The sequence below is a fragment of the Triplophysa dalaica genome, chromosome 17 (genome assembly GCF_015846415.1).
Source record: "Triplophysa dalaica isolate WHDGS20190420 chromosome 17, ASM1584641v1, whole genome shotgun sequence".
Lineage (NCBI taxonomy): Eukaryota > Metazoa > Chordata > Actinopteri > Cypriniformes > Nemacheilidae > Triplophysa > Triplophysa dalaica.
Genome location: NC_079558.1, coordinates 2,770,932 through 3,020,142, shown reverse-complemented (window position 1 = coordinate 3,020,142; position 249,211 = coordinate 2,770,932). Strand labels below are relative to the sequence as shown.

Genomic DNA, 249,211 nt, shown 5'->3' with positions numbered 1-249,211 from the left:
TAGTTTCACTAACATCATCTTCCTCATGGGGGCAGCATCCACTTATGCGACACATTGACAGACGACAAACGTCATTATACAGATAGTTCCACTCATGTGATTCCTGTGCAACCTCCAATAATTTCTCAACACAGATGTCTCTGAAATTGAAATTTCTCTCCAATTTCAACAAAACACAGTTGAAAATAAAAATATCATAATTATCTCAAACTCACATCATGACCCCAGACGTTTTTCTTACCCTCTGCTCTTAGAGCCTGGCCCGGGTCCAGGGTTTCTCTCATTCTACATGACCCGGAGAGAAATGCCTACAAGGACACTGCAAATGATAAAAGCACGCTGGGGATGTAGAAAGAAAGAAAAATGGATTTGCTGGAGCGAGGAGAGAAAAGTTCTTTGCAGGTATAGCTTCATATTTGCTGTGTAGGGTGAAGTGTCTTTTGTATTTTATTGGACTGCTTCTCTGAAATCAGGAATAAAAAGCTTTTTAATAGACCATTCATTTATTATAATTTATACGTTAGGGGTTAACCCAAAAATAAAAATGCTGGCATCATTTATTCACCCATGTTTTTCAAATCCTGTATATGACTCTTTCATCTGTGCATCACAAAACAAGATATTTTGAGAAATGTCTAAGTGGCTTTTGGTTCATGTCAGTGTTGTGTTAAGAATCTTCTGTTGTGTTGAGTGAATAAAAGATCATAGAGGTTTGGAATGACACGAGCGAGTAATTTACTAAATCATTTTCTTTCTGTTTTTTTGGTGGGATCGATCAGGACTCCGGAGGCTGTAGGATCACTTGTGAGTTATAGGATGGATGGGTGTTTTTACTTTCCACTGATGGAGTCTCATTATTTTTCTCTCTGTCAGACCGGCCATGCAGCGCAGGTAAGCAGTTCTTACGGGGTTGGGTCGTCTTTATTCAGCCTAGAAGTCATTAGCGTGTCATGCTGAAGTAAGGCTTCATCGTGAGGTTGATGTTGGGTCTTTTTGTTCTCAGCACTGCAGTGGCTGTTGGCAGCAGAGCTTAAAGGTGTAATTAGGTTTTGATAATGGTAATCTATATTCAAGGTAGGCTGACATAGACGTTCACAATTGCTTTCAAAGCCCACATCACAATTCACTTTGCTCTTCAAGTCCTTCATTAAAGGTGATGTAAGTGTTTTTTTTGGCATATCACACAAAAACGTCCTATAGTACTACTTGACCAACATGAATGTGATAGATGCCCTGAGAAATTACATTGGTCTCACTGCCTTAAGCTAGTTAAACAGTGAAGAAGAGATCCAACTTCTGCACATTTAGATTTGCAGACATAGAGGGCGGGGTTTTGGAGAATGGGGCGTAGCATTCTGTTTTGTACCCCCTATGTAATACACATATACTACATCAAAAACACAAACTGTACTATATAAACATAGAATTCACTTTACAGTATTATAAATAGAGATCATAGAGGACCCGGGATACTTTCATGATTTTTTCACATAGTTTTGAATGTTATTTTAGTCTTACCCCCTTCGTGACTTCGCGTACCCCCGTCTGGTCTAATTAGTCCTTTAAGCAGTGGCACTGCATGTTCTACATATGTAGGAGCGAGAAGTCAAAATTACTTTCTGTGAAAAGTCAACAGCATGCCACAGATCTGTTGACAGGGCTTGAGTTCTATAAAAGGGATAGTTTACCCAAAAATAAAAATTGTGTCATCATTTACTCACCTTCTTGTCATTTCAAACCTGTATGACAAAAACTACATGTTTACATTACATACAATCTGTTTATACAGTGTTTGCTTACATGTTTACACACACGTACACTTCTCATATTTATACATCCAGTGTCTTCTGTACATTTATATGGATTGCATTAGGAGGACCCCCAGGGTGCCTCCGGAAGGTTCGGAGGGGTCTCCCAAAATTGTTTGCCACATGGATACTTTCATGAAAATTGCAGTACAAATACAAATTAATTGGAATTTAAAATATTTCTCTTCATGTTATACATCCAACATTAGGTAAAAAAATAGATGGATATGTAGGCTGTTATAGGGGTCCTGACCGAAGATTTATCTGATTTCGAAACCCTCCTGCCCAAGCACTTTGTAAATTTGTATGGTGTACTTTTGTGGTATTGTCATTTTTTATGTATCGTTTTTATTTATTTATTTTTATGTCTTAGGCAACAAGAGGATTCCCATTGTGTTAACTGTATATATGACAACAAACTCTTGAATCTATAGTCCTCCTAGGGCCACACAGAAAATGAAAATATTGTTTAAATCTGTCTCGTCGATCTATTCTGATATATCAGGAGATAAAGAAACATAAGAATTTTTTTTATCTCTGATGCCAAAACTAGATTACCTGAGAGAAAACCTGACAGCAAGCACATTCTGTGAGCATACCACTGGAATTCATAAACAGTTTTTTGGATCTCAAAGGAAAGAAAGGCTTTAATGTACTTCACATAGGCACATAAACACACTCAACAGCTATTGGCTTATTCTCAATGCACTATCAATCAATCAGTCAATCTGACAAGCATTTTGTCCCACTCCTCCACACATATCACTTATGAGATTGCCAAGAAAACAATTTATTTTTGTGTTAAATGGATCGAGAAAGAAAGGAGCGTTAGAAGAAAGGTGAAACACAAGAGCTTTTAAGAAAGAATCCGAATGCTAGAATGAAAACTTGGTACTGTAATTCAGCTTGGCTGATGAAAAATTTGATGACTATATGCACACGGAGCGATGACGTCCTTCTGCTAAAATCTCTGCCAGCTCTGTAACATCCAGCGCCATAGGAAACAATGGCGTTTCGCTCTAATCATTCAATCACTTCGCCATGCGTCGACAACCAAAAGGAAGACACACTTCAGACTATCCGTTTCAAGGTACATCAACAAATATGAAAAAAAGAATATCGAACCTTTACACTAACTAGAGGCATGATCACAGAGGCGCTTAACAATGATCATCCATAGTCCTGTCAGTTCACAGAAATTTGAACGTTTTCTTACTAAACACATCGTTATCACTTGGTAAAAATCCCATTTGTGCTATGAGAGCGGAAGTGACCTAGTTGGCAGCGATTTGGGCAGAATTACGTCATCGTTCCATGTACATATACCCCATTATCAATCTATAGTTGTCTTACTGTCCATAAAGGGGCAGTTCACCCAAAAATGAAAATTCTGTCATCATTTAATCACCCTCTTGTCATTTTAAACACAAAGGACATTCTGATGAATGCTGGTAACCAAACAACAATGGGACCCATTCACTTCTATTGAACAGACACAAAACCAATTCAAGTCAACGGGTACCACCATTGTTTTTGTTACCAACATTCTTTAATATCATTTGTGTTCTGCAGATGAAAGAAAGTCACACAGTCTTCTTGTGTGATGATTGACAGGTCAAAACAGTCAGGCCAGATCTCTTTGTAAAGCCTGATGTAGATGTGGGATGTGAGTGTGTGTGTGTGGGGGGGGGGGGGGGTATGTGTGTTACTGTACAACAGAGTTCAATGACAGGCTATTTCTGCTCAATCGCACTCATCTTTGAAGGACAATCTCATGCAGCGAAAACACAACATTATCTAAAAATCAATTTTCTCAAGTTTGCTTTTGATCGTTCTAAAAGAGGGGAGAGCTGATGTGTACGGGTAAAAATAAGAGGCCTTGAGCCAGGGAGCAGAGAGCATTAATAGGAAATATCTGATCTGAATGTTCTTTGGCCTGTTCAGCACACGCTACACTGTCTGATGTGAACTGTATCTTTTATATATCTATATATATCTGACAATTCAGAAGTGCAGTACTTCTGCAATAATTACACTTTTGACTTCCTTATATTTTAAAACATTATGTTATCAAGTTACCCTCATTGTTGCAATGCCGGTCATTCATTTATACATATTAAACTAGACAGATCATTAAAAAATTAAAATTCTGTCGTCATTTACTCACCTTCATGTCATGGCAAACCTGCATGACTTACTTTTGCAGAAACACAAAAGAAAATATTTTGAAGAACGTTGGTAACCAAACAACATTAGCCCCCATTGATTTCAATAATTTCTCAAATATCTTTTTTTGTGTTCCATGGAAGAAAGAGACGGGTTTTAAACAATATAAGCGTGAATAGATACAAAAAATAACAAACATACAGTAGTGAAAATGTACAAAGCCCATTGAGGTCAGTGATTCTCTATCACATTTCTACGGCTATGTAACTGCCATGGAGGAACGTTGTCCCTCAAAGCCAGCGTGGATCTCTGAAATGTGCAATTGTCCTGCTGGTTCAGAAAACAATGGGTCGTCTTCGCCCTCACATGCCCACCATACCAGCTGGTGATGACAAACCGCGTCGCCACACTAACCCTCCTTGTACATCCAAACGCCCATCCGGCACATAAGACTACTGTTGTCCGTGACTGGTCAATGGACACTTGATTGTTTGTGAACCAGCGCTATGCGCCGGGTTGCCTGGATTGGGGGTGGAGGGCGACCAGGACGGGCATTCACGATGCTACATATTTGTCTTGGAGACCACAAAAGAAGTACACATTGACTGTCAATGAGATACATTGAGGTAGGCTGGACAATGGGGGCACATTGGACGGACATGCTCATGTAAAATCATGAGCACATGTAGCCTATGTTAGCACAACATTAGCGTTTCATTTGTGGAGAATGTGTAACTGCTATGGTATGCATACGATTAAAACTTAAAGAATAGCGTGTTATATATCATGGCCTGTAGTCTCTTTAGCTTAACTGCACTGGTCACAATTGTACGGATTGTGATACATGGGAACATCAATCACGAAATATGTCTGCATGAACTGTGTGAGTGTTCACAGTATCCAGTAACAGCTGGAATGAGGGGTTCTCAATATAACAGACTGAAATGATCAGAACATCCTGTAGCATATAAGAGCCAAGTCTGAATTACAGTGTGGTTTGACATTTGCTCTGTGGAAGATTCTGGATTTTTATGACTCATAGTGTAACACTGGTAGGGCATTGTGTGTTTGTGTGACACAAAGGTCATGGATTTGATTCCCAGGAACACACATACTGATTTAAAAAATATGTAAAGGTGTCAGTTAATATTTCTCTTCATTTTCTCCAGTGAATGAAATTTAGCGGCATCTAGCGATGAGGTTGCGAATTGCAACCAACGGCTCACTCCACCCCTCTCCGCTCCCTTTCGAAGCACTACTGTGGCTGACTAAGAAACAAGATGTCAGCACGTTTTTTCGCTTCTTTGCCAAAGGAGATAAAGTATTTGCGTACGAAAAGCATAACGCTTCATTATATAAAGTCTTTATACACATCTGAACACATAGTTATGTATATTATATTGCATTTCTGTCAAAACTCCTCCAAACAATGTCACATTGGATCTTTAAAGAGTCCTATACTGTACGCATCACTGACCCCTGGCAAGGATCTTCAAAACAAACGCAAGCATCTCTCTGTGTAATAATTCTTATTAAAACCACACTTACGGCTCTTCAAGAACCGTTTCCGTCACAGTGAATCAAACATTATGACCTCTGGGATGTGTGTCACAGAGGCAGAGAGCGCTCTTAAATCTTTCAATAAAACCAGCTCTCAGAAGTAAAGCGAATTCAGATGGACTATCAGTCTTTTAAATCCCGTGAGTTCCATCATGCTTTATTCACGATCTACAGACAGTTCCCAATCCTTCCACTTCCTCTCATATGTGTGAGCACTTCCTTTATAAAACATTGTCAAAATATAATATCAGTATATTAGGTGTCAATGCCTATTGTATCATGAGGTGCTATTTATAATTAGTCATTAATTTGCTTATTTTGCTATATCAGTACATGCAATATCATACTGTGTAAAATAAACAGTTTTGTTTAGAAGACACGGTTTATTGCAATCAAAAACATACATCGCACTTCCCCACCCAGCATTTATGATGCTGCAAAACTGACTGTTACTTTCTCAAAACAGGAACTTATACTCTTTACTTTTAGCTCTATGATCCTCTGAAGTAAAACCCAGACACGAAGTACAACAAATTGATTGGGGTGAATTGTAACATATGCAACCAACTCATGGAACTACAGAGGGTGGGTGTGTTAAATCTACATACACTGTGTTGTTTTTTGCACTGACAGTGAATGTATTTCCAGTGAGATCAGAGTGTTGAGAATCTGACTTCAGCAGATGGCCATGACGTAGTGGAACCTGGAGATATTCCCTTCAACATGTGTGTGTAATGTGTAACACCCCAATCCTGAAAGATAGAGGAGGCTATATGCCAAGAATGTGTTGAGCACAAGCTAGTATGTTTAAATCTTTTGATTTTTAAACAGAACAACTTTGAAGACATCTTCAGACGTGTAATGTTGCACAGAATACATTTCCACGTTAAAGGCATGTCAGCTTTACTTTTTTTGCTTCAATGTGTGATGGGTTGGTAGCAAACCAGTTGGAACATCCAATTTTGAACTTGTGCAGGTCAGCAGAGAAGCACACTATCTTTGAATGTAGCTATAAATTGCATCTTTTATTTTTCTGTCGTTCTTTGCTTTTAAGGTCGCTGGAGCAGAGAGACTAAACTGGATCAGTTTCAAAAGTCTGATTTTATGATCCCGAGAGTAAGTTGCTTCACACTGAGAAATTTCGCTGTAGCCCACTCGTCTCACAACTTCCCTTAGAGGCATTTACACACACCACATGACATTTAAGTCATATAAAGCTTGTGCCGTTGACTTAAATTCAGAAGCGAAGATCTTGCAGCCTTTAAATTTATTTAAATTTATTAAGTTAGAGCAGAATTTGGCCACACCCCCCAAGAAGCTGAATTTGTATTTTAATTGAGGATTCCTATAGCCTTACTAGAGCATGATGATAGTAATTCCATGTTTTGGGTTTGTATTGAACAAATTTAGCAGATTTGTAATCATGTCCTAACTACATCATTACTTTAGCTTAAATTTACGGCTATTAAACGTATAGTTAAGATTAATCGCATCCAGAATACAAGTTTGTGTTCACATATGCCTGTGTATCTTAATTTTGTATTTATAAGAACATACACATACAGGTTTATATTAAAGAAAAATATGAAAATTTATAAATATTTATATATACTGTAATTTAAATTATATTTAAATATTTACATGCCAGTATTTCCTAAATACAAACATGTATATGTAAATGTATGTGTTTATAAATGCAAAATAAATATGAACAGTCCACAGACATATATTAATTTTAACACTGTTAAGACAATTACCATGTTATACAGAATTACAGCTGCTTATTTATTCTTTTTAAACTGTTTTTTATTTGATTATTTTGTATTAGTATTCTATTCTTTATGGAAATGGGTATTAAACTTATTGCATTTATTGAATTTCCAGGTATATTATTTTTAATGTCTTTAATTGTTGGTGGGTCACTTTTGGTCCACTTCTATAGTAGAAAATAAATTGATTTATCTTTCAAACCTCTGTTTTATAAAATATGATGCTATTTTTTATATTTTTTTCCACTTCAGTCTTTCAAAATATTTCATCATTGTTCTCTGGCACATATGATTTTGAGATCTTATTGATGCTAGTGTTGGGTACAGCATGGTGAAATGAAACATCAACTCCTATGCTGCTGGTATGATGTCATCACATAAGACTTCTAGCTTCAATGAAAATCACTTTTGACGTAAAATAAATACACCACATCATTCATTTCTCCTCCCAAACCCAAAGATTGACATTTTGGAATCGAACTAACTTCAGAAACAGATCTATTGCCTAGTCATATCGATTGATCTTGATGGGGATGGTGTGCAACTACATCACCGTGAAAGACAGCAGACGTGCTCTCTGGACTCTTCCTTCATCCGTGATGGCTTTCTGATGAGTCTATGAATGACTCTATCTTTCCCTGAATCAGTGTTGTGTCTGTTTGGATCAAGCTGTGGAAAAAGCAAGCCATGTATCTGTGTAATCAAGCCCTGCCTCTGACAGATATGTCATGTCACGCCCTACCGATCCCCCGACTCACCATTGATAGCCATCTGTCTCTCATTTGGGTTTGCGACAAGGGCACCAGGACCTTGGGGCATGTGCGAAACGCGGCAGAGCTAGGTGATGATGTGAAGGGCTTTACAAAGAACTAAGTATAGACCACAATGTCCCCCACCCCACTGCCAAGCGCCCAGGGTGTCAACTTGAACATATTGGTGCCCCTCTGTTAGCCATAAATCAAGAGTAATTGTTATGATCCCAGCAACACATTGTTGAATGTGTGTGAAGTCTATTAAGGTTCATGTAAATTAACCATTAAAGGTAACATGATGTGAGTCATTCAAACACTAGATTTTTTTGAAAGCTTGGATGTGACCTCAGAAAATAATATAAAGATTTTTTTGGGGGGGTTTTTCTAATCTGAATCAGCCCACAGCTTCACCCCAGTATGGCCATTTCCATACAGCTTGGCATCTTAGAATGTAGCGGCTACATGGGGCTTTAAAAGTCACCTTAGGCTTTCTGTTGCCTTAAGCAAACGTTCATTTTATGGGCACAAAAGTGTTTCCACTAAAGAGGAAACGTGGTGGTACAGTTGGTGTCCATCTACTTGCAGGGCGGCATGTTATGATGCCCCTGGCTTCCCTCGTTCTCCTTGTTCTTCAGTCTAATGTTCAGCGCACTTAAACCCTCTCGCTCCTCCCGCTGTGAGCCAGCGCGTCAGATTTGTTACATTACCCACTATGCATAATGGATTAGCAATAAATCTATTTCTGTAACGGGGCTACGACTCCCGCATTATGTCTCCGAGGTCTTTATTAGTGAATACCAATGAGAGAGAAAGCAGGGGCAATGAGGGAGAAAGAAATTTCAGGGAGATGTTCTGAGTTTCCTGCCACTGCATTTCATGTAGTTTTATCATTTATATATCCGAAAAATGCAGGAAAAGGTTGCATGCAATTGGGTGTTTGCAAACTGCTGTTGTTCGGTTTGACTTATTTCTTTATGTGTTTTTTGTTAAATATTTCTTAAACATGTTGATTATGTTGTAAGGGCAGTCAAACAAGTAGTTGCGATGAAGCATCTCCTGAATAAAAGTTTGTCGTTACGTATTATGTGTTTGTGTACTGTGCATATTAATTTTGTGTTTATAAACACATACACATATATTAGAGAAAAATATTCAATAAAAAAAACTATAAATATTTATATGTAATTAAAATGATTACAATATATAAAATACATAGGCCTATAAATATTTCCAAAAACTAAAATAAATACAAACATATGTTATGTAAACACAAACTTTTATTCTGGTTGTGATTAATCACGATTAATCGTTTGAGCCCCAAAAAATCTGCAGATTGCATCTAGACTTGAGCACTTTATTTTGTATTAAGGAAGACTCATCAAAATTCACAAAAGCAGACATTTATTTAGCTGTTCCTTGAATGTTCTAGCAGATTAATGTTGGAGAGAAGACAATTCATCTTCTCCATTCGTCGTGACCTCACACTCTGAGATAATATTTTTTTGGAGCCACAGGTGTGCACCCTTTCTGAGAGGTCAATATAAGAGACGCTTTCTTTGGTAATGAAAAACACGACTTTCTGAAAAAGTCTTCATCTCAGCTGGCTGACTAAAACCTGTTCTTCAAACAGATCAAATTGCAGGAACAACAAATTGTATCTCCCGTAGTGTGGACCGCCAACTGTTTTTATTTTTGAAGTTACTGGTGACGGACAGCTGAATCTACAGCTAAGGTGGGTCATCTAACTGAAGGTGGTCTTAAAGAAATCTACCGAAATCCTAGAGGTAGACGTAATCGCAATGTTGCAGAAATGATTTCGATGATATGAAAAGATTTCTGGGGGAAATTTGAAATATAACACTTTTGGAGACTCAAATACATATCAGAGAGGCAAGACGCAGCTCGCCGCATGCGTTCGCTGTTGTCTTCGCCCCTGTGAAATGAGTTCTCGGTGAAACTCAGGATCTAAATTAAGATACAAATATTTTTCAATATTCAGTGTTACGTACGTGGGCAGATTTTCTCTTTCACAGGATGCTTCTCACATACAGAATATATTTAAATATCAATTTTTGGCAAATGTTTTCTTGGCAAATCCAAAGAAAGTGCCTACATTATTAAGCCTGAGCAATAGGTGCAATTACATGAGCAAGCGGACCTTAACAAATCTTTTTTTTTATTTTAAAAACATTTTTATGGAATACTTGCTCAGATGGCCTTGATGCCCGATGACTCCTGAGATAGGCACAGGCTCCCCGTGACCCGAGGTAGTTCGGATAAGCGGAAGAAAATGGATGGATGGACTTCCTCAGATGCTGCATTTAAAGTATAGAATATTTTGTATGATTAACATTAAGTTGTTTTAGAATGAAATTTTGTACATTTCACAAAAACATTATGTCTGTCGTATCCCTCTGCAGTCTATTTCTTCTATAATAATTCAGATCAAAATGTCATGTCCATTTTTTATTTATGACACAATATGGAATATATGGAATAATGTGCCTTTAAGAATTCGCTATTTCAAAATAAACCACTGATCAAGAACAATACTGATCATCCGGTCAGGGTTTATTACATAAATATTGACAGTGTTATACACAGTGTTCATGTGCCACATTCATGTATATTTTACAGCTCTCCTGTTTTTGCCAAGTACTTGATATCCTTAGGAGAACATCATGTTGACCATGGGACAACATTTAAATCAACCAATCAGATTTCAGAAATAAGTCTACAGTTCATTTTAAGTTTAATCTTCCAACCAGGATAAGGTGCTTGCGACACTTGTGTCAATAAACTAAAACCAAACTACAGAAGATGATTGCATGATGCCTGACCTTTTAGCTGACCCAGGCCCCATGCTGAATGTAAAACTTGTTTGGCTTGATGACAAAACTGCACACATGCACGAAGCAAACATAAACACATGTGCCCACTGAACTTGTATCAGTTTGGTTTTGGTATGTATGGCATGAAGCGGGAGAGAAACTTCATAGTCTTCATGTGCAGGCATGTCCATTCTCTCTTTCTCATTAATGTACACACTGTGGACCACAGAGTCTTGACAGGTTACAAGCCAACCTCTGTTAGTACACAAAGGCCGGGTTTCAATTTCAGTCTGGACGCTCGCCCTCAGACCGCCTACAGTCGGTCACGGCTAACTGATGTTACACATTTGAGAGTAAGGCACACAGATTTTGAATGTACTGTAATGTAGAGGTCATACATATTTTGCTATGTGTTTTCATGGCCCACATACAGTCATACAATATACATACTGTATTCTACACACATTACAGTTGTACATACATATTGATGCTTATGTGTACGCATGAGCACTCAAACCCACACACATGCAAATATACACAAATCCTTCACAATCAAACTGTGAGAAATCATTTGTTTAACACAATCACACATTTGGGACGACACATTCTCAACACCCCATCACAAATAGATGACAGCCAACCTCAAATAAAAGCTAAACAGGTGCAGAAAATCCTGAGATGTGTTTGTGATTGTCTGTTTGAGGACCTCTTCCACTGCTTATATGTGGATAGGTTTTTATAAAAATACATTTTTATCAAGTTGATAAGACGAATGCAGCGATCCATACTGAAGTGATTCATAAGATCACGTCAGCAACGGATTTTAACATGAGATGTGGAAGCGTGTATGTGAATACTCGTCCTGTCTGTCACTGTTTACTTAAAGGTGCTTTGTGTAATTTGTTGAAGGATTGATTGACAGAAATGCGATATATAATAAACATGTCTTCAGAGATTTATATAATGAAGCGCTATGTTTTGACTACCTTAGAACTAACTATTTCTATCTACACACACCGCAGGTCCACTTACAAGGAATTCACCATGTTGTTTCTACAGTAGCCCTAAACGAACAAACTAGCCCTTAGCGATCATAAATACGTTATCTCCTTCGGCAAAGAAACATATATGCGACAAGCTCTTCCATCAACTTCCGAGCGTTTTTAACAAATTGAAGCCATCAATAATATGTCATATTATGTAAGTCATCTTTTTTATTTTCACAAAGACATGAAACACTCTCTTTCTCTTTGTTTTATTCCCACAATAATCCGAGGTGTCAGTCAAATGACCGTTGTTTGCTGAGATTTGCACATTTTCTTTTGTCAATACATCTCACTGGCTTTGTTTAACGAACTGTTTTCTCTCTCCGTCAGAAAAAGCAGCAGTAATGAAACAGCCTGTTCTCTCACCAGTCTGTTAATTACTTCTCTATTTATTTAGCGCTTGTGCTTTGGTGATGGGAGGCCCTAGGGATTGTCTGACTCCCATGCTAAATAGCCTGCATTCCAATCCCTTGATGCTCGGGCTAATACCATTCACTACTTTCATCTCCACGGCCTGCCAAATTAGCACCCATCATACTCTTCGAATTGAAAAATAAGGAGAAAGCACAGCAACCAGGAGAAACTTCCGTTCAAAGTAAATGGTTCAGCCCCAAACCCCCCAATAAACACACAGGTGCGCCTTTTCTTAAATGGTGGGAGAATACATCTAAACTCTTTCATGTTTTGTTTCGTTCCGTTAAGCCACCATCAAACAATATTGAAACATTTAAACATATATTTACTTGAGAAGCAACGATTTGTTTGATAAAAAGAAAATGTGGCATTGTTTATTCAACACTTTGAGCATGTTTCCAGAGCTCTTTCTCTACTGTTCTTGAATCCATGCTTTCCCTGGTTTTCACATAGCTGTGTAAAACAGTACATGGCACAAATCTGATTTTAGGTCAGCTTTTCATCGCCAAACTCTCCCTACTGGAGGGGCCTCTCTTTTCGGTCTTTAGCTGTTGTGAGAGCAATAGCTAAAGCCTGTGTCCATCTGCATAAGAATGCTGCCCACTTCATGGAGGAAGGAGGAGGGCCGGACGAATGGATGAAAACTTTTCCTGTTCCCCACAAACTCTTTCATTCCCTCTCCCCTGTATATCAAATCTCTGCTGGGTTGTTTCACAGACCGGAGTATATTCTATTCGTGCCAGTTTCTGAAATGGATCCTGCATATAAAAGTTGGGTTTTATTCATATTTTTGTTTACACGCATATGCTTTTTACATGATAACCTTATCTGTTAAACAGTGTCTATACTTAAATAGTTGTTATTGCAGAGGAATAAAAAAAAAACCTAGGTAATTTCTTGTTTCCTCATATCAATAGTTGTACTTGTTTGTCAAAGCTTACACAAATTTCCTATTAAAGGGATCATATGGCGCGAATACGTGTTTTTATGTGTCTTTGGTTTGTTATAAGTTGCCTATGCATGTATAGACACGTAAAATTGCACAAAATGATGAAACAAAAGATACATTGTATCTAAAAGCGAATGCTCACTCAGACATGCCTGAAATGCTTCTTGTAACCACACCCTCACAAATCTACATCAGTTTGTGGCATGATTTGGCTAAAAGTAAAGACAAGTAAGGTGGGCGTACCTGTCAGTACAATTGCTTTTGAACCTGATGTTCCAAATATCGATGAAGCTTTATTTTTCCGTCACACGCTTGAGTATTCGACCAATCACTATGCAACTGGCCAATCATAGCACACCTCGGTTTTCAGAGCGATGAGCTTTGTAAAAATCCAGCGTAACCTTAAATCGTGTATACACATCTAAAACGACAATAATATTTGTTTTTGCCCCTTCATATTACACCTTTTAACAGTTTGAGTCACAAGAAAGTGGATAGGGTAGAAAGGGCCATAGTTGCATGAATACTCACGACACTATCTGTAAATATTAGGTTTAAGATTGTGTTTAAGATGTAGTGCACTCAAACAAATTAGCCTACTGTTTCTTATCTTTGGACATTTGTACGTTTTTATTCCTTAATATCTGGACACGTCACATTGCATTCAAAGAAACAGCATGTTTGTATAGGATGTCAGCAGAAATGTGCAAGCTTTTGGTAGACTTTTTTACTTTGAAATGTGCACTGGAGTAAAAAGTTTGCAAAGTCTCCCCATATTCAAATGTGTTATATTATACATACATCATCCCTTGTGGATTTGTTTTTTACTATAGTAAAATAAGCAAGCACCTGGCCCAAAGTTAACTTCCGGTCTGTGTTATCAGTCTGGCTAGTGGCAATATAACAATTATTTTATATTTAATTCATACTGACATTTTATTACATGTAATTCTATCAAACTTATCAATGGTTACTACAGTAAAAGGTCAATATTTTAAAGAGATGGTCCGTCCAAAATGACCAAAAAACAATAAGCGAAAGGCATACAATATGTATCCAGATTGTGTGTGTGTTGTATCAAGAGAAAGACAGATTGTACAAGTTTCTCCTCCCATTGGCGACTTCGCACGATGGCAATGTTGAGCAATGTAGCGTTGATCGAGATCATGTGACAGACAGACACTCAACATCACCGATCACAGGAACGTCAAGAGTTTCCCGTGCGCACTGAACATTGCGCTTCTGTGAACCGTTATTCAACTTCTGTCTGAACGGTGGCTCGGTAAAAGTGCCGGAGTGAAACCACACTGAACAGTCTGGATCTAAAAAACGATTGTGGGGCGATAAAAACACCCGAAAGCTGAAGTGAGCGAGTGAGAGAGACGAATCTCAGCGGGCATGCGGGAGCTTTTGGAGTTATTTGACGGCAAACATTTCGGAAACGTTTAAGAACTGTCGGGAAGGTTTTTGTGTTTTTGCTTCAAGTTGAAACAAAAACTAAACTGTCAGCTCATGGTTGTGGGTGGTCTGCGACGCTGTGTTTGAAAAAGTAGCAGCACCAAGGGAAGGCAAGACTTCCTTTACTGGAGTAACGTTAAATAAAACGGGGGAAACCGATTAAACTCCTCCGTCCTGCGTTTTTGTGGGGACAGTCGTGTATTTTTCCGTAGCTCGTGTATTTTTTGAAGGTGTTTCAGACATGGTTGGGGAAATGGAAACGAAGGAGAAGCCCAAGCCGACTCCCGATTATCTGATGCAGCTCATGAACGACAAGAAACTGATGAGCAGCCTGCCAAACTTCTGCGGCATCTTCAACCATCTCGAGCGACTCTTGGATGAAGGTGAGAGGATTTTATTTCTTAGTTTTTTTTAAACATGTGTTTTAATGGTATACGCAAATAGGCTTAGTCAAAAGGCAGTGATGGACTTAAACAAAAATATGTCCTTGTTGTGGTTTGTTTTTCTTTGACATCTGAATGCACTTCTTATCATGACAGAAAAGTAGTGTATAATCTTTGTTTGTGAAATTATATATTTTTGTTTTTTACATCCCATAGCATAGCAAACCCAACGTTGATAGGTCTCCCACATTTGGGAAATTAATCATGGTTTTATTAAAGTAGCCAAAAAGTGTAGACAGTCTGATAACCATTTGTATTACCATAGATTTACTACAAATATCAGTGTTAAGTTATGGTTACTGTAAACCATGATTCATCTTTGTAATGGCAGGCGACTCGTATAGTTAGTCATATAAAAATATATAAAAGTAATCATGTGGTCATTATTTAAGATTATACAATATTGTACAGGAAAAATTGCCCTTAGAGAGGACCATTTTTTTAGGTGACTTTCGACGGGCGTAAAATGCCAGTCCTGGGTCACACACATGTGAGTGTAGCTGTCTTAATCCAAACCCAGAAAGTTCTGTTGTATGGGTGTCTGATGTCACCAGGGGGCGCTCTCCAGTTCATCTGTGGGGCGTGGAGCCTCAAATCACCCCTAAACATGGATACCAGTTCCTATGTGCTTTATTCCTCCAAAGTTTGGGGCATGGAAAGTGGTGGCACACTTTTATTCTCAGATTGGGTCTTTTGACAAATCACTTATTGTCAGCTCAAAATGAGTGGATGAATTTGTGACCATAAGAAAAGTACAGGTTTGACATTTTTTATTTTGCTTGGATGAATAACAGACCTACATGACCCTGATGTTCATACCTCTGTAAGTGTATCGCATGTTCAAAAGGACAAAAACAGATTATCTGTCTGGACCCTTCAGACATTCCTGATATAGTGAAACGGGTATTTTTGGATGCAAAGTCAAATTTCAGTTCCTCTTTGACATATTTCAGGTGAACACATCTAGAATTAAAAACAGAAATCTTGCTTATGTGCTCGCTCTCTGTTATTTTAATCACGGAGCACGTCTTATTTCACTCTCCGTTTATTGCCGATAATCCAGTGTAATAATATAAAGGTTAATGCTGCAGTACTTCTACAGATAGTAGGGTGATCTGATTTATTTCCATAGAATTTTGTCATTCATAGTAAAGTGAAGTCCGTCTGGTTCACTGTTACATTGAATCTCTGCACATTCAACATAGCTCGTGGCATGCTGAAGTATATGTGTGTCATAAATAACTTTCCTAAATTTAGGGTTTTCAATTCCTCTTTAGAGCTTATTAAGTGAACTGCAAACTGATTCGAGTATATGAACTGAAATGACGATCAGCATAAAATAGGTGGAAGTTTAGTTTCTTTAAAGATTTTGGGATAGCTGTCCCACCAATGACACATGGGTTTGCAATGACCCATGCATGTTTTTCGCTGTAGATTTATATTTGACTTCTATGTTAGCATTATTTTTAGGGTGTCTTTGTATAAGCTTGTTATTTCCTTTCACATTTGCAGGACATTTTTTTAATTACCCACCATATCTTTTTATGCCAGAAAGAGAACCTTTTGGTGAGAGTTTGCAGTTTAGTGTTTATGTTTTTCAATGTTCTTCTTAATCTGTATTCCTATACAGTATATAGTGTTTACCATAAACTATATGAACTCTCTGGACGTTCTTCGTTAATACCTGACATTGCATGTTAAGTTTAACAACTCATATTTCGTTTTCTGCCATTTTGAGTTCATTGCTCTGGGTGGTGTGAAGATCCTGTGTGTTATCAGAGCATTGCTTGGTTTCTTCACACTTGTTTGTGTTTCCTCAGAGGAGCAGAGATTCGGCTGATATGCTGCTAATTGAATTATTGACTTATTAAGCCATCATAGAAGAGAATTTCTGGGAGAGGATCCAGAAACAATGTTAAAGCTCTCTTTGGACACATTGGCTTAACCGTATATCATTAGATATACAGAAGGACTGAGGGACCCAAATGGGACCATCTAGTGATTCAGAGTTTGTATTTTTGTTCTGCAACAAATTGTGTATAGATAAATCCCCCACTTGTCTTTTAATTATTGCATAGGGTTAATCATAATATTAGGTCTGCTTTAAAGTAATCACTTAAAAGGTTTTTTTTTTCAAACCTGTGTGACTTTCTTTCTTGTGTAGAACACAAAAGATATTTTGAAGAATTTTGGCAACCAAACATTGGCAGTTACAGAGGTCTGTATTTTTTCTTATAGATTTGCGTGAGGTAAATCGTACAAAAACAAATCATTATTAGAAAACAGTAAAAATGAAGCCATAATGCTAAACAAAGGTGATTCAGAATTCTGCTGCCATAACCCAGACTCCATCTATACAACAACACATGACCCCATCTCTTCAACAGCTTCATTGGCTTCCTATCATATCTCGCATTGAATAAAGCACAGAAGACCCACATACAATATGCACACGTACTAACAAACATAGACACGGACGCGCAGACACACGGACGCGCACGCACACACAGACGCGCACGCACAGTGAAAGCACACATTTATGATAAAGGAGAGAGAAACACAGGTCAAATATTAATCAGGCTATAAATTCCTATATGCAGTATTAATTATGTAAAACTTTAAGATTCAAATTCAGCCCTACGTTCATTCTCGAACTCTCCATTCTTCACTGGGTCTCCTTCATTCACCAACAGCTTGTTTAACCACCATGGGTCATAGAGCCTTTAGCCGGGCTGCTCCTCTCCCTTGGAATTTTCTCTCAGCTAATAATAATAAAAACATAAAGCTTCATCGTGTAAGGTTTTTATACACCACTTAAGATATAGTTAAGTTATTTTGCACTGTCAATAGATCCTACAAAAAATTACACACATCACCTTTAAAGAGGTCATATGACACGGCTAAAACAAATACTTTTGTTTGTTTTAGATGTCATGTCAAGATGTAAGGTTAAAAACGCAGTATTTTCCACATACCGTGCATGTTTGTATTTTCCTCTTTGAAATGCGCAGATTTTTTACAACGCTCATCGCTCTGAATAGTGAGGTGTGCCACGATTGGCCAGTTAACCAGTGTGTAGAGATTGGTCGAATACTGCAAACGCGTGACGAAATGTAACGGCCCTTACCATATTTGGAAATTAAGCTTCTAGTGTTGTTACGATATACCACACTTCGGTACCAGTCGGTACTAAATTTGCTGATACTTGTATTTCCCGCTATCATTTTGAGCGCTGTTGAACAGATTACGAAAGACCTCTGATTGGCCAGTGTGTTTCCAAGCTCATCGGATATGTCTTTGAATGTAAGGAGCCATTCGGTAAGAGCTTTTCAAAGACATATCCGATGAGCCTGGAAACACTTTGTGAACACACTATCAGGTTCCAAAGCAATTGTACTGACAGGTACGCCCACCTTACTTGCGTATACATTTGGGGGTCTTAGTCAAATCACAACACGAAATGACGTAAATTTGTGGGGGTATGGTTAGATGAGGCGTTTCAGGCAGGTCTGGGTGAGCATTCGCTTTTAGATAGATTGCATCCTTTGTTTCTGACACTTTATTTTTTGCATTCTTAGGTGTCTAATACATGCATGGTTAACAAACCAAAGACACATAAAAACACATATTCGCGCCATATGACCCCTTTAATACTAACTAGCTACCTCGCAAATATTTTTTGCCGTGAGATTGTGTTTAATGTTTTGTTTTTTGGCATCTTGATTCAGTTGTAAATCTATTACTTAAATTGGCAAATCTGGTGCTTTGTGCAATTTCTGAAGGGGAGATAATTGCTTCAGACAAAAATGTTGGGAAATGTTGAGTTCTTGACCTCCGATTGTCTTTGCAAAACATTCTTCACAGTTAAGGTCTGAAACGTTGTTTTCTGTTCATCCCTTTCATACATATTCTGTCACAGCGATTATTAGACGTCACCCTTTGACCTATATGCATCATATGACAAGGACACACAGAGGCATTCTCAAAGGGCAATGGAGGAAGGATCACATGATGAACCACAAATCTTCTACCATTTCACGATTATTAGAGATGTTGGATGTGAAGAGAAGAGAAGTCTGTGTGTTTCAGTTTTTCACTTTACATGTCTCACTGTGTACCTATTAGTTACCATTTGCAAAGGCATCCGAGGGCAAGCGTGCTCTCCAAAAATGTCTTTCATCATTAATGCGTGTGTGAGCAAATGTGGTTAGTGTGTAGCTCTTTGTGTGTGTTTAACTCTGAGTAACCTTTTCATCTCAGAATACATGTGACATGCATGGTCTTTGATTTTGGACTGTATTAAGCCATTACCCCATCAGCCTCATCCCGTGACATAGACAGAACAAGACGCGGCGATACTCGAGGGAACCAGCTTGTGGATTGAGGGCAGACAGAGTAGACAGCCTGTCTAAAGCTCCAGGAACTCCAAATATTACAAAATGAATATAAGTTAAAACTTCTAGAAACATTTTTTGCTTCCAGAGTGTGGTGAAGCGAGAATTGGGTTACAGTCCACAACATCACCACTAGATGCTGCTGAATTTCATACACTGGACCTTATAGTCAGTCCTTCAATAGTTCTCTGTGAAATATTTTTCTTGAAAGGTGCCTGTGCCGTCATTCTGTAAAATAAATGCCACTCGGAGTGGTTTGATGTTATTTGTTGTCTGTTGAAAGAGTAAGTGTGTCAGTTCATTCTCGGGTCAAATCGTTGCTTTGTGTCAAACCGCTTCTCTCGTTTGTTTGTGAAGATGTCTTTCAGATTGACTTCACACGTCTCTTCCTCTTTGTCTCCCTTTGGCAGTTTTTTGTAGGATAAAAGTGTTGATTATTGGATGTTTTCTCTGATCTCATCATCTTCTGCTCTTTTCTCAGACAGCTCTGTTTCCTCTGTTAAGACCCAATGCTTATCTCCCCTTTAACTGCCAGTTTTCCTAATTGTAGTCTTTTCTCTTTCAGAGCCTAAAATCAGTCTGCATGGTTCTAACACTGCAGCATGACATCATGATGATGTCATAGTTTGCCAAATTTCATTTTGTTTTCATTTATGTGCAATAAGCACACTGACAAAAAACGCAGTTATGTCATAATTGATCTACTCTCATGTTGTTTCAAATGCGCATGCTGTTTCTCATTTGGAACAACTTGAAGGTTAGCATGTAAATTTCATTAGTCATTTTGTTTGGATGTATTGAGTGTCAACTGGTAGCAGAGAAAGAGATTCTGTCAATTGACATTCCAGGATGTTTTATGCGTGTTGTATCTAAGTCACAAGTTCCCTGTTAAAATGGCAGCGGTTGAAATGGCAGGAATGTTCTCTGAGGCTGAACACAGCAGTCAGTTTAAAGATATATTAGTAAATGAGAATATTGTTATCGTAAGTGCACATTTGTTTCTACGCTAGCGCTAACAGTTTGACAATTGCGGTAACTGTAGAGTCTGTTCTCTTCTCCATTTTCTGGCAGTGTGCGAGTATCCAGATGGTTTCTCTGTTTGAGGTCTACTCTTTCATCCCTCTTGCAACCTTTTCTGTCTTTTTTGCCTTTCTTTATCATGCTTGCTCTGTTCGTCTCAGCGTCTCTCATCTCTCCCACATTGCCGCAGATGGCCGACACTAGTGTCTGTTTATGCGAGACTGAAATGTTCTGTTCCACAGCGTGCTGCACTTTACCATAGACTAAAAATGTATAAGACTCATCGCCAACTTATAATTAGTTGCACAAAATATATTTGTGTATATAATTAGCATTTTCCCATATTGGTCCATTTGTTTTTCTGTTGATTTACTTAAACAGATCAATTAAAGGGACAATTCACACCAAGATAAAAATTCTGTCATTATTAACTCACCCTCTAGGTTGTTCAAATCTGTATACATTTTTTTGTTCCACCATTGACTACCATAGTAGGAATAATTATAATGGTTGTCAAATGTGCCCCAGAACTGTTCTTTTGTGTTCAACAGAACAAAGAAATTTAGCAAGTGATTTTTCAAATTTTAAAATTGTTCCCCTGACTTGTGTGTAGATCTGGTTCTCGCCATAAATGGGCTCTATGCATCCGTGACCTCCGGTTGGGAGACTTAAAGCAGAGAGAAATGGAAAAATTTGAAAATAGTTACATTTAGTAGATGCTGTACACTTGGCACACAGCAGAGGTTTATAGAATTGGTGTTCTACCATATTTGAAAGTTATAACGAAATGTTAACTAATGAAAGTATCATTTGAAATACTGTAGATCACCACTTCTATATACCACTGCTGTGTGCCTGCAATGTACAGCATCTGCTCAATTTTACAATTTTCACATATTTCTATTTCTCTCTTCTTTAAGTCTCCCCGACTGGAAACTGCCTATTGTTCTTCCTGTGAAAAAGCGGAAATCACACATGCATATAGCCCATTTTGCCTGAGATGCTGGAATGGTGTTAAGAATGAATAAAACAAACAAACAAACCATTTTTCCTACAATGGTAGTCAATGGTGGCCAATAACTGTTTGGTTACAAGCATTCTCCAAATATCTTCAGAACACAGACAGGTTTGGAACAACTTGAGGGTGAGTAAATGAAAACAGAATTTTCTTCTTTCACTTTTTTGGTGAACTGTTCCTTTAACCAGAATGCCCATTCCTATCATGAATTGTTCGTCCGCACACTCTTGGTTTCTCCACTTTTTCTGTTGTTTTTGTGAATCTGATTATATGCGAGACAACATCTCAAAGTCTTATGTAACGGCACACACTGTGAAGTAGTGTTTGGTTGAGTAACCACTTTGTCTTCATGTAGCGTCCTGCGTGTTCTAAAGACAGCCAATTCTCGCAGGCAACACCACTTTTGTTCGCTAAATGACAGGAATGTGTCTCACACCTCACATCAGAAGTGCCGTTCAGCCAGCACAAATCTTGGATTTCTCTTTTTTGTCAACTTCCATGTAAAATATGTAAAGTGCTCTAATTCAGATTTCAGTCTTGAAATAAGCTTGAGGTGTCTGTTAGAATGAAGTCATAGCAGTGCTGGGCGATATACCGGTTCATACCGAATACTGGTGTGTATTTTTGTTACAATATGAATTTTTTTATATACCGCATTCCCGGTGTATGTCGCTTAAACTTGTGGAACGCCGCATAGCTGTAACACTGTTACAGTGGGGTCCATTTTCACTGTTGCACTGTGACCAGCCATTCACACAGAATGCGTCTTTGTTTGCAGCGGCACTACTTTATCATAATTTTTCTATATAAATGCCCTAAATGGAGACATTTGGATGATTGCGTGCGTCTCGAGCATGAGCGGTAACGTTAAATATTGATTTCCCGTCGCAATGGGAGCACGCACCTCGCGTGTTTCCCTCATATCTGCTCAATATAAGCATATAATATGATGTGTTTTTAGTTTGTGCTGTTTCTATATATGCTATGATGAGAAATAAGGGTCAGTAAGAATGATTGACAGCGTGATGCTAATTTAATCCTTTGTTTTATGATTAAAAAATATGATTTCAGGAAATCATGAAGCCATTGTAACTGTGTAAAACCCAACAGACATCACGTGCATGATTTAATGGTACAATTGTTACTATTCTGCTCTTCTGAAATAAAGCTCTTCTGATTTTGTTTTCAACCATTCAACTATTAATTTCTGGGTGGAAAGCTCCTAACTCTTGAAGTTGGGAGCACCCGTGCTTCAACGGAAAAAGTTAATTTCGAGCCATTTTCTCTATTTATTTGCTTGAATATTATTTATGCAAGTTACCTTCGCATGCTATTCAGTTGTTAAGAAGTCTAAACTTTGCAGTTATGATAGGGGATACTGTCACCATGACTGTGTAAAATGGCATTTTAAGCCAATCAAAAAGCATTATTTCCTCTCTCAATGAGTAGAAAATGTGGTTAAAAAATACCGGCATGTACCAGGAAACAGGTATAAATCTGGAAAACACGGTTATATACATTTTTGGTCATACCGCCCAGCCCTAATAGCAGACGCATGACAGTGTGCTATTAGTAAATAACAGTGACAGTATAGGTTATCTGTGGCTCTGCCTGTTTAAAGGGCAGGAGATCTGTTGGCATTACAGGGGTGATATTTATGTCTCGGTGATGTAGTCGTGGTGCACTTCCATACCAGACCAAGTTTATCATACTGTAGTATCGAGACCTAGACACCAATGACAGTAAACAAACACAAACTGTAATCAAAGACGTCTTGCTCTCTCTCTCTCTCTCTCTCTCTCTCTCTCTCTCTCTATCACACACACACACACAGACTGAAATCGCATATATATATATATATAAATAATGGTCTTCAGCAGCAGTAGGAGGACTCTCTCACTCTTTGTGTCTGTAGTGGCTTTGGTGTTTTGACCAGTTGCATGTAATGGTTGTTTTTCGCGCATTTGATGGTTGTTCTAATAACAGCCAAACTGAAGGTGGAAATTATATGTCACCTTATATATCGTCTCAGCTGTTCTGCGGGGAAGAATATCCGTGATGAGAACAGTCAGTAGTACATGTGTATTTATATCACATCTCTTGCTGGAAGATATATCTAAAAATATTATTACCTTTGTAGAATTAGATTACATTACTTTTGCTCTTATTACACTAAGTAGTCCTTCTAACTGCTGCTGAAGACCATTATTTATATATTTATGCGATTTGAGTCTGTGTGTGTGTGTGTGTGAGAGAGACTAATTTGACTAACCAATAACTCTGTCTGTCTATCTGTCAAAAAAAAGCTTGTTCTTTCTCTCCTTTGCTTACTCCAGCTTTAATCCTCCTAGTAGCATGGCCTTGTAAACTAACGGTACTGTTGAGCGTGTTGACAAAATGTTTCTATGCTCTCCTACTTGTAAGTCGCTTTGGATAAAAGTGTTTGCCAAATAACTAAATCTAAGAAGTCTACACACGCACCTGAGTAAACCCCAGACAAAATGTTGCTTTTTATATCGCCAGCAAGATCATGTCGGTTTTACACAAAAACAAACTTAAACTTCTGGCAAGTTGTTTAATCACCTTTCAATATTTAGAACAACGTGACCAATGATTTCACATTCATGTCAACCTAAAAGGGCAAAACGTGTAACTCAATCAGCCTACGCTAAAGCTTTTAAAAGCCTTATTGTGGCATTTAGATTTGTTTCGTGTTGATCCTTGCTGATTTCATATTGCGTCGGTTTTCGTCAGCTTTGATAACCAATGATGACGTGTTACCAGGCAGGCAGTGAATTATTATAGACATCACAGATCAAAGAACCATGTGTTAGGGAATTCTCTCAGATGGTGTCATGCCAAAAGCATGTGTTGATTGAGTGTACAGTAAGTGTGCATGTGTTCAGTTAATTCAGACACATGCTTGTTGAAACGGCCCTCATTCTTTGGACGGTTGTGGGTGTGGCTTTAAAGAAAGCGTGCCAAGTACTGATGGGTTATTGCATTTCAGATCTTGCAGTTTTTTTTTTAGGTATATTGGGAAGGTCTGATGGGATGCTGTAGGAAGCTCAGCTCTGGGTTATATTGAGGTCATATTAATCTACAGACTTTGATGTTGTCGTTTTGAGCCATATTGTACATCAGTGAAAATCCATTCTAATAAACTTCTTCTGCTTCCCAATATCCTCCAGAGAGCTTTTGTTAAATAATAATTACGGCCGAAGTCTTTTATGCGAGTCTCTTTGGAATTTCATGGCCTGGACCAGAGAGCATTCAGTGGGCCGGTGTCTGATTCACTTTTTGCGAATGCACATCACGGTGCATCTCACCATGGCTGGCTGGGCTCTTTTGCCCTTTAGGGGCATTAGTTGCATGAGCTCATTAAGAGTTTTCCAAGTTGCTTGAAACAGAAAGTTGTTTGTAATAAAAAAGATGCAACTTTAGTGCTTCATTTATCAGCCATGTTTTATATGCGAGAAGAACTTTAATAATTACTGCAAAGCAAAAAGTGTGGTGATGTTATTTTCCTTTAGCTTTCTCATGTTTTATTTTAAAGGAATAGTTCACGTTTTTACCGTGGCGGAAGGTGGCCTTTGGGAAAAAGAGTGTCTAAGATATTCAATCAGAAATTAACCTTTTGTGTTCCTCCAAAAAAAAATTTTTCTGGTTTTGAACATGAGGCTGAATAAACATTAACAGAATTTTCAATTCGGATGAACTTATTTTTCTTTACAGCCTTTAAATGTTTTGTCCATATTTCGTTCTCACGCCTTCCGGAACGTATTTCCCAGAGCTCCTTTGTATAATTTAGTTTTTTTTGTCTGTGTTTGGCAGAGATCGGTCGGGTACGGAAGGACATGTACAATGACACGATGAACGGCAGCACAGACAAAAGGACGTCTGAACTCCCGGACGCTGTGGGGCCCATCGCACAACTCCAAGAGAAACTCTATGTGCCCGTCAAAGAGTACCCAGACGTAAGTATATGCACCCAGCGGTCACGGTGTTAACCTATAAATAACTGTGCCTGCACAAAGTAGGATGGGAAAAGTATTGTAACAAAAAATGACAAATTTGATATGCAAGTATGCGTCTGTGTTTCAAAGCAAAGCAAACGTGATATGAAAGGTACATGCAGGGTACATCAAGTGAATCGTGATCATTAAAGCTGTTTTATAGCTGAAGAGTATCTTGATTTAAGTTATCATCACATTTATGGTTTTGGAATTGGAATATACATGCACTTAAAAGAGCCTTTTGTTTAATCTAGACTTTAAATGTATTCACAAGCCGATCCGTACTTGTAAATAAAACAAATATGGTGTATTTATAATCACTAACATAGACTTTTGTAGGTAATTTAAATAACTGGAATCTGGAATTCTGTCTATGAAAATACGGTGTCAATAAATTATGTCAAGAAGTCTATCATCACAGGTGTGTCCTAGGGGACGAGCGTTTTCTTGTTTGTGCTATGATTGTCTCACTTCAGCTGTTGACTCAGGGGAGCAGGAGATGCCTGCAGTAGACCACAACCAATTAACTCCTCCCTACCAAGACGGCAATAATCAAAAGACAATAATTAGCGTGGTAAAAATTGCTTAATGCTGTGAGTCTGTCCACTGTTTGGTGACGCACAGCCTGTTATTTATACATCGCAGCTTTTCAAATCTTTTCTAGTCATAGTTCACCCACAAAACTCACAGAGAAAGATATTTGGAAGAATGCTTGAAACCAAACAGTTCTTGGCCACCAGCTACAAACATATTAGTAAAATTGCTTTATAAATTTCTTTGTTCGGTTGAACACAAAAGAAGATATTTTGTAGAATGTATGAAAGCAAACAATTCTGGGGCACTTTTGACTACCATGGTCATTTTTCTTACCATGGTTTTTAAAGGTGGCCAGGAACTGTTTGGTTACAAGCATTCTTCCAAATATCTTTCTCTGTGTTCATCAGACCAAATGAATGTTAACAGATTTGGAACACCTCAAGAGTGAGTAAATGATGACAGGATTTTTATTTTTGGGTTAACTGTCACTTTAACTAACTACTGCTATTGTTTTCGAAAAAAAGAATTGGAAATTGGAAATTTTAAACAAAGTATTAGGACATCTCGTTCTAATGTTGCAAAAGTGGTTTTTGTGTCAATTAAATACATTTTGAAGAAAGAAAAGCTTTTGAATAGATAAGTCTGATGGATGACAACACAGAGGTGCGTTTGATTTCATGCCGGGTGTCTGGTGTATTAAATGTGATACATTTGACAACCTGCTAAGAATTTCCTATTGCTGAGTGACTTATTGAGGTCGCAAACTTCATAAAGCAACAGAGTCATTGGGAACAACACAGCGCCATCCCAAGTTGGCCGTGTTCGTGTGCGATATTTGACAATTATTATTTTTAGTCTGGCTCAACCATTAGTTTTATTCTCGAGCACAAAGAGAATGGGTGTTTGGGAAACACTGATATTTCAATCTTTTGCTGTTGTTTTTGCTATAGCTCAATATTTTACAGTATTTTTACACTATTTTAAACTTCATAAACACTTAAAATGGTCTCATTAAAGCCATTATGGCCTTTTTGTCCTATCACTTTTTTTGTTTTTACGCTTTGCCTGTCATTGTCTTTTATAGATCTGTTAGAGACATAACAGATCCTCACCTTATCTCCTCCATCAATCATCAAAATTGTTTTGAGAGCGGCTTTTCTCTCTTTTAATAGAACTAGAGAACTGATAATCCTTCTGAACCGTATCAGAGCTACTGACACTCTTGCCCCAGTGTCAAGTGTGTGTGTGAGAGAGACATGCACTCTGTCCTTCACAGCCTGATTCCTTTGGAGAGAATGATCTAGAACATTATCCCTGTCACTGTGGTCCATGTGAAAACAAATGCGAAATTGATGGGAAGGTGGGAGGGGTGGTGGTTTGGTGATTTATTTTACTGTGCTGCATGCTCGCGGTGTCTCTTAATAGAGATCCTTCGGAGAGACTCTTTAGATGATGTAAAGATTTAATTAGATTTTTGTTCAAATTCTTTTGCATTTTTGATCATTGTAAATTCTTTCATTATTTACACACCCTCATGTCATTCCAAACCTGAATGACTTTCTTTCTTCTAAATAACACAAAGGAAGATCATTTGAAGAATGTTGGTAACCAAACAACATTTACACTATAGACTTCCACTGTATGGACAAAAATCCACTCAAAATATCTATTTTATGTTTCACAGAAGAATGAGTAACATACATGTTTTGAACAACACGAGAGTGAATAAATAATGAAATAATAAAAATGTGGGGGCAACTGTCCCTTTAAATAGCTTCTTTTCAGAATTCAGCATTTGTAAGTAGTTCTCAACAGGGGGCCAGTGGCACACAAGGGGGCCCAGCTGACTTTCAAGGGGGCCCCAGGATGACTAATTTAAAATTAGACAAAATGAGCATTGAAATACCAAGATATTTCTTATTATTTTTCCATTTCTATATTAAAAGAAAAAAAATCCAGTTATTATCAAGCTCTGGAATATTTTTTACTGGGTAGAAATTCTCAGTTTTTGTGGGCGGAAGAGGGGAACTTTTAATATTATTGAATACTGTCAGGGGCCCCTGTTTTAGAGGGCATTTTATTGAGAAAGAAAAGTATGAGTCATCAATATTTTCTGTCCCATGTATTTTAAGCATTCAAAGACCGTATATAAATTGAATTGCTGTTTTAGCTTTAAGGAACATCCCCTTCATATATGGACGTAGGCATTAACCTTTTTTCTGTTGGTTCTATTCAGTTTTAATTATTGTCCTTCAATAGCAACCTCTTGGCACTGTTAGTCACTTTGAATGAAAACATCAGTCAAGTGCATAAACGTCAATGTTAAGCCTTATTACGCATCATGATTCAGCAAAAACCATTCTGACATCACTATTACGCTGCTTGGCAATCACTACCCACATAAACATTGCACAAAAACACAAATTACTATTGTACAAGGACTCAAGGATGCTGTCAGACAGCCAGCCATCCAAACAGTAGCCTGATGCGCTCAGTTCTAAATATACAGCACAGAGGCATCACGGTCCATAGCAGCTGCGGACGTCCTGAGAGGACTTCAGCTTTAAAAGGAAGAGAATGCATTGTGACCCTGAGAGAGAGGCAGCTGCCTGGCTTATCACTCAGCCCTTGTGACAGATAAGGTTAAATGCTGAAAGAGCCAGACCGCAAACGCCAAAACCCGCTTGTCCTGGCCCTGTGTCTGTTAAAGGGCCTGACCGATAAATCACGCCAGGGGTCGAATCAAAGCCGGCCAGTCATTCACATCGCTTGACAGTTGACTTCTCAAACCCAGAGTTTTATATTTCCTTTAGCGGGAAAGTATTGCATGGTTTTGACAAATGCTTTTCAGATGTAACATTTTTACAAGGCTTGAGCAGTGGAATTTTTTGTCCCTGTTATCTAATGGGAGGTGTAGAAATGGCTCCAATGAGGGGAGAACGTTGAAATGTTTCACAGCTCGGTAGTAATATCCGGAGAGACTGCTCGACTCTACTGCCCTGATGTCATTTTCTCAGAGAGTTGAGGAATGTCACAAACCGATGATGCAAAGAAGTCACAACATTTGACAGGATCAATACACACGACTGTGAACTCCCTTTCCATAATACTTATATAGTTATTTCAGTGTTGTCTGATCTCTTTGTTAACATTTTGTTTGTTTCATCCGATTCACGTCAGGAGTAATGTGATGGTTTCCCAGTTGCAAATGGTACATTCCAAAACCGCATTTGGTCTTTAGATGTTCCCCGCTCATAAAAGGGGATTAGACATTCCACACATTCTGCCAGGGTTAACTAAATCCCCCCTTGATTGAATTGTACAACTTTGTTACCATCCAGCACTTTACATTCTAGATCAACTTAAAGCTTCAATATGGGAGAATCATCAGATGAGGATGATGGTCCGTGTTTTTAGCCCTTGGGATGTCACCATCGTTCTCTCTCTCTCAGTCTTAACCTTTGTTTTGAAACCATTGGCACACTGATTAAAACCAGTCATTTTGTTATCATTTGTGTTGTACTAGTGTTAACAGGTTTATATTTATTTGATAACATGTTTGTTGTAGAACTTAACAGATCTTTAGCGCTCAGATGGTTGGAAATGCATATTTTATGACATAATGAAGTCCCTTGTTTTCTCTACCTTTTTGATGTCTCTCCACAGTTTAATTTCGTGGGAAGAATCCTGGGGCCCCGCGGCCTGACTGCCAAACAACTGGAGGCCGAGACGGGCTGCAAGATTATGGTGCGGGGAAAATGCTCCATGAGAGACAAGAAGAAGGTGAGCCATTCGTTCATTCGTCCTTTCCTTCTCCTTTCTTTCTTTCTTTTTCAATTCCACTTTAATGGAATTCCTGACTGTGACCGCATGGCCTTATCCAGCGTAGGACGGAGGCAGATGCTCCGCTTGCCTCCAAGGCTGCCTGACACAGAGGAAAAATGACTCGCATTAAAATGAAAATGAGTGCCATTACAGAAAGTAAAATGCTATTTTTCAAGCTCAGAGTACACTGTTTCACTTTTTTTGCAGTGTGTTCACCATTCGGTTTTTAACAATAGCAAGAATAGTACACAAAGTGCTACTAAAGGCTGTTATGCTGTAAGCTTTAATGGTATCTACATCTGAGATGTTTGATCTCAGTCTGTCTGCTTTTTCGAAGAGCAAACAGGTACAGGCTACTCTTGAAAATAAACAACAATGTGGGGTTCATACTAAGGGTAGTCTGTTTCATTCGTCCTGTTTCACACAACAACAACTGTTGTTGTGGTCCATCTTTCCCCAAACACAAGCAAAACATGTCGTCTCGCATAAAAAAAAATGTTTAAGCTTTCCTGTAGCTCAGTGGTAAGACCATTGCGTTAACAACGCAATGTTGTGGGTTCGATCCCAGGGGATTGCAAATACCTATGTGAAATGTATAGGATAAAGCAATGGAAGTCGGTTTGGATAAAAGCGTCTGCCAATTGCCTAAATGCAAATGTAAATTTATTACTCTTCATTACACAACTCTCACTGCCTACACAATCGTACACATGAAATACTAGGAGCATACACAAAAATGGCGGTTTCCAGGCATCGAAGAGATTCTTCGTCGCTAATTCAGACTGATGGGGAATTAATGGAACACAATGAAGTGAGATGCCTCAGGCCAAGGGCCATTCTCTCACTGTTATTACACAACCCACGTTTATCGCACCAGCCCTCCGCAGAGATGCTTATGGAGGCTGTTTCATCAGTCAGGACAGACACGCAGACTTAGCGGCTCAGCATTCTTAGCCAGACGGGCTGCCCGGACGTCTAGGAAGCGCAGAACAGACAATTACGATGAAAGTTAAAACTTCAGCTGTTTCCTCAAGTTTGACACGGTTGTTTTGTGACAGCACACGCTAGGGGCCTGTTTTAAAAAGGCTGTTTCATAATATAGCTTGTCAGAATAAAATCTGTGAAGAGGGTTTTGGAATATTGTCTTAGATTCGATGTTGAAACCGTCGTGACCTAGTAGTGAAAACTTTATTTCTGTGCTACGGACAGAGATTTAGATATCAATACTCTGAAAATAATGGTTTAGAAAGAAGGAGAGGAAACAGGGAAGTTACAGCCACGGACAAAAAAGTCAAGCAACACATGCATCTGTTTTCTCTGCTTAAATTAGATTTACTGTCACATGTTCTGTGTAGTCTGTGTGATAGACACAGGGAAGGTTTAGCATTAGGGGTTCACCAAAAGGGTTTAGTACTGAGGCTGAGCTGCTCTTTTTACAAGAATATGAGTGGATGGAGACCAGGGACTGTCAAATAAAAATGAAGGAAGCATATAAGTGTGTACATTTTTATTTGTTCAAAAGCTACCTTAAAAATACTTTAATCACATTAGCTTTACTATTAACTTGAACTCATACTGTATTAAATTGACTTTAAAATCTTTTTAAAGTCAAGCAGCTTTTCAACTGAAGTTTTTGAGGTTAATTTTTTACTATTTAATATATTATAAGTTTTCTTAAGCCATAGTAAGAAGAAAGAAAGAAGTAGCAACAAACCCTAAGTTGTTCTGTGGAAATCATGTTTGACATCCGTGGTCAACATTTACTTTTGTACGGGAAGGAGCAGAATAGACATTCCCCTTTTGTTCCACCGATAAAAGTTAGTCATAGGGGTTTAGAAAGCCGTCAGTAAATGACGAGAAAATATTTATTTTTAGGTGAACCGTTTCTTTAGATGCTCTGTATTTTGTAAGACCTCAAATACTGCATGGAAAACAAGTTCGTATTCACCTTTAAGCAATACAACAGTAATATTTGTATTTAGGAAAAGGAAAAAAAGTATTATTGCTGTTGAATGAATTTGTCACTCCTGAGGTTTGATTTTGTTGAAGTTCAACCGAAACTGGATTGGAATGGCCACAATACTAATACTAATAATACTAATATTAAATATAAATTTGAAATGGTCTTAATTTGTTTCTGCGGGTGTATGTTGGGTTCACAAGTTTGTTGGTTGCAAATGAATTATAATTTTTGACTGTTTGACTGGAAGTCTGTATTTGAATATAACTCTAAAATAGACCAAGGTGCACAGTGTTAAGGGCTTGAGAGGTTTTTCTTAAATCATAGTGATATGAACTTTATGTGATTTATAGTTTGTTTTGGATTGGCCTTTAACGTTGATCTAAAGGCATAGTTGTAGATCTATAATTAAGCGCATCATACTGGCATCTTCCTTTTTGGGATTTGCTGTGTTGTGCACAAAACGGCACACCCTCAAAAGTAGGCCGAAGAAGACCGCTATGCATTGTGCAGTTGCTTTGATTCCGCGCTTTGAAAAAGTCACAGTTATTATTAGCTTGTAGTCAACTGTGCATAGGATGTAATGTTCCCTTATTGAACGCATATATTTGATCACATAATTATTCTCTTCCAAGGAGGTGGCAGCCAATTATTAAGAAATTCATTGCCCCCTACTGCGATCTGAGACCGGTGGCGAGGATGTGACTGCTCCATGTCATTGTTTTTCTCGTTCAAACTTTACCCTTGAGTCCCAGGTGATTTCTAAGATCTCTTGAAGTTGGGCCCTGAGTCGAAGGAGAGCGAGTTCACAGTTATTGATTGTTCTGTAGGTCCGAGCTCCGTGTCGTAAACATAAGCCCTGCTGTGATGAAAAACCCAGCTGGAGACAATGCATTCAATAAAGACTCGGCACTTGGGCCCGAACGCCTGTTGCTATGGCAACCGGCGTGTCACTCCCGTTACAGGCCAGAACGTTGAGATAGACAGTCACTTGATTCCAAGCTCACCGTTGCTATGGCAAAGGCACTCTGTCTGTTGATGTTTGGTCCGTGTGTCGGCTGAACAGTTGAACAGCTGAACAGAGTCCATGAAAAAGCTTCCATGGAAACTGGTTACCGCAAGTCATAGGAAGCGGTCTGTGCTCTTATATGCGGTAGATGTTGAAAACTGCTCTGGAAAAACATTATAAAGACATCGATGTGGCCCGGCGCACAAGCTTTGACATGTTGAAGGGTGGTGCTTATGCGGACGATCCGGGCTCAAGTAATTTCCCAATCCGGTCCCTGTTTCTTTTCTTTAGTATTTACTATAATAAAGACTAATATAATTTTGTGTGTATTTATGTATATAGAATATGTATGTGTACGTGTCTGTATATGTGTATGTACTGGATTTTCTTTACTTTTCTTTTACTTTCATTTCATTCTTTTTAGAGCTATATCTTTATTGTTTGTTTTTCCCCCTGTATAGCTGCTTTAATACAATGCAAATTGTAAAGAGCGGTATAAAAATAACTATAGTAAGTTTTAAAGCATGCTACTGTATTTACTACAGTCGATCAATTCACTCAAAGGAAAGGAATAATTCACATCAAAATGATAAAAAAATATATATTTTGCAAAATATATTTTGAAGAATGTTGGAAACCAAACAACATTGAACTCCATGAACTTCCATTGTATGGACACTAAACATCATCTTTTGTGTTCAACATGACCTGAGGGTAAATACATGACATAATTTTTATATTTTGGTGAACTATCCCTTTAATACTACAGAATACTATAGTATAAATTAAAAAAGTGTAGCAAGTACGAGATTATACATTTTTTCCTTTTATAGTTTATTATAGTAAATACTAAAGTATATTGAAAAAACTTTTTTATAATCAACTTGTCGCAAGTTTACAAAGTATAATTTCTTATGTTGAAAACAGCTGAATGGAGCACAAAATAGAGCAGAATGTAGACAAGCCTACACAGACCAATGTTTTGAACCACACTGCAGACTGAATCTAAAAGTTGCACAAAACATCCAAAAGCCGCACAAAACTAATCATAGCCCACACCTACAGAAGCCTTATAATGATCATTGTTCACAGCAGGCTATTTCAAGTCAGACAGCAATTGTCCCAACATGTATTGTTTAAGACGGGGATTTTTTTACACAGATGGTGCGTTTGATGACTGTAGCGACGGTGCCTTCAAAGGGGATACATTTAGAAACACAACTTCTTAGACGGAGTTTACCGTGTTCACAGTATTTACAAAACACAAATCGCGTATAGACTCATAAACAAGTAGGTTTTATTAACAGTAGACCAACCTTTATTTTTCCATGTGGGATGTCGCAATTCTGCAGTAGAACACTTGTGTTATCATATGAGCTCTGTGATAAGAGTTATCTTCTTTTTTTTTCACGGGCAGGAAGAGCAGAACAGGGGGAAACCGAACTGGGAACATCTGAACGAAGACCTCCACGTCCTCATCACTGTGGAAGATTCTCAGAACCGCGCTGAGATCAAACTCAAGAGAGCCGTGGAGGAAGTCACGAAGCTGCTGGTCCCTGCGGTGAGTAATGTCTGTTTTCTCAACTTTCGATAAATGTGTGGCGTGACAAAACGCATTGATAGGTCTCTGCGAACAAGACCCGCGGGGTGAGTTTAAAAAATGGTGTTTAGATCATGGTAAATGTATTTGCACTTAGCCGGTCTTTCATTTTCCTGCTGGTTAATCAGCGTCCTCAGGTGAGCGTGTAGAGAGGAGTTTTTTTCTCCATGAGAATTAAGTAGAACTAGTCGGCACACATGACTCCAGATGTGCAAAGGTGAGCGCAATAGGCCGTTTTTATAGGCTTAAATACCTTTGCTTATAAATTAATCAGGAGCGCCAAGACTGAAGGGTCAAGGCTCAAAAGAGTCCCACAGGGGATTGAAGCACCTTTGTGCTACTCTGAGCTGAATGGAAATTTAACTTTGTGTCTGAAGGAAGTGACATAAGTGTGGTTTACAAGGAGTATCTGTTAGATAAAGACATTCAGCAATTAAGGGATAGGTCATCCCAAAAAAACTGGCCATCATTTACGCATCCATCCTCATGTCATTTCATACCTGTATAACTTTCTTTTTTCTAAAATTTTAAATAATGTTGGTAACCAAACGACATCGGCTCCCATTGATGTCCATTATATATTTTCTCAAAATATCTTCTTTTGTGTTACACAAGAGTCAAATACAGGTTTTAAATTGACGTGAAGGTTAATAAATGATGACAGATTTGTTTTTGGTGGACTGTCCCTTTAAGATGCATACTCTATTTTCACCATCAGTAAAACCAAGCAACATAATACAAATGTTAATTCATCAAATTTTTTCCATTTCATTTCACTGCAGTTTTACTCAGAAATGCATCCCATTAAGAAAGGAGAAATAACATGTGATGTCGACTTGGGACCAAGTATATTTTTTGTACATCATTTTTAAAGTAGTTTGTCACTGGATTGTGATCCCTCCGCTCTCAGAGAGAGAGGGTTTTTGGAGTCCCTGTGGTGTTACCGTGGTAACCCTCAAGGAGATGCACTGATGCATGATTGACAGCTCTGCCCTTTCTCTGCAATTGAATCGTGAATGGAGAATAAGCTCTTTATAAAGTTTACCGCTGTTTACTTCGGAAACGCTCGGCTCAAATGTAAACCCACTACTTTGTTTATTTTCATCAAACTATCTAGTGATATGATGTAGAAGACTATCTTCCTAATGCTTTGGGCCTTGAACTAGAAAACATCTCCCTAGAGAGTAGAATGTGGTTTTTCATCTGATTGGAATGAGACGATTCTGTAATTATATACTGAGACATAGAAGTGTCCCCATAGCAACGCATCAATCTCTAGGCAAATGTGTCTAATCTGTTTCTTTCCTGAATTGAATGGTGACTAAACTAAAGCGTTGGCACCCAGCATGTTTTTTCCCACTTCAATGTTCAGTTCTTTAATTTGTAATTTAAACCAATCATCTTGTTGTAATGCCATCAACGCATTCATTTTAGTCTTGTAATGGGTTTTTATTCTCCCAACCACCGAGACGGATTATTTTCAGGTTCTTGATTTTAACATGTTTTAGTTAGATACACTCTTAAATATAGAGGTACTCAAAAGGTTCTTCACAGCGATGCCATAGAATAACCATGTCAAAGGTTGTCAAAGGTTCTTTATGGAACCAAAAGGTTCTTCAATGGCATCAAAGAACCTTTTAAGGCCCGATTCACTTTTCACATTATCATCTCTAATTCATTGTATGACTGATGATATTCTCTTTAGCGTTTAGTTGGCAGATCTTTCCAAAGCAAGCAGGGAGAAGAGAGATCTATGCACATACACACGTTGATCGTGCTTCGTAAAGCTCTTTGGTTTTCTGCTTGCTGACATAGTTTATATCCTTCTGTGGACTGTCACTGAGCCCCTCCCTGACCTGCTTTGATGTCAGACTTCACCGTCCAGAAGCTACAAACTTGCTGATCTTTCTCCTTGTTTGTGCTTCTCATAGTTGGGATTTTTAATGCCGTTGGAGTCGATGTATCTCTGCTCTTCCAGGTGTTTCACGGTGATATGAATCATGTTGTGATACAGTAGCTATATGCCATAGATACATGTAAACACAGAGGAGAACTAGGTTTTTTGATTAAGTTGATGTATCAGTTATTACAATAAGCTTAGACTTATTCACCAGAGGTGAAATGTATTGTAATGTATGCGTTGTCTGTGGACAGACGGAGAGTATGGGCGTTGAGCCCGGTCGACATTGTTGAGGGTAACGCGATCTGTTGCTTTAACCTCTTTGGCTTGTTTGAACAGTGGCAGAGTAAATCATCCGTTAGCTGTTAGCAAGCGTGAAACTTCAGACCCCCGGCGCCCCGCCTGTGGGCACACATCAGGCCAGCAACTTCCAAATTCTGATCCGAGGCGGTTTTAGCTAGTTCTGTTTGGGTTGTATTTTTCTACAAAGCTGACCCCGAACAGAAACAGTTTCAACCCACTCACATTTCTGAACAGGGTGTGTCTGCTTTGTGGTTAAAAAGTACAAAATGGTTTTCATAGCGTGATGGGAATTTTTTGAATATGAAAAAAATAAGAGTTTCATTTAAAAATGACATCATTTGTGTGTGCGCAGGCGGAAGGTGAGGACAGCCTGAAGAAAATGCAGTTGATGGAGCTGGCCATACTCAACGGCACATACAGAGATGCCAATGTCAAGTCACGTAAGAATGACATCATCAACCCTCGACCAAAAAAAGCAAACACAAATTTTGACTTCCTTTTTCTTAGAGATGCACGGATATATCGGCCGATAATCGGTATCGGATGATTAAAGGAATTTTTCACGCTATCGGCCGATGATCAAGGCTGATAAATCCTGTCAATCAATACAAAATATTAAGCAACGGCACCAGTTTGGTGTTCAATATTAATAGTCATATTAAGAAATAATAATTAAATCTTCAGTATCAGCAGATATCACTCCCAATAATCGGAAAGGAGAAATTTTGTATCTATGCATCTCTTTTTATTGTCTTTTGCTTTTCTTTTGGCTACTTATTTACAATATTTGCAAGGGCTCACTTTATTGATATTCTGGTTAGGACTTTAATCTCCAATGTCCATCACATCTTTATCTGTTGCTCTTGTATGTCTCATTCTGTTCAGAAGCATTAGCCTTCTCCCTGGCCGCTTCCGCACAAGCTCCCCGTATCATCACAGGCCCCTCACCGGGCATGCCCCACGGGGCCCTGCGTTCCCCCGCGCCCTCTGCCCCCACCCTCATGCCCCTCATCCGACAGATCCATGCCTCCGCCCTCATGCCCACGGGCTCGCCCCACCACGCCACCCTCATACCCCAGAACCCGGAATCGGGCATCATCTATGCACCCTACGATTACCCCTACACCTTGGGACCTGCAACCTCCATCCTTGAATACCCCATTGACTCCAGTGGTGTTTTAGGTAAGCGATGTTTCAGTGTTTTTTGTCTTCATTGTCTACGGATTGTTAATTTAGCGCTGGGGTTGGTCGGTATGACACTGTGTAGAGTGATTGATAGAAATGTGTAAATTCATATTTTGCAATGCCAAGTTTTATAACCAATAACATTTGTGCAGGACTGCTTTATATCAATTACACAAGATTCATTGAAAATTATACAGAATTTAGTTATGTATGGTTGGATATATATATATATATATATATATATATATATACGTGTCCAAAAAATCGAGTGCATTATTTAATCATAATAATCGCGATGCACACCATTATAATGATCAAAGATTTTAGTCATGCCGCCCACCCCATTTGGAATGAGTTTTTTTCCTCATTTGCTCAGAGCTCCAGCATTAGAGACTAACTTCAGCATTCTGTTTTATTCTTGTAGGTATGGCTTTCCCAACAAAAGGCTAAAAACGCCGAGAGGTGTAACAGTCTTCAACCTATACGAGTGTTAAAATGCTTTGCTTTACAGCTGCCTTGGAACAAAAACAGAGAAAAGTGCAAATGAAAAAACTGTTCCATTGTTTTTTAATAAGAAACAAAAGACTAAAGATCATCACGGCTCATGTTTACACTGGTCTTAACTGTTTTGTTGACAGATCTTAATCAGATTTTTCAGATAGATACTGATAATTAGGCCTTTTATTACATTCCTCTGTTTGAAACGTAATGTAATCTATATTTGTTTAGCTTGTAATATGCGCGTTACTTGTTTTTCCTGTAACTGCTTTCTAGACTTATAAAGTGATCAGTATTATTGCTAAAGTTACATACTTGTGAAAAACATACTACATTAAATAACCTGTAGTGAAATTATTTCTGAGGCATCTAGGTGGAAATCAGGGCTCTATTATCATGGTATCAATCACTTTAAGCGTTAAAAGCGACACCAGTTTTTTTTTGTAGGATGTGAATTTTGCCATGACGGGGCCCTTATGAAAAGAGATGTTCACTAGTGCCTTGTACTTTGCTTTTACAAGCCTTGTTTAACACTTTTAGTGATGATTGAAGTGTAGTGTTCATTTGTTTTGATGAATAATCTGATTGTAACTCTTGTTTTGTTGGCAATGTTGCGCTCTGAGCAGGTGCCGTGACTACTAAAGTACGAAGGCAGGATATGCGCGTCCATCCTTACCAAAGGGTAGTGACCGCAGAACGAGGTTAGTTTAGCTCCAGTGTTAAAGCTGTGCTGTGTGTGTGTCTGTGTACAGATGTTTCAAGTATGCTGATCGCACTGTTCATTGCATATGCCTTAATGCAAATAAGTAATCTTATAGTCATTTATAACCTGCCAAACATTAAGATGAGCTCGGCATCATTTGAAAGTGGTGATGCTGTTGTCGGTATAATACATTCCAGTCCATCCGCACAAATCTGCCAACCTGAATGCATTGAAACTGTGGGTGTTATCAGCTTACTTGTATTATTTGAGCATGTTCAAAATACAAAAACGATGCGAGGTTACATTAAAAAATATCATTGATTATCGTAATAGGCTATGACAGTTTATGACAAAATTCCAGATTTAGTTTGACATGATAAATCTAGCACTTATGGTTTAAGTATTGAAAAAAGCATGATTTAAGACTCCGTGGCTAGGGTAGATAGATATTTGGACACTTAAGTCACATAAAAATGCTAAAACGTCTTTGCGTAATATAGAAATCATCTAACCATGTGGTTATTTAGTATGAAATATATAATTAAGAATGCACAAGCACATTTTAAGTACAACATTTAAACATGTTATGTTTTAAACGTCTAGAAAATAAATGTATCGTTCAAAATTAGTTCAAAAACCTGGATTCATAGTTTAAGTGATCAGAAACTGAAAAAATGTCAAAGTATGTACTTGGAAAAGCTGTAGCATCATTTGTTTACAGATGCCACTCGATAATTTGTTGTCTCATGTAATGAAACTTATTTTGAGTTTGATTCAAAGGGGCAGTTCACCCAAAAATAAAAATGGAAAGTCATTATTTACTCACCCTTAAGTTATTCCAAATCTCTTTTAATGTCTAACACAGATATTTGGTAGAATACTTGAAACCAAACAGTTCTTGGTCACATTAAACTGGCACAGTAGGACAATTTACAATGGCATTCAAAAGTGCCCCAGAACTGTTTGCTTCCTACATTCTTCAAAATATCTTTCTGTTTGTTCAACAGAACAAAGATACTTTCACAGATTTGTAAAAACATGAGGTTGAGTAAATAGAGACAGAATTTTCACTTTTGGGTGAACTGTTCCTTTAAGTGTCCAAATACTTTCTTGAATCTCTCTAGACCTTAATACAGCTAGTTCAATACATACAAAGGTTCTACAGAACATTTATGGAGCGAAACTGCCCGTTCGGTGAGCTCTGTTACTCTGATGATGTAGTGAGAGCCTTAAGGCTCATGGTCAATGAAGTGTGATGGAGCTCACCTGTTTCATCTCTTTTTTCTTCATTTGTCATTTCTTCGATATCATTCTCTCAGCATATTTTAAGGAAGTTGTTTGTTGCCTAGTATTCTAGTAATTCTTAATTGCATTTAATCGAAACGTTTTGTCAGCCCTCAACAAAACTAATTAATTTGAGGAGTAACATAAAATTGTAGTTTTTTTATAACAAGCATAAATTTATCACGGTCGAGCCTGGTCAGACCATCATGAATTAAAGTTATGAAGGAAATTCAATGCCATTTTCCTTGATTTATGAAACGGATGCTTAACCATATTTATTGAGAAAATTCAGTATTCCATATTTCAATTATAAGCTGTTTTGTTTTTCCTCATTTTTACCCATCGTGTGATTTGTAATGCATTTTTTTCATTATAGTGCGTACACTGTTTGAAACCTTTTTTTTTATTATTTATGCATTTTTATTACAGTTCTTATTTGTATAGATTGACAGATTTTTGCTTAGGATAAACTATGAAGTCTCTGGCCAGAATCATTGAGCACATTCATGACAAACTCTTAAAATGCCTTGCATGGAAATAAACTGGATCTAAGGGAACTACACGATCAGCTTTTAGAGACAGCTGTAATGAAACTGATATTTAAAAAAACACATCGTCGTGCCAAAACTGTACGTTAAATAACTAGGAATCCTGAGAGAAACTGTAAACGTGAGAATCTACTGATCAATTTAAGTCAATTTCATACCTGTAAGAACTTAACATGTAATAGTCCAATACAACTGACCAATTTAATGCATAACAATTGTGAAATTGCACAATAAGTCAAATCTATCTTGTGAGGTTTACTGCCCACAGCCTTAGAAAGAGCTCCAGGTGTTGTTCTGTATATTGCAGTATATTATGTCGAAGGTTGTGTGGATGAGAAATTCTCATTGTACCAGGTTTGGGTATTACATCGCATAAGATAGACTAGACAGATGAAGGTTAGAACTTTTTTGAGGAGTTAAATCATCATATGTGCTGCCTGAACATTTACGGTGATTTTTCATTCAAATAGAGCCGCTTTTGCTCATAAATGGCAAAATGTGAAGGAGTGCGTATGATTGCTTTAAACTCCCCATCCAAGAACTTCCTCATGGAACAAATATGGCACAAATAGTTTGCACTGAAGATTTTATATCACCAGCTCTTCGTCTCGGACAGAGCTAGTGAAACGAGAAAATACAAAACGGCAAAACCTCAGTTCAGATGTTTATTAAGAGCAGGACGGTCTGTTAGCACAAGAACAACAGACGAAATATTCCAGTTTTTTTTCTCTCTGTTGTTTTGCAGTACATTTCTTTTTGAATTTTGTCATATGTATGGAAACAAACCAAGTTATCGTGTGTGTGATCTTTTTTAAATACGTTTATGAAAGCAATATGTTTAACTATAAAGCAAGAACATTTATGAAATTTTATTGTGTTTGTAAATGAATAGGAAAGTTATGCTAGTGAACATGTAGGCGGAGAGAACAATGCCATGTTATTAAAGGGGGTACGTTTTTAAGATGTCGTACCAATGGTGGTCTTATAAGCTGTAGGCTAAGAGTTTATCGGCTTGCGGAACAAGTAGATTTGTCTTTCTAATGGTTTTCTTGTGCTGTAGCCCTAAATTTCAGCCAATATGCTTTAGATTCAATGTGTTTGAGTAGCATTCTGTATTTTTTTGTAAATAGTCCAATTTTAAAGGCAATAAAGTTGAGTTTTAAAAAGTATTTTGTAGCAATCTCTCTGGTTTAAATTGTCACTACGGATTACTTCTCTCGATTTTCTCAGTCACATCTCTATAACTACTCATGAATTCACATCATTATCACTAGCAGCTTTGAACCAGCACTTTTAATGCTTAATAGCAGTCGGAGGATTCTTCATCTATTCATGCGCATCTCTTAATCCAGGATAGATCACTTTCACATTTTACGTCAGTTTCTCCAGATATCCAAACTCTATTGACTGCTACTAACCATTAAGTGCTGTTAGTTTCATTTGTAATGAATCTTAAAATCGCCTCTTTGCTTCTTTAACCATTTTCACCTGGGATTTGGGTTCTGGAGTGAAATCATGAAGGACTTCATGATTCTACTGTGTTAATATAGATGTGGAGCGGTTTTCTCTTACAGTAGCTGTAATTTAGTAATGTCAGATTGTCATCCACTAGCGGAAACTAATCTCCTTCTCTGTCTTTTTTCTTTTGTGTCCTTTTGTCTCTTTATTTTTTGTTTTCCCTCTGTCTGTCCATTTTTTTCTCTAACCACCCAGCCGCCACCGGCAACTAACCAATGACCTTTGAGCTCTCAACTCTTCACCCAATGACGACCTGACCATTGCCTGCCTGCTGATCAGCTCTCTGGCTCTCGTCCTTCACTTCTATGTTTTGGTGGAGCCCGGAAGCTGCTTTAATTCGCTTAACGCAGCCAAGCGGCCGCGACGGCCCCACGCCACCACCCGCAGAACAGAATCGGGCCCCTTCTCAAACCGAGGACCTCTGTGGTCAGGTGACCTGGGCTACCCTGCCTGCACTGAAATGTCAAAGCAATAACGCTGTCTGGGCAACACACAAATCTCACTATTAGCCTTTCACACAAGCACACATACACACGCAAACAGAATAAACACTTGTGTTTATTAATTTCCTAAAAATCGAGCATTATTTAACTGTGGTTACATAATCCTGCAGACACTATTCAGAAGAGAGAGAATTAAACACATACGTGGAGGAAGCAGTTTACTTGTCCAAATGTCCATAGGGGATGTAAAAGCCATGCTTGCCTACCAGCATTGAAATGCATCCAGAAACGTGAACAAATGTACAAACACTAAACATCTTTTGATATGAGAGTGCTGCACAGGAAAACGAATATATACATATATATATATTTTTCACAGGTGATCCTTTTGTATTCAAAAACAGTATTGTCAGAGTGTGATGAACAAACGTTTATTTCTTTACAACCACAAATTTTAGAGACCAAAACAGTGTCTTTTTTAAATAAAAAAAGAAGTGCCTTATTTTAAACAGTATCATTAAATACAAACAAACATGAATGTCCATCAATGTGTCATATCAGGTATCAATGTGTCAACAGGTTAATTCCCTTTTCTCTGATCATAATAACAATACGTCACAGCATGTTACACTCGGAACTACAGTTTGTACAGTTTGTTATTTGTCCTTTAATAATAATAAGTACATGGGTCCCTTTATGTTCACTGTCTGTTTAAATTTGATATACACGTACAGACTCTAATGTTTATATATTTTCAATTTGTTACACCACAGTGAAGCCCTGGTAAAGCTTTATCAATCTGTTACTCAACCATTATGATGTGTTGGTTATAGTTTGGCCTTTAATTGATCATTTCTTTTAACATATAGCTCAAAGAGCATGTTTTACACGGATGTTTCTCTATGCCTTTCTATGCAACTGCTTTTTTTGGTCTTCCAGTTAATAATTCTCACCCTTTCAGAGCAGATGAACAATTTGTCTGTTTAACAAACTAAAATGTATAAATAACAAACTACGATAAGACTTTGGTCATGATAACTGGATTTTTGGATATCATCTCCTTTTTAATAGTATTGGTTTATGCAGAACAAATGCAATAATCTTTAGCCGTTTGAAGTTGTGCTGCAGTATTGCATGTACTTTTTAATCAACCTGGATATTGAAAGGAAATATCTTGAAAATACATAAATGGATGAAATTTACAAGCGTTTATAGACATAACTGTTTGGTTATGTGCGTTTCGTGTTTGCCTTCCATGCAGTATTATTACAGACAGATTGTGTTTGTGTGCGAGTGGGTGAATGTTTGTGTGAATGTTTGGTGTCACACGTTTATTGTAAATGCCAATGAACTGCAATTCTCCATTCAAGCTTTTGATTATTGTTGTAACTTTTTTGAAAACCCAAGCAGATCCCTGCATTGGTAAATATATGGTCCTATTTATAACCATTGTAACATTTTATAATGTATTTTTTTATCATATTTTGTATGTGAGAAATAACATTAAATCACATTTCCAGATATGAACGTATGCCTTATTACACCTGTTGACATTGGAGAGAAACACAGTGTATTTTTTCCAGAATTAAATACTTCCACAAGTGATGGAAAATCGTGATCTGAGCATGATTTGATTTGATTTGAACAATATTATTTGGTTCCAATCTGGTATTATTTACCATGGTGTTTGGTTTGTTATTGTTGCTTTGCCTCTGTGCCTTCTTATGTAAATTGGAAGCTATTAACCATTTCAATTATATAATTTGATTAATCTTTTCTTGCCAATTGTACTAACAGTTGATGATTTCTATACATTAACCCATCAATAATTTTCTTTGTCTGCTTTGAATCTTTAGAACGGGATTCGTGTGGAATTAAGTTTGTTTTACTGACTTTGAATTATGCTGGACTAAACTCTGTACTGAGAAGCAATAGCGGAATATTAAAATCATAGTTTTAAAAAGAAACTAACTTGGTCGCTCTTTCTCTTGTGCTTTTAAATGTGCCAGATCACTATGCCTACTAATCCAATTCAGATCAACGAGAAGATCTCTGTCCAAACTCTTCCTTACTCTTTAATTCACTATCAACAAAGCTTTGTTTAATCTGAAAGATACAGAATAAAGTTTAATCAAAATTAATATGAATGGAAGTTGTAAGAACACTGCACCCCACCCCTGTTTTACACAGTCTTTTTAATTCTATCTTTCTCAAATGTCTCCATTGTGTGTGCTTGTGTTTTGTGCCATGTATTACGCAATTATGGACAGGGAGTCATAGATATAAAGGAGTGTCCATAGTTTACACCGGTAATTGTCCTTCAGAAAAATTTCAAGTTGAAATGTTTTTATGTACTTGCCAAAATGAAAGAACAGAGGTCAGTTTAAAGCCACGTCCACTGACTTGAATAAATTATGTATATAAGTACTCCCTACTCAATTGGCAAGGCTCTGATAACTTCCACATTGAACATCATGAATGAAAAAATGTCTGTATTGTGTTCGGGGATTCAAGGCCTAAGAACTTACAAAACAAGTATAACTCTGAATAACCTTCTAAAAAACAGTTTTATTTTCATTTTGGTAAACATTCACACATTCTTTTAATGAGTCGCTGTTGTTTGTGTGATGGTCTGTGCTTGGCTGATAAAGCTAATCAGACTCCTGGTTCCCACAAGACCCCTTCACTGCGCCCAAGAGCCCCGCTGAGTCCTTTTCAATCTCCAGACATAGTCGTAAAACAAATGCGCTTATATCCAAAGGAAGAAGCCACATTGCTGGGTCTGTCACCGTCACGGTCGAGGTACAGTTCTGTTTAATAGCGCAAAATCATGAAAAATGTTCAGCAGAGAGAGTGAAATGGATGGAAAGAGGCATATTAATTTACTCCCACAGAAAGCAAGCTGCTTATTAAACACCACACATTTCGTGTTAAATGGTTCCTGTCTGTCCCAAATTACTAGCTGCTATGTAAGGAAATCATTCCCTCTTTCCATTTTTGGCCTGTTCTGTCTCCATCTTCAACCTGCAATTAAAACCTCAATTTCCTGTCTCGTTCATTGTCCGATGCCCCCTCCCACATCTGAACTCCAGTGCAACTTACCTTATGAAAAACACGTACTACCCCGGGTAATGGAGGGTAGTGTAATGAGCAGAATGGACTTTAGCTGAGGGCTGAAGATGAAAGATGAACTGGGTTAGTCCTGCACTGAGCCCAGAGAGAGAGAGACACAGTATCCTCTGTTGACTCACTCACACTATGACTTCCCCTCAGAGGCAGCAGTGACCTTTACAACCTCATTGCCCACAAACAAATTCGAACATGTACTTTCTTACTCGATGAAAATAGAAGCTTTTGCTTCCTTCCTTCCTTCCCTTCCTGTCAATCTACTGATCCTATTAGGTGATGATGCCATGCCATGCCAGAGGAAGAGACAGACCACTTGTGGAAAAATGAATGGAGACTAGCGGTCAATTTGACCATCATTATAAAGGAAGTTGATGCATTCAGATAAAGATATATTTTTAGGTCACTTATTTTTGGAATTTGTGTTCTGATAGGGTTGTTTTATTTATTGTGTTGGAAAAAATACAAAGGACACCCATGTGTTATTGCACCCTGATCTTAAGAATTCGTAATTATACTTTACAAAGTGTCTCAATCATGAATTTGTAGGAATATTAAGTAATAATGAACAATAATGAACAATAATATGTATACTTCAATGTCATTTTATTAAGGATGCTTTAGGAAAATTTAAGTATATATACATATTTTTTAAGTATACTTTATGTTATAAGCATACTGATATCAATGTGTATATTACACATGTGAATAGTATTCGCGTATGTATACTACTTCAATACTACTACGGACCCTAAATTGGCCCACTTTTTCATTCATAAAAGTATTTTTAGTAGACAGTACTATACGTGTTTTAAGATTTTTTCATTTGTACTGCAACTAGCCTATGACACAAGTAACCTACAAGTGCACTAGATAGTTTCCTACATTTACATTGACTCATTTGGCTGACGCTTTTATCCAAAGGGACTTTGCATTATGCTATACATTTGTTTCTAAGTATGTGCAATCCCTGGGATATTACCCATGACCTTGGCATTGCTAACACCATGGTCTCACCACTGAGTTACAGGATAGCTATTAGTTTAATATGCTACTTGTAGCACACTTTTAGCTAATAAAGTACACTTTGAAGTATGCTACTGTGTTCCTATAAAGGTGTTAATTTTAATACTTGAAATAAACTTTTTACTGTAATTCAAGTAAATTTAAAACAAATAAAAACTTCAGCTCCAAATATTTCATTTACTCTAAGCTTCATCTAAAGCTGATTTGTTGTTATAAACATAAACATCAACAATATATGTAAAACTATGTGAACAAAATTTGTATAGGCTACCCAAGCAAATATTCTTGGAATAATTCATTATCCTTAAAGTATCTATCGAAAACATTAAGTGTAAGAATAAATCAGTTATACCTACAATAAATATAGTATATACTTAAATATAGTTTTAAGTATATTTCTAAAAAGTACATAAAAAGTGGATTAGAGTTTACTTTCTCACATTTAGTTTTAAAGAACAAACTTTTTTGCAAGGAAAGCCTCACCCATAATCCTAACTGTCACTGGTGCAAAAGCAGATCACACAAAAAATATACAAATTAGCCACTTTTAAAAATATTTATGAATTCCCATTCTGGTTATTGTTACCAATACCGAATACAGTTATAATCTTTGAATTATCTTGAATAATTTTGAAGGCCCTATTTAACTGAAATGTTCATAATTCTGTTCGTTATATTATCTCCTTTCTTCCACTTTGTCAATGTTTATAAACATTATATATATTTGCACCCACACATAGCTTTACACCATTGTATTGCAATGTCTGAAACAATAATAAAGAGTTGTGTTGAACCTGGGGAGTGTTAGCTCTTGTGCAGGGTCTTCTAGGAAACCAACCACGCTTAAACAATGACCACAAAGAAGACGCGTCCAGCGTGAGGATATGGAGAGGGTGGGGAATGTCCTCCCAGAGGGCTCCGACAGAACAAATCTCCAGGAATCCTTCTTCTCTGCTCTATTAACGACTCGTTTCCACAGACACATCCATCCGTATTTATGTAAGAGAGGAAGTCATCACTGTTTTCCTAGCTTGTATAATTGTTCCTATTCATAGCCAAAGATCTGAGAAATATCAGTGGGAGATGGTGATGGCGGGGTGGACTTAAAGAACACGGGGAGCTAAACAGGATGACACAACAGATGTCACGCCACACCAAAGCCACGCAGTGGGGCTTCGCCTCGCTTCAGTAACGTCTGATAGGTCGTGTAAGTAAAGATGTACAGAATCCTGTCTGGCTAGTTTTCAGTCATTATATTTCCTTGAAGTTTAATTAAGGACACTAGAGAATGATTTCACTTTTAGTGTTAAAATCAAGGCCACACTCTTTTGGACACCCTTCCTTTCTTTCTCTGGGGTCTCCCACCCTTCCTGACTGCCCTCGAGGGCTGGGGTCCGGGTCTGGCTCAATCTTGGCCCCCCACGCTGTCTCCTCCAGTCAGGACACTGGCCAAACTGGTGGGAGATGACAAGAGAATTTGGCAGGCCATAGTGGAGAACATTGAAAGGCAAGCCAAAATCTTCAAGCTCTGCCAGGACGGGGAGGGACGGGAGCCTAGCCAAGAGATAACTTTGGCCCGTGGATTTTACTTTGTATGTGGGATAATATAAGGTTTATGTAGATCTGTTATGAATGTCTGCTGGGCTTTAATGAAACAAATCTACATGCTGTTAAGTCTGGGTGGATTTTACATTTCCAAGATTAGTTCGTTCTGTTGAACGCTTGGTTTCTGTAGCTCTGGAAAGTATCTGTTTATCATAACATCACGACACAGTGGTGATTTCTTTGTACTGCTTGTGCCTTAAATATAAATGTGACCCTGTTTTAAAATGTCACTCATGCGTGCCAATCGGTCATAAACTGTTGAGACATCTAATAATATACCTGTTGAAATAAGTCACAAACACCAACAGTGGGTTCTACGCTTGTACAAAAACGTGATGGCTTTAAAGTCTTCATCTGAAAGGTTTCAGAGCCCCCGTTTGAACCCCCACCCTTCCCTCTCATCTCCTCAAAAGTAGTGTAAAGAACAGAGGCTCCACGAAGCTTTCACATCTCCATGGTTACGCACCCCCTCAGGGGTCCTCCTGGAGTTTTTTGTGTCTACTCAGCATTGTTTTGCTTGAGTTTTGGCACACCAAGTCTCAAAAATAAGAGTCCAACAGAAATCGTGGCGATAAAATGCAAGTGTGATGAAAAGATATTTGGAGAGATTCATTCATTATCATCATGACATCATACAGTCATTTCCCAGCGTTCCTTGGGGTGCCGGTCTCTATTCTGCAGCTTCTGCAGCGCTGTGGGCTGTCTATAGGAGCCCTCGCACTGACTGTGAATGGTCTTTTTGTTGGGGAACAGTGAGCCATTTCTGCTCCCACAGAAAGCGCCGGGTAATTTAGTGAGGATGCCAGGAAGTCTGAGCTCACAGAATGACAACAATGGCAAACGTTATTGCTCCACCTCAAGGGGTGGAAGAGAAAGAGAAAGGGGGAAAAAATTAGCTATGGTGATAGAATTCTGGTTCAACCGCCTCCTACACAATGAATTCCTCTTAAATCTTGCATGAGGATAAGGCAATCTTTATAATGTTAAACAACCATTTGTGCTTTCAAGCATGCATCATAGGACATGGTTTATAGTGGCACATGGTTCAGTGTGAAGTGGTTCTTAACAACATTAACAAAAATGGACAAAAAGTTTTAGAAAGGGGAACTTTCTCTCAAACTTTTGTTCTAGGCTGTCATCTAGTGGACAAGCATTATTACCACAAGCATCTGCCTTTTTATCACATATTCATAACTATAGATCACAGTTCGGCACAAGTTGTAATCATGCCTAAATAAGCAACTTTTTGTTGATAAACAGTAGACTAAACAGCAAAGCAAGTTGAAAGAACATTGCAAGATACATTTGAAAACGCAACAATTTCAATAGGAAATTTTATACATTTGTTTCATTTCAATAGGAAGTTGTTTCTGCTATATATGTAATTTCATATTTGAATACAATAGAAGATTAATAAAATTAGATTTTTTTTGGTGATCTATTTTATTTTGGGTAGTTAACAAATGTTGTGATAGATTATGTGTCATTTGGTCTCACATAACATGAAATTTAGAAAGCAAACTTATCTATATAATATTTTATACAACCAATATTTATATTTATAATATAAAATAGTACTCAAGAGATTTATTTGTTTTCCCATTTTGTTTGCTGTCACACCTTAACACGATGCAAAATAAACGCTATATTTATGGTATATTTGTCAACTACCCATTTATTGTTTCTTTTTCTTTACTTATCATTTCCATGAATTTTTTTGTGCTTTTGTATACTCTGATTTTTTTTTAAATAAGAAAAAATGCACCATACAAAATTAACTATGAAAATAAATAAAATAATAATAGTAAAATAAACAAAATCCGTGTATCATTCGTTCTTTTCATATTCAATTGAGATTCCAAAATCTGAAAATTAAAAAACGGTTTGTTATTTCGTTATTCGTTTATAAATGTGATACCAAAAAACAAATAACGGGTCATTTTTCGTACTTTTGATTTAATGCTCAGATCAAAAATGGGAAATGAAACAAAGGGGACACGACAGATTTTGATTTTGAGATTGAATTTGTTCGATTTGGGTAAGCCGGAAGTTATCTTCGTGTGTGTATGTGTTGCAGTTAAAAGAAGCCTGAAAACCCTCAATCTTGCAGTGATTGACTAAGTAATTTTTTTTGTAATTTCGTATCGACACCCTGGCCGCACTGGAATCATATGCTGATTTAATTAAAGACTTATTTGAAACTGTCAGGACACATAAAGAGATGTCAACTACGCTGCAGAAGATGGGTATCCAGCGAAGTTCTGAAATGAGACGAGGCTGAATCCAGCTTCTTATTCGCAGTTTCTTATTCACGCTTAGCTTCTTAGGGACCATCTCGCGTTTCTCTTCTTTTACGTTTTTAAAATAAAAACTTTTTTGTGTGTGTGTTTCTGTGTGCGCGCGCGTGTGTGTGTGTCTGTTGGCGTGTGTCTGTGCCTGCCTGCGTGCGTGTGTGAGAGAGAGTGCACAGAGGATGGGCTGCTGCTCGCTGTCTAAGTCATGACCTGCTGAATGCCCCTTGAGATGACCGTGAACTTCACGTGGAACCTCCATCACCCACTCCCCTTAACATTCTCTATATTACTTTGATCGAACAGTTTTTTTAGGCAGCCTATGTCCACCATGAATATTAATCGAATCCAAAAGTACCTACATGTTTGAAAGTGCAATATTCTGGTGCAGAACATGCAGTACGGTTTATGCATGAGTAATTTACGTGTATATTTGTAAAAAAAACATAGTATACACCGTTTTGTTATACTTTGCATATATATAATTAACTGTTTTTATTCTATATATTTATTTTTTCTATTTCCTTTGTTTGTCTATACTGTATTTTTTCATTCTGAGCTCCTGAAACCACAACACGTTGCTTGTCTTTGTGTGCACAATTTGAAAATAAAGCTTATTCTAATTTTTTACTGATCCATTGTTCTTATACAATTTATTATACTCTTGTTGGTCTTAGCCAGTGCATTATACACACATTATATTACTGCTATGTAGTTACATGTATATATATTTAAGTAAACTTTGACACAGAACTGTGTTTTTGTACAAGTATGTCTTTGATGGTGCGTTAAAAGTTCCACAGCTAGGTTACACCTTGTCTTGATGTCTACCGTCATGCAAGAAAACAGTTTTACTGTAGCATTTTTGGGTTATTGGACAATTTGGGGTGCCATATCTCGAGTTCTTTGAGGGTGCGTTAGACGTTCTACATTGGAGTTATACCCAGTATTCATGACTAACATCTAGCCAAAAAGCAGATATTTTTATTGTAGCATTTTGTAGCAGAACTTCGCTGGATACCCATCTTCTGCAGCGTAGTTGACATCTCTTTATGTGTCTTGACAGTTTCAAATAAGTCTTTAATTAAATCAGCATATGATTCCAGTGCGGCCATGGTGTCGATACGAAATTACAAAAACAATTACTTAGTCAATCACTGCAAGATTGAGGATTTTCAGGCTTCTTTTAACTTTTTGCAAATGCGGCAAACTTCCAAGTGCAACACATACACACGAAGATAACTTCCGGTTTACCCAAATCGAACAAATTAAATCTCAAAATCAAAATCTGTCGTGTCCCCTTTATTTCATTTCCTATTTTTGATCTGAGCATTAAATCAAAAGTACGAAAAATGACCCGTTATTTGTTTTTTGGTATCACATTTATAAACGAATAACGAAATAACAAACCGTTTTTTAATTTTCCGATTTTGGAATCTCAATTGAATATGAAAAGAACGAATGATACACGGATTAAATCACAACCATTTTGTTTTTAAGCATGGTTAGGACTCTTACCAAAATCTTGCGCAACCAAACTCACGCGGTCGCAAACTGTCGTAAACACCACCAGCTTAGCCAATTTAGCAGTTTTCTTCTTACATAAATAGCTTTGTAGTTTTTATATCTCGATATCCTTACAAATATGCCCCACCTGCTCACTTTATCATGCGAACATTTATTAAATCTTAGTTGAGAAATTGTCCGCAATCGCACTACAAATTTTACAGCAGGATTACGTCATCGGTGTCCTTTTGCTTTACGGCAGAGCGGCATGTGGAGGTCAAAGATGGCAGCAACGACAAGAAACTGAGAAGCTTTTCTGATCAGATATAAACGTCTCATGACAGTGATATCTACGAGGGCCTGGATTAAGACAGATCACTATCGATAAAGAAAATCGCTCAGTCTACGTCGTGGCGATCGGTTTTGGTTAAGCTAACACAGCGAGGCATCTGGTCATATAACGTTAGGCGTTTTTCCTGTATCAGATTATATCATAGATCATAGTTATGGATAATAATGCACCCGGAGCAGGAGGATCTAAAGGTGGATTGGGAAGCCTCTTCGGTGGAGGAGCCCCTGACTATTCAAACACCGAGCTCTCCGGAGTACCATGTAAGTATTTGGTCTGATCTGTTCAGATATTTAAAACGTAACGTTAACGTCACATTTTGGGGTCAGTCAGTTTAAGTTGGAGTATCCACACATCTCTATCTATGTAATCTATTTATTTGATCTTAGTGACCGGTATGAGCCCTCTATCGCCGTACCTCAATGTTGATCCACGTTACCTTTTACAGGTGAGTCTCTTTATATGACATTTCTGACACTTTTAGGTTGTAGAAACATATACATTTACATATAAAATATTCACATACACTTGGAGGATCAGTGAACTTGTTAATATTCTAAAGACTTTTGAATGACTTTTAACGTGTAAAACCATTTTGAAGGACAAAACCTTTGATCAGCAAAACACATGTGACAACTTGCCCCTCTTTGCTGAGATTCGTCTGTTTTATACTGTGTGAGTGCTTTAGGTCAGTATACTAAACTGTCTTTATGTGCTTATCTTACTTTCCAAGGACTCAGATGAGTTCATCTTGCCAACTGGGGCAAATAAAACCCGAGGCCGCTTTGAGCTGGCCTTTTTTACCATCGGGGGATGCTGTATAACAGGTGAGGCCTGACTATATGCTGCTTGTCTTAAATCTCATGTCTTTAAAAGCCTTAATTTAGCTTTTTATCTTTTAAAGGTGCTGCTTTCGGCACTGTAAACGGGCTCCGTATGGGGCTGACGGAAACAAGAGACATGGCATGGTCAAAACCCAGAAATGTACAGTAAGTGTGTCTTCATTTATGTATTATTGGATTTGCGAGACATTTAAAGTGAAGAAAAAATAGAAGATTATAACTAACCGTGCTTTAACGAACATTATTTCTATTCCATCAGGATTTTGAACATGGTCACACGACAAGGGGCGTCTTGGGCCAACACACTAGGATCTGTGGGTAAGAAATTTGTTGCACTTCGTCGTCTCGCATTGCAAACAATATCGCAACCTGTTGTGTCATTCAACAAGTACATACTTGTGTTGATATTTTGCTTTCTCATCTCGACAGCTCTTTTATATAGTGTGTTTGGTGTGGCCATTGAGAAGGCTAGAGGTGCCGAAGATGACCTCAACACAGTGGCGGCAGGAACTTTGACCGGGTTGCTTTTTAAATCCACAAGTGAGTCCAAGTCACACTGATCAGTTATATGACTACCAGTGCATGATTTTTATTGATGGAGTAGAACATGATATTTATTGTATTTATTGTGTCAAGGTGGACTCAAAGGAGCGGCCAGAGGAGGTCTTGTCGGTTTGGCCTTGTCAGGACTGTATGCGCTCTATAACAACTGGAATCATTTGAAGGGGACATCGCCTTCACATTACTGAGAGCTCAGATCATGGACTTATTTTAACTCTGAGCTCATCCTTAGACCATATCACAAGTTTTATTCCCATGTAAACTTTTGGGGAAGCACCAGTTTCCTCTTGAGGTAACTCATGGAGAACCAGATGTGTACAGTCTTCTTCGAGGGATTATTAAGTATAATATTTAAAATGCGGAGTCATGCATTGCTGCAAATCTGTTCTGTTGGTAATGCATCATTTGCAGTTGATGCTCGTCTAAGACGGTCGATAAACACCGTGTTCTTTGATTATGAAATTGTGCTCTGTTGCTAAAAAGGAATTTTGTCAGTGCTGACTGGTTTGAAGTTTTGTAATTTGTTTGTCCCATGGCCACATCCGCTCTGCCGCAATCTGAAATAAAATGCAACTGTTTGACAGTCTTCATTTAGTGGAGCCGGAAGCAGTGTTTGCTGTGTTTTTTCAATGATCAGTGTTTTATGCAAAATAATAATTTCCACCAGAACTAAGTTCTAATGAACATTAGGTCTCATTCACTAATAAATTCATAGATCTTTCGTTTTATACGCACATTTGAATTTCTCACTATAACCTAGAAAGTTGCAGAATGGGAGTGATTGTGTGTCGACTTTTTGAAGCTCCAAAAAAGCATCCGTCTATCAAAGAGCTGCTGGACACGGCCCCGTGGGTGCAATAATGGTCTTCTGAAGCAAATCGATGCGTTTTTTAATAGAAATATCCATATTGACAGCGCTATTAATGTTTGTCTAGCTTCTTTCCCTCTGATGCTTGTAGTCATACGTTATATTATAGCTTCAACTGCATTATTCTTCAAGAAGAAAGTCATTCAGTAAGGATGCCTTGAGGGTGAGTAAAACATAGACAAGTTTGTTTTTCCTCTGAAATATCCCTTTAAGTCAAAGGTACTGCAGGCACTCCCACGGTCACAGCCAGGCGATTCTACAGATGCGCTCTCTCAAGAAATTCCAAGTGCGCAGCCCTCAAAAGCTATTCATACACAATAAAACACCTTTTAGACACACAGTTTACATAGTTCTTCATAGCCGGCTGTAAAAGCGCTGCTATTCAGAGAAAAACTTGCATCTCGAGCTATGGTCTTAACGCAGAATATATATATTATTTAAAGTATATGAACTATTATCTTAAGATGAAACATACGTCTAAGTGACCTTCACTCATGTCATTAAAAAGCCCAGAAACACCAAGAGATGAGCAGAAAAATGAATCCTCTCTGTCAGCTGCTCAAGAGCTTCTGTGCTGATGTTCTACTGATACTCTTTAACCACAACAATATCTAAGAAAATCTTTTTTCTTTATCTAGAATATATTTAGTAAGAAAGATTTTGAAAACGTTCGTACACAGGTTTCATGCATAAATTTGTGCGTACGCATGCTTGATTTGTTAATGAGATCCAATGTTTCAACAGTATTGACTATGTGAAAAACATTTATTGACAGGGGTCTTGTTTTATGGGCTTATTTGAAAGCAACGTTTCCTTTTGTTGCCTTTCTATATTGTATGCTGTACACACGCAGAATGAAATTCTAACACAGATATTGTGTGTTTCTCAACCAGAACAACTATAGGCAATTCAATATCCAATTACTCTTGTATAGGCTAACTGACCCAAATATTCTCTGTAGTTTCATAGATTGACTTTGATACATCATGCATTCATTAAATACAAAGTATTTTTTATTTTCCCAAGATATATTTTTTTAGAATTTAAATGGGGGATCCATTAGAAATTATTTGCACACATCTTTCTGTTCAGTGAAAAGAATAGCTGTTGTAACATACAGTATGAGCTATTTCCTATACCTGATGCTGACCATCAAAGCACCTTATGGACTAAACAATGTTCATGCCAGTCCTTACAGAAAAAATTGCTGAGGAGTGTCACTCACAATACCCAGAATTTGTGCTTTGCTGAACACAATGTGATTGTGTGATTTAGCGAAAAGCAGTTGATATACTACAGAGATGCCCAGAAGAATCTCTCATGCACAACTTGCAAAGCAGTGAAACTACCCTAACTTTGGTGGCTGCCAGGGCACATCCACAGCAGTATGACCGGATCCAGACCGGGACATGCCACTAAAGCTGTTATCACGTATTCTCGTGCAGTTGTGGGCAGGGAATTCTGGGAGGTGACGAATCAGTGCATGAAGAAGTCCCTGATGCGTGTGGCCTCTATCCATGGGACGTATGCCGCGGTGCGTGTGAAGACACTGGGCTTGTTCTCCACCGTGCAGCCGATGGGGCCGAAGCTTACAACGCCGTGGACTTCCCAGTGGTCTCTTCCCACCTGACACATCAGAGGACCACCAGAATCACCCTGGAGGAAAAACAACCGGATAGTAAAGTTAAAATGTAAGATCGAATATGGTGTTGAAGATGAGCTGTGTTTTTTACCTGGCAGGCGGCTGGAGTGCCTTCTGTATCCCGGAAGCCGGCACAGATCATGGAGTCTCTCACACGGTCACCCCAGAATTTCTTCTGTTTGCAGGTCTTGTAGTCGATGATGGGGAGTCGAGCTTGATTCAGTGCCTCAGCTAGTGACACATTTTCTTTTCCACCTAAGATTTATTGAGGAAAAACGTTGAGTCAGTGGATCACATTTTATAAATGTATTTCTGGTGATGTTAAATTAGAACAAAGCACCTTTAATAAAGCCGGTGAAATCTGAACTTTTTTACTAAATATTACTAACTATATTTTTACTAAATAATTTTTTGCAATATATTTTACCTCGTGTGTCTCCCCAGCCAGTTACCCAGCAGTAGTGTCCTGGTTTGAGGTTGGTCTGCTTGCGCGGCAGGCAGGCGTAGCGGATGAAGTCAGTGGTCTGGATATCCTTGGCAGCTTTGACCAATGCGATGTCATAATCCAGCTCACTGTTAGCCGGATAACGGAAGTGCTCGTGTCTGTAGATCCTCTTCACAGGGAAAATTCGCTCAGCCGACTCTGATCTCTTCAACTGGTGCTTACCCAAAACAATACGCCAGCTGTTAGCGTCCTCTGCTTTTCCCCTGGGCAACAAAACACAGAAAAACACTTTAAACACATTCTACACATTTTCAGTTTTCTTATCGACCTGACTCTTTATGTGTTTTCTGTATTTATGAGGTCTTACTTTTGAAAGCAGTGTGCTGCAGTAAGAACCCAGTTCTTGTGGATCAGGGTCCCTCCGCACACATGGACGTAATGTTTACTTCCCCTGGGACGGACCTATGAAAAAAGATACAAACATAAATAGTTGCACTTGATGAATTCTATCTGAGAGTCATTCGGGAGTCATTTACCTGCAGTGAAACTTGCCATGGCCAGGAGTGAGGTCTGGCCTCATTGCCGGACACGATACGCTCGACTGTGTTTGACTTGAAATGAGACTGGCCACAGTCTTTCGGCCAGTCTAAAGACAAAACAACAGTTAAAAGTCTGTTAAAATAAAATGAAACAAAAAAAATCTAAACCTAAAACAAGACACATTTATCGAGTCAATTTTGTATAGTCTATCTATATAGGCTATATAATGTATTTAATTTACTTATAATTTTACGTATAATTTTAAGTATATTTACTGCAAAATTTGCAACGAAAGTAAGTGGAAGCACATTAAGACCCGGTTTCACAGACAAGGCTTGGCTCAAGCGTTGACTAGACTTTAGTTAAATTGGGATATTTGAGGCACTTTTATCAAAATACCTTAGAAAAAAACATTACTGGTTTGCATCTTGAGATAAAAAAATTGCACTGGCGTATTTCAAGATATGGTAAGTAATTTAACGGGACTAGTCTTAACCATTGCATGTGCAACCGGCAATAAATGTTTCTCACCAAAAATGCAATGAAATTCATACATCTCTTTGAGAAACACAGAATTAAGTGTAAAATCGTTCTTTTCCACTCCAAAACCTGACTTTCATTTTTTCTCACCAAGATGAAGGACTTTGTGCTGTTGAAGGCGACTGGGGTTGAATGCGTGAATGGAGGCCTTGTCCAGCGCCAGGCCCAGCTGTATTAACAGTAGCAGAAAAAATTTACTCCTTACCGCCATGATCATACAGTAACTGTGTGTTACGCTTTGGAGATTATGTATTTATACCGTGCCCAGTACAGGGGCCATTCTTTGTCTACCCACGCCCCTGTCACTGGGACAAAGCATTTTGACAATGCCCCTCCCTGTCCTGGATTTTTCTGGTGGGGTAGCCGAGGGTTTTCAGAACAAGCTGGCCCCAGAGGATCATGGGAGTCCTATCAGCATTTTCAGTCACTTGCCAGTGTGCAAAACAACTCACCCTGAATGGATCACAAGTAGCCTTCTTATGGTCACGCCATGTTAACATCCAAACAGTTGTTAGCCGGCATTCACATGACCTCCAGCTGTACAGGGGCACATAAACCCTGATAAATAATTTATATGATCTTAGTTAATATAGTATATCTATTTCATCAAATAGTAGCAGGATCTGTTTCTAGTAAGCAGTCGGTTAGCAGATTGATTTACAGTAACCCACATTCATTAACAACTATTTCCAGCAAGTTGAGTTTCTTGCTTGCAGTTGCAAGCTGGACTTTTAATCACAAAAAAATAAACCAAAATGCTAACATACCTCAACTTAACATGTTGACATACCTCAACTTTAATACACAAAACACACAGAACATATTTTTGTAGCTAGATCTGTCTTCCTAAGAACTTTTTGCTAACATTCCGGTTAAGTTGTGAAAACGTTATTTCTGAATGTTTTAAACGTTCCACAAACCATGTTATAATGTTTTATACAAACTTTTTACAACATTAGAAAGGTGTATTAGGGACATATAATACATAGGAAGAATTCATGCAAACGTCCCAGCTAGCACAGGTACATCTCTAAGACGTCTGACATCTGAGATGTCTTCCAGATCTAGACGTATAAGAGACGTATGCCAGATGTTTGTGTGCTATCAGGGAAATTTTATTTGAAAACATCAGAGCCTGATAAAAATAATCGTTTTAATAGAAAAAATGTTACACGGCACTTAGAGGTTTTGCAACTCTTCATGTCACTGCAAGAACGTCTTTGATGACTTTGAGAGTTAATTGCAAAGTAAGTTTATACAGCAGGCCTGCAGTAGTTGTGGGTTTGGTAAGGCACAAAAGACCCATACAAATACCTTGAAGTATACCGTCAATGCAAAATGCAAAAAAAAGTGATTTGATATTAGAACTAACATACAGTAGCATATCATTACCAGCAGAGGACACAATGGAGAAATCCAGGCGATAGGACATTTTCTGTTTTTTAAACAACATACCTGTAAGTATGGTAGAGCTATTTCTGTTTATTATTTTTCATTTTATTTATTTTCTATTTGAGTTTTATGTTGTACTGAAATATCTTGATGTTGATAGAAAATTACGATGAACGTTTATATCGTAAATGTAATGTAATATACTAAAAATAATTCTTCTATAAGTATGTTAGAGCCATTTTCAAAGACACACTATACTTGATTCATTCATTTGCATCTACATGTGGCCATATACTGTAGATGCTAAATAGTTTTGCTGTGTTTTGTTTGTGGTTAAGTGTTACTCACTTGTTGTGTATAATCAAAATGTTGGAGACTGGAGATGAGGAGCTTGGGAACGGTTAATAACAGAGAATGTGCCAGCTCAAACAAATACTCAACGTAACAATGAAAGAGACATGGAAATGTCCAGGGCAATCTACCTGAGGACAGTTCACTAAGTGTACAGTAGCTGGATTTTTTTTTCCATTCTCATGTTTTCCTTTTCTCTATTACTACTCTTCAAAAACAAAGAGAACAAAGACCTCTGCGTTTCCCTTGTCATAAGATCAATGGCTCTATCAGAAACATGGCTCGCACACTGTTTTTCAGTACCAGACATAGTACCAGAGTTGTCAACCTCTTTATTGTATGTTTCAAGACATTCAGTATTTGCAATATTAAAACACATTAGTATAGTTTTTGCTGTAGAAAGCCTATAAAAAGCTTTTTCATCTTACTGTGTTGATCCAGTAATGTCTCTCTGATGTTAAATCACAATGTTCTGGTCCAAAAGAAAATCTGATGCTTTGGCAAAGAAAATCAAATGAAAGTTATGCAGCACATAATGTTAATTTGGTCAGAAATGTAATTACATAACAACAATTTTTTCAGGCTATTAATGAACATAACGAACAAATGGACAGACGCTTGGATTACGACCTTTTACCAAAAAAATTGATACTGTATATGATATAGTTCTGATATAGCACACAGCATATGTTATCCTAAATAAAGTGAAAATCTTACACAGATATGAGGCATTTTAATAACTGTATCATGAACGCTGTAATATTACATTACAAAAATATGGTTGAACACGAAAATGTAGCTTTACAAATATGTATATTTAAAAGTGGACAAAATAATGTTTGCCTATACAACGCTTCTGAACAATTCAATTCTCAAATTGAATTTGAGTTTCTGTCAGATTTTGCAACCAAAACCCAAGTGTGTATCTATGTTTTTGCGTGTTTTCATTTTTAATTGAGATTGTCCCTGAGCATCGGACTAGCACTGGGGATTAGCTAGTTTATATTGTAGCACAGAAGAACAGAAACACTGACCTTGAGTCTATATTTGTTGATGATGATCGAACAGGTCTGATAAGAACCCAGCTTTTCACACCCACAAACCTCTCCAGCATTCATATTTTTAGCTATGTCTATTGATTCTGGCTCTGAGCCCACACTGACCCACCGGCAAAATCATTGCCTAACCAATCCGGCAGAGGGTAAGACTTTTAGATCTATTTTTTACATCAGCAACAACCAAAAAAACCTGATAGTTATTAAATTAATATATATGCTAATATAGAAGCATCTGCACAAAGAATTTCTTATACGGTAGTAGTGTATTATAGTAGTGTATTGAAGATCAAAATCTGTTTGTTTAGTCAGACGTCACACATGGCTTCCAGGTCCATGCACTCTATCAAAAGCCATGGGCAAACAACAAAAACGCTAATATACACTTCTGGTCTAAAACTACCTAACCTTTAGCTCTATAATGAAACCCCAGATGGTCAGACAGCGATTCATTTTCTATGAATTATTAAAATATTCCTAGCCTGGAGACTTTGGAGTTAATAAAGGTTTTGATTAAAGGTGTGATATGAATATATAGTCTTACTATCTAAATGGTGGCTACAGTAGTAGACCCACTTGAAATGATTAGAGGCTTCGACCCAGAAAAGGTATTTCCTACGTCACAACCCTCCAAGTGGATTGACTTACTAACTCTCAGATATTGCTCCAGGGAGCTTTTCGGGCTCTCATTAAATTGGGGTAGACCTGCAATATGATCCTCATTGGGATTTATTTTGGCCAACCGCTTAGCAGGAGGAGACTATTTGACAAACATGTGAAGTGACAAGCAAAGCAAAACAAACTGATTATTCAATTCAGTACCTGATTATTTCAGGCATAATGCAGAATATACAAGTTTTAGAGATCCAGTTTACTTGCTAATGAATGAGACACACCAATCTCTGTCAACCTTAGAAAGAATTTCCAGTACAGCCATTGACATCGGCCATCTCTGACCATTTTTGTGTGCAATATTTCCCAAGTTTCGTAAAATCATACGTCCGGTAATGCAGTGGCTCAGGCGACCTATAATGTTTCTTGGGTAAAGTTTAGTAATCTGCTGTTAGCAGAACATTTCTGTGAATCTAACAAGCAGAATCCAAACATTCTTCGCCTGTTAATTAAAGAAGGCTAACATTCAGCATTCATCAAATAGGTATATTTTGCACAAAAAAGGGATCTAATAGGAGGTCAGGACAAGAACAAGGCCATATTGGAAGGTACATTAAGTACACACCACAATCTGTAAACTTTAAATGGTAGCTTTACGCTCCGCTAGCTTGCAACACGGCTTTGAACATCACCAGCCCAGCCTCAGTCTCCTACAGTATTAGGGTTAGAGCAACAAACCGAACTGCGCAAAGAACTTATAATCCCTTCACTCTTCTTGCGTCGCCTCTCCTGGAGCGCCAGGCTGCTGACAGTATCTGTGGAGTCTTCCCTTTGAGCAGCCGCGGCAGCTGCCGTCTCTTTGATCTGAAGCTCCAAATGCCTCTGGATCGCCAGACCAAGTTCTTCAGGGTCCACAGACGCACCATATACCTCCCATGTCATACCCTCAGCGTCCCATTCCACCTCCTTCACGGGGGTCCTCTGACACGTGTGCTCCGTGGTCTGATACACGTCCGAGGTAGGATCTGCCCTTAAACTGATTTCAGGGAACACGTGGGAAAGCGAGGTAACAAAGGACAAGGTCTGCACGCCAATGTCTTTGAGTTCATGGTTTGACGTCATGGTGGTGGCATCTTTCACCACCCTATTAAGACTAGTCTGCAGGTCTGTCCGGTCGATTCTGAGGCAGGATGCGTTCTGTCCTCTTAATTCAGATCTGCAGCAGTGCCCGGAGATCCGGCTGTCCAGTCTGGTCTCGCTGACTGAGGATACAAGAGGTTGAAATCCGAGCAAGCCGGAATGGAGCAGTGACCTTTGACCTGGACATGGACTTCCCGTGCAAGCTGGCTGTGCAATCAAATGTCCAGGACAGGGAACAATGTTGCAAGCGTTCCTCAGACAGCCAGGGTTCATCGCCTGTCCGGCACAGGCACACCTGGGGCATGCACTTAGATGTTGGATTTCACAGTTCCTCTGAGCTTGGCCCAGTGTATTCGCTACCTGTTGCGTGAAGCTATTGCTGATAGACGAAGAACCCAACCGACAAGTCATTCTGCAGCAACTGCATCCTGTCAAGTTCTCAGGAGGTCCACAACATCCCTCCCTGGTCGCCAGACCCTTCACCCTGTTTGTGGAAGGTGAGCACGGCACTCTCGGATCTTGGAGCAGACATTGAGATGACGTCCTTCTAGGTGAGCCCTCCGTGATGCTCCAGGGTCTTGCAGTTCCTCCATGCCAGATAACAGTCTCTGTGGTGCTGTTTCTACTGCACATGCTTCCCTGTTCGTAGTCACACAAGGTCATAGGGACCATCGGCCCACCCAGGCTAGCTGGTCTAACATTGCAGTCTGTGTTGCTGACACTTTTCCCTAAATGCTGTCGGCACCATGGCACCTCCATGCGTTGAGCAGATTCGTGCACCATTTCTGTGGAGCTTTTGGATAAAGAAATGATGGGCAGTTCATGGTCGTCCAGCGTTTCAGCATCTACAGATCCAAGGCTGATGCTTGGAGGGTAGATTTCAGATGTTGGGCGTTTTCCTTCCTCCATTGTGAAGTTACTACCAAGGAAGACAAACAGAAATTATTATAAAAGTATGCACATTAATTTTTATATTATAATTAATGCAAGACCTTTCACTTTCAACACTTTTAAAACATCTCATACTATCAAGTTCATCAATTAATACTGTACTTGCATGACCCTTAAAAATGTTGTGCCTAATGTAAAGCTGGATTTTCTCGTCATTAATGGTTTTCTCGTCATTAAGGCCAGCACCACAGAGATTTTCCAGTGTAACTTAAAACCACAAAAATCTGTATGAGTCAGATGAGCTCTTTACATCTCTTCCCCGGCCAACAAAAATATGTTTTAAGAAAGTTTTGTTAAAGGCGGGATTTCCGATATCTCCTAGCCATTGTTGATGTTCAAATCACCAAAACAGACACACCCCTACCCCCATCTTTCGCTTCCGTCATCGCTTGGCTCGACAAATGTCCATCCCGTGCACTGTGCACCTTACTTCTGATTGGCTACAAGGTTGTTTTGGTCCCTTTAGAGAACATAAGCCAAAGGTCTGTGTACGGTATGTTCTATGTTAGCTGGTCCCAAAAAGAGGCATACTTTATTGGAAAAAATTGTCCTAAATAATTAGAGGTCGATTAGATTGTAAATGATTATTTCCTGATTTCAAGAATTAAAGTTTCCTATATTAAAAGGAATGGATTTAAAGCAGGATTCAGATAGAAAATGATTCTAGCGTTAGTCTTTTATTTTAAAGCACCCCGGAGAGCATTGAGCGAATGTGCGGCAGGCCTGTTCATGTTTACAACTCACTTCAGACATCCCAGCAGATTTTTTGGGAGACATTTTTGGGACTACTGCTTGTCTGTTACTCCCTACTGTCAGCACACACATGGTGACTACACATAACTACACACTCACCGTAGTGGACTCTCTGCTCTCATCTGTTACATTCGTTCTAGTCACACATTAATACTGCACTATGCAAACCTAACATAACACCATTTAGCTGTTCCACCATAGCTGCAATCCTCTAACTCTTCGCAGTCACTATGTGTTATCAGCTCAGATCTGTGATCCTTATGCTATGTCTGTGAATGTCTCTCTGTGGTGACTTAAAGTACATTTACTTTACAGTATATATTTGAGGTTTTAGGGTGAATATGCTACAAAAACTATAGATATAAGCATTCAAAACATACAATCTCTCTCGTCTACCAGTATGAAAAAAAAACATTTGTTTTTAAATTGCATTTAATCTGCACTTCTGATCAAATTCCAGGCTGTGGAGTAAACTAAATATTATTTTAAAAGGGGGAGGAGCCACTCCTTATATCCCGCTATAACTTCCTGTTTCAGTGGAAATTAAGTCAATGCATTGAAGAAAGCTGTGGAATTCACTGGGTCTTTAGATCGCATCATATAAAACTCATTTTTTAAAACAGGAATGCCTAGAAATCTGTGTCTGCGAAACTATGTAGAATTAAAACACCCTACATTTACATTTAGTCATTTAGCAGATGCTCTTATCCAAAGGGACTTACAAATGAGGTCAACAATAGAAGCAAATGGAACAACATAGGACAACAAAAAGTCTGTTGGGTGCCCATGTAACCTAATGAAGAGAGAGGAGTGACGTGTGGATATTATACATTAACAAAGTTTTAAATATCCCTTGTTCAGGCCTGCTCCAAGTTTGCATGAGATGATGAAATATCTATATTTTAGAAAGTTATACATCCAGCTCATGCACCTGAATCATTCACACAAACATATATTCATAACATAATACACTGTCACATATTAATATCCATTAATGAATATTATATAGAATACTGGGAATTTTAAAAACTCCATTTAGAAAATACGAGAGCAAGAAATGGACAGGTCACCTAAAAATGGCTGTTCATGTTACTCCAAACCAGAATGACTTGTGTTTCTTCTGCAGAGCACAAAGATACTTTGAAGAATGTTTGTAACCAAACAACATTGTCCCTCATTGACTTCCAATGTATGGGACGCAAAACCACCGAGACATTTCTCAAAATACTATGAAGGTGAATAAATGATAAAAAACATTATTCTAGAGTAAAGAAATCCTTTAAACTCTTTAAAAACGTAGCCTAAAACCTCAGAAAAACCAGGTAGAGAAGTTATGCACTAAACCCAATGTGTGATATTGAAAAAAACCTTTGCTAATTGAAACTCCGGCAGCAGACACAATAACAGATGTTGTCTCCACACAGCCATCATGGGAAAACATGACACTACCCACTGTATCTAAAAATAACAGACAAGGTCCACCGGTAACCCATTTCAACCCACATCCTAACCCCACCTCTACAGTACACCTGCGCTAAACACTTTCACACACACACATAAGCGCTCGTGGAAACATGCACAATTCAATAGACATCTCATGAAATAATAATACATCACCTTCTGCTCTTGTTAGCAATCATACATGGTCCAATTAGGCCTTTCCCTGTTTGACGTTCTCACTAAACAACCCAGTATTCCACGCAGCTCTTGTTTTACACAGACACAGCTGCGGCTTGCCTTAAGACCACAGGTAAGTCAACAAGCCCTTCTCCCATCCACACACATATATGCACACGACGTACATACCTCCCACTTCCTCCTCTCGCCTCCTTCCCCACAGCCCAGCCAGCTTCTCTCCTCTCCTCTCTCTCTCTTTGGTCCATGTGAACAGGACCGAGTGGGAGTGCCGTTGGATTATCAGCTGCTGCCATCTGATTACACACCACAGGCTCGGATTCAGAGTAAAATCCACAGTAGAAGGGGGAGGAGGCGTGAAGAGACACAGACTGAAATGGTGCGATGGCAAGGAGGGCTGCGTCCCCGTCAGGGGGTGTGTGGGGGATACAATGTGTGTGAGGTGTTTAGAGAAACAGAAATCAGAAGTGAAAAACCAGACATCCTTCAACATGCACTATCAGTTACTCGGTCTCTTTTCATACACACACACACACTAGTAGCCCATGTCTCTTACTCATCCCATCTCAACCAGTCCGACTTCCCGTTGCTATGGAAACAGCCATGCTCAATGGGAGCACGTTGAATTTTCATTTGTCTTCTTTTAAGTTGTCATGGGAACAATTTAAACAGCCTCTTTGAGATTTTGTGGATGCTGGGAAACCATCATGATATATGTCTTTGATTGTCAGAGCCATCTTTCTGATTCATCTGACACAAATGATTGCAATACATGCAATAATAAACAACAGTAAAATCAAGAGTGTTTTTATGTTGAATTAGCCTTGAATAAACCTTTTGTCTCTTTATGGAAATGTTTGTAACCTGTTGCAGTAACAAGGTCTTGTTGATATAACAACACAGAAACTGTTTGTTGTTACTTTAAATCAGATGTGTCAGGTGTATGTGCATTTCCCCTTGCATTATAACGTGTTTTGTCAAACAGGCTCGGCCTCTTAACTTAATTTTATACCAAGTAGGACGCTTGTGCTGCGTTCAGGACACCACAGAATTGATATTTCCCACCACAAACCAAGAATTAACGACTGGATTTAGTAAAAGTAATTAGTAGCATTAAAACATTACATTACATTACATTATTAAATACATTAAATTATTATTATTTCCGAAATATCCTAAATCCGAGATGTCTTAAGTATTAATCTTAAGCATGTAGATTTTGTAACTAAAAGTAAATAAAATGGGAGCCTAAATTTCTGTTTTATAAATGATTGCAATTCATGCAAATGTATAAAGATGTCGTATATACGTTTTGGTATTTTTACATCTATCATTGTATATTTTATTGTTACTGATTTAATGGAGTAGGCTACCCAGAAGACCCAGCGATAACATGCAAACTTACATTATACTTATTATACTCCATTATATCACATATGGCATTGGATTTTATTGTATTATAACATTATATATATATACTCACTTAAAGGAGCAATATGGTGCTTTTAGAGACTTCTAGTGGTGAGGTTGGGAATTGCAACCAACGGCTCACTCCACCCCTCCATTTCAAACCACCACGGTGGCTGACACAGGACTAAGATGTCATCATATTTCCGCTTCTTTGCCGATAGAGATAACGTATTTACGAAACACGCTCTGTAGACCAGTTGTCCGTTTAGGGATACTATAAACAACACGCTTCATACGAAGCAAATGGACCTGCTGTTTATGTAGATAGAAATAACTAATAAAACCGTAACGTTTCATTATGTAACGTCTTTATACACCTCCGAAGATTTATTATATTGCATTCTGTCAATAGATCCTCCAAAAAACCACACACAGCACCTTTAACATGTGACTGCTTTTAAAGGTATTGTGGGAACAGCAGATGTGTTACCTGATTACAGCACCTGCTAAACTTCCCCTCTTGTCTTCAGGTTATTCATTAACCCTTTGTGAAGGCTGCATCTTAACTAAACTAAGTTGGAAACCATAGATGGGATTTCATTTTAAAGACAGAATCCAACTCGGACAAATACACCTGCTGAATAGGGGTTTCTTTTAAGTGTAAGGTTCTTATGGTTATGTAGTCGGAAGAACCTTTAAAGAAAATTTAGAACTAAAAAAGGATTAACTGTTTACAGCTCAACAGTAGCTGTATTATAAGACTATGCTGTTTGTACCAAGATCATGGGTTAGATTTCCAGGGTATGCATGTACAAATAAAATATGAAGCCTGAATGCACTGTTAGTGGATAAAACCGACCCGCAAAATGCGTAAATGTGTAAAATGTTTTTTATTGCTGCCTGTGCTTAATTCAACAAATTGGTTTAATCGGAAGTTCATTTAACTTGCGAACTGCTTGTGAATCTTTCTGTGCCCTCTGCATGCCCAGACTTGGTGTTTGTTTGGTAATGAATTCTGCATCTGGCTGAGCACATATCGGGTTTTTTACATGGTGTTGATTAACTAACCTGGGAAGCCTTCGGGGACGTACAGTGACCCACACTGAATCCAAATCCTACTCTCAATGGGAGATCAGAGAACCAGTGAGACGACCACCGGGCATACTGGCAAAATGGGACACCAATGATAAACTAAAAAGAGAAAAATCAGTTAGGATTAAGACAGTTGTCTATGGCTGGTGAGTAAAATATCATTACAAATCTAAACTAACCATGTCCTTGCTATCCTATTTTATGCATCACGTTTTGTTTGTTTGTCCAGATGCAAATATTTGAACAGCGTTCGTTCATCTCATGCAACTTAAATTGTGTCAGAAACAATATCCAAGTATTGTAAGACATAGGGAAAAGTGATAATTCTTTAAACGGATGTGATATGCGTGTGCCATAAAACATAATACTGAGCAGATGGATAAACCAGTTAACTAATGCTCGGTTTGAGAATGACAGATTCTGATGAGAGAATTCTAGACGAAACGTATACAAATCACCCTTTTTTTAGCTAAGAGATAATTGCTTCATTATTATCTGTTAACTTTTATAACAATTACTTTTATGAAAATTCTGTCATCATTTACCATTACCATTTCAAAGCTTCTTACCTTTCATCCTTCCGCAGAACACAAAAGACAATATTTTGAAGAAACTGGTTAACTGCCCCCTTTCACTTGCATTGGTTTTGTGTCCATACAGTAGAAGTGAATGGGGGCCAGATCTGTTCGGTTACCAACTTTTGTTTAAATATCTTTTTTGTGTTCTGCGGAAGAAAGAAGGTCATAATGGTTTAAAATGACAAGAGGTGCGTAAATGAAGACAGCATTTTCATTTTGGGTGAACTATCACTTTAAGTAATTTGTTTACAGATTTTTTACATGTACATTGTAACCTGCATTGCTATGCTATGACAATATGTGAAAAGTTCAATATAAATTTTAGTTAAAACTATTTTAATAAACTAATAAATAAATGACAGACCTTTTTTAAATTTGCTTCAAACACCTTCAGCTTCCTCCATCTGGTTACTGTAAGTTCTCTACAGAAACAATTAAAATGTTGAGCTGAGGGAACAAACTCCGGTGGTTTTAGAAATACATGCAGTGTTACTTCAGTACCCACAACATGCCCCACCTCTCGCATGAGCCATTAAAGTGTGTTGACACAAGACATTTGACATGTCTATTTGAAAAGAATGAATGAAAGAGATCGTCCTTTAATGTGACACAGTAAGTCTTGAAACCATGTCTGAGAAGGCTGGAGAAATAAAACAAGAGTTTATTTTGTGCTTTTGCTATTAGATCTATTACTTGTGGCATTGGCTTGTGGACTATCTGCAGCATTTCTCTTGCTTCTGCTGGCTGGGTTGTCGGTGTATCTGCTGTGGAGGAAGAGGCAGGCCCAAATACTTTACCGGGGACTGACACCAACCACCCCTTCAATCCACGATGCACCACTCCAGTGCTCCAGACATTACAGAACGGCAGCTATGGGTAAATAACAGCTGTTGCTTGTCTTCCAGTGCCAGTGACAACTTTTGACTACATTGTGTTTTGCTAAAAACACACTAAATAAGAGAATTATTTTCTTTTTGAGCAATAATGGTGGAAATATTCAATAGTTGCCATGTGTTGGTGTAAAAAAAGAGCATTTCAAATGTAAACTTCACCTGAGAAAATATTCCCCTCGCGCAAGAACTATTGGTCACCTCATTACATTTTCTGTAGGCTTATATGTGAAACGAACTGCTTTCAGGTTTATAATCTTAATGTTTTTAACAGCTCAGGTGATGTTCCTTTTATTGTGCCTCCTCGATTCAAGAGAGCATCTCAAAAGAAGGAGAAGAGGGATGGAAGAGAGGACGCGGAGGAATGGGAACACCACCCCGACCTGCACACCCAGCGAGGCTCTTTAACAGTAGGGAGTATGTCAGGATTGGAAAATAAAGCACAAAATGATCAGGAGAATTCATTCACGTCTTTCATTCTGTCTTCTCTCTGTCGTTCTTGAGGTTGGTTTCCTCTTGGTAGATTAAGACCCGACCTATATCAGCTTCCGGAGGAGCCCGGTGAGTGGGCCTTACCGAACGGCACGGTTGTGCGACTGTGGTTCGCTTTACGGTACCAGGATGAGCGAGAGCAGCTGGTCGTGTCTCTGCTCCGCGCCGCTAACCTGCCCTCGTGGTGTCAGGGTAACATCACGCTGGTCAAACTCCAACTGTTGCCGTCAGAGGAACGACGTCATCGGCAGGCCAAGGCGAAGCGAAAGGGACGTCATCCGACGTTCAACGACAGCTTTGTGTTTCAGGTTGTGGAACAAATGTTTGTTAGTTTTAAGGTTCAGATAAAGTTTTAGATCTCCCACCATAGGAGAGGTTTAACTGTTAGGTTTGTGAATTCATTTTTAAATTCACTTACTTTGCAAAAAAGGTTTGGTGATAGCTTGAAATTACAAATCTGTAGCTGATGTCGCCATCTACTGCTCATTTCATTAAAGTTCATTAAACGTAGTTCACATGTTGTAAACAATCACAGATAGTCATTTTAAAAAGCGTTTTTATTTGAAACAAGTATTAAAAATTGGCATTGCTTATTGCTTACGTTTTTAAGCACAATCGAAATCATCTTATAAGTCATTTCAACACACTATTTCAGTTTCTTTCATTGCCTTTAAAACAAATGAAAATTGAAGCAATTTCAACTGAATGTTATAGGTTCCATCTCTTATCATTTACATTTAGGCATTTGGCAGACACTTTTATCCAAAGCGACTTACATTACATTATCCTATACATTTATACATAGGTATGTGCAATCCGCTGGGTTCAAACCCACAACCATGCATTGTTAACGCAATGCTCTTACCACTGAGCTACAGGAATACAAAATCAAAATTATCAAATTAAATAGTGCGTTGAAATTTAATTGTACTTCAAACTTAGGTCCTACAAGGTTATTTTACCTAAAAAGGAACATTTCTGTCATCATTTATTCACCATCTTGTCATTTTAAACCTGTATGACTTTCTTCCGCAGAACATAAGATGAATTTTGAGGAACGTTGGTAACTGAACCGTGGCAGTTGTTTGGTCACAGACATTCTTGTGTTCTTTCTTTCTTCCCCAGAACAAAAATATGTTCATTTGTGTTCTGCGTAAGAAAGAAAATCATACAGGTTTGAATTGACCGGAGGGTGACTACGATGACAGAATATTCATTTTTTGGCTGAACTATCCCTCTTAGGCGCCAAAAATGTTTTAAAGTGCACTGACCTTGCATTGCAAACACAATGAGATCAATATAAATTATTCATATTATGATAAATATTGTGTATTACACCACACAAACCCGTCTTCTGTCTAACAGGTATCCAACAACTGTGTGGACCAGTGCTCTGTGCACATGAGTTTGTTCACTGTTGAGCAGAGGAAGCATCATCTCATTGGGCATATTTTGATACCCTTGAGACATACAGAACTAAAGGAGGCAGCAGGCAAAGTTCAGTGGCGGGATCTGGACAACGAGAGTGATCAAGTATAGTACAAAAATACAATATTCTACAATATACTGATTCCAGAATTGCTTGAGAGCAGGTGCATTGCCCTAATGTTTATTACTGCTGATCTAGCCTTTATCAAAGAATGGTGACATCCAGGTGTCTTTGAATTACAATCCGTCTTTGCATCGCCTCACTGTGGTTGTTCTGAGAGCACGAGGTCTGCAGTGCGACAGTAATGCTGGTGAGATTATTTCGCTACGGCAAAAAAGTCTAAGGCCAGTGTTTTATGGACTCGATTGTATAATGGGTGGGTCAGGTGTGTGTGTCCAGGTCTCCTTGAAGATACACACTCAGGTGGTGAGAAACAAGTGGACTACCGTGGCTAAAGGCATCAATCCGTCTTTTAACGAAAGGCTTACCTTCAGACTTTTACCCATGCAGCTGGACACAGGCTGCCTGTCTCTTGAACTCCAGCAGCCAATCACAGAGGAGCCAGGTACATTTCTGTCAATCATTTTTATGCTCAGTCTTGTAGGGCGTCTCACATTGTGGAGAACCTTGTAAAAATGCAAAACACATCAAGCATACAGTATGCCTTGTAATATCAGTAAACATGCAAATAAATACATGATCAACCTGCATAAAAAATGCTGCTAATACAAAAGGTAAATTATTGCAATGAATAAAATGGAATCATATATACTAATAGTAAATTACATTATAATGGCCAACATCCATCCATCCATCCATTTTCTACCGCTTATCCGAACTACCTCGGGTCACTGGGAGCCTGCGCCTATCTCAGGAGTCATCGGGCATCAAGGCAGGATACACCCTGGATGGAGTGCCAACCCATCGCAGGGCACACACACTATAATGGCCAACATGTAAAAATAAAATGTTGATGTATTTTGCAGTGTCGTTGGGGGTGGTGGTCATCGGACCGTTCATGTATGCCAGAGGCCGAGAGCTGGACCACTGGAACGACATGGTCAGCAAACCTCAGGAGCTGGTCAGGGAATGGCACGCGCTGGGAACGGCTTCATCACTGACAATCATGCATCAAGTTTAAATCTAGCCGTCCTCTTTCAGAAGAAAGCTAGAGGGAAGTGTTATTTTACTTTCACCACTGATGTCCGAAAATGAAATGGAATTGTACAAAAAGAAAGGAGAACTGTTTATTGATATGTTTATTTGCTTGTAATTGCAAACTTTTGAATGAGAAAGGATGTTACACAAAGTCACAGTAGAACAACAGTGTGCAAAAATACACTTTAGTTTACAAACACAAGGTTCCCACACCAGGAAATTTCCATTACTTTACCAAAAAGTGTTGCGTTTCCTGTATACAAATTTTACTGAATGATTTAGATTTAAACTAATTAATTGTAAACCTCAAGCTTCCTTCACACCACCAACTGACAAGAGACGAATGAAGGTAATATATTAACAAGATGTGCCACTGCCGTTACAATGAATGGGAAGGAATGCAAGGCTCAATGTGACCGCTGGAAAAGGTGATTTTAGCGCAATTTAAAGGACCAGTGTGTCATTTTTTTGAGGATCTATTTACAGAAATGCAATACAATATACATAACTATGTCTTCAGAGGTGTATAAAGACCTTATATAATGAAGACTGTTTTAGTACCTTAGAATGAGCTATTTCGATCTACATACACCGCGGGTCACCTTACATGGAATTCTCCACTGTTTCTACAGCAGCCATAAACGGACAAACTGCTCTACAGAGTGTGTTTCGTAAATACATTATCTCATTCTGCAAAGAAGCGAAAACATGACAACATCGAAGTGCTGTGTCAGCCGCAGTAGTGCTTCTAAGGGAGGGGTGGAGAGAGCCATGAATGCAATTCGCAACCTCACTGCTAGATGCCGCCAAATTTCATATATTGGACCTTGAAGCTTATCAAACCAAAGTAACAATACAGTTCATTTAATTATTGATGGATATCCCATTCAATTCAGATTTTTTTGCCACCGATTTCAGAAATATCTGCCGGTTGTCATGATATTGACGTCAATAGCTGCCCAGCTTTAGTCCCATCGGTAGACGCTCCCAAAAGTAGCTCATCATTTGCATAAAGTTTCTCAACTTTGTCGCATCGCTAGACACGCTTCCTTTTTTCGGAAGTCACTAAGCTACAATTGGAACGAAGGGGTTTACGTAACTTTGCCGCTGCCAGTCACTGACAGTGTGAACAGGGCGTTTATATGTTATTTTCGGATTTCCAAAGAGAAGAACTTGCCTTGAAGCAATTAAGTACTGAACATATTAGAGCATTTCATCATTCAACCAGACACAATATAACAACCCCAATATCTCCAACATTTTTTCATGCATTACTGTGGGAACCCTGTGCGACTCAAAACATGAGGAGTGTAAACATAAGGCCCAGTTTTTATTTGTAATCTGTAAATGCTGTTATTATCTTGGTGTGTTTTGCAACACAGTTGCATGTTGACTTGGGTGACTGAAGCTGCACTGACCCTGAACACTGGGTCTACGTAATCCACTACTGTAAGGCCTCTTATGGACTAATCACACAGTTCAGAAAGGCTAGCAGATTGCAGCTTGGCGTCATGCACCTGTTCCTGTATTCTTTGCGCAGCAGAACTTAAACTTCCTGGACAAAACATCTCGTGACTTGACTCGCTATGTTGACCCTTGGGTGTTACCCGTCAAATATGAGGAACAGGACACTGAATTCAGATACGTCCTATATTTGTTATCGCTTTAAAAGCATATAAGGTTTCTCTCTCTACTACAAAAGGCTGAAATGAGCTCCTTATATTTTGGGATGTGGTTTACACCAGATCACCATTTAGGCCACCTCGCATGTTCAAAAGCACTTGAACATTCAGCCTCACAAGAGGCTGTGAAACACTGTCGCCCTCAGACTTCGGTATCTCGGAATGTTCTTCACCGAGCATTTGATGACTTTATACAATTTAGGACAGCTTCCCAGGTGGGTTAAGTTCAGTAACCGGTGCCCAGCCTGGCGCCCGTTGTTGGCGCCCCACAGCAGCGTGGAGCATCGCTGAAGAACTTCTACAGTCACCGAGTAATGGCCGTTAGTCTGTTTCAGCCTGACCACCGTCACGGCCGAAGAGAAACCGAACGAGTATCTTGAGGTGCCACGGAACACGCGCTCCCCCTCGCTGAAATGTGCCCCCTCGTCCCACGCCAGCATGGAGCCGTCCTCCTCACCCATGTTGGCCAGATTACAGAGGGCCAGCAGGCAGGAGCTCCGCAGTGCTTCATTCCCGCTGTGCAGGAGAAGAACCGATGCCAGACGGGGAACAGCTCCGAGCCTCAGGAATCTCTCCTGCTGCAGGTCTGAGGAATAAAAGGATCTTTAATGCTTTATACTGAGACCAACAGTGGCATATTTACAGTAATATTAATGCATGTGGTACAATGTAATATAGAAAATGGAACAAACAGTTGTTGATACTAAATAAATTATAGATTTTAAGAATGCATCTAGCATTTAGACATCATTGATATTTCCATTGGATCTCAGTGACAGGACAAAAGTTGAAGTTCACTCACTGCTGTCATAGCAGATCCTGGCAATGGCTTGGCTCACATGCAGGAGAAGGTCCTGGTCTTGGTTGAGCAGTAAGGTCACGAGGGCAGACACAATGCCTGTATCAAAGCACTGCTCTTTCACGGGAGCTGAAGGCAGACAGAACCGACAGAAATGACATAATCATACACAATACAGTGATATAAGTGTTACTGGTTCAAAATCCATTCTTATAAAATTTCAGTAGCTGTTTAATGGTACAGTGATATCAGATATCAAAATGATACTGTGATATAGTATATCATGGGTATTGAAAGATGAATATTCCTTGAAAATAAACTCTTAAAAAATTCCTTTAAAAAAAGAACGAACCCAACCCATTGGGTTGTAAATGAACCTATGCTGGGTTGATTCAACCCAAAATGCTTGGTTGTTTTAACACATGATTTGGGTCAAATGTATGCCATTTTTAGGTTAATTTAACTCAGCAGCTGGGTTGACAAAATTTTTTGGGTGAAGTTTTTATTTACTTCCTACTCAATGGAACTTTGAAGAAAATCATGAGCGTGTCAACCAAATCATTATATTTTTGGACCTTGCTAGTTGGAGTTAAATTGACATTTCATTTTTGACTGCAAATATTAAGTAATTTAAATGAACAGAATGTCAATGAACAGAATGTCAGAGCACTTGTCTATTTACATTTCTGCATTTGGCATTAAACCAATAACCAATAGACATGAGCAAACGCTACCATTATTAGCAAACTTCCTTAAAGCAAAGAAACTATAAATGTCACTAGAGCGAATTGAAGTGAAAGGGGTCATATGGGGCGAATACATGTTTTTCTGTGTCTTTGGTATGTTATAAGTTGCACATGCATGTATAAAACACGTAAAATTGCAAAAAATAAAGTGTCGGAACAAAAGATGCATTCTTTCTATAAGCGAATGCTCACCCAGACCTGCCTGAAACGCCTCGTGTAACCACACCCTCACAAATCTACGTCGGTTTATGGTATGATTTGACCAAGGCGCCCAAATGTAAGTAAGGTGGGCGTACCTGTCACCACAATTGTTTTTGAACCTGATGTTCCAAATATGGTAAGAGGCGTAACATTTCCCTCACACGCTTGCTGTATTCGACCAATCACTATGCACTGCCTAACTGGCCAATCATAGAGTTTACCTCGCTTTTCAGAGCGAAGAGCTTTGTAAAAAAACACACGTTTAAAAAAAGCAGGACAAAGGGGATCTACAAACATGCACGGCATCGGGAAAATACAGCATTTTTTAACCTTAGATCGTGAATATCCATTGCATTATATCTAAAACAAATGATACTATTCGTTTTAGCCGTGTCATTTAACCCCTTTAAGTGTTTTTCTTGTGACACACTGGTGACAGTTCATGAATCACTTCTTGCAATATTCCTACCTACAACCTTTTGGTTACCAGAAAAAGTTTTTAACCACAAAATGACATGCTCAATTAAAACAGGTTGTCCTTACGATATCTGGCAAGTTCAGCCACCAGTCGGACTGTGGGCGTGGTTAGTTTACTCTGTCTTCTTAAAATCTGCGCCAGCACAGGCAAAATCCCACTGTCTGCCACCTGCTCAGCGATGCCTTTCTCTAGAGAAGAAAACATTCAAAACAATCAAGAAATATACATCAAAAGTACAAAAAAAAAAAACATGTTGGACTATTCCTATCCACTTATGTCTAGTCACCTGACCATGTTTTCAAGTACACAATCTGACTAATCATTCCGGTCACCCAGTGGGTTTAAGAGAGACAAATACGGATTAGATAGTCCACAGGGCTCACATATTCTTAATTTAAACATCTTCTTCAAACACATTAAATAAAGTCACCTGTGCTCTGACAATCCATGCCTTATCTATGCCATTGACTAATACGATTTATTTTACCAAGGAATTATCTGCTCAGTGGGTATTTATTAGGTGTATGTGTGCAGTGACTCACTTCTTTCAATGGCGACAGTCAGCACTGTGTCCAGATATGGCTTAAGTTCCTCCTCGACGAGTTCTGTACTCACACTGAGTGCCTCTATTGCGGCACGTACTGAAGGTGAGACAATAAAATCAGCTTTCTCTTAATAAACATTTTGAATCAGTTCATAAAAGTTTAAAGTAAGGTTTTTATATTTTGTTAAATACCCGTATGTGTGCTGGGCGACAGACGACTGACTCCCATCCTGTCCATATGTTACTACGCGAGGTCGTGGTGACCTGTTTACTTTCTCAGCTTTGCTTGCATCCCGGATTACGACTGTGTTTGTGTTCTAAAATATCACACAACTCCATCTCTCCCTTTCTTTCCTTCAGTTGTCCGTGTAACTCAAGTGTCCTTCTGTTTTAAGACGCGCCTATTTGTTTGTGATGGGTGCCCTCACTCCCTCCCTCGCTCATTTTCTCCCCTGGTTTAGATTCAGTCTTACAATAATGCCCTTCAAATCCTCTCACTGAGGTTTTGTGCAGGACAGGGCCAACTGAAGGTCCTACTGTGAACTGCAGCACTAGTCGAATGTCTCTCGCAACAAACAGACAAACAAAATCATGGGCTAAGCAACAAATCTGTCTACATGTGGTGGATTTTCTCTGCAAGCTCAAATGATTTGTAGAATAGATTACAAATGCTGTTCAATGGAGTGGTGTTGAACTAATTGGAGCTAATTACACAAATAATTGATAAAAAATCCTTAAAACTGGCCAGGGTTGTCTTCATTTCTTAAAGAAAAAAGCGCAAAGTGTGTGGGATGAGCAAAATCAAAATTCTGTTATTATTCAATTCACCCTCATATTCAAAACCTGTATGTAAATGTATTTTTGTGTCCATATAACTGAAATCGATATGAGCCAATGTTTTCTTAAATATCCTTTGTGTTCTGCTGAAGAAAGAACGTCATACAGGTTTGATATAACAAGAGGGCGAGTAAATGATGAACACGTTTTAATGTCTTGTTGAACTCAACCCTTTTGCTTTCCTTGAAAAAGAATATACAAATAGTTTACAAAAGTTAATGCTTTAATACAAGCTTATGATGAGCGATCTGCAAATTTACTGAGTACAAATGTTCAAATACACTACAAAACAGACATAAAATGGAAATAAATAGTCTGAAAACTAACAAAAAAGTCCAATAGAGAAGATATGTTATTATTTAAACTAAACTGGTCTTTGATTGTAAAATTAGGTACAACAGAATAAAACATTATTTTAATGAAATTAACTGTTATTACGCTTAAATTTAACATAAAACATAGTGCTCCGTTTGCATGCTACTTTAAAAGCATACACTGTCTGTGTACGTTTGCTCTTTATAAAATTTAAGTTCAATGAATGATTGATACAGTTTAACTCAAAACATCACGTTAAGAAAAATGATGTTCCACACTGAACAACATCTCACGTTACTTCGTGATTGAACAAACCGAAGGAGAAAAGTATTCAATCTTGAGCCTAACATTATAAAACTAAACTTTTCAGTGAAAAATGTTTGCACTCAGAATTCACAGTGTTTTGTTGTGCCCCTCCGGCACGTGATATCAAGCAAGACCTGTATTGGTGGTGTTGAGTCCGCTTGAAATAGTTTCGTATCCCACAGAGACCAACGTTAAGACGTTGCTCTCCATATCTGTGGACTGTTGAACCTCTGGAACGGCGGAATCCAGACGCATCTGTTTTCCTTTCTTTCGACCTCGTTTACTTTTGTCTTTAGGTTTTCCGTCTTCCGTGGCAGCTTTGGGCTTACGGTTGCGTTTCCTGATCCTTCTCGATGGAGGTTCGGGTTTGGGGTCTGTGTTCCCTGAGAGGATTCGGATTTGTCTGTCGATGACGGTGTCGATGATGTCAAGTGCCACGTCCATCATTCCGTTACCGAGGCCGTGCGTAACGTTGGAGAACAGGTGGCTGTTCGCGGGTTCATTGAACATTTTACGCATCCCCTCAAGATAGTTCCTGTTTGATGGTAAGATGCGACCAAAACAAAGAGTTTGAATCAAACCACGACCATTCTGCATTCGATTATTTGGTTTAGAGACTTTTTTCATTAAAAAAACATCATTTTGTTTAAAAGCGTGAAGTATTATATATCACTACAATGTTTTACCTTGTTTCAATGATTTTTGACCAATGTTGCACCTGGTTTGTTTCAGGAAGCAACTGTTTAGCCATGTTTTCATAATCTACATACTGCAGCGCAAAGTCCTTCATGTCTTTGCAAAGTGCCGCCGTGTCACCTGAAAGAAATCACACGATTAACCAGGAAATCTGTGTAAAAAGATTTTGCTAAACACCAGAGTTTGCATTTTCAAGGCTTACCTTCGGTTAGTTTAGAAAATGAGCTGGACACAGCCGTGTTGGTGCTCGGTGACAGTCCAAAAACGTTGAGGGACTCCAGTAGGGTCTTCTTACTAGCCGGACCTCGGCTAACTCTCGTGTAGGCGGCCAGAGACCGGAGCGACATCTTCTCGGGTGCTTCCAATCTCCTTTTGACCTCCTCGTAATTGATGTGGTACTTACGTGCCTTTGAACTTTTCATGTTAGGGTCCAGCAGAGAGGCTACTTCCGCAAAAGGGACCTGCACCGAGTTCACTGCACAGTCCTGAGATGTTTGTGCACTATGGCCTTCTGATGGATCCTGTGTTGTCATATGGCCTTGCGTTGAAATATGGCCTTGAGGTTGCTGAGGCTGTAGATGTGTCACTTGGTGGAGGTGAGACTGAGTCTGGATGTGTGACGGCGCTTGGATGTGGGATGGAATAGCGTGTTGTAGGGCCTGACAGGAGACTTCTTGAGGTACCACGTGCTGCGTGATGATCTGGGTGATGTTTGGAGGTTGCGGTTGAGGCTGATACATGGATATCATGGGGTTACTGACAGTGACATGGACGAGATCGGCGTTCTGGGGAACAGACGACATGTGCATACCCGTAGTCGGATCCATTTTTCCTTTCCACAGGTACAATAAGGATCAGCTTTTTAAAGTAACTTTATATCTAGGAAATAAGACACAATTTTAAAATACAGTTATGTTTATACAATGTGTGGGTGTGTATTATGTACTGGATACATTTTAGATCATATAAAACATTAATATGAAATAATATAAAACATATCAAATTTTACTTTTAAAATGTGACATTTCCAGCTGAGGCAGGATATTCAGTAATAAAAAATAAAACACTCTCATGACCTAATCAATCATAACACGTCTGAACATGAAAAGTGGGCGTTCCATACCATAAAAGAGGCTGATGGGGAAGGCCATCGAAAATCAAGGTTTGATGTCTTCAGCCGAAATAGTTTAATTAAGTTAGTTATTCGTTTATAAACGAATCCCTAAACTGTGATGCTGGCATCTTTAACATTACATACATTGCATATAATAAATGCGAGGTCTCGTGACGTCACGGTCTGGCGCGCATCACGGACAGCGGCTGAACTTCAGAGCGCGTGCGTGTGTCGCTTCCACACATTAAAACCAAGTATAGACAATAAACAGGATTTGAGAATATGCAAAAAAATGATAAAATGTGAGTATGTGACATATTGCTGCGTTTATTGCATGTATAGAGAAACCTATAACACAGAAACCCGACTCCACAAGTCAGTGTTGACTTTGGGAGGAGATAATCTTGTTTTGATGTTTAGTAGGGAAGGCCAAAGCCACCGTAATGTTTGAAACCGTTTCATGTGCACAAAACCGTCCAAACGTCAGTTTCATTCGAACTCTTCTGGCTACAAAAGCTAACCTCGATTCAGACACAAGTTGCTGACAGTATTCTTACTTACCGCTCTACAGTTAGTCGTTTTTAAACCTCACTGATCCTAGAACAGTCCATGGCGAACAGATCGAAGGTCCCCTTCTTCACCGATCCCGTTTCAGCGGGTTGCGAATCAGCAGACGAGGCACAGACGCCATAGTTGCAGGAGCTCGTAAGTTCATTGGCCAATGTTGCTGTCAATCATGCTTCTGGACGGCTCTCATTCGACGAGGCCTGTGTCAATCGTGGAACGTCGGCGTAAACAGGCGGAATATCCGGAGCTATAATGGTTCTGCGTGAACAAAGATAAATCGCGCTTGTTGAACAGTTTATGATGTCTCAGTGTTATACCTTCCACGTAATGTTTTGAATAAAAGTTGTGCGGTAAATTAATTTGGGTTTGTTGTATTTAAAGTATCCAAGATATGCACGCGTATTTATATTTTGCTTCATTTGTCACGTTATACATGAAAAATGGCAATATTAAAATATTAGGTCGCCTCTCTGAATCGTTTTTGGAACAATATTTATTGTTATCTGTTCCAAAAACGTAAAAGCTGGGCTTTTAACCAGTTAATTACTGCATTTGGCCACTAGATGGCAGCGCTTCCCTTAAAAGTCATTACGTCAAGTGGTCTCATTATCATCACAGTGGTGCTTTCCAACCCAAAGCTATAATGTTCCTAGTTGAACAAGTTGTCTTGACAACAACCTTGTCAGTAGAAGTGATAGTTTAAAGAAAGCATCTAGTTATTAATGTGAGCCATTCTTTATGGACGTTTCTATGGGGAAGGAGGCGGCTGCTGTTCTTTGTTCTTGTCTCCTGACACATAAAATTCATATTTCTGCCCATTATCTATGGGTCAGGAAAGAAGTGTCTGCACATGAGACTCGAGGGGACTCTAGTGGAGAGTCAAATGTAATTTGTGCTAGAAAAGCATAAATATTTCCTTCTTCAGCAACCTTCAAATCAGACTTGTCAGGTCAGATTGACAGAAAACCCCAAGCTCTGCTAGGATTCTGTTCAAATTTCCCGAGTCAGATGTCTTACTCATTTCACATGAATCAAATTAAAGCCTTTGCAATTTTGAAAGAATAAGGGGGTTTGCATTTTTTCAGGTCATTGTTTGATCTGCAGACATGGAGCTTGAGTGAATGAACGCAGAGAATAGATTCTAAGTGCGCTGCAAGAATAACAGCGCAGCAGAATATCTGTTCCTTATTCCAATTGAATAAAGGACGATTATACCCCATCCGAGGCATTTAGCCTGTATAGGTTTAAAGCCCCAGAGAAGCAAATTCGTTTAGTTTTTATTTATCAAATTCTGTACTGCAGAACAAGATTGACGTCTGGTACATTCTAATGTTGTTGATGAGAACCTCCATTAACATAAAAATGACTCTTGATGAGGCTGTGCGTGTCTTCGACAGCATGCTCCACTTCAAACGCTATCTTACACCAGCATCCAGAGTGCCCGTGGCAGCCGATGCTAAACGCTCTGCTGTTGTCCCGTTGCCAAGCTCCGGGAGAGATACAGATAGAGGAAGGTCTCAAAGTCTCAATCATTAACAGTTGGAAATGCAATTTATAATTTAGGTCACCTGCAATACGCTTATACAATATGATAGCCCATTATGTATGTGTGACAGTTCAATTGACATGCTAACTGTGATAGACGCTCAATATAGGTTGTTTATAGACTATTTCCAAAAATAGCTCCAGAACAGACGATTGGCAAGCCGTATTTTTTATGTGTCTAACACTCATCCTCTGCGTGGCCTCCATACACATCACCTTTAATGACGGCTATTCTTTAATATCCGTTAACGGCATGTGCAGTGGAAGAAAGAGGCTTGATCTTTTCTTCGTTCTTATCTGTTTCCATACCAACTGTCTTGGGTGGGGATAGGCTGCAGCCAAGTGATGCCTGTAGGTAAAGACAGTTGTGATAGACAGTGCCTTCAGATCTGTGTGTGTTAAGATAAAACATCTTTAAGCCTGCAAAACCGACGACTTTTGGGACTCACTTTTCTGTTATCTGCTGAGATAAAACACACTTTTAATATCGCTTTTTACTGTCATTTCTAGAAACGCTTTCGGGTTATCGCCCCCTCCCACCTCCATCCCCCTTTAATGACCTAATTTTATAGAGAGCACAAAGACAATTGACTCTTAAAAATCCTTAAATGTGCTTTGAGAGTTGGTGGTACTGCTGGCAGTTTAACCATTGTGTTGCCATGACAACGCTGCATCCATCAAAGCAGCGCACTAGTAAAATTCTTGTTTCTCCCATTAAAACCGCAGTTCATCATGAAGCGGCGCAGAGGCATAACGCGACCGTAAAACACATCGGTGCCGGTGATCAGGTCATGAATGTAGTGGGAGTTGTAGAGATGAGAGAGGCTAATATATGCATGCTTGTGTGGGTGAGATGTCTCTGTGGGTGACTTTCCATGGCATCAACAGAAGGTCACTCATACTGGGCTCCCCAGCTGTAGCTTTATTATTATGAGCCTACGTGCGTGCACCAGCTGAACCTGTTATGCTCTGCTCAGTTTGTTTTTATCGAAAGTAATTGAACTCACTTATATTGTCCCGTAAACATTATGTTGTTTCGTAAAAAATACTGTGTAAATGCCTTAGCGAAGCTCAATAACTTCTGATTTTTGGATCTAGTTTCTCAGTATTTTAAGTTTGAGATTAGATGTTGTTGTGAGAATACGGTATTTTAACAGTTATTTTGGGGGGAAATATTTTTGCAAAAAAAATTGTGTTCTTTAAAATACTTTGTGTGCAAAAGATTTTCTTGTTTCTGTGAGAATCTCTTTTCCCCTCTAAACTCTTCTAGGAGTTTGTAGTGTTGATTTTTCTCACCATCCCTCCAGGTCTTTTAGGATAACAGAGATCTCACATTTACCTCTCTACACTCTTAAAACAAACCTTTCTAAAATGTTCTTTGTCTGCCTGAACGGTTCCATAAAGAAACATGACAGATTATAAAAAGGTGAAAAATAAATGGTTCTGTCTATAAAACGAACCCTTTATTTTTAAGAGTGTACTGTTGTGTTCTTAACAAATATGGATTAAGAGCAGTCACGCTTGTAATTTAAAAAGCACTGAGACAATAGAAAAAACTCATTATTTTTATATGAAATACTCATAAAAATCTCATTAAGTGATTCAATAATGTGACTGGAGGTTCTTAATTAAAATAAATTAAAATTTAATATCACCAAACTCAGTTCAGCTTTATTTATATAGGACTTTAAATGGTCTCAGAATATTGAGGACTAATACATTAGTCAGATGTAACCATGCATTAGTTATTATTAGTTATATTGTGTACTTAGCATATACATTTTGCATATATGTAAGAAAAAAATATAAAGTATGAAAATGAATGAATGAACGTTTATATATAATTTTCAATTATTGGTAAATATAAATAATAAATGCATCAAAATATTTAATTAGTATGTATGTACTGTATGTGTATGTTTTTGTTTTTATAAATACAAAATTAATATGTACAGTAGACATATATTATGTAAACACAAAACTTTTATACGATCACGATTAATTCACTGCCCTTATGCGTATGATGAAGAATAGTTATCAACTTTGCAGAGAAGATGTTCTTAGAAATCCCATCTGTCTCCTTATTAGGCCTAGACTCTTTAAACAGCATTAAAGAGTCAGAGTCCAGCATTATTTTTAAATAACCCGAAATCCCAGACGATCTGATAAAACACTCCGCTTTCCCACAAAATGAACTGTTCCCCTATCCTTTAATACCAGCCTGCAAAACATGCATTGCATCAGCTGAAATGAAGCTGGTGATATTTAAACTAACTACGCTAAAAATAAACTCCTAACATCTCATTATTTTTTTGAATAATAAAGAATGACTGTTGCTTTGAGTCTAGGAGATTTGTATAAATTTACCTCAAGACTCATATAGGTCTTCTACTGTTTGTTATCTGGTAACATGATGTGTCTTATCATCCAATAGGCTCCTTTGAATGGTCATGTGCTCCTGCATTCACCAGTAAGACATCACAAAGCTGCATTTTTTCAATTTAGCATGTAAAAAATTAAAATCTGTAAATAATTCCAGAACACTCCACACATTGAAGAAAATTTCAGTAAAGATAACTATTAAATATTTACATTTTAAATAACCGTACTCTGATGGTGATATGTGTTTCCTGTGTATGATGGTACTTTTTAAGTATTGACATTGATTAAAATAAACCTCCCATTTAATCTTCTGTATTATGGTGTTTAGCTATACATTGCATGGTACGTTAGTATTATATAAAGTAAAGAAATTTTGAGGCACTAACAAAGGCACATCAAACACAAAACAACCACTGAGCTTCTTTTTTTAACCTAAACACAACACTTCTATTGCATCTTACGTATTTATATTAAAGGCTATATATTATACACACACACACACATTATATCTACACAGATATATATATATATATATGTACGTAGGCCTATGTATATTAAGACGCCTAATATACTACGTTCTCCTTATTGTTGCACTAAGGCAGCAGTGACGCCCAGTCTGTTGGCTGGTGGTACACGAGCGCGCGAACGCTTGGAGACGCGCGTGGGTCTCTTCTAGGGGTGTGTGCATCACATCACATCACATCATACACTACAACACAGATCAGACATCACACATCATCCCACGGCAGGTCACGGAGGAGCAGTACATCACTCGCCTTTAAAACCGACGCGTTAAAGCAACATTCTCACGATCGCGCCATTCAAAGCGTTCAACGGCGCGTTCGTCCCCAAACACAAGCCCGCAGTCCTGCATGACAGAAGTGGGTTTTAACACCGGACAATGACAGTGAGCCAGAGCAGGAGATAGGGATGGATGCGAGAGTGTGCAGGATGCTCGTCCTGGTCGGTGTGTTCGCGCTGTGGCTGCCGGTGACCGCGGAGGTAAGACGCGCCTTTGGGGCAAACACACGCGCCCTTCTCCCGTGAGAAAATAGGTGTATGATGTTCACAAAGGACATTGCATTGCGTTATATTATTTCGATGCTTTGAATAGGTAAGAAATCCCGCATGATTGTAAAGTGTGCTTTTTCAGGTATAGTGTTAGTGCAGTATCTTAGCAATACAGTATATATGTCATTGTACAATAAAACGCTCACAGTTAAGTGGATTCAGGCAAAGCCACCTCCCTCTATTAGAGGATGTTACATGCCCTGCTGTGCAAAGGAAATGTCGTTAAAATGATACAAATGTGAAACTGCATTCATACAAGCAGACTCATTTCTGTTATTAGTTATATTAGGGTGTACATTCAATTATGATATTCATTTTTATTGTTACCGTTTTCTAATCGAATCCAAATGCACGAATAACAGAACCTGCACACCATTTACAAAAGAATAAGATGTTGACCCATATTTGCTGAAATGATTTTGCTAGAACAACACTGAAGGAATCTTTCAAATGTTGTAAAAAAATGTAAATTGTAGAAATTGAAATCTTCAAAAAATGTATAGGACTGCTTGAATGAGCATATGAAGAGTTTGGTTACAAAAAGAGATGTCTCCTTTTCTTATGTTTCAAAAATCTTGTTTTTATTGTGCATTCAATCAAACTGCAGTTGGTTTGTTTTGATTTAAGCCATAATAACTCAAAAATGACAGCTAACTAACACAATGAAACATGATAACATAATGAAACACATGATTTGAAAAAAATATATATAATCTTCTATTGGAACCAAACTCTTCATATATAGCCTACAGTGTGCTAAGAAGTAAGTAACAATAAACACAGTTCAAGGAAAACAAAGATAGTTTCAACTGAAATGCGTAGAGTTTTGTAATAATGTGAACTTAACAGCTACCACATGGCTCAGATTTGTTCAAACGTAATGAAATAAAGGAAATAGACATCAGCGTTATTCAACAGATAATTGTACCGTCATCTTAGTTCACATCCACTTCTGATCTGGAGTACTTTAACATCTGTTAGGGCGGCGAAACAGCAGCATTATGGGACAATATTAATTTGTAGTGTGCCCACTGTGCTCCATTCCCAATTTTATGCTTCTCATCATAACAGAATTGTATCATTTTATAGCACCGACAAATGTGTTGATGTGTTCAGCTCTTGATTGATTTGATCAATTCATTTTAAAATGTACATAGATTCAGAGGTACAGAGTGGCGGTAAGCCATCACAACACCCTGTGCGTTTAATCCGGAGCCACAGGCTCTAGACATCTCCAGGTTGTTGGGCGCTGTCTTCTGTTTGTAGCTGCCAGTAAGACCCACCTGGTCATATGTTCGCTCATCTGTGCTATACAAGAGAGAGCAACTTCATTACCAGTTTGTTCTTTGTACAGAATTAAAAATGTATCATCACAGATGATAATGGAAAGCCAACGAAAAAGTATTTTGCTTGAAAGTTTCTATTTTGCTATTTCACAGTGTCAGTCCGTCCTCATCTAGCACTCTGGAATGAGAGTGACAGATGCAATTATGGCTTTAACTGACCGGTGTGTGTTGATATTAGCACAAATATTAGAGTGAATAACTGGGGCTTGTTATCTGTAATGTGGTTAACCTGGAGGTGCTTTGCTTGTGGTGCTGTTCCCAGAGCAGTTTGTTGATTGTCAAATTATAAAGTCAGTGCTGTGGGATGTTTACATCATGTAGTACAATGTTTAAAAATGAAGACCCAGCTTTATGTTCATGGTCAACTGTAAGGTATTTGTAGGTTTAGTTTCCCATCAAATATAAATTCTTGATAATCATACATTGTTTGGTTTGACTGAGTGTCTCAATAAGCCATAAGTTTGAGGCAAATATATGGTAATGCTCAACAGAATTTTTCTTTTTTATTAAAGGTGCTGTGTGTAATCTTTTGGAGGATCTATTGACAGAAATGCATTATAATATCCATAGCTATACCTTCAGAGGTGTATGAAGACCTTACGTAATGAAGCATTATGTTTTTACTATCTTAGAATTTCTATCTACATCCACTTACATGGAATTCGGCATGTTGTTTCAACAGTAGCCCTAAACCAGGGGTGTCCAAAGTCAGTCCTGGAGGGCCGGTGTCCTGCAAAGTTTAGCTTCAACCCTAATCAAACACACCTGAACAGCTAATCAAGGTCTCACAAAGCAGACTAGAAACTTCCAAACAGGTGTGTTAAGCCAAGTTGGAGCTAAACTCTGCAGGAATGTGGCCCTCCAGGACCGACATTGGACACCCCTGGGCTAAACGGACAAACTGCTCTGCCGAGAACGCTTCGTAAATACTTTATCTCCTTCGGTAAAGAAGAGAAAACATCTCTACAGAGAGGGGGAGCGGTGGAGTAAGCCATTGGTTGCAATTCGCAACTTTACCACTAGATGCCGCTAAAATTCACACACTGAACATTTAATGTTAGTATTACAAATGCTTTTGTTTGATTTTGTTCATGTTGATTAATTTTACATTACCTAAAATTCTCTGGTGTCTTTCTGATACCTCATATCTCCATAAATGTAATTTTTCTTTTTTTCCATAAATCATTATTATTACTAAATATTATTAACTCTTTATTTCTCACTATGTTTCAAATATCTCACCAACAAAAAGTATTAAAATGTACTTTTCAATTTCCTGAAAAACAGCCAATTCGGAAGGATACATAAAACTGTATATATATAATAATTTTCTTTACTTGTTCATGCTAATTAATAGCCATAAAATGAAACAAGTACTGAATATTTGTCACACTTTATAAAATGCTGGGTTATTTTTCAAGCCAGATTTGGGACAAACAGGGACGAATCTAACCTTTGGGTTGAGCTATGACGGATCGTTTCAACCCAAAATGCCTGTTTTTTACCCATTGCTGGGCAAATATATACCATTTTCTGGGCTCATTTCATCCCTTTTTGACCTAACGCTGGGTTACAATAACCCGGCATCTTTTAGAGTGCCGAGATACCAATAAGTAAAATGTTTCAAATGTCAGATGCATCAGTGATGAATGCCCAGTTAAATAGTTTGAATTACATGCCTCACGGTTTTACCGAGATGCGCTGCGAGAAAGTACTAAATCACTTGGGAGAGTCCGATTGCTTCTGGAAAACTCAAACCTGAGTTACAGCAGCAGTCCTGCCTTCTAAAAGGCTCTCTTTGCATTTCGAATCACAGGAACAGATTTCCTCTTATTCCTGACACAATAAAGCTTTATCAGCAACCTTCACATTTCTAAGGTGCGCTCGACCATGACAGCAGCCAAAATGTCGCCTCACTGCTTAAAAATCTGATTCGGTCAATTTTCTATAAGCTTGATTTTCAGCTAAACGGCTCGCGCTATTAGGAATCTGAGCTTAGAACCTTGGAAATTACAGTAGCAAAAGCGTTTGCTGAGTCATCTGGAGTCATGCTTTTCAGTCAAATGACCTTTAGTAGAATTATTCTTTTGCCCATTTGTTTTCCTTTTTTATCTCCTCCACAGACAGCTACTCTGAAAGATTTACGTATTAAACTCATCCGCTAATTGCCCTTCAGTCGCAGTGCAGTGAAAGTAAGCATGTGAATAAATCGTCTGATGGTAAAAAGTTGAAAGATATTATCTCTGTTCGGTGTAGCGTTGTCAGGAATGACTCTCACAGTTTCCTCCGAGCCAGGAAGAAGCGCAGGCAGAAGCAGAGCGTTTCGCTGTTAAAATGTGTGTCATGTCTAAGACGATAAAACTTTTCCATAAAAAACAGACACTTTATTGCGCTGAACAAATCATTTCATAATTCTGTCAGCTTCTTACATTTGTACTCCGTTTTCTTTTGTCTCTGCAGGTGAATGGAGATGACAGCTACCTGAATGCTGTGCAGAATACAGGTGAGTCAAAAAGTGTCCTTTCGCTGTGAAAATGAAAAGGTACCTGAGGGACCATTCTGGGTTCCTCAGATTTCCTGAATTATAAGACCCTTCGGAGAAACTCAAGGTGAAGAAATACACTATTTGAGGCAGTTTTCATCCATCCATCCATCCATTTTCTACCGCTTATCCGAACTACCTCGGGTCACGGGGAGCAGGCAGTTTTCAACCATACCTAAATGTTCTCCAAAGGGTTCTTAAGGGATTCTTCACCCAAAAAGGAAAATTTTGTCATCATTTACTCCAAATATGTATAAATGTCCTTGTTATGTTTATCACAAAGAAAGATATTTGGAAAATTGTTAGCAACTGACATTTCTGAGACATTGTTGACTACCATAGTAATAAAACTACACAAATTTGATCTTTTGAATTATTTAGGAAAGCATGTTTATATTTTTCCAAAATGATGTTCCAGAAATCGCACATTTTATAAATATATTTATTTGTGTTCTACAGAACAAAGAAATTTGTTTGGAACAACTTGCACATAAAAAACACATAATGGAAGTGATTCATGACAGAATAACATTTTTTGGGTGAATTATCCTGTTAGGAGACACTGCATCACATTCATCTTCCTTGCATTTAAAAAGGTGCCTTTGAAAATAAAAAAAAAATGTTTATTTTGTTACATCCCACTATATCTCATTCAGCTCAGGCAGTGTTATCAATGAGCCGTGGAAAGATGGATTCCTGATGGCTTGTTTACATAAATCATTCATCAATTTTTCCCAGAGCTCTAAAATATGACATTTACTCTACAATCGCTGCTGTGCGCCGCTCGCTCGATACCGCCAGTGTTGCTGGTTAATAAGGCCACACGCCCTGTGATGATGTCCCGTCATTTTGCGGTCTGTCAGATTTTCTTCTCATCTCTCTTTCATACACTGCGACAGAGTGAAATTTTCCAGTACCAATCTCAGAGTGCTAATGACTCGGAGTTCTTTGATGTCGCTGCATCAGGACAGATAAACAGCCCAGCACGACCCAGCCAATCGGATGGCTTTATGGGGCCAAGATTGGAATGAGTCTAGATTGAGAGATTTGTGTCTTGGTTTTCTCATCTCTGTGAGAATATGAGCTTTGCCAGTAGCATCCCTCGTACATCAAAAGAAATGGGTCAAAGATTTCATAGTTGACTAGTTATTATGTGCTTTTGATGTGATGTATAGATCTTAGTAACATCGGTTGTTTAAGATGCATTTTCTTAAAGGGATAGTTTACCTAGAAATGGAAAGTCTGTCATCATTTACTCTACCCTCTGGTCATTTCAAACCAGTATGACTTCCCTTCTTCTGCAGGAACTCAAAAGAAGATATTTTGAAGAATGTTTCTTCTATTTTCTAATAAATATCTTCTTTTTGTTTCTGTGAAAGATAGAAAGTCATACAGGTTTGAAATGACAAGAGGGTGAGGAAATGAGGACAGAATTTTCATTTTTGGGTGAACCATCACTTTAAAAAGAAATTTAAGGATTGCTTGAACAAAAAGGTATTGTGATACATTTGCTCTGGCATTGTGAGCTCATACCCAGGTCATACCCATGATATTCTGCTCCATAAATTAGGTCTTGGTCTCATCTCCAACATACCGTTCAATACGTCTAAACGAGTTTTTTGCTATTTCATCATCTGCCAGACGAGAGAAAGCAGCCCGTCACAGAAAGGTAATAGAACCTCTTTGCAGCAAGCTCCTCTATGTGATATATCATTCATGTCCGGAGTGCAAATGGTGCATGACAAGATCCTCACTAATCTCCAGATTTTAGGTTTTAAAATGTGCTTAGTTCATGTAGGTATATGAACAGTAGTTATAAAGATTGAAGCATACACAACTCCCTGTAGATTTTGTGGTGAAGCTTTGTGCATTGCAAACACTACAATAGATTGACCTCAATTATTTTTATTTGTTTAAACTCCCATGGCAATATGAACGGCCTAATGCGATCATGTCTCCTCCTGTCACCTATTGGTGCCACACGGCGCATCTGCTCTCGCACTCGCTTAACACGTCACACCACGTTGTGTGAACCGTATCAAATATTCATTGTGCTGGTGAAATGGATTATACCGTGAGGGAGAATAAGCTCTCCGCAGAGCTGAGAGCGCGTGTGTCCAAGAACGGCATACGGGCGTTTTGCGTAAATGACTTGATTTCCTCTTCCATTAGCTTGGATCAGCACAGAGGGTGCCAGAGGCTGAAGATGAATGAATCCAAAGAGCTATAAAACAGGCTAGGATAAATTCTGTTTTAATTTCTATTTTACTGTCATACAGTCTAAAAGATGTTGGGTTATATTTAAAGGTCCAGTGTATGAAATTTAGCGGCATCTAGTGGTGAGGTTGCAAATTCCACCCTTTCTTTCAAAGTCCGGCTGACGTAGGACTAAGATGTTGTCACGTTTTCACTTCTTTCCCGAAGGAGATGACATATTTATGAAACGTGCTCTGTGGAGCAGTTTGTCCATTTATGGCTATACTGTTGAATTTCATGTAAAGGGTCAAAAATGCAAAGACACCTAAAGCCTGGTTCATGAGTTTGCCTATGCAGACAAAGGTGTAGGTTTGAGGGTAAGTGTATGTGGCATGCTGTAGGAGAGAGGGTTCTGAGCTCGTTCCTTCTTCTGAGCGAACCCTGTCCGTGGTGATGGCACCGAATCCGGCATTAGCCTGAACCCAGAACACTCCCCCGTATTTTATTGTGTCCCGCTGGAGACAAGGGGCTCCCGGTTAGGAGCCGGAATGGTGGTTCGATGCTTGAGACTGAAGAGAGAGTGAAGGTTAGACGTCTTGACTATTTATAGAGGCTTACTCTCTCTTAAACATATAGGTTGGGTGCTGTGAATGCTGATAGCCGACAAGCCGAGTTAATTTACTGCTCCTTCTCCTCCCGAACTTAGTTGAAAAAACATAATTTTGATTGACTAATGTGAGTGGTCTTCACTTACCGGCCCCCTGGCCTGGTTGGAAGAGGTGGGCTTGAGCGCGGTTTGGTTTGGAAAGGGGGCAGTATGAGCACAAATCGCGCCGGAGCGCGGAACTGAAAGCATGACGTACATTATGCGACTGTTTCAATTCGGCACTGAGATTTAGCTGTCACCGTAGAACACAAATACACGGCGCACTTACACATGCAGCCATGTGTCACCGCGGCCAAAACTACTCTAGATATTTTCAAACATATTGCAAGGCTGTGTGTAACGATCAGATTTTTAACAATTAAGTATAAAAGCATAATAAGTCGCTCTCGTATGACAATTATATCATAGGGAGATTGGTCTGTGCAATGCGCACATGAAGTTAAACACACCTAAGCCACAAACTAAACATGACGATAGATTCCGTTGTGCATAGAGGGATCGCTTTGTTTATGTTTATAATGATGAAAGTGTGTTAGGGTGCGGATGGTGAAGTACAATGTGACCAGCCGGGGAGGGGGTCAATCGTGCTCGGGCACAGCTGAGAGGTTAAAATGTGAGTACGCCCTTAGAAAATGTCTTTATTTAACCCAACCATGTCTTAAAATAGCCAAGTATTTTGGGATGAAACAACCTAGCACAGGTTAATGTAAAGCCCGGTTTACAAACCAATGGTTGGGTTTTTCCCAACCATGTGTTGAAAATATACACGTATGTATTGTGTGGAAGTTCTATTCAGATGTAGTTTTGTAGCGCTTTTCAGAATTCGACATTGTTGCGAAGCAGCCTTAATGTAAATACATTAGGACAGTCAGTATAAATATCAGTATAGAAATATAGAAAGGCAACAAAGAAGTAATTGAAAATATTGATGTTTGATATTATAGAATAAGTGACGTTTTTCTTCTCTTTTTTTAATACAAATTATACAAAGGGAATCTCAGGACACCTGCGTTCTGTGTCAAAGTGTTCAGTTTTGTATAGCTGTTGAACGCAGAAGCACGCCCTGTTCTGATGGCTCCTTTCCTATTCTCTGCTTCCTTCACTTGGTAACTGTTGTCTGGTAAGACCCATTTTGTGAATAGTATCATGTGTGTCAGGGGTCCGATTAAATGCTGTGATTTTCTATAGCTTACCACCCTTCCCCCTGCCGTGTCTTCCAGTCATTAACACCTGAGCATCAGCCGTTTTTCTTGCATCGTAATGGAATGGGATCGAAATCTCTCAAAAATGCTGAGTAAGCACGGCTGACTCCCGGTGCAGGTCCTAATGCCCTGATGCTTCTGTTTTACATCCTTTTATTACCTGACCTTCTTTTCAGCTTCTCTGTGCTTATTTCTTTCTCCAGATTTTCAGTCGCACATGTTTTGTCTCTCATTTTGTAAACCAGAATTTGAATATTATTCATATGAGATTTTAAAATCACTGTGCGCTGTTTTGCTGCCACTGGTGGTATAATGGAAATCAACAGATAAATCACAAAAATGTCATTATATTGTTTTGTAGAACAATGTGGCTTCAGACTTGTTTTCCTTCTCTACTGCTAACAATTCCTTACATACAAAAGTATTTGTATACTAAAAGGGACAGTTCACTCAAATGCAAAAATTCTGTCATCAATTAATCGCCCTTGAGTTTTTTCAAATCTTTGTCAATTTCTTTGTTTTGATGAACACAGAGAAAGATATTTTGAAGAATGCTCGTAACCAAACTGTAAATGAAGACAGAGTTTTCCATTTTGGTTGAACTGTTCCTTTATGAATTTCTCGGTCACATGATATTGATGCACCAGGTTGATTCTGATATCGATATACACGTACCATATAGTGCCAAACAATGCCCCTTTAGCTTTTCTTGGAGCTTATTGCACCACAATATTTTTTCAATTGATCAATGACATACTGTTTCTACATATATGATTTTGTTTGGAAGTATTTATAATTTTTACCTTGAGTTGAACTATGGAACAGACATTATACAACTTAGTGCCTTGTTGCAATTCATAAATACTCAATGAAAAGTTACTTAAATTGATCACAAATGTTCCGTTACGTTGATGCATATTTTATTTATAACTCTTAAAAACGCTTGGTCAAGTTGTGTTATTAAGGTCTGTGGTTAACAAAACCAGGAAATATTTTCACATTTTATAACATAAAACAACCCAGTTATAACTCACTCGTTATATTTTAAGGCTTTTTGTCTTTTAACTCATTCGCCGCCAGCCTCTTTAAAAAAAAGTTGCCAGCCTACGACAGGTTTTTTTTTAACATTTTCAACCAAATTTAATGGCTCACAGTAAATTTTCTGTAAAGAATATATGAACAATCAATATGTCAAATGAAAGAACAGAGTCTCAGCTTTCAAACAAAAGAAACCGTTTTCTTCTACCTACATCTGTTCGTTTTTTATCACTCCCTAGATATGGGTAGGTTTCTTCAAAAATGCATAATTTTGAATAAACAGCTGAGATAATTGACATTTTTTGTCAAAGATTCCACCCAGATTCCACTCAGAACAATCATTAAAACCCGCTAAAACATATACGTTCTAGGTTATGGGATTCTGTTCTTTTTCCCAAAGGTTTGTAATAGCGCCACCTGCTGTAAAACAGTACTAACACTGATTGCCGTAAAAACTCGTCTTTGGCGGGGAACCATTTTTTTTTATGACGAGATAACTCGTCAATGACTGTGAAAGAGATAAAAGCGGTGGTTGCTAACAAGTTGCCAAAAGTGACTACTTGGCAGGGACGTTAGACGTCAACGCACACATAAATCTTACAAATAATGCAACAAAAACCTGGTTGGGGATTCATTCACACTCACCAGGAAACACGTTTTTAATAAAGTTTGAAAAAATTGTCGGAGGCTTGGTGGTGGTGACGGTGATATTGAGCAACCACAGTTTAGTCTGTTTATAACATCATGTTAGCTTTTCCTTTTGCCGATTGTGTTTCAGCTTCAAAAGTAACAAATGTTGTGTTAATTTGTAGAGATTATTTTATATAGACAAAACCTGTAAACGTCATAAACATTGGTAATCACAGAGCTTACTTTTCTCCATTTCACAAAAGTCTAATGGGAAAACGCACAGGCTTTCGGTCAAGGGAACCACTGCAGCGCTAACTTCCGGATTGGCTTACAAAAATGCGTCATCTCTGCGGCTATTTGTTAAGTGAATTGATTTTGAAAGATTAATTGCTCGTCAAAACTAGTAATCTGAGCTAACAAAGTAAATCGTCAATTCTGATTTCATGTGGACTTTAAAACACCCTTCTTTTTCAAAGAAGTCAAACTTTTTTATCTATACTTGACTTACTTGACGTAAACCCACAAAAATATATGTTTAAAATGAAGAACTTTATTCACTTTCGTTCTCAAGTGAAAAATATTTATGTTTTGTTCCAGACACTTCATCGACAGCATTGATGCCGTTTCCCACCCACACATCATCATGCATCCAATTAAAGAGAAACGCTCTGAACGATTTCCCTGAGGTTGGCACAACTCTCTCTGAGAAAACTCTCAGTCATTCTGTTTAATAAGTCTAATTCAGCTCTGCCCTCATTGCAGTGAGTCTGTTTAAGCCTGGAGATGGAGACATTAATCTCTTCTGCCTCTCTGTACACACACACACACTGTTCCTCCTCAATATATATTTTTCTGAAATCACTTGAATGCAGACGGCCTGGCCCAGAAATTGCACCAGCATGTGTATGCAGACAAAGACAACTGCAGACGACATGATTAACAGTCTGCTCTTCCAACCGTCTGTGATGTATTTTCAAATGGAAGGACACTTGATTTCCACCGTGCGTTTAGTAACAAGCTGCGTGAATGACTTCTCGCTTAGTCAAGTATAGTTGTGGATTCTGGGATTGAGGGTTAGCGGAGGATTAGTGGAGGTGGAAGATCACAGTCTTCTCATCCATCACAAACTGTCTTGTCTGCCTGCCTCAACTCCAAATAAAGTCCCTCGGAAATTGCAGACAGACATGGAAAATGTGCTGACATCTTTTGGAGACTTCTGGAAGGCTTTTTGTGCAGTGCCTGCAGTCTTTCACAGTCCATATGGACCTCACCATCTCAAGTCTTCGTTAGGGCTTTTCAACAGTCGTACTTTCCATAGTTCTGCTCGCACCCCTGCAGTGTGTGCAGTCATCCGACGGGAGACGCATTTGTTTCCTGATTAGCACAGCACTAAACTCAAGTGCTAGAAGCCCCTGAGCAAAATAAAGTTATGTTCGAACTTTAGAACGGCACTACTGATAATCTATTGAAGCCATTATCTAGCCATACATGCGCTCTGTTCCAATGTGATAAATGCAATTTGATTCTGGTTGTCGCAGGTCCGCAAAGCCAAATTTGAGTTAACGTAATTGAGTGTAGGTTCTGGAGAAGGACCAGCCATTATTATCGATCTGTCTAGTTTACCCAAATGGCTCCTTTGACAAAATGTTAAATGCTCTCTCATTTGTAAGATGCTTTGGACAAAAGCATCTGCTGAATAAAAATAATCCTTATTTATTTTATATTTCAGTTTAGTCTTTGCATCATTTTGTTCCTATCATATGCAGTAAGAATTGCTTGCTGTTTCTTTCAAGTCTGAGTTTCGCCTTAAAGAGATAGTTCTCCCAAAATCTCTATTTCATTTCAAACCTGTATGAATTTTTCATTGAAGAATGTCGGTTATCGAACAATGGTGGTACCCATTGACTTGCATTGGTTTTGTGTCCATACAATAGAAGTGAATGGGTTCGCCGTTGTACGGTATCCCTTTAAGTACCCATTGACATCTTGTGTCAGTTCTATATTTCTCTTCTGTTTTCTCATAGATTTAATAACAAGATGCGGCATTAGCGTCTGTTTCTATAGGCAGCTGTGCGTAGGTCATTCACCATATAGCAGGGGTGTCCAATGTCGGTCCTGAAGGGCCACTGTCCATCAGAGTTTAGCTCCAACTTTGTTTAACACACCTGTTTTGAAGTTTCTAGTCTGCTTTGTGAGACCTTGATTAGCTGTTCAGGTGTGTTTGATTAGGGTTGAAGCTGAACTTCGCAGGACACAGGCTCTCCAGGACTGACTTTGGACACCCCTGCCATATAGGAACGGTGCGAGCCAGTTGGTGTTGTCAAGTTTACGGCTTTCCCCTGAATTGGGCTACTATTTAACTGTTTTTTTAACCGCAGGTTAGAAGTGGAAGGATTTTCTTATTTAGCTGTCAATCTTATTTTTTACTTTTTTAAGTTTTTGGACTTGGTTTTTGGAATTGGGACGTTAAGCTCATTATGGATGATTTTGTTTCACAGATCTGGCAACCCTGCCAAGACGGTTCGTTAACACTCAAGAGCAAGCTGACTGTCCGTTTGCAACTATAGTTATTAGCGTGTTAGATTATGAAAACTGTTGTGTAAACTCAAACATTATATTTGCTACACTAACACAACAACAACTAAAGGGTATTACATTTTTCAGATATTTAAATCATTGTGGTTTCCCCCGCCATGGTTGAGCAGTGTTGTGACAAAACCGTGAGTGATGTCAGTGGACTGTTCCAAGATGGCGGACACGTCTACATGACTGTAGCGTTTGAATGAGGCATTTCCAGTGTGGGTTTGGCAACCCAGTGTGAGGCAAGAAAACACACACACATATGTATGTCTCACACTGGGTTGCCAAACCCACACTGAAATCTTATTGTTCCAAAATCCAGATCCACATAACTGCATATTAAACAACAAAAACTTTTTTTTAGCTTTTGCCTGTGATTGTAATACAACTTTTTTAGTGAAGGATGACATTATTCTTTTTTCAATAGAAACTTTATAAATAGGACACGGTGTGAAACACAATTGCCAGCCATATATGATGTCAATTAATGAATAAAGCCATGATCTTTTCAATTTCACTATGGTCTACTTTGTTGTGTTGGTTATTGTTGTCAGATTTATGGACTTGTGTTGGCCACTAGTGGCCGCTATTGAGACCTATGTTTTGTTTTCTCCTGGCAGGATTATAGGTGTTGGCCACTAGAGGCCACATTGAGTATTTGTTCCTTTTTTTTCTGCCTTTGTGATTAGTTATTGTTTTCACCTGTGCCTTGTTTTCTTCACGTGTACTTAAGTGGCTTGGTTTCTCTATTCTTTGCTCAGTGTTTGCAAGATCATTCCTCTGTGTGCTGCTAAGTTTTCTACCTGGAGGATTATCATCTTTGTAAGAGTTTTCTTTTTCTATGAATCCTTCAGAAGTTGTTTTTTGGATTTTTGCTTCGTACTGCCCTTTTTTCCACTCTTCTGTGACATTTTGAGTGGGGACAACTTTGAGCAACTATTGTTTTTGAAGATGCTTGCCTTTCCTTTCCTTTTTGTTGACCAATTGCTTACTTTTGTGGATATTCATTTGACTCATTAAAGTTACTTTTGCCTTCAACTCGTTTCTGCCTTTGGATCCCTTAACTCTCTGTCCAGCCCCATCACTGTTGTTGACAGTTGTTGGTTATACTTAGATTTAGGATAACACGCTTAAAAGAAAGCTGCTTAAGGGATAGTTCATCCCCCCCCCACCCCAAAAAATGTGTTCATTTACTCTGATGACTTTCTTTCTTCTCCTGAACATAGGAGATATTTTGAAGAATGTTGGTAACCAAACCACATCTCCCCATTGACTTCCATTTTATTTCTTAAAATGCAGTCTTTTCAGATTCCACAGAATAAAGTCATGTACAGGTTTTGAAGATCATGACAGAATTTTTATTTTTGGGTTAACATTGGTTTAACATGATACGAGTATACCACACTTCTGTCTTTCAATCCTGAAAAGGGTGTTGTAGCTCTTTCTTGTCAGATTCAAGTAGGGCAGGTCAGCGAGAGTTCAGCTCCCTGCTGCCTTACTGGCTGCTCAACTTGGCTTTTCGTCACCTGCTTGGAAAAAGGCATATCAGACCCCTCATCCTTTGTGCTGGGAAATAAGGTTGGATAAGGGATCCAGATGTCCAACTTTGCCCTCTTTACAGTTTCCAGTGCAGGGGCTGAGAAATCAGTGCCCTGCTCACAGCTTAGAGATATATGGGCCAAGGTGGGTGTTCCTGGGAGATAAACAAAAGGGCTGCTGTTGGACTCACATGATGCAGGCATGAAAGGCTCTTTTGAAAACCACATCCGCAGAGTAATACAGATTGGCATGTCATAAAACAAGATTATTATTTTGGACTCAACAATTATGGGAGATAGTGGGCTCTCTTGGAAGAAGTCCTGAAAAATAATCATCAGGAAAGGTTTTTTTTTCTGCCGAGCAAAATAGTTTTATCTTCGAGCCTTGGTGTCAGCCTAACTCATTGTCAAACACCATTGTCAGCCAATCAGAAAATGAGTATATCAGAAACGCTTTTGCTGTGGCCAATTTTCTTATTGGCTAAAAAGATAATTATAACCCACATCCCTGACACAAAAGATATTTTGAAGAATGTTGTAAACCAAACTACGCACAATGACTTCTTTGGTTGGACAGAAAACCACCGAGACATTTCTCCAAATATCTTTTTTAGTGTTCCACAGAAGAAAGAAAACTGTCTTGAACAACATGAATAAATGGAGACACAATTGTTATTTTTGGGCGAACTATTTATGCATTAGAAAACATTTAAAAAATACGTTCTGTTGATGTCACGTGTGTCATGCATTTGAGTTTCACATCGACAATAACATTTTCCTCCTTCATCTCTGTTCTTCAGTTCCTCTGTCCTGCTCGGAGGGATTTACTGAGTTGGGTTACTACAATGGCACCGTATCTCAGACCGACTCCGGTTCGCCGTGTTTAAAGTGGACCGAGTTTCCGGATTACGTGCAGCAGTATCCGGGCAGGGGTCTTGGAGAGCACAATTTTTGTCGAAATCCTGACCGTGAGTCCAACCCATGGTGCTTTTTCAGACAGAGCTCAGGGGCCATCGGATGGGCCTACTGCGACTGCCACCAGGGTGAGTGCTTACACACTTCATTAAATCTTATACAGTTCCCTACTTTCTGCCTAAGAGGATAAGATGAATGCCAAACATAATGTGAACAAACATTAAATGTAGTTTTTTCAATTTTTTGGGAATGACCTTCTTCTATATCAAGTACAAACAGCACAGCGGGCATACACAGATATAGAGTTTAGTTCTTTTTAATCCTGAGAATTAATGCTGTTTTCTGTTTGGGTTTAGTTTCTGTTCCTCACTCACACTTTGTTTCTCTCTCACTTGCTCAGGAGCGGTCAGGTTAGCGGGGGGCTCGTCCACTAAGAGCGGCCGTCTAGAGGTCTACCTGAATGGCCAGTGGGGGTCTGTTTGTGACACACACTGGACGGACCGCGATGCCACCGTGGTTTGCCGACAGCTTGGACTGGGGTAAACATGCTTTGCTTTGTGTTTTAAATTTGCTTCCGGTGTGGTTAGCCTCTGTGTATGCAAAAGTTTTCCAGAAGTCCAAAATTGACATTCACAGAGCCAAATGGGAGTACAAATTGACAGTAAATTTAACATGAGGATATTCTAGTAGTTTTCTATTGCTCATCTAGCATATTTCACTTCAGTAAAATTTGGCAATTGCACCAAAAGTTAAATTTGGACCCTGCTTATCGATCTCTCCATGTCAGAGAGCTGAGAGTGGGTGGATAGGCTCACATCCCCATATATCTTCTGAACCTGGTGTTTCTTTCTCTCTCTCTCTCTTTCTGTCCGTAGTGAGATTGGCACAGCTCTCCAGCACTCATATTTTGGCCCCGGCTCCGGGCTCTTTCACTACGCCCGCCTTGGCTGCCGAGGCGATGAGAAATCCCTGCTGGACTGCCGGAGTAGGAAATTTGTCACTAGCGACTGTAACCATGGAAACGAGGCTGGAGTGGTGTGCGAACCACCTGAAGGTCAGGGTTCTTTTTGAGGGAATAAAACCGATGACCTTTTGATTGACTAGTGACATAAATACTCCCACGTCCAGGAGACCTTAGACATGTGAAGAGAAATCAAAAGAAAGCTGTCTAAAACTTCATAAGGATGATCATGTTATCTTTCAAATTCCTCTTATTGCAGCTTCTTTGTTCATCCATTTTTACTTATTAAAATGCCATTTACGGAGATCGGAAATTTAAATGGAGCGTTTTGGAGGGGGTTAGTTTCCTTTGTGGCATTAAAATGGCTGTGAATTCCTTATAAAAAGGAACAAAGGGAAAAAGGAGAAAAGAGGATAGGATGCAAAATCAGTGGTGTCTGAATTTATGATTGCCTGCTGTGAGCTTTATTGAAGCCACAAGCGCAGACAGATAGACACAGAAAACAAATTCTATATTTTTATAATGGATATTTTATGTTTATTAGTAAACTTATCAAAACTATGAAATTACACAAATATGACTATGACAATTACCGAATGTTGTGACAAGAAAATCCAGTAAAATACACGGTTTAGTTCTTCTGAATTATTTCTGAAAGGGATCGTTCACCCAAAAATCATCTTTTTGTCATTGTAAACCTGTATGACTTTCTTTCTTCTGCAGAACACAAAAGAAAATATTTTGAAGAATGTTGGTAACTGAACAAAAACGGTACCGATTGACTTGCATTAGTTTTGTGTCTGTACAATAGAAGTGAATGGGTAATGTTGTTGTTTGGTAACCAACATTCTTTCTCAACATTCAACATTAATTTTGTGTTTTGCTAAAGAACGAAAGTCATACAGGTTTGAAATGATGAGAGGGTAACTAAACAATGACAGAATTTTCATTTTTGGGTGAACTATTAGACTTTCTGTCTGTTCTGAGCTGTTATTGGCCATGACCATGTTTTTCCCATTATTAAGTCATTTATTTTAGCACATATAGTACTGTGCAAAATTCTGTGCAGTACATTACAATATTATAGACATTATTCAATTTGTACTGAGTGTCTATATTTCTACAAATATGGATTAATTTGTGGTTTTGGGTCATGACTCTTTGGTTTGCTTGCGCAGGCAATGGACCATCGCTGCGGTTGGTAGGAGGAGAGGAAGACTTTGAGGGTCGTGTGGAGGTCTTCCATGAGGGACGCTGGGGTACCGTCTGCGATGATCAATGGGACGACATGGATGCCGAGGTGGTCTGCAGGCAGCTCGGACTGGGGTAAGGTTTCACTACACTTATAACATGAATAAAGTGATAAAATAAATGCTCAAATATACTCAGCAGATGGTGAAAGAGATTACTTTGTGCTTCTAGCTGCAATCATTTCTAAATGCCTTTTGCATTTTTTTTGCATTTGGTAGCAGGCTTCATGAAAACATTCAAGATTTTTCTTATCCCAGAGGGTAGAAGAGTTTCTCATCTCTATGAGAAGAAGTTTCACTTATTTATTTTGCATCCTTGTAATTTTTGCTCTGTTACACCATCTCCATCATAATATGAGTTACAGAGAATGAAAACAGTGAGATGGCACTCAAGTGTAGACTTACACTGCAGAGATGATGCGCACGGGTTCACTTACTGCTACATTAAAGATGTCGGATAAAGTGTTGGTGTGATGGTAAAAAATATCTTATGTAAGAGTCATTTTGAAGAAGTGCATTAGTTTTCGGTTTGTTTTGTTACGTTTATTAACATAGTAGAAAGCAAAGTTAACAGACTCATGAATATATTGCTGTAAATGACATTGTCTGACTGCTAAAAAAAGCATGCACTTATGCAAGAGCTCAACTTCTTCTTTTTTTCATTTCATGCAACTTCTCTGTTTCATTGAAGAGGAAACTGTGTTTTTAAACAAGGGTGTTGCATAATTAAACATGTAGTAATAAACCAACACCAGTTCACAAAAACGTTGTAGACTCCGAGTAAAATAGTAGAAAGTGGTGGAAATGTTGACGATTCTGAATTGCAAAATTTCATACACTCTGCCTTGGACAAAGATATGTGTTTTTATTCTATGTATGTCTTTGTGTTCAGTGGCATTCCCAAGGCCTGGTCATGGGCTCATTTTGGGCAGGGCAGTGGGCCGATCCAGTTGGACGCAGTGCAGTGCACAGGCAATGAGCTTTCACTGGATGAGTGCCGTCACAGTGGATGGGAACAACACAACTGTGATCATATGGAAGATGCCGGGGTGTCATGCAACCCCTACACAGGTATTTACTTGATGCATAGACTTGCATAAAATTGCATGAAAACTAAAGGTATAGTATGCTGCTTTGGATGAAATCATTTGCTGAATGCATGTACATGTACATGTATGGTATTGTGCAATTATACAAGTAGTATACTTTGTGATATTTACTGTGTGTTTGCACATGTGTCTATGTATTATGTATTCAGATGGGGTGGTGAGACTGGTAGATGGTGATAACCCATGGGAGGGTCGTCTGGAGGTCTATCACTCCGGGGACTGGGGCACAGTGTGTGATGACAGCTGGAATGAGCAGCACGCACAGGTGGTCTGTAGACAGCTTGGATTCAGGTGAAACTCTTTCATCATGACTGTATTATGTTATGCATCACCTCAGTGTGTTATTTGAGTAGACAGTGGGATCTAACAGTCTGTGACCACTTGGAAAATCTGGTTTTATTAGATTGATTTCAGCAAAAAAATGAATACAGTTTTGAGATGTTGAAAAGGTTACAAAACAAACAAATAATTCATGGTATTTTTCCTATTAAACTTTTCACAGAAAATGTTGATAACACACTGTTGGTTTCAGATAGTTGTTCAGATTATTGCTTAATTTATTTTTCTTTATTTAACCCTTTTAATGTAAGTATTTCATTTCAGCTTAACCAAACACAATTATATGGCAATTTGTAACTATTTTACAAGTCTCATTTGTACGTTTTAGTGCAATATGCTTCTGCGCCAGTGTCAGTTAGGGTGGTGTTATATTATAGCTTCATACAAATTAATAATTTCATAGAGTTCAGGCTGGTAAACCTTAAAACTCAAGAATGAATTTTATGAAATTAATTTGAAAACTATCTTGAAGTTAGTTTTATAGTAGTTTTTTTTTTAAATGTTGCTTTCTTATAGTATATATGGTAAGTAACCTACACTAACCTTCACAAGATTTGAAACATTAAAAATAAAATAAAAGTAAACTATGATGCTTTGACTAAAACCATCCAGAAGAAATCAAAACTCTTATATTCTAGCATCTTCAAACTCTTTGAATATACATTGCGAGTCATACTTGGCATTACATCAGCCAGTTTCTTGGGGACTCAACCTGGGAAGCATTTAAAATATAAAATATTTCCTTCTTTTGTGGGCTCTTATCGACAGTTTTTTCTTCATTATCAATGCCAAGTGGTCCAAGTGGTCCAATAATTAAATATATAAATTAATAATGTATTTAATAATTCATTTAATAATTAAACAATACATCTATTTTAAAACAAAAATAAAAAATAATGAAAGAAATTACTGTTTTCCACACTTATATTTTTGTCTACAAGTAATTTCCAACCTTTAAACATACACCTTCAGATTAAAAGATTTTTTAAGATGTGAGCAACATTTAAGTCAAGTGTTTCAAATGTTTTGAACATTTGTGTACGTAGGTGTTTAGTCTTTTAATGTTTTGTATTACAATATGATTTTATTTCAAGTATGTGATTGTTTCTACTTTATATTAAGTTTATGCCCTGAGCGCATGTGTGTGTTTGTGTGTGTATAGGGGCAGTGCAGAGGTTGTGCCAACTGGAGTGTTTGGAGAAGGAACGGGACTGATTCTGTTGGATGATGTGGAGTGTGAGGGTAGCGAAGCCTCTTTGCTGGAGTGTAAACATGGCGTTTGGGGTCGGCATGACTGCTCACACAATGAAGATGTTGGAATACGCTGCCACAGGGCAGAAAACAATGAGGTCCCACTAGCTCCAGAAACTACTGGTACGTTATTTTTGCACATACAAAGATAAACAATGTTTGCGTGTACGGGTTTGAGTGAGGTCGAGATACGTTTTGCTGATAGACTTTTCTGCATTGCGTTGACCCTCTGTGATATTCAGAAGGGATTTAAATGTCACCTGTTGACAGTGGTTTAGAATAAATAAGGTCAGCTATTGTCGCTTTCAAAGCGCTGGCTTTTATTGATCAAAACTTCCATTTGAATTTCAATAGAATCTTGTGTAGACCACCTCGCTGGATTTGACATTTTACGATGTAACATTACACAACAGGATTTTTTCCCCACCGGAAATATTGTTTCAATCTAAAGTCTATTATCAAAAGAGATTGAACATTTTAGGTGTCAGTGACATTTAAGGTGACAAATTCCACTTTTAAAGGGACAGTTCACCTAAAAAAAAAAAAATGTCATCTTAAAATTACATTTTAATGGCTTTTCGTCTATGCATATTACCTAGGTCTAAAAATGTTATTGTATATGCTATTATAAAATATGTATTATATGTATTATATGTATTATGTATATATATTTTACACATTATTTACTTTATCAATGAAGAACAGATTTTCTGTTTTTAGTTAAAGCATTGGTAAGTTTTATATGTGAGCTAGCGTTCTGTATATTGTGTCAGATATTGATTGGATGGCTTGGGTGATATATAAATCAATTTCTATCGGATGAGGTGTTGCTCCAACACAAACTGCTCCATCTCCGTAAACCATCCCACAATGAAGCAAGTGCAATACGCAGCTCACGGCAACGCAGTGTGTAAAGCAGCGGATTTATGCCAGAGTTCACCAAACACAGCAGACTGCAGAAAGCAAACGCCCTTCGGTGCAATTTCGAAATCCTTCCTGAAACCACATCTAGCATCATGAAAGAAAGAACAGGGAGCCAACAAACCAACAGAGTCAGTACAATAAAGCTAAAAGTCTTCGCCAAATGAATATCCACACGCATACGTGCTTTTCCTTGATGTTCCATGTCCATGTTTGCATCGTGTTTGTGGGCTTTCCAGACTATGACCCCATAGGCAGCCAAAATAAGCACAAGCACCGCCAGAACCAGAACGGCCCAAAATGCCAGGTAGTACCGATCGACGTAAGGAAACAGTTTGGAACATGATTGACAGGTCACACATTTCCAACCCATCAGAGGAAGGAAGGCAACAAAAATCGACACAACCCATAATGCCAGCGTCCCTACCAGAGCTTTTCTTCGTTTCACCTGGACTTTATAGTTGAAAGGCTTGTAGATGATGTGATAGCGGTCTACTGCCATCAGAAGCAGACTCCCCACGGAGGTCGTGAACGCCACCGTCACGCCTCCCAGTTGGAAGAGGTAACGGTACGAGGAGGTGTCCGGACTACGGAGGTGGAAACTCAGGAAGATAGTGGTAAAAACACAGCAAGCGATTGTGTCAGCCAGTGCCAAGTTGCCCATAAACAGGTATGATGGATGTTGCCGCAGGTTCGATGAACAAACTATCCCCACCAGAACGAGAATATTTGCTAGGAGGATGAAGGGTGCAGAGAGGATACAGATTGTGCCTATGGCCACTTTCTCGGCTTCGTTCAGCACCATGTAGTCGCTCAGGTTACAGCTACGGTTTGTCATTTCCAGTGGGTTCTCAAGTTTGTGTATCTGGAGAAAAAAACAACATCCTTTATCTTAGATTTTGAAAGTTTACTGATATTGCTTAACGCATAGACTAGACGAAAAACCGCCACAGTTTGTTGTTGTAATATATTATGTAATATTTAACCGACCTGTTCAAGTGGTGAATTGCACATCCTCCTTAAAGTTCCTCTGTCGTTTGGTCTGTTTAAACTTTGTGGCACTCAAACTCTGAGTCATTTCCTTTGAGTGTGAGACCAGGCATCTGCGGTGTGCACTTTTAACTAACTGATTAACCTAAAATCGACGTGACTCATCTTTGTGTCTGTTTTTCTCTTTAGTGGTGCCCATTCCGTCATCTTTACTAATTCTTTGATGCATGGATATATGTGCATCCAACAGCCTATAGAGTCTTCTGGAGTGGAAACATATCACGCACTTCCACATTCATTACAGCTTACGAATGCTCTTGCGATATCTGTTCATCTTCTGTGAAATTGCAATTACCAAGGGGTGGATTTTAAATCGATTTTTGGCTATTCAATGCTTTGCTTGACATTTGCAACCATAATTCACGTTTTCTTTTTCACATAGTTGATGGATTTTGTTTTGTGGTAAGAAAACTGTGGTAAGTGTGGTGGCTCATGCAGAAAACTTTACAGGGTGAAAAGTGGTGTGTGTGACATATATTTGTTTGACTGTTCATTTTTGTTACCCTGTGCAAGAATGCTCAGTTCTGATGAATTTAAGCCATGTTTGTGGTTTTAGGGCCACTGGTACGATTGGCAGGCGGCGACAACAGGAAGGAGGGCAGGGTGGAGGTGTTTCTCAACGGCGAGTGGGGCGGAGTCTGCGAACGTGGCTGGAATGATGTCAATGCTGCCATCGTCTGCAGACAGCTTGGATTCACGTATGTGTCCATGTCTTAACTTCAAATACAAAGAATGTTTGCAATTATGTCTAGCATGCTGAACAATGATAAGCTGCCTAATAGAGAAAAAGTTTTAAAAAAAAATCTTTATGACAGCGGGGTGGCCAAAGCCCGCCCGATGGGTTATTTCGGAGCAGGGAAGGGGACCATCCAACTAACCAATGTGAGGTGCACAGGGAAGGAGTCGTTTCTCGGAGAGTGCCCTGCTAAAGGACAAGAAAGCCACGTGTGTAAGAACGGGCAGGATGCAGGTGTAATGTGCGATTATCTGCCCGAGCCGGAAGCTGATATAGCTGTGGTGGGCACACTCACCTGTGGTTTGAGGGCTGGCGCTGAGAGACGCAGCAAGAGGATTGTGGGAGGATATAAATCGGTCAGGTATGCAGTCATGAAAATGTTACAGCGGTTGAGTCCTTTTCATTTGTTTTTGCATACTTCCCCAATTTTATTTTTTAATATTAAATAATTTTGAAAGCGCCTGATTTAAGGGATAGTTGATCCAAAAATAAAAATTTCGCCATCGTGTCAAAACCTGTATGTGACCTGTAAATGTCTCAATGGTTTTGTGTTGAGTCAACGGAAGGGCCAATGCTGATGTTTTTTAGTTAGTTTCAAGATACAAAGTGTTTATTGTCATATGTACAATGAGGAAATAAGTTTACCTGTACAGTGAAATTCCTACTTTGCTATCCACAGTGAATGCCAGAACAAGTGCCACACACACAAACATAAATAAAATCAAACTGAGGATATGCTGCAGAAGTGAATAAAACTATGCTGCATTGGGTTGGAACATAAACTATGAAATATACACTATGTACATCTATAATGCAAATGTAGTGGTTAGCAATGCTCTTCAATAGGATTTATAAAAAGTCTCATACAGGTTTGGAATAACGTGAGAGTGAGTAAATTACAGTATGTTTATCTTTTTTATCCCTTTAATATGCTCTCAAAGAACAAGGTTTGATTTTTTGTCATAGTCTTATTTAGAAAAATGATTCTACAAATATAGCTTCGTTTCTTTTGCATATTTAGCTGGTATATGCGAAAGTATTTTGATATCAAAATTATATTTTAATGGCTTTTCGTCTATGCATATTACCTAGGTCTAAAAATACTGATGACTCACACCAAGTGCTTTCTAAAAAGGGAATGTACAGTATTCACTTCTCAATCTTTATCCTCACTGTTTGTGTTTTCATGTGAATGTTTGTGTGTATGTGTGCACATATGTGTACCCCACAGGGGTGACTGGCCCTGGCAGGCGTCTCTATGGCTCAAATCTCAGTCGAAAGGGAATCATCCTCTATGTGGAGCTACTCTGATAAACTCCTGCTGGCTGCTCACAGCAGCTCACTGCTTTAAACGGTAAGAGAGACACCTGCTGGTGTCTCAGCAGTATCTAATTTGAAACGCATACATTTAAAGACTCTTTATAAAAATGATAATTATACAAATTGCAAACTATTCACAAATATATTTAAACATATGTTTATAATTGAAAATTAATGTTAAATATTCTTACAAACGTTTTATGATGCTGACAGAATTCCATTCAATCAATTATACATATACTTGTAAACATGACTTGGTAAACAACGCTTAGTGTTGGCAATTATTATAAAATGATAAATGCTTCCTCGTTTGGACATCGCTTTGGATAGATAGAAGAGCATGTAATATGTGACCCTAGATTACAAAACCAGTCTTTAGTAGCACGAGAACATTTTAAGTAAAAGACAAAAATACATTGTATGCGTCAAAATTATCGATTTTTCTTTTATGCCAAATATCATTAGGATATTAAGTAAAGATCACGTTCCATGAAGATATTTAGTAAATTTCCTAATTTAAATATATAAAAACTTTATTTTTGTAAATGGATCGCATGCCACAGTGCCTCTGATTAACTTCAAAAGCAATTTTCTCAATATTTTGATTTTTCAGCACTCTCAGAATCCAGAGTTACAACTCATACATCAGTAGAAAGCGTATTTATTCAGCTTTCAGATTATGTAAAGATCTCAATTTCAAAAAATGTATGCATAAGACCCATATGAAATAATAAATGTAAATATACGTGTATATATATTATATGACTTACTTTACATGGATATAATGAACACATGTGTATGTATGTACATCTATATAATTTAAACATACAAGTAAATATTATATTTACAGTATTATAAATATTTCTGTGCATGAGTGATTAGCCTTGAATAAACATTTGCTGTATATTATGTGCATTAACTACTGCATAGACGGTTTCAAAGCAACAACGTCAAGCTTTTGTGGTCCAAATTTAACTTCCTGTACACATCCGCAAAGAAGAGAGTCCCTGTAGGTTATTTTTGATAATAATCTAAATAAACAATAAGTAAATTACATTAGCTAGCAAGTTTAAAGTATGCCTAGCCCGTATTATTTTGGGTTGCCAGTAGAAGAACTGTTACTTGGCTAAACTCAAATACGATAGATTTACACAAACCATTCAACTGTTAATTGAAAATAAATTATTAACAATTAACAATAAAATTGAACAAAATGTTTATTTAATACAATTATTATACAATAAAATAAAAATGAATATAAATAAAATAAAATATAAATAGTTATATTATTAGCCACTAGCCAGCCCGAAAAACAAACAAAGACCGGAAGTTAACTTTGGGGCATGTCTCCAAAGAAAACCTTCTATATATGACTATTTATAATGTATATACTGTAAATTGAAAGTATACTAAAGAAATGCACCACATTTTTTCTTATCTCAGTTTTGGAAGTGACACCTCTCGGTACTTGGTGAAGCTCGGCGATTACCATACGCAGGAGCAGGACGACTTTGAGCGTGTGCTTTCTCCAGAGCGCATCCAGGTGCACAAGAAGTATCGAACAGAGAGCTGGGAGCATGACGTGGCTCTGATCCGGCTGAAGGGGACGGAGGGAAAGTGCGTGGCCTTTAATCCCCACACGAACGCTGCCTGCCTACCCGCACCTGGCAGCAAGTGGGGCAAGAGACCTGGGTCGTGTGTCATCACCGGCTGGGGAGTGACTGGTAACTGCTCTTATTGTGCATTCATTTCAAAATATACTTTAACATATTTAATAAAAAATCTTAGATCCTTTAGTTGTGCTGCATACAACAGTATAAAAACGTCTTCCCATGTTATGATGACAATGATGTTTTTTCTTTTTTCCAGACACAGACCATCCTAACACTCTCCTCCAAGCCTGGGTCCCTCTTTTGCCCCCGTGGCAATGCAAGAAGCGCTACGGTGAGCGTTTCACCAGCCACGACATGCTGTGTGCTGGCACCATGACCTCTGACCTCCGAAAGCATGGCGACAGCTGCCAAGGTGACAGCGGGGGTCCGTTAGTGTGTCAGGGTGAGGCAGGGCGCTGGGTACTCACAGGGGTCATTTCCTGGGGTCACGGCTGCGGTGACCCCTCGTACCCAGGTGTATATTCACGGGTCAGCCGTTACCTGCCGTGGATCGAACAGGTCACGCACAGCACCGCTCCTCTCCAGCACTAAATCTTCCTGAAACCGTCCGCGCGTGACACTTCTGAGCAACAGGACTCTTTGATGGAGAAACAGGAGTTTGAAAATGTTCGACATCATTCTGCTCTACGCTTCGACCTCCCTGCCCTCTGCGAAAGCCCTGAATCTAATCCCAATCTGTACAGTTCAACTGTAGGTAGTCTTTAGCATTTAGAGATTAGAATCTTTTTCTCGCTCTCAGAAAGACATGTAGTGTCTGTGAAAGGTTTCGTACATCTATGACAATGTAGATAGAACGACCAGTGTGATGTTAAAGGAACAGTTCACCAAAAATCGAATGTTCAGTCATCATTTACTCTTTCTTTAATGGAGCACAACATGTGAAGGAATGTGCTGGCCATCATACATTTTTTTCAGATTTTTATATACTTATTCATTCAACTAAAACACATCAGCTGTGACCAATTGTCATTGATGATTTTGTCTGAGGTTACAAATGATGGCATGCACAGTTTGAATATATATGAATGAAATATGAAAAGAGAATAAAGGTGAACACGTAGGTTAGCAAATGATGACAGACTTCTCATTTTTGGTTGAACTGTACCTTCAAAAGAATTGGCCGATTTATATTGTGCATTTAAATCGTAGTGCTGTCCAGAGGCTGCAGTGCATGTTTATGTATGTATCGTATTCAAAAGCCATTCAGTGCAGCTGCCCAAGCCTTCTGCATGGTAGAGAAAGGTAGCATAAGCTCTGCACAAGCAGGTTCAGTTCTTATCTTGTGGTTTTGCCGCAGAAGAAAACTGAATGGATTCCTCTGGGGGTTCTGCGTCTTTTATTTAACAGAATGCTCAGACTCGGTGTTGTGAATTAGACATTTAGAAACAGTCCCCATAAATCGCACAGGAATTTTTTTTACTTGCCTTTAAAGCCATAAGTCTTCTATACATGTAGTGTGAAAGTGCAACATTATTTTGAAGCCTTGTTTTTATATCATGACATTAATATTAAGCTCTTCACATTCATTTACGTGCTACGCTCAAAAATCAAAGACTCTGTAAATGTTGATTTTAATCTCAGTAGACGTTTAGGGCTTAGGTGGCATTTTAGAATCATAATAGCGAATAGCCTAACGTGACTTTTGTCTTTTGATCAGTTTGGTTTAGTCTGTAATGGTGTTTTAATGCAATGTACATGCATTATTGCGATTAATAATTGCAATTTCGCCTCTCCCAGGGGTGAAATCTAGAGCGAGTGATGTATAACATGATCAATAATGAAGTGCAAATTGCCTAACGTGACTTTTATTTTATGGGCTATTTGAATCAGTTTGTAATGGTGATTTGATACGATGTGTCATTATGTAAATGAAGTATGATAATTGATAATGATGGTTTCACAAGGGTGTAGATCAAGAGGGTTTCTCATTTCTAATATAGGACAGTGTCTACAACTTAAATGTTAAATGTCTGTGTTCTTATATTTTGTAGCATCTGTCTCTGTTCTTTTGTTGTGAACGGTGTGTTTTTATCCAGTGGGTGGCGATATTGTGTTTTTTTACTTAAAAGGAGATCCATTCTGTTTTGTACTGTATAGAGAAAATGCTCTTCAATCTGTTTCTCAATAGAATTCCTGATAATTCATTTGTCCAGAAATTACTTCAGAATTGTTTTACGATGTAAAGATTTTACATTCTTGTGTCACAGAGAAAATGTAAGTGACAAGGGCTGATCAACATTGGACATAGTGACAGTAGGCAAATAGGAAGTGACATCACAATTGATGAAACATGGCTAAGAAAATAATCCTAAATAAAATTAGTGGAAATGGTGAAAATTTGACTAGATGCACATCTGTGTTGTTATCTCACTGCAAAATATGACTTAAAAAAAAGACTGTTTTTTTTGTATGGCCAGTATCCTCCATTTTTATGTTCCTTAACATGTAAACTATTCACTGTCACAACAAACATCTGCACACCATGAAACACAGGCAAGGTTTACTGTAAGATTCACTTCTAAAAGCAAGCTCTTACTGTAACATTAAAAACTTATGTTCTGCCTGCTTTATTATTAATGCATAATGTCATACAAATTATTTTAATAATCTGCCTGCTGAATTAGTTAACAGCCATATATTATTTATATGCTCTTAATGTAAGTGGAGCCATGCCTTCTGATAGGCCTGCAATATATTTGATTGCCATAAGAACCAGCAGGCCTATACATTCAATGATGGATTTTGAGGAAGAGCTCATATTTCAAAGTACTTCTTTTTTACTTCCGTGGGACTAGTAGGAGTGGAGATGTATTATATGGAAACGGGACTGTCTTTCGAACTCCTTCCTTCTAAAGTTTAATTTCTCTTTGTGTTTTTTGCCTGATCTTCAAAAGCCATCCTAAAATGTAAAGTACACTGGCCTCCCGTGAGACCGTATAAAGTGGCCAGTGACAGCATCTGAGCTTAGGGACTCTTTGTCGTGGGTCTCTCTATACATTGGGAGTGTGAAGGGGTTTATGTCTGTTGCATGTCATGCAAGCATCTATTTGTGTGTTTATGATGTTTTCAGTCATTACCAAGTCATATTTTCTGTAAAAATGCTTTGAATATTTTCATGTGTGACAAGTGCCAAAATAAAGTGACCTCTTCTTGTGTCATTCAAATGTTTTACAGTAAGACACAAGACCTTATTGCACACCGAAGCAAGTTGAACCACTGCAAGAAGTGCTTTGGATGTCTCCATTTGTTATTTCATTTAGTTAGGAAGACAGTGTGCAAATTAACATTAAAAAACAGAATATTAGCCACAAACTAAAATATAAATTTAAATATTTATACTTTCAGCAGATGTAATCCATGGTGCTTCAAAATTTCCCTCATAAAGATTTACTACTGCATGTAACCACAAAAATACTATATATAGAGTATTCATTACTTTTGCTATTTTAGAACCTGGTATATAATACCAAATAACCACTGTTTTATTATGTTGACAAGTTCTTCAAAAAATTACAATGGACATTTCTTTGCTTTATTGCACGTGAATCGAAACTGAGTTAATGATAATAGATCAAATTCCTGCATAAACACGCGTTTTGGCCAAAAGCTATTGCATTTAAGATAGATAGTTTTGTAACACAAAACAATTAAAGAAATGGCCAAGACGCAAAAGGTATTGCACATATTTTAAAGGCGATTTTTGTAACAAAGAGAAATTGTAATTAGGATATTGTTTGTGTGACAAATGTTTGTGATACAGTGTTCGAAATCAACATTAATTATATAGTTTTAAATAAACTATGATGACTGTTGTAAACCCGTTGTCATTTGTAGCACACACAACTTCAAGATGTTCCCGAACAATCCTCCCCGCGCGCCCAAGAGCTCCGAGCGCGCGCCTATCAGCTGCTCGCGCTCATTCAGCTCTAGCTGAAGATGGCGGAAAGACGCGAGCGGCACGGGATGCGCTCGCCCGATATCGGCGCAAAGTTCTTTCTATAATGTGCGAATGATTTGGATCCACGTATGGGCCAACCCCTCTTAAAGTGGACATTTGAAGGGGTACGTATATGCGCGACTTATCGTGTGTTGTGCGTAATGCGCGTGTCTGTTTGCGTTAGAAACGTACACATAAACATATGGCATTGACTTCAGTGCGATGTGGCAGTGCGATAGATGCAGAAACATCGCGCCTGATGCCTTGAGCAAAGCACGGAGACGAGATGGACAGGTTTGCTCAGCTGGATTAACTATGTACTGGGCAATTGTTTCTGTTGATAGACTGTAAATGCAGAAGTGACAGTACTATTGTTCGCGAAGTTGTGTGTTTACAGTTTTCTCGAGACCTTTAAAATCCCAGTCATTGCAATAGGCTTTTAAAAATGTTCATATGTCTTTTGAAATGATTTTGTTCTTTCAGTTTTAGTTTGTGTCAAGCCATTGTAACTATTGAAAATTGAGGAGGCTGTTGCACCTTTTGTCCTATGGACACATATGATGCATTGAGTCCCATGTGACTTCAACCTGTTGTGTTTAAACTCGTTTGCTTTTGTCTTTTGTATTGTCAACATGTGGTTGGTGATATTATGCCAAGATGTTTGTGGGATGAATTCCTTGTGTGTTTTTAATCTAGTCTGTTCCCATCAGAAGTGTTTTTCAAAGAGTAAATATTTGCAGATTTTGTGTTGAAGCTGGCTTTCTATCATAAGAATGACATATTTCAATACCAAGCACCTTTATATTTTCAATGTGCTCTGATTTTTTTTTTGGGGGGGGGGCAATTTAACTTTATTTAGGAAATCACCTGTTTCTCGTTCTGCTGATGCTTGTGGTTGTACAGTTTCACTGCTTTAGTTTTTGTGATTTTTGCCACATGTCTTACAAGACTTGGGTTGAACAAAATGATGCCTCATTGGTATTATTGATAAGATGTCAGTTCTTCAAAAATAGATGCGGTCGACTCCAGGGCGAGAAACAAAAGCCTGCACTGAAGTTTCGAAAGAAATAACTACTGTTGCTGGCGAAGCGATGGCACATTTGTAGTGAAATTGGGAAAGTCATTTTTTTTTCTCGACGTTTCAACTTCGACTCTGTAATTACAGTCGGCTATTGAAGCAGAATAAGGAAATGAAAGACCTTCCGCTTCCTTTGAAATGAACCTATTAATGCCTCTCATTGGGGTGAGAAATCCAATGAGTGCTGGTCAGAGAGCTGAAGATAAACTCCAGACATCGAGTACCTCATTCATGTCCTTGATGAGTCAGATATAATTAAACATTGTTGCCCATGGGCTTCGTTCTCCAGGCTGCAATTTGTTTCATGAAGAGCTTAATCAGTGTTCAATAAAAGTGTCTGCGTACACGTTTACGTGCTTCTGGCTTAAGTAGGCATATCTTGTCTGCCCTGGACAGCCACAACCTCCAAGCTGTCATACACATGATGCATGTTAAGCGCAGTCAAACGCACGCCTGCATAAATTAGATATTACTATTTCTGTGATGCATAGTCTAGCCCAGAAATAGCATTCTTTCCTGTATTGCTATTGTGTTCGTGGAATATGTTTTTTTTCTTACAATGACAATTCCTCATGACCATGGTTTCCAAAATAGTCCTTCAACGTTATAATTACTGTATATTTAATACATAGTAAACTATAATCTAATATGGACTACACCTTTTAGTTCATGTTCTTTATTGGAGCATGACAAGTGCAGTCATTATGAACTGTTTAAGATACCACCCCAGGATTCGTGGTCAAAAACACAATGTACCAAATTAAGTGGATTGAATGAAGTCTGTTTGTACTGTACAGTTTGTGACTTGGCTTGTTTAATGAACTCAAATTCAATGTAACACCCATGTTCTGGTAATATTATTTTTTAGTGAGTCATTGTCTTTTAAACTGGCAACATGGTTGAGGCTTCAGGCAATGCTTTTTCAAGTAATTACAGCTTGCTTTATAAGGGGTGGTTGGCGTGGTAGCGGTCTCTTTGTGGTTTAGAATGCTGAAAGTTCGCTGAAGTCCTTACCAATTTCTATGAAACTTGCTTCAGTTCATGAGTCACTGAATTCTCAAAACACTTGTTTACACTTTATTTTGCTATTAGTATTAGATTTGATCTATTAGATAAATTAGAGTTGCTCTTTGCTTAATGGCCTCATAGTCACTTTAATTCAGTATAGCAATAACTAAACTCTGTCTCTGATTTCAAATCTCTGATTTCAAAACATTTTTTTGGCATCAAATTGGCCATCACCGGGCAAATGCCTCTAGGAGACCTTTTGGGGCAAATTTAAAGACAATTTTAGAGAAATGTCTATTATCAATAGCATACACCTACAACAGGGATGTTAAGCGATAAGTCCCAACTAATAAATGCAAAATAAATTTCTTGTTTACATTATATATGTGTGTACCATATACAAAAATTATTGAATAATTATGTGTATACACACGTGTATATGTAGTTGTAGAAGAAGTATATATGAGTATATACATTTTTTATATATGTTACATAAATGTAAAATTCGAATACATAAATATCAAATTTTCATTAAGATAATACTTGCATCTGTACCACAGTACACACACACACATACACACACATACAGTTGAAAGAAAAAGTATGTGAACCCTTTGGGCTTACTTGGATTTCTTCATAAATTGGTCATAAAATGTGTTCTGATCTTCATCTAAGTCACAACAATAGAGAAACACTGTCTGCTTAAACTAATACCGCACAAACATTATACGTTTTCACGTTTTTATTGAACACAACATGTAAACATTCATAGTGCAGGGTGGAAAAAGTATGTGAACCTTTGGGTTTAATAACTGGTTGACCCTCCTTTGGCAGCAATAACCTCAACCAAACGTTTCCTATAGTTGCAGATCAGACCTGCACAACGGTCAGGAGAAATTTTGGACCATTCCTCTTTACAAAAGTGTTTCAGTTCAGCAATATTCTTGGGATGTCTGGTGTGAATCGCTCTCTTGAGGTCATGCCACAGCATCTCAGTCGGGTTGAGGTCAGGACTCTGACTGGGCCACTCCAGAAGGCGTATTTTCTTCTGTTGAAGCCATTCTGTTGTTGATTTACTTCTATGCTTTGGATCGTTGTCCTGTTGCATCGTCCATCCTCTGTTAAGCTTCAGTTGGCGGACAGATGGTCTTAAGTTTTCCTGCAAAATGTCTTGATAAACTTTGGAATTCATTTTTCCATCGATGACAGTAATCCGTCCAGGGCCTGAGGCAGCAAAGCATCCCCAAACCATGATGCCCCCTCCACCATATTTCACAGTTGGGATGAGGTTTTCATGTTGGTGTGCTGTGCCTTTTGTTCTCCACACATAGCGTTGTGTGTTCTTTCCAAACAACTCAATTTTGGTTTCATCTGTCCACAGAATGTTTTGCCAGTAGTGCTGTGGAACATCCAGGTGCTCTTTTGCAAACTTCAAACGTGCTGCAATGTTTTTTTTGGACAGCAGTGGCTTCCTCCGTGGTGTCCTCCCATGAAGTCCATTCTTGTTTAATGTTTTCCTTATTGTAGATTTGTCAACAAAAATGTTAGCATGTGCCAGAGATTTCTGTAAGTGTTTAGCTGACACTCTAGGATTTTTCTTCACCTCATTGAGCATTCTGCGCTGTGCTCTTTACAGGACGACCACGCCTAGGGAGTGTAGCAATAGTGCTGAACTTTCTCCATTTGTAGACAATCTGTCTTACCGTGGACACATGGACATCAAGGCTTTTAGATATACTTTTGTAGCCCTTTCCAGCTTTATGTAAGTCAACAATTCTTGATCGTAGGTCTTCTGAGAGCTCTTTTGTGCGAGGCATGGTTCACATCAGACAACGCTTCTTCAGAAGAGCAAACTCAAAACTGGTGTGTGTTTTTTATTGGACATGCCAGCTTTAATCAACACATCCAATCTCATCACATTGATTGGTCCCCAGGTTGGCTGCGCCGCAAGTAGGTCTATCACGTCTTTGCATTGACTTAACGTGTAAATCACTCGCGCTTGACGCGCATTCGCGTTTGGTCTGAACACAACATAACGTAACTGTAAAATTACCACATCAAACGTGACGTGCTAACATGCATGCAGCTTTGAAGCCGCCGGGTTGCTTCAGGGAAAATTTCTTTTTAAGAAGCTTTCCAATGGAAACATCGACAAGACTATGGTTGTTTGCACCTTGTGCAATGCGGAATTGGTTTAAAAAAAAACTTTCTCTCAACAGGTAGGCTAGTGGTCTAGCTTTAGTTGAAACCAGTAAATTTGTATTGGCATCTAATGTATTATGGCTCCTGTAGGACATATCGCCTGTTGCTTCCTAACTCTTTGTAAGTTGCTTTGGATAAAAGCGTCTGCTAAATGACTAAATGTAAATGTACTGTAGGAGCTCTTCCAGTCTCAAGTACCACCTAAACGGAAATCATCCCTTAGCTAATGCGGAAGTAAACACAAGTACATCTTAACGAACATAATTTATTTTCATCACCAATTATCATAGTAGAACAGCTTTCTCAAGCAGTTTGTGATGCATTTTGGAAACAGGAGATGAGCCCCTGGTCTAATGCGCCACCTGGCTTGAGACACCCATTCTCAAAGACTTACTTTTAGTCATTATTTGGGTAGCAGACATATTCTGAATGCCTTCAGCAGAATTCAAATGAGCCATTTTAATCTAGATTAATCTAGGTTAATCTAGATTAAAAAAAAAAATCTATGCCAACCACTAATATAAATAAATATATATATATATATATTATATAATAAAACAAAAACATATTATTATTCATGCAATATGTCGCGACTCATTGTTTTACAGCCTTAATGTAATGCCCAAGTATTGATCAAAACAGATAAGTCCATTTAGAAATTTACCAATATTTGTGTTTGCAGATTTTTGGGGTAATCTCGTAGAAGATCGGCTGCAGGATTTACAGTAGCTGTGTGTTTCTCATATTGAACGTTTAGTGATGAACTTGTCTTAGTCTTTGAATAAAAGTTTGTTCTTTTCAATATAACAACCTCTCTTAATTGATGAATTAGGTCAACTCTTCACTTTTTCTTATTGTTTAAAGGTCATGACTGGTATACCTTCTAAATAGAAGGAATCAAGAGCCACATATAAAGTATAATGGAGCCATCATGAAGAGTTCAGTAAGAAAATATATAAACCACCAGGTGAGGTTTCAGTTTAAAGTGAAGATCAACATGCATTGCTCACAATACAATACATGGGGACAGTGGTAGGGTCACTTCTAGATGAAAGTATTCTGTCCCCAGGCGATAGCCTCCAAGCCGAGAATTCCAGCTTTCTTCATGAGTGAAGTTAAGAATGGATGGTAGCAATGTTAAAAACTCCGGCAGGGGGGATGGTGGCAGGCAGCTCCACGGGGAGCCAAGAGCTGTCTGGTCAGGGATCAAATTCTCGCGCTGTTGGCTACCCCGCATCCATAATTCATGTGATTTTTTTTACTAGCAGTGGAAAATGTGCAGCGCTTTTTCCTTCAACGCTCTCTCTTTCTGTCTTGTATTTGCTTGTGTCCTTTTATTTTTACAAACCGGTGCAGAGTTTCTCTTGACATGAAAGGGTCTGCTTGACAGCAGGCATTATTTACTGGGAAATCCATAGATTTTGGGTTGGCCTAATATGGTGTCGACACTCATTCCTGTGGCTCTCTACCGATTTCTTATTTTCCTCCGTTTGCACACTAACATACTTTCATACAGATGTTGGTTTACATACAGATGAATCCAGCTTATAGTTATAGTTTTATAGTTTTTTTCTGTTGCATTGGGCTTTTTGATTTTAAGGATGATGTATTTTGCATCATATAGGAAAATTCACTTTGTCAAATATAGGATGTAGAGAGTAGAGACTATATCAAGCCAAGTACGGGCTGTATTTTTCACTCAGGTAAAATCCATTTTCATTCACGTTGGCGGAGAAATTGTTCTTCCTTGGCTTTAATCTGATTTTACGTCATTCCGGACAGAAAAACTCACATGTCCATGTATTCATATCGCTTTTGTAAGGTTAACACTTACACCCACATAAACACAATATGTTTCATTGCCGTTTCTATGAGTGGTACAAACCCCACGTGGTTCCCCAACAGTGCTTCATAAGCTGAGATCAGGCTTTGTTTTGATTACTAATGGATGCCGGGTGTTATTTACCCAAAATGTTTATCGCACAGTTTAAGGAAAACAAAATGATCCTCCCTTTATTGGCCCTGTAGACTAATCTGGATTGATCTAGTGTAGTCACATAATTTGGGTTTCCACTAATAAAAATAAAATTATTGATCCAACCTCAGGCAACCTGAAAACATTCAGCATTCAATACTCCTAAATTGAAGGTGGTGATACGTGTTTCTGTGTGCAGGTAGAGCAGTTTTATTTGTCACAAAAGCAAAACTTTGGTTTAGAGAATTTAATTGAACAGATACATCATTACAGCCAATAAAAATAAGCACTAAGTAACCCTGGTAAATTGATAAAGACAGCATATCATGTAAATATTTGTCATATTTATTTGTTTTCAATTTTTACTAAAAAGAGAAAATATATGAAAACATGTTTATCTTGGATAAATATATTTAGTTCCCCATTAGATCTTTCTGTTGTTATTTTATGCTTGAGTATCACATCTTTTGTCTTAAATTCCCATAAGTAAGTCCCATTTACTCGTGCTTTTCAGTTGTGTAGATGCTTTCTGCATTCATCACGAGATGGCTCCGCCATCGCCATAATAACTGTTGTTCGAAGCTAATGTTTCTGGTTATCAGTTTATTTGTTTAGTGTGCGTGTGTGTAAGAGATTCGTCTTTGCTCTCTTAAAATGTCTGGAATATAAATGACTGGAGGTTTTCCTCACGCTGGGCTGCTTTCGCATCAGATCTCTGTTACGGTATGTGCTTTGGACTGAAGAAGCTTCAAAGCCTGTCATGTTACTGCTATCATTGGAAATGCCTCATTATGGCCTTTGATATTTCTTGGCTATCTTTACTCACACTTGGTTTCCTGTCTGAGGAATCTGTCTGTATAATTCAATATGTTAAGCAGTGTATTACGCAATGTCTTTTTTTCACAGTGAAGCAAATATGCTTTTGTAAACTAAAATAGATGTACCCAACCTCATGGTATGCAGTATTTCAGTGCTGGTCTCATTTGCTATCTTTATGTTTTGTATTACTGCAATATGGTTTGTAATACTTGATCTTTGATATAGTTTCTGTCATTTGGACAGCCACTTGAACCGAAAAGTTTTTAAATGTTAAGACAGTGCAGTCTCGTAATGTTCTGATGTAACCTTTCTCAATCTGTACCTCAACAATTTTAGTTCTGGAGAACCATCCTATCTGTTAGGGTCATTTAGTTGGGCCAGGGTAACCAAGCCAAATCCCTGCATTCCTTGTTCCCAGAGCGCCAACCACTGTGACTGGATGATGTCATCGTCTGAAGTATCACGATTCACCTCTCCGCATTAATTCTTATTCCCTCTTTGTGTCTTTATTTGATGACTTAATGGATCTGTTTCATTCGAGCAAACAGATGAGATTTGCTCTCGCCTTTATCCTGATTGTGTATCTATGGGACTGACCTCTGTACAGAGAGCAAACGAAGGATTGTGTTACACAATGCCGCTTTTACTCGACGTAAAGCAGTACTAGTCATTAATTATGAAGATGGAGTGTACGAGGAGCATACATTTGCATATATTTGCATTGTAAGTGTACGCTTTTTTAACTTAATTTGATTAAATGTTAAGCGGGCAAGCAGACCTAGATTTTGCACAAAATTCATTGTACAGCGGTTCTGCAGATTTACATTTATCAGGGCTTTAAAAACATGAGTGCATTTAATTTATTAAAATAGGTTTGACAACAGTTTTTTTAACAAAGTTACGCGTTTGTCATATTATTTTAACATAATTGCAGTGTAACACAGTTGTTTGTAAAACAGCAGCAAAAGCTTTTCAAATATTATGTCTGTGTTAATTTTTATTTTGAATTCTTACAGTTTGCAAAATAGTATTTTTGCATTTCTTGTGTGTTTTGATGCAGTGACTGTAGATTTATACCACTGCATAAACATTTCCTCAGCCTTCCGCAAAGATCTTGTGTTTTAGAGTTCTGCCCGTCTCAGATCATCTCACAGATCATTTGAACTGAAAAAATGTCCTCCGTTCCAGATTCGGAGGCGGAAAAGAAAATAGAAGAGAAGCCTCACTCCATTTTCTCATTCAGAGGCTTATGCGCTTGTAATGGGATACTCTACTTCTCCTAGTGTCTCTGAATCCACAATGAGGGTCCTCTCTCTCTCGCACTGCCTTTTGAGTACCGGCTTTAGCCCAAGGCCTTGTCGCTGTTGGATTGTGTGGAATATTTACTTTGAATTAGAAGCAGGTGATTTCGTTTCCTAATAACATGTAGAATGATATATGAATTGAGGTCAACAGTGAGGTCAAAGGTTGTGGACGTAGATGATTGTTTATCGTTGCTGTATATTATTTTAATTCACCCATCGTAAAGCTTCCCTTATCATAATGGTTATATTTCTGTGCTTTGAAAGGCTGCAGCTGCCAGGCGTCCCACGGGGCTTCTAAATCCCCCAGCCTGTACTTACGGAGCTGAGCATCTCCCCGAATACCCCTAATGCTCTGCCCGTCTCCTGGGACGCAATCAACTCCACACGTTCCATAATCTCATAAAGAAAGAGAGTGCTTCATTCCAAGTGGCACATAATGAAAATTCTCACCTGTGACACTTTGGCAAAGAGTCTTGCAGCAACGTCATGCATCTGTGTGTCAGTGGATGCTTGCTTTTAGCATCCTGAGATCAGCAGGTCCACTAAATAATTGTTATTCTATAGTTTCGAACATCCTCTGAGCATCCTCTGAACATCCTGACAGTTTTTGAGAAACGCATTGGCTTGATCGTGTACTCCAAAACATTAAAGATCATAGATGTCATCTAGGTGCTGTAGGTTTGTTCAGATTTTGACCCATCTGTTAGAGTTCTCAGTCTTTAGCTGCGTTCGCATGCTCCCTACCATAGTAATTACTCTTGCAGGAGCTGTAGTCACTGTCGGTGGCAGGATGGAACGCCTGCCAGCTTCAACCTCAGGCCTGGGTTACAGGAGGTCGGCCAAAAGACGTTTACTATGGCTTGTTTCCATTGGACCTCCTCTGCGACACTGATTAAAACCTGAGGTGATCGTCTGCAGTTTAAGATACTGCGCACATGGTTTGAAAAGGGAGTTTATCGTAAGGTTTAATGAACTTCTTCAAGACACATGGATTATTTCCTTTGTTCTCTGGAATGTGATCTGTGCTTGTTTGATGCCTAATAGAAGCATTGGTTTTCATTTTACAAAGATTAGTGTATAGCCAAATAGTAGAGCTGTGTGCATTCATACATACAAAGAAATTTTTGTTGAACACAAGAGAAGATATTTTAAAGAATGTAGGAAAGCAAACCGTTCTGAGGCACTTTTGACTACTATTGTTATTGTTCCTACTATGGTAGTCAATGGTGGCCAAGAACTGTTTGGTTTCAAGCATTGTAACCAAGAGTAAGTGACAAAATCGATGTTTTCGGGTGAATTGTACCTTTACCATTCAGTATTAGCCAAAACAATTTCCATGTTGTACATCATGCCTTAAGTTGGTTAACTGGTGTTCCAAAATGGATTCACAAGTGTATGGGGTCTTGTAATTGTTGTTTTTACTTGACATTGCATGTTCACCTGAACGCGTTTCATTTACACCAAAACTCTAGTAGCAAACTAATTATAAAAATTAATTGGTTGTAATTCTCAAAGCCCAAATGTCTACATGTAGCTGCAGTTTTTCAAGGAGTGTCTACCCAGCATCCCTGAGGTTCCCTCCTCTCTAAAATGACTTTTTGTCTAATTAAAGAAATGTACATTATAGTGTTGTAATGCCAAAAAACTAATGACTTTTTTTTGGTGTGTTATTGCATTAATTTTTTTTTGGTGTGTTATTGCATAAATTATTGCATTTTTTGTTCAATTTGGTTAGTAGTGATGACAAGAACAAAGTTTGTTATTTGGCAAAATTTCTATGTTTTTGGTCGCTATTTATTGTAATAGAGTTATCGTGGATTATTAAAGATAAAAAGCATGCTAGCTATGTATGACTTTCACAATCGTAGAGACTGGGTCTTTGTCCTCCCTCCAGCTGTATTTCTGAAGGAAAGCCAATTGCAAAAAAATTCTTCATATTTCTAGGAGGGAATGTTTGAATATTTATTAAATATGGTTCACCGATCTTATGATTGACCTGGTTAATCCATTAAATTCTTTGATAAAAGAACCTCTTATTGAGATTGCCCTTCAGTTGCCACAATCATTTGTGTCTCTTCACATTGTAACAAATGTATCACCAGCATTATTTAATCTAAACACTTCCTTGCTTAGGTCTCTAGTGTGGATTATGCATCTTTTTCTTTCGTGCACCAGAATGTTAAAGGCCAAGGTTTTGCTGTGGTGTGTCCTAGAGGATTTCCTCTAGGCCGGTTGACCCTATTTAGGGTTTGTTTCTAATGCCTAACCTCACAAGGGAACAATAGACACATTGATGCAAGCAGCGTGCATTGACTTAATGTCTCTGAGACTTCAGAGATTAACCTCTTGGTCCAACACGCCCATGATGGAGGTCTCATCTGAACCGTGAGAAATCTGGAAGCCATTGTTAGCTTCTCTTTAGTGATGCTTTGCCTGTGGTTAAATGTCTTTTTACATCCTTTATTTTTCTGCACATGGCTCTGCCGCTGTAAAAAACTGTCATATGCAGGACTGCAATGTGCATTTCATTTATCAAATGTGAAGTTTCTCCAGATTCACAGTGAATTATTAAAGGTCTGATGAACTGAGCTTGTTTATTATTTTATACTGTTAGATGAGGTCTACTTCTGACATTCACATGGTTTTTATGTCCAATAACATCAAAATCAATAAGTAATATGCCATTTTCTACCCAGGGTTTGAGGCCAGGTCTGCAAACACTCGGTTTTAATGGGCGTGCCGCATTGAAGACACTTGATAGTAAACGCCCACCGCTTTGATTGGAAAGCAGTTTGCGTAGTTGAAGCCTTCTGTGAATTTGGTTAAAGACAAAATGTTAGGCCATACATTAGTACCATTCACAGTTTCAGCAGGGCATTAGTATTGTCTGGAGACCTCCTGTGATTTTTAATTCAACTCCCCACAACTGTGTTTTATGTGGTGCATTCGCACGGGATGATTTTACAACCCCTGCAATTAATACCAATGACTAGAGGTCCCCATGTAATACTAATCTTGTGCGAATAGTGCTAAGGGCACATCGAGCGATCTCTAACAAAGCAATAGTGACGCATAGTACAATTTTTTTTACTCTCACTGCTTTTTAATTTTAAACTCTCCACGGAGAAATGAAACGAAGAAACTCTCAATGTTTTTCCCACATGAGTTGGAACGTCTTTGAAATGTAAACTTTAACCCCGCATTCCTAATATCGGAATGTGAAGGAAGGTTATGCAGCGACTGTATTCTTCCACAACCAGGGGTGGCGCAATATTTAACTATCTTTAACGGCATGTTTGCTTATTGCTCACTCGCTTTACTGGTTCCGCGCCACTGGTTCTGTCATGCGCGAGTTTGCTGGGCATGGTGTCAATGATGTAATTTCAGCAACAAGGGCGATTACAGTTCTGACACTTACATGATGTTTGCGTGGATACAATTCCCTCTTATATAACAAAAGCTTGGGTTAAAATTGCGATTTTAATTCATGCCTCCTTTAAATCATAGAGTCTGTTGTCTTGAGATTGGGCTGATTTGAGACCTGGGTTATATGCTTGCTTCTACTAAAACATTTAATGTTAAGCTCTCTGCTTTAATTGAAATGAAGTTCATACACATAGTTGTTAAAAGTGTGATTTAACCCAATGAAAGTTGTTTACGGTGTGATTTAACCCAATGTGTAGAATATTTTCTAGACCAAAACAGAGATACATTTTATACAGATACTGTATCTGTCATGCAGTACCATTTAAAAGGAAACATTGCACTTTTTTGAGTCCTTATTTAAGAGAAAAGTTGCCTAAATCTACAACAGTACTAATGATCTTCCATCACATTGTTGGATAGGAATTTAAGAATAATTTTGCATTTTTATTTTTTCAAGAACAATACCTTGTGATTATTGCGAGTAATATCACAGAAAATGTGACCCAGCCATTGTATTATTGCACTACTGTAGTGCAATGTGATTTTTTTGCCATTCATTTTTTCATAGTAGCCTACTTTCTCTGTATCTTTATAGTTCCACTGCTAAAAAACGACTGAATTGAGAATTGATGAGAGATGGTGTTTATGCACTTTTCATTATCAGAGGAATGTGTGTTTGAGTGATGAGAAGTAGACATGCTCTATACTGCCATGTATGGTCAGTGACACTAGCTCATTAATAATGGGTAGAAAAAACACACTTCTGGGTTTGAATTTGAATCTTGTATAAGATATGTCATTCATCATGTGTGTTGCTAGACACTATTAGACCCCACTGTTTTGAATCTCATCCGCCAAAACCATATGTAAAAATCACTCCTAAGCAGTGAAACAAGGCACATTTTTGGAACGTAGACATTGATTACAGTAACTTAATGTACATTAATACAATCAAGTCATAATAATAATATATGCATATGGTAATTGAAATTCTATCTGTGTGGTGTCTGCTATACAAATGAAAGTCAAGCTATTGAAAAAATGTTTTGAGTAAGGACGAAACAAAATGAGCATAAATCAATATACAGACAGATGAAAGCACCACTAGACTCATGACCGACTTTTTGCAAATTATTGTCTGTTGCCGTCAAGGACATGAATGAGAATGAATGAGTAAAGACGAGTTTAAATAAATGGTCTTTGTTTATTAGGAATATTCCTATAGAAATATTTCTCTTTTTAGTCGGAAGGACATGAAATATTAAGAAAATGTTGTGCATGTAAATGTGGTCATTGTGTGGTCACCAGACGCCTTTCTCTTAAATTAATAGTTTTCCCCAAAAATATTTTATCCCCTTATGTCATTGAAAAGGAGTATGACTTTCTTCTTCAGAACACAAATAAGACTTTGTAAACTGTAGGTGACCAAACAGTTCGGGACTTCTTTGACTTCAATAGTATTGACACAAAACCACTGAGACATTTCTTAAAATATGTTTTTTGGCATGTTCTTAAGAAGAATGTAACTCACTGTATTTGTGATGTATCTCACTTTTCAACCTCGTTTTTTATAAGTCATCTAATCATTGTCGCTTATTAGTTTTAAAGACTTTAGAGTTGAGCAGTAGACATATTCTTGCTCTATACTGCCATAGCCATTATAGTCTTTTTGATGTTGTGTTTTCTGTTGTCATTGCATGTCTTCCACTTCTTTACGAATGGCAGGACATCTGGAACTAAAATGTATCTTGCCAGCTGGCAAACTCTTAAATGCCCCCCGGGTCCAGACAGCTGCCTTTAACCCGAAGACTCTGCTGATGGCCTACCTCTTAAGCTCAAAGACTGTCTCTGTAATACCATATGAAACGCACTAGAGTAGAGTATTATTAAATTTAAAGACTTCATCCGATGAAAATCCACTTTAGTCTGAGCACTTTTGAATTGGGGAATATGTTTCCTGGAAAATATTATGTGGATTTTTACATTGACCTCAGCAGTCTGTCATCCCATTTAAAAAAAAATACCATGATGTTGCATTTCTACTATTCCAGACTTTGAGAGTGTGTTTTCTGAAGCCCATTTAGAAAAACTGTCTGGCATCCGGCTGAAAAAGTTGTGTTGCTGTGCCCTCAGCCTGGTCAAAATTGTGTATTTGGCTATCTTCGCTGGTGAGCCACTTGACAAAGGCCTCAAACACAGCAAAGAAGATCAAACTAGAAGGCCAGCTGAACTCTGGTTTAGGCTTATTTCCATTTTCATCAGGGGTGTAGAAGCACAAAGCATGTTCTTATATATAGCAGCTTTTATTCCATTGACCCATCATCTCCCAGAGTTCACAACAGTCAACATTATTTGTCGTATTTCTGTACATTAAAATGAAGTGTCATGTGGTAAGATCTCAGACAAGATAGCTTTGGAGTTCTTTTTTGTGGAATTTGGAATGATGGATGATGTAAACTGGGCTTTGGGCCATCAGGGAGATGAGAAAGTTGTCAATAGAAGCTCTTCCCCGCTGTGGACCCGTCAGCGTGTTGACACTTTATTACAATATTCAGACATCTCGCAATACAACCGTCTCCGTTCCGCTGCTGTCAATGGATTTGTTTTGCATGTCGACCCACATAAATAATATCATACTTTGTAGTTTCCATGGTGGTTGAAGTTTTTATTTACTCAAGAGTTGAGCTCTGGATATATGGCTTGGGACGGGTGGAGTATGCTTGGAAGTGTGCGTAGGGTGATTTTATTGCTGTATTAATTGCACAATATTTGACTTTCTTGCAAAGTGTCTGTCTTAAATTTGTGATAGTGTGAAAGTGCAGTCTGACAGAAACTTTCTGAAAGGAACAGAAAAGTGACATGTGATAGCCCGTCTTCCTACTTTACTGTTTTCGGCAGTTTCATGAAAACAAAATCAATATTTTAACTACTTTGATTAGCATGAAACGATTCCCATTCATTCTTGGTATGCTCCTCCAAAAAAAATGCCAGCTTTATAGAGAATTCCATCACGGATTGGCATTACTGGTGTCTGAAACTATTTCAAGTCTTTAGTGGCTCCATAACAGTCAACTGTATCATGTTAATATGAAATCCAGTCTTTCTCTGTCTGTCTTCCTCCAGTGTGTCTTCTTCGTCCAGCTGTTGAGTTAATTGGTTTTCCCTTCAGCCTATGAAGGAAAATAATGAGACTGCGGTGGGTAAGACGGGACCCTCCGGCAGCAATCTGCTGGGAAAAAACTTAATTTTTCAGCGCTGTTCCATCTCATCCCTCAGCTCACCGATTCCATCAAAAACCCAATTTGCACTGTTTCCCGTCCCCTCCCAACCTCATTACTCTCCCCTCTTCGCCCGCCGTGTATTTTCGCATTTTGCGGAGACTTTTTCCTTTGTTGCTTCCGTTAGCAATCAGCACTGGGCTTTAATTAGAAATACACAGTGTCTGATACTTGAACACGCATGAAAGTGTTCGCAGAGCTGTAATAATGACAGCTTGCCAGCACCTACAACAGATGTTATCAACCCCTCCACCGGAGGTTTTCTCTTAAGTGTGAACTTAAAAGGAAACAAATGTAGATGAGCAGCTCTTATCCCGGCAGAGCACCTCGGGGTCTTGTTCCACAGCCAGTTATTTACCCAACCCTCGCTCGGTTGACTGCGTCGGGGCATGCTGACGAAGTGAACGTCCCTCCCTAGGAAGTGAACAGGATTTACATGCCCGCCGGTGTCGACAGGTCTCACATCAGTGGTAAACCGTTTCATAATGAGACGCTAATTACATCCAGATAAAGTCAAAGCTACAAGGTTTGTTCGTAATTAGCGGAATATTCAACGTTGCAGTTGTACGTATAGTTGAAGATAAATGAGAATTTTAATATGGGCATTGGAGGGTATGATTTGTTCAAGGTGAGATCAGCCTTTGAGAGGACCAGCATACAAAATCGTTCTGTAGTGAAATGTTCCGGTCTCATTTAGAACAACAGCTGTTGTCAAGATGACAAATTGGGTTCTTAAATTGTCGGCTTTGCTTTAATAAACTGTTTTGGGAGTCGTAAATCAGTATAATGTCCTTAAAATGTTCCTCTTTCACAATATGTACTAACATTGTGTGAATGATAATGCACACTGTTTTGTGTCCAGGACAACAAGAGAACTTTGTGCAGTTGCCATTACACAATGATTAAGTGTGTTGGTTTTAAAATAAAGTTTTTAAAGTCTGACATTTAAATGGTGCTGTAAAGAAATGCTAACTATTGAGGTTATGTGACAGATAAGGCCAGGATGGCATCTGTTTACAATTGTACTGAATGTAGATGAAGCCCCACTTTGACCCCTGCTGGTTGGTCAATAAAGTTGATGTTGCAGTTGATGGCAATGAATCTACTTTGCTCTTTGAGTAAAACTTTACTCTGGCTCTCAGTGTGACTGTGGCCTTCATTTATTACACTTTCACCTTATTTTTAACCAAAAGAGAGGGGCCATTTCAACCTACTATTCTTAAACATGAAATCAGTAATACTAGAAATATTGTGTAAGTTGTTTGATATTGAAGGAGCAATGTGGGATTTTTAGGAGGATCTATTGACAGAAATTCCATATTCGTAAAATATGTCTTCAGAGGTGTATAAAGACCTTACATAATGAACCGTTATGTTTGTATTACCTTAGAATGAGCTATTTCTGTCTACATTCAAGAGTGGGGCTACATTAAATTGAATTCGCCGCCATGTTTTGTACAGAAGCCCTAAACGGACCAACAGCTCTACAAAGCGCGTTCCCTCTTCCTCTACCCTGCGTTACATAGTCTGGTTGTCCCTGACTTTACAAAGGGGGAAAAATGTCTACTAAATTACTGCTGTCTTGCTGTCAGATCAAACGCCTTTAACAGCGTTTCTATTTACTTTTAGCTAGCTCTGCCCTCAAGCGTGCTGTGCAATGCAAGCATGAAATGCTTAGCTTTATCATAGCTTATACCAAACAAATAATAATGCAAATTAATAAAATAAGCGAAGACGATCCAAGTATATACAAGCCGCACACTGAACCAGATAAACAATGACACTCAAAACTTCTCCGTTTCACAACTAAAAGAGTCGTAAACAAATTTCGCAATGCACTATTTTTGTTTGTGTGCAGGTAAGGCTGGGCAATATATATTGAGATTCATGCTAAATATACATGTCTGAAATCGTTTCGATGTTTTATGCACAGCTTTTCTGTGGCTCTTTGATCAGTAGGAAGTACTGCTCGATCTATAAGCACTACGAGAGTCACTGGAGTCGTTTATTATTTACAATTGAAATATCAACACTTACAAACATCATCACTACAAATGTACTTTATTATCATGAAAATTCATGAAAAGGTTTGAAGAACAGCGATACAATATGACCACTAGCATTTCCTGGATCTACTTGTTCTTCTTCTGTTTCCCATATTCTGAGTTTCTGCACAAGAGCCCTGTGGCTTTGGGATGTGGCTTCATTTAACAGTAAGTCATTGAGGGCATAAACAATCGCACAATATATCGCCCAGCACTATGTGCAGGCTATGTATTTAGAAAGTCTATAATACCATTGTTTGGCTATGCTCTTGTTCGCAGATCTCACAGCTGCTGACCAGCACTTTCAATGCAAAACTGAGTAAATGCGACATCTACATAAAAGTACATAAACATGTTTTATTCTGCATTCTTAAGTCTGTGGTGTATTTGCCTGATACTGCCTGAAATCACGATGCATCCTGAATGTTTTACATTGCATTCCATCTTCAAAGCGTTCACAGACAAGGTAACATCTCATTTTCTTTGGTCTGCACACTGCTGGAAAATGTCATGCTGCTGAGCATCTCACCACCCTCCCACCTTCTCTTTCTCAGTTCCCCACCATCCCTCTTTTCCTGTCGGCTTAATGCGTTAAAAAGTGAGACACTTTAGCACCCTTTGACAGGTCGACAAGTAAAATACTTTCAGTCTGGTAGATAAAAGGAGTTTGGTGTCCAGCGAATTAGGTGGAGTTGCAGATGAGCTCCATCTTGCATTCATGATGGGATAGAAAAGGAGCGACATAGAGCTTCTTGTGTTGAGTTTATTGCCAAGCTTGGGAGGGTACCACCGTCTCTGGCATAACTTAATAATTTTCGCACCATTGTCATGCTTTGTCAAGTCATGCTACTTTTTTCAAGATTTGAAGTAAAACGAGAAGGAAATTTAATTATTCCAAATGGCCCGTTTCAAGAGCAGATAGCAGCCTGTCCTGTTTATGGATCTCTCTGGGATATGCCAGTTTAACCTTCAGTAAAGTGAATGGTCTAATGGCCTGTGAAGGACACTGGTCTAAAATGGGGATGCAGGAAAGTGTGAAACCGGCTGGACAGCACATTCATCAAAAGCCCTAAACCTTGACTCTAAACGTAGCTTATAGAGCGCTTAAAGTTACCATGAATTCAAACAGGAAAATGATATGTGTTTAACACAGTGTTGCAGTGATTATTATAAATGATTTATCCTTGGACACCATATTTTTTTTATGAATTTGCTGATATATTCTTTACCAAAAACATTAAGCTCCAACCCTCCTATTCAGGCCCAACTTACAACCAAACCAATAAAAAAGGAAAGGACAAAATAAAGCCCGCCCTTAGGGGTGCTCCGATCAGGATTTTTGGTGCCGATCACCGATCCTTGATCCCTGAAATCTGTATGGACTTATACCGATCCACAATTACAGGAGCTATTTGAAGCTTTCTCAGTAGCATTATTTATAAAACCCAAAATTCAAGAGAGAAATTTTCATAAATTGACAATTGAAAAAAATTTCAGAAAATCTTGGTCTTTCACAATATGATGAAAGAAAATGAATTTCATCATTTTTTCTGATATTTCCTCGAGTGTCTGCTGACCACATGCGCGTTTTCCAAAACTGACCAGGCAGGCATTAGAGAGTAGGCTAATGAACAGGAAACAGACGTCCCTTGGTGATAGCCTTCCTCCTGTTGCTCACACTCACGTTCAGTCCATTCACGATCACGTTCTGATGACACATAATGATAAAATGGGGAATTACAAATAACTTTATTGTAATCCATCAAAATTACGGATTGCTTTCAGATTTTCCATCACTGATAAAACAAATCACGAAGAACTTTTGGTTAACGACATCTCTGGCACTAAAGCTGCTGAACTGTCCCGCTCACTAATAGCGCTAGCTAACATTAAAAACCACTCGCACTCCTTTATGTGACTAACCTTCAAATGTCTGATGAGGTTGGTGGTGTGAAAATGAAAATGAAGCCATTTTCGTAGCTCGTAAAAAAAGGTCTCGCGAATTTTGCGTCATCTGATCGACTTTTCTGTATTGGCCTTTATAGAGACCGATCAGTCGAAGCTCCTCATTGCCACGAAATGAAAAAGAAGTCAATCATAACTTCTGTTTCATGGTGATTTTAAGCCCCGAGGCCACGGCTTCTGCCATAACTGCCTGCAAAAGATGAATTGGGAAGATCAACCTGATCTGTGAAATAGAAAAATATATTGGGTTATATATTGAAGGTTTTTGTCAACTGTTATTTGATGTTTAAGTTGATGGCTTTGTATGAAAAAACTGTTTTGTAAACCACCCTATTTAGAGCATTCAAAATATGAATATCACTGTAAGATTATTTACAATTAAATTTTTGCTAGTACAGCCACAGAATAAATTAAGAAAAAATTCAAAATTTTAATTTAATCAGCATTTCTAGACTATTTCGGTCAGTTCAGTCCAGTGTCTGTTGAATTTCAACAAAATCTAAACTCAGAAGTGCCAAAGTCATCCAACAGCGATGTGAAAGATTGACAGCATGACACGACGCAAGAAAACTGTGATAAAATCAAGGTTATCACATAAAAAATTATTTGGGCTTTTCCCTTAATAAATGTACACATATTACTGCTGTATTGCTTAAAAGTAAATATGAAAAATATGAACAGAGCATCTTTTCTGTTATTTTGACCTGTTTCTCCAGTTTTCATTTTCAAATAGAAAAACAAAACCTTTTTTTAAGGGAAATTGGGAGAAATTTATAATTTAACTCAAACACATAGATATAAATAGCAAATTCAGAAAAACTGAAAATAATTTTGAAATGGTTCCTCATTTTATCTGCGTCTGTACGTTCAGCCTAATCATTGTAGTTTTGCACATTTCACAATTTTCTTTTGGTGTGTTTGTTAACCACTCTGAGGATTTTTTCTGTATAACAATCTTAGTTTGAAACAAAATTGCAGGGTACTTTTCCTGCTAATTTTAAATGTTATCAAACTAAAATTTCCTGTGAAATCAAACCCGACAGCTCATACTATGAATTATCATAAGCTTACAGTTGTGACTCAGGTCACTGTAAGGAAAGTGTTTTATCTCTTTAATCTATAAGTGATAGATTGCAGAATTTTTTTGCAAATAAATTTATTTGTTTCTATAATTTACGTGGTGCAGGCTTGTTGTGCATGTAGAGCACTTTGCCTTCTAAAGGGTCTCCATTTTTACATTCACGTGCGTAGAGAATATAAAGCTCTTATTCATGCAGTATTCAAAAGCAAACCGAGCGCTCTGTGAAAATAATTGCACATTAAATTATTTAAAGGTCTCTGGAAAGCTTATTCGTGTCTGTGGGAGAACGGAGCCCTCTCTTTGTTCATCTCCATTATAAGAATAGGTCTCATCAGCGATCATCAAAGCCCGCCGCAGTTCAACATAATAAGACTGGTGATATTTGTGTTTTTTTCTTAAGACCAATTTATTTGAGAGTTGATTGAAATGCATAGAGCGAGACAGATGAAGCCACTTTACCCAATTAAAAATAAAATCTGGTTTTGGGTGTCAAAGATGAGATCTGTCTCCATATGGAAGCAACGTTTTGAAATCATTTTAGTCTTAGCATCCATGAAGCAATATTACGTTTATGCCAATTTTATCGGTTGGCATGACAACCATCTGAGAACGAATTTGATCATATTTTTTCCTCACAGTTTCAGTCTGCGTGTACTTTAATGTTGCTTTAGAAATGTGATTTGTCCAAACACCGTAATAGCTAGTTACGCTTTCGACAAGTGCTCCTCAATCCCATGATGTGACACGGGCTGCACTTTTCGCTCTTACAACCGACCTTTGATTTCATTTAAGAGGCTACATCCATGCTCGTAGTGTAGCCACAGGCTGGTAAAAAGAAAATAAAAAGATTGGTGTGGTTGCACACACATCGGACTAGCGCTCTGTAATAAGGGCTCCATTCAGACGCCCCATGTCGATGTGCCTCTCTGCTCTCATTAAGCGACCTGTCAGTCACCACGCCGCTGGAACTCCACACGCCGGCGTGGGATCCCGCTCTCGCCCCTCCGTCGCCGGGACGTAACGACACTCAACATCATGAAGTGGGAAGCGGAATAAATGAATCGCAAACGTCTTTGAATTATAATGTTTAAAGGGGGGTGGCCCTAGTAATGAATCTCATGCTTCTGTGCAGGCAAGTAATTGAACATCCCCTGGTCTTATTACCTGAGGTCACATGAATATAAGATCATGAATATGGATCATATTGAAGAAATGTTTGCATCGTGCACCCTTCTGAGTGACAGGCGGAACGGGCGTCTCGTGATGCCGCCCTTGACCTGAGTTTGTGCTCTATTTCGACGGAGCGTTTGAGCGCTTTTGATTTCCGTCCGTACTGCGATGATTGATGAGTGATTGATGATGATGAGCGAAATTGCTGAGTTGGTCGTTACGAATGACCTCATTAATGAATTTTGCTCTTACAAAGCCGTTGGACAGCAAAGCATATCTGAAATTGATTTCATTTCTAGGCAGTTAGTCAACAATAAATCCAGAAAAGGACCATTTTGAATGAGACTCATTCATTAGCAGCCAAAGTGCTTTCTTGTTTTTGGGGCATCAGCAACTGCTAGGACATATTTAGCGATTAAAACCATAAAACCTTGAAAGAAGACATACGGCTTTTTTTAAAAGTCTAATTTCCAACTTTTCAGTAGAATAACAAGATAAGCATTAAAGTTTGATTTCAATCTTTTTTGTCATCACCTTACTCAGTCAGTATTAAAGATATCAAGGTTATGTTTTCACAAAATGCTCTTTACATTATCTTGCATTACGAAGCATTATTTAGGGCTACTGTAGAAACAACGTGGCGAATTCCATGTAAGGGAAAGAAATAGCTCATTCTAAGGTTATACAAACAACACTTCATTACGTAAGGTCTTTATTCAACATGGTTATGGGATCTGTAAAGGCTGGTGGCAAATGTGCCTCAAACAAAAGATGCAATACTGTTAAGATCTCTCCAAGGAGAGAATGTAACAATAGACATGGGGAACTAGAAAATAAGCTGATTTCTTTGCTTTTGTTGTCTCTTTGGCTAACACCCTTGTTTTGTCATATGCTCTGCTGGCGTCAGTGTGTTGGAATCAGTGTGTGTTTCTCATCAGTGAAGCTGAGAGATTCTCTAGGTCGTTCTCAAGGTGAATCTGCTGGAGATACTCATTGAGCAGAGGCGTCTGACTGACGTGATTTATAATATGTGCATGAGATTTCGCTTAAGAGATCTGAAATATTCCTTGGTGCATTTATTTCGCCTTCGTGTTATTTTTCTAAGGATCAGGCATGGATTTGTCCTTCATGACTGCACATTTTACCGATAATGGAAGCTTTCTCTAGAGTAGAGATATCACAGAAGATAGAGCCGTCATCTGATAGAAATGTAATTAATTCCCAGTATTAAGTGCCACTTGGGCTGAGTGTTTGCAAATAGTTATGCTAATGGTAGGTTTATGAATGCGGTATGGATATTACTGGATGAATCCAATGAGCGTGAGGATTAACCTGTCACCCATATGTTTCTCTTGCATCAGTTTCAGGCTTTCTGTTGTGGTCAAATTCTGTTTTTATATGGGCTTGCAGTTAATAGAAAACATATTTTTGCTTTATGAGAGCCTTATGTTTGAAGTAAAGTTACTTAATGAATAAATATATTCACCGTCATATGGTTTTATTTTAAGTTTTAATAGGCATCATGTTAATTTGAACAGTAAGAACTGCATCAGTACTGAGTGAATTCTGTGTATAAATAATAATTTCATGACGATTTTCCTTCACCTAAGCAATAGAACAGGTTTGAGCTCTAACAGGTTAAAAATAACTCTGTGCAAACATGCTTTTAGAAAGAGCATATTCTCTGCCACCAGGAGACATGGCTAATGGAACACATGCTTAAACCATCATGTTGGCATATTGGCGATAATGGACCCTGCGTGTTCTGTTTCCTTTGTTTTCAGAGTTCCATACTCTTTCATGACATTCAGGGAATCCACCTTCAACAAATCATTAAAGGCCACCTGTGCCGATTTGTTTGGTCAAGTTTCATCTTTATCTGATCACAATGTTTAGAGCACACAGCACATGGTGTACTCTGCCTTCACATTTTGTGTTTTTGTCTTTTCAAGGTGTTTTAATACAGTCAGGAAAAGACTTTAAAGCCCCATTAAAGCGCTTGATGTATGCCGGAAGGATGTTGTCATTATAGAGAGCATTTGATTGGACTAAAGTGTGTTGAGTAGGATGAATGTGACTCAAGGATGCACAAAATTGTTTACCGTAATGCATTTCTTTTTCAAAAAATTTTTTTGGATTGAGCATATGTTGTGCCTTTAAAGATTTGGTGTTGGAGATTTAAGATCTTGTCCATGTGATGGCATTGTTCACGCGTGCTGTGTAGGTGTGTGTGTTTTCCTGTATTTTTTTGCCTCTGATTGTATGGTGCTGAATGGACTGGAGTCATTATCTTCATTACACATTGCACTACCATTTGTAAATTTGTTAGTAAGATTTGCAGAATATGTTTTTATGCCATATTGAGGTTGCACAATCTTGGTTGTTAAGAATACGCCTCTGTAAAGGTTTTTTGCAAGATCTCGGTCAAAGAGAAAAGATATGTCGGCACAGAGAGAAACCGTGAGATTGATGGAGGAATATGAAATGACTTAGAAATAGTACAAAAAGTTTGATAGTGCTCTCAGACATTTTTACGGTATGAACACGTATTCAAGTAAATTATTAAAGAATGTTTATTTTGTGGTGTAATATTCCTTTGACAGGACAATCAAACTCTGTACTTTATGAGTCTGTGTGTCTGAAGTTCTAAATTTAGATTAGATGTGTTCAGCTCCTTTCGCGCCGGCGTCACGCTTACGTCACGGCATTAGCTGGAGGCAAAACAAAGAGAAACTGGAGGTGGACTAAACAAACCAGCACAGATTTGGAAACATAAGGAGTTTAAAATATCATCTTGTTGTGTTGTTTAGTGCCACAATCGAGAGAATACAGTCTCCAAATTAATATTTTAACAAATACCTACTGCCATTGCCAAACAAAAACACTGACGACAGCTGTAGTTAAACACAATGAAAACACGACCTTAGGAGAAATGGTCATCAAAAATGCTTGCGTTTCCCTTGATAACACTTAAGATAAAAAACTATTTTTTTTGTTGGTGTGGATCATGTTTTGGGTTGTGTGTGTCTAAAAATATCTGACAAATTTCCATAAAGTTCCATTTTTCTTTTAGAGGAAATAAAACGGGGTTTTCTTCCAATTTTTTTATCTGTTTCTATGAAAATTTGCTAACAAAAGGATCAAATAAATCATATAAATACGATTGCTAGTATGATAAATTATTTGATGATTCTCCAAAACACCAAAAAGTATGTTTCCAAAATAAAACAAAATCTCTATATCAACATTCTTAATAATGGAATGATGAACATTTTCACAAAAGTGGTAGTACCGGTATAAATGAACAACAGTTTTTAGGCAATTATTCAAAAAGTGGAATTCGTATCTATACCTTTTTTAAATTTCGAAAGGAAATGTTTTGTGGGGTAGATTCTATGAATGGGTTTAAATGATACTTCCTCAATTTTGTTTGTGATTAAATATTGATTGCGAAGTAGCCAAACCTTTTTTCATACTATAGAATATGTGAACCGGTTCCTTAATGAATGAACATAGGGCAAAGATACAATGTTTCTTTTATATAAATTTCTCATACATCTATTTTTAGAGTTAGAAGACCAACAGTTCCCACCTACATAGGTATTCATAACATTAGGTTGGGACCAATGTTAAGTGTTAATTCTTTGTTGGTGTCTAAATAAAGTGATTTTTTTATCAATGTCATAATTACATCAAAGGAAAAACTGAATGCCACCAAAGATGCCTCCCAGAAAATATGGGAGGGAATAAATTCAAATTCCAAATGGAGTTAGGATTTCTGATCACCTGTCTAAGCCAATTATCTTTCCAATTATTAATCCAAAAAATTGAGGCCACCATTTTCGTTGGAATTTTTAATAACCCTTTTCTTTATATAATATGTTTTGTTTTTCCAAATAAAGTTATACAATCTCTGTCTGGTAGCTGTAGATGTCAGGCAATTTAACTGGAGGTTATCATGTCAGTTGACCCTGGATCCATTGAGTGAGTGCGTGCAGGTCGGCCTGGTTCCTTGCCTTAAAGTGAACTGTATCCAAAACAATCGTACAGTGAGTGACCTTACATGTTAAAATTTAATCTGATTTTTTTTGTCAAAAAACAAGCAAACAAAACGTGCTACCTAGCATTAGTAATGCGGTCAGGGTGATCTTTCTGCCTCCACCTAAGCTCCGCCCACAGAAACGTGTCACAATGTTTATGCACATAAAAGGTGTCTATAGAGACAGCAGAGAGATACAGATACAGGGCAGGGAGGATGTTGTTTAGTTTAAGTCCTGTTTTATGTCTTATTCAGGCTGACAAGCCGGTATATGTTTTTTATCCTCTCTGTCACAATGTCTATTGTGTATAAGAACATACACACAAAAAGCATACATGCTGACTGTGATTTTTCTTTATTGCTGTGGTTTGTCTTTGCTTTTAATATATTGCACATCTAAGCACAGTTCCAATGTCTTGTGCACTGCCTCCTGTCCACTGCCCAAATAGATATTTGTCTTCTTTAGTGAAGTGAGTGATTTGAATATATGTGACACTGGACCACAAAACCATTGGATAACTGAGATTTATACTTCATCTAAAAGGTTTGGTCGAATAGGACAATATTTGGTCAAGACAACTATTTGAAAATCTGAGGGCGCAAAAATATTGAGAATTTCGCCATTAAAGTCGTCCAACTGGACGCTGTAGTAGGGCGTAGCTAAATAGAAACAAGTTTGTTTTAAACGTTCTCTATTGTTGTACCGTCCGCTGTAATGATGTTGTGGCGAGTAGATGAACCTGAAAGTGGAAATTCTAAGCTTTGCATACATACCAAACGTGAGTGTAATTACAATCTAGTAACGCTGAGAAATATTAGGAATCCAGTTATCCACTACTTATTCAAACATATATATGGTTCACTCTACTCTGCTGTATAGAAATTCAAACTGTCTGAATATGCCATAATGGACTTCATAATCAGATTCAGCCTGAGCTTTTCCCCAGATTCTGTTACCATAAGTCTACCATTACTAATACATTGTTTCCGACTGTATGTCCCTCAGGAAGCGTGCTCTCTATCCAAACTCTATATAACCTGGATTGGAAAAAGACTGTCACATCCGTCAATCTTATGCTCTGACAGTCCCTCCTGTGACAGACTGAAGCTGTGCTCTTTTCCTCTTGGAGCATTTGCCCTAATTTGTAATACTTCTATCATTTAATATTTTTCCTAAAATGCAGAGTGTGTGATCTATATACATGTTTTCTCTGCAAAATGAATTATACATGCTTGTTGGTCTCCTGGAGTGTTTTGGGTTTAGAGCTAAAAGCAAGACTCTTTTTCTGTAGCTGAACTCTGTAGCTCTTTAGTCTAAAATAGGAACAGATACTTTGGATTTAAAAGACGAGCGGGGAATGCGTTACTTATGAGACTGAGACTTAAAGGCAGCATTTTTGCATCAGTTGGCACAGTTGTTTACCAGCCACCTACTTTATAAAAAAATGCTTTTGCTACAGTTAGAGAGTGAATTTTAAGAAATAACATCCTCTTGGGGCTTTTGGAAAGCCATATGTTCTCCTTCACTTGACACAGAGAGCTCAGTTTGTGGTCCTCCACTCTCCTCATCTAACTGAGATGCTGTATAGCTGATGGGATACAATAAAGATTTGTCCTGAAACTCTTTTAAGTGCATTGCTATGCGGTTCTAAGAGGCTCCGTGTCATTTGGTTTTTATAATGATTGTATTGATATAAATCTTCTGTAAAAATGTTGGTTACATTACGTCTATCTTTGCGTTGATCTTTACATAAAAAAATATTGATATTATGTTATGTATAATATGTTATGTACAGTATTATGTCGCCTTCTATTTCAAATGTATACTTTTGGAGAAGAATACACTCTATAGGTCAACTTAGAATTATCATTATTAAAATGTGAACATTGTTTCATTCCCAATATTTTTTCATCTCATCCTTGAGTAATTTCATAAATGACTTCAGTAAGGCTCTGTAATAGTCTTTAAAACTCACACTATTTCGTCTCACGTTCATGTTGACATTGAGCTGAATATAAGGCCCTTGTGCCACTCTGTTATTTGTTCCATGTTTACAGATTTCAGAGGGCCATTAGATGTTTAAAGTTGTTAGTATAACTCAAAACCATTCACCTCAGCTAACATCACCACCCTGCTTACAAAGTCTGAGGTAAACCTGCGGCCGAGCCCACAGCACTGTTTACATCACCCTGTGGTCTACAGGCTAAACTTAGCCTCCATAATCCATTGATTTCACCTGCAAATGCTTTCCAAACATTAGTGCGACTATCACTGGCGTTTTATAGAAACTGAGATGAGTGAAGACTGAAGAGCTGGTCTCATCTATGTAAAAGCTGTTTATAACTTCTGTATTTTTTACAATGTTTCTTTACGGTATAAGTTTGGTCATCTTGGTGGCCTTGAACTTTTTCATGTTTCCTAAAGTTGGCTTTTAATAAGCCACAGGTATGTGCCATTGGCGGTACAGATGTGTTTTGGGTTGTTTGGTGGGTTTTTGCAACAACCGGGTCTGTGTTGAATGTTCTTTTGAGTTAGAATTACAAGGATATTTACTTTTGATTGGTTTGAGACACGAAAGGTCATTTGTTGCTACAGTAACAGTCCCTTCCTAAAGTAACACTAATGGCTCTTGATCTCAAAACATGATGTGTACAGAGGCCAATTGCTGGTGTTATAAAACACTTTTCCTACAACCACGCTGACCAATTTATTTGTATTCTCAATAACTGACAGTAATTGTGGTGCCTCCTTTCACTCGACCTCCACTTGAAAAACAGTAGGATCTAGCGAATTTTTATTTGACGTAAGACACGAGAGGGAAAGGAATGACAGTTTATTTTGAGCAGATTTTCAAAAGCACCAGATAAAGTAGATCTGTCTCTTAAACAAACACCTCAAAGAATGTGAGCAGACTGCAAAGATAATGTCCATGATGTAGGGGGAAAAAAAAGACAATGAGATTTTACTGTTTTCCTTGAAGATTCTTCATGGACTTGATTGTTGTATTATCATGCTGAAATCCCTGCCTCTACAGTAGTGCATTTTCATTTGAAAACTGAATTTTCATTTTCAAAACGCTGCCCATCCACACTGAAACCGTTTACATCCATGTACTGCACATGAGTAGATCATAAAACACGTCAGCATGTGTCATTTCTGTCAGGTGTTTATCTACTTTGTGCTTTATTATGTCGCTAATGAAATCTTAAGTATCCATGAACTGACATTAATGCTATCAAACATGAGAGCAGCTGAAACAACTGCGTCATGAAGTTAAAAACGTGTCATCGTTTTAAACCCCTCCATTTTCGTCATCCACACTACAATGCGAAAACGGCGTCTTCAAATGTTTCCACTTTCGAGTACGTTTTCGAAAAGCTCTCTTTCCATTGACAAAGATGCTGTCTCAGGTTGGCAGAAAGGCCCAAACGGAGAGAAAAAGATGCATTTTCAAACGAAAACCCATCAGTGTGGACAGGGTCTTAAAGGAGTAGTTCCCCGGGATGAGTATTCTCACAGTTACTTATCTTTGTCATTCTTAACAAATGTCTTTCCTTCACAAAACACAAAATCATTTATTTTGTAGAATTGCATAGCTGTTTTTATATACAGTAAAAGCCCATGTTGACTAGGACCTCAGCCTCCAAAAACGGACCGACAAGTGACTTTTAAAGTAATCTACACAACATCAGGATCAGGTTTAGGGTTCACTTTTATTGTAAAGGAATTGTACCCAAAAATGAACCCCATTAACTTGACCATAATTACTTTTATTCCTACTATGGAAAGTCCATGGGGACCATTTTTGGGGGCTGAACTATTCCTTTAAAGCTGCTCAGTTACATACTGTAAATGGAAAGTTAAACTAATGGATAGTTGAACCAAAAATAAAAGTAATTATTTGACTCTCGGATCTCTAAAATTTAATATGACACTTTTTGAAAAAGAAAATGTCCTCATGATGGAATCAGTGTGTACTATTGTTATTTGATAACAAACATCCTTCAAAATATCTTCTTTTGTGTTCTACAGAAGATAGAAATTCATACAGGTTTGGAATGACGTGAGAGTGAAAAAAATATGAAAAAAATGTTTTCCTTTTAATGCATGTTCATAAACTTCATAATGAAAAAAGGCAGGTCAACAGCTGCCTGAGTGCAAGTCATGCATGACAAATTACATTATATCTGTCACAGAAGATGGTTAAATCCCTCCTGCCAATGCATATAATATAAGAATGAAAGCTTGCACTATAGATCAGAGTAAACTGGTGTGCTAGCTGCACCAGCTCGCTGTAGGTATTCCCGCTGTGAATATGGAGATGCCTCACAGCCTTGGACGCTCCTCATTTACACACGTCCCGTAAAAAATCATCTCACGGGAGAACTGGGCCTGTTTGATCTGATCCAACAAGGCACAGCAGGCAGGGGGTATAATCAACCAGCTCTGCTATCCCTCCGTTTCCAACGTCTCCCTCATATTCTCCTTTCATCGCTCATCCCTTGTCAGTGCGCAGTGATGGGTCGGGTGCTCGCGTTTTTGGTTTTTCGATTAAGACTCGAAAGTGCCGAAGATACAGTACATCAACCACAGAGAGATGTAATGTGGGATGATGCCAATGTAATTAAATCAGGAGCCTAAAATCGTGTGGTATGGGTAAATAAAATGTTTGCATGCTTGAGGTGTCTATCCTTCAGGTCCTACACATGATGAGGATTATGGAAATGGGGTTACATCAACACTGAGATGACAGAAAGAGCAAAGGTGACGACAATATGCTGACATTTTGCACACGATATCGATGCATAATGCAACGTTTTATTTTTGTCTAATTACTTGTTATTGTTGGGTCAAAAAACATGATTTAAACAATTAAATGCAATCAAATATTGGTTACCAGGCACCTTAACATGAAAGCAAATAAAATAATATGAAAAATCTATTGTTATTTTTCGTCTTGTTCATGACACTTTTATCACAGATGATATTGCAGCTACCATTGCCTGTAACCTGTGAAATTTATAGCTTCCAGTTAAATATTTACTGATGCCTTTAAACAAGAAACCAGCCATTTTCAGGTCCATTTGCTCTCTCTGTAATAGCCGCTAATGTTCTGTCAGCGGGTGAAAGCCCGGCTAAACTACTGAATGCATCAAGTCTATCAGCCTGTCATGAATATTTCAGCGTTTCATCCAATTGGACAAACTTTCTAGCATGGCCTAATAGCGTTCAGGGGAGCAGTTTTCCGCTGCCCGCCATCCGAATTATAAAGTCAATGAATATGGAAAGGACTGGTTACAGAAGGTGTTTTTTGGAAGAAAGTCAGTAGAAGTCAAACAAGTCATTGTGAAAGAAAGTTTTTTAATAGAAGGATTATTTTGGGGTTTCTGTGTCATACGGTATATTTTCACCCTAAATTGCTGTGAAAGTTCTCAGTTAAAAACGTATGTTAATATGTAACTGGTTCCTGTGCCAACTGTGTTATTCAGACAATTTGGCTTTTGAATATCCCTTTTGGATGTTTTTTTAAGGATGTGATGGTGTGAATTCCAATGAAAATGACGAAATTCCAATGAAGAGCATTGAGGATGAAATAGCATTTTCTTAGTGCATTCCAGATGGGTCAAGCTGAAACGGCATCACTTTCCATGGAGCAAAATGTCTGATTTGGCCTTATAGACATTGAATTCATTGAGCTGTGGCGCTCAAGTGCTATTTTCTGTGTTGTCATGGCGACAGACTTAACACTTGTTCCAATTCCTACAGTAATGTGTTAGTAATCCAGCAAACCCCCACAGATGAATGAAAATATAGATACCAAATTCCAAAAATCTATAATTTTCATTTGCAAGAAGCGTTCAAGCGTGCAGTAATTGTATGGCGTTATATTGACCCGTGTATTTGACATCATGTTTGTAGCATGCAAGTTTGTTACTAAAGCTTGGCAAAGCACGGCAAGGTCGTGGGTTTTATTCCCAAGGTACACATATTCTGATCAAAGATGTTATTTGAGATGAAGGAATAAGAATCTTGTTTTATGGCCTTAATTTGTTAAAAAAAAAAATTAAATGTTAAATGATATGAGTCAACATGGATCATAATGGATGAGTCATTACATTTGTACAATTTTAGGGAAGACAGTGTTAGGGAGTTGTGGGTGGTTGCCCAGGTGTTGATGATTATAATGATTATTTTACTTATGATTTTAATGTTTCATTATTACTAGTCCAGGTTCAAAGTGTGTTTGGATAGTAACCAGACAGCATGGAGGAGAGATTTATGAGGTGTTTACATTTACATTTGGCAGACGCTTTTATCCAAAGCGACTTACATTGCTTTATCCTATACATTTTACATAGGTATTTGCATTCCCCTGGGATCGAACCCACAACCTTGTGTTGTTAACGCAATGCTCTTACCACTGAGCTACAGGAATGAACACAGGACTCTGTCTTGGTCAACTGTTTACTCAGTTGATACCTAACATGCTGCCGCTTACCAGATATACACTAGCCCACTCACTTTCAAATGCTTTTACGTGATGCTTGTGGGCGGGGCCCTGTTTTGTGGTTCTCCCTTCGAGATGCCACCGTCTGTTGTTCTTTCAACAATACTACTGTATATCTCATGTTGAAGTCTGAGAATAGAACGGAGACTTTTTTGTAGATCTCGCAGAAGAAATCAGCCTCTGAATCTTTTGCTGTCCACCTTCTTTACAGGAATCTGTTGTGAGTGACCGCAGTGCAGTCTCATCTGATTCAACATGACAGCAGTGGAAAGCGTCGGCTCTTTGTCCTGCTTCAAGACCTCGCCTGTGTCTTTTTGTCATCTAGCGCTCTGATGTGAGTATACAGAAGTGTTGAGGCTGACATTTGTCAGAGGAATCATGTGAAAATGAAAGTGGTCACATGGTGTCTCACAGGAAGTGCAGGTGTCAGTGAAAGGGGGTCTGAAATCAGAGTCTTACAGCGCTTGCAAGGCAGTGTGATTGAAATTGATCTGCAAGTTCTGTGTTTTCTGTGATGTTCATTTTTTTTGTGGTTTGTCTGTTTTTTGTTAATTCAGCCTAAACCGTTTAGCCTGACGACTATAGATGGTTTCAAAAAATAAACCACAAAGAATAGAGTCCCTGGTTTTTAGATTATTTCTGAAAACAACTAGAAGAAATTACAAGTAAATGCCTTAAAGTCGCAAGTCAAAAGTATGTCTAGTATTAAACTTAAACATTAAACTTTAAAAATAAAAAATAAACGTTTTTGAAAATCCCCCTCTTGATTATATCACATTCAATATTGATTTACATTACCATTTTTCAAAACATGCATTATTGTGCATATACTGTGACTTTGTTTGAAATGAATTTTAATAAGGACATAATTATGACTTTAACACAGATACGTTTTCCCAGCATTTTATACTTTTTATCAAGTCAAGGTTAGCTGTCATAAATGTGTTCCTGTGTAGCTCAGTTGGTAGATCGTTCCACTAAGGTTGTGGGTTTCGATCCCAGGGAACACACAATGATAAAAAAGCCTTTTATAGACTTAATGCACTATAAGTCGCTTTGGATAAAAATGCATAAATGTAAATGTGGTCAAAAATTGTCTCGGTTTGCAGGTAGATGCTATCGAGCAGATCTTTCTGGGAGAGTCCGCTATTGAAAAATACCCTAAGACAGGCACTGAAGTTCCCCGATGTTCCTTTGAGTATTCGTCAATTGCATATAGATCAGGCTGTCAAATTCCACACGAGTTTCGCTGTTGGAAATCAACATTGTATAATGGAGCAGTCTGTTTGGGTAACAGCACGACACTTGAAACTCTTTCCGTTCACCTTGGAACATGTCGGCAGGAGTGATGTGTTAATCTAGTTGGTGGGTTGACTAATCAGTGTTGAGGAACCTTGAACTGGTTAAGGATGAGACATGTTTCTTTATGTAAAAGAAATGTTGTTTTGTTCAGATCAGTTACAGTGATCAAAGCATAACATAATCTGCCATTTATTTTCTATTTTTCAGGATATACTTTTATTAAAACTAATGGACTAGTCTACAACTGTGACCCTTTTATAAATCATTCTTATTGTTACAGCTCCTTGATCCTCATGAAACTTTTAAAGTTTGCTGAATGATATACACTTGCAAGTTTTCTTACTCAAAATTCTTATAGTCAGTTGTCTAAACTTCAGATTTCAGCATCTATGTGGTCCAAGTAGTCGGTTCAGTGCTCTTACAGTGGGCATGTAGAGAAAAAAAGCTTAGTTTTTCTGTCACATTTTCTTTAAAGAAATAAATTAATCCAGACAAGGACCTTGATATTTGTAAGAAAAGCAAAAAAAACGACAATGCCTGCACAATCTTCACATGAAATCCTGTCAACGTAGGGAAAAAGGTGGGTTTTTTTAAACTCCAAAATCAATATTTCCTCTCATGCCTTTGGTGGTTCTTTGCTACTTTTTGCTTCTTTTTTATAGCCTTTTCCTATCTTGTGTGCATTTAAAGTGACAAAAAGATTAGTATTACCACCCCTAAAGGTTTAATCAAAGATAACATCTGAATTGCAATGGCTGGTAGAAAGATATTATTTTTCCTACAGAGGTGCATCCTTTAACTTTGGTCTGTTAGAGGTGCTTCAGGGGTTTTCAAGGCTCTGAAAGTAGTCGAGGCTCTGAAGAATTACGGTTTGATCGCGCCAATGCCTTTGTGCTCAAGACGTCGCACATTGCCACTAACGCTTGACATTTTCAATGTTAACTGCGACACTTCACATGCAACCAGAATAAATGATCGGCCTCTCCAAATGCTTGTGTGGAGCTTCGCGCAGTGTCACAGACGCAGATGTTGCCATAAACTGTCACTGTAGTGTGGTAGCAATTTATTTAAAAAAAAATGGGTTGATTAAATAGATTCTGTTGTTGTGGTGATTCAGGGGGGATTTTTTTATTTTAGGGATGGCATTATGTGTGGTGCAAGATATGACACATTTTTTTTCTGTTCATTTGTCAAATACATCACCAAATTGATGGCTTTAAAGCTAATGTACAAGGGGGGTTTGGAAGGGTTTAAACTTTAATCATTACAGTCAGCCTTCCTTTAAACCCCCCCATAATTTACTTAAAGAAATAGCTGTAAGTCTTGGATTTTCAATGCAAATTCACCAGCGGTGTATACTTTATCTTTCCTAATAAGCACAAAAATATATGAACCGTGTACTTGAGTTTTACATTTTCTTTTCATCACAACGTCCAATTGGTTTTGTCCCTCGGCATAGTATTCATGGCATTTCACCACAGAGAATTACTTTTGTGTGAGCGTTTGTTCTCATTGTGACAAAATCTGAGTGTTCAGTGTGTGACAAACACAAAGACGCCTGTTCTGACATCATTCAGGACAAAAGCTGAGGATCTTGTTGATCTCCGCGAAGAAAAGAAAGAGACCTTGTTACTTGAAACAAACTCTCACATTGGTTTCCTATTTAATGTTTGGATATTATTTGGAATTTTTTAGATGACTAAGCTTAATATTTTGTAATTTTAGTGAAGGGCTGTTTAACGTATAAACACGATCAATCACTGCCATAATAAAAGATTGTGTATAAGATATGTCTATGTACTGTGCATATTAATTTCGTATTTATTTAAAAAAATATACATATAAAATATACAAATGTATGAATAATTATCTACGAATAATCGCGATTAATCGCGTCCAGAATAAAAGGTTGTGTTTAGATAATATATCTCTGTGTACTGTGCATTTTAATTTTGTATTAGATTAAAAAATATAAAAATGAATAAATATTTATATATCATTCTAATCTATAAATATAAACATGCAAATGTTTCCTAAATATATACATATCTGTGTCCGTGTATGTTTTTATAAATACAAAATAAATCTGAACATTTCACAGACATATGTTGTGTAAACACAAACTTTTATTATGAATGCGATTAATTGCGATTAATTGTTTAACGGCCCTTTTTTGTGTAATCGTTCTTTTTCATATGGTCTTTTTTTTAAGTTTAGTGAGGTGCTTCTAGCTGTTTACTACATAGAACTAACGTACAAGTCAATAAACCTTGAAAGAATATGTCTAGTTAGGCTGCTCACTAGTTTTTAAAACAGAGCCAATGCTCTTCTTTGTTCTTCTTTTCCTCTGCTTACATCATTTCTATCCTCTCTCTCCCTCTCTAAATCATTAAGTCTGATTACATTGAGCTGATGGCTTGTGTAGGATTGGCTGTCAATTTCTAACAGTTCAACCCCTGTGAAGTGGGCAAACCACGCTATAAATAAAAAACATCGAGCCATTCTGGCTAATAGAATGTCCCAATTCAAAACCAGGATATAAAGAGATTACCATTCTACAGCGTATCTCCACGTCCACTTCCAAGCCTCTCCTGGCAGCCGGTTAGCATCCTACCTAGGCTAAATCTTAATACAATATCCCAGAGATGGAGGGCGGATGGATTGATTCATCACCATGGAGATTTTGTTATGGCGGAAGGGAAGCTAAAAGGAAGGAGATTGAAATTGATTTTGGTTCCTAATCCTGTTTGGCTGTTGATTTATATTCTTGTGATGGAATTATTACCTGCTATGCTTGTCTTTTGTTTGTCGGAATAAATGCGTTTATGAGGGACTGTTGGGAAGAGAGGAGAGATGCTGTCAGTTTCTGTCTTTGTGAATAAAAGCTGACAGTCCAAATAGCTGTTTATATTTTTGCGTCTGTCTGAAGGAGTGTTCTCCAAATGGATTTGACAGCTGTTCGGGGTGTTTGTTTGTTTGTAACAGATAACCGTCGGTCCCCATTGACTTGCATTGGTTGTATGTCCATACAATAGAAGTCAATGGGGACCAACGTTTTTTGGTTGTCTTCTTTCGTGTTTTGCAGAAGAAAGAAAATCACACAGATTTAAAATGACCGTAAAATGATGACAGAATTTTCATTTTGAAGGTGAACTATTCCTTTAAGGTTGTTTTGGTTGTGTCTGTTTCGTTTTATGAAGTGTCCTCAAAAGCCTGTCAAATGACCGCAGGGTTATCTGACAACATTCCTCTCTTATGTTTGAAGAACCGAGAACACAGCTTGAACAAACCAGCTTTGATAGTTCCCTGTGCTAACATGCTGACACATGTTCTTTCCTAAAAACCTAAACACTCACCAACGTCTCCCCCCACATCCACTCCATCATATACATCTGTCTCTTGGCTTTCTTCAGCTTCTCATTTGAAAAGAAGCCCTTCATCATGTGTAGAGTGTGTGTATGGCAGACCCAGATGAAAAGACCCTTTTGACAGGAGATTGTTGAGTATCTGCTCTTGAGGTGCCGTGATATTTTACGTAACGGTCAGATTACTGTGTGTGTGCATGAAGAAAATCTGGATTACTTCTGTTTAAAATAGGCTGCAGCCAACATGAAACGCATTCACACGAGACGTGTCTTATAGTGAAACAAGATATTCGGCGGGAAAGAAATGTGGGAATGGGACTTAATTTAATCCATGGGGAGATGACTGGTTTGTGAAGAGTTGCTAGAACTCTTTAAACCCGGATGAGAATTAGCATTTTTAAACCGTGTGTTCCCACTGGAATGTTGCTTGTCTTGAGGACTCAAGTGAGGATTTTTGTTGAGGTTTTCACAGTCACAACTCTAAAATAAGATTTTTTTAGGAGGCCTACAGCTGTCATACGGGTGTAAATTTGTATGAAGACTCGGTCAACCTGAAGTTTTACTGTAACACGTTAGCAATCATTTTTAATAGAAAACTTTGAGACCCTATTTAATTAATGTTATCCACATACCTTATTTTACCAAAAAAACTCAATAAACTTAAAACTCATTAGAACGGCAATATTAAAAATGCTTGTTATGACTGAACATCCTTGAACTTCTCCAGCATTAACTGCAGATTGAAAGCTGAAATGGAAGTTTCATGCACTGTTGCACACTTGCTGCTTTTCAGGAATCTGTTGACCTGAGGGGTTCCGCTCTATCCCATAAACACTTCAAAGCTGTCCAACTCCCTTGCCTCGCTCATCTCCGGGTTTCTCGTCTTAGAACAGCCAAATTAAAGTTTAACTTCCTCTCTTTCACTGTAAAATCTTCTTTGCTACTAAATCTTCTCTCTCACTTTTTAAGGCGTTTGATAAATATCCTGGCTAATGGAGAACAATTTAACTTTAATCTTTCACTGTTAAATATTCATCATTGGGAAATGAGAACGATAATCTCTGTGTGGCTTTGCTTTTTCGATGGAGAGATGGAGTTACATGACGTCTGCCATCTTTTCTCTCTCTCTCTCTCTCTCTCTCTCTCTCTCTCTCTCTCTCACTCTATCTTCTTCACTTTCACTTTATACACATTCCATAAAAAGTATTTATGATGTAGGTAGATTGGAGCTGTTCTTTACTTGTATGCCTGTTTGATAGAAACATATTGGCTCTTCTGAAACAATAATAATAATATATATGAGTTGTATCAAATATATGAATATTAACAAGATGCGCCACTGCCGTTACAATGAATGGTGAAGATTCAACGCTCAATATGGCCGCTCTACTGAACGAAGTCCCGACTTCAAGTAAAACGAGCCAATCAATAAAGACTGCGATTCCCCGGGGCGGGGCTCTCGTGGGGCGCTTGCGCAGTAGATGAGGCGACATTGAAAAAAGTTTTTTTTTACCGCAATTTAAGCTTAGCAAACCAAGTTACCATAAAGTTCATGTCATGGTTTATTATTGATCGGAAATATGCTAGCAAAAATATGCTAATTTTGCCAGCGATTTAAGAAATATCTGCCTTCCCCCATTAAAGAAGATGGGACTGTGGTGTTGCTATGACGTAAATAGCTTCCCAGAGGTGTGGGAAACATGGCCGTAGAGTGACACGACTTCCGTAAATGGTCTCAATTCACCACATCCCTCTCTTTTTCCTTTTTTAAGATTAACTTGCCTGAAATTTAAATGAATGACTTTCTCTGAAAAAATGACTCATCCTATTAATACTCAGCCGCTAATCCTTCAGCACAATTGCTTGTCCTCATTTTACCTGTGGATCAAGTTTTAACCAGAATGCACCACATACGATCAGTCTTTATATGCAGAGGAGACATCCCACAGAGCTGGTGGCTTCCAGAATTTACAAAGAACAGTCCCAAAGAGCCTTTCTCCTCTTAGCTAGACATACAATCCTGGCAGAACTTAACCCTCCCGGGTGGGATAATAACTTGAAAGAACAATGCACCAAAATCAAACGAAATACGTGTGCGGAATCGTTCTTTTCTGAGTGCCGTGGGAAGAAACCGTCCTTGTGTGTCATGATGCCTTCACCCTTGAGGCACCTTCGGGCAGAACTGGTTCTGCCCTTCTGCGTTATTCTCTGCGGAGCTGCGCTATAAAGCTCTGAGGTTACAGGCTGCACTGTTTACGTTCAAATCGAGTGATCTCAAAAAATCTAACCATGTGCTCGAGCAAAGACTCATATGAGAGAGAAAAGATACGAGATGAAAACAGATGAGAACATTTTGCTGCTCAGTTATTCTTGGCAACGGGTACTATCCATTTATAAAGTGTAATGTAATATAAAACGGCTAAGTCAGCTTATATTTTATCTCTAAAATTCCTAACGCTTTCGGAGATTAATCATTGAAATGTGCCACATTAATGGAACTGTGGAGCAGAAAGGTTTCACATCTAGTGCTTGTTCTGCACTTTCTGACTAATACAGGCAGGGAGGGAATTTTAAGCCATTACTTAATAAAAGCCTAATGCAGTGTGTCATACTTAATTATTTTTCCCCGTGCCTTTTGAATACAGACGGCCTGAAATTATGTTTGTGTTCTTGGCTTGTGTGAATGAACCGAATGACTGCTGGTGAAGATTAACATTGTAGTGGAAAAGGAAAATCTTTCATTCACTTACTGTTAATTCAATGGCTGCACTTTTACAGCTGCTGAAAAAATTAAGAGGCCATTTTAAAATTATATTTGTTTTTTTCCTAATGTACTATTTATAGTGATGTGTTTAGGTAAAATTATACTCTTCACTTTTACGCAATACAACAATGATATTTGTGCATGGTTTTATGTAAAGTAAAAAAAAATGTTATGTGATAACCTGGATTTTACTACAGTTTTCATGTGTCTTGTCATGCTGTCCGTCTTTCACATTGCTGTTGGATGACTTTGGAACTCCTGAGCAGACACTGGCCTCCAATGGACACAATCCATTTAGAAATGTTGACTAAATGGTCATTTGGAAGAGTCTCTTTATTTTTTTCTGTGGCTTAATGTTGTCATCAGCAACAACACAAGAAAGAACCAATGAGATTCAGTGTTATCTATGTGTCGTACGTGCTGGTCTGTATTTTTTCATTGATACACAACTTATCGACCATCAAATAAGCTCAATATATGAATCAATGTTATCTTCACAAACGAGCCATTGGATGGCATGAGGGTGAAATAATTATCAGGGAATTTTTAATTTTGGTAAACTATGCCTTCAAAGTTGAACATGACAGAGCCAGAGGAACGTGTATTTCTTTGCTTGGCCTACTTACCTTGAACTCTCACGGCGTCAGATTTCTCTGCTGTATCTACATCCCATCCATTGGCCCTATTAAACCTTTCTGCAGCTTTCAAAGTATCCAAACATGACACGTCACATTGACAACTTCATAGAACTGACCTCATGACCAGCACACTGACGTGTTCGCACACATGGCATTTGTGCACGCGCACACATTTTCCAGTCACACCTGAAAGCTTATATCAGTGAAGCGTGACTGAGAGATGGATTGGGGCGGAGATATTTTGGGATCCTTTGGAAAAGGTCTCGTATGGATGGTAAGGGTGATTTGATGATGGGTGGATTGAGTGTTAATGAGACAGGGGTGTGTGTTTTTGTGAGTGTGTGTGTGCATGTGTGCGAGTGATTGAGTATGTGTTAATGCCTCTCATCAAATGGAGAAATCAGCTGATGGCTTTCATTACTCTGGAGACATGGAGTGGAGGGCTTTTGAGATTTTTTTTAAACTCTTTGACCTGGAGTTTATTGAGAGTGTAGTATTTTTTATTAGCTTTTTGATTAATTTTCTAATATTTTTATTTATTTTGAGTATGTTTGATTGTCATTATTTATTATTATTATTACTGATGTATCGTGATTTATATGATGTGTTATGGTTAATAATGTTTTTTACTTATTATTTTTTATTTTTTTATTTGTGTATTAACCAGCATGAGATTTTTATATATTTTTTATTGTTGTTTAATCTTATTATTATTATTATTACCTTTGTATTTCTAAATATTTTATTTTTGGAAAATATTGTTGTTGTTATTATTTTTATTTGTTTATTTTTATTTTTATTATGGTTTATATAAAGTATTATGATTTATTATATCAAAAAATATATATTTTATCTCTTTGTGTGACTCAGTCTTTGATTATTTTTGTTAAAGCTTTTTTGAACTCGTTTAATCGTCTAAATAAATGATCGTTTACTTTAAGTGTAGTAAATGAAATGTTATATTCCGAAAATGCCACTATTATGGTATTGGTCATAAATGCAGTTTCTAGAACTACTATTCACATTATTTAAGTTTTTTTTTTTGTTTTTATTAAGAACAAGTGGTAAAGGCATGTTATCAATAGTTAACAAATGTGATGTATGATGTGTTATGGTCTACTTGGTGCAGAACAAGTAATTTGACGTTTACTCATGCAAATTCCTAATTTGTGAGTTAGGCAAATGTTCTGTTCATGCCGAGTGCACAAACATAGCTTGAGCTTTATCCAGAGTCCAGACGTTGTTAAATGTGTTTTCTTAATGTAAGGCTTAGTTCTTATCTTTCTAATCTTTCCTCTTATGTTTGTTTTTCTCTTTCAGAATGAACAGCTGCTAGAAAACTTTTCCCACACATCCTCTGCTCAACCAAATTTATGAAGCACAGAAAGGTTCAACACCAAAGGAGCACCGTTCAAGCACACAAGCCATCTTTTTCCGTGATGTCCTAAGAGGCTTATGTGTAGGGATATTTTATGGACGTGCGGAACAAGATACGCAACAGGACGAGCGGCGAAACCGTCGCTGGCTATGGGGACCATGGTGACCTAGAATTAGCTGTCGTTTTCTAGCAGGGCGACGTTATTCCTGAGGGCACTGCCCTCTCATTCCCTACCACCAGCTTGGCCATGGCTGGAGTTAGAAAGTTGACACGAGCCCTCAGGCATCAGGGTCTTCACCGCCTGATCGTAGCGCTCATTCTTTTCTGCCTGCTCTCCATGGCCTACCTAGCTTACCATGTCAGCGCTGGACCCAAAATCAAGGAAGCTCCCCTGCCACTCCCATTAGGGGACTGTGTTGCCACGTCAGTCATCGGACAAAGAGCTGCTCTGTTTGCACCATCCCAGGTCAGGCACTTGGGTAAGATTGCAGAGAGCTCACGGACCGACCCAGTGGTCCTGCTGTTTGTCGAGAGCATCTATTCCCAACTTGGACAGGAGATCGTCGCCATATTAGAGTCGAGCCGCTTTCACTACCGCACCGAAATCGCACCCGGAAAGGGTGACATGCCTCCCCTGACGTGGCGAGGCCGGGGACGATTCACTCTCATCGTCTACGAGAATCTTCTCAAGTACGTCAACTTGGATTCTTGGAACCGTCAGTTGCTGGATAAGTACTGCCAGGACTATGGAGTGGGAATCATTGGGTTTTACCGTGCAAATGAAAACTCGCCATCCAGCGCTCAACTAAGAGGCTTTCCTCTATTCCTGCGTTCAAACCTGCCACTTTGGGACTACAGAGTCAACCCCGCCGCGCCGCTGCTCTACATCACCAAACCCAATGAGCTAGAACCGGGCCCTTTGCCTGCAGATAACTGGACTATTTTCTTATCTAACCACAGCACCTATGAGCCGGTTTTGTTAGCAAGCCCCAGACCAACAGAACTGAATCAACTTCCAACACATTCTCACCAACAGAGGGCGCTGCTGGCTACGGTCATACAGGACCTGGGCCTTCATGATGGGATACAACGGGTGTTCTTTGGTGGAAGCTTGTCTTTCTGGCTGCACAAGCTGCTGTTTGTGGATGCTGTTGGGTATTTAACCGGCAGGCGGCTGAGTTTGTCATTGGACAGATTTTTGCTGGTGGACGTGGATGATATCTTTGTTGGGAAGGAGGGGACGCGCATGAAAGTGCCAGATGTGGAGGTAATTATATTAAGTCCTGAAAGAGCTATGTGAGAACATCACAAGTGTGAGGCTAATTATACAGATGTTTCCATGTGGAAACATCACCGAAACCTAGAAAAAAAACAATAATTAGCGGTTTTGGATAATTGCTATTGCTCAAACAGGGACTTTCATTATTGCGGCAAATTTGAATAAAGCTGCATATTAAAAATTAGCAGAAATCTCATTACACACGGTTCTTATGAAATGAATCCCAAAGTTGGGTGAAGTGAAAGGAATCCAAGAAACAAAAAAGATGGGAAGGACACCTAGCAACCACATAGCAACACTCTAAAAGTGGCGACAGGTTTGATATCAATAGCATCTTAGCATCCTAGTTCAGCCAAAAATGAAAATTCTGTCTTCATATACTCCCCCTCTTCTCATTACAAACCTGTGTGACTTGCTTTATTTAACACAGCACAAAAGAAGATATTTTGAAGAATGTTGGTAACCGAACAATGGGGGTACCCATTCACCTCGTATTGTATGGACAGAAAACCAAATGAAGTCAAGGGGTACCGGCGTTGTTTGGTTACCAACATTCTTCAAAATATCTTCTTTTGTGTTCTACAGAAGAAAGAAAGATGATGACAGAATTGTCGTTCTTTGAGTGAACTTTCATTTTAAAGCTTACTACAAACACCATGGTCAAGCTATGATTCCTGCGGTAAAATTATGGTCAGTTTGTGGTTACTGTGCTTTTACTTCAAATACCACGGTTGAACTATGGTTGCTGTAGTAAAACCATGGTTAATTTTCATAAGCGATGACTGCAGAGGCCTTTACTTCAACCACTTGTATGTGCAAACCAGTGATTTACAGTTGTTTTATTGGTTGGGAATCAGACCAGACCCAGTTCTTCCGTCATCTAATTATTCTGCTGTTGTTCACGTCTTTTGTGTTTTAATAATCCGAGCTCAGTGCAGCTCTCTGACCTGCGTCACTGTCCCAGCGCTTCTCCATGACTCAAATGAAGCTAATGAATTAACAGGCTTAATACGGATAAGAGATGTTTTCTCTCCGCTGTTGTTTGTAGAGAGCTGTGATTATTGTGTGTGAAAGAGAGAGAACTTATTTGTAATGCAGCTGAGCGTGATTCTCTCTCTCTCTCTCTCTTTTCTTTGGAGCAAAAGAAGGCTCTGGCTGTAGGCTAGCATGGGGCTAATTAGACTGGCTCACTTTTTAATTTGAGCTGATAAGTTCTCATAGGGGGTTCTGTGTGGCCCACCACACCAAAAGCAAAGACACGCCTGAGGTTTTCACTTTTCTTTCTCATTTTCTCTCTTTCTCTTGCTTTTTTCCTGGTAAGAACTGTCCTCATTTTTCATCCACTTTACCGTGATGTTAAAATGTATACTTACCTTGTTGTTTTACAAGAACTGACCTTATCTTTTTCTCCACCTGTTTAAAGGGATAGTTTACCCAAAAATGAACATTCTGTCATCATTTACTCCCCCACTTGTCATTTCAAAGCTGAATGGCTTTCTTCCACAGAACACAATAGGAGATAGCGATATCAAACATCACCGGCACCCGTTCACTTTTATTGTATGGTCACAAAACCAATAAAAGTGAATGGGTGCCTTTGCTGTTTCGTCACCAACATTCTTCAAAATATCTTCTTTAGAAATGAGGAGAGGGTGAGTAAATGTTGACAGACATTTCATTTTTGGGCTTACTGTCACTTTAACCTGCATCCCTTGTGTGATATCTAAATAAAATAGTTCATGTCACCAGGGTTTTCTGATATGATGGTGTATCGGTACCGAGTTGAATTTAATTCAGAGAAAGTTTAATTCCGAGAACTCGAGAAAGATATTTGGAAGAATGTTCTTGAAGTACAAGTTCAAGAAAGTTCTTGACAACCATTGACTACCATAGTAGGAAACATTTCTTTGTAAACTTCTCTGTGTGAATGTAGGAAAACAAACAGTTCTGTGGCACTTTTGACGACCTATGGTAGTCAATGGTGGCCAAGAACTGTTTGGTTAGAAGCATTCGCCCAAATATCTTTCTCTTTGTTCATCAGAACAAAGACATGTATCTGGAACAACTTGAAATGAAGACGGAACTTTTATTTTTGTGTGAACTGTCCCTTTAAATCCTATAAAATCTTAATGTTTACCCTAAAAAAGTTATCCCATGTACTCTTGTTATTTGTTTTTCTCTCTTCTTCCCGCCAGGAGCTACTTCACACACAGAACAAACTCCGTTCTCTGGTTCCCAATTTCACCTTCAACCTGGGATTCTCCGGAAAGTTTTTCCACACAGGTACTATCTGATGCTCTATTCAAGTGATGCGAGTCATAAAATTAACGCCACAGACGTTGATTCTTCGTTTGCTTCTCAGGTACCGATGAGGAAGACGAAGGAGACGACACTCTGCTCAGACACAGGCAGGACTTCTGGTGGTTTCCTCACATGTGGAGTCACATGCAGCCTCACCTCTTCCACAACGTCAGCGTGCTGGCAGAACAGATGAGACTCAACAAACAGTTTGCACATGTCAGAATATGTCCCCCTTTCACTAGATAACACTCCTTTGATCCTCGGTTGGACTATTTAATCTGATTGGTTGTTGCACATGCTCGTTGCCGCTGGGAAATAATGATGAAAGCTTCTAGATTAACCCTGCAACCTTTCAATTAATAACTCTGATATTAAAAATGATGTTGTTCCACACCGACCTCGGTTTTCTCTGTGTGTTGTAGGAACATGGGATCCCCACCGACATGGGTTACGCTGTAGCCCCCCATCACTCGGGTGTTTATCCTGTTCATAGTCAGCTATATGAGGCTTGGAAGAGCGTGTGGGGCATCAGGGTGACCAGCACCGAAGAATATCCTCATCTCAGACCCGCTCGCTACCGCAGAGGCTTCATACACAATGACATACAGGTAAAACCTTGTCCCGTTGCTCAGCATTCAAAAAGTAAAGCAAACATAGCATGTGTAATGGTGTGTGCATTTGCGTGTCAGGTTCTTCCTCGGCAGACGTGTGGGCTGTTCACGCACACCATCTTCTATAAAGATTACCCAGGAGGCCCTCAGGAGCTGGACAAAAGCATCCGGGGTGGAGAGCTGTTTCTTACTGTGCTTCTTAATCCGGTTAGAAACACAGACACTCGCGGTCCTAATTGTAAAGTTGCACACTTGGGTTAAGAGGTCAAACTCGTTTTTCTTTAGTGAGGTGGTTAAGCGGTGGTTGCTGTTCAATTTCAGCCAAAGAAAAAGCAAGAACAGACGGCGTGTTGTAATGAAACGTCAAGCTGTGATTTCATCAGTCAGGAGAAGGTTGAACGTGAAATGACCTCATTAATAGAAAATATTTACTTGGGAAACATTTTTATTTTCTTATATATTATGTAATGCAATCTTCATCAAATAAACGTTCAGTTACACTTGGTGGTCCCATGCAACACAGATTCTTGTTTTAATCTGACTCATCCTCTTTCTCCCATGGGCAGGTCAGCATATTCATGACTCACCTGTCAAACTACGGCAATGACCGGCTGGGCCTGTACACCTTTGAGTCGTTGGTGAGGTTTGTGCAATGCTGGACTCACCTGCGCCTGCAGACGCTGCCGCCCGTCCGACTCGCTCAAAAATACTTCCAGATTTTCCCTGACGAGAGAGACCCCTTGTGGCAGGTTGGTTCTATTACATACAGTAATTCTTATTCAGCTTCAGGAGCTTCTGCTTGAATTGATTTCACCTCATTACATTAATTACATGAATATTTAAATAATGAGCAGGAGAACCTGGATGATACTGATGATTTGTAATATTCACAGTTCAATTTATGCTTGCTCTACTTGGAAATATTCCCCTGTAATAAACAGAATCCATGTCATGACAAGAGACACAAAGACATTTGGTCCAAGGAGAAGACCTGTGACAGACTGCCAAAGTTTTTAGTGATTGGCCCTCAGAAGACAGGTAAACATAAAATAATCTTAAATGTAGACTACTAAAATATAAAATTTTAAGTAGTATATAATAAAAGAGAATTATTTTTAGTGTTCTTGTAGTTTTATTAATATTTTGAATTAGCTTATATTTTAAAATGTTATTTTCATGTTAATTTTAGTTTACGTTTTATGTGCGTTAGTTTAATATTTGTATTATTATTATTGCTGTACAGGTTTAATTTATTTGATTTCAAAGGTTTAGTTTAGTTTTTATTTCCACATAAACTTATCTGAGTTTATTGCTATAGGCAACATATATGCATATTTTCTATTTGTCATATTTGAAGCTACATTTAATTTAATTTAAATTAACAAAAAAGTTGTAATAGTTTTTGAATCTTTTTAATAAACGGTAATAAAAACCAGGAAATAATATTAAATGTAGCAATACATAGTTACAAAATTATGCAATACAATAAAAGACAATATATGAAGGCAATTACACAATAAGAAACAATTAATATAAAAAACACTATTACGGTATAAAAATTAGGTTGCAGTGTAGCTAGTGAGAAAGTGACGAATAGTGAAGTGTCACTAATTTAGACACAAAATCATGTTTGTCAGTCTTTAACTTGTTAATAACAAAACATTATTGAATAAGAAGAAATATGAGTAATATTTGATTAAAACAGTTTGATGATTCTTTATTCTGATGTCATACAGGAAGTACTGCACTCCACTCCTTTCTCACCCTCCACCCTGCCATTACCAGCAGTTTTCCCAGCACGGTTACCTTTGAAGAGGTGCAGTTCTTCAGCGGACCAAACTACCAGCGTGGCATTGACTGGTAACCATGGAAACGCCGGCCATGCTTCATTTTCTTTGTTTCCAAATCAGCAAGCCATTTTGCACATTACACACATACAAAAAATGTAAGGTGATGCTTCATATTTAAAAAAATGTACTTGTGCTTGCTTTTCCCAATTATTATTGAACATACTTTGGGTTAGTGTTTAAATAAACCACCCCCGTTCATCCCCATTATCCCAGAATTCTTGTGACTCTGGTGCCAAAATATCCCGATACATGCAGAACACTTTCACTCTTAGTGAATTTTCTCTTTATCCTCTAGATTTGTCTTTTGTTCTCGCTGTGATTCTGTCTCTTATCTGTATTACAGGTATATGGATTTTTTCCCCGTCCCCTCTAATGCCAGTACAGACTTCCTGTTTGAGAAAAGCGCAAATTACTTTGACACCGAGACTGTACCTAAGAGAGCAGCCGCCCTGTTGCCAAGAGCCAAAATCATCACTATACTCATAAACCCCGCTGACCGGGCACACTCATGGTACCAGGTGTGTACAGATATGGGCCTCACACCTGTTATTAACATCATCGGGTGGACATCACAAAATTATATGTGATGTGATCATCAAAACCACATTAGGAAACAAGGGATTATAACTCGAAATAAAAAGGAAATAACAAATACATTTAGAGAAAGTAGATGCTCAACTCAAATACCAGGTACAAGCAGTGATTTATGTGAGCAACTGTGATCAGATCACCAGAGACGGATGTTAATATGAGGTGTAAACAAGACCATAGAGACACATGAAAGGGAACAGTTTAATGTTTGATTTCACTACTCTCTCTCTCTCTCTCTCTCTCTCTCTCTCTCTCTCTGTAGCATCAGAGGGCTCATCAGGACCCTGTGACTCTAAACTATACATTTCATGAGGTGATCACTGCAGGTCCCTCATCACCCGCCGCTCTACTGTCGCTGCATCGCCGCTGTCTGCAGCCCGGGGCTTACAGCAGCCATCTGGAGCGCTGGCTACACCATTACCAGCCCAGTCAGGTGCAGACACTTATACAAACACAAACACCATGTAGCTTTAAGCCCACGGCAGACTTAGTTACACTAATGTTAACCTCCACAATAATGCACGTACACAAATGAGATGGTAATTATTTTTTATTTCATGGACACGTAGTAGCGTGCTGTCGGTTACCACAGGGAATAATTCTGTTTAAACAAATGGCAGAGGCGTTTTTAATAACAGGGAAATGTATAAACAAGCTCATTTTAAATGCGTAACTATCACAGCAAGGTTCTTAGAAATGTATACAGACTCTATGGTGAGTAATGATGACAGAAAAATCATTTTTATGTTCTGATGAACACAGAGAAAGATATTTGGAAGAATGCTTATAACCAAACAGATCTTGCCCCCCATAGTAAGAACATTATTATATAATTTTTTTGTTCTGTTGAAAACAAAAGAAGACATTTTGAAGAATGTAGGACAGCAAACAGTTCTGGGGCACTTTTGACTACCATTTAATCATTTCCTTATATGATAGTCAATGGGGGGTACAAATCTGTCTGGTTATACGTATTCTTACAAATATCTTTCTCTGTGTTCGTCAGAACAAAGAAATGTATTCAGATCTCGAAGGTGAGTATTCGTAGTCAGAATTCATGGGTGAAGTATCCCTTTAAACAACTTTTCGTCATATTTGTTGGTCGACTTCCCAGTGCTCTTTCAGAAATTGCTCAGTTAATTGCAGTTTTCCCAAACAAATGGAGAGGAGTCAATTGTTGTATATTTGGCAACCGTCATTATGAATCAAATATTACATATTGCACATACAGTAGAACATCTGTCATTATTAACATGTTACCCATTCATTTTTAATGCACTGTCGGAGAAGATGAAATTGTTTATTATATCAACAGAACTCCACAGATGCCATTCAAAGTCAATAAAGGTGCTTTGTATCATTCTTTTGGAGGATCTATTGACAGAAATGCAATTTAATATACTAAACTATGTTTTCAGAGGTGTATAAAGACCTTACATGACGAAGCATTATGTTTTTAATAACTAAGAATGAGCTATTTCTATCTTCATACACCACGGGTCCCCTTAATGAACATGTTGTTTCTACAGCAGCCCTAAACGGACAAACTTCTCTACAGAGTGTTTCGTAAATACGTTATCTCCTTCGATAAAGAAGCGAAACATGATGACATCTTAGTCTTGTGTCAGCTATCATAGTGCTTCTAAAGGGAGGGGTGAGAGGTGGAGTGAGCCATTGATTGCAATTCACAACCTCACCACTAGATGCGTTTCAATTGAAAATAACCTAGCAAAGGATTTTTCTGTAGGACGAGTCCTGTATGAGTGTGTGAGATTTATGTTTTCTCCTGTGAGCAGCTGCTGATGGTGGACGGCGTGCAGTTACGCTCCAGTCCTGCTCATGTCATGGATGGGATCCAGAAGTTCCTGGGAGTCACGCCGTATTACAACTACACTCAAGCTCTGATGTACGACTTCAAATTATTTCACATTCTTGGTTGGCGGCCAAGAGAACTTTTATAACTGTGAACAGTCTATTTACAGAATTACAGTATTGTTAAAAAGAGTTCAGCCAAAAGTGATCTACAGTACTTAATCTCAGAACTGTGTTGACAAGCACTTTTTAATACTTTTTATAGTTAGATATTTGCAAAACCCAGTTAAAACAAAGGGTGACTAATAATAATGATTTATGGCGAATAAAAAACTCACATAATATGGAAATACAAGGTTTCAGAAGGACAGCAGTGATGTGCAGTATGTACCATTTGTTTATATACATAGCCACTGAAAAAGTAGAGACCATTCAAATTGTATTTAACCTGCATTTCTAAATATATTGTGGCCATTCCAGTCCAGTGTCTGTTGAATTTCAAAATCAAACCTCAGGAGTGAAATAAACTCATCCAACAGCAATGTGAAAGATTGACAGCATATTAAAAGATGCATGGAAACTGTGATAAAATCAAGGATATCACATACAGATAATGTTTGACTTCCTTAATACATGTAGAAATATTCCTGTTGTATTGTATAAAGGTAAATATGAACTTGTTTTCTTTGCAGTATTTGAGGTCTGAAAAAATACAGAGCATCTTTTCTGAAAAAATTCTAGTTCATAGAATGAAACATTAACATTAATACCTATAAAAAGTATATCTTAAACTGGTTCTGAAATGATCTCTTCATTTTTTTCCACTGCTATTTGTGTGTGTTTGTAGGTTTGATGAGAGTAAAGGTTTCTGGTGTCAGAAAGTGGAGGCGGGCCGCTCTCGCTGTCTGGGAAAAAGTAAAGGAAGAAAATATCCAGAAATGAACCCCGAGGTGAAACTCATTTCTCAACATCAGAGCTTTTCATGAAGGATATGTAGATTAAAACTGAAGAAGAATGCACTTCTCATTTAAATCACACAAACTAGAGGTTTATTCAGTCTTCACAGAAGTTTCTCGATCAGTATATTTGAAGAGTTTGGTTCCAATTACTCGGTTTTTAAACATTTTCAAAAATCATGTTTTATTGTGTTAGCTGTATTATTTAAGATATTATGGCTTAAATCAAAACAAACCGACTGTGGTTTGATTGATATTAATTGGATTGGAAAAGATTTTTTAAGTTTTCTCATTTTGGAACCAATCTCTTCAATTGCTAATATGTGTGATTTGACCTTGCGTGTTTTTTCTTTACGCTAGTCGAGGTTGTTTCTGTCCGAGTATTACCGCGAGCACAACGTGGAGTTGCTCAGACTGTTGAAACGTCTCGGGCAGCCGCTGCCCGTCTGGCTCAGAGACGAGCTGCACAATGCGAGCTGGAGCTGATGAGAACCTACAAGAGGAGAAGTACGCTGGAACCCAGCTCCACGCTGGAGAACTTGAGGCCTGTGATTGCGGCAAGAGCGAGAACAGAATAACTGAACCTCTCGCCCTAAATACGCCGCACCGGCTCGGAAATACGGGCCAATCACGCTCAGTCCACAGAAGATCAAACCAAGCCCTCGGTGATGAGGTCGACCTCTTGTAGTGGACATTCGTGGAATCATGGAAGTAAATGGGGTCTGTTTTAAAACACAAATAGTCCTCTGAGACATGGCACAAACCTCCAGGACATTATGAACATTCAGTGGACATGTCTATGAAAGAGAGTCTGGCAGAGATTTATTTAAATTTTATTCTTAAAAGTGTTGAATTCTGCCAAGCAGAAGTATTTAAATGTGTCTTACCATTTTTGCTGCCTTTATCTTTAAGAACTGTGCTGTTTAAATTATTTCTGTTTGAAATGTCAACATTGTACAGGCCAAGAATCACATGTAAAATTTTATTTTTAATGAATTAAGCAAATGTTTTTCTTTTAAAGAAATGTCTAATTTATTTAAGCGCTGACCAAATTTAGTGATACAACCATGCAAAGACTGGTAAGCACTATCATCGGTATCTTTACACAAACATGTGGTCATAAATTAGAGCAACGTCACAAAAGCTATCCCAGAATTCATTTTGATTAGCATCCTGTCTAGAAGGTAACTCACTATCTTTTGAAACAGAACTAATATTTGTGCAGTCTGAAAAATTTGTTTATCTGTGCCAAACCAAATTGCACATAATAATCGAATCCAATGTTTCGATCAAAATCGCCATATGCCGCAGACTTAAATTGCCAATGAGTGAATGTGCTTTGTGTGTGTGTAACAGTTTGTTTAAAAGAAGTCTCAACTTGATTTCACAATAATGTGATCTCAAATATGGACTGGAGTTCATCTTGCTAAATAAAGGCACAAAATGAAGAACTGAATTTGCGGTTCCTTATTTTAAAGTTTAAAGGAAGGTGAACTGGAATCTTATCTCCTCCTGCAAAATGTTTTATCAGATGAAAAGACGAGTAGAACATTGGGAGAGACCGAAAGAGAGAGAGAGAGAGAGAGAGATGGAGAGAGTTTGATTAATCATCACACTGAAACAAGAGACTCGGCCTCATTTCCAGAGCTCTGAGGGACCTGCCGGTCAGCTTCACGAAACAAAGCTCTTAAGACTCGCTGAGGTCCACTGGGAGCCACTACAGTACATTCTGTGCTTAAGGGAAGAGGGGCAAGAATAAAAATGATATCCGCAGTCAGACGCATACAGTATTCACATTAAAGAAAATGCAGTTTATTATATAAACTAGGGGATCAGTATTAGCTCGTTTTCTTCACATTGTAGTAATAAAGGCTGTCTACATTTTAATAAAGGCACAAAGTTTCCTGTTTAACATATGTTTTAAAACGTGTTGATTTTTTTTAAACAAATGTGTTGATTTCTTAACATATGTGTTGTTTTTTATTATGTGTTATCCTCTTTAACTCATTTAGTGTTGAGTTTTTAACACATTTTATGTTGATTTTATGTATAGACTTTTTTTAACACATATTGTGTTGTTAACACAGTCCTACTTCAAAAAAATATTTTTAAACATTCACACTAATGATTCAAGCACAAAAATCTATGCTTTGTAATTCTATAATCATTTATGCCCAAACACAGAGGATGCCTACCAGAGAAACCTCAGACTTCCTTTATTCATATTCTTGACTGCTTCCTTCTGCATAAGGCGCGGGAATTGTCCTATTGGGCAATTGTGAAATTGTGGGATTATAACACCTAGTCCTATTAAGCATATCTGCATAAAGCTGACTAAAGAAAACAAAGAACCAGCAGCATAAATGCTCATTTTATTAAATTCTTTTCAGATCAAGTTTCAATAATAACAAAGCTATGATGAAGACCTACTAACATTCAGACAAACACTTGATAGTTGTCATTTCATGGTTTTATTAAATGTATGATCATGCAAAATCCAGCATCCATGTTTAAACTCCGAGTATATACGAAGCCCAATAGTATACCATTACAATGCAATAGAGTTACTTAGAATGAGGGGAGCATACCAAGCAGAGGCTTTTCTTTTATATATATATATATATTTTTATCACTATTTTCTAATTTTTATCGTTTTAAATATGGTATGTCGCATAATTCCCAATGGATTTGTTTTCATGTCGAGATGCAAATACTATGACATATTTTCTCTTTTTTGATCAAGTAAACACGCAACAGTGGAAAAAAAGATTTACCAAGAAAAGTAGACATGCACATCCGCCGGTGTGTTTGATTTCTCCTGTGTCTGGACGGGTGGGCCAGAAGAATCTTTATCCATTCTGACCCAATATGTATACCAAGATTTCAAGGGGTGGACGTCTATTTCTCTAATTCTAGTGTCTTCTCGTTGCCATCATTCATTTTCGCTTTCATGGAGTTGAAGATGTCGACCATGTAAAGAAAGGTATGGATTAACAAAAACTAGTAAAGAGAGTGTAGTTGTAGTTTTGCCAGGCAAGGCAGCATTCCCCCATATAACAAAAACGAGGAAATAAAATAAAAAAATACAAGAAATAGAGCAAAAGACGTAATCAAAGCGTCACAATCTGACGACATCACTACGTTAAAGGACGCTGTCGTAAAGGTAACAAACGCGCGCGCGCACACTTACACACGTGCAGATATACAGATCTGATATGTCGCGAAGCCCAGCACACGATGAGGGGTGTGTGAACACTACATATATTTACAGACCGGAAACGTTGTCGATACAAAAGACCAATGTGTGCTCCGAGGGGGTAAAGTCGTCTTTTGTTTTCACAATAAACTGCCTCTGAAACTAAAATCTAGCATCTAAAGACAAAAACAATGCATCTAGGAACATTCCTGCAACTACAAACGCTTCAAATGCATCACTCACAAAACTCAAACCCTCACTTCTAACAGTTAAGTAACAGTTATATTAAAACGCTGTTTAAATAGTCAGTGCCGTAAAACGTAACATAGTTTGTGATGAAAACCAACAGACAGATTTCTGTGAATCAGAATCGTACAAACATTAAAATGGTGATTTTTAAACAACGTAACTATGGCAAAGTGTTTCCAGAGCTCCCGCTCCTCGTGTATTTACAGCTTTGACACCCGTCACCAACATGAAGCACGACGACATTGAGGACAGGGTGGTTCAGACACATCAAACGTTACTAAAACAACCACACACTTTTACGATAACAACTGTGTGTGTGTGTGTGATGGTACTGTACGTCAAGAAGATTCAAAACACCGCTCAAAGCCCCATTCTCAACAACTAACATCAGCTATTTTTATTTATAACGTAGTTTGTAAAATGACGTGTTCTCTTTAAAATCAGATGGGCCGTTGAAGATCAGATCTGATCTATTTAGAGACAGTGGACGACTCTACTGTGACCGTTTAAAACCGTAGGTCCGAATATTTTGGTCTGTATTTGGAATTGTGCTGTAAACCAGTTGGTCTGTTTCTGAGGGCTTTCATACTTTCTTCATATGCACTTGAAGCAGGAGTAAACTTATTAAACCTATATAAGATTACATTTCTATTACCTTCCATCTCACGCACACATACATCGCGCGGTCGGAAACTACATCTTACCCTTAACCTCGATGGCGAGTCTTTAATCTCCTTTAAATATATCAGGATATCTTTAGAGATCTATTATTAAGGTTAACTTAAAAAATACAAGTTTTAAAAATTCAAACCGAACACAGAAATACTTTGTTACATGGAAGAAAAATCAAGGAAAATAGAGAGTTCCACATGAACGCAGGAAAATACTAACACCGGAGCCGTACAAACCGTCTCAGGCCCCGGTTACGTAAAGAAAACCAACACCAAACAGAAACGGTCCTTAAAAAGACTAAAAACTACACTTTGGTTCTTTTCCTTTTTGATATGAAGAACTTCCGAATGATTTATCTGTCACTCAGCGGACTCATTCTCGTCTTACGATTTTGGATGCAAAACCTGCAAAGTGTACAAGATGAGGTGTACGAGACCTTGTAAACTTGAGCAGTGTTTCCATTTTGTGACTTTCGAATCCCCCCGCGACACGCCCCCTCCCAACATGTTTTACTTACATAAATGCTTTTCGAACTTGATTGTAGCTTCTGTTTCAGCTAGTGATTTTTTACAATATACAGTATATTCATGAATTCATAGATCAGTACGTACAACACCTTCTGAACATCTTTAACGGGCAAAAAAAGATGGTTCCATGGGAAAAGGACAAAACAGCACCCCCATGTGGGCGTCAGATACATGCACCGTCCCTCGGGCGCGGCCGCGGCCAGCTCCCGTTGGTCAAAGATTGGACAGGATAGGTGGTGTTGACAGTTGAACTGGATGTTGTTAAGAGTTCCTCACTGGTGTGTCTGTAACTTTAAGAGCTGTCATCCAGCTGGCCTTCATGTGCCCGTCCGGCCACAAAGAAGAAACGTTCCCATTGTCTTGAGAATCCAGGCAAGCTGAAGAGATACAAACCAAATGAACTAAAATCAAGGTACGAAATGAAAGCTTGTGGACAGGTGTGTTTTTACCTGCGTCCCATGCGGTTCACTGTAATGGGGCGGCAGGTGCCCCCGAGCAATGGAAGTGGACGTTAAGCCACTTGCTCTCGCGGCGGTGCCAGACGCGGGTCTCCTCCGACTGGCAGCTGCTCGGGCGCCCCTGGCTGTCGATGTACTGCGTCAGCCGGATGTACGCGATGCAGGCGGCGTCTTCACCGATTAGGTGAACGTGAGGGTTCAGGATAGTGGTGTGCACGGGTTTGTTGTTCTTACTTAACACTGGAACCATCAAACACATTAGATCTCAATACAGGTTATAAAGCCACAAAGAGGTTGAAATAAACGTCACTCACAGTGCTCGAAATAAAACTTGTGGAAGTCCATCCCCTCCACTAGGTTCCCAAGAGCTTCAGGCTCGAAGGAGGTCAGACCAGGATCACAGATTCTTCTAAAGGAGACACGTAAGAAGAGGAATATAGTGAAGCTCCAGTAAAAAAATATCTACAACTCAACCAAAAATTTATTTACTCGTTCTAAAAATAAATAATCGGAATTACAACGTCATACATTTCGCGTTTGATAAGTGTCATAGTGTGTACTCACGTGTACGCTTCAAAGTCTCCATTGTTGACGGCTTCGATCAACTGCTCGGTGATCTTTATAATCTCTTGCTTACGAGCTATTAAAACCAGGACAGAAAGGAAGAATGAAGGAGAATAAGAAGAGGAGGAAAAGGGAAGAATAAAAAGGCAGTTATTATGACGCACATTTATGACTACATTTCTACAGCTACAGTAAATATCTGAGAACTGCGTTATGACTATTTACACCAATTATAATGCAAACATTTGCACCAATAAACACTTTACATCGAGCATAATGTGAGTTCATGTGACAAAATACATGTTTTTGTATAGTGTAATAAAAAAACTTAGAATTTAAATATATAATGTATTATATTCTATAATACAACGCATTTAACAATTATGATTATATATATAACTTAAATTTTTTGTTTATTCTGTGAACTGCTAACATTTGTCACAAATTTCTAAAAAAAAAAATATTTCTATTTGCATTGATTTGCAGAAAATGAAAACAGGAGAAACAGGTCAAAATAACAGAAAAGATGCTCTGTATTTTTTCAGACTTCAAATACTGTTAAGAAAACAAGTTCATATTCACTTTTACGCAATTCAACAGTAATATTTGTACATGTATTTAGGAAATATTCAAAGGTATTTTTAATGGGATGTCTCAATTTTTATCACAGTTTTCATGCGTCTTGTCATGCTGTCAGTCTTTCACATTGCTGTTGGATGACTTCATGTCATTTCTGAGGTTTGATTTTGTTGAAATTCAACAGACACTGGACTTGAATTACCACAATACATCTAGAAATGCCGATGTAATAACATTTGGAATGGTCTCTTCATTAATTCTCTGTCTGTATATTTTTCTGTTCGGCTGCTTTGCAAAAGAAAAATCGCCTTAAAAATGTTGCACTTGGTTTTAATGTGAAGTGACCATTCACATAACATTGTGCTCGATGCAAGTACAGGTAGGTGTAAATATGTATTTAAATGAATATTCGCTCCTACAAAGCTACTAAAAATCAACTTAACCCTTAACTAACACAGTTCCTGTAAGCTTCCTAATATGACCTGTGATATGAGGTCATTACCGAACTCACTAACTTGTTTTATAATTGTGTGTGTGTATCCTGGTCAATCCCACACACTTCCACTAACCTGCGGCCCCATTGGCTGTTGGGATACCGCTGACCCCATGACCTCCAGCACAGGGGCTGGACTGTGTGCGCTCTAACTCTGAACATGAGGCATGTCCTGAACTGTTCCATGCCAAGCGTTTACAGTCATGCACGGGGACGGCTGTAAGACACGCAGAGTTACCAGCGGAAATGATGAAACATGCAGAAAAGAGTGAGGAGCCATGAACACACTGATATGAAGCACAACGGCTTTAAAGAGGCTTTATTTGCAGTTTAATGCAGTCATTCATCATCTTGCTCTAATCCTGTTTTAACATTTGTTTGTGTGATAAGGATATAATAAGTTATATGCAATGTGTATATAGCTGCTTTCCAAACTATAGAAATTCCTATAGAAGTTCCTATAGCTCAATTGAATTAATGGTTATGGGAAACGTTTCCTAGGGATACAATTTATAATCAAAATAAGTAGCAAAACTAATTATTTGTGCAGTATTTACAGGTTCCCACTTGTATTGGTTTGTGAGGTTTAAACAGAGACACAGCCATATTAAACTTAGACATATTAAACAAAGATAGTTATTTTAAGACGTCTTTGTAGACGTATTGCTATTTTTATGTTGTACTTCATAAACAGTGTTACTTTGCGCAGGAAGAGATGAGTTAAAAAGAATGGAAAAGAAGAAACTGAAACAATGAAAATTTGAGATTCAATGCAAAACAATGAAAACAGTGAATCCGTCAATGACAAAGGGAGCAGGGAAAGATGGGAGGAGGATGGAAACTGTACTGAGGATGTTGACTGATGTTGGATGACACGGCCACATGTTGCAAACTGCAGTTGTGTTGTATATCATTTGTTTCCATAAAACAACCTGCTTAAAACTGCAATGCCATCGTTTGCCTCTCTATCGCCATCTCTGTTTGAAACATAAAACTGCGTGTTTCATCCTTATCTTCGCATGCGAGTTGAACTAAAAAAGTAAATCTTTTTTTTTTAAGTGTACCAATGTGAATGCAACACTTTTAATCTAATTTCTCAGTGTTCTTTAATTTGAACAAAAGAGGTTATTTGTCGCATCCAGAATAAAAGTGTGTGTTTAAATGTCTGTGCACGGTTCATATTCTTTTGTATTTATAAAAACGCACACACATGCATATAGTAAAGAAAAATATAAACATTTACAATATCTATGATTTAAATACAGGTAAACACATGAAAGCATTTCCTAAATGTATATACAATTATATAAATAAAATAATAATACAAAATTAATATGCACAGATGTTTATTATATAAGCACAAACTTTTATTCTAGATGCGATCAATCGTTTGACGGTCTTAAATAAATCTTGGTCGACAAAATATACATTAAATTCAATACTTTAGGTTACATCAACAAGCAGAAAAACTACAAATACGATACAGAACTTGAGAAAAACGTGATGTTTGTGTGCAAAAAGCTCCAGATCCAGAAAACCTCTGAAAGCTGGAAAACAGGTGTACGTGTGGTCACAGGTTGTGGAGGGGGATGAACTGTAGGGAAACCAGGAGGCTACAAAGAGGCTGTTTTAAAACACAACACAGATCTGTGCATGCAAAAAGGCGTCTCAGTGTGTGAGCGGTAGACAGAAGTTCAAAAACTGTGATGTGCGGTCCTACACGAGACACAGGTGAGTCTAAATGACAGTACACTAGAGGGCAGAGTCGGGAGGGGACGAGAAGGTCTCGACTTGGGGGTTAAAGGTGCCCGGGTGGTACGAGAGAATCTTGACTTACTGGCTGGAGAACCCTGCGGTGAAGCCACCAGAACGGGCGGCTCGTCCCCGGCACTGCACTGACTCATCACGGCACTGTCACAGCTCGCCCCCTGCACGCTCTCGGCTGGCACAGCCCCAAAACCACACGCCACCAGAAGAAAAACACACACATCTCTCATGTCCTTCACTAAGACAAACACCACACCAACTTTGGCAGCATTTCATCTTACTAGATCACTTTAGGACGGAGACGCTAGATGAGATGTTTGGATGAACTGGTGGATTCACTTCGCACTAACACACGTGAAAGGAGTTTAGAGGAACAGAACGACACACTTTCCGGTTGGGTTATGGGTAATGACGTGACGCATGTCTGTATCTAAGAGTCCAGCCCGAGTTTGTTGTGTTTGGACAACAGCGAGCTGTGAGATTGTTTCTCGAGGCGCCAACCAATTTCCTGTCCTCGTCTCCTAACCTCACATTTGACCACGGAGGTAATGACCAGACTCTTTAAGCTGCATTGTCTGCCCAGGCTGGAGTGAATAAGGAGAGGAAATTAATTTGAGTCGTGACCGAAAACGGCATCAGCGAGGGTCCCTCGGGAAAAACAGTCCCGTTCACAACATGCTAATGACTTTACAAGACACGACACAGCAACAAACATCCAAGTAAGTGGGGTGAAAACACAGGACACACAAGTACGCACAAAATCTACAAGGGGTCCTAGAAACACGTTGACACCGACATCATGAAAGTTTAAGTGTAATTCAATTATATTTATGAGAATGGAGCTGGAATGTGTTTCTTAAAGGGACAGTTCACCTAAAAATTCTTTTAGTCACCCCCATGTCATTCAAAATCTTCAGCGGGAACACAAAATAAATATTTAAAGAAATGTCTTAGTGGCTGTGTGTCCATACAATGGAAGTCAATGGGGGCCAATGTTTTTGGTTACCAACGTTCAAAATACCTTCCTTTGAAAAAAGAAAGTCAAAGGTTTTGAGCAACACAAGGGTGAGCGATCGATTAAATAAATGTATTTGAGTGAACTAGTGTTAAGCTTTAAAGCTATATATAAATAATGTTATGATTATATATTCGCTCCTAACTGAATGGATTTGGTGATCTATGTACCCTCTACCCACAAACCTCCAGGCGTCCCCGCAAACCCGTTTTTGATTTCTCAAAAGAATGTCGGCTGTTGTGAGATCTTTACTGGTTTATCAAAAGCTTTCTGTTGCATTTTGACAGTTTTATGTTTGAGAAGTGGCAGAAGCGAGGAGAAGGACCACAGATGTGAGAGTTGGAATGTCACAGTGCTGCAAGCATGCAAAACAGAGAGAAGGTTTGTGTACCTCTCCTACCTTTCATATCTTCTTCCTCAGTGGTGTTGCAGCTCTCTGTGGAGCCCTGGAGACAGAGAAAAACACAGCCAAACCAATGAATAGTGGGAGAAAGTAAATGCAGAGGTCATGACAGCTGAAATTAGGTTCTGGTATAAACGTAGGAGGTTTTCATTCCCTTAATCTGATTCACAACAATTCTCAATCTTGTTTTTACCAAAAGCGCATTTGCATGACTTTAATTCGATAAAGGAAGCTTAACTAATATATAAATACATAAAGCAGTAAAATCTGGGTTCTGGGTTAATGAAATGCATTACATAGAATGTGTTTTAAATGTATAAAAAATAATGTGTTTTAACACTTTTTTCCGCATGCATAATGATTTAGGATTGAGTTTATGTTAATGTCTCTAAAGATGCTCACCTTGGGTCCATCTGCAGGGTTGTGCACAACTGTAGTTTGTGGCTCCTGTAAATGTAACAAGATTTTACATCGAGATTAAAAAGACAGTAACCCCACCACAAAAAAATATGATCAAACGACTTTCCACTGGGAATGCACACAAAACAATTTACACGCACAAGCTATGACGTCAAGATCAAATATAGAACAATGATCTATGAGAATCTACCTTATCTGGAAATTAACACACTATAATATACTGTAAAAATTTATGCCGTAAAATTACAAAAAGAATTGTACATTTGCATACTTTTCTGTGATCTGACTGTTTTGGTATATGAAAAATCTCCTGTAAAATTAAATATGTTTGTACATTATATATGAAAACTCTGTAAAGAGCAGAAATATTCTGAAAAATAACCGTATTTTTAAATCTGTAAAATAATAACTGTAAAATTCTGTAAAATTGCAGTTTTCTGGACGTTATATATGTGAAAAATCTGTAAGGACAGTAAAATTTTGTACAATTACAGTTTTTTTGACATAAAACCTGAAAAGTTCTGTAAAAAACCCTGTAATTTCACAGAATTATACGGTGTTGAAAAGCAATCAATAAACATTTGCAATTCAAATAAAACCATTCGTCATGAGGATATAAAGATGAAGTTTCTTGAATTCAGCAAAAGCAATGAATGTTTCATCATGCGAGCCCACTACATGAATGCTGCATCATTAATCATTAAGTCACGGCACTTACAATCCATCAGTTTTACTCTAGTAATTGCTTGATTTACATTTTTTGTTTGATAATCGTCCCTAAATGTAACATAAATGTGTTTTTTTGCCATTTTATGGTAATTATTAGTACACTGATTTTTGGAGAGGACAGTTAGCGAAGTTGATGAGAGAGAGGGGGTGGGGTCGGGACAGGACCACGAGCCGGGATTCGAACTGGGGTCGCCCGGGATGCACCGGCGTCATATGCACGAACCACTTAACCACCGTCTCCGACATAAATGTTGTTTTTAATTGAATACTCAAACACATTTGAATCAACTACACATTGTTCTGTTCCTTGTATAGTATGCTTTTGAAAGAGCACAACTGAAGTCATCCGTCTATCAGCACTGTGGAGACATTCAGAGGCCTCGGGAGAGGTCAGGGGTTGACTTGTGCTCTTAATGGATTGTTTTGGAGATCCCAGGGTGCTCTTTGTTCTGCTATTTGGGCAGCCAAACAAGCAAGACCCATCAGAAGTGTCAATCCACTTTGTCTCCTACTATCCACAGGGAACACTTCAACTTCAGTTTCCTATGTAGCCAATCAGCTGCCAGCTTTCTGAGTGCGTTTAGATTGGTCTATGAAGTCAGACTTAAACCTTCTTCAAAATGCATTTATGCAGACAAACAGAATGTTTTTTGCTGTTTTGTCATATATCGTTTTACGCTTATATAGCTATTGCTGTTTTGTCAAATAGTTGAATCTGCTTTATTTGGATTGACTGTGTTATTACACAACACTGTAAATAAACAAAACATGAATTTGTTCAACGCCACAGACAGATGAAAAATATATACTAAGTTTGTACTATAAGAGTGGTTGTGTGTGCGTGCAGAGGCAAATGGCGTCATAATCTTGCATCTTACAAAACACCACAAATACATAAACCAGACATGCTTCAAAGGACACAAGACCCGAATAAAACACACGAGGATGGACTTACTAATGACAACCAATGCACAGCAAACTACATGTCAGGTTTATTCATTAAAGAACACATGCAAACCGCGCTGAAAAATCATTTGGGATGCTCTGGCTGATCTCACAAAACCTATAAAACCAGCAAACAAAGTTTTGAAGACCAGGTTCAAGTGATTTTTCAGCACGGAAACTGCTCGTGGCGAAAAATGTTTGCATGCGGCGATCACTTAAAAACACTTTAACATGTAATATGGAATTTAGTCAAATGAACAGACGGGCTACAAGAAATGTTGAATGTAAATGAGGTACCATTGGTGCAGAGGCGGCTGTGTTGCTTTCTTTCATGGCGTTCACTACAGCGCTCACTACACTGTTTTTAGTGTTGTTTGTCTGGGGCTGAAATAGAGAGGGCAGATACAATTTCCTTTTTAGAGAGATGACATCAATGGGGAAGTGACTGGCATTTGGCACAGCAAATCATCCTTCGAATGGTTGAAAGTCAGTCAAGATTAATTTAAAGACAAAAAACTAATTCACAGGGCAAAGTAGAAAACACACACATGTGCCACAAAGATGACGTTACAGTCGTCCATCATCTATACAGTACAGAGGCAAATTGAATATTTCCTTGAAAGCATCTGTTCCTAGAGCCCCAAACGCCAAGAGACCCTGATCGCTAATGGAAATCTTATAGTACCTCAAACGTTCCATCTGGAGTGCAGTTGGCCAAATAATTTTAATACGGTTTGAGATTCAGACGATCGCAAAGGGAAACACAGGGTTTCTTATTTGATTCTGTGAAATAACATCATTCTATAAAACATGTGGCAATATATAAGGCACTTTATTTGAGTCATTTTATTTGAAAACTGAGAAATAAATCGCAGGTCAGAGACAACAGCTGCGCAGGAGAAAAAGACTTCGGTAAAAGCTGAACATTTAAACATTGGGAAATAATAGTCGTACAAGGCAACCAGGAAACCATCTGTAATGATGTCTCAAGGCTTACCTTGACTCCGTCTGCCTTTTTCAGTAAACTTTTGCATGCTGTGGGGAACAGAACGACATTGAATTAGTATCTGGTGAGTGAATGACAAAACCAATAGAAGGCTAAAATAAACTACCACATAAAACCATTTCTTAATTGCCGCCTTGCCATTCCATCATTCATTACGATACAGGGATCGGGAGAAAATGCTGTCTAGCATTTTTTTTGGACCACAAAAGAAATTATTTATAGATTTTATTATCCATTTAATCCAAATAAATGATAAAGCTTTGAGAGATGAATGTAAAGGATCTTCAGAATAACTTGAGGATACATTTTGCGACGCTATGTGATCGGCCAAAGATCACGATAAGAATTTCTGTGAGATTTATTTTAAAGAGGTCACATCACGAAGAAAACAAGTTGTCCTTGACTATTTAAAGGTAGGGTAGGCAATATTTTTTATGGACCGTTTCATCAAACGTGCTCGCCAGGTATGCAGTTAACTTCCTGTCAGTTATGGGTTATTTGTCTGGGTAATTAACTATTTATATATTATTTAATTTATGCTAATACTAAGTTGTTCTAAGACTTTTTTGTATAAAAATGTTATTAAATAAAAGATTTGTTGAATTTTGTTGCATATTCATTTTATTTCATAAATAATTTGTTGAATGGGTCCTTTACTTCTGTCGCATTTAAAGAAACCGTATGGGACATTGACATCTAGCAGTTGAGCTTGGTATCACAGTCTTTATTCAAAATATTGGAGAGGCAAGTTTAGTTTCTTTTGCTTGTTATCAGAACTAATCTACAGCTACTCTTTTATTTGCAAATGTGACCTGGAAGTTAAGGGCAGTCAACGAACACGTGCATGCACAGTAACGTTTGCTTATGCTGTTGCTTTGAAACCGTCGATAATTATTTGTTGTTATACTGGTTTCAAATATCTTTACATCATGTAAGTTAAATTCTGTAAATATAGAAGAAAAACAATGACAATATTACTCGCCACTCAACCTAAGTTTGAGTGGCACATCAGCACAAAACGCTGCAATATGACCCCTTTAAAATGAATGAACTGCTTTAAAATAAACCGCACATTGTTGACCAACCCAAGAGCAGACAGAGAGAGAACAATTGTTCTCCATTTGCCACTGCAGGCGTAACGAGGGAAAATCATGGCTAATGTATGCAATTGATTTTCTTTTAAATGCAAGCCTTATTTCCCAGAGGCTGTGTTTTAGAGGTCTTGAATTAGTGTAGGGGAAGTGGCCTACACTTCAGAAAACCTCTGAGAATAACTCTTTGGGCGAGACCAAAACAGATCTATAAGATGGTACCCTGTATAAAAACAGAACTCAAGATTCACATTCGGTCCTCCACCTTACCTTCCGGAAACAAACAAAGACAAAAGGATAAAAAAAATCAAATTTGGCAACAAAGAGGAGTTGGAACATGGCAGGCCTGCTATCATGCGTCTCTATTCATGAGGTGCCGATGGTGGATGCAATTCACCATACAGTCAGCCATGCAGTGCCAACGAGTTTAAACCACAAATCCCATAATGCAATGCACCGTTAAAGCAGGAGTCCTAAAGGTAGACCTCGACTCATTACCATTGGAGCGTCTTGCATATCTAACTGTCTCGGGAGATTTACAGAGAGTTGGGGAACGCTGAGGCAGCAGTCTCCTGCGATACTGCAGAACTAACTGACGGATACTGGACCCCGGGGCAGCCATGCTGAATCACACTGCTATAAATTCTGAATAAAAGTGGAAGAAACTCATCATGAAATAAGTGCAGAACACTGTAAGCTTTTTTTAAAGATCATTAGGATCTATCAGTCGATGGGTTTTATGTACAAAAGCAAAAGGGTGGGTTGTCATGTGTAGTATAAAAACAGTTTATAGGAAGTCACACAAAAATGAAAATTCTGACATCATTTACTCACTTTCAAGTTGTTCCAAACCTGCTTAAATTTCTTTGTTATATTAAACGCAAAGTAAGATATTTGGAAGAATGTCAGTAACCAAACCAATCTTATCCCCCATTGACTTGCATAGTATTTATTTCCCCTACTATGGTATACGGCGATGAGATCTGTTTGGTTAGTGACGTTCTTCCAAATATCTTCCTTTGTGTTCACAAGAACAAAGACATTTATACAGATTTTGGAACAATCTGAGGGTTTTTTAATGATGACAGAATTTTTATTTTTGGGTTAACAGTTTCTTTAATAGTCCTTACATGAATTAACATTCTGAAGGTTAAGAAATATTCATTGAATTTTCAGAATCGGTATCAGCAGATATCACTCTGAATACGGCTATCGGTATCGGTGAAGACATTTAGTTTCGGTGCATCTCTACTTTGCAGTATCTGTATGTGTATCAGCATATTGTTTTAAATTATTCATTTAAAAAAAATTATTGTGCGCAAATCTGATGATAAATCAAATTGTTTAGTGAACCAAATAATCACAATCTTGTAAAAGTCAGAATATACTACATTAAACAAAGCTTTAAGTCCTAAATATGGGGACAAAAGGAAGGTTTTAAAATAATAGTAATAATAGAACCGTGCAAGCAACAAATGATATATTACAGATATATTAACATGCCTTATCATAATAAGAGATGAAATATTACAATTGGCATCTTAAATAACGGCAGGGTTTGTACAATGAGAATGTAAAGAGAAATATGCACTTACTATGTATAGCCAAGAACTGACCGAGAGCATTAATTGGATATATTAATTGGATAAAAGAACACTGCAAAGAATTCTGGGTTAAAAACAACCTATGATTCAGTTAACAGCATTCATGTCCTGCTGTTGAGTAGCAATGGAAACAATCACGAAAAGGCATATACAGCAAAGTAGGTTTCAGGAGGCTCTATCAAAAAAGATCTTAAAGGGATACTTCATTCAAAAATGAAATTTCTGTCATCATTTACTCTCCTTCGAGTTGTTACAAATCTGTATCAATTTCTTTGTTGCGATAAACACAAGATATTCGGAAGAATGCTTATCACCAAACTTTTTTCTTGCCCCCATTGACTACCAAAGTAGAACAAAATACAATGTTAGCCAAAAACACCCCAGAACTGTTTGATGTCCAACAAATCTTAAAATGTCTTCTTTTGTGTTCAACGGAACGTAATTAGTAAGTAGAAGTCATTTTTCCTAATATGGGAGTCAATGGGATCACTTTGGTTTTACGCATTCTTCCAAATATCTTTCTCTGTGTTCATCCGAACAAAGAAATGTATACATATTTGGAACAACTCGAAGGTGAGTAAATGATGACAGAATTGTAATTTTTGGGTCAAGTATCACTTTAACCTCCAAACATTTCAAACAAATAATCAGAAAAATTTTATAATGTATATACACACTGTATGCAACAGAAAAAGCATCAGTAGTATGGTATCTTATTTCTAACTCAGCTTACAACTCCTAAAAAACATTCAAATTGATTTATTATAAGAGAAAGAAAAACTTCTGGATTGTTGCCGTAATCCTGAGGGATCCGAGCAGATGTTACACCTTCACTCAATTATTCTCCTTTGACCACTATGAAGATAATAAAGCACTAACAGACACAACGGCAGCTGGCTGATGTTTTCCCGTTCTGCCATGACTGACAGCTGCCACTGTGCTTGATAACAGCAGGACAGAACATTTGATCAACGTTAAACCTACATCTACACCACATCTAGACCCTCGTGGGGTCACCATCGCACCTCTTCATTTCTCCTGACTCATGGACGCTGTCAACAGCGTCCTCCATCTGCCCTCAAGGGGGCCTAATTCCCCGCAGACCACCTGGCGACCTCTGGACCGGCGTGCCAGTTTTGTCGGGTCTGACGACTGGCAGCAAGCCAACCCTGCTCCTGCCGGTCCATGTTGTTAAATCCCTGCGCTTCCAGCGACAGGGAAAGGAAAGTTGAAAGGAGAGTGGTAGGGCAATGGTAGCTTGGCTGGGCCGCACAGGTCTGCTTTAGTTAATGATAAAGAACCAAGAAGCATCAGTCTACGTCCCCAACAAACTGCATTACTAAACCGGAGAACAGTAAAGTGTGCTGAGGACGGACATGTGACCAGGGTCCTATCTCTTGAGCTAAAGCAGACGTCTCTGTTCTTTAACCCGATGGCAAATAACTCCCGTGAGCTGATCAGCAGGGAAGGAGGAAGCCAAAAAAGGGCAGAAGCAATTTAATCGAGAGGGAAAAAGCGAGAGAGAAATAAAGAAATAAGTCTAATCGAAGGAGGGTGACATTTGCATTTGTCTACTCCATGCATGCCGGCTGATGGAGGGTCTCGCCATGAATGTAATGTGGCAGCATTGATCCAAATGTTTCAACTAGAGCCTCTGTGTGTAAACTGAAGACATCAGTTGTTGTCGCATATGAAAGGCATCTATCCCATAATAATACAACATTTCACTACAATAATACCGGCATTAACATTTGTGCCGATTAGGGGCTAAACCTGCGTGTACGGTTAAAAGATGGACGTTAAAAGTTACATGGCGGCGTAAAAGCACAGCAACTATAAAAACATAAACGCGTGCCGTTCCATAACCTCTTACAGACACATCGTTTGAATGCGTGACGTATATGCGAGAGATGGAAACGCAGCAGGCCACGATTCTTATTTACGTGAGAACGTATTCTCCGAGACGATATACTTGATGAAAGTGAATACAGAGGGTAAATAAAAATCATTTATGCAAGTGATGGCAAAACAGGCAGGCTTCCCATTGGCTGCATGCTGATTGGACAGAGCAGAGGAAGAGGGCGGGGTTTGGAGGCTAGGTGAATGGGGCTCGCTGGGTCCCCTGGTGGTGAGGAGATGCACTCTCACGTACCTTCCTGTGCAAGAGCGGCAGTGCTTGTGGTGGGAGCAGCAGGGCTGGTATGCTGCCGACCCACTATTGGACAGAGAGGCGTTGAGTTGGGAGAAGTTGTGCAATTGCTTTCAAACCCTACTTCTATTCTTTAAAGGGACAGTTCACACAAAAATGAAAATGCTGTCATGAATTACTCAGCCTCAAGTCCAAATCTGGATGAATGTCTTTTTTCTGTTGAACACAGAGAGGTATCTAGAAGAACGTTAGCATCTGAGGTTTTGGGGCACCATTGACCACCATTAAAATGGTCAATCACCATCAACGATGTCCTGGAACTGTTTGTTTTCCTAAATTCTTCAAAATATTTCTTTTTTTGTATTATATCAGTATTAAGTATTTTATCATTATTTCTACTATGGTAGTCAATGGTTCCCCAGAAATCTTTGTTGCTATCATAATTATTCAGGTTTGGAACAACTTGAGGTTGAGTAATTTGACAGACTTTTCAACTTGGGTGAACTATCCCTTTAATACAGCGATGTCAAATCCTGCTTCTGGAAAGCGACTGTCCTGGAAAGTTTAGCTCCAAACTTACTTTTAAAACAATCTTGAAGTTGATAAACAGTATTTTCAAGAGTTAAACACTCTAAAACGTAGCTGTCCAGAAACAGGGTTGCCTACTTCTGGATTAGAAGATCTAACCTAACAAGCTATCTCTTAAACCTGTTTAATCAAACATAAAATAGGTACAAAAACACATACATATGACTATTTTCATACAGTTTATATTGTTCAGGCAGTGCAAACTGGCCCAACTGCTCAAGAACATTATTAATATTCCTTTGCTGTTACCTCAAACGTAGTAAACCGTGGAGGAGCAAATAAATCTCAAGACAGAGACTCAAATACTTAGCAGGAAGTCCATAAATTTATATACTCTATTCTGTAATCCAAAGTTTTTCATCCAAAATGGATTTTGGCTCGACTTAATTAAAGATTCAGCCTTACAGACATCATTTATATACTGTTATAAAAACTGGAGCAGAACTGCAAAAGACGGGCCAGGTTCGTCCATGACTTTGCACTTTCCTAGGCAATTTACCTGAGAAGTTCCTAGAAACCAGCATAGTGGTCAAAATGGCTCCCTGCAAAAACAGAGAGAAAAACTAAATTCTTAGTCCATGGCAAATAAAACATTAGGCAACATTTACTCAAGAGAGAAAGAGTAAATACATTTCAAACCCATTCTGTACCTTGAGTTTTCTGCGGGCGTTGAACTTGCGCAAGCACTCCACTGTCTCCTGACGGTGCATCATGGATGCCACTGTGGACCGTTGCTAAAAATATAACCATTACAGAGGATTATTGCTCATATAAAAGCATTCAAAGTCATTAAGCATGGACGACAATGGGCTACAATGGCAGTTAATAAAGTATAATTATTTTAAAGGGACAGTAATTGTGGCCCAAACCTAACTTCCGGTAGACCTTCACAAAGAATCAATACCTGTTTAGTAGCTTTAATTTTATTTATTACGATTAATATAAAATAAACTATGAATTAAAATTAATATAAACTAAATATAAACTAAATTGTTTTATTACAACCAAACACTGAACGGAAGTTAACCGGGCCAAGCACGTGCATCCGATGAAATCATCTATAGGTTATAGTAACATTTTTGGGGTCTCTTTCCAAATAAGAAGATTCCCAATGGATTGGATTCATCAGCACAGATAACTTACGCAGACCCATGGGTGCTTAAGGGCCTGCTCCGAGGTGATCCTCTTGGCAGGGTTGATGGTCAACATTTGGTTAATGAGGTTCTTGGCCTCGGGGGTAACGGTATCCCACTCCGGGGATGGAAACTGTATGGGGCAACAAAAGAAAACAGAGTAAAATAACCATTCTACATGCACAAGAAAGTCTAGGGTGCTTTCCCAAGCCGAGATGTACTGGCACACATACAGATTAGTCTGGGCCGCAGCCTAATGAAATTAAACGTATCACAAGGCAGCGTACAGCATTCAATGAGTCACGGCAGAGGATCTGTCCCGCTCTCGGCTTATTCGTACCACGCGTGTCGCTTCCACATTTCACACCTCGCGGCTTCATCGCAGCCCATAACTGGAGAAGATTGCGGCTGTAATTAGCCAATAAAAAGTTGTGTCTGTATCCATGTTGGATCCGTGTCGCACCACCTCTTTCATACCGGGAGATCTTAAACGTGGCCGTGGCAAATTGTTTGTCTGTTCCAAGAAAATCCTGGAAAGGTTCCAGGAAGTATCATTTGTTTGTGCATCAAGCTGCGTTGCATCAGCTACAATGAGTGTGTGCATAGTACTTAGAAACACTGCAGGTGCTCATAAGCCCTTACATTGCACTCATTTAGATGTGCTTTCGGCCTAGGGCACTGTGAGTGCATGTTGAAGTCGGGCTAGGTTTGTACTGCTTCAGCAAAGGCGGACAATCACAATTTCCAAGGTATCAAATCATATTGTTATGTAACATTTTGGTTGTATCGCTAAGATGACTAAAGCGGCCATCCATCACTGCGTGCCCACCAAAACCCACTCCATTAAACAGCAAATAAGGAACTTTATTCAACTTTCACATGGCCATAGGAGTGACAAAATCTCTCCCCACGTCAATGTAACACAAAATCTAAATGGATTGGAAAGAGATTGTGGGATAGGGCAGTGGTTTCTTCTTCAGTGGTTCATCTCTCTGCAATGCGTCAGGGACAGCCTCACCTAATCAATACTACCAGCAGAACCTCTAAACCTGCCCTATTAGAAATGAAACAGACAGCCGGACCACAGTGAGCATCTCAGAAACACCATGCCATCTGTTGCACACTTTATCCAACTCTGTTCAACCTTCTACAATGACTTATTTATCTTATTCTCCTCTTGGCCTGTAACTGAATTCGATAAAATAAAATAAGCGTGTTTCCCTCCTGGCCTGCATTCTCTACGGACCAATTTCTTTTTATTTAAAACAAATAAAACGATATTTTTCATTTAACAGACATTAGTTAAAATAAAACACACAAAATAAAAATAGCAGTCAAATAAGAACTTGTGCACTACACTAACGGTCAAAGGTTTTTGAGATAGTATCTGACTAAACTTTGGCATTTTCAATGTAATAATTTTTCTGCCAACTTCTTGGTCAGTGTCATCCATTTCAAATTCCTTTTTGCTTAAATACAAATGTATTATTATATAATGAAAAAAGTTTATATTTGCAGAGAAAAACGAATTTCAGACATTTAAGTATTCACCTATGAAAACCTTTTTTTGACAATTTAAAAACACATTACATTCTTGCCTTCAAAAACTTTTGACCGGTAGTGTAGGTCCCAAAAACGAACCCTTAAAGCCCCCGTGAATTGGAAGTTGCAATCTTCCGTGTTATTGTGCCATCCGCATGATGCAATTTTCGTCATCAGAAGGGTCCATGGGCATCCACACAGCCCTTCCTTCCTTGTGCCGCGCACAACAGCGCATGCGCAAAAAAGTGCACTAGTCCTTTAGATGTCAATACACAGAAAGTTTCCTGCATCCCGTTGTCGAAGAAGAATGATACAAAATCAACACGCTAAAACCACGAACAGTAAGCCAAGAAGCATATACTTCTCCATACTGTTTAGATGTTATTCTTGTTGTCTTGCTGTTTGCTCAGATTGTTTGCAATGGCGAAAACACTTCCTCAATCTTTAATTTGCAGTGGGTCTGTGAATGACGTGACTCAGCGCTGCCCTCTGATGGTCTGGTAGAGCACACACACTCATTTGTATTGCGCAGGTGTTAAACTCGGACATCCCAGTTATCTGTGTTGAGTATGCGCAAAAAGCTGTGCAGAAGTCAAGTATAACCAGTCTTTAGTACCTAACCCGCCTCTGCTGGAAAGTCTTTGTAATATTAGCGCAGGTCCTAGCTCATGCCTGACTTTCATCTTTCTTTTTATATACATCACTCTTTCTACAGACTTTCTAATGCTCGCATGATCTTTTCCCTGCGTCAACCAGACAACACTTTTATTTTATCCTGTACTTCGTGTTTGGACTGAGCGATTCGTGGCAAATCTATAATACAATGCAAGTGGCCGCTGTAAATCCAAAACTGCGCGTTTAAGATGGCTAGTGATTGCAGGAAGGAAGGGCATTTTCAGACATTAACTGAAGATTATGAGGGCACACAAATTCTAAAAAGAAAATGACCCACATGATAAACTATTTACAAGAAAAGCTGCAATGTTTCATGAAAAAATAAGCATTGTAATTTTTTATTTCACTGGGACTTTAAGACTCCAACGTACAAAGCTCTAGTTTAGTAGATGCATTTTGGCACAACAATGATGTGTCGAATAAAATAAATGAATGTATTTGCTTTGTAAAATTGGAAGCATTTAGATTTTGCGACTTTTGAATGGAAATCCATTGAAAAGTGTTTTAAAAAATGTTCACTAGAAGCATTTTACAGTATCCTGCTGGGAAATTCCCCATCTTTTCTGAAAGGATGCAGAGACCTTGTAATGTGCAGCCTGAAATTAAACAAGTCTCACTAGACTGATTTATGAACCCGCTTGATGTGCTTAAAGAAACTGGAATAAAACATCTAAAAATATTTAAAAACAAAATAGCTTTTAAAAATAAAGCAATTTAAAAGGCTAATCACCCAAAGATGCACAGAAGAGCACTCCGATAAAAGAACGTTTTTTAGAGGGGTGGACTGAACTCAAGACATGGCCAGTGATAGACAGTTGTACTTACATCATAAGCTCCTGCCTTGATCTGCTGGTATAACTTATGTTGATCTTCATCCCAAAATGGAGGGTAACCCACTAGTAGAATATACAGGATTACACCTGTAGCAGAAACCAAGGAAAAAGAAGAGAGAAGTCTGTAACAAGTCTAGACATTTTGTTGTGACAACATGTAAACTTTAAAAGCCCCACATGAGGCCTGTTTCACACATCTTGGTTCTGCAGCATATTAGCGTTAGAATCTGAAGAGCTGCAGCGGTGTGTCGCATTTCCGAACAGCTTTTTGCAAAAATGACATTAGGTGCTTTACTAAATTATACAATTATTATTGCGTGTGGGCCATTAATAATTTAAGTTTCCTGGATAGTCTTGACATATAATATAAGGAGTGGTACCACATCTAGAATTAAACAATAAATCTGTACAAACCGAAAGTTTTAAAAAAAATTAAAATAAAATTAAAGTGCCCTTAAAATCTTCATAATCTTTAAATGGACTTTTGCCATCTAGTGACTATCCATCTTATATGACGTATATGCTGCCATTCCCATTTCAAAATGCCTGTTTTTATACATCCAATCAATTCGCAATGAAAAACGCATGCCATGCCCACTATTTGTCTCAGAATACGGAAGTCAAAGCAATCGCAAGTTCTTGTTCACAGGACTTTAAAGTCCCCTTGAACCGGAAGTCATGATTGTATTTACTTTCATATTTTGATGCATTTCCGAGTGAAATGGAATTTCTAATGAGAAAAATAGTGGGCGTGCCTTTCGTCTTTCTCTGCAATTTGATTGGATGTATAAAAACGGCGGTTGCAATTTGAAATGGAACTAGTAACAGACTGGATGTTGAAGGGGAGGAGTTAACGGATGCTCCACCCAAGGTGTCTTACATACGTCATTTAAGATAGATAGTCATTTATTTAAATATTAAAGAGGGAAACAAAATGTAAAAAAAAATTACCCACATTGATAAACCATTTACAATAAATGCTGCAGTATTTGATGAAAAAAAAAAAACAGTCATTTTTTATTTCACAGGGACTTTAAGTGAAATGTTGCTCATTATTAAAAAAAAAAGTTTGATCTGAAGGTGTATACTTAAATGTGTGAAATAAGTTTAGTAGACACAGATTTAAAATATTAACATACAAGTGTTTTCATAAGAATTTAACAATTAATTAATTTAATAAAAAATGGTTTTGAAATGGATGAATTTTACTTAATAATGAAGAAATTAAAGACAATAATAAAACCGAATATATGGGAACTCCGTTTATCAACCTGGGTCGTTCTATTTTTAATTCATGTGCCCTCATAATCTTCAGTTAAAATCTGAAAACCTCACTTTCAGTTCAGCATGCGACAAACAGCGAAAATTGCACTGGTCCTCTACAAACAGCTCTGCTTATACTAAACTTCCGTGAATATTGCAACATGTTAATGTTGAACACCAACATAAAAATGTGCAGCTCATGAAATGCCGATACGAGATGTGGTGAACAGGACTAAGGTCTGACAGACTCACCACAGGCCCAGATGTCCACAGGTTTCCCGTAGGGATCTTTTCTCAAGACCTCTGGAGACAGGTAGCCAGGTGTGCCTGCAAAACCTGTGACCATAGCAAACGGAAAGTTAGCAGTGTAATAAATTGGATGCAAAATTTAGAACCGTCTAAGCAACGTCTCTAATATAAAGTAGTAGTTTCAATAGTATCAGAAACTGCATGTCATTTTATTAACCTTACAAAAAATATTGTATGGTTGTGCATTATATTCAATTCGCATTCATTAGAAAAATGGTAAGATTCCAAGAGTATTTATAAGTTTCCATACGCCAGCGCCATCTAAAGCCAAAATGACAGCAGGGGGACATGGCTGCCTCTTTCCGATACAACACTGGCAACACTCGAGAGGTCTCCGTGCCGGAAATAGGCAGGTTGTAAACAGCTGCGGGGATTTGAGAGACCAACGTGGTAACATAAATCTGCACCGTCCATTCATGTACCACATACACTGTAATGATTTCACTTCTTTACTAATCTCCTTACGCAAAGCACAGGATACTTCAGTATATGGATAAAAGTCTGACACTAAAGCAGCAGTCAAGATTCACTTGAATGTCAGCAGAAATAACCGGCTGCCAGCAGGGGGCCACAGGGCTCTTGAGAATCCAGCGTGCGGCTCTCCCGAGTGAGTTTCATCCGGTTAAAGGGTCTTTCACGTACTGACAGGATAGATGTGTGAAGGCTAAACATGAAATGGGTTGCTATTGGCATTTAGCACGTCCAGCAAATAAGCCTTTGCAGTCATTTCAATCCATTTCAGAGCAGAGATAATGGAGCAGAAAATGTGGGAACATCAGTTTACGATAAACTGGAAGAACATTAAGGAAGGAAAGAGCACAGTTGTTTCTGAAATCGTGGGGGCAAATGCGAATAAAGTATCAAATTATACTTATCATGACTTTTTAATTTTTCTAAATGAAAAATCAAAGGAATAAACGGAGGCATCTAACAAACAGATTATTATAATAGAAAATGGGGTTTTATGATTTATACCGGTAAGCAACCCCACAGGAATTACCCACAATTCTCCAGCAAATGTCCAGAACACCCTAGCAACAAATATTGTTTGCATGTGTATGTATCAGATGAATTGAGTCATTTACCAAACCAGGCCTGTTGGTCACCCTGCACCTCGATGGCCAGCCCAAAATCAGCCAATTTCACTGCTGCACCCTTCATCTTGCTGGCCAACAGCAGGTTCTCAGGCTGTGGAGGAGAGCAGAGAAAACGTTAGCATCACATTTAAAAAATGACATAAAACATGTATGAACCGTGACCTCTGCCCTGTTTTTCTGTGATGCAGAAAAATGTCACAGTTCACTAGTGATGAAGTCTAATCTATATGACATAGAGAAGCAGTGACAAAGCATCTGGACTTCATATACTTTCAAGACCAGCTTGCTTCTTTTCAAAACAATGGGCTTGTCTGAACATACAACAAAGATGAGGAGCTTCGCTTCATGCAAATTAGTAGAGACGCAACGGGGTAACTACTAAGAAGAATAAAGACATTAAAGCACACAGTCATATTTCACCCTAACACATGATCATTTTATTAAAGACAATAAAGCACGCGTTTATGATCATTAGGGTTCTGTGTAACATTCAGTATTAGAACTATTCATTCTCATTAGAGGATAAAATGAATTACAGGGTGAGCACTACAGAATCATTTTTAACTAATCTGCATAATTTAAATAACATAAGATCTTTATACATAAAGAGAATAGGAAAATTAAAGCATGGATTTTTGTGAATTGGGAACGAATAAATGCAGAATTTACTTTTAATGCTGTTAAAAATAGGCCCAATTTTACATATGCAAAATATTGTTCTATTATAAGTTCTTCTTTATTTTGATTTCTGAGTGTTACAGCATATTATAAGAAGAACAATAAGCAAATTATAGATGAAATAATGGTCACTGTGATTAATGCATAGAGAACAGCTGTTGTATTCCTCCCTTATATAATATAAGGGAATTTACTGTCAAATGTAATGCAATATATTAAACCATACACTTTGTGCTTTAATTTTTCAATATAGGAAAACAGCAATTCCTTATGTATTATTCAATGTATAGTAATATATTATCAGTGTATTATACTATGGATTTTCAAATATATATTAAAATATTTAATATATTGAGTTATTATGAAGAGTTTGGTTCCGAAATGATAAATCAAGCTGCAGTTGGTTGGTTTTGATTCAAGCCATAATAAATAAATAAATACAGCTCAACCAACACAATAAAAAAACAATAAAACATAATAAAAAACATGATATAAAACAGAGTTATCTCATTTTGGATCCAAACTCTTCACATTTAGAAAAATATATTTTCTTTGTGCGATGACTTTAATTCGCTTTCACACAAAGTATTCATTTTGTTCATGTGATAATACATCTTGTGATAATACACATTCCACTAGAGAATATTATGCAGAAATGTTTGGTCAAAATAAAATGACATTGTATTTTTAACCACCAACACAAGCCACTGGTGGTTAAACCCATTGACCAATTGTCCAGTCCACCAATAACATAATGGCAACCAGCAGAACTACAACCAACAATACAGCCACATGACGGTCTCCAGCAATAAAATCCCTGTCAGTGTGAGCGACTGCTAAGGAAAAGCACTGTGAAAATGAACAAGTAGTCTCATTACACTAGCAAAACCTGTTCTGTGGAATAAGATTTTGTGGGTCAAAGATCTTTCTGTGAGTAATTGAGTTTTCACGTCAAATCACCGCAATACCATGTTTATGTTATGCAGATATAGTGTGAATTACTAATGGATGGGTAAGCTTGGACGACTTAATCCCTTTTTTTTGCTATTGCCCAGTAGTTAAATACATACAAAAACCGTCTGAAACAGAATTCAATATGCTTGATTTATTGCACATATTTTACCAAAGCTCAGAGTGCATCCCAAATTCAAGCATAAAATTAAACTGTATTCTGTTATGAATGCAGGGAAATGTATGCCCATAGGTGTGAATCTCTCATTCTTTCTCATTAAACGCACAGACTGCAAATGAAAGACACCGAGACATGTGTTGGCCCCTCCCAAATCCCCTCAGTCTCTCTGGCAATACCAGCAACAGTTGTCATATCACGTTCTTCGCTATGGCAACCAGCCTGGGCACATTTCAGCTGCTTAGCATTGGGCTCACATACACACGGGGGTGGGCAGTGCATGTGGCTAATACACAATCAGAGGACATGATAAATCTGTGTGCGTGTGTGTTTGTGTTATCACGGACATTGCTGTGACAACACATAAACACACACTTACGCTGCATAACACTACCTGTGTGTGAGTGCATTATGGCTGTGATATAGCGAATAAGATCAATATTTTTTATAAAGAATTTGACAGATAATATCTGATTATAATAATATCTTAATTTTGATAGTTTTGCAATTAAAGGTTAAAAAGTATTCTAGATATGCACGTATGCCTGCGAGTTTGTTTCGTGCAGGGCATCTACGTGGAAACCCTCGGAGGCAGTCTGGTTGCCGTGTGAGGGGTTGTCGTGGCGACAGGCTGTCTCTCACCTTAAGGTCTCTGTGCACAATGTCATGCTGGTGAATATGATTGACGCTCTCCAGGATCTGATTGATGCACTGGCTGAAAAAAGACAGAGAATATGAAATAAATTAAAGATTACATGAATCATTCAACTACGTCACCTCATCTACCCTACGACAGGAGTCAGTTCTCCTATATTTTTCCTCATCCAAAATGATAATTCTGTCAATATTTACTCAACCTCATGTCATTTAAAACTGGTGTGACATTCCTCTGTGCATATTTGTTTTGTAACGTCTTCCTTCGCATGCCAAACAAAAAAACACACAAGTCATGCAGGTTTAAAATGACATGAGAAAGAGTCAATATTGCCAGAATTTTCGATCTTGGCAAACTATGTATTTAATAATACTGTATGTTAAAAATTAAAGCTGTGACGTGTTAACAATGCCAGAGTGACCAGATACAATACCTTAATAATATATTTAATGTTTCTATATTCAAGAAGAAAACTTAATGTCTCCTTAAAACTTTTCCCATAAAGAAAGTAACGCAAAAATGGGTTTTTATAACCCTTCTTAAAGGAGTAGTTCACCTTCAAATCATTTACACAAAAGAAGATATTTTGAAGAATGTTGTTAACAGCCCCACATTCCCTTGCATTGGGTACAATAGAAGTGAATGGGGGCTGTGCTGTTCTGTTACCAAAAATTTTCTAAATATCTTCTTGTGTGTTAGGCAGAAGAAAGAAAGTCATTCATTATTGAAATCTACTTCTTTAAGGAAAATAAACAGCAAGCCTTTCAATTCAACCCCTAACCGAAAATAAACCCTTGAAATTAATTACAGTACAGTTCATCCAACAGCCAGGTGGACAATTCATTTAAACACTGTATGATTGATGTCATTAGAATCTCACTAGTGTTATTTAGGCAGACACAGCTGGGGTCACAGGATGTGTGTAAGGTGACATGACGTGAGCTGAGCTGAGCAAGGGATTCTGGGATAGCTGGGGAGAGCATCACTGATGTTAAAAGACCTCACTCACAGACACGCACGTTACCTCATCCCTCCAAATGCTTTAATCCTATAACAGAATGTTGAGAGGCCTAACCAGGACAGCTGAAGCAGAGAGAGGAAGAGAGAGTGTGTCGCACTGTCCTTTAGATACTCAAAATCGAATGGTTAAAGACTGTTTGGTGAAGTCACATGTGACTTTCTTAGTCTCCTAAATCGTTATTGAGTTTGTTCCTGGTAAATGTCACAGAATGTGGTTGTCGAATGATTGTGTACAATTAAAGTTCAACGTTGTGCAGCTGACAAGGCTTTTGGAAAACTGACAGATAACTTAATAATGGATGTATTGTAGATTCTATTAAATTGAAATGTGTGTATCTTTGTGAGCTTTTTAATGATATTTTTCTAGACTAAGTGAAAAGGATCGTAAAGTTTAAAACACTGCAGTCACTGTAACAATACAGCTTCATTAAAATTATTAGAAGAATGATAAAAGGCAATAGAAGCCAGAACACTGTGATCCATAAATTTGGATCGAATTGAACTATGACCATTTATGTGCGAATGAAGCTCTTGGCCGAAATGTGGAAAAAGTGGAGCAGTTTCGAGCTCAGATTAATGTTCATCTGTCAATTTCCTCGTGTCGCACATGATGAGAATTAACAATCAACAGTGTGACGCATTGTTTCTTGCAAACGTGATTTGTATCTGTGACAGACTTGCAAAAAAAATGAACAACGGCGTACCCATTGACTGCCGTCTTGGTTAACAAAACTCTTCAAAATATCTTCTGTGGTATGCGAAGGAGAGAGAAAGGAGATAAGAAACCAGAATAAAAAAAAGAATGTTGAAAAACGGTTACGAAAAGACCACAGAAGCTCTTTGCCCAAATTTGGTTAGATTTTAAGCACAGCATTCCATTATCTGGGCAAAATAAATCCCACTAGACACAAAAGACCTCTCTCTCTCTCTTTCTCTCTCTCTCTCTCTCTCTCTCTCTCTCTCTTTTTTGTCTCTCTCTCACACACACACAAACACAGACAGTTGATCTCTACCTAGAATTCCCCCTCGTCCTTCATGTTCCCACTCACCTTCTTCCTACATATACATACCCCAGTTTATCCAACTGTCTCTCTTTACCTCTGATAAGTTTGTCATGTCGGTTTAATAAATAAAATAATGGCTAATTTAAAGTTCTAGTTTATGAAATTTAGCGGCATCTAGCGGTGAGGTTGCAAATTGCATCCAATGGCTCACTCCACCCCTCCCTTTTGAAGCACTACGGTGGCTGACACAGAACTAATATGTCTTTACATTTTCACTTCTTTGCCGAAGGAGGTAACAAATTTACAATACGTGCTCTGTAGAGCAGTTTGTCTGTTTAGAGCTACTGTAGAAACAACATGCTGAATTCCATGTAAGGGGACCCGCGGTTTATGTAGATAGAAATAAATCTTTCTAAGGCAATAAAAACATAACGCTTCATTATGAAAGGTCTATATACACCTCTGAAGACATAGTCATGTATACTATATAGCATTTCTGCCAACGGTTCCTCCAACAATTGACACACTGGACCTTTATTGACTGTTTTCAAACAGGTTTTCCGTACACTTCCCACATCTTCCCTGAGACTTATTACCTGAACAATATTTGACAACATTGAATACTTCGAAACACTTAAAAAAAGCACAGAATTCAAACAAAGTAGGAATAGGGTTAGTGGAGAGATATGGTTACAGAGAAAGATAATGAAAGGCAGAGAGAGACAGAAAAAGAGAGAGCATGAAAGAAACGGAAAGATACAGAGAGATAAACAGAAATGGAGAGAGATAGAGAAACCCAGAAAGAGAGAGAACAAATGTTTTGTGTGGCACCTGTTGATTGCCAGTTCTACAAACTCCACCATCATTAAAGGTTTTTCCACAAAAAAGAGATCCACCATCCATCTCTGTGCTTTTGAACCAGTGTGTGTGTGTGTGTGTGTGTGTGTGTGTGACCTGCTCACTGCAGGCTGCAGCACAGTAACCACAGCAACAGTAAATTGGAGAGCCCACCTTGCGTCAGCTTCACTGTAATACTCTCTGGCGACGATATCCTCGAACAACTCCCCCCCAGTCACACTGCGGAAAGAGAGAGAGAAAAAAACAGCTAAAGGAGGGATGAGAGAGCAGAGACTGTGCTGGGTTCTGGGCTAATTTGGACAACAGTGGGAGGCAAAGCCGACATTTTACACTCGCTTAAACACGATCGCAAAAGTACAACATGCTGCAGTCAAACATGCACGGTTATGTCGGCAGAATTTACTGCAGTCGTGGCCAAATGGTTAGAGAGTCCGACTCGTGACTAGAAGGTTGCCGATTCGCTTCTCAGGGTCGGCGGGTAACGACTGAGGTCCCCTTGAGCAAGGCACCTTACCCCTCCCTAGTTGATCCCCGGGCACTGCAGTGATAGCTCCCCACTGCTCCGGGTGTACGTGTGTTCACTACTTGCTGTGCTTGTGACTACTCTCTGGATGGGTTAAACGCAGAGGTCACATTTCGGGTATGGGTCACCATACTTGACAAATAGGTCACTTTCACTTTTCACTTTATCAGAACGAAACTTGCATAACAAAATTTGCATTGGTTTACAAAATCATACAATTACTAGAAATTGTTCAAATTGTAAAAAAAAAAAAATGTGTGTACCATTCCACATTTGAACAGTTCTGTCCGACATTTTCTGGAAAAAAATTATTAACTCACATCATTGGTAATGTAGTCTTTTAGGCCTCTAATACTTAAAGTAATATCGTCATTGAAATGTTTATAAAAAACTGATAAAAGATCAAAGAATCGTGTTTTTATTGTAAGTTCCAAGTGATATCAAACAAACTGCAGTTGGGTTGTTTTGATTAATTATTAATAACTAATACAACTAAAAGGATGAAACAAGATAACACAATAAAAAAACATTTTCTGTTTTTGCAAAAAAAACTCTTCATATATAAGGGTGGTTTGGAGGTAGAATGAGATGCGTACGAGGTGCCTAAAAGATACATAACATTAATAACATTAATATTTATAATAAATTGAATTGACGACTGGAAAAATCAGACCGCAGTTCTTCTCGACACAATCACAAAAACAACAATCTTGACAGCACTAAATCGCATTTACAGCCACCCGGAAAGGTCTACTCATCAATTTTTCCCTGCCAGATCCCATCAAACTGAAGGATATATTTTTGACACCCGACACACCGAACGAGGTGTTCTTGTCTAACGCATTTGAGCTGCGTTTATCTGCCTGCAGGAACAGGCATCTGAAACGATTCATTGAAATTATATGTCTTGCGTTTTAAAACTTCTCCCGAAAAGCACAGACAAGCCCAGAGAGCAATTTTGCATTTCAAAACCACTGCAAGACACTTGCTCTGTGTCAAAACCTAGTGTGCTGCCTTTTTAGACAGCATGCTCATCTCCGTAATGCATAATTGTGAAATACGTTACTTACAAATTCTAAGGAAAAAGCATTGAAAAGCAAACCCACAATGCACTGCAGCAAGCTCAGTGAAAAAATTCACAGGGATCAAATGAGGTTTGATTTCGGATAGGATGCTGCTCATCTGGGCAGCAAACAGCATTCTTGCTCAATAGGTTTTGGAACACAGCCTACATCATTACAACGTCTAGTATTACAATGTCTACACGGTCACAACGGTACTGATCATGTGTGTGTGTGTGTCAGTCATACTCACAGGTCAAACACCAGGTAATGGAAACCCTCTTCTGAGATACTTTCATGGAGCCGAACTGAAGGTTGGAAAGACACAACAACAGGCGAATCAGCATTAAACAACGGCAACACTGAGATAACGTGTTATGAAAGCACATGTTTTTTAATGATGTAGAACGAAGGAAATCTTCGGAGCATTGCTCGCCCCATCACACAGCATTCATAACAACATCTGACGAAAACACACAGCATACGTCCAATTAAGCACCATTATTGTCATGTTGGGGTAGCGTTTACAATTACGGAGCAGATTTACAGAATTAAAATAACTATAATGAACCTATGTCTGTAATGATATAAAAAGTGCATCGATTTCAGAGAAAAAGAGAGTCGGAGAAAAAGTGGATAGAATAGATGACAAGTTCACTTATGTACACCAGCAGTGTGTCACGTACACAGTGACACACCGTGAATGGTGGGTTGATAGAGCGAGAGAGAGAAAGAGAGAGATAGAGAGAAAGAGAGAGAGCTGAGACCTAAAGCCAGTCCCATCTGCCAGCTGGCTCTGAAACTTCAGACCAGCACTACCGAACGAACCCAAATCAGAATAAACCAAATTATCAAAGAAAGTGAAAAGTCATATTTAGACCATTGCGAATAAGAAAGTAAAAACCAAACTAAACTACAATGTTATCAGACCCTAAACAGAATTTTCACTCTGGCAAATTATCTTTACACTGTTCGAGATGCAAAACAGAGATGGATCCTGACCAAATACAAGCTAAGTGATCACAGTCTGGCCATAGAGAAAGGCAGACAAAGACAAACAAACGAGTCTGTGCCCACTGTGACACTGGTGAGGTCGAGACGCAGACACACTTTCTCCTTCATTGTGATAAATTTAAAAAGGTGAGAGAGAAACACTTTCACAAAATGTCAAAGCTCCTGCCAGAGTTTCATAGCTCTTCAGAAACAGAGCAAATGCAGATGTTAGTGGGGGAGAAGAGACACACATCAGCTGCTGAGCATTCATCTATCAGCTGCACACCCTCAGAAACAAATTACTGCCTTAATCTCTTACAGTCAATGCACACATACACTGTTTATTTTTATTACATTCTCATGTTTCTGCCTGAAATGTACATTTGGTATATATATTCTTGGTTTTCTATATTTCATTTGTTTATTTACATGTACTTTATTTTATATTTTTCATCTCTTACTTACCACCTTATTTTAATTTTACTCTATTGTTTGTACTTATTGTAAGTCTTTCGTTATTTGTTCAATGCTTTTGCAATGTTGTACGAACACACAATCATGCCAAAAAAGTAACAAAGAAACAAATACAGACATTCAAGATAATCCGCCTCTGTTGAATATGTATATTAGTTCACAATGTAGTTATTAATTGACTACTATGGTAGTCAATGGTGGCCGAGAACTGTTTACTTACAGGTATTCTTCCAAATAACTTTCTCTGAGTTCAGAACAAAAGACGTTTATACAGATTTGGAACAACTTGAGAGTGAGTAAATGAAGACAGAATTTTCATTTCCTTTAATAATGTGACCGATCATTAAAGAAGCAATGCAAATGTCAAGGGTTTTATCCCAGGGTACCAAATATTACTAAAATGTACACTCTTGAGGTCACTTTGGATTAAACGTGTCTGCCAAATGAATTAATGCAAATATAATTTCAAATGACATCTTTATTAGAGTCAATAATCCTCAGAGTGACTGTTTGACAAGCTAGGCCCGCAATGTTGACAATGCAAACATCGGCCACAAATACACTAGTAATTACAGAAACTTGTGTTTGAATAAATTGTACACGTCCGGACTAAGATTAAGACAGTGAGAGATGCATTTACTTTATAAAGTGAGATATATTAAAGAGAAAAAATAAAATAATAATATACATGATAATTTTATCCTGTTGGATCTGATTAAATGGCTCTAAAGTTCCAGTGTTCCAACTGCTCACTCCACTGCTCCCTTTTACAGCACTACGGTGGCTCACAGAGAACTAATAGAGCGTTCCCGCCAAACGTAACTTGCATGAAAAAAATAGCGCAATTCATGTGTAGTTGAACGCTTGAACATTTTGAGTTTACGAGCTTCATTCTCGCGTGAAATTCACTTCACATGGGAGGGGCTTCTGCCAGGCGGCTCCAGTCTCGTATATGTATATTTATATATATACAATCACCGAAAGGATTATTAGGAACACCTGTTCAATTTCTCATTAATGCAATTATGGTGGTTGTGTAATGGTGTGGGGGATGTTTTCTTGGCAAACTTTCGGCCCCTTAGTGCCAATTGGGCATCGTTTAAATGCCACAGCCTACCTGAGCATTATTTCTGACCATGTCCATCCCTTTATGACCACCATGTACCCATCCTCTGATGGATACTTCCAGCAGGATAATGCACCATGTCACAAAGCTCGAATCATTTCAAATTGGTTTCTTGAACATGACAATGTGTTCACTATACTAAAATGGCCCCCACAGTGACCAGATCTCAACCCAATAGAGCATCTTTGGGATGTGGTGGAACGGGAGCTTCGTGCATCCCACAAATCTCCATCAACTGCAAGATGTTATACTATCAATATGGGCCAACATTTCTAAAGAATGCTTTCAGCACCTTGTCGAATCAATGCCACGTAGAATTAAGGCAGTTCTAAAGGCGAGAGGGGGTCAAACACAGTATTAGTATGGTGTTCCTAATAATTAAAGCGTTAATGACGATTAGTCGATGACGTCATTATTTAATTTAAATAAAGAGCTATGAAATGTTTTGCAACAAGATTTGATGGATGTGGGCAGTAAGACACTCATGTGTGCAGGCTGCGGGAAAAATTCCTTTGCAAAACATTCATTCCCTCGCAATTGTTTTATTTACTAATAACGTTATCGACTAGTCGACATCGATGTGACTTTTATCACATAATAGTCGACTTTAAAAAATCTGAGGTCGTTCAACCCCTAGTTCATTTTAAGGTAATAAAAACATAAACATAACACGGCATGATCTATGGTCTTTAATACGCCTCTGAAGACATGTATATTATATTGCATTTCTTTCAATAGATCCTCCAAAAAATTACACACAGCACCTTTAACCCATTGTTGGGACAAATATGAACATTTTCTTGGCTAATTTAACCCAGCGGATGGGTTTGTCCCTTTTTGAACCAGTGCTGGGTTGAAAAAAAAAACGGTTAATTTCCCCAATAAGTGTACACGTTGACTCTGCAGCGTTATCAAAACATTGCTCCACTCTTCCGAGCATCCATCAGAAAAGCGCCACACTAACTTAGCGTGTGCCGACTCTGCCAAAGGCAATGAGCACTCAGCCCTCTGTAACCTCTCAAACTCTCTCTTACTCCGTCTCATTGGCTCTATTGTTGAGCACTTATGTGCAGTCCAAGCAGAAAACATGACAAGCTGTCCACTTCAGGAGACACGACAGTAAGTAAAGCAAAGGAGAGAGAGAGAGACGGATACAGGTGACAATGAAGCGCCATCGCCTCAGGAGGGAACAGAGATGGGAATAAAAACAATAAGAAAACGACTAATGGAAAGATGCCGAGAGAGTAAAAGTAAGAGACGGAAAGGAGGAGAGATAGGGTGTGTGGGTGTGAAGCTGAGGTCAGGGTGGGACAGGAGTGAAAATGTGTGGAAGATAAGAGATATTGGAATAAATTGTCAGCAAAGGACGAAATCTGTAGCTTGTTAAATCAATGTCTGAAGGTTAACCAGGAGCTGATTTGAAAGCTATCTTAGTAATTATCGACCCACAAATACGAAAGTCATATAGGTAGTTTAAAGATCTGGATATAATGTTATTCTATAATATGCGACAAGATGTGAGGTTGGTTGCTAGGCAACCTCAAAGAACAAAGCTCTATTTTACGTTAAACATCTAAAACAACATCTCTCGTCTTGATTTGTCTATTTGACGCTCTCTCTCTCACCTTACAAATTACAATTCCTCCTCGCTCTCAAGTGTAAATAATATAAATCTGTACATACATAAACAGTAAAGATAAGTCTTCACAGCATCATCACAGCAACCAGCCCTAGCCTCAAGCACCCTTAAAGTGTCAATTTTTTGTGATTTTTAATATCGTTCTTGGTTTATGGACTGTCCCACAACAAGTTTACGTACATGCACGGTGTAAAAACACTTTTGTTTTATTAATAATGGGTGGTTGATATTACCTTATTCTTGACTGACTCTCAAATAAATAATCTGGCGATTCATCTGTCTAATCCCTGCGTTTCTGTCAGCCTACTCTGATCTGATTGGTCAGATGGTCTAGTCTACAATGATTGGTCTACCCAAGTCAATAACTTTGTTATTCGTTCAAATTTGGCTTTACAACTTGGCGGACTGCTTACATTCCCACACACCAAAATTACTCAATGCATGAAATGTAATTTTAAGGACATTGTAATAGTTACTCTTTAATCAATTTATGGTATGCCTTCCTTAACATTTTGTTGTGCTTTCTCAATCACGTTCCCTCAGATTCTTTCATTTGTCGTGCGATGGTTTGGAACGTTGCTACTGCCCACTAGCATCTCCCACCACAGTTATTTATAAAGCTTCTCTCTCTCTCTCTCTCTCTCTCTCTCTCTCTCTCTCTCACAAACACACATGTAGACACATTAGGTCTGGAACGATTCCTCGAGTAACTTGAATCATTCAAATACAAAAAAAACATTGAGGCAACCTCGTTTAATCCATTTAACTACAGGACAAATAGAGCACCGCGTTTCCCCAAGGACCATTTTTACTGACGCACAGCCTGCAAAACTGGACATGTTTAATAATTTCTGCTCTGACAACCGTGAGAATGTGACAAACACTGTGTGTGTGTTAGAATGGTGAAATGGTGAGAGAACATTGTGGTTGGTACGTTCCTTATCTTTAAACTGAACTTCATCCGGCAAAGTTTATCTTATTTGACCAGGGTACTGTTAACAGTATGTATAATCTCCAAAGGCTGAAAGAGGTCTTTGTGGCTGTTTAAACAAATGCACATACAGGGCTATACAGTGCAACATATAACTTTATGTATTTACAGAGCCGCCTGTTTGTGTGAAGTGTGTTTGTCGAGGCGCTTGTTTCTATGTGACGTTAATCAATGGCGCACCGCTATTTTAATTAGTTTTAAGTCTATTTTGCGAGTGAAACTTGTTTTCCGGCTCCATTGAGTCCATATAACTAGATTCGGACGTCAAATCCTGGTATTTAAGCATGCCATATGGCTATTCTGCGTGTCTGATTGAATGAACTGCACAGTTTACCGTCTGCGCTGTATGAGGACATGAACTTCATCTCCACAATTTCTCTGAGAGTTTATTTCAGAAAATTTTACTGAGTGATGCTATGTGAAGTGAAGCGGAGAAAACACACACACAAAATTAAGCGTCTTCCAACGACCTGCCAAAATAAAAGTCCAGTTAACTACGGTAGTTTTATGTGAACAATTATATTACTATTAAATAGTAAAAAAATTTAAAAGAACTTAACTAAAAATGCATCATGCATAACTGAAGTTAGTTGTCTACCTATGAAATTATTCTTTTTTTTATTTTGTATTATGTTTCATTTTTAATGTAATAAGGTAATGTAATGTACTAAATTGGTTTAGTTTTCACAGACATTAATTTATGCAGCTTCAGCAATAAATATTAAAAAAAATCTGAAAAGGAAACAAATTAGTTGCTTTTAAGATACCCGTCTTATTTTCTCTTGTCTATGAAGTATTGCACTTTAATAAAGAAAAAGTAATTATTATTCGAATACTCAATTAATCGATGGAATAATTGGTAGAATACTCGATTACTAAAATAATCAATAGCTACCGCCACACACACACACACACACACACACACACACACACACACACAGTCTGTCTAACACACAAGTCCTTGACTGTTTCGGTCACTTTCACATGCCAAACATTTGTGAGAATATACTCATTCATGGGATTTACATATACACACATACATAATCATAAGTAGACACAACACATACCGATATTGGGGTGCTTGAGTAGACGGCAGATTCGAGCTTCACGTTCCAGTTTCTGGTGATCTGCGGAAGAGAGAGAGAGATCGTACATTAGATATTGAAGGTGGCTGATAGCTTGTTCTCGCAGTTGTAAAACAGAGACACATCGGCTAATGTGTCGTAAAGTTTTCTTAAAGGCTAACTCCCTAGCAACACATTCAATTCATTTAGAACCCCGTTTCATCTAGTTTAGCATCTAGTTTATCTATAAAATATAAACTGCACAAATATAGCCCAGGCTTGAGAAACACCCTGTCTGGTATTGCAATGATAAAATACTTTAAAGTCTCCTTGTTTTTGGAGTGGGGGCGAGGTTGAAGCTAATCTTCAGCTTATTAATGTACATGTAATATGCTAGTGTGAGTTCAAAGGATGAATGTTGTGTAAATTTAAACAAACAAGACTGAGGGCTCATCTGCCCCTACACAACACACAAAGCATTGGGAGTTTTAAAAGGGCATACAGTTGTCTTCTCAATATAAAATAAAGTACCCAGCATGCACTGCTGGAAGCCAACAAATGACACTGCATATAAAGCAAAGAAAATAATTATTTTCCTCATCCACCAGTTTAGCAGTTTACGGTCAGGTAATTTACATTGGTGCACAATTTTATTTCTTATTTATTTATAACATACATTGTCATGCCAGTAGCCATATGGGGTGCACTTCAACATTGCGCAATAGCGCTTCAAGTGACCCCTTGTCTCAGCTTGTGGTCTTTCCCAACTTCTCTTTCTCTGCCCATGTGGGTTCATGTTGTTCTTTCACTTCTGATAAAGCTGTAAAGGCCAGAAAAACCTTAGAATAACAACACACGTCCATCATATCTTAGAACTGCTTTAAACATGGCTATGATGGCATTTCTATACAACAATTATAACCTGATAATAAATATCAGGGTCATCTCTGAGGTTACAGACAAGCTTTAAATTAACTTTCGATTAAATGATCTTGCCATTTTGCTTTGAAGTCCCCAAGCACATGAAACGCCATCACATTCAAATCTGCCACCATTATCAAAACTAAGATCAAAGGTTAAAATCATGTTTAGTTTAGTCTTAAAACACAGCGCACAATTTAGGCAGCAAAAACCAAGAAAGCTCTGTAGACTTCGTAGCAAAGCCAACAATCTATGCTTAACAAATTTAGAAGTGAAAAAAAATCTATTTCAATTGGTAGGTTTGTAAAAACATCCAAAAACAAATGTTCATCTTATGTGAAATGAAATTGTGATTCTCTTGTATGAAATCTTCTTTTTTAATAGCAAAAACACTTTCAACCACCTTAACAAGCACATCAAGCAGGTGCTAAATGCTCGTTTTGATTCGGCTGTTGTTTTGATTGAATGCGTTATTTGATTGTGCGTGTTCGTGCATGCACGCACGTACCCATTATAATTTTCTGCATATTGTCAAACCTCTTTCATTCTTTATTTCTTTCTTTCTTTTTTTTTCTGTCGTTTTCAATGGATTAGGTGTTAGCCTCCAACACGTTCACATATTTGCACATACACGTAGAATGCATGCTTCAAGCTAACCGGATTACATACTCTCCCATCTTGCCCCTCTGACCCAGTGAAGAATTAACCCTTAGCGTGGTGCTGGCAAGAGTTCCATCAGCCTTCACGGTCCTTTCACTGTCTGCCAACATGACCACACAACTAACAACAGCCGGAGATGAGTGCCAAGGAGGAGTCAAAACCCTGACTGTGGATCAGTGGAGAGCCAAAAAGCCCATTTGTGCATATAGTAAATTAGGATACAAAGCCAAAGGAACTATATATTATTGATTAGGAAGAGGAATGGACAAACAGCATGGTAGAGGAATGATAAACAGAGTACAAAAATAAGAGACTGTGATTTGCTAGTTACAGTGATAGTTCACAACAACAAAAATGATCTCATTATGTGCGCATTCTCATGTCACTCCAAACATGTATGACTCTCTTCTGCAGAAGACAAAAAAATATATTTTGAAGAATGCTGGTAACCAAACAACACTGGACCCTATTGACTTCCATTGCATGGATACAAAACCACCGAGACATTCTTAAAGTGATAGTTCACCCAAAATATAAAATATCTGACTCTCTGATCTTTTTTTTTTTACTTTCTGTCTTCCGCAGAACAAAAAAGAAGATATTTTGAAGAAAGTTGAGAACACTGAACAGCACTGGCCCTCATTCACTTCTATTGTATGGACGCAAAACCAATGCAAGTGAATGGCGGCCAGTTAACAGCATTTTTCAAAATATTTTCTGTCGTGTTCTACGGAAGGAAGAAAGTCATACAGGTTTGAATCGACAAGAGGGTGAGTAAATGATGACAGAATGTTTATTTTTGGGTGAACTATCACTTTAAAATGTGCTCTACAGAAGAAAGAGTAATTTTTGGGGTAAATATCGGTATATTGTTTATTTCTGCATAATATAATTCATTAAAATAGAAGTTTAATTTGAAGGTTTATTTTATAATGCCTGTGTTTTTAAGGTGAATAGAGACTATGTTTCCCTTTACATTTCGTCTCATCTTGTGGGATAAGTGTCTCGTAACACCCCTGCCCTGCCTATTCTACGTTTTTTTTAAGATGACAACAGACGTTTTATTCTTGTGCTACAACTGTCTGGCCTGTGCTACAAAATTTTAAACCTCTTTAAACCTGCCATGTTGACATCTTAACACAACCTATTCAATAGACTATACCTCAATGTCTCATAGCCTCGATTTCATTTGCACACAATTAAATATGCAGTCTAGTCTGACTAATATAAATTGTTACTCAACTGGGATGTAGCAAAAAGAAACGTGTCAGACAGTGAAATGAAATTCCCAAACACTACATCTCAGAAGTTTTACACACACAGTAATTTGAGAGGAAACCCCATACGGTAGGAAGAGACATCAGCGTGGTGCTATCACAAGTACTTCAGTTTCACTGCGGAAGATCACACACACTCATGCAGTAATTGTATTACAGACACACACACCTCTAATCTGATGCATAATTAAATGCAGGGTAGAGATAGGAAGAGCCCTCTGTCCTAACATTTTGTCCAAAGAGTAAATGAGAGCGGGACAGACAGCGAGACAATGGGGTGGGGTTACTGAAAGGGTACAGAGAGAGAGAGAGAGAGAGGGAACGAGCGAGTATCAGAAAGGGTCAACCAGTTGGGCATCAGGTTGAACGCGTCTTGAAAGTGTATAAGGTTATTTCAGGTTCATATCATATCATTTAGATTCATAATATGATTTTAACAAATATATTCAAAAATTCCACACAAACCATTTAAGCTGCAATCTGTAATATTTTTTGGATAAAATAGTGCAGAAGCATATTTTTTTTTAAATCTCCTTACTTTACCCTAATCTGTAATTTTAATCTCATAATAAGTAAGGGATAATGTGCAGGCAACCGGTTGTTTTCGCAGAAATAAGCTCGGACAGTGTGATACAGTCTTGTATCATGCTGAAGGGTCTTATTTCTCGATAACAACTGGATGCTTGTACATTATCCCGTTATTACACGACTACTTGCCACGTGAGAAAAAAACTGGATATGAAATGTGAATTTGAATTACTTTATTCGCTCATTTTTACTGAATGCAGGAAAAAGCAGTTTGGACGACGTTCAAGTGTCACGAACAGGCAATTTGGTTTAATCATTTGTAAATATAATGTGATTTATGTTATTAAAAGACATATTTTTATTTAATTTGTCAAAAAAACCCTGTCAAAATGATTTGTTGCATCTGGGATTACTGTGTTATAAATTTTGAGCGGTTGTTATCTGGGAATATCGAATCAGCAAATGTCGCGACTGGCCAATCAGAATCAAGCATTCTAACGAGCAATGTCCACAGGTTTGTGTGTGGGTTAGGTTAAAAAGGAATTATAGTTGGAATTTAAATTAAAAGTGAAACTGACATAGAAATTTATTCGCAAGTGGAATTGAAACACAGAAAGGGATCTAAATAACAAGAGATGCAGAAGCGCAACTAATCACAAGAGGTAAGTGTGTGTGCTTGTGTGCGTAAGAGATAAAGGATTACATGAGATATCCACTTGATGAAGCAAATCGCATCTCCCTTGTGCAAGTGTTCTGGGCTTTAATCCTGTGCATGTGTGAACGTGCACGTCATTTCATCAGCTCAGCTGGCACCGTGCTGTTATTCCTTTGTTTCTTTACTGATTCAATAACCCCTTCATTCCTCTTCTTTACTGTGTGAATACGAGTAATCCATGTACTGCAGAAATACTCCACGTCCTGTTGACATCATGAACCAACCTTCACAGCCTGTTTTGCTTCCGCAACGTGATGTATTTTTGTGTGAAACAGGATGGGCTGAAGGAGGGACATCAGACAAAAAGAAGACATTCCCGAGGCGGATGAATTTATATTTATAATGAATTTATATTAATAAATGGGGTCAAATTATTCCTTAAACCAATAAAAACTGTTTGCGGATCAGTTAGAAATTCGAAGATATATACCGGAATGTACCACAGCACTGACCAAATACTAGGTTTATTCTCATGAACCCAATTTCAAAGCAGTAATGAAGTGCTGTATTGTGAACACAACACTGGATAGATCAAATATCAAAGGTGAGCAAGTAGACCATAGTGTAAATAGTGTTACCATGGTAACTACAGAGATGTATCGGGGGCGTCTGAATAACCAGGAAGTAAGATTATTGCTGATTTTGCGGAGATTATTGCTTGGATGATCAGCCGTCCCTCCTTGCGTTGTACCGCACAGCATTTTCACCCCTTGTTCCGCACGGCGCATATTGAGAAAATGTCCCGCATTTGGATTGTTGGGTGGTGGTCACCTTAATTATTGGTAAATGCCCAAGATGTGCCTTTTTTTCCCACACACGATCAGGCTGCATGCCTAGACCTGTGCAGCTGTTCAATTAAAATGGAAAATATATAAGCTACATCAGTACCTTTTGCGAAGAGAGGAGTTTGGATACCAACAATCTACAAGTCCCCACACATAACTAAAGTAGCACAAATGCATTTCCTTCTGGTCCAGGGGACTAACAGTCTTACTCCTGTACAACATTTTTCCACCCACATGAAAATACTATAGAAGCTACTATATTATAGTATATTATAGAGTACATTTTTACCACAGTTTACTTTACTGTAGGGGTTGTACGAACTAGTCGACATTAATGCTCTGATGCAACATTTAAAGTTTGATGTCGACTAGTCGCGTGATTCTGACACTATACCTTAAAAGTGTTGACTGTTCCAAGAAACCTGCGAGCAGGACGGATGTCATTCCCACTCCCTTTAGTGGAGTTCTTTCATACTCCCAACAATAATATGTTATCTTGTCCTGCTTCCGCAAGCATTAGTAACAGTGTGTCCTGTTTTTGTCCGCAACATTCATGATTTGATCCGACTCCGCAAAAGCTTGCAGGTAAAGCCTAACGTTACATAGATTTCAGATTTGCAGATTTTATAGATATTATAGGTTATTTTTGTTCTCGTTCCCCGTTTAATAAGACCGGAACGAAAAGGTAAAAATACAAATTATATAAAAATGTTTCTCATATTGGCTACTATGTCATTGAGGTGCAGCATTTGTAAGTCCGCTATGATAAAGCGTCTGCTGCATTTGGCTTATAAATATAATGACGTTGTTCTAAAGTCATAGCCGTCACAAACAAACTCTACAAATTTTTCAAACTTGACCCTTTCAGTTGGCTTGTAAATGCAAGGCATGTCCACCTGCTGATCTTTTACTGCATAGTCCCGCTACCACCGACCTCACGCTTTAAAATAGTTTTATATTTGTTATGTTCTTGTTGCTCTGTGCAATAGATTAACAACAGTTTATTTGTAATTATACTATATATTTAGAGGCTATTTTGTGGGAGTACCGCAATTCTCCCGCAGCCCATCAAATCTTGTTGCAAAACATTCCCTTACTCTTATTTTCATTATTTGTAACGTCATCGTCTAGTCAACATCGACGAGACTTTTTCACATAATAGTCAACTTCGATTTCTAGCAGTACTGTTAAAAATGTAAAGGGCTATTGCCCTTTAAAGCACCATAGAATTAACATTACATATAGCAATGTTCAGCAATAAGGGAAATGGGCTGGCCGAATAAATTTTACAGAACATGGTGTGTGACCAGCGCAGAGAGAGAGAGCGAGACATAAATAATGCAGCAAGCGTGTCAGCGGTATGTGGAGCATTTTTAAGTGTCAGACAAAGAATTTCTGAATGAAAACATCTTTACTGGTTGGTAACTTGTGTACTTTAGACGGGCGGTCTGACAGTAGCCTATAGGCTTTAATCCAGTTCCCTGTACTAAACAACTTGTCAAAGTATGTTCTGTGCATCCCGGCCAGGAGTGCACCTTCTGAGAGAACCGTCAGCTTTTGTGGGCGGAGTTTGGAGGACAGACGTAAACTGAAATCAAAGAATATTGAATACCAAGAGGCAAAACTCAAGAGATCGTTTTATTTGCAACACCAGCGCCCTGCAATTTAGGGGTGAAAGTGACTCGGCTTTTTAAAAGTGACAACTGCTTTGTTAAGAAATTAAAAAAAATCAGTATATATTCAGTTCATGCAATATTAAAAAAATATATAAAAAAATAAAAGAAATACGAAAACCCATGTTCAATGCAATAAATAAAGCACACGAAACCGTCGGTTTATTTTTGCATTTTATGCTTAACAAACAGCAAAATTTCTAACCTCAGCACCAGAGTGGCAAACTAAGTGACCTTTATATTACCCGACCCGAAACGCTCTCGCTCCGGCCCTGGGGCAGCAGACCATTCTTATTGTTTAGCTCTGCACAGAAACACACTCATCTCAAACGCCCTAATGTGATAACACCCTCCATGCCATCAATCCCAATACAAGAACAAATGAAAAAGTAACAAGCGGCATTCTGTCTTCGTTTCGGCTGGCATGCGTCTCAACCCGCAAACAAAGTGATAAAACCCAAATTACAGCAGTCATGGTCTGAAACTTGTTGAGATAATGCCTTCATTAGGATGCCAGAGGGAAAAAGGAGGTGCCGGGAGGCAATCGACTACAGAGAGACTGGTAAGGTAACCCATCCCTGAAAGATAAAGCTCAAATCAAAACACGCATTCGACGAACGCCGCAACCTTTAATTGTTCCATCACCCGCGCCACTTACAGAAAGAGGGAGTGTGTGAGACATAATGTTGGTGTCAGTGTTTTGCTTTATTGTGCTGAGGCTCAGAGATCCGTGTGCTCAATTACTACCCCGGTGAGAGGCACTCCAGCGTTTGTCGCAATCAACAAAACTGCATCGGACGACAGAAAAGAGCAGGCGCAGAGAGGCACAAGACCCTGAGGGACACGGGTCTGGACCCGGAGGCAAATCAGTGTGCGCCTGGACAATTAATAGCCTGTCAATATCTGCTGGAGGCAGCTGGCCGATACAGCTCTTCCATTTCCAAATGATGAAATGACAACATTTTTTTCCATTGACTGATGTTACATATGACAAACCGTCATTATGTTGAAGAAGCAGCAAATATGGTGAGGCCCTCTAGAATTACAGGAAACATGCTGCATTACAATATTGATTATGTGGTTTTCAAAGTAAGCAAAGCTTGTTATAAAATTTAGATCCGAGCACGATCGGTAGGCTACTAAAGATTAGAAATAGTGGTAGTTTTCATCAGCAGATGTTAGCTATTTTAAAGGTCCACTGTATGAAATTTAGCGGCAAATAGTGGTGAGATTGCGAATTGAACGGGTCACTCCACCCCTCCCTTTAAAAGCAATATGGCTGCTGACACAGGACTAAGATGTCGTCACATTTTCACTTCTTTGGCGAAGGAGATAACGAACGTATTTATGAAACATGTATTAGAGCAGTTTGTCCGTGTAGGGCTACTGTAGAAAAAACATGGTGAAGGAGACCCGCGGCGTATAGATAGAAACAGCCCATTCAAAGGTAATAAAGGCATAACGCTTCATTATGTAAGGTCTTTATACACCTCTGAAGACATAGTTATGTATTTTATATTGTATTTTTGTCAATTGTTTCTCCAAAAACATACACACAAAACCCTTAAAGTCTACATGAAATTAAAAGTGACCCTATTTACTTGTTAGTACCCATTACCTGGGTTTGTCGTTGTAATCTTTTATCAAAATGTAATTTTATTTTCATTTACAGACCACGCCCCGCTGGTGCATTGCATTATTGCAAAATAAGTCATTAAATAGCCTGGTTCATTTGAAAAAAGCAATGTAAAACAGAATTTCAGAATGCAACTTCAGGCTTCTTTCATTTATTGACGACCATTGATTACAATACCCAAAAGCAATTAGTTGATGTGACGGTAAAAGAGCAAAAAAGGGGTGTGGAAAAAAGGATTCGTCAATCAATTGATGTTTATGAACAGTTTCTCTCAACACTCTTAAAATAAACGTGCTTAAAGGTTCTTCACAGTAATGCCATCTCCAAAGAACCGTTCAGTCCGTCAAAGGTTCTTCTTCAAAGGATATATTTCTTACTTTTTTATAATTTGAAGAACCTTTTTTTGAAACAGAAAAGTTCTTCAGATGTTAAAGGTTCTTTATGGAACCAAAAGGTTCTTCTATGGCATCATAGAATCTTTTGAAGCACCTTTTTTTTGTTAAGAGTGTTTCTGTGCTCTGGGAAACACTTTCTTCGGCGTTAAAAGGTGAAGCTGAGGTCAGACAGGTTTACTTAAAAAAAAATCCAGGCCAAATCCATGCTGGGCACGCTGCCAGTCTCACAACGCTCACCATACCAACCACAACCATGCGGGCACACATGCCAAGTCCCCAGACTGTGTGAGTAAGTGCCATATGACAGAGAAAAAAACACACTAAAGACGTTACGTGATGCGAGTGTATCAGATCGTATGAATAGGATGTATACAACCAGATTTTTGGAACACAAGTGAGAAAACACATCTCAAAAAAGGAAAATAAGGCAGATGATGACATCATTTTTTATAGACTGACTTACAGGCTTAAATAAAGACAGAAAAATGTAATTTGTGATGCTGTCCTTACAAACAAACCAAAGCAGTCCAGCCATGGATCGGCAGCAGGTTATCAGAATATATCTGGTCCAGACAGCGCCGTCCGTCCCCAGGCACCGGCCGGCAGGGCCACTCCGTCTGCATTTTAGAGCTCTATTACATCTTCCTCCTCTGTCTGCTCCCTGTTCTGTTTCACAATGTCACTTTTCCACTGTTCTGAACAGATATTTTCTACAGAAATTCCCTCAGCTATGTTTTTCTGCTGTGCCCGGGACAACAACCCTTGATATCATTGCTGATGAAAACATACAAGTGAATGGGGTGTTTTGAAAAGAAGCTTTCCGTGAGAAGACATGTTGGCAGTTATTTTATGGGAAAGAGCAGGACACACAAATGCATACCAAAATAATCAAATCATAGAAGAATTTGGATTTGCAAGATAGTATTCATGTATATTTGCTATTTTAGTACTCTACGTGGGCTGTGAGAATGTTTAAAGTTGACTAAAATACTATCGAATAGTTTCTGTTCATTTCAATTAAATAAAGTGTCTGTCTTAATATTATTTGAAAATTTTAAACTAAATGAAAATTAGAATCTTGCCACAGCAATAAAGCTAAAACACTAAAATTATCACCTGAAATAAACAAAAATAAAATAAAATGTTTTAGCAATTTAAATAAGCACAACAAAATTGCTAAAAATAAAACTAAATTAAAATAATAAAAAAAATGAACAAAAAATTAAATAACAAAACTTTAATAAATGAGCATTAAAGGTACTCCATCACACAGCTCGAGTAAATAATTGAGGTTTATACTGATTTATATCACTTATTACAAAAAAGCCAACATTCATAAAAAAGATATTTGTTAAAATGATTAAAATAAAATAAAGAGTTTAACATGATTATTTGATCCTCAAGAACTGATTCTGGAGGCTGAAACCTGTGGTGCTACTTTTTCATAAAACGACAAGATTGCTGCAATCCCTTGCGATTCCTTCATAAAAGTCCTAGACAAATAAAAATGGCAGGTTACAAAGGCTATCTTGACCTACTCCCAGTTACTCAAACTGTATTAACCTCACAGTATAATTGCTATGGGAATACGAATGACTGCAGCGTCGGTAAGCCAGCGATGATACGCTAAGCATAGACCACTGAAAATGTTCAGCCCTGTTGCAAAGACCATTATCACACAGTACAGTGTTTTGGATTCTGGTCACAGACTTGCTCAAACTTTTTAACTGTAAGACCTGCTCTTTTCTGCATGGTGTATGTATGTAGATACCACATTCAACCGCTCTAGAGTAGTCAACATGTCGGCCATCTTGAAACAGTCAAAATATAATGTTAACTTATATGACTTATGTGACTTGATGTCACAATACTGCAGTCTCTGGATGGTAAAAATCTATTAAAAAAATAGGGAATAATGTAGTATATTAATAATATTAATATGAAAGAATTTTCTATATAGATGTTTTTTGTATTGTTTCTTGTATTTTCAATTTTGCACTGCATTCTTTAGGGTTAACAGAAATGTCCATAAGATTAATGTAATGTATAATGTAATATACCCAAAGAAAATCATTTTTTTTTTCTTCTTTTATACTGTAAAACATACAATGAAAAAGTCACTAAACAGCCAGTTTCAAAGGTGATTCAACTGTTAGCGGAAAGGATACTAAAGTGTTACCAGTGTTACAACAATGATCCTCAAAGAATTACACCATACACATACACAACAGGAATGAATCTTCAGATAACAGCACCATTCAAACTTTCCACAGGGGCTGGCCAAATAATCAGACAAGGGGATTCTGGGTAATGCTGTACTGAGCAGAGCTCCAAGCTTACTGCACCTGTGGCGCAAAACGACGGTAACCAAGTGGCTGGATGAGCAGACGCAAACAATTCATTCTCAACATACAGCCCCACCATGGCCTGAGGGGGCAATTTACAGCAGATTATTCCCTGCAGACCAAGAAGTGGTGGAAACAAAGCTATGCCTCATCAGAAAGAGCCTCTCCAGAAATATTGTGATTTACTTCATTTGATAGCTTTTAGCTGCGTATCTCTCTCCCAATGATCTTCTCCATACCCGGTCTTCAACAACCATCCAGTCTTTCTATTTTCAAACATCCTTTTTATACAGTCAGGATGGAATTATATAATCACGCACTCGGCATGATTCCAATCAAAAAACCAGACAGAAAAGATCAACCTGATCAAGCATTCCTAAATTCAAAATATCAACTGGTAATGTGATAAAAAACACTTAGTATTACATCAGTATATGCACATACACTTTTACTCATTCTTATGTCGTATCCAAACCTGTATGAAATTCCTGCAGAACACAAAATTACATATTTGAAAGAGATAGATCACCCAAAAAATTTTATTCTGTCATCCTTTACTCACCCTCTTGTCATTTTAATCTTTAACTTACCTTTAACTTACATTGTATGGACAGAAAACCATAGGGAGAAGTATTCCTATAAATAATGTTTGAAGACCATCAACATGCCAGTGCCTTGCGAGCGCTTTAATGACCTTGATAGAATGTTTAATAAAACATTCCCGAGGGAACATGCAAATTCACATATGTGCATCATATATAGTCCATTTAATGCATCCCCTGTCTCATCCTTCCCCAAACAATCAAAAACAAACAGCAATCCAATGAGCATGTTCCCAAATGCAGCTTTCATCATTCCGTCTTGCTGGTATTATTGTACAATCCTTTATTTCTGTCAGAGATGTGTCTTTAACTAAAATTTGCTTATTTTATCAGCATTCTAACTGAACCAGGGAAGCACGTACCTCTTGTAATACCTGAAAGCCTTGTTATGACTGTGTGGCCATGAAATAGATGCAGAACAAGTTTGTTTATGTTAAAGTATAAAGGCTAAAAGCCAGTCACTCTTTTTTCCTCAGAAAACGAAAGGCGATTCTTTAATGCAACAAGACTGAATTATTCACATCTAGCCCTCTTGAGAAATAAATAGAGGAGAAAGAACTGAGAAATAGGACATGGAGAAAGTGGGGCACACAGGAAAGAATGGGAGTGTCAAAGTGAGATAAAGCACAGGAAGAGGCAGCGTGGAGGCAGGGACTTTCAAGGTGAGACGAAAGTCATTGCTCCACGTTTTAAATATGGTTATGGTACTCTGTTATTGCGTTGTCATCACAATTCAACTTTTAACAACAACAACACAACAAAACCATTACAGTCAAAGATACTCAAAAGACTCAAACTTGTAACACCCGAGTACGGCTACAAAAATTACTAAATTACTAAATTAATACGCAAAATATTACTACATAAGAGGATCTAAAAATTAGGTCAGTGCAATTAAAATTAATCGTAATCGTAAATTTTGGCCTTCAACAATTACAAAAACTAATAATAATGATAATTACTAAAATAATAGAGGTAAAACAATTATTGTGCCGCGTTCCATTTGCATGGATCCTCTCGGTCCTTGTGGTATAAATCCACCGAATTTTATATATATATATATATTTATACAACCGTATATAAAGCACACCCCTTTCCTTTACAGTAGTGGTTCAGCTGTGCTATTTCTTTACATTTCTTTTTCAGTTGAATTCACAGTTTAAAAAATAAGATTTTTAATTTTCTATGTTGTTTTAAAATATAATGAGTAATTGTGTTATATAATCTTGATCTCAATATAGGCCAAAATAATCGTGATTAGGATTTTTGTCTTAATCGAGCAGCCCAAATGTACAACAAATATTGATAACTAATAAAACCGTCAATTTGTGTCTTGTGAGCATTTAGTTTTTCCATACATTTTATAGTACATTAGAATAAAACCCATTTATTTTTTATCATTGATAAACTGATAAGGCACCAAAAGCGAATATGGTACAAACACGCCCTCCTGACATCACTGTCACCATTACCGTATCAGCTAGCCTGCCTTGATCTTTGGCATTTTGACATCACAGGCATTAGCTCATAACATTTGGCTGTTTGCCACGCTTATATTTTTACACGTCACACTAAGTGCACATTACGAGACTGAAGCTTGTTGCCAGGCGCACATTTAAAGACTCGCCGTTCTTTGTTTCATGTTGTTTTGGCACACTTTACACATCTAATTGCTAACTAGGTGCGTCAATTAAAACGTCATTCCACTCCCCCGCAAACTCTTCCACATAGCAACGTATGAGAGCGTGCATCCGAATAACAAATGGAGGAGAAAGAAAAGGAGAATAAAGGCAAAATACAAGTAAAACTGTGGTTAAGGAGTCATGGGAGACTGTTTGTTTTTTTATCTTTGGTTTCCAAAACATCTTGTCCTTCTCTATTGCTTGTTGGGACACATCGGATTTTAAACAACTTAAGATGGTCTCACAAGAGTTGACTATGGTATGCCTGGTTTGCCAGCCTAATCTCACGGAATTCGTAACTATTTTACAAGGTGGCTAACTTCCGCTAATTACTGCACATTTCTTTGTAAAATAAAAATATATTTGATGTCAATTTTAAAAACATATTCTAAATTCTAAAACAAATACAAATAAATAATTCAAAAGTCTTATTAATATAAACAAAGCCTTTTTCTGTGCTTTTCATTACTTTTATTTTTTAAGAAATATCAAACTGCTGTTCAAAACATGTATCACGATTCATTTAATATCTCAACTCACTTAAATCGTCACATATTATAGTCGATTTTCAACCAGCTCACGGTAAATCGCTTCATACCCATCCCTTAACATAACGTCAGTGACTTAAAACACACTAAAACATGAATGAATGAGATCATACGAAATGATATAAATTAGCCAACTCGTAAAATAGGAACGAATCCCAAATGTGTTGGATGTGCACCTGACCTTATATTGATTATTAACTAAAAATCTTATATGTGGACGAATTATGCTACAAAGCAATTGGTGCAGTATGATTGAATTTTAAAGTGAAAGTTCAACACCCAAATAATTCTGTCATCATGTACTTACCCTCTTTACATTTCAAACCTGTATCACTTTCTACTGCAGAACACAAAAGAAGATATTTTGAAGAAAGTTGATAACCGAACACGGCCGGCACCCTTTCACTTCTATCGCATAAGTGAATGGGTGCCAGTGGAACACGTTTTTCAAAATAGCATCTTTTGTGTTCTGCGGATTAAAGAAAGTCAAACAAGTTTGAAATTACAAGTGAGAAAATGATGACAGAATTCCGATTTCTGGGTGAACTATCACATTGAGTAATACATGCACGGCATACATGTCTCTTGAAAAATTATAAAGCTTGACCATTACATTGTTGTAGGGGTACTAGCCGGGTAAAGCTCCATTAGAGTGTATGCCTGACATTTCTACGATGGAATAAACCCACTATATAATCTGCGCGAGAGAGAGAGAGAGAGAGGGCCTAAGAATAGCCCAGGGAAAGGTGTGTGTCCAGTCAGACACGAGCGCAGATATATTTGGAGACGTGAGGCCCTGTGGGAGTGACCTAAAGCACAAACATAGACAAACACACACGCAAACTGTTAAGTCCAGCAAAACTCCCCTCCTACGTGGTCATTCATACCTGCACCAGCCTTCCCTGCATGCGAAAAAAAATGCTCGCAGCATATGGACTTTATGATCTTCAGCAAATGAGATGTTCCACCAGGAGCCGGTGCACAGCTGTTCACAGTAACCAAAAGAGTCATATTTGAAGAATCATGAGGAAAAGATTGCCTTGCGTTTAATGAGCCGGCACAACGACAGCAACCCACACCAAAGGAGAGCGTTTCGAATGCTGCGCTTTAAGGGGAGGCCGTTAAATTTGAGGGATTATGTAATGTAAACCCAAGAACAACATTTGTTCTCTTTAAAGTAGAGCTCCCATGATGCTTTGTGGCAGTTTAGGAAACTTCCAAGAAGGCGTATTTAATGAATAGTAAGGGTGTGTGGGGAATTGGGGAGGGAAGGAGAAATCGATTCGCTGCGATGCAGCCTCAAGATCGATCCACAAAAACGCATAATTGGAATTGCAAGTTAATTATTAATAATCCTATTTAATTCAACAAGAGGCAGAGAAATTCACATCGAGCAATTCACGCGTGACATGCTATTCGGAAAGTTTACAATTTTCATGCCAATTTACAGAAAACAAGACTCTGGAAAGTACAAAACCTGCGCTTCGCTGCTTGCTAGATATAGTATTTTACTATCTGCTCTTTGTCTGTCATTTTTCCACTTTATAAATGCTAAAAAGAGATCTAAACTCAATTTTTTACTTTTCATATCTTAAGGGAGTACAAAAAAACGATTTACATTTACATTTAGACATATAGCAGACGCTTTTATCCAAAGCGACTTAAAAAGAGTTTATGAGCAATAAGCGATAGTTCATACAGGAGCCATAATACATTAGGTGCCAATACAAAGTTACTGGTTTCAACAAAAGCTAGACCACTACCTGTTGAGAGAAAGGGTTGGTGTATTTTTTTTTTTTCTCATTTGTTTGTCAAGTATTCACAGAAGAGATGGGTTTTAAGTAGTTTTTTAAATGTTGTGAGAGATGTGGTTGAACGGACAGAGATCCGATGCTGAAAATTACAGCAGGAGTTCATAAACACCAACCCCTGCTGAGAGCTCGTTTGACAAACTTTACCCACACTTTGGTCTGACAAATAAGCACACACGCGAGATAAGATCAACAGTAAGAGACCTGTCAAAACACAAACGCGCATAAGGCGTGAGAGCAAACACACAGTGAAAATAAGCGTTTCTTATCTGGGTAAAGAGGAAGCCCTTTGTTTAACATGTGATCGATAATGACTCGTGCTAAAATGACGTTTAGATCATCCGGCTTTGAAGGTCCGGCCCCGATATCACTGTGAACGAGAAACTGCACAAACAACATTTCAACCCTATACAGTCCTGAAGACCCACTCCTCAGATAAACACACACCACTTAACAACCTAGGAGCAAACATTTCTCTTCAAGTCGAATCGAGAAAAAAAGAAGAGAGCCGAACACTTTAGCGCTACGTCTTTTTCTGGTCCCTTCAAGTATTTACATACAGATGAGAAAGATAGTGTTGCAAAAGAAATTCACATGAATGATTGAGACAGATACCATGAAGACACCCGACAGGAAACAATTCTCTCCACTCTCCCCTGCTCACATTCCTTGGAAGGCAGAAGCTGAGATGTCCACAGATACGTCTCATTTAAATGTACAATGACAGGTGTTTTTCTCTCGTACCTGATGGCACGGACTTGCGTTTACAATTTAGAGAGTTTTTTGTAACCCTAACACAGAACACGACCGGAGGGTCTTGTATTTGACAAGTTACTTGTCCGACAGGCTGACCGACTCAAAAACATGATTTTTGCTGCTTGTCCAGTTTACTTAACTAACTTAAGTTAAATCAACACAACGTTTGGAAAATTTGGTCACAACATGATGTTTTATGAGTAGTCATATTACTTAATCCATTCCTCTTGGAACAACGTAAAGGAGTTATGTTAACATAAAATTGTTACAATTGGGCAGAGGACTTCCCAGTTTGCTTTGCGTATAAGTGCATTTTGAGTTCTTGTCTTAAATTAGTGTTATTTTATGATTTGTTTTCTAAAAAAAAACCTTGTTAGTGTTTAATGTTTATTTATCCTCAAGGTTTTGAAGAGTTTCTTATATTTTTTTATATTTGTGGCTACCATTATTCAGAAAAGCATTGCCTTTGATTAGGTAATGGGAAATTACATTTTAAACTTTGAATTTATGTCGAGTTCTCTTAACTAAATATCCTCTTAGTGAAAACAAAATAAAATAAATCTGATTATTAATAAAAATGTATAAAATTAAGAAATGTTCTCAGGTGACTTCATTGAATAAACTAATTCGGAAATTTATTTGTATATATTGGTTTAATGTAAAATAAACATTTAAGCATTATTGAAATACACCACGTATCTTTTATTATACCATGCTCTAGATGCCCAGTTTTGCATGCGAGGAGAAAAATGCTGTTTTGGTGTGTGTCTTTTTAAATGCAAATGCGCTGCTATTCTCCGTGCCCTTTTCACAAAACGCAGCCAGGGCTGTGAGCCTGTGCTTCCAACGACAAAATAAGAAAGAAGGGTCACATAAAGAGAATGAGAAATGCTGTGTCTCATCTTTAAACACACATTGTTTTTTCTATAAGCGAACAGACTCCTAACAAAGCCGTCACGCTTTCTATATGCGAAAGTACACATGACGAACTGGTCGCGTATTTACAAACCATACACAGTGCTTTCTATAAGTGAAAGTACCCTAACAGTTACCCAAGAAAGAAGGGTCACATAAAGCGAATAAGAATTACTGCGTCTCATCTTTGAACACCAAACACATTGTTTTCTATAACAGGGCTCAAGACTAAATTTTTGGACTAGGAGCCTTGTAGCCCCAGACTGTAAATTTTAGGAGCGCAAGGGAAAAATTTAGGTGCATACATCAGCATGCAAAATTTTAATAGAGTATAGACAAAAGCTTTGTTATCGATTGGTGCTAAATAGAGAGACGTTAATCTGAATTCATTTGAACAAACAGAAATTGTGCTTGTCAAAAAGTATAGTAATTGTATAGTGTTATGCAATAAAGCGAAATGAAAGGACCCGTGTTATGTTCCTATGATGATTTTATTGTGTTTTTATTGTGTATTAAGGAAACTTTTCCTAATGTTCACACAACACATGTAAATATGACTTAAAATAAAACAGAGCATTTGCCTGTCGGTCGTTCTAGCTGTGAACGGATTGATCCAGCGCTGTCTCAAGTAATCCACAGATAAATGACGTTTCCTCGGCGGGTGGTTTAGTTTTAAACGTCTCATATATCAAATCGTTCATCCTCGGGCTCAAGAAATACGTCACAGCAAACAGCGACATGTTGAGTCTCATCAACAAAGATACTGGGTAGTAATTTTTCACCTTTTCTGAGTTGGTAGATGCACCAGATACCCGATTATAGATATTTATGCATAATATAAAATATATTTTATATAATATGTTGCGTTGCGCCGCATCCAACAGGTAGAAGACGTCTCAACACTGAATATGTCAAATCAACAGTTTAAAATCGCACTTTTAATGTTTAAAGGCCGTTACACGAATAACAGCATGATTTTATAATGTGTCGCTAGAAAAGGATGACAAAATAAACGGATGCTGCATTAATTTCGTTAATCTGAAAAAAAAATATTGCATGCGCTAATGCATTAATATAAACTCATGTCTGTGTGTACGTTTATATTTAATTTAATTATTATATAATATACTTACAATATAAACCTAAACATTTATTTTGAAATTGATTAATCGTGATTAAAGGATTTGACAGCCCTTACATTTGACATTTATTCATATATCAGACGCTTTTATCCAAAGTGACTCACAAATGAGAGAGCTTTTGTTACAATGTAACATCTTTAAAACATATATAATATATATATAATAAACAGTACTCAACTGTCTTAATCTTAAATAAAAGAGAGAAATGCTGACATTCTCTTAAAAATTTCTAATAATACTGGCCATACTGGATTCATGCGAGACACTCATATGCACCATTCAGTTTGGTTTGGCAGAGGTTGAGAAACGACAGAGCATTCAATAACTGCGGCAGGGCACCCCCACCCTCCTTATATAGCATGCAAAGAGTATACGAAGCCTCTCGCTGTAAAGCGGGAACGGGTCTGAAACAACCGTCAGCACCACGCTACACAAATGAAGCTATTAAACTGCTCTCCTGTATAGAATCAATGAAGACTTCGGCTTATCAATCAGTGAAAGACTATGAATAGCAAGCTGTGCTAAAATTCTCTGGGCTGTAAGAGCTGTGCGAGAAAAGCCTGCGTTCTGGATGCTAGAGGCAGGATGAATATTAGGCTCTGCGACGTGTGAACTGTGATGGACTTAAAGATATGAAGGGACAGATAGAGGGCAGCTCCACGGGACATTTGAAACGAGAGTGAGAAATGTGTGCGTGTTCTAGGTCAGCGGTTCATCTAGAGAAAGAAGAACACACTCAATGACACTGCATGTTTCTGAACGATGTGTGTGTTTGTGTGTGTGTGTGTGTGTGTGCGTGTGTGGGTGCATTACAGAATCACGGGAGCTTTCAACACGGTCCTATAACCAAACACAACAGCAAAACAGTAACTCAATTCTGTAGCTCACCTTGGCAAAGTCAGTGTTATGAGTTTGACTTCCAAGTATTGATAAAATATACTGTATATGTTTTAAATGCATTTTTACATAAGCAACATAAATGTATTGATTTAAATAAGGGCATAGTCCTGGCTTCACCCAAAAATGAAAATTTGCTCATCATTTCCTCACAGTCATTTCAAACCTTCTACAGAAAACAAAAGAAGATACTTTGAAGAACAACAGCGGAACCCATTGACTTAAATTGGTTTTGGGTCAGTACGATAGAACGATTCTTCAGCAAAATAAAGTCATACAGGTTTGAAATGACGAGAGGGTGAGTAAATGATGACTGAATTTTCATTGTTGGATGAACTTTCCCTTTAAGCTAAACCTTGTATGTGACACCAGGCCACAAACGTCAAGAGAATAACAACACGTTTTATTAACAGAACTAAGACTAAAGAAAATGCAGAAACATGCAAAACAAGAACGGAAATGCGAAAAAGAGAAAAAGAAAAAACACAGAAAAAGTACAAAAAAGAGGTTCAAAACCCGTGCCATATAAGCTATCTAACAATGACAAACATCAGAACACACAGTGAAAAGTAAGAGCCTACTACAAATGCAAGAGAGCAGTAGGCAAATATTTATATACAGGAGGCTGGAGTGTCGGAGGAGTATGTGAGGATTACATGACAAATACTTGAGAGAGAAATGAAGCTAGCATTCGCATAACACAATCCGGCTTCATTTCGGAATCCCAGAAGGCAGGAGGCACTGAATCACAATGAATTAAAAGACGGATTTGCAGACTCCCTCAGCGTCACTATTGTATTTCAACTTTTTTTGCGCAGCTAAAAGGTGTCCCAAGTTATTCTCTATCTCGGCTAGTTCTTGTTCTTTATCTGTGCTGAACTAGCAGGCTGACTAATTAAGCATTTCCATTGCGTCTGAGCGTGTAGGCAGAGCTCTCCGACAAGGCGTGCAAAGGCCTGTGCGGATCTCAGAGGACTTAACTCGGCCGTGGTGTACGAGATGATCAATGACTCAATGCCACCCAGAGCGCCAACTCACTAGCAACAGTTTATCTGGATAACCAGAAAGAAAGCCAGGGGCCAAAACACGACGTCAGCACATTGTGAAACAATGATATCCCAGCCTCGGCTTTGATTAAGTATTGTCTCAAACAGTGGGGTCAGAAAGTCTGAGCCACATTCTCATTCAGGGAATAAAAATGAAGATCATACCAGGAAATAAACGGTAAGGAAAGGCCTAAAGGTGCTCTGTGTACTTTTTAGGAGGATCTATTGACAGAAATGCATTATAATATGTCTTCAGAGGTGTATAAAGACCTGACATAATGAAGCGTTATGTATACAGTTTCTTAGAAAAAAAAGTGAAGAGATCTCAAGATATGATGTATTTAGCTTAGCTTTGGTTCACTTTACTATTCCCACCACTTTTAGGACAGGAAGAAACTTTCTCAGTTTAGGTTCCTCATTTTTGGTCATCCGTTAATTGTGAAAGTCGGCCACTTCTCATTACAGAAGAACCGTATCACACTTAGCGCCAATCGTATGTAATCAGCCGGGCAGCTACACTGTCCATTTGCGTTTTATTACACCCCACATCTTACCTGATTAGAAAAAAAGCTATTTGAATGATGGTCTACATTTCAATAGATAAATCGACTCAAGTTTCCTGAGTCACTCCATCAAGTCTCACTCACTGTCATAACAACCTGTCAAAGGTTTTGCCTGTAATCTCTCTTTTTCTCAGCTCCCACCGCTGTTCAGATCTCTCTCTCTCAGAACGTTTTCTGATGGCAGCAGCCAGGTAGCAGAGAGAGCTATTCTCACATCCTTTTGCTCAACAGGTGAGTAATCCCATTTTCCCTTCTCCCAAACCTCTATCTTCAGCCCAAACCCAATTTATTTTAAAACTCCCTTTATCATAAACGCAGTGCGTGGAAAATTGAACGGGACCCATTTTGTCAAGAAAATTAGATTTCTTTCACAATATCTTGATTTTTAAAGGAACAGTTCACCCGAGATGTACCATTGTTACATCGTTCACTTCATATAAAACACTTTTTCTATGAAAGATAATAAGTGATTTAATCAATGCAAAAATTGGTGGATTCGGTACATAATGGACTCGCTTAAACGCTCAATAAAGCAAAATAAACAATAAGTATTCATAATATTCTTTAAAAATTCTTCACAAAAACACTGTTCGAAAATTATAATGTTATCATGAAACTACTATGGGCTGTCAGTTTAATAAGGCTGACAAAGCAGAAGAAAACAAAAGGGAAGCATAGCAAAACAAAATGGCAAAGAAAGCAGGAGGGATGGGAATGGATGGAAGGTTCTGCTTAAAGGAGCAGCACGTACCCCAACAAAGAGTGCAAAATGAGTGCAGACGGACTGCGCGTAGCCCCCCTTAAAAGAGACAGACAGAAAAGAAGAGCCGAACACAATGCTATGATATTCCCTGTAGTGAGGACGTGCTTCTATCAGTCTTTCTCTATCAGTCCTTCTACCATCACACGATGGAGTTCAGAATGAAGCGGATTTGGGCTGTACGATGCATGTTCCATGTACTGGGAAAATTGAATTTGAACACTCCATCCAATTCATTCTGTCGTGCACAACACTTGTCAATTGTGGAATATCCTCAGCGTTTTCTAACATGTGTATGTATCTGATTTAATAAAGCTTATTTTTAAATATTTAGTTGAATGAAATATGAAATTGGCTATTATGTATTGAGAAGGCTGTCGACTGGTAGTGGACACAACAAGAACCCAAGGAAACTTTGGTTAACGGATTGAAAAAAAATCAATAGCCAAATATTGCCCAGTCAATCCATCATTCATTAGCTGGTACTTCACCCGGATAACAAGAAAAGAATCTGAGAGATACCGTCTGACAGAGACTTTATTTGTTATGCAATATAATATGATTTCATAGTCCTCCTCTTCCAGGGGAACCTGCGGTACCGCAGAAATGTGCAGCTGGAAAGCTGGAAATGACTACACAGATGAAACATTGGGCAGTGAGCAGTCACACTATGATGCATGCAGGATAAGTGACAGTGATGAAAATATCCCACGACATCAAAATGCGCTAAAACACTTCTGGTCAGATCAGTCAGAATGAGAGCATGATGTTTTGGGGCAAGCATTAAGTTCACTTAGAAGAGGACACGTCTTCTATCCTGACTGTTTGATTACCCCTGCAAGGGTCACACCCTTTTATGTCATTTCAAAGAAAATATGCATGTGTACACGCAAAATATAAGAATTGTGCATGCGCTTACACTAAAGTCACGGTCACACTTGACTTTGCCCTCCATTGACTTCCAATCAAACGCATGCGAACGACAGACCGTAAACGCAAGCCCGTCCGAAGATATTTATCATTTCGCCACATAGAAAAGGTGAAGTTTAGAACTGCGAATTTGCGCCACGTTAGACCAATAGAAGATCGAAACGTCACAGCGAGGCCTCTCGGTACAAGAAATGTAAAAGAGGGAGGAATTGCTCCCGCCCATTTTCGCCACGCCGTCCGAATGAATTTCGCATGCTCAAAGTCTTATCTGACCACGGCGCAAAACAGGTAAGCGCGCGTTTAGCCTTTTGGATCACTGCCAGAGAACTCTGACGTTATAATCGAACAGTAGCACAAAATGCAGAGACAATTCTGATCCTATGCTGGTTTTCTTTAAATATAACATGCAACTAGACATTTAGGTAACCGGAGCTCAAATCAGCCTAAGGGAGGTTAAGTGTTCTCAACAACGGCTTAATCTGAATCCACTGGATTAATTCAGATATTTCAGTCCCTCGGGCTGTATTCAAACATACCCACTGAATTTAAAACAATGTAATTCTGCAAGGACAAAGAAACAGGACCAAAGAGCCAAAAAATTACGTGAAGAGATGGTTTTGGCACCCATCCCCCCAGATCTGAGCCAATGGAATACAATTGAATAAATGGATTAACCTAAATACAAAGCAATCCTCCATGCAAGGTAAGAGAGTAAAACAAACACATAAATGAGAAAGCCAAAAACACACATACAGTCTTCTCTGGATAATAATGAAAGCTGCAATAATGTTAAAAAATCCTGGCCACAGCCCATCAAAAAACATATTTAGGTCCCTAATCCCTACAGGGACAAAAAGGACAGATTCTTGGCACTCCTAAAAGTAAATAAACAGGCATATTAAAAAGTGCACTATGACGGCACTTCTTTATAGAAAATTAGTCAACAAAGACCCTTTGGAGATCTATAGCAACCCCAGGAAGGACACACACACGTGTCTAGTAGACCTATGCTCCTGCAGTGACTCACAGAAATGAAGCCGAGCTAACTGCTTTAAGTATTCAGCTGATTTCATGAAGGCATACGTCATCCTCGTCACAGAGAAACCCCGCCCATCCACTAATGAGGTCATCATGTGACCTGGCCAGTGCGCTAATCACAAAAATATTTATACGGCGAGGCCCCCAAGGCCGTGTGTCTCGCAAAGAACCACTCAACCAAAATTAAGTTTTCGGTAAGCTGTTTGACACAAGTAGGCGGAAGGTTTGCATCATGAAACTACTACTCTAAGCTTCAGTCATGCTCACGTGCGGCTACTCTGCAAACATGTGGCACACGTCAGGGCACAGAGGGATTATGGGAGATTTTTTCCTCCTGCATTCATCCTCAACCGAGACCGTCAACACAAGTCTGGAGCTCCTCGTTTGAGGCAGCCAATCAAACACACCTCAAGCGAAAGCGTTGCCTAGCTACAGCAACAAGCGCTTGGTCGAAACCCCCACAACCGTCGGATTCTGCACAACTCCTTTTGCTCCTGCTTACTGTTCAAATTAAGTCTGAATAAAAGGGATGTAAAAGACAAAATGGATTCGATTTACTCTTGGTATTAACACGGTACCACATCTGGGCATCAAGAAAGTTCGATAGTAATTCGAATTTAGTTGGCAAGTGCGCTCATCACATCTCTACAATACAATAAATCCAACATGAGTTAAGACATGAAAAACACTTTGGGTAGGGCTTATTGATCCATTCAAATTGAACTATATCAACCAAAAATTAAATGCATGCACATCGGAGTCGAGGGGATCATTAAACCAACCATCCAGACACAGATGAATTGATATAGACCAACACCAGGGCAGGCTAACAAGAACCACACCGTTCCGCTTCCAACTTCCAGAATCTTCATATTAGCGGTTAAAGGGTTTCCGTCATGCCTCTCTTCCTCGGCTAACAGGACGTATGCAGTACGCTCGAGTCCTGAAGCCCTTAATTGGCCGGTCTGCTGGAGACAAGCACTCAACAAAGAAAATGGCTGGGCCATAAACAAGACCCTCGCTGTCCATAATCCCTGCTTAATTTCACATTAACTGATAATCGGCAAATCGAGAGTGGAAGAAAGACATAGCGCATAAGATACCTCGCTGGCTAACCTCCTGCCATTATGACAAATGAGCACCTCCGACCTGCTGAGGCAGGAACAATTAGTTATAAAACAGCAAACCAAAAGTCAACAAGCTAAAGCGGAGCTGAAGCTCATTTCATTAAAAAAATGGAAATAATTGAGCCTTGTTCGCCTAAAAGTGGTCTGAACGATTTTCAGGCAATCGATGGGTTGGAACTGACGGCGACGCTGTCATCTTTTAACATGGCAATAAAAGGTGTACTATAGTCTCAAATTACCCAGAATCCTCCTCCGCATATGACTCAGATTGTAGGCCTTTCTGTCATTTACGCTGTACCGCTACTTTCCTAGGAATCAGGAAAGCAACTGCGAGAAATTAACATATGGCATTTAGAAAAATCCTGCCACAGTATCCACCGGAGGGCCTTTACACATCTTGGGCCTTAAGTGCCTGTTCCTGGAAAAAATCCATCCTTCATTCTTCAGTCTTTACCTGAAATAACGAAAAAAAATCGGTCTTTTTTCCTCTAATCAAAAGCAGCTTTTCAGAAGCATGCGGGTCTGCGACACCACACGGTACTGATAAATACGCGCTTGGGCGAAAAGGTTTAAGAAATTATTGCAAAGCTGCAGGTGGGACTATTTGCCAGATCTTTGCTGCAGGGCAGAGAACAAACATTCTTGTGTCTCCCACTTCAAGTTCTAAGAAATCAGGCCTGAAAACAGGCAGAAAGAGACGTTTCTTAGCTCTCGTTTCACTACGCAAGACTACTGCGTGCCTTTTCCCCTAGAAACAAGGCTGTCTGAGAACATATGAACACATTGGGACCTATTTGAACAATAGCGGCCATCCCAGCGGGCCAAGTTGCAAAGCACAGATCCTGAACTAAACATGTAGGTACAGAACAGCCCTCAAAGGGAATTCTGGCTCCATCCAGCTTTCTGTTAAATAGCATATCGTTTGAATGATCTAGTGACAAGACTGGAAGATTTGTACCTTTTACAGACACAAATGTTACAGGAACATTTCGAGTCCTTGTGACTCGATTGGTAGAAATAGCTTTCCTGTAGCTCAGTGGTAAGAGCATTTGCGTTAACAACGCAAGGTTGTGGGTTCGATCCCAGGGGATTGCAAATACCTATGTAAAATGTATAGGATAATGCAATGTAAGTCGCTTTTAAGCGTCTGCCAAATGCATGTAAATGTAGAGCACTGTGTTAGCCAAGCAAAGGTTGTGGAAACACACATACAGATTTTAAATATACATATTTGGGATAAAATTGTCTGCAAAACGCATAAAGGTAAATAAGGAAGCGCATTGACAAAAGCCACAAAACTATGACTTCACGGGTCCTCAAAAACTTGATAGCTCAGTCAGGGAAAAAACACAAACTGCACTGTATGTACCAATGGAACTGCTGAATCCAATGTCTTACCTCTTGCTGACAGTTTCTTTGTGTTAATAATTTTAGCAGCATATTCCTGGCCAGTGGATTTCTTCACACATCTCCGCACCACGGAGAACGCGCCCCTGTGAATGAAGAACACACACTTTGATTTCCCTCGAAAGTCAAATATGATGTACCTGACGCTCGCGTACGCGGAAAGAGCTGCCAATCGCCGGTGACGTAACAGCAGCGTCATTATAAATGCCCGCATCGGTCATGATTTCGAAAGGTGTGAATCACTTAATACTGTCTGCAAGATATAAAAACAGACTTACCATAAAAACTTAATATAAGCTACAAACAAATAGGAGAAATGGACGGCAAGCAAGGAGGTTCACATGTGATTGTCAGAAAAACAGCTGTAATTATTTGCCCAAAAGTGAATTCTCAGAAAACGCGTCATTGTTCATTGATCGATTGATTAAATCCCTCTTTATCCCTCCTAAGATATTAAAGTGTGAAGAACTGTGTGTGCGACACACTCAATGTTTCATTTTAATGTCACGTTAACGCCGAGATATCCTTTAGTGCACTACATAGTGCACTTGTAATTTCAAAGAGCTGCCCAACACAACCATTTCGCCCGTGGATACGAGCACAAAACAATATACAATACAGAGAAACGTCGTTAAATGTCAGGCAAAGTGCCAACAAAATACCCAAAGTAACAAAAAAGCTATACGTCCAACTCCAAGCCCTTAAAATAAAACAAGGTGTGGACATTCAACATTGCATACACACTATGTCAAACGTTCTATGCTACACGTACCCAAAGCCACTACGGACCGGCAGAGGAGCTGAAATTAATCATCTTTAAACCTCCGTCAGTCACGCAGAGGGGGCTTGATCGGATCAAGTCCAGAACCGACACAGTCCCAGACCTGAACCGACGAAGACCCCGATCTGTGGCTGTCGGAAAGGTTTACGAGTCTCTTTGCAAGTCATAGCCGCTGTCAACATCCAAGTACGCAAACGGAACGAAACAAATAAGAGTAACTTGCGCCGATTACGTCACAATGGCACAATGTTGCGCGCACTTACTTTCCCAGCTCTTCGTAAAGCTGATACTCGTCCGTAAACCTGGTCGAGGTTACGATTGTAGCCATGTTGTGTGCGCGTGTGGGGAGGGGGGTCGGTGCCTCTGCTGCTGCGGTTCAGGTTTCGGGAGGAGAATCTCATGTGTTCCAGTGAGAGAAAGAAGGCAGAGATACAGACGGAAAGAGCCGAGGGGAGGGGCCGCGCGGTGGGGGTGGAGAGAAAACAACGCGGGACAACGCGAGACTTCCTCGCAATCGGCAAAGTCACGGGTAGAGTGACAGGCTGACTGAAGTATGCGAGCCGAAATAGATGGGTGTGTGCGGTGTCCCCTACATACAAAAATAGACAAAATTGTGATCACAGTATTATGAAGTTTAAATGCAAGTACAATATTCAGTGAACAAGTATTTATCATTTGGAATTTTGGGTTAAAATGTCCCTTATTGGTTATTTTGTGCAGTGCATTGTTCACTGTTTTGTATTTGTTTACCTCTGTTATTAATGTTACACATTTGAAGATGCCAATATTAATGTACTATACTGCAATGTCATGTAGATTGTTAGATGTAATACTGTATTGATGAAAATCCTCAGACATTTATATCAACTACGGATTTAGACTGAAATCATCAATACTACCTGTATGACATTATTATGAAATAACATATTTTACAAACGTTTTATTTTTCAGCATGCTTCTTTCCTGCATTTAACATCATGATACCTAATGCACTTTCCTTTTCGCCGGCTGGCCATAATGGTCCTATAAATCTCCATTGTATGCTCAAAACTTTTTAAAAAGGCTTCGCTTGTCAGGTTGTCTCACCTTGTAAGTGCTTCTATTACTTTGCTCAAGGGACGGCTTGTTCTCTCACTGTCGTGCCAGATTGCAAAGATGAAAGTCTGTTCTCCATTTAAAGTGTTAGGCGTTAGAGTTTGTATCATGAAAACAAACCGAGAGAGGACAATTACATCAACGTAATAACATTTGTTATGTGCTCTGAAGATCCGTTCCTGTGATTGATTTCTGGGAAATCGTAGTAAAAGATATTGCAGTGATGCATGCAACATTATTCAGCCCATGTCATGACTCCCATTCATGTTCTTAGTCGGTTTAATTTCTTTAATCCACAAACACAGCTGTATTAATGAGATGTGGTGTGTTTTGCAAATAAGATAGTGTTTTATTGATATTCCTTAGTAAACTCTCTAATTATTAATCCCAAGAAATCGATAAATACGAGCAAACATTCATAATTGATGCAGTTTTACTATTCATCTTAAATATTCAGCACTTTCCTCCATTAGTCCATGAACATAAATCCGCTTTGCCCATCTGATCTCTCTTTCAAAAAGCTAATATTCAAAAGTAACTATGGTCTGATTCTATGGTCACATTCTTTCGGGTTGGCTTTGACTTTTCGTTTCTATGTTGGCATATTTGCATATTTAACACATATTGTTTCATCGCTGTCAGCTATTGTAGCTTGGCACCTGCTTACACGCATTCATTTCTGCACAGTTATCACATGTCGAGACCATCCAAATGCTTTACATGAACATGAACAGCTGACGGAACATGCAAAACTCATATCATCATGCATGCATATCAGAATATGTGGGTATGCCTTCTGACATCACTGCGGACATTTAGCAGATGACATCATTATCATCACAGTCAGCTCTCAAAACAAATGAATGAACACATGGAAATAAGATGAGGCTCACTCCATCTCCAAATACAGTAGCTATCCAATGCACCCACATGCTGCCAGTTTACAGTCGCTCATTTACTTGTCAAACTACCGAAGTGATTCAAACAATACTGTTTGCAGCTTCGAATCCACCGCAGTTGTTCTGCTTATTTAGACTTTACACTGGCAGCCAAATTAAGTAAACTCTGGACAACTCATGCTGCAAGACGTAGCACTCTGTTCAGAGGCCCATAAATTAGTCATCAATCAATATAGATCAATGGGCTTATTTTCACCAGGCAGGAATTAGGAGCACAGGGTTCAGCCCCTGTCTGGAAGATGGAGAGAGAGATTTAAACACATGGACAGACAGGTAAGGTTTCACTGTATTTATAAAGAATACTAGATAAACAGTTCGTGGCAGCTCAATGAAACACGCAAAAATGCAAAGCACGGTGGCAGACACAGAACTAAGATATCGTCACATTTTCTCTTTTTGGCCAAAGGAGATAAGGTATTTACGAAACGCGCTCTGTGTAGCAGTTTCGTTTAGGGCTTCTGTAAAAACAACATGGTGAATTCCATGTAAAGGGACCTGTGGTATGTAGATAGAAATATCTCTTTGTAAGGTAATAAAGACTTAATGCTTTATTACACAAGGTCTTTACACACCTCTGAAGACATAGTTATATTGCATTTCTGTCAATAGATCCTCCAAAAACGTGCACATTGGACCTTTAAAGGGCTAGTCATGTTATATTACAAACATGCACATATTTTCAATACGTAATTCTCAAGAATATCGACTAGTTATTTTTTCGCCATTGCAGGTAAGAGAGTGTGAAAGAGATTGAAAGTGACGGAAAGAACACAAAAAACACATGACAGAGCTTTTTCAAACTCTTAATGTCACTGGCCCTTATTTTCTGACTTGTCATTGGGGAGGACGCGGCTGATGTCATCAGTCATTCTTAATGTGATGCTGCCAGCGTCTCCACATGGTGCCTGCAGGAACACTTTCACTCCTGCACGTACACTTGCGAGTGCAGGGCACACCTGTAGCATGAAGCGCAGTCTGTTTGTTATACGCTCAGTGTCACAGGATCCTCGCTGTTGTGACTGATCTTGCATCAGTGGCTATCAGTGACGGACGGATGTGTCGGCCAGGCTGATTAATTGGCCGATATCTGTCCGTTTTAAGCCTCGTCTGATAACTGCGTCTGGTGGATTAACAGATGTGATAGATTTCACAAGAGTTTTGAAGTTGCATGGTGTGTTTATTAGATAATGCAATTTTTTTTTTTTAGATTGAATTTTTGAGGAAGTATCAAAAATATCATCTACTGTCCACACACAAGAGGACACAGAATATATAGAAACAGCTTATTCTAAGGAAATAAAATATAACGCTTCATTATGTAAGATCTTGATACACCTCTGACGACAATTATTGATTATATTCTCCAAAAATTGCACAGAGCGCCTTTAAAAATGTAGTACAGCTATAACCATTTATTGTCCAATCAGCATACGGAACCACCCATTTAATAATGTTAATAAAATCAATCAATTATGCACCATTTTGTAATTTGCTCCTCTTGGTATATTTCATAACGCACTCATTCTCAGCATAACTTCATATGCAATAAATAAACTGTACCTCAGAGAGCTTTGTGTATATACTTATCGATTAAAGCATTTTGTAACCTAATACATCCGGAGCCATTTAATATAGATCAAAAATGCCCTTAAATACACCCACAATGACTCGAAGTGTTCTTTAAGTGGTGTTTTTATCATATTATTGACCAGAGCCCTTAAGTGACAGCGGTTGTGTACATCAGAGGAATTCAGGGGGCCGTGTGTATGAGGACAAGGCATCGCAGTATAGAGTTAGCTTCAGCGTTAGCGAGCACAGGCCTGTGGGAAGTTGTCCAGAGGTTCTCCCACAGTGTTTATGTAACAGAGCACACTTCAGTTTGTGTTAGCATCTTCCCCCTCAACGCTCCCAACTGACCTGCTTTACACAGTACACCAATAAGAGACGAGCAGAGAGGTGAAATAAAACCAGCAGCAAAAGCTACGAGGGAAAGATTGCGATTTATACTGAGGACAGCAGTGATAAGAATGAAAGCTTGAAAATGAGACAGAGAGAGAGAGAGAGAGAGGAGGTGAGGGAAGAGAGCAATAAAGAGAGATATTGCTGATGTGATGACAGAGCAACTGGATTATGAAGTCTAGTGTGGTGGATTTTGTGAGTGTGTGACTAGTTTACTTTTGATACTGTGAAGTATAAACTGTATACTATCTACTTTTTAAGAAAGTGCGATTTCAAACACTTTTGTGGAAAATATCCTTACTGCCTAACAAAATCAGATTTATTGCAATGTTGAGATTTTAGCAGCATCTAGTGGTGATCTTGGGAATTGCAACCAACGGCTCACTCCACCTCTCCCTTTCAAAGCACTACGATGGCTGAGACAGGACAAACACGTCGTCACCTTTTCGCTTCTTTACAGAAGGAGATAACGTGTTTACGAAGCGTGTTCTGTAGAGCATTTTGTCTGTTTAGAGCTGCTGTAAAAACAACATGGCAAATTCCATGTACGGGGACCCGCGGTGTGTTGATAGAAAAAGTTAATTTAAAGGTAATAAAAACATAACGCTTCATGTTTTAAGGTCTTTATACACATCTTAAGACATAGTTACGTATTTTCTATTGCATTTCTGTCAATAGATCCTTCCAAAAATTACACATTGGATCTATATATTTCATTCCAACAGATCCATTCATTCCACATACACATACTGCACATCAAAGAAATATCACAAGTAATACGGCGGTATATAATAGATAATGCCTCTGTGTGTTCCAAGATCAGCTCAATAAGTGGCGACAGGCCGGACTGTTTCGCGAACAGAAGAGCCACTGAAGGTTTGACCACTGTAACCGTACCACACACACACCTCTTCTGCTCTGAATTATTAAAGAGAGAAATGGAAAGAGTCTTCCTGGACAGAACGAAATGTGTGGAGAGATGAAGGGAGAAAGAAAGAGAATATGATGGAGAGCAGTGCACGTTAGATGCTGAAATGAAAGGCATAACGGAGACAAACGCAGAAAGGGTGAATCGAATGCAATTTTTGTCTGCTCTCCGGAGAGACGCCCTCGTTCACAGGGCACATTGCTCTGTGATTCCCGCATTCTTATTCTACCGTCTGTGGCTGTTGTGATGAGATGTGACTTGATCTCTGTATAGCCTCTAGACAATAAATGTAGGCTATTTCTTTATTTGTTAATAAGAGCACAGGGTCCTGAAATGTATGGCAGTGTCAGGAAAGTCATTATTTGGATTTACATTGGTTTGCGCAAGGGGTGTGTGCTTGCTTGAGGGAATAAAGCTCAAAAGCCCTTTATATTTAAACCTGTGTAGTTGTTGTAAGTGTGTGTGTTGTAATGTGAGGGTTAAGTGTCACAGAGTTTACCATGTTTTACTGTAATGTATTTCTTAAGGTGTTATCATCGTGTTTATTTAACGTAAGCTGGGTGTGTGAGCATTTACTCGTTTATCTTCTGTGAAAAGACAAACTTTCATTTGAATATTCAGTGGGAAGTTGCGTGAGGTGGTATTTGATTGGTTAATATTGATTTTATAGGTAGCCTAATTGGTAAATACATTTTCCTGACACGATAAACCTGGAATGTTGTGAAGAACATAATTGGTAAGTTATTTTTTGTTCATATTGACTTTGAGGGTTCATCGGTATTTTGTGTACAAATTATTTCGTTTTTCGGACACATTCAAAAACGTTCAATTTGAAATTGGAAAACGTGTGTAAATGGACGGAAATGTAAGGGACTAAAATCATGTTTGTGGATTGGATGTTTTGACCAATATGTGAATAATGCATGAAGATACGAACACTTAACTGCAATATAACTGCACAGCTTATGTCATGCTGTGTGCTTTTTGTGTGAGTGTGGACAAAGGGAAATCATAAGAGTCTGTTTTGATATCTGTTGGGTGTTTTTGTGTACATGATCTGCGTGGGTCGATGTATTGCTATGAGATGGGCTGCAGTTCTGATGGTACATGACAGTTCAAATACCTTTCGTACACCCACAGAGAATGCAAAGAGGCATCTTTCATCTTTGAGTACATATTTATTAAAGATTACAATATATAACACATGAATCAAGAAATAGTAGTATTTCATGAATAGTGCGTGTTGTCTTAGTGGAGCAAAGGTCATGGGTTCAGAAATGCGTATCAATTGCAATTGCGTGAATATATATTTGTTTTATAATTTGTACATTGCAATTCAGGTAAAGCAAAGGCCTGAAAATTATATATGAGATAGTTGCTGTCTCTCTCTCTTTTTCTTCTGCAGAACACAAATGAAGATATTTAGAAGAAAGTCTGTAATTAACAACGGCGGTACCCATTCATTTCTATTATATGGACACTAAACCAATGCAAGAACACTTCTTGTGTTCTGCAGAAGAAGAAAAGCTATACAGGTTTAAAAGAGAGGGTGAGTAAATGATGACAGGATTGTTTATTTTGGGGTGCACTATCCCTTTAAATACACAATATTCACTGGATGACTGCAGCACACAATGTTATCTCACTTCAGATCTTCTATATCATAATTCTGTGCTCTAATTCAGACTCTGGAGTGGTTTGTAGATCCGACACAGTCAGCACTTCTTCACATGTCCTCTCACTGCTTCAGAGTTTCTCTAGAAAATCCAATGGGTTGAACATCAGACAAACTGAGCTGCATTTATCAGAGATGTATTGCTCACTTGAGATATTAAAAGGGTCGAATCATAATCATTTTGATTACTTTCTCCCTGTAGTATAACGTTAACATCAGCAAGATTCTTCTTTTGTTTCACATAAAAGAAACTCATAAAGTAAGGGTATAGATTAAAATTAGAAATAAATTTGTACGTAGCCTATTTTATTTTGGCTAACAAAGACAAATATCAAAGCAGGTTTTTCGCTCTGAAGAGAACATATTACACAATGCACACTATTATTTCAGAAGGTGAAGAAAAATGTGATTTCTCACAACATGAGCCACTTTAGAGGACAGATTGAAGTAAACAGTGTTCGAAGGGCAGGCTGAAGTGTTATTGGTCTAAATAAATGCTCCATTTTCCATCACTTTGAAATAATGATCAACTATCAACTGGAAATTCAAGAGGCGCTAAAGACAACATAAGATCGGAAATCGAGCCTATTTGCTTTCTTAACAAATCTCCCTGGTCTATTATTGTGCACAATTCATCAGTAACATGAAATGTTGGGGCCATCAAATGTAGAAATTAAGTAGCTTTATCTAAGCCACTGACTGGAAAAAACATTAATTCATCAATAAATATATAAACAAGGTCATTTAAAGGTTGCCAATTCAAATGCATTCAATCAGTTTACATATAAAAAACTATCTAAAGCAACTTGCAGTGCAATGAAAAAAGCAAGTATAGTTGGATTTGCTTATTTTTTGTGTTAAAGGGCTGGTTCATTCATCATTTACTCACCCTCAGGTTGTTTCATACCTAAATAAATTTCTTTGTTCTGTTAAACACAAAGAAAGAAATTTGTGTGAATGTTAGCAATTTTCAGTTTTGTGACATCCTACACATACCATAGTATGAAAAATTATATTGCTGCTTTTTTTGTCTGTTGAACACAAAATGAAATATTTTGAAGAATTTCGGAAAACAAAAAGTTCTGGGGCACCTTTGACTACCATTTAATTGTTCCTACTATGGCAGTTATGGGCAGTGTTGGGTGTATCTAGTTACTAATTAGTTACTGTAATTACATTACTTTTCCCTTGAAAATGTAAAGTAAGGGATTACTTTTAATTTTTCTGTAATTTAATTACAGTTACTTCTGATGAAATTTAACTAAATACTTTCTTTAATATATGTGTGTGCAATAGTTTAATTGACATCAAAATTCAAAATCTAACTTTAAAATATGTGCTTTAATATATCATTCTCACGTTTGTAATACTTTGGTCAGTTAATAATACTACTTTATGTAGTTTTATATTATTTATTTGAATAAATTAAGAGCTGTTTCATATCTATGTTTGAATCACTTAACTAATCAAGGTTGATGTAGGACATTGAAAGTAATTAGTAATAAGTAATTAAATTATTTTTTGGAGATAGCAATTTGTACAGTAATCTAATTGCACTATTGAATATGTAATTAGTAACTAGTAATTAATTACTTTTTGTTTGTAACTTGCCCAATACTGGTTATGGGTGAACTATTACTTTAATTTACTTAAGGGTCGAGTAAAATTTTGCAGCATCTAGCGGCGAGGTTGCGAATTGCAACAACCATCCTTCTCACCCTCCCTTTCGAAGCTACGGTGACTGACACAGAACTAAGATGTCGTCACGTTTCGCTTCTTTGCCGAAAGAAATTTCGCACACAGTTTAAAAAAATTGTTAAAAACTATGTGAGAAAGTACATTTTTTACATTTCCTTCAGTTTCATAAAATTATTTTACTGTTGTCTATGGCTGCTTGCTGAAGAGAAAGCATACTAATAAATAGTGTTGAAACAACAGGTCCTGTCTCACTGTTGTTGAAACAACAAAGATTTAGTCAAAACCAACAAGCCACGCCCACGGATCTGACTCGAAACACCAAGGATTTAGTGAGAGCCCAAGAGTGGTAAAACTAAGGCAAAATGGCTGCATTCAATAGGAGGAACAAAAAAACAGGACTAAAACACGCAATTATTTGCTTAAACTACAAGGAGCTGGACTCGACGGTTATCCTTAAGACTTACAAAGGAGTCAGGTGTTGGACACTCAAATGTTGCGCGGAATTGAGTTTCCTGGTATTGTAACCATTCATTTCCCACAGTGTTTTACCACTCAAGCAGACGGGTTCACGTGGGAAAGTGACGACACGTGCATACCCTAGCGCGCACACGCTGAACCTGACACAAATCATTCAGATCACACGATCTTCAATTTACCATCATGGAACTGAATAAAGTGTGGCTGATGAGTTCGGTTCATTCAAGTCAGGTGTTTGATCGCCGCTTTGCTCAGCGGCCTTCTATGGAACAGCCCTCATGTGAGTTATAGGACTAATACAAACACTTCATTCAGCCATTCATTTCATGGTCGTTTTTTGGACCTTTCGAATGATTCTTTAAAAAAGATAAATTTCTCATGTTGTATTTAAATTTCCAAACGTCAAAACACCCTGCCAGGTTATGGAGAGTGCACTTTAAAGTGTGCGTCTCTGAGCCGTAAGCTGTTTGGTGCCCTTGACAGATAACCACTGAGAGCAAAGCCAGCATCCGGAGCGTGAGCACAAACGGGCTAATGACAATATGGGTCAAGCCCAAGCACGCCTGCTCCGGGGTAAAGAAGCCCCTTTAGAGGCTGACTCCGGATTAGTTCATGTTTCGCTTCCACTCTGTGGTTAATCGCGCACAGTGCATCAGAACTGATCTCAGGTCAGGCAGGGATGACGCTGGGAGCTGCACTCCTGGGTTCTCCTTGACAAGTCCTCGGCGGCGCTGAACGCGGTGATAGACGAGTCAGGGGACCGAGGGAGTGCGGAGGAGAGGGGAGGAGTGCAGCAGTCTCTCTCTCTCTCTCTCTCTCTCTCTCTCTCCAGTGTTGTTTGCAAAAACTCTTTCTATCTATAGCGCACCTCTCTGACCTCATTGGATGACAATGCACACACCTGCAATGCCTCAGCAGTAGTTGGTTTCATAAAACTTTATCAGCGTTTGTTTATCATGTACACACGAAGTACGCGAAACAAGCAGGTAAAGTTTGTAATTTCTGTGACATTATAGGTTTTTAAACACTCCACATCACCCCTAAACATTTTTATGCATTATAATTAATGATTACATTGTTAGGATGCAATGAAATGCCTTTAAATGAGCAATTGTAAGAGCCAATAAAACAGGACATTAGGGCGGGGCATACTTTGTGGCCACTCCTCCTTTTCAAATAGAGTAGTTTACCTCACAGCTTGGATTTTGATAATGTTTTTTTTCTAGATCATAAATAATACTAACAAACTGAATATTAGGGCCAGGGCTAAGTTCAGCCCCGACAAAATGTTGCAAAATGTTTTTTGAACGGAAATGGTGGTGTGATGACGCAACTATTGAATACTATATTTTTGTGTTCTTTTTGAAGATTTTTCGAATAATAAATACTTATTACATGGCTCGTTTAAATGCTTGATTCTGATTGGCCAGTCGCGACAAACTAATAACCAGTGTTGGGTGTAACTAGTTACTAAGTAATTCGTTACTGTAATTTAATTACTTTTGCCTTGAAAAAGTAAAGTAAGGGATTACTCATATGTTTTCTGTAATTTAATTACGGTTACTTTTGATGGAATTAAACTAAATACTTTGTTAAATATATGTGTGTGCAATAGTGTAATTGACATCAAAATTCAAAGTCTTACTTAAAATTTGTGCATTAATGTATAATTCTCACATTTCTAATACTTTGGTCAGTTAATAATATTATTTATTTGAATGAATTAAATAAGCCCTTTCATGTCTATCCTTGAATCACTTAACTAATCAAGGTCGATGTAGGATATAGAAAGTAATTAGTAATGAGTAACTAAATACTTTTTGGACAGAGTAATTTGGACAGTAATCTAATTACACTATTGAATATGTAATGAGTAACTAGTAATTAATTACTTTTTCAGAGTAACTTACACTGCTAATCACACCATGTAACCCGAATGTGGCAAATCATTTCATTCAAAAATGAATAAAAAATATGTCTTTCAATAACATTTATGACATTATATTTACAAAGGATTAAACCAATTTGCCTGTTCGTGCGTTTGAACTTCGTTTCTTACTTTAACACCTAATCGAAACGGCTTTTCCTCGCAGAAGGCCTGCAGTTGGTAAAAACAAGCTAATACAATATTTCACATTTTATGTCTAGTTTTTTTTCTAATGTGGCAAGTAGCCGTGTAATAAACGGTATAATGTACAAGGAGCCGGCTGTTATGGCGAAATAAGCCCCTTCAGTGTGAAACAAGCCCTTCCGCTTCACGGTCCGAATCACACTGTCGGGGCTTATTTCTGCAATAACAACCAGCTGCCTGTACATTATCCCTTACATGTTTAATACTGCAAAATACACGTCTGCTATTATTTAAATTATTGAGTATACATTACTTGGACCCATTGAGTGAGCAGTCTCTTAATACCGCGTGGGTTTTATACACGTTGCTGCCGATTGGACAGACATTCTTGACACACCCATTAAACAAGAGAAACCGTATCCACCGTTTCCAGGGAATCGTACCTTGAACGTGCCCCAGGTTTGTAAAAACCGTGATAACCGTGAAACAAAAGCGGTCAGCGTGTCACATGATATTTACAGCGAATGTGATTGGACGCAAAAATCATCAATTAAAGATCACAAATTACAGGCCCTCTGTGTCAACACGTGCCACTTGATGAAGGTCGCTGACAGAGAGAACTTGAGAACAACTTTCATTCCTCAGCTGGATAAAGATAGATGTGAAAGAATATGTTCCTGCTTACTTTCCAACAGGGTTTGCTCTCACACACTTAAACAATCAATCGTATGTTTATGCGCAGCTGTGACCCATATAGCTGACAAGTGATGATGCCCGGGAAGGCAGGTGGGCATCCTGGTGGGTGGGGAAATCTGTCCTTACGCAGATGGTGCAAGGACTGTGACTTCATTTCGTCCTGTGCGAACTAACTAGTTGACGAGATCTGAAATGAGGACAGGAGGATGTGACGCTTATGTGTGAATACTCCGTTATTTGGATGTATTATTGACGGAAAGAGGCTGAGAGGACAGAGGACACAAGAGGAGCGACACCTGCTGGACAAACAGTGTAGTAGCTTTCATGAATCTGTTCAGACTGAACAGAAAAAGGCCAAAACTGTTGCAAGCAAAATTATTAATACTTGTCAAATTTTATTGTATGTTAGCATAGATATTTTGTTTGAATGGAATTACTGGAATAGACGAACGTGTTTTTTAGAAGGATGCGTCGCAATACATTTCATTCACTTTTTCTGCCATGCAGCTATGAAATTTGGCAATGCATCCTACAATTTTGAAGGTTTGGATTAATATAATTTTTTACAACCCCAACATGTCATCCTGTAACAACCATTCATTTCAACTTCGTCATTCAAGATTTTGTCATTGACACGGTTGTGTATATACAAGCTGTAGTGACATGTTATTCTCTCACTCTTTATATACAATATATATCAAATAAGGTGAATATAAAATGAACAAAAGATTAAACACTAAAGATTGAACATGTGCATGTTGCAGCAGAGGAAAATAAGTCAACTTTCAAGACGGTCATAAGATGACCTTACATTTTTTTAAATAATATGCTAAGAATCAAGATATTTCTTATTAATTGGTAATTTTATAATGAACATCCTTTCATACTTTCTACTTACATTGCGGGTGTGGTGTGTGATTCATATGTCTAAACAAATGTGACAAATCACATGCCACAGTACTACAGTAGGATATGCGTTATACAGATGTATTTGTTGATTTGATTCAGCAGGATCAGTAAGCAGACGGCCGAGATAATACACCAGTCACACACAGCTCTTTCAGCAGGAGAGCTGAACAAATCCACAGGGAGAGACTTTAATCAGCAGTGGACTTAGAGAAGCAGAATGTAGGGAGTGAGTGAATGAGTGAGAGAGATAGGGTGAGGGCGGCAGGGGCCTTGTTAAAGCTAAATGTCTGATGTGGTTGCAACTGATCTCACAGCAGGTGTCAAAGGGCTGATTTGCTCCACACAAACAGGGAAGTCTCCATGAGCCACGGTCTCCACGGACTGACTCTCCATTACATCACATATCCAGCAGAGATCTAATTGGACAACATGTACAAGCTACAACCTATGAGCTTTTTAACTGTGTACATATTTAAGCTGAGGGTGGAAAAAGGGGGAATATAGAGCAAATATATTCATGTGATGGGATATCAATACAATATCCATTGTATGGACAAAATCCCGTAGAATAGCCAAAAGCGACTCCCCCCCCCCCCATTAATTCTTTATGATATTTGTGTCCCTAGATACACATAGGGACTCTTTTCAAGAGTTACGAGTGGTTTAATCACCCCGTTTCTCTGAAAAGTTATAGCTTAAGCCAAAAAATTGGATATACTTTTCACATCCATAGCACAATTGAAGTTTAATATTTAGAGGTTTAATATCCGTAAATCCCCAAACTCTCCAATGCTTGCCTTAGATGCTACTCAAAACAGCACATGCAGTGAATGCTACATCTGACTTAATAAACACACCTTTAATACAACCAATACATCCCCTGAAGTACAGATCATTCAGTTACATAATGCAGCTTAAGGTTATTTTGAGCCAGTCTGATGCTGCGACAGGGCATGTGCTGCGACATCGAGTTTAGAGATCGCAAACGTTTCAACTCATGGAAAACAAATCAAATCCATTTCAATTAGGCCAGGATGTTAAACTTAAAGTGTTATTTGAAAGCTGAATGTGTGTTCACGGAGCACGCCTCTCACGGACAGTTCTGGAACGGTTAACCAACACAGATGTTCAGTCAAATACAATTTGTGGTGCTCATTCATGTGCTTATTAGAGGGACAGATCACCCAAAATGTTTTTATTTGTTTATGCACTCTCATGTCTTTCCAAACTTGTGACTTTTTATTCTGCGGAGTACAAAAGATGTTCCTGCGGCTCAATGGAAGAGCATTGCGCTAACAGCGCTAAAGGTTGTGGATTTGATACCCATAAGATACAAAAAGAAAAAATGTTTTAAGAATATATAAAAAATTAAGATATATCTCGTTATATTAAAGTCGGTTTGGATAAATAGTTTGCTAAATGCATAAATGCAAGATATTTTGAAGAATGTTGGTAACCGAACAACGGCAGTACTCATTGACTTGCATTGTTTTTTGTCTTAACAATAGACGTGAATGGGTACCACAGTTGTTCAGTTACCAGCAGTCTTCAAAATATCTTCTTTTGTGTTCTGCAGAAGAAAGAAAGTCATCCAAGTTTGAAATGATAATAGGGTAAGATGACAGAATATGTATTTTTGGGTGAACTATCACTTTAAACTGACTTTGTAGGAGGGCAAGAGTCAACAGTAAGTTATATAGGTATTTATTTGCAGTCAGGTGGCATGGAACATGAAGACAACTCTGAGGACATGGGTTAGATTTCAAACACAAAAATAAAATTCAAGACACAAACTCAAATTCTGATCCCTCCGTTCCAAAGGGAACTTCACTAGGATATGCCGTTAAATACACAAGCAGACCCCTTTATATAAAAGAGCTTAGATATATATATATATATATATATATATATTTCATAATCCCTTTCGATGACTAAAATGAGGTTATAAAAGAATCACTCAAAGTTTTAAAGAAAAGGAGGTCGTTCAAAAGAACCGTTCTTCATCCCACACAAACACGTGCATTCCTGTTCATGTAAAAGATTCAAAGCACACTAACAGTAGTCATTTTTAAAATGTGATTTTTAATTCTGTACATGTAATAAATGTGATGACAAGGAATTCAGTGTTGATTGCTTTTAAGGTCACAACTCTGCATGTGTTTGAAAACGTTCGCTTTGGAAAACTGTTAGAAATGGTCTGTTTCCCAGAGTCCCACACTCGAGTCTTAGCACAAGGCTTCAATTGCACGAGGATTAATACCCTACAAACCCCGAGCAGGAGATCTCAGCCGCGAGACACCACCTAGCGCAGGATTACAAACCTTCCAAACAGATTTAAACATAACATTAAATCATAAAAGATACATGATCGAGCACATTTGTAGAACAGGTTACTAGCAGGAAAAGAAGAAAAAAATTGAAAAGGGAACCGAATGAATGCCTGAAGAATTCGTCAGTGCTTCTATAATATATGCCCAATTAATGAACCATCCGTGGAGGAATCTCCACCATTCTCCTAACAAGCTCATCTGAAATTCATCTCCCTGTTAGAGCGGCATCTGAAGGTGATCCGTACCCTCTCCGAGATGGGAAAATTCAGGATGTAGAAGTGACACTATAACACTTATCATGGAGGCAGATGGCGACGCTAAGCATTAAAGAAAAGTACAAATAAATTCGGCTCCCGTTTCATTTAGTCGGCAGGCTTGTATACTGCCTTCGCTATTTTCGAGGATAAGCTGATGCATAGACTTTTATTTTGAAAGAGTAAAAGACACCACACTTCAAAATCCCACAGAGTCTATTAGGCAAGGGTATTTGCACACATTTACAAAATGAATAATGGTGACAACAAAAGAAAAAAATTTGACATGATAAACAGAATTATGGATGAGAAAAGGAAAAACTGCATCGGTAAGGCCAAGGTTTAGAGATAATTTATCAAAGACAAGCTGAACGAGAATCGGATAAAGAAATCAAATTGATTCTAAAATGTATATATACTGGAATTTCAATTTATTGTATTGAGAAGGTCTAGATTCATTTCTAACAAGCTTAATTTTTCTGTCCTCCTGTACCTAGAGACCATGAATCAGTGCTAGCGTTTCTTACAGAACACCCAGTACAATCAACATCGACGTTCACAGTCAACCATCATGCGCACATGCGCTCTAAAACCCAGTAGAGGACTAATTGAGGCTTCACAAACTGATCCCAAATCAGATGTGGACTGGAAGGGTGGGCAACGAAACACCACTTCTCCCTTCCGACCACATGCTCACAGATGCACAGTTTCAGACAGAGAGAAGATCTGGCCAAAACTCCCATCACTAAAACCAAAAGAACACCATAATCTGATGGAGCATTATATCCTGTAAGGATATAAGCCTTCCTCCTTATGAGTCACGGTGGGTGGGCGAGATTATATTTGAGGAAGAGGAGATGATGGGCAAAGGTGTCTATTAGGTAAAATAAAAAGATAAAGCGCTTCTCAGAAGAGAGCCAGGGAAGGAGGACGACTAGTGGTCCTAGCTCAGGAGCTGCCGAATCTCCTTGTGCATGTGACACAGGAAGTCCACATAAGAGGCCCCGCCGTTGTTGCTCTTATCTTCCACCAGGAAGTGCTTGAAGATCAGCTCCAGTTTGTCTTCCTGTTTCACCACAATGAGCTGAAAAATATAAATTGACAAATAGGTTTTATCAAATGTCTGATATTGTGAAAGGGTCAACACCAGGATCATTGGTTAACTTCAATATTCTTAATACCACATTCCAGTTTGTAACTTGTATTGTATAAAAGGTGAAGCTTTCAGATCTAACAAACAATTTTGCTTGACTAAACAACAAGCACCATGAAAAGCATAACGTGGAGCTCTGTGACGCATTCACCTTCATGTATCGTGAGCGCTGTGTCCTGATGGTCTCGATAATCTCCCTCAGTCTCTTTGAAAAAGGATTATCCAAAGCCGGCAGAGACGTCTAAACCAGCAAAACACACACAAAAAAAAACCACACACACACCAATATTTAGAAAGTGTTCCCACATTTATAAAATAGAAACATAGCTCATGCCTCTAGTAAAGAAAGAACTCAAGTTTCATGTGCAATGCATAATCTGCAGATTATGTCAGTATGAGCTACAAAACAATTTTATAAGAACTGTACGAGTACACTCTTAGTTAAATAACCAAGTTAAATGCATTATCCCTTCAAATCAGCTCTGAAATGTTGAAAAAGTCAGTTTCCATCCAAGCCTATATAACACAAACTGCTGAACAATAACTCTGAATCCTGCTGTGCATTTAACAAAGATCATACCATGCTGGGGTCTATATGGTTAAATGAAGGCGTTCCGAAGATATTCTGAAGCAGCTCTTGTTGGGCATTCGCCCCGACCCAAAGGAAAAGGTTCATTCCGTTCTCTAACAGGTACACTCCTCCTCTAGATAGTCTCTCCTCTGAGTCTCTCACGGCTACAGGCAGAGTCGTGCTCTCAACATCCAGCTTTTGCTGTAGAAAAACAGATAAAAAACTGTAACCATTACAGTTGAATTCATATATCAATATAAAGTGGGTTGTCGGCATGCTTGTCTCTCACCAGTGGAAGAAGTCGAGGGTAGAAGAACACGTGACTCTCGGCTACATCCATGCTGCTGATCAGCTGTCTCAGATAGGCACGATCGTCAAGAGAGACGTCTGCCCCCGGCTGGAGAACATCACTCTTCAGCATGCAGTTCAGATACACGGGCAGCAGCTTCATGCACTCAGGCAGAATCAACTGTGCACAGGTAGATAAACAGTTTGTATTAAAATATAT

General features: G+C 38.4%; 12 protein-coding genes across 37 annotated transcripts in view; 5 read left to right on the top strand and 7 right to left on the bottom strand.

The window, feature by feature from the left end:
* Positions 1-14,451: 14,451 nt before the first annotated feature.
* Positions 14,452-44,924, top strand: qki2 (QKI, KH domain containing, RNA binding 2). 3 transcript variants are annotated; one of them, XM_056770938.1, is made up of 8 exons: positions 14,452-15,136; positions 25,463-25,605; positions 29,848-29,964; positions 34,393-34,536; positions 37,131-37,218; positions 37,664-37,960; positions 39,088-39,162; positions 42,710-44,924. In XM_056770938.1, exons 1-8 carry the CDS (start codon positions 14,995-14,997, stop codon positions 42,724-42,726), a joined length of 1,023 nt encoding a protein of 340 aa, XP_056626916.1. In that variant the 5' UTR covers positions 14,452-14,994; the 3' UTR covers positions 42,727-44,924. The 3 variants fall into 3 exon arrangements, 2 of the variants coding, with proteins under 2 accessions (XP_056626916.1, XP_056626917.1); XR_008909377.1 differs by having other exon boundaries at positions 14,453-15,136; positions 38,388-39,162; XM_056770939.1 differs by lacking the exon at positions 42,710-44,924 and having other exon boundaries at positions 14,453-15,136; positions 38,388-42,165.
* Positions 44,925-52,754: 7,830 nt separating this feature from the next.
* Positions 52,755-54,862, top strand: timm23a (translocase of inner mitochondrial membrane 23 homolog a (yeast)). Its single transcript, XM_056771517.1, has 7 exons — positions 52,755-53,123; positions 53,250-53,308; positions 53,594-53,687; positions 53,765-53,849; positions 53,962-54,020; positions 54,132-54,242; positions 54,339-54,862. Exons 1-7 carry the CDS (start codon positions 53,018-53,020, stop codon positions 54,449-54,451), a joined length of 627 nt encoding a protein of 208 aa, XP_056627495.1. The 5' UTR covers positions 52,755-53,017; the 3' UTR covers positions 54,452-54,862.
* A 1,260-nt stretch (positions 54,863-56,122) lies between these two features.
* Positions 56,123-58,528, bottom strand: zgc:112285 (uncharacterized protein LOC561476 homolog). The gene is made up of 6 exons (XM_056771722.1): positions 58,389-58,528; positions 57,755-57,864; positions 57,586-57,680; positions 57,201-57,481; positions 56,865-57,028; positions 56,123-56,787 (listed from the first exon to the last, which is right to left on the bottom strand). Exons 1-6 carry the CDS (start codon positions 58,513-58,515, stop codon positions 56,608-56,610), a joined length of 957 nt encoding a protein of 318 aa, XP_056627700.1. The 5' UTR covers positions 58,516-58,528; the 3' UTR covers positions 56,123-56,607.
* Positions 58,529-60,411: 1,883 nt separating this feature from the next.
* LOC130439467 (uncharacterized) lies at positions 60,412-69,725 on the bottom strand. 4 transcript variants are annotated; one of them, XM_056772094.1, is made up of 4 exons: positions 69,632-69,725; positions 69,259-69,413; positions 68,666-68,788; positions 60,412-63,767 (listed from the first exon to the last, which is right to left on the bottom strand). In XM_056772094.1, the coding sequence occupies exon 4, from the start codon at positions 63,755-63,757 to the stop codon at positions 62,411-62,413; it is 1,347 nt and encodes a 448-aa protein (XP_056628072.1). In that variant the 5' UTR covers positions 63,758-63,767; positions 68,666-68,788; positions 69,259-69,413; positions 69,632-69,725; the 3' UTR covers positions 60,412-62,410. The 4 variants fall into 4 exon arrangements, with proteins under 4 accessions (XP_056628072.1, XP_056628073.1, XP_056628070.1 ...); XM_056772095.1 differs by lacking the exon at positions 69,259-69,413 and having other exon boundaries at positions 69,632-69,719; XM_056772092.1 differs by lacking the exons at positions 68,666-68,788; positions 69,259-69,413; positions 69,632-69,725 and adding an exon at positions 66,359-66,879.
* Positions 68,700-73,244, top strand: syt15 (synaptotagmin XV). The gene is given in 9 exon segments (XM_056772096.1): positions 68,700-68,835; positions 69,952-70,089; positions 70,092-70,143; positions 70,432-70,574; positions 70,662-70,957; positions 72,015-72,182; positions 72,277-72,388; positions 72,464-72,643; positions 73,065-73,244. Coding segments are annotated over 9 exon segments (1,251 nt in total). The 5' UTR covers positions 68,700-68,828; the 3' UTR covers positions 73,220-73,244.
* A 1,787-nt stretch (positions 73,245-75,031) lies between these two features.
* On the bottom strand, positions 75,032-78,153 carry si:dkey-21e13.3 (uncharacterized protein LOC100150043 homolog). Its single transcript, XM_056772097.1, has 5 exons — positions 77,879-78,153; positions 77,685-77,783; positions 77,208-77,330; positions 75,721-75,846; positions 75,032-75,504 (listed from the first exon to the last, which is right to left on the bottom strand). Exons 1-5 carry the CDS (start codon positions 77,922-77,924, stop codon positions 75,032-75,034), a joined length of 867 nt encoding a protein of 288 aa, XP_056628075.1. The 5' UTR covers positions 77,925-78,153.
* A 505-nt stretch (positions 78,154-78,658) lies between these two features.
* Positions 78,659-81,634, bottom strand: si:ch73-127m5.2 (uncharacterized protein LOC561202 homolog). Of its 2 annotated transcripts, none has more exons than XM_056771545.1 (4): positions 81,516-81,634; positions 80,043-80,719; positions 79,831-79,960; positions 78,659-79,679 (listed from the first exon to the last, which is right to left on the bottom strand). In XM_056771545.1, exons 2-4 carry the CDS (start codon positions 80,665-80,667, stop codon positions 79,268-79,270), a joined length of 1,167 nt encoding a protein of 388 aa, XP_056627523.1. In that variant the 5' UTR covers positions 80,668-80,719; positions 81,516-81,634; the 3' UTR covers positions 78,659-79,267. The 2 variants fall into 2 exon arrangements, with proteins under 2 accessions (XP_056627523.1, XP_056627522.1); XM_056771544.1 differs by lacking the exon at positions 81,516-81,634 and adding an exon at positions 80,964-81,484.
* A 4,477-nt stretch (positions 81,635-86,111) lies between these two features.
* Positions 86,112-114,941, top strand: si:ch73-127m5.1 (neurotrypsin). The gene is made up of 14 exons (XM_056771290.1): positions 86,112-86,450; positions 90,326-90,368; positions 101,059-101,301; positions 101,574-101,712; positions 102,049-102,227; positions 103,313-103,460; positions 104,277-104,455; positions 104,643-104,784; positions 105,995-106,206; positions 108,611-108,752; positions 108,870-109,151; positions 110,022-110,144; positions 111,554-111,834; positions 111,980-114,941. Exons 1-14 carry the CDS (start codon positions 86,379-86,381, stop codon positions 112,312-112,314), a joined length of 2,520 nt encoding a protein of 839 aa, XP_056627268.1. The 5' UTR covers positions 86,112-86,378; the 3' UTR covers positions 112,315-114,941.
* Positions 106,251-108,460, bottom strand: LOC130438966 (cannabinoid receptor 1). The gene is made up of 2 exons (XM_056771325.1): positions 107,995-108,460; positions 106,251-107,869 (listed from the first exon to the last, which is right to left on the bottom strand). Exons 1-2 carry the CDS (start codon positions 108,016-108,018, stop codon positions 106,889-106,891), a joined length of 1,005 nt encoding a protein of 334 aa, XP_056627303.1. The 5' UTR covers positions 108,019-108,460; the 3' UTR covers positions 106,251-106,888.
* A 787-nt stretch (positions 114,942-115,728) lies between the features above and the next one.
* On the top strand, positions 115,729-168,379 carry ndst2b (N-deacetylase/N-sulfotransferase (heparan glucosaminyl) 2b). 2 transcript variants are annotated; one of them, XM_056771288.1, is made up of 15 exons: positions 115,729-115,845; positions 147,831-147,953; positions 157,009-158,333; positions 160,541-160,628; positions 160,708-160,862; positions 161,069-161,254; positions 161,336-161,464; positions 161,824-162,006; positions 162,199-162,295; positions 162,994-163,117; positions 163,451-163,625; positions 163,961-164,131; positions 165,495-165,604; positions 166,358-166,460; positions 166,827-168,379. In XM_056771288.1, the coding sequence occupies exons 3-15, from the start codon at positions 157,314-157,316 to the stop codon at positions 166,950-166,952; spliced, it is 2,667 nt and encodes an 888-aa protein (XP_056627266.1). In that variant the 5' UTR covers positions 115,729-115,845; positions 147,831-147,953; positions 157,009-157,313; the 3' UTR covers positions 166,953-168,379. The 2 variants fall into 2 exon arrangements, with proteins under 2 accessions (XP_056627266.1, XP_056627267.1); XM_056771289.1 differs by lacking the exon at positions 147,831-147,953.
* A 539-nt stretch (positions 168,380-168,918) lies between these two features.
* camk2g1 (calcium/calmodulin-dependent protein kinase (CaM kinase) II gamma 1) lies at positions 168,919-232,389 on the bottom strand. 18 transcript variants are annotated; one of them, XM_056771291.1, is made up of 23 exons: positions 232,192-232,389; positions 231,139-231,233; positions 204,992-205,051; positions 198,955-199,009; positions 197,271-197,336; positions 194,223-194,295; positions 191,762-191,864; positions 190,620-190,703; positions 189,097-189,191; positions 186,065-186,187; positions 185,572-185,655; positions 185,421-185,463; positions 184,337-184,399; positions 179,481-179,518; positions 178,781-178,867; positions 176,792-176,836; positions 176,378-176,432; positions 175,042-175,146; positions 173,281-173,421; positions 172,133-172,208; positions 171,883-171,977; positions 171,560-171,808; positions 168,919-171,487 (listed from the first exon to the last, which is right to left on the bottom strand). In XM_056771291.1, the coding sequence occupies exons 1-22, from the start codon at positions 232,254-232,256 to the stop codon at positions 171,576-171,578; spliced, it is 1,884 nt and encodes a 627-aa protein (XP_056627269.1). In that variant the 5' UTR covers positions 232,257-232,389; the 3' UTR covers positions 168,919-171,487; positions 171,560-171,575. The 18 variants fall into 18 exon arrangements, with proteins under 18 accessions (XP_056627269.1, XP_056627270.1, XP_056627272.1 ...); XM_056771292.1 differs by having other exon boundaries at positions 176,387-176,432; XM_056771294.1 differs by lacking the exon at positions 178,781-178,867.
* A 14,068-nt stretch (positions 232,390-246,457) lies between these two features.
* The window catches only part of sec24c (SEC24 homolog C, COPII coat complex component), a 15,649-nt gene continuing 12,895 nt past the window's right edge, over positions 246,458-249,211 (bottom strand). For both annotated transcript variants that reach the window (XM_056771283.1, XM_056771284.1), the window contains 4 exons: positions 248,993-249,172; positions 248,713-248,904; positions 248,284-248,373; positions 246,458-248,063 (listed from right to left, as the gene is read on the bottom strand). In XM_056771283.1, the coding sequence (XP_056627261.1) occupies positions 247,923-248,063; positions 248,284-248,373; positions 248,713-248,904; positions 248,993-249,172 (603 nt within the window). In that variant the 3' untranslated portion in view covers positions 246,458-247,922. The remainder of the gene's footprint in view (positions 248,064-248,283; positions 248,374-248,712; positions 248,905-248,992; positions 249,173-249,211) is intronic.

What these genes read in the sequence shown, in the direction of transcription:
- si:dkey-21e13.3 (XM_056772097.1), bottom strand. Translation starts at nt 77,924, where the DNA reads ATGGACAGGATGGGAGTCAGTCGTCTGTCGCCCAGCACACATACGG. An exon ending in GTCGCCCAGCACACATACGG is followed by an intron (nt 77,784 to 77,878) that starts GTATTTAACAAA and finishes TCTCACCTTCAG; the next exon opens with TACGTGCCGCAATAGAGGCA. An exon ending in CAGGATCTGCTATGACAGCA is followed by an intron (nt 75,505 to 75,720) that starts GTGAGTGAACTT and finishes TTTATTCCTCAG; the next exon opens with ACCTGCAGCAGGAGAGATTC.
- si:ch73-127m5.1 (XM_056771290.1), top strand. Translation starts at nt 86,379, where the DNA reads ATGGATGCGAGAGTGTGCAGGATGCTCGTCCTGGTCGGTGTGTTCGCG. An exon ending in GAATGCTGTGCAGAATACAG is followed by an intron (nt 90,369 to 101,058) that starts GTGAGTCAAAAA and finishes TCTGTTCTTCAG; the next exon opens with TTCCTCTGTCCTGCTCGGAG. An exon ending in TGCAGGCAGCTCGGACTGGG is followed by an intron (nt 103,461 to 104,276) that starts GTAAGGTTTCAC and finishes CTTTGTGTTCAG; the next exon opens with TGGCATTCCCAAGGCCTGGT.
- ndst2b (XM_056771289.1), top strand. Translation starts at nt 157,314, where the DNA reads ATGGCTGGAGTTAGAAAGTTGACACGAGCCCTCAGGCATCAGGGTCTT. An exon ending in TCAACAAACAGTTTGCACAT is followed by an intron (nt 160,863 to 161,068) that starts GTCAGAATATGT and finishes TGTGTGTTGTAG; the next exon opens with GAACATGGGATCCCCACCGA. An exon ending in GGGCACACTCATGGTACCAG is followed by an intron (nt 163,626 to 163,960) that starts GTGTGTACAGAT and finishes CTCTCTCTGTAG; the next exon opens with CATCAGAGGGCTCATCAGGA.
- qki2 (XM_056770938.1), top strand. Translation starts at nt 14,995, where the DNA reads ATGGTTGGGGAAATGGAAACGAAGGAGAAGCCCAAGCCGACTCCCGAT. An exon ending in CCGTCAAAGAGTACCCAGAC is followed by an intron (nt 25,606 to 29,847) that starts GTAAGTATATGC and finishes GTCTCTCCACAG; the next exon opens with TTTAATTTCGTGGGAAGAAT. An exon ending in AGATGCCAATGTCAAGTCAC is followed by an intron (nt 37,219 to 37,663) that starts GTAAGAATGACA and finishes CATTCTGTTCAG; the next exon opens with AAGCATTAGCCTTCTCCCTG.
- LOC130439467 (XM_056772092.1), bottom strand. Translation starts at nt 66,483, where the DNA reads ATGGCAGCAGCTGATAATCCAACGGCACTCCCACTCGGTCCTGTTCAC. An exon ending in GCGAGAGGAGGAAGTGGGAG is followed by an intron (nt 63,768 to 66,358) that starts GTATGTACGTCG and finishes CTTCCTTGGTAG; the next exon opens with TAACTTCACAATGGAGGAAG.
- si:ch73-127m5.2 (XM_056771545.1), bottom strand. Translation starts at nt 80,667, where the DNA reads ATGGATCCGACTACGGGTATGCACATGTCGTCTGTTCCCCAGAACGCC. An exon ending in ATTTTCTAAACTAACCGAAG is followed by an intron (nt 79,961 to 80,042) that starts GTAAGCCTTGAA and finishes GATTTCTTTCAG; the next exon opens with GTGACACGGCGGCACTTTGC. An exon ending in TCAAAAATCATTGAAACAAG is followed by an intron (nt 79,680 to 79,830) that starts GTAAAACATTGT and finishes ACCATCAAACAG; the next exon opens with GAACTATCTTGAGGGGATGC.
- zgc:112285 (XM_056771722.1), bottom strand. Translation starts at nt 58,515, where the DNA reads ATGATCATGGCGGTAAGGAGTAAATTTTTTCTGCTACTGTTAATACAG. An exon ending in GCACAAAGTCCTTCATCTTG is followed by an intron (nt 57,865 to 58,388) that starts GTGAGAAAAAAT and finishes TTTTGTCTTTAG; the next exon opens with ACTGGCCGAAAGACTGTGGC. An exon ending in CATGGCAAGTTTCACTGCAG is followed by an intron (nt 57,681 to 57,754) that starts GTAAATGACTCC and finishes CTTTTTTCATAG; the next exon opens with GTCCGTCCCAGGGGAAGTAA.
- LOC130438966 (XM_056771325.1), bottom strand. Translation starts at nt 108,018, where the DNA reads ATGTGCAATTCACCACTTGAACAG. An exon ending in GCAATTCACCACTTGAACAG is followed by an intron (nt 107,870 to 107,994) that starts GTCGGTTAAATA and finishes TTTTTTCTCCAG; the next exon opens with ATACACAAACTTGAGAACCC.
- camk2g1 (XM_056771291.1), bottom strand. Translation starts at nt 232,256, where the DNA reads ATGGCTACAATCGTAACCTCGACCAGGTTTACGGACGAGTATCAGCTT. An exon ending in ACGCCCGCAGAAAACTCAAG is followed by an intron (nt 185,464 to 185,571) that starts GTACAGAATGGG and finishes CTGTTTTTGCAG; the next exon opens with GGAGCCATTTTGACCACTAT. An exon ending in GGTTTCTAGGAACTTCTCAG is followed by an intron (nt 184,400 to 185,420) that starts GTAAATTGCCTA and finishes TCTGTCCAATAG; the next exon opens with TGGGTCGGCAGCATACCAGC.
- timm23a (XM_056771517.1), top strand. Translation starts at nt 53,018, where the DNA reads ATGGATAATAATGCACCCGGAGCAGGAGGATCTAAAGGTGGATTGGGA. An exon ending in CGGGGGATGCTGTATAACAG is followed by an intron (nt 53,688 to 53,764) that starts GTGAGGCCTGAC and finishes TATCTTTTAAAG; the next exon opens with GTGCTGCTTTCGGCACTGTA. An exon ending in CAACACACTAGGATCTGTGG is followed by an intron (nt 54,021 to 54,131) that starts GTAAGAAATTTG and finishes TCATCTCGACAG; the next exon opens with CTCTTTTATATAGTGTGTTT.